This window comes from Eulemur rufifrons, chromosome 6 (assembly GCF_041146395.1).
Source record: "Eulemur rufifrons isolate Redbay chromosome 6, OSU_ERuf_1, whole genome shotgun sequence".
In the NCBI taxonomy this organism is placed as follows: domain Eukaryota; kingdom Metazoa; phylum Chordata; class Mammalia; order Primates; family Lemuridae; genus Eulemur; species Eulemur rufifrons.
The window spans coordinates 104,231,791-104,503,007 of NC_090988.1; the positions used below are offsets into that span (position 1 = coordinate 104,231,791).

A 271,217-nucleotide genomic window follows, 5' to 3' on the forward strand; every position below is an offset into this window, starting at 1 on the left:
CGGGGATCACTAGCCGATGACCAGCTGGTGTCAGGATGGAACTCTTAGGACTGCGTGACAAGGACTCGACGAACCCAGTTAGAATCAGAACGGAAATTGCCCCAGGGAGATGCGCCGGTGGCCAGGAAGCCCAGGAAAGGTCGGAAATGGAGACCAGAGCTGCCGTGAGACCCCCGGACCCCCCAGTGGCAGGGACGGGGGTGGCGGACGCGGCGCACCCACACGCCGCTTTAGGAAGTGTCCTGACGGGTCCTCAAGAGGCCCAAGGCAGGATCGCGGCCGGAAGCAGCAGCTCCTCTCCCGGGCGAGTCCAGAAGAGAAATGAAAACGCCGACGTCCTCACAGCCGAGCGTGAGATGTTCGTCCCAGCGTCGTTTGGAGCCGCCCACGCGCCCACCCACGTGTCCGTCCCTGGAGAGTGGACAGGTAGAACGCCGTGCGGCACTCAGACGTGCAAGGCTGTCCCGGCGCAGCTACAGCACGCACACGGCCGAGCGGGAGAAGCCGGCACAAAGGGCCACGTGTTGTGTGACCGCGTGTGCGCGGTGTCGGGAGCAGGCCAGTCCACGGGGGAAGCAGGCAGGATGTGGGTGACGGCGTCCGGCCTTCCGTCGGCCTTTCCTCTCTTCAGGGTGATGAGAACGTCCTAAACCCATCATGGCGATGGTCGCCCGCCTCTGAACACACTAGAACGTAAATGCTGAGCTGTGGAGCTTAAAGGGGCGGATTGTAATTGTAAATTATGTCTCTACATGGCTGCTTTGACAGAGAGGAGGTGACAGACATCACCGTTAGCAGAAGGTACTCGGGAGAGAACTCCCGGCAGCACTCACGAGCCGGGTGTGAACTGGCGGGTTTCTCTGGCACCAAAGGTGAGTCGTTTTCCTCTCAGTTTCTCCATTTTCCCCCAATGTCTTGAGTCAGCGCTCACGACTTCGGTACGTCAGAGCCACGAAGCACTATTTTCTCAGCAGTCTTTGCAGACACAGGGGCCTCCATTCCCTCTGAACCCAGCCCCTCCCCAACCTCCCAAGTGGTCCGTCTGACTTTCACTGAGGCACATCACCACCCTGACCCTCAGACTCCTCTTCCCACACGGGAGCTCACATTGGCCTCCATGATGGCCCCTCCCCTGCACTCTCCTGTGCCCGGTGCGTCCCACTCTGTGTCCCCCCAGGTCCTCTCGCTGTGCACTGTGCCCCTCTGTGACCCCACCCCATCCACCCCGGCCTGTCCTCTTCTCAGGCTGCACGGTGGCCCGGCTCCTGGGGACTCGCAGGGCTGCAAGAGCAATGCGTGTGGCACAGAGCTGACCCCACGGTGTGGGCAGAGGGCCGCCCTGTGGCAGTGGCCGGGACACTCTGGTCTCTGGGCCTCACTTCCTCGCCCGCTAGGGGCAGCGACCGCAGGGTCGGGGAGCACGCGGGCTGGCGCAGCTGGTGCTCCGTGCATCCGGCTGGGCTTTCTGAGTGGGGCCCGGGTGTGCCGCTGCGGAGCTTCCTGGCCAGCTCTGCCGGGGCCCAGTGGGGACTTCCAATTCCTTCCCACAAGGTCCCTCCTCCCGGGTTCCTCCTGGTCTGCTCCGGCCCAGGCAAAGACTCTCAGGGCTCCCCCACCCGCCCGGGCTCTGGGGCTCCCCCGGGTCCCCGCCACCCTGCCGTGCCCGTCCTGCGTGTCTGGCCGGTCCCGCCCTCCCCTGCCCCAGGACCGGGGCCCCTCTGCTCGCACTCTGCCCATGGCGAACTCTGGAGGTCTGTCTCTGTCTCCAACACCACTGATGACAGCAACACCCAAAGGAGCCGGGACAGGCACCTCCTCACACAGCCGGAGGACTTGGCTCCCCACAGGCCACACCTGGGCCTCAGGAGGGGCAGGTGTGCTGGCCGGGCACCCGCCCAGGGCACCCCCGCACCACCTCACCATTCGCCGCCCCACCTGGGGCCGTCATTGTCCCCTCTGTCCTTTCTCTCCGCCATCATGAACATGCCGGCAGGCAGCGTCCAGGCACTTGGTGGCAGGTGGAGCCCGGCAGACCTGGCTGCAGCCCGACCCCCTCCTGCCCCCTCCAGGCCTGGATCTGAGGTGCGTCCTTGCACCTGGGTTTCCGGGGTTCACCACCTACGTGGGCACAACCGCAGGAGACTCCCCACTCTGGGACCAGGGACCAAGAGCCGTTCAGAGCCACCGAGCCGGGAGGGGACGGGCAGGAAGCAGCAGGGGGGCCCGGGCCGGCTGGCCTGGGGTGGGAGGGACAGGGCAGGGGGCCAGCGGCAGGTGCCCGGTGGACCCTGGGCTTGGGCACGTGGGTGACAAGGGCCCCCAGGACACCCAGGGACCAGGGGACCAGGGGGCCGCTGGCGGGAAAGGGAGGTGGAGTCTGTCTGGGGTCGCTGTGCGGGGCGCAGACCCCGTCCCTCCTTCCTGACTCGCACCACGAGGTTCTGGACCTGGGTCCCCGACCCCTCAGAGCCGGGCCCCGCGGGACGACGTGCGGGTGTCGGCTTCCCTGCGCCAGGCCGCCAGGTCCCAGTTCCCTTTCTGCCATGCGAGGACACTAACTCCATCCTCACCTGCCACCCAGCTTTCTTCAGATGGCCGCAGCTGGTGGACCCCACCAGGGAGGGGGAACAGAAAACAGGGTGTTGCCAGACACCCCCACTGCGGGGGTGGGAAGAGGGACTGGGTGGGAGAACCAGGAGCCCCCAGGCCCACCCAGACCCCTGCCTCTTGGCCCTGCCAGCTGCTCTGGGGGGATTCCTGGGCCCCCACCCGCCCCCGGCTCCAGGGCAGCTCCCCCCAAGGCTCCTGCGATGCCGTGTCTGTGCCCTCAGGGCCAGCAGCCCCTGGCTTCCTCTTGGCCTCCGGCAAGAGCCTCTGACCCTGCGTCTTGGCACAGTAGCTGGCACCCCCAGACCCACAAGGGGACCTCCCTGCCAGAGCTGTGCTGCGGCTCACAGGGGTCGGCCTGGCTCTGGGTCTGTGGAGTCCTGGCTCCCACCCCTGCCAGGACAGGTGCCAGCCTGGCTGGGAGCGCTTGGGGGACCCAGGTGGGAGACCCCGTGCCTGCCCTGCCTCTCGGGTCTCAGGCCACTGATGCGCAACAGCGGCAGTGGGCGGTGTGGATTAGGCCTTGGCCCCCTGCCCTGGAACCACAACCCCTCCATTCTACAGAGGGACATGCCGGCCAAGGTCAGAGAACGGGGTAGGAGGAGGAAGAGGCGGGGAGGCCGGGGACCACGGTGCCTCGAGACCCAAAGGCGGAGTGGAGCGGGGGCAGAGGCCGCAGCGTCAGAGACCCCGCCCCCGTCCACAGCCACGGCTCCCGCCACGGGCTGCTGTGGACTGGAGGTGGGCGCCGCGCCGTGATGCTCACGGACGTGGGAAACTGAGGGGAACGTGGCTTCCCCTCCCTGCCTGGGCCACTGGCCAAGCGGCGTGGAGCTCGTGACAATGTCATGTGCAATTTGAGGGGACGAACAGCATGGCTGGACGACCACTGGGTGACACAGAGCATTTCTATCCCCCGTAGGTTCCTGTGCCAACCTCACCCCGGACCTGGCGCCCTCCACCCACCTTCTGTGGCCCCAGTGTCGCCCCTTCTACAACGTCAGGTAACCGCAGCCGCACAGCAGGCCACCTTCTGAGACGGGACGCTTCCCCTCGGCACGCGTGGTCGTCCACCCTGTGGCTGAACCACAGCGTGTCTATTGAGCCACCATGAAGGGCAATTGGGTTGTGCCCGATTTTTGTCTATTTCACGTAAAGCTGCTGTGAACATTTGCATACAAGTTTTGTGTGGATGAAAGTTTTCACTTCTTGGGAAAATACCCGTGAGTGGTATTGTTGGGTTGTACGGTAAGCGAGTGTTTAACTGTAGGAGAAGCTCACTGGGTCGGGAGCGGTGGCTCACGCTTGTAATCCTAGCACTCTGGGAGGCCGAGGCGGGAGGATCGCTGGAGCTCAGGAGTTCGAGACCAGCCTGAGCAAGAGCGAGACCCCGTCTCTACTAAAAATAGAAATTATATGGACAACTAAAAATATATATAGAAAAAATTAGCGGGGCGTAGTGGTGCATGCCTGTAGTCCCAGCTACTTGGGAGGCTGAGACAGGAGGATCGCTTGAGCCCAGGAGTCTGAGGTTGCTGTGAGCTAGGCTGACGCCACGGCACTCACTCTAGCCCGGGCAACAGAGCGAGACTCTGTCTCAAGGAAAAAAAAAAAAGCTCACTGGTTCCCCAAGTGGCCGGACCGTTTGCAATCCCGTCTGCGATGCACGAGCGTCCCAGGTGCTGTGTGTTCTCGCCAGTACGTGCAGGTGTCGGTCCTCTAAATTTCCATCATCCTAATGGGAGGGTGGTGGCACCTTGTTACTAATGATGCTGAACATTTTTTATGTGCTTATTTGCCATCCAAGTGTCTTCTTGTTTGAAGGGTTTTGTCTAATTTTTTGTTGAGCTATCCTGTTGTTACTGAGTGGTGAGAGTTCTTTATATATTCTAGACACAGGCCTACTGTCAGAAATATGTTTTGCAAATATTTTCCCCCAATTTGTTGCTGTTCATTTTTATTAACAGTGCCTTTTGAAGCACAAAAGTTTTTAATTCTGCCAGCCTGAGCAAGAGCGAGACCCCATCTCTACTAAAAAAATAGAAAGAAATTATATGGACAGCTAAAAATATATATAGAAAAAATTAGCCAGGCGTGGTGGTGCATGCCTGTAGTCCCAGCTACTTGGGAGGCTGAGACAGGAGGATCGCTTGAGCCCAGGAGTTTGAGGTTGCTGTGAGCTAGGCTGACGCCACGGCACTCACTCTAGCCTGGGCAACAGAGTGAGACTCTGTCTCAAAAAAAAAAAGTTTTTAATTCTGAGGAGGTCCAATGTACTGTTTTTGTTTTATTTTATGGTTTGTGCTTTTTGCACCTTATTTAAGGAATCTGTGTTTAACCCAAGGATGCAAAGATGATTCTTCTCTGTTTTCTTCTAGAAATTTAATACTTACAGCTTTCACACTGGGGTATATGAACCAATTCTAGTTAGGATCCGTGCATGTTAGCTAGCTAATCTAGTTAATGTTAGCACCTGGTGTGAGGTAGGGCTCGCGTTCTCTCCCCACGTGGATGCCTGGCTGCTTCAGCACCTGTTGTCTGACAACAGCACCTGTTGTCAAAATGACTGTCTGTTCCATCATGTACCTTCGCCCCCTTCTTGCAAACCAATCGCTGGAAATGTAAGCATTTATTTCTAGACTGTCATCTCACTCTTTTATCTGATGTCTACCTTTAAGCCAACAGCATACTGTCTCGGTTGCTGTGGTTTTATAAGACTTGAAGTCAGGCAGTGTGTCTCCCAATTTTGTCCTTTCTCTTTATAATCCTGTGGGCTTTTCTAGGTCCTTCGTATTTCTTTATAAATTTTAGAATCATCTTGTCAATTTCTAAAAAAAAAAGACTTTTTTTTTTTTCCAAAACCGGCTGTGGTTCCGACTGAAATTGCCTTCACCCTGTAGCCCCGTCTGGGGAGGACTGACCCCCTAACCCAGAGTCCCGAGCCCACGGACAGGGCAGGACTCTCGAGCAACTTGGGCCGTTTTGGGTCTCTCAGTGGTATTTTACAGTTTTCTGTGAACAAGTCTCATGCAAATGTTGTTAAATTTACCCCTAGTATTTCACGCTTTTTGATCCTATTTGTCAATGGTATTGTTTCTACAATTTCAATTTCTAGTTGTTCATCGTTAGTACACAAAAATAGAATTGACTTTGGCTTTGTATCTTGTGGTGTTGGCAACTCACTTGTTAGCTTAGCAGTGTCTTGTCAAGTAGGATTTTCTGCAGACAATAGTATCACGTTCAAATCAAGATCATTTACAATTTTCCCTTCTGGCTGGTGTAACTTTTGTTCCTGGCCCGTCACAGTGGCTACATCCTCCAGCGCAAGGCTGAGCCGAAGTGACAGCCGGACAATCTCGCGTCATTCCGGCCCTAGGAAAAAGCTTCCGGCTCTCACCAGGTGTGATGCTGGGCGCGGTTCCCTTTCCCGGGCTGAGGGCTCGCCTCCCCTCTATTCCTGGTTTACTTAGAGTGATTGTCACGCATGGGTGTTAAATTTTGTCTACTGCTGTTTTTGAATCCCTCCAAATGACTGTGCTGAGCCAACTGTGCGTCCCTGGAACAAGCCCCAGGGCATGGATTCCTTTCATGTATTATGGGAACCCATTTGCTGATACTTTGTGAGGGCCTTTTGTGTGTAGGCTCGTGAGAGACAGTGGGCTTTCTCTCTTCTTGTCATGTCCTTGTCTGGATTTGGTACCAGGGTTACGACGGTGTCACACAGAGTCAGGAAGTTGTCTCCCCTCTGTGTTCTGAAAGTGCCAGTGTCGTGGGGGTGCCTTTTGTCCCCTAAGTTCTTGGTAGAATCCACCGGCAAGGTCTCCTGGCCCCAGCAGGACCCTTTTGTAACGCGGGGAACAGGCCTTCTTGTCCCTGTGTCGCTACTGACCGAGGGGGACGGAGAGCTTGGGTATCCACCCCAGTACAGCCCCCGGGCATTCCCACGCCAGGCCTGGCCGTGACGGGCCACCAGAGGACGGGGCAGGGAACAGGTGTTGAGTTGGAGAATTCAGGCAGCAGACACAGGAGAGGCGCAGCCAGGGAGCTGGCCCCAGGGCCCCAGGGCGAGGCTGGCAGTGGCAATTCACAAACGGGCGGTTTTGGGGGATGAAGACTCAAGCGGACAGCTGTGCCTGGAGGGCCAAGAAGAGGGGCCCAGCCTGAGCCCCGAAGACTGCGGTGGGCGTGGGCTGTGCAGACCCCGAGCGCAGGGGCAGGGCGGACTGCGAGTGGGAAAGGCAGGGACAGTCTTCCCGGCAACCAGGAGTGGCCAGAGGCTGGGGGACAGAGCCGACACTGCCCTGGGCACAGGAAGTTGTACCGGGTGCACCTGGAGGCTGGGGGCTTCCCACAGGTCCCCACCCCCTCCGGCCGTGACTGCCCAGGCCTCCCCGGGTCTCGGGCTCAGCCTCCGCACCGCCAGTCCCCCTCCAGCCAGGCCTCACTGCCTGACGGTTTCTGGGGTGCGAGGTCCCAAACGCTCTTTGAAGTCAGATGGAAGTCAGATGGAGCGGGGTGGGAAGTATCTGCCTCCTGCCGAGAGCCCCCACCGCAGGCCCTGGCTGGCGCTGCTTGTCCTCTGAGGCCCCAGAACTGAGCAAGCCCAGCGCATGCCAGGGCAGGGTGGGGGGGCAGTTGCTTGAGGGCTGACCCCTCCTGGGCTGGAAGAGCACCCCCAATTCCCAGCCTCTCCCCAGGGTGGGGCGGGTCCAGGGGTGAGGCTGGCCCTGGACCGCAGGACCCTGCAGAAAGCCCCCAGGTGGCACTTGAATACCCAGAAACTTGCCGTGGACCGGACACCACACTGGCAAACACAGCTTCCCCGGGGCCCACGTGGGGCAGGACCCGGAGATCTGCAGGGTCTGCCCAGCCCTCCCCATCCTCCCCCACCACCTCCCGCAACACTAGCTTAAGGAAACATGAGTGTTCCCTGAAAAAAACAAGAGGGCCCCTCCGTGTCTGGCTGCCTGTGTGACCAGCCTGATGTCTTTAGACCTTCCAGATGCTTCTCCTGACCTTGGGTGCTGGGCACCCCCAGCCCAACTGCCCAGCCTCAAGGGAGGAGGGTCTGCAGCAAGGGCGGGGGCGGGGGGGAGGTGCGCGGTGGCTGCTGGTGACCCTGCGTGAATTCCTTGACCTTGTTGTGCGGGTCACCCCTGCACACCCAGGAAATGCCTCCCTTTCTCCCGTGGGAACGGCGCGGAGGCGGAGGACCGCGTCCCGGGCACAGCCTTGGGAGCCGCAAGGTCAGGGCTCGGACACGGTCCGCGTGCAGCACCCCCGCACCCCCACCCTGCCTGCAGCTCTCCCTCCAGCGCGGGCACCCCCGCCAGCCTGCGGCACCCCCGCACCCTTACCCTGCGTGCGGCACGCCTGCACCTCCACCCTGCGTGCAGCACCCCAGCACCCCCACCCTGCGCGCGGCTCCCCTGCACGCAGCACCCCCACCCTGCGCGCGGCTCCCCTGCGCGCAGCTCCCCCACCCTGCGAGCGCGGGAAACTCCTTCTGAAACCCGGGTCGCGGCCTGCAGAGGAAACCCGGGCCTGTAGCCACTGCACCCCTCCCCACGGCGGCCGCCTGCAGGGTCCCGGGCTGCGCCTCGAGGGCGGGCTCCGCGGCGGCGGAGCGGGGCGGCCGGGCGGGGCCGGGCGTGGCGGGCCGCGGGCGGGAGGTGCCGGGTCCGCGCCGCCGCTCCGAGCGGCGTCTCCCGCAGCGCCCACGGCGGGCGGGGCGGCGCACGCGGGCCGCGCTGATTGGCCCGCGCCGCTGATTGGCCGCCGCGGGCACCACTTGCCGCCGCCGCTGCGGCCGGCTGCGCTCGCTCGGGCTCGGCTCGGCTCGGCTCGGCTCGGCGGCGCGGCTCGGCGGCGCGGCTCGGCTCGGCTCGGCTCGGCTGCGCGACCGCGGACGGGTGTGCGCGGGGGGCGCGGGGCGCGGGCCTCGGCGGCGGCGGCGGCGGCGGAAGCCTGGTGCCCCCGCCCGCCGGTGCTCTCGACGAGGCGCAGGCGTCGCGCGGCCCGGCCTCGGACGGCCGCCAGGAGCGGGCGCGGGGCGCGGGGCGCGGGGCGCGGGCGCGGGGTCGGCGCTCGGCGACGCGGGCGGACGGCGGGCCGGCCCCTCCCTGCCCGCGCCGGGCGCCACTGGCCCGCGCCGCCGGGAGCGATGACATCGACGGGGAAGGACGGCGGGGCGCAGCACGCGCAGTATGTGGGGCCCTACCGGCTGGAGAAGACGCTGGGCAAGGGACAGACAGGTGCGTGTGCGGGGGCGGCGGGGCCGGGCCGGGAGGGGAGGGGGCGGCGCAGCGCGGGCCCGAGGGAGGCCGGCCCGGGCCCAGCCCCGGCCGCCGCGAACAATGGGCGGCCGTGCGCCCCCGCCCGCCGTGCGCCCCCGTCCGCCGCGCGCCCCGCCGCCGGGTCCCGTAGGCCGCGGGCTGCAGTCGGCGGGCGCGGCCCAAGGACACGCGGCGCGGCCCGGGGCGCACGGGCGGACGGGGGCTCACGGGCCGGGCCTGGGCAGCGCCCCTCGGGCCCGCTGCAGGTGCGCGACCCGGGCTGCATTGTGCGCCCGAGCGAAGGGCCCATTGTACCGCGGAGGAGGGGGCCGAGCGGGCGCCCATCTGCCGTCTGCCGCGGCCGCGCTAATAGGCATGCTGCCCGAGCAGCTGCGCCCGGCCGCGCGCCCCCGGCCGAGACCCCCACCTCTGTGCGGCGGCCGCCGGGGCCTCCCTGGCTGGGCCTCGGCCTCCCTCGCGGTGGGGGTGGGAGCGTGCGGGACCGTCAGAGGGCTGGACAGCGCCTTCCTCTCCTCCCGGGCTCAGCAGACTGTGACGCTGCACCACCCCAGGGGAGGGACAGGCTGACCGATGCTGAGGCCACAGTGTGCACCGGGGCCTGGGCCGGCCGGGGACAAAACCTGGACCCGCCGGGAGGAGGGGTCTTCCCAGCTGGTCCTGGCTGTCTTTCCAAGGGACAGGCTAGGTCCCTGCAAGGCCCAGCCCAGGCCGCAGTGACCACGGCTCCGCTTGCATTTGGCCAACTTTCCCCGGCCTGGCCGGGCTGGCCTGGCCAGCCCCCTCATCTGGCCAGCCAGGCGCGTTCACAGAGTCGTCTTTGTCGCGGCTGGGGCTCAGCCATTTTCTTTCTTCTCCCAGGGCCGGCCTGTCCCAGAGGTCCGATTGGCACTGTCCGCCTCTCCCCGTCTGAGAAGTTGCTTAGACCGGGGGCAGGCAGGGCAGTGGCAGAAAGGAGGAGGGTGTGATGGCGTGAGCTGGCGCGGGGCGGGGGCTCGGGAGGCCCTCGGGAGGCCCCCCAGGGCTGCAGCGAGGCGGAGCTGGGAGGTGGTGTTGGGGAGGGAAAGTGGGGCAGGGCCGGGCTCTGGGGGAGGGCAGGCCGTGATGTAACTGAGGCAGAAGCAGGAAGGCGTCTGGGCTGGGGCCAGGGGAGCTGCCCTGCCTGGGCAGACCGCCCCTCCCACCCGCCCGGGCCCTGGCGGGACCCTGGCCGTGGCACCGGGCCGTGGGCAGTGGGGGTAGTGTGGCCCAGGTTGGAAGAGGAGGTGGCAGACAGCCGATGTTCAGCCGAGCTCAAAATATGCACGTTTCCTGGTAGGAACGACCGCAGCTTGTGGAATCGTTGGTGAGGGAAGGGGCCAGGACAGCAGAATGCAGGAGGCAGTGAAATAATCTAATTATTGTACCAATAAAATGTTATTATAAGGAAACATCAGCGTGTAAGTGATGACAACAATGAATTATGTACAGTGCCGCGCGGTCTCCGTGGGTAGGGGCTGGTCTCCGCACTCTTCATTGAGCTTTGCTGTCGTACAGTTAATTACTGGGGGTTTCCGCTGTAATTAGCATAATGAATACAAAAGGATGCGCCCTGTGTGTGTGTCAAGGAGGAGCTCCGTGCGATGTTTAGAAAACAGCTCGGAGTGGAGTGGAGTGCAGCCGGCCTCCCCCCTGGGGCTCTCGGGAAGCCGACTCCTCCCTGGTTCTGACGGTCGGAGGGCAGGCGTGCTGCCCAGGAAGGCCCAGGACGAGGCCAGCCATTGCTGTTCGTCTCCCTGCCCCTGCGGGTGGGGGGTCCTCCGGAGTTTGGTGGACGTGGGGTCCCACGTGTGCGCCGGCCCCGGCCACTCCGCACCAGCACCAGGTCCTGAGCCAGACAGGGAGAGGCTCCTGCGAGGGATCTCGGGGGGGGACACGCGGCTGGTCTCCCACCCGCCGCGGGGACCTGGTCCTGGCATGGCCGCCCGTCGTGGCCCTTGGCTCCAGCCCGTTCTGGTCTGTGGCTGGCGGCTTGTTCGTTTCGGCCCTGCCTGCTCTTCCCTCTCCCTCCGCCAGGTGCCCTGACATGGGAGCCGCTCACCCCGAGACGGCTGCGGAGAGGGAGGCGGTCAGGTGGCCGCGAGCCTGGTCTGGTGGCCACGAGCCTCGCGGTGTGGCAGGAGCCTCTCGACCTGGCCGACCCAGGTGGGCCTTGGATCTGCTCCAAGATGGTGCCTGTGGCGACTTGGGCCATGTGGGGAGAGGTGGCACGTGGCCTCCCCACGGGGCTGGCATAGCCATGGCGTGTGGTCGTCTGGCTTCTGCTCAGGTGTCGTCTGCACAGCTGTGCTCTGATGGCCCGAGTGCCCCGGCCCAGGTGCCCGCGAGGCCAAGTGTGCGGCGGCTCCGGGAAGCTTCCTCCCAGCTGCGTCGGTGGTTTCTGGCCAAGGCTGTCGGGGGGCCCTTTGTGGCCTCCCCGGGGCAGGTGCTGGTGGGCGGGAATCCACCTGCAGAGGTGCCGTCTGCGCTTTTCCTTGACCCAAGAGGTGCTTACTGAGCCCCCGCCCTGGGCTGGGTGGATGTGAGGCGCAGTCCCTACTGTCAGGGGACGTGGGGAGGCTGGAGGGTGAGGATGTGCGGGGACGTGTCCAGTCCAGGCCCCTGCGGCGCCAGGAGAGACTGTCACGTAGCCGTGTGGCCTTTGTCTCTCCCACCCCCCGGTAAACGGAGCAGGGCACCTTCCTGCCAAACCAGAGCTCGGCCCCGGAGGACCCGGGAGGCCCCTGTGGAAGGTGGGGACTCGGGCCCTCTGAGCTGTGCGGGGACCCAGGCTCCCAGAGAGACGGGCCTGCCCCGGGGAGCCCTGCGTCCAGTGCGGGAGAAGGGAGGTGGCCGGGGCAGGGCTCACCTGGCTGGTGGGTGGGCTGGGGGAGGGCCTTGGGCTCTGTAGGACTGGGGCCACATTCCTGCGTGACCTTCAGGAGGGTTGACCTAGAGTCCTGGTGGCAGGCAGGATGGGGGAGGGGAGGGTGGTGGCAGGTGGGAGTGGGGGAAGGGCAAGGCGCGGCAGGGGCCAGGTGGGGAGAGCGGGGGCCTTGGCAGACCCTGGGGTGGCCCAGGCTTGGGAGGTGAAGGCAGAGGTGGGGGATGGCAGTGGTGGGGTGAGGGAGCAGAGGCTGAGCGGAGGGCCTGCCCGGGGCCCTGGTGGCAGCGAGGTGGCCTGCCCGGAGCTCTGGTGGCAGCAAGGTGGCCTGCTCAGGGCTGGGGCCCAGAGACCGTGGCCGGGCAGATGGGACCCAGTGGCCTCTGCAGTGGTGGAGGTGGCCGGAGCACAGCTGTGGGTGGCCTGTGACGTCAGCCTGGCCATAGGCAGGCCAGGGTCCCCTGCGGGCTTCAGGCCCTGGCCGTGTGACCAGAGACCCACGGGCCCCATGGGGTCACTGGGAAGACCCGTCAGTGTCCCTGGGCGCCTCAGGACGCTACCCCGGCCCTCCCCAATCGTGCGGACCCTCCCAGGGAGCAGCCCCCTTCCGGGCTGGGCACTGGCCTTGGGTGGACTGTCCCTGCAGAGCCCCGGCACAGGGGTTCCCCGACGGTGAGGGAGGCGCCTTGCAGGACAGGAGGGTCCCTAGGTGGGGGTGACGGAGCCCCTCAGAGTGCGTCTGTATGTCCCCCCTGACGCGGGTCTCTGCTGAGGGGCTTGGCTGGGATGGGGGTCGTCCGTGTCGGAACAGGCGCCCGGGGCGGAGGGCACAGCGGCCCCTCACGCCCCTGGCCCGGTGCAGGCTGAGGCAGCGAGGCCGTCCCGTGTCACCTGTGGCTCTGTCTCTGTCCTGCCGTCGCCTACGTGGGGAGTCCTGTCCAGAACCACGGGGAACGCAGCGCTCTGGGCAGCCCCCGGCTGTGCGAGGAGGCGGGGCCCGGTTGTCACTGCGGTGGGAAGCTGGCTCAGGCCCCCCAGGCCTCTGTTCCCGGCAGAGCCTCCCCGGGCTCCGGCTGGGGCCTTCCCTCTGTGGACTGTGCCTCCAGCCTGGGGCTGGGGCTCCGAGGGGCTCTGGGTCCTGCCTCGTCCCTGGCTGCCCAAGGTGGCCAGGGGTTCTGGTTCTCGCGCAGGTGGGTGTGTGTGGACCCCCATGTTCCTCATCTCCCGGCCCCTGACCCCCACCAGCCACCTGGGGACTCCTGGATGTGGGCCCCAGCAAGCGTGCACCCCGATCCCTGGAGATTTCCCTGGTTTTCACGTCTGGTTTGTCTGTGGGGTGACCCCGGGGTGCAGGGGTGTGCCTTGCGGCCGGCGGGCAGGTCAGACACTGGGACAGCCTGAGTTGGCCCTGCCACCCATCGGCCACCGTCTCTGTGGGAGTCTGTGGCTGCCTCAGGAGGAGCAGTAAGCAGGCGCCTTCTCTGCTGTTGGGTGGCCTGGTCTGGTGGCACCTGTGCCCCTGGGCCTCTCTGGACACAGACTGGGCACCTGGGAGGGTCAGGCTGCCTCTGAAGCCAGCACCCCGCCAGGTGGCCACTGTGAGCACCGGCCGCCAGCGCTCCCCTGCGCGGGGCTGAGGTGGCCCCGCAGGCCCCGTGGCACCTGGAGCTCAGCGGTGCGGACTTGTGCCGTGGCCCAGAGGCTGTGGACACCCGGCGGGGCTGTGGCAACGCGGCAGCTGAGGGACTTGGAGCCTCAGGCTCCTCGTCTGCAGAACGGGCCTCCCCTGAGCTCCTGAGAGGCTCCAGCGCCTGGGAACGGTGTCCCGCGGGGGCACAGCAAGCCAGCGCTTATCAGCCGTCAGCATTGCGTGGGAGGGGGCCCTCTGGCCTCCTGTGGGTCTGGGTGGTCTTCCAGTGCCAGGGCCACTGCCACCTGGGGGGACGGCTGACGTCAGGTCGTAGCAGGGGGGTGGGCGTGGCGGCTGAGCTGCCCTCAGGCCTCCCCAAGGCCTCACCCCGGGAAGCTGCACCGCCGCCTCCGGCAGGAGGGAAGCTGGTCTGGGCCGAGGCCTCGGAGACAAAGCAGGGACTGTGCCGGGCCGGCCGCCTCTCGGGGCCCAGCCTGCTCTGTCCGGGCCTCGTCCTGCCGCTTCTGACAGGCCAGTGTCCTGAAGCCCCTCGGCTGGGGGCTGGGCCCCACCAGGCGTGCAAGAAACTCCCCCCACCCCAGGGTGTCCCCAGCTCCCTGGGCTCCTTCCTCTCCCCACCCCGAGGCCCGGGTGGCAATGGTGCCTCCCCAGGCAGACGGAGTGGGTCACGGAGGCCGATGCCTGTCCAGCCAGGCCACTGTGTCCTTGGGCTGAGGTCAGGTCCCATCTGCCCCCGGGGTGCTGGCCTGTGAGGACAGAGCTCTCTTCCGTGGCTCCCGTGGCATCCGCGTGGGCCTGGCAGAGGGAGAGTGGACGGTTCTGGGTCCTAGTGGCTCTGGGCTGTCCAGGTGGGGGCTGGGCAGGGGCCCTGGGCCTGCGGGGGTGGGTGCCCCAGGGCATTCGCTGTTGCCGCCCACTCGCTCTGCCGGCACAGGGCCGAGGGCAGCTTGGACGGCACCCGTGTGGCTGTGACGCAGCTGTGCTTGGCGGGGGCAGGGAGCCTGCCTGGCCGGGGGTGTGGCCTCGGAGCCCCTGGCTGTCCCAGAGTGCCGGGCAGCCCCTTGTTTGGATGAGGGGTCAGGATGGGGGCGTGGGGTGGCAGGGAGCAGCCAACAGATTGAGCCACGTGGCCATGGGAGCCCGGGTCCCCCACACCCCCAGGCTGGCTCCAGGGCTCCACGGCCAGAGCCGGGGTGAGCTGCAGGGAGAGCGGTACCAGGGCTGGGCCGGGGTCACGGGGGCTGGGCCGGGGTCACGGGGGCTGGGCTGGGGTCACGGGGGCTGGGCCGGGGTCACAGGGGCTGGGCCGGGGTCACAGGGGCCCGCAGGCTGTTTCCCTGGGCGGGTGACCTCCCTGCGCTGGGTGTGAAGTTCCCTGGTGCGGCTGGAGGTTGGCGCTCAGCCCAGCCGGGCGGTGCTGGGGGGAGGCAGCCCCCAGACCAGGTTCTTCCTGCGCTTACGTTGGTCTCGGGGCCAGTGAGGGCTGGCTGTCCAGCTTCTTCCAGAGCGGCCCCTTCGGTGGTGACCCCGGCCCCAAGCTGGAGGTGGTGGCCCAGGTGGGCAGGGGCAGTCGGGGGCCCTGGGCTGCAGCAGCCGGGCGAAGCCCCCTCCACAGTGGTGGGCTGCAGATGCTGGGGCAGCATCAGGGGCGCCGTCCCCACTCTCAGACTCCCCTCCTGCCCGTCTGCGGTGGGCGTAGCCTGGGGTTCCTCGGTGGGCACCGTGGGGTGCACGGGGGCTCCACGGAGCCGGAGCCTTGTGGCCCTCTCTGCGCCATCAGGGTCAGGGGCAGAGCTTGGCTTACGTCCCCTGCAGTCTGGGCTCTGCGGGAATGACCTTCCCTCCCTTCCACGGCACGTGGAATCTTCAGTCGGGAAGGAGCTGGGCAGGCTGCCACGTCCCAGGTTGGAGCCGGGGGCGCATCCGTGGCTGTCCGTGGTTGGCGTGTGTGAGAGCCCCTCAGGCAGGGCTGCCGTCAGGGTCTCGGTTCAGAGCCCAGTTGGCAGCCAGCTGGGCACATGGCTCCATGCCTCAGTTTCCCTGTCTGTGCAGTGGCTTGGGGCAGGACAGTAAGGTGCTGCCGGGGGTCTAAGGTACAAGGGGCTGAGCCTGGGGACCGGGCCTGCTGCTGCGGTGTCTGAGGACAGTTGGGCGGCACGTGCGCCGGGTGCCCGAGTGAGGCGCCAGGCCAGGTGGGGGTGCGTGTTTGCTCCTCACTCAGGGGCGACTTCTCGCGCAGTTCTCGTGGGGTGGTGGCAGGAGCCACGGTGTGGACGGCCGGGCCCGCTGCGGCACACCAGGGCCCAAACGGGTGACCGCCCCACCTCGGGTTCTGGGCTGGCGAGGGGGGCTTGTCCCAGCCACGTCCCTTTGCCACCTGCTGACATGGTGACCGGGACACGTCCCTGCCCTGCCCTGTGTGTACCCCCCTCCCTGGCCCTGCCTGCTGCCTGGCAGGCGGGGGAGGGGGGGGACTCGGGGTGCAGGGGCAGCGGGTCGGCCTGGGCCTGGCCAGGTTTTCCTGCTGCCATCTGGCCACAGCGTCCTTGGTCCCCGGGGTTGAGGCTGCCGTGGGACTGTGACCACGGGCTCTGCTTTTACTCCGGCCTGCGGCATCTTCCCACTCGGGAGTAGAGAGCGAGCGCGGTACCCCAAACCCCACGAGCACCCCTGGCACCAGCGCCGGTTCTGCCCCACCCGCCCCCACGGAAAACGCGTCCTGGGCGCCGCTCAGTGGTGACTATTTTGGTGGAACAGACACTCTTGAAAAACCACAGTGCCATGGTCACCTGGGCCGTTAACACTGATTTCTGGAGACCAGCAGGAATTCAGTCAAATGCCGGAGTTTTACCTGTAAAGGATGTTTCCTGGAGCCGGGACCTCTGCGGCGGGGCCTGGGCTCTGCTCGGGGGTGGGCTTCGGCCCACCCGTCGTTGGCCGTGGGCACCAAGCCGGCACGGGGGCACGGCAAACGTGGCCTGGCGCTGCCGGGGGACAGCCGGGGGACAGCCAGCCCGCACATGCCGGAGCATTCTCCGCAGGGCCCGCACGTGTGGGTCAGTCCCAGTGGGAGAAGGTCCCACGTGGGGAGAGGCCCCGTCGCCCTGCCGTGTGGGGGCGGGGCCTGGGCAGGTGAGGCCGCGGCCGGGAAGGCGTGGCAGGGCTCTCGGTGCCAGGCCAGACGGCATCTGGGGTCTGAGGGACACTTCACACAGGGTCAGCCCCTCCCACCCCGGCTCCTGCCGGACGCTGGGCTGCCCGTCCTCCGCTAGGTTCCCAGCTCCGGCCTGGCCTCGGACGGGGGGCCGCTCCCCTCGGCCAGTCTGAGTCTGAGCCCCCACGGAGCCCCCACCTGGGGCCCTTGAGGCCAGGCAGACGGAACAGTGGCCGGGCGGCCCTGCCACCCCCGGCCTCCTGCAGTCTGGCCCCTGTCTCCGTAGAGCTCCTCTGCCAAAGCATGTGCTGTGGCCTCAACATGTGTCCCCGGTCACCCGGGAGCCACTGGTGCGTGGCCACCCCTCGAGGGCTCCTCTTGGCATGGGGCGGCTGCGGGCATGGGCCGTGCTCCCCGCCCTGAGCCGGAGCTCACATGCGTGTGCAAATGCTCTCTTGAAACACGCGTCTCACGGTTGGTAACCTGGGGGTGTGGGTGACTCTTGAAGCCCCGCGTCTGCCTGCCTGTGAGTGCGTCCCTGGCCTGTGTGGACACCTGACACCCAGCACTGGTGGCCCAAGGCCCTGTCTCTGCTGTGTCCTCCTGGGAACCTGTGGGGGCAGCTTGCTGACCCCGAGGAGGGAGGGGCTTTGGGGGAGGGCTTTGCGCCTGTCCCAGGGGCCCCAGGGAGCTGTCCGGCCTCCCGTGAGGGTCCTCACCCCTGGCTGGGAAGGGCCGTGTGAGGGGTGGGGGGTCTTTGGCAAGTCCCAGACCTGCCCGGAGCGGGGCTCTGGCTCTGTGCCAGCCTGTGCTGGGCACCTCCGTGGCCAGTCCCCGCTCTGGCTGGTGGGCTGTAGGAGGGGTTCCCAGGGGCGGCTGCTGCCTGGGCCCACGGAGCCGAGGGGCGAAGCGCTGCCTTGAGGGAGCGGCGCCCATGTGGGGTTCACTCGGGCGACTCCCGGAGCAGCCCTGGCGTCCTGCTGGCGTCTGCTCATCGCAGGAGCCGCTGCGGCGAATCCCCCCGTCTCGGGTCTGCCGCCGCGAGTGGGAGCCACGTGCAGGACAGAGCAGCCTGGGCCCGGCCACCTGCCTGGCGCTGGAGGTGGGGCTGACGGGGCTCCCCACACAGGACCCGGCGCACACCTGGTGGACTCTGTCTCCTGGGAGCCCCTTGCTTTGGGGCTCTGTGGCCCAGGGCAGGGGTCAAAGGGCCTCAGGGTGGCCGTGGCCTGGGTGGAGGAGGGGCTGGCTGTGAGCCCGGCTCTAGGCTGCCGCGTGCGGGTCAGGTCCGCCTGCCTGAGAGGGTCCTCTGGGCCCTCAGCCGTCTGCGCCAGGGCTGGGGCGTTGGAGGAGGGGCGGCCCTCTCCAGGACAGAAGGGCCTGGCCACCTCCGCCCCCCGCCGGGCTTGCTGGGGCAGGGGCGGCTCCCTCCAAAGGATGTGTGGGACTGGGTGGAAACAGTTTGGAAAGGGGCTGGGTCCCGGCAGAGGAGGGGCTGAGCCAGGCAGATGGGCCGGGTGGGCGGCTGGGTCCACTCACAAGAGACAGGGCTCGGCTCAGAGCCAGCATTGGTTGACCCTAAACCCCAAATCCCCGGGGATTTACCATTAATGGTAAGTGGCACAGAGAACATCCTCCGACAGACGCTGGGCTGGCCGAGGGTGGCCGGCACCTGCCGTGCCGACGTGGACGCCACGTTCCCAGGGAGGACACGTTGGGGCCCCTCGCCTGTGGGGTCCGCGGCCGCGGGGCCTGTGACCTCAGGGACCTGTCAGGCAGCCCGTCCCCAATGCACGCTCGGGGATGTGAGCATGGCCTGCAGCCGGACAGGCAGCCTCGTCTGTGGGGCACATAGAGCCCAGCTGGGTCTCCAGACCAGGGGGGGCAGGAAGAAGGCTGCTGTGTGTGGCCAGCCGAGGGGTTGTCATGGGACGTCCCCCTTCAGCCACCCCTGCTGGGCCGGGGCTCTGGGGCGCAGAAGCCCCAAGCTCATACGTTGGGTGGGGCAGGAGGGGCCTGGTGGCCGGGAGGAGGCCCTTTGGGGGTGGTTTACCCCCCGCGGCAGGTGAACAGAGTTCAAGTTTGGTGGCCTCTGGGAGCCCTGTTGTCCCTCCGCCTGGTGCCTATGACAGCCGTGTTGGGGGCCTGGGTGCGTCAACCGGGGGCTCTGTGCTGGCGTGCGCGGGGCAGGTCGTGTGTTGGCGTGTGTGGGGCGGGCCCTGTGCTGGCGTGCGTGGCCTCGAGGCGGGCGCCCTCCTGGTAGACTTGGGTTCGTGGTGGACGAGCCAGGCCTGAGCCCACGGGGCAGGCGGCAGAGGCTGCAGTCGGGCTGGTGGGGCCAGGGGGGTGGGCAGGGCGCCTGGCCTGGGCTGGTGCCCGCGACCCTGCATGCTCCTGGGCTCGGCTGCTCACCACCTGGGGGCCTTGGGGGGGGGGTTCCACCCAGCTCCAGGAAGGCGGACGTTTCCAGGGCTGGGATGGGTGTCTCGGCCCCTCCCCGGTCCCTCTTCCCACCTCCCAAAGTCAGGCCAGGGCCCCAGTCAGAGACGGGCTTGCTTTGGCCCATGAAGTGTGAGAGAATTCACATCTGTCCAGGTAGAAGCTTCCGGAGCCAGCACCCCTCCCCCGTCCCTCCTCCCCAGTCCCCCAGCTCCTGCAGGGATGTGGGCTGGAGACAGGGCCCTCAGCGTCCTGGGGGGCTGGCAGTACCGCTGCCCCGAGGGCCTGGCTTCTGTGTGTCCCTCCTGTCTCTGGGTCCCCCGTGTCCGCCGTCCCCAGCGCCCCGCCTCTTGCTGACCCTGCTGTCCTGTCACGTCCCCTCTGCGGAGAGTGGGAGAAGGTCACCCACCAGCCGTGTGCCCACCCCTTCCTGGACGCCAGCCTAAGGGCCGGCCGAGCTGGACGTCCTGCCCTGGTCCCTGGCGTGGCCGCAGGGCCCCCGGGACGGGCTTTGACGTTTGGGGGAGGGGCGGCAGCAAGTGTGGGGGCAGCAGGGTCCATCGCGGCCCCTCCGCCCCTGCTGCCCGCTAAGCGGATTCTGTTCTCACCCCCGCGGGGATCTCCGCCGGGACGGGCAGCTCTGTCCCTAATCCACGCTGCGCCCGCGGCTGGCGCACGGCCCTGTGGTGGTCGGGAGTGGCCTGGCCAGGCGGGGAGCAGGGATGCTGCCCAGGACCCCAACGCCTCCCCCTCGTGAGGAGTCAGGGCTGCCGCCTGGGGGGCCACATGCCGCAGTGGGGGGGGGGCACTCGTACCCTCCGCCCTGCCGGCCTCGCCTGGCTTCCTGCGCCGGCTCTGGGCGCTCGGCGCTCGGCGCTCGGCGAGGGGGGGCAGCGGGGTCCCGCCCTGCCCTGCGCAGACCCCGGCCAGGGCCCCGGGCGGCTGGGTCCCCATGGAGGAGGCTGGGGTGGGCGCATGACCCGCAGCCCCCGTGGTGCCCTGGCCGTCCTCCTGGCCTCTGCATCTAGGGCTGTCGCTGTCCCCGGCTCCTGAGGTGGCGGGCGTCCTCTTGGTGTCCCCCCGGGGCTATCCCGCCCCTGCTGTGTGGCCCCGACGACTCAGGGCCTCTAGGCCTGCGCGGCCGCCAGAGGCACCTTCTTAGAAGGTAAACTGAGTCAGGTCACTCCAGTGCTGGTCAGTAGCACACTGTTCCCCATGGCCCCAGCGGGACCCCGAGTCCCACACCAAGGTGCCACCTGGTCAGGTGCCCGGCCCCCCAGGCATCCAGCGTCTGCCCCCTGTGGCTTGAGCCCCGCCAGCCCTGGGCCCCCAAGCGCCCTCCTGCCATGCAGCGCCTGTGGCCCGAGTGTCCTCTCACTCGGCTCTGCCCGGCCTCCCCCACGGGGCCTGGCTGGCCAGACACAGGGCGGACCCGGCTGCCCAGGGCCACACAGCTGCGGTGGGGCAGGGGACCCCGCGGCCAGGCAGAGGGGCTCAGCCGTGCCAGCAGCAGGGGCGGGGGTGTCCCCGGAAAGAGGACACAGGGGAGGCCCTTTCTGCCCTGGGACCCCAGAGACCTCGGCAGACACCAGGGGCCTGGCTGGCTGGGATTCCCCGGGCCCCGCACACCGCGGAGGGTGCCAGCTCTCGGCATGGGCCAGACAGGGCCGTGTGAAGCCAGCGAGGCGAGGACAGCTGCGTGCGTGGCACACGGGCCCTGGGACTGTGCTTTTGGGAGGACGTGGGGCCCCTGGGAGAGGACGCCGGGTCTCTGCCTGCAGCTCCTGCAGAGCCCGGGGCCCTGATGGGGAAGGCCGGGCGCCCGGCGGGGGTCTGTGCAGGGTCACGGGCCTGTGTGTGTCTGTGTGTGTGTAGAGGCCTCTGCCTGTGTTGGTGTGTGTGTGCGGGTCTGGGTGTGTGTGTATGTGTGTGTGCAGGTCTGGGGGCACGTGTGTGTGTGTGTGTGTGTGTGTGTGTAGGTCTGCGTGTCTGTGTGCAGGTCTGGGAGGGTGTGTGTGTGTGTGTATGTGTGTGTGTAGGTCTGCGTGTCTGTGTGCAGGTCTGGGGGGGTGCGTGTGTGTGTGTGTGTGTGTGTGTGTGTAGGTCTGCGTGTCTGTGTGCAGGTCTGGGAGGGTGTGTGTGTGTGTGTGTGTAGGTCTGCGTGTCTGTGTGTGCACGTCTGTGGGGGTGTGTGTGTCTGCCTGCATGTGGACGACAGGGGCCCCCTGGGGGTTCCCCACCTGTCACCACAGCGACCCCTCTGCGTCCCTGGGTCTGGGGTGCAGGGCGGGCAGGTGCGGAGTGGAGGGAGCTGCCCAGGCCTGTGCGTGCTCTGCATGGCGGGTGTCTGTGGCCGCCACCCCCTCTCCGTCCCGCCCAGCCCTCGCAGGCCCCGGCTCTGACTCCAGCTGCTCCCGTCGGCCACCTCCGCCCTGTCCGGCCACCTCCGCCCTGTCCAGCACAGCCCCGTGGCCTGGGAGGCGGGACCATGGCTGGCTGGGGCTCTGCCACCAGCCGTGCATCCTCTGGTCACACCGTGGTGTCCACACCAGGCTTTCCAACCCCAGAATCCAGCTCCACACACCCCAGCCCAGCCCAGCCCCCCAGGAGGGGGGAAGCCACAGTCGCCCTGGGGGCCTGAAGCTGGCCACAGTGGGGCCAGGGCTGGGGTCAGGGCAGCAGCGTGGGGAGAATGGGAGGGCTGGTGGGACCACGGGAGTGTGCCCCACTGCCGCCAAGCCCAGGGGTTGCCACGACTGAAGCCTGTGGCGGGCCAGCTGTGTGGTCCCGGGCGCCTCCCCCCTGCAGGGACCTGAGGGCCTGTCCTTGGGCGGGGGTGGGGGGGGGTGACACCTGAGGGTGCTGCTCTGGAGCTGACGGGCAAGATTCTCCAGCAAGATTCTCCGCATTCCCTGACGTGTGGCCGCTCCGGTCAGGGCCAGCTCAGACCCCTCCCCCTCTGCCACACCACCACTGGGAGGTGGCCCTGCCATGGCTGCAGAAGGGAGCCCAGTGCCCCTGCTCCAGTGCCCCCCACACAGCCTCCCTGACCCCCTGGCCTGGCGTCCTCCTTCCCAGTAACTGCTCTCGGGGCCTGGTGGCTCCTGTTCTTGGACCGTCCCGAGACCTTGTCCAGGCCTGCCCAGCCCCTCCTGTGCCGTGCCAGGTGCCGCCTCACCTGGGCACGCTGGCAGGTGGGGACAGGTGTCTCCTGCTGTCCAGTCATCCTTGGGCAGGACGGGCTTCTGTGCACAGGCGCCTGGTCGTCTGTCATGGCCTTGGCTCGTTGACAGACACTTGAGGTGTTGGTGGCTTTTCTGATCGCCTGGTCAGAGCTCTTGACACGCAGGACGGGCCTGCCATCCCGCTCAGGGCGCGTCGCGTGTGTGTCTGCCTTGGCGGCTTGGTGCCCGCGCCGTGCGGTTCCGTGTAGCGGGGTCCGGAGGAGGCGGCTCGTGCCACTTGCCATGGGGGAGGGTCGTGCAGGGTGGAGGACGCTTTGGGCTTCGCGTGCGTGTGCGTGGGCCGGGCCGTTCTCGCTCTGTGAGTTCGTGCCGCTCGGCTGCAAGAGGCGGCCGGGAGCGGAGCCCGGGGAGGCAGGTTGGGCCGCGCGTCGGCGGCTGCAGACGCAGAAGAGGAAGGAACAGCCGTGAGCGGAGGCCTCATGCCAGCCGTGCGGCCGCCGCGCAGCCTGGGCCTCGGCTGCAGCTCAGGGCGCTCACTGCGGTGTGGCCTCGTGGAGCTGAGGCTGGCGGGTCCACGCGTGGGAAGGGCGCGGAGGGCGCACGGCTGGCGATGTTGGTGCCACTTTTGTTCCCGCCGAGCTCTGGTGCTCTGTGGTTTATGTGGGGCAGGAGCAGAGGGGCTGGTCACCTGCTTGGGCTGTCACCCCCTTCCTGGAGGCCCAGCAGGGAGGCGGGTCAGGGGTCAGCCCAGCCGGGGCCGGGGCCAGGGCAGGAGTTGGGGCTCCTTCTGTGCAGGGCAGGAGCTGGGTGGTCTCAGAGGCCGGGCCCTTGTGGGCTGGGGCAGGGGCTCAGCGAGGGCCCAGCAAGGGGGCAGGGCCAGCAGGGAGCTGCCTTTTCTGCTCCGTCACCATGACGACAGATGGCGGTTGGCAGGGAGGGGCGGGGAGGGCCTGGTAGGAGGCGCTCAGGATTTAGAGACCAGCTGGGCATCCTCTGGGGACGCCCGGGGGCAACGGGAGGGTGGGCTTTCCCCTCCCCTCCCCTCCCAGCCTCGCTCCTGGCCGGAGCGGCCAACCGGGAAGGGCTGGTGCCGCCACCCGGACACCAAGAGCCTGAGCCGGGGCACAGCTCTGTCTGGTGCCCACCCTGGCATGGGAGGCCGCCTGGCCGGGACCCAGCCTCCCCTCTGTGTGACCGCTGGCTGCAGGGACACCCCCCCAGGGGCCTGGAGAGAACCCAGCCTGGCCAGCTGTGGGCGGGGGAGGGGCTGCACTGGCTACGCCCTGCGGCCACACCCGGCTCTTCCTGCGAGTCCCAGGCCCACCCTGCAGGCGCAGCCGGGGCACCCTGCACAGTCCCGTGTGTGAGCGGACACAGCCTTGCAGGGAAGCCCAGGCTGAGCCCGCTCAGGACCAGCAGCAGGTGCGTGGGGGCTCGTGGGGCCGGGGAGGGGGGTGCCACAGAGGCAAGACCACGGGACCATGTGGCCACCTTCCTCCCAGCAAGCTGGCACCTCTCCCTGGTGCCCCCAGCTCTGCTGACCTCTGCCCCTGTCCCACGCCCGGGTCCTGGCCTGGCTCCCCGTGGACCCCCCGATGGCCTTGCAGGCCCAGGCCCCCTGCGAGGCCTCCGCCCGCTGTCCCAGCCTCCCGAGCAGAACAGGGGGCCAGGAGGAGGGGCCTGCTGCACCCCTCACCCCGACAGCCCGTCCTGCTGTCGGCAGGGGCATCGGCGGCCCAGGGCCAGAAGCTCCTGGGAGGTGTCCCCAGGCTGCGTGGGAGGAGCCGTGGGGAGACAGGACACGAGGCTTGTCCCTGGGACCCGGGCGGCCACAGCCTGCCCCGCACGCTCCTTTGTGCAGTGAAACGTGCTGGGAATCGTGGGATGCTCAGTGATAACTTTGCTTTCTTGATCCATTCTGTGGTTCTAAAACAAATACTCGTTAGTTTAAAAAGAAGAATTTAGCTTTAAATTTAAAGATATTCAATGTTTCACATACGGAGAAACTAAAGATTTGTGTTGACCAAAAGTGCCCCCCCCCCCCCGCAGTTCCCATCATCCCATTGTGTTAAATTCCAAATGCAAACAGACGTCCCCGCGGTCGGGCGGAGGTGGCGTGGGAGCGAGTGGGCATCCGGGTGCCCGGGCACCGGGGGCTTCGCCTTCTCTGGGGGGGGGCTGAGGTTTCTGGGATCCCAGGAATGAACCTCTGCGTAAAGACCACGTCTGTGCGAGGGTGCGGAGCCTCACGGTGCGCTGGGCCGGCACGGCGTGAGCGGCGCTGGTTTCCTTAGCGCCTAGACCGAGGGACAGCTGTGTCTGGGGAGGGATGTTGCCTTGTCACCAGCGTTGTGCAGAATCGTCATTGTGTGGTGGTGAAAAGCAGACCGAGTTTGCTTTTTTTGCTCTTTGTTTTTTTGAGGTGGGGTCTTGCTCGTTGCCAGGCTGGGGTGCGGTGGCATCATCTCAGCTCCCTGCAGCCTCCACCTCCGGGCTCAGCCATCCTCCCTCCTCGGCCTCCCAGAGTGCTGGGACCGCGGGCGAGTGCCTGGCCGTCTTTCTGTTCCAGACTGAGATGGAATCCACATGACGTAAACTCAGCCCCATGGACGTGCCCGATTCAGGGGCATCTAGCACATTCTGAGAGTCTCGCAGCCTCCACCTGCCTCTGAGCAGCTTGGGGACATTCCTGCCCCATCGGCATTCACCCCCAACCCCGGTGGGGGACACTGGTCCGCTTTCCACCCCGTGGATTTACCTGCTCTGGGCATTTCGTACAAATGGAATCTCACGACACGTGGCCTCTTGTTCCCCCTGCTGCTTCCACTCCGCGTGACGTCCTCGAGGTCCTCCGTGTGGTAGCGTGTGTCGGGACTTCCTTGCTGTCGTGGCTGAGTGATGCCCCGTCGTCCACCGGGAGACACTGGGGTCGTCCCGCCCTCGGCTGTGGGGAGCGACGCTGCCACGGACGCCCGTGTGCCGCACCTGCCGGGCCCGCGCTCGGCTCTGTGCGTGACGCCCGGGCGGGGAGCTGCCGGTCACGCGGTGATTCTGGCTAACATTTGAGGCACTGCCGGGCTGTTTTCTGGTAGACCCAGTTTTAACCAGTTTTATTTTTGTTTTTAAAGTCTCTGCAGAGAGGGCACCGCGTTCCCCGCCCCCGCTGGGCTGCTCCTGCCGCCTGGCCTGCCCCGGCGCACGCTGCCCCTTCCTTCGTGGGACCGTGGGCTGTCACCTGTGCAGCGCCCACGGGTGGCCCTCCTGGCGAGCGGTGCTGGGCCGTGGCCTGCGGCTCCCCTCAGCCACTGTCGCCTTGGAGGGTGCAGGGGAAGCCCCGGGCACCCAGCCTTGGGCGGGCGAGTATTCTGGACAGTTCTGTCCTGTGACTTAGTTTCTGCAGATCTGGGGACGCCCCCGCTAGCTGGGACCTGGACCCGGGCTGAGCTGAGTTCACCGTTGGCTCCCGTGGGAACCCCAGTGCGCGTTGGGCACACGGGGACCTCCCAGTGGCCAGGGCCTGAGACCACCCATCGGCGGGCAAGGCGGGGGACTGGGAGGGCCGGGCCCGTCCCGCGGGGCTGCGGGTCCGTGTCCAGCGCTGTCACCCGCGGTGCTGGGGCTGGTCCCGGTGCTTTGTCTCCGCGCTCACGAGTCGCTAACGGTTTACGACGACGTTTCTCAAATTCTCCGTGGCAAAGGATGAGTTTTTTAAAAAATTTCCCAATTGAGTACTTTGGTAAAATAAAATAAAAATTAACCGAATAAAATGAAGTGGGGGAGAAAACCCGAAGCCCTTTGCGGTACAAGCCCAAATACCTCACTTGGTTTACAGACGGGAGATTTCTTCTCCGAGTTGCCACAAGCATCTGGTGTTGTCTGTGGCTGCAGCTGTCGTGGGCCCCGGCCTGGCCTGCAGGACTCAGGTGACAGCACTGTGTCCTGGCCACCCCAGAGCCACTTCTCGGAGCCACCCGCGGTCTGAATGCTTCTGGGGGGCTCACGTCCGAGCCTTGGTCGGCCACCACTGGGCAGTCCCTGGTGACCCTGCTGCGGAAAGTGAGACAGGCCCTGTGTCCCCAGACCTGTTCCCCAGAGTGGCCGCCGTCTCTTCTCTGCCAGAGGAGCGCTTCATTGTCCCCACCCCTCTGTCCCACCCGTGGCCCTGCCCGACAGTGGCTTCTACCTTTGGTTTCTTAAAGTGAAGCGTTTCTGTCCCTTCCCAGCCGGGCCAGGCTCCTGGGGGGCCTGACGGTCGGCGCTCGGAGGTCAAACATCACAGGTTTCCACAGTCATCAGCGTGGGGACATCGTGCGGTGCCGGGTCACCTCCTCGTCAGTGGGGCCGGGCCGTGCACTGGGGCTCTGCCCTGAGACCCGGTTTTCTGGAGTTGGGACTGTCAGGGGCTTGGCCCTCTGGAGGGTGTTCTCTCTGGTGACATCCGAGAACGGTCTGCGTTTGTGAGACTTTGCGTTTGCGTCCCCTGATGTTCTCAGGAGGTCCAAGTGGCCTTTCTGTTAGTGTCACCGTTTACCTGTTGGTCACAACTCAGCTTTCAAAGCCGGCTCAGACTCGCCATCATTCCGTCAAGTCTCCTTCTCTTCCCGGCAGCCTCTGTCCCAGACCCCTGCGTCCCTTGCCCGGTTGCGACCGCGGCTCCCTGGTCTGCTGCCTGCCTTGGGGACTTCCCAGGAGGTCACGCGGCAGAGAAGACTCCGGCGCTCACGTGCGTCCCAGGCCCTTCGCGGCCTCCAGTGCCGACGCGGGGGTGCCGTGGGGTCAGCCTTTCCCAGCCCTCCTTGCACCAGAGCCTTGGAACCCGCCCACCCTGCAGATGGGACCTTCCCGTGCCGGGTCAGGGGTCGCTGCTCAGTTCCAGCCCCAGCAGCACTGACACCGTGGGACATCCTTGCCTGGTGGGGCTCTGGGAACAGCCGTGTGCCTAGAGCTGTGTGTGCACACGTGTGCACGTGTGTGTGTTGAGGCTGCTGATGGGCACACGTCCCTGGCTGTTACCCTGTCTCGGCACGGAGGGAGGAGGTGCTGACTCAGGCCGTCCCTGCACTGGCTCCCGCGGTGGGTGCTCCTGCAGTGGGTGGGTGCTCCCGTGGTGAGTGGGTGCTCCCGTGGTGAGTGGGTGCTCCTGTGGTGAGTAGGTGCTCCCGTGGTGGGTGGGTGCTCCCGCGGTGGGTGCTCCCGTGGTGAGTGGGTGCTCCCGCGGGTGGGTGGGTGCTCCCGCGGGTGGGTGGGTGCTCCCACGGTGGGTGCTCCCAAGTATTGCAGCCCGTGTCCCTGCACCCCGCCTGCGTCTTCCAGAGGGTTCTGGAATGTTGTGAGGTTTCTCGTCCCCGCCAGGCACCCTCTCTCTGTGGAGGGTGGGCCACGCGAGGGTCGTGCCTGGGGGGCTCTGCCAGCCACTCCACGCAGACCCTGCCTGGACCTCCCTGGGCCCCCCACACCTCTCTCGGCCCCCAGAACTGCACCAGCCCAGCCTCCTCCCTGTCACCTGGGTCAGGGACGTCCTCTTGGGACCCCTCCTCCCTGCAGCCCCCTCCCCCCCCCGCCCGCCCCGGGTTGTCCTCGCCCTCCGGCTCCTGCTCAGCAGACACCTCGGGGGCTCCTCCCCCCTTGGCTCTGGGCCAAGCCTGGCGCCCACCTCCCGAGGTGCCCATGAGTGCCAGTGTCTTGGGGAGGGGCCTGTGTCCCTAGGGTGCTGACGGGTAAATCGTGACCACAGGGCTGGTGGTGGCTTCTGTCAGCACCTTCCCATTGAGTGCAAGACAGGGGGGCCCTGGAAGCACTTGTGCGACTGCCTGCGGGTTTTGGGGGGCCCAGAAGCACACGTCCACCTGCCTACGGGTTTAGGGGGCCCTGGAGGCACACGTGTCATTGCCTGCTGGTTTGGGGGGGCCCAGAAGCACACGTCCGACTGCCTGCGGGTTTCAGGGGGCCCCATGCTGCTTTGGCTCCCGCTGGGCCTCTCCCTGGGCGCCATCGCAGGCCACCCCTTGGAGGGGCGGGAGCAGGTGCAGGTGCCAGGACTGCAGGGTGGGGGGTCCTCGTCGAGTCTTTCCCACGGCAGGAGAGGGTCTTGGGAGACGCCTGGGCTGGTGTCGCCCCAGGAGGGCGGCCAGGCCCGGCCCAGCCTCACTGTCCATCCCTGGGCTGCAGACAGGGCGCAGCCCCCGGGAGGGGCTCGGGGCCAGCACAGCCCAGCCCCCCGAGCGGCAGGCAGCCCCTTGTATTTGGGTGCCGGGCGGAGAGGGTGGGAACAGGCGGAGGCGCCAGCGTCTGCAGCGCCTGTGAAGTATTTCAGGGCTTAATTAATTTAATTTGAGAGGTTCCTTTTCCGAGCGTGAACAGTCGTCTCCCGAGAGACACGAGCCACCCCCCACCCCCCCGCTGCCGCTGCGCCTGGCACTGGTGGGCGGACAGGCGGCGGGACGTGTGTCGGAGCCCGGGCTGGGCCTCCTTCCGCCCTGCCCCGGTGCTCGTCCGTGCCGGCGGGGGCGGGATCGGGCGTCCGCTGAAGAGAAGGCTGCCGGGGCGGGAAGGGCAGAGCCGGGTGCTACGGAGGGGACAGGGTCCCCTCAGGATGGGGGTGCCCCAGCCTGGGAACCAGCCGCCAGCCGGCTCAGGTCTAGTGTGGGGGGTGGCCGCGGCCGCAGGCTGGACAGGCTGGGGGCTGCGGCCCCTCCCCACGTGGACTCAAGGTGGCAGCTGAGTTCCTCGGCGCCCAGGAGGAAGCGTAGGGTTCTCTGTGGCATGCCCCATCCTCCCTGCCACGTTCCCTGGGTACACAGGCTGCCATGGGGTGGCACCAGGGGACAGGCCTCGGGGGCTGCTGTGTGCCGTGTGTACTGCGGCCCAGAGCACAGGCACGGAGGGCACAGATGCTGCCCGGCCCCAGCTGCCCCCCAGGGTGTCCACCGCTGCCGGCTGTGGGTGGCCCAGCCAGGGGGCAGGTCGGGCTCTGGGGCGTCCAGCGTTGCGGATCCATTTTCCGGAGAGCTGGGGATGGAGGGGGCTCCCTCCTGTCCCCAGGGAACGGACGCCCGGCGCACACCTAGGAGCACAGCGCCCCCATGACAAGGACGTCCAGGGAATGGGTCACGGAGGGCGGAGCTGGCCCCCAGAGAGCCCCCGGCCCAGGATGAGGTCTGCTCCGTCCGGGCGCAAGTGACCCTCGGTGCCTGGGGGCAGAGGGGGCCCACGCTGGTCTCTGAGGAGCTTCCAGAGCTCGGCCCACAGGAGCTGGCGGGGTGGGAGCCGGGCGCGTTGGCGCATCTGCCTGCGGTGGGTCTGGCCCCCCGGAGCCCGCAGGGGAGGGCGCCGCGACCCCGCCGGGCCTGGCGCAGCCGCCCGGCTCTTCCGTGGGCCCCAGGCCAAGTTCAGCACCAGGGACAGCGTCTCCGGCTCTGCAGAGCCCCCGACCGCACCCCTGCCACCTCCACCCTGTCCTCCTCCTCGCTGGGCCCCTGCGATGGGTCACCTCCCGCCCTTTTCTCTCGGAGCTCGCCCTGTTTAGGGTGAGGGGACGGGGTCCCCGAGGTGGCCCTTCTGGCAGACGCCCCCCAGGAGGGGAGACCCCGGCAGGGGGCAGGACTGCGAGCCTGGGGTGCACAGCAGCGGCTCCGGGCCGCCTGCTCCCGGGTGGACCTCAGGCCTCTGGAGCTGACCCCTGGCAGGGGCGCAGCTGTGAGAGCAACTGAGTCGAGGGCGCCTGGTGAACGGGGTGGGGCTGAGGGGCTCTGGGGCTGGGTCTCCACCCCACAGTGGGCTCCTGGAAGCCCCAGGCCCAAGGGGCCGCCTCTTCCTCCAGCAGGCCCGTTTCCGGGGATGGGGCCTTGTGGTGACAGGCTGCTCCGACGGTCACTGCCTGCCTGGCGTCAGTGTCTGGTGGCCGCGTGCTCAGGCCCACGCACACCCCTTCGCCTGGCTCCGCGAGGCAGGGCCCGTGACTGTCCGGTGCCTGCCGTGTGGGGTGCGGGGCGTGTGCCCCAGGGCGGTGCTGAGCCGGCCCGCCTGCCCGGGGGGGCGGTGCCCTCGGGGACCCTGGCTCTGGTTCCCGTCTGCTGGGGACAGCAGCGCACTGGCAGCACCACACGTGTGCTGGGCCCTGCCCAGGGAAGGCAGGGGCTGTTCCGCCAGGTTGTCCCTGTGTCCTTTCAGATGGGAGGAGGCAGGACACGCAGATGGGGGGCTCTGGCTGCCTTCTGGGGGAGCCGGTTCTGGATCTGTCAGAGGGCGGCCGGGGTGGGCTGGGGAGGCCCTGGGTGCCGGGAGCTCATGGAGCCTCTGTGAGGCCTGGAGGCAGGCGGCCGGCGAGGGGCGGCGCCTCTGTCCTCTCTGGGTGGGGCTGGGTCCCCGGGCACTGTCCCTCGAAGAGGGCGGTCACTGGCTGCGGGGTCAGCAGACGGAGCAGCAGCCACATGGGAGGCGGCAGAGAGGGCCTGGGGTGCAGGACCCTCAGGATGGGCTGGGCCAGCTGGGGAGGGCTCAGGACCCCCAGCAAGGGCAGGGTGGCCGGGACGGGGGGAGCAGCGTGTGCCCGAGGTGCGTTTGCACGGGTGCAGGCACTGCCCGGGGCGGGGGTGGAGGGGGCGCAGTCCTGTGCCTGGGCGTCGCAATCTGCTGCCAGATGGTGCAGGGAGGGTGGGCTGGGGGTGCCAGGCCAGGGCACTCGGGCGGGCCGGGAGCGAGGGGCCCGGCGGGTGCAGCCCTTGGCCCACTAGAACCCGCGTGTCTGTGTAGGGAGGGGGTCCCAGGCTGCGCCCCCGCCTGCCGCGAGGCTACTGCTGGCACGGGTTGGGGCTGGGTGGGGGCTGCAGAGGGTCCCTCCCCGCTGCTGGCACCGTCGCCCTGGGAACCGCCACCCAGCCACAGGCAGTGGGCCCAGCCCATGTCGTCTCTGGGCAGTGGAGCAGGCCCCCGGGGGACCCCGCCGAGTGGTGGCCACTGTGCTCTGCCCACTCCTCCAGCAGGGCCCTGGAAAGACGCTGGCCTCGGGGTCAGAGGGCAGAGGCCCCCCACGCCCCATCATCCGCCCAGGGCTCCGGAGGGTCAGCGCATGCTGGGGCCGTCCCCTACCAACCCTCAGGGTGCCCTGGCCCAGTAAACAAAGACCCCGTCTCCTCCCCTGGGGGGCGGCTGTGGACCAGGCCGGCCGAGGGGGCTGGGGGCAGCCCGCAGAGCTGCCCCCTCTCTCTCCTGGGCGGCGGTGTGGGGGCAGCGGAGGGTCCCACACTCAGTGGCCAGCCTGGGCCGGGGCCGGCTCTGCCCCCAGGCACCAGGGCCGGGCCGCGCCCTTTGATTCTCCCGGGCTGGCCAAGGCGCAAGTTTGTGCTCCCGAGTGCGATGCCTGTGGCCTGGGCAGCTCCTGCCTCTGCTCCCTCCTGTGGGAGCAGCGCCCGGTCTGAGCTGGCGGCTCCTCACTGCCTCGAGCCCACCCCCGGCACGGCCCCGTGCCGTCCTCCGTGTCACCGGGTGCTTTTCCTGTCTCGGTGTGAGCCTGTGCTGCGGAGAGACAGTGATCAGAGATGGAGTCACAACTGGAAAACGAGCCCGGCGAGCTGGAGGGCCGGGCGACTGAGGGTGGTCGTGGCCCCGTCCTGGGGGCCGCAGCTGGGTCGGGAAGGCCGCGGGCGAGCTCAGGGGCGCGGCAGGAACGCTCAGCACCCAAACATCCAGCCCCAGAGGACCCAGGTCTGGGGAAACCCGGTCAGAGAGGGCTGTGCTGCTGCCTGGGGCGTCAGGGAAGCCTAATCACAGAGGGACACCTCCGCGCTGGGCATCGAGGGGTGTGTAGGAGTCTTCAGGGCAAGGACTTTCTGGGGAGAGGAGCTACAAGTGAAGGGAGGTGGAGACCGGGGGTGGGCAGAGCTAGGACGCAGCAGGGCTCCCCCTGCCCCTTGCCAGAGCTGCGGTGAGGCCCCTTCACCTGAGCCCGGGTGGGGGCGGGAGGCCCCCTGCCCCAGCCCAAGGCCGGATTTCCGTCCACTCACCTCCCCCAGGAGAGCACCGGGCTCTCGGGGACACCTTGCTCCCGGCCTGTCGTCTGCTAGCGTCTGAGATGTGCGTGCCGCTGGGCGGCGTGACCCCAGTTTCTCATCTGTGAGGTGGGGGTGAAACAGGCCCCGCCCAGAGCCGCGCCTGGCGCAGGCGGTGCCCAGCGGCTTTGGCCAGCACCGCTGGCGGTCACAGGGGACGGCACCATCGTTTTACTATTCACCTTCCGGAAAGTTGGCCCAGGGCTGCTCTCAGGCTCCTGCTAGCCTTTTTTTTTTTTTTTTTTTTTTTTTTTGAGACACAGTCTCGCTCTGTCCCCTGGCTGGAGTGCAGGGGTGTCCCCGTAGGTCACAGCAACCTCCAACTCCTGGGCTCAAGCGATCATGCTGCCTCAGCCTCCCGAGTAGCTGGGACCGCAGGCGCCACCACACCCGGCCTCCCTCCAGCTTCGCTACTTGCTTGCTTTCCTGTTCTGGAAGCAGGACCACATCGTCCCACGGGAACGCTTGGCTCCTGTCACCGAAGGGTGTGTGTGTGTGCTCTGGAAGTCTGTGCACACGTGCATGTGCACAGGGCGTGTGTGCTAGACATGCATGCACGTGTGTGTGTGCACTGGATATGTGTGTACATGTGTGTGCTGGATGTGTGTTGGTGTGTTGGACATGTGCGTACGTGTGTGCAGTGGATGTGTGTGTGCTGGATGTGTTTGTGTATACATGTATGTGCTGAACATGTGTGTGTTTATGTGTGCGCTGGGTGTGTGTGCTGGGTGTGTGTAGTGTGTGGACTGTGTATGTGTGCACTGGACGTGTGGACATGTGTATGAGTGTACACTGGATGCATGTGCTGGATGTGTTTGTGTACACATGTATGTGCTCAATGTGCATGTGTTTATGTGTGCACTGGGTGTGTGCACTGGGTGTGCTGGACGTGTGTGCACACTGGACATGTGTATGTGTGTGCACTGGACGTGTGTGTGTGCACGTGTGTGTGTGCACACTGGACATGTGTACCTGAGTGCACTGGACGTGTGTGCACGTGTGTGTGTGCACACTGGACTTGTGTACCTGAGTGCACTGGACGTGTGTGCACGTGTGTGTGTGCACACTGGACATGTGTACCTGAGTGCACTGGACGTGTGTGCACGTGTGTGTGTGCACACTGGACTTGTGTACCTGAGTGCACTGGATGTGTGTGCACACTGGACATGTGTACATGTGTGCACTGGACGTGTGTTTGTGTGCACGTATGTGTGCACGTGCGCCATCCTTGCACAGGTCCCTGTGCTCTGTGTCCAGCGTCGTCCCACTGCGGCCGGCCAGTGAGCGTTTCCGTGGCCGCTGGGCCGTGCGTCGGGCTCGGGGGCTCTGTGTGCGTTCCCTGTGCCGTGACGATCGGCGGTCACTGGCGGGAGAGCGTTTTGAGTGCTCCCATTTTTGCCAATGAAGCACCTGCCGAGCTGGCCCCGCAGTGCCCATCTGCCCTCAGGCGCTGTCTCCCCACCTCCCAGCCTTGCCCTGGTGACGTCCTGGGGGGAGGGGGCCGGCGCTTTGTCCCTGGGGTCTCGGGACCACTCCTGGGGGCCGTCGGGGCCGGTGGGGTCGTGCCTCATAGCTGCTGCCATCTCTGCTGCGCCGTCCCGGGAGTTCGCCACGCGGGTTTTGAGGAGCTCGTGCCCCTTGGGGTGAGGCTTTCATCACTGGTCACGCTGCCTTGGCGTGTGTCCGCCGCCTTTCGGCCTCGCTGGACGGGGGCGCTCCTGCTGTGTCCCGCGTGTGTGGGCTGCATCCTGCCTTCGGCGCCTCCTGACCGGGGGAGCAGGCGGCCTCTTGTCTGGGGAGGGGCCTCCTGGCGTGGCCGGGTGTCCGGGGGCCCCGGGGAGGAGGTGCCGGGTCAGCGCCAGCCCCGGGCTGGGGCCGCAGTGTGTCCCGGAGGAGGTGGTGTCGCTGGGCTGCGGGCACCGCTGCCCGGCGCTGAGTTATGGAGGGAGGACGCCCCCCACCGCCTCCCTGCCCCACCGCGTGCTCCGTGTGAGCGGAATCGGCCCTGCAGGCCCTTGCGCTGCATCAAAGGCCGCTGGAGACAGGCCCCAGGAGCTCGCTGGCCCCGCGGCCCGTCCCTGGGCATCTGCGTGGGGCAGGGACTCCTGCGGCCGGGGAGCCGTGTCTCCCACACAGGGTCCTGGCCCCGCCTGGCCCGGCTCCCCCGATACGGCCAGGCCCTGCCCCCCACCTCGGGGTGGAAGGGGAGGAGCCCACGCCTCGGCCGCTTGGCTGGGCAGCAGGAGGTGCAGCGGGACCGTGGGCGAGGCAGGCCGGGCCACCGAGCGAGAGACACACAGGCCCTGAGTGAGCCAAACAACACAAGAGGCGGAGAAAAGCTAATGGCCAGTGACGGGGTGGGGGGTGCGTTCCTGACGCACGTGACGAAGGATCGGCTCCCAGACAAATCCAAGGGCTCTTGCCAGTTGCTGAGGAAACGCACGCGGTGTGCACGCCAGCGTGAAAACGTGCAACGGGAACACGCAAAGAGCAAACCCAAGCCGTCGACACCGCGGGAAGGTGCTCGGTGTCACCGTTAGGTGGCGGCAACAAAATTCTGCCCAGAGCCACCACTGGAGTTGGATGGGGCTCTGGGGTCCTGCAGAGCGGGCGTGGCCACCCTGTCGTCACAGACGAGCCCCTGGAAGGGCCACGTCCATCGCGGCCGAGCGGAACTCCCAGTCGGGCTCTGCGTGTGTGACACCGGCGGGCAGAGGCTGCGATGACACGGCCCCACACACCTGGGACCCTCGGTGGTGGGGAGGCCCTGGGCAGCCGCCCAGCGCCGAGGCCACAGCTCAGTCCCGTGGGGCTTCAGCGGCAGCCGGGCTGTGGTGGCCTGAGGTCCCCGAAGTCCCCGAGGGAGGGAAGGTGGGTGGGGTGCCTGGCCGTGACGCACAGAAGGCGGGGGCATCTCTGCATCTCTGGGGGGTCTCTGGCGGGACTGTGGGGACAGCCTGCTGGGACGGGGCAGGAGTGAGGCAGGCGCTGGCCGTGGCTCCCTGGCTGGGGGTCCTGAAGGCCTGGGGAGGGGCACGAGGAGGCTGAAGGGCCGGTTCGTGGGAGGAAGACGTCGGGGGGCAGGTGGCCCTGAGCTGCCCCGACAGTGACCAAGGGCCGGGGACAGTGGCCAGGCTGGGGTGGGGCGGGGTGGGGTCCAGACGGGCCGAGGAGGTGGAGCCCCCAGGCAGGGCAGCTCTGCGGGGTGGGCACCCCCGCGGCCGGGGGGGTCTGAGCCGCGGCCTCCCTCCCGCAGGGCTGGTGAAGCTCGGGATCCACTGCGTCACCTGCCAGAAGGTGGCCATCAAGATCGTCAACCGCGAGAAGCTCAGCGAGTCTGTGCTGATGAAGGTGAGACGCCGCCCAGCCAGCGGGGAGGACGGCCTGGGGACCCGCCACCCCATCGCGTGGGCCCCGCGGGGGAGGGTCCCTGCTCCTAGGCTGCCCCACGCGGCCCCTCGCCCCACCCGCCTGCTTCCTTCCTGCCTCCACGCGGCAGCAGCCCCTGGCTGGGGACAGGGGACAAGGGAGAGGCCGGCAGCCGGTTCCCCCAGTTAGAACAGAGGGGAGGCCTTTCCCTGTCAGGGCCAGGCAGACCCTGCCCCCCTCCTCCGCTGGGGGCCTGGCCTCAGCTGGCCTCACAGGATGTGGTCACCACTGGGGACCAGGCAGTCCCCGTGCGGTGGAGGCAGCTGAGGGCCACCCAGCCTGTCGGTGGGGGGGCTTCCCGGGGCATCCCGACGCTTATGCGGGACAGTGCCCAGCTCCCAGACCCTCAGCTTCCTGGCCACACTCAGGCCTGGGTCGGCTGGGACCCGGCGGGGGGGTGGCATGGTGGGGACCCTGTCACCAGAGGCCGTGGCTGAGGCCCTGCACCTTCTCTGTGGCTCATCCCTTCTCCCCCAGGCGCAGGGCGGGAGCAGCGGGGGATGGGGGAGAGCCAGTTAGGTCTGTAAGGACTCCGGCCACGGGGGCCACGGGGGGCACAGGGGGCACGGGGGGCACAGAGGCCGCAGGGGCAGGGGCAGGGGCAGGTCAGACGGCTGAACGGGGACCCAGGGAGAGGCAGGTTCTGACCCCGCCCTGAGGAGCAGCTGGGCTCCGGGCGGCCGCGGAACAGTGTGGGAAGGGAGCCCTGCCCACGGGTGCAGGTGCCGGTGCCCTGCTGGGAGGGGGAGGGCGTGGGCCCAAGCCAGCCTGTGTCCTCGCTGGCACCCGCCATGGGCACGGCTGCTCACCTGCCCTGCGCCCAGCTCAGAAGCGGGACGGCGTCCCCCCACCCGCATGGAGGCAGGAAGGAAGCAGGCGGGCGGAGCAGGGGGGCCGCCCTCTGGGCCCCTCCTGCCCCTCCCCGGGGGGCAGTGCCAGCCGCAGGCCTGTGGGGGCCACACTCTGCCCATGGAGCCCACTGGCACGCAGGGCATGAGCCTGCCCGCCCCTCCTCAGGGATCTGCGCCGGCCCCTTCTCCTGGGCTTCCCGCAGCGAGGAGGGACTGAGCCCAGGCTCCAGGCAGCTGGTGCAGGGGCGGCCCATGGGCCCAGGACAGCCACCGTCCCTCCCCAGTCTCGGGACTGCACCCCTGCTGCTCTGGCACCCAGCCTGCCGTCTGCCCAGCAGTGTGGGGCAGGGGGCCTCCACCAGGGCTGGTGCCGGCTGACCTAGCTCCCCCTGCAGCCCCCCAGCCCTCACACCCCTGCCTGCCCCCCCAGCCGAGCGGCCCCACATGCAGCCCCCGGCGGAGCGGTGAGGGCAGGGAGGTCGCTCCCCGCCCACTGACACGCTCTGGTCCCTCCCAGGTGGAGCGTGAGATCGCCATCCTGAAGCTCATCGAGCATCCGCACGTCCTGAAGCTGCACGACGTTTATGAAAACAAAAAATATTTGTAGGTATTGCTGGGTCTGGAGAGCCGGGGAGGCAGGGCCGCGGCGGGCAGGGGGGCCGCGGCGGGCAGGGGGGCCGCAGCGGGGGCGGGAGGCCGCGGCCCCACTGGCAGGGCTGCGGAGTGTGTCTGCGGTGCCACCGAGAGGTGGCGGTCTCAGCCCGGGCCGCGGGGGGCCAGCTCTGTGGGAGCTCGCAGAGCCGCTGGCTGGAGGCCCGCAAGGGCGCAGGCTTCCTGGGGCTGGGGGCCTGGGGTCAAGGGGCAGGAGCACCTGGCCCTCCCCTCCCACTGCACCCCGCCCCGGCCTGGGCCCTGCGTCCCCTACGGCTGCAGGCCCAGCGGAAATCTGCCCCTGCCCGGGCGGGGGCCCAGCAGTCACTGGCCGGGCAGGGCCCTCGATGTGGAGTCGGAGGAGGGACGGTGCAGGGGCTGCTGCAGCCCCTGGGTCATCTGCCCCGGGGTCTGCCTGAGGACCCAGCCGGGCCGGACCCCCAGCTGCCCCCAGCAAACAGCTCGGCCTCCTGGGCCTCAGCTTCCCCACTTCTGTAGGGCCAGCACGGTGCCGAGGGCCAGCTCCCAGCATGCAACGTGCGAGGAAGACAAAGGATGCAGGGCAGGCCACCGTCCTCGTCACTGTGGGCCTGGGGGCTGTGGCGGCGGGTCAGGGCGGGGGTCAGCACCTGCACCTCCTCTGCTCCTGGGCTCTGTGGCCCAGCAGCACAGCTCACGGTGTCCTGGTGCTGTCCTGTGAGTTTGGGGTGGGGACAGAGGCCGGGACAGGCACCCTCCACACAGCAATGTGGGACTAGTCACTTCTTTGCTACTGTGTGACACGCAGGGACAGCATGGGGTGACTGCAGCGTGGAGGCCCCGAGCTGGGGAGGCTCCTTGGAGGGCAGGGCTGGGGCGCGGGCGGGTGGGCACGGCTGGCAAAGGCCTGGGATGGATCAGGGAGCCGGGGCCTGATGGGCTCCGCCCCGCCGCGGGCACAGCACCCCGCAGGGCACCATTTGGGCTGCGCTGAGCCTTGGGCCCTTCCTGCCTGGAATCCCGCCCAGGGGCCGTCTCTGCTCCCACAGCTGCCCCGAGTGTCAAGGCCCCCACCTGGCCAGACCCCACGCTGGCTGCCCCCAGGGCAGGGAGGCTGCAGTCTGCTTCTCGCGTGCAGCTGGGGAGCACAGAGCACCGTGGGGAGGCACCACCGGGCACCCTGTCACCCCCGCCAGAAACAGACACCTGCTCTCCCTGACCCCAGTCCCTGCCACACTGCACCCCGCCTCGCACCGTGGCCCCCTGCACGGCAGCCCAGGCCCAGCAGCCTCCGCGCCCAGGGCTGGGGCCCAGAAGGTGCGAGGGCCTTGCTTTGCAGACCAGGCCGTGTCCTGAGCCTGCCGGGATGATGCCCGCCCGTGGCCCCAGGGCACCAGCCACGCTCAGCCGGAGAGCCAAGGCTGTCCCCAGCCATTGACCTGCCCTAGTCCAGCCCCGCTGGGGGACAGCCCCGCCTCCTCCAGGGTCTCTGCAAATGCTTGTCTGCCGAGACCCCTGTCAGGGGGCCACCCAGGAGCCCCGGCCACTTGAGGTCCACCCTGCTCTGGGGCCCCCGGGGCAGGATGGAGGCCGGGCGGGCCAGGAGGCTGCAGCGTGAGCCCTGGGCGGGAGGTGGCCGGCAGCACAGCTGGGCACAGTGACGCCTGCCTGTCTCCCGCAGATACCTGGTGCTAGAACACGTTTCCGGCGGGGAGCTCTTTGACTACCTGGTGAAGAAGGGAAGGCTGACCCCCAAAGAGGCTCGCAAGTTCTTCCGGCAGATCATCTCGGCACTGGACTTCTGCCACAGCCACTCCATATGGTGCGAACCCTGCCCCCCGTGCCCCGTCCCCCCGGGTGCCCCGTCCCCCCGGGTGCCCTGTCCTCCCCGGATGCCCCGTCCCCCCCGGATGTCCCGTCCCCCCCGGTGCCCCGTCCCCCCGGGTGCCCCCTCCCCCCTGGGTGCCGTGTCTCCCTGGATACCCTGTCCCCCCCGGGTGCCCTGTCCCCCCCAGGTGCCCTGTCCCCCCCGGGTGCTCTGTCCCCCCCAGATGTCCCGTCCCCCCCAAATGTCCCGTCCCCCCCGGTGCCCCGTCCCCCCGGGTGCCCCCTCCCCCCTGGGTGCCGTGTCTCCCCGGATGCCCTGTCCCCCCGGATGCCCTGTCCCCCCGGGTGCCCCGTCCCCCCGGGTGTCCTGTCCCCCCCGGTTGCCCTGTCCCCCCCGGGTGCCCTGTCCCCCTGGATGTCCTGTCCCCCCGGGTGCTCTGTCCCCCCCAGATATCCCGTCCCCCCCGGTGCCCCGTCCCCCCGGGTGCCCCCTCCCCCCTGGGTGCCGTGTCTCCCCGGATGCCCTGTCCCCCCGGGTGCCCTGTCCCCCCGGGTGCCCTGTCCCCCCTGGATGTCCTGTCCCCCCGGATGTCCTGCCCCCCCCCGGTGCCCCGTCCCCCTGGGTGCCCCTTCCCCCCTGGGTGCCGTGTCTCCCCGGATGCCCTGTCCCCCCGGATGCCCTGTCCCCCCCGGATGCCCTGTGTCCCCCCGATGCCCTGTCCCCCCAGGTGCCGTGTCCCCCCAGATGTCCTGTCCCCCCTGGGTGCCCTGTCCCCCCGGGTGCCATGTCCCCCTGGATGCCCTGTCCCCCCCGGGTGCCATGTCCCCCTGGATGCCCTGTCCCCCCTGGGTGCCGTGTCCCCCCGGTGCCCTGTCCCCCCCGGTGCCCCGTCGGTGCCTGTCCCCTGGGCTGGGCAGTGCATCCTTTGCCAACCTCCAGGGGACTCAGGAAGGTTCTGCCAGGTACCCCCCAAGGGGTGTGGGATGCTCCTTGGCATTTACAGGGGTCTGGCCGGGCCTGTGGGGTCATCCTCCGCCAGAGCAGGTGTGGTGGGAGCAGGAGCTCCTGGGGGAGGCCGGGGGCAACCAGGAAGCTGGCCCGAGGACCAGGTCCAGAGGCCAGGCAGGCACCTTCTGATTGGCTGCCTATGACATCACCAGGCTGGGCTGCCATTGGCCAGCTGTGTGACTTGGAGTTTGGGGCGGGGCATGGCCCTGGGCAGGGGTCTCCCTGGCCTGAAGGGCCCAAGTCAGCCTCTTGGCCTTCCTCCCCAGCCACAGGGATCTGAAGCCCGAAAACCTGCTGCTGGATGAGAAGAACAACATCCGGATCGCAGACTTTGGCATGGCGTCACTGCAGGTGGGCGACAGCCTGCTGGAGACCAGCTGCGGGTGAGTGGCCCCTCCTGGCTGCAGGCTCTCTGGGGCCTGGACAGCTGTAGTGGACCCCTGGGCCTGGGCGCGGACCCCTGGGCCAGGTGCAGCGAGGTGGGGGCAGACAGGCCCCTGGAAGCCTGCCCCGCTCCAGGGCTCCTAACCTGCCTGGGTTAAGGCTGGGACCGGCCTCCACCTCCATGGGGCTCCTGGTGTCCACTCGTGGCCGTGGGGCCTGGCCCTGATGGGCTCCCAGGCTGCCTGGCATGGTCTGTCTCCCCTCAGGACCGTGTGGGGGTCTGGGCCCACCATGCACAGGGGCAGGGATGCAGGAGCAGGTCCAGGCAAGGCAGGTGGCCAGGCCTGGTTGCAAGTCCTGAGCCTCTGTCCCCAGCCTGTCCCCAACCTGCTGCTTTTGCCTTCAGGTCCCCTCACTACGCCTGCCCGGAGGTGATCCGGGTGAGTAGCCCCAGACAGCCCTGGGCCCACAGGCCAGCCCCTCTGGGCGAGACCCCCGGCCCGCTCCAGCCCTGGCTGGGCTGCCCGTCCCTGGGCTGACTCCCCCCAGACCCTCTGCCCAGGCCCGGGACCCCGGGCCCTGCACGCGCCAATGCCCGGACACTGCCGTCTGCAGGGGGAGAAGTACGACGGCCGCAAGGCGGACGTGTGGAGCTGCGGCGTGATCCTGTTCGCCCTGCTGGTGGTGAGCCGGCCCCGCCCCAGGCCCCGCCCCCGGCCCCGCCCCCCAGCCCTGCCCTCGGCCTCGCCCTCACCCCACCCAGCCCCGCCCTCGGCCCCGCCCTCACCCCACCCAGCCAGGACCCGCCCTCGCCCCGCCCGCCTGCTGCCCCGCCCACCCGCCCTTGCCCCGCCCCCGGTCCCGCCCCCAGCCCCGCCCTCACCCCACCCGGCCAGGACCAGCCCCCGCCCACCTGCTGCCCCGCCCCAGCCCCGCCCACCTGCTGCCTCGCCCCAGCCCGCCCTTGCCCTGCCCCCGGCCCCGCCCCCATCCCACCTGGCCAGGACCTGCCCCAGCCCTGCCCTTGCCCCGCCTACCTGCTGCCCCGCCCGGCCCCGCCCTCGCCCCGCCCGCTTGCTGCCCCGCCCCAGCCCCGCCTTCGCTCCACCCGGTGGGGACCCCCCCCCCGCCACCCCACCCCCACCTCTCGCCCGCGCCCTCTGACCCCCGCCACCCGCAGGGGGCGCTGCCCTTCGACGACGACAACCTGCGGCAGCTGCTGGAGAAGGTCAAACGTGGCGTGTTCCACATGCCGCACTTCATCCCGCCCGACTGCCAGAGCCTGCTGCGGGGCATGATCGAGGTGGACGCCGCGCGGCGCCTCACGGTGCGTGGCCGCCCCTGCCCGACGCGCCTCCTCCGGTGCCCCCAGGGCTCCTCAGGTGTGGCTGGGCGTCCCCCTGTGCCTGTGAGCGTGGTGCGGCGAGTGCTGGTGTGCCCAGGTGTGTGGGGCACTGTCCAGGTGTGTAGGGAGCATGCATGTGGGGGGACGTGCGTACAGGTGAGTGGGTCACTGCCCAGGTGTGCGTGACCTTGTGCCAGGTTTGTGTTTGGGCACATGCAGGGGTGGGCGTGGTGCACAGGTGGGGGACAGACCTGAGTCCATACGTGTGCCATGGCAACGGGGGTTCCCCCATCACCGCCATCCTGCCTGTGGCGCTCTGGAGGCGAGGGGGGTCAGGCAGTGTGAGTTGTCCCCTGAGTGACAGCATCAGCTGTACGGGTGGGGGGCGCTAAGGGGAGCCCCCAGCCGCTCCTCCCGGCCGCCTCCAGGGCTGTCCGGTGTCAGGACGGCACGTGCCCGGCAGGACAGCAGTCGCCTCCCGCCCTGTGAGCTGCGCCCAGTCGCCCAGTCGGGGGGGAGAGGGGCCACGTAGCTGGCAGCCCTCCCAGCCTCCTGCTCGCACCTGCACCCAGCCCTGCCCCCGCCGCACAGGTGGGCCCGGCTGCTTCCCTGCTTCCTGCCTTGGGTCCTGCCTGGAGCCGGGGCCACCAGGGGCCACCGCTTCCCACCTTGCCTCTTCCTCCTCACCCAGGCCCCTGCCCTGCCTGGAACCCTCTGCCAACCCCGCTCCTCCCCAGACCTTTATCTCCTCCTGAGGAGCGGGCAGGGTGCTGGCCAGGTCTGGGACGCGGCCCCCCTGCTGCCCTTCCCTCTGCTCTGTCGCGGCACCCCTCCGTCACCTCCTAATGCGGGCTCTGTCCCCTCCGTACTAACTCCCTGTTTCTCTTTCCTTGTAGCTAGAGCACATTCAGAAACACATATGGTATATGTAAGTAGCTTTTCACCCACTAATCGCCTGCTTTGCCTGTCGCTGTGGCCTGGAGGCCCTCCTAGGGACGGCGGGGGGAGGGCGCCGCCAGCGCAGGCCCTGCCCCCGCCTCGGCCGCCCTGGCGGGGGTGCGGGGTGCGGGCAGGACGCAGGAGGCCCCCAGGGCCGGTGCAGGGAGAGCGCAGGACTCGGGCCAGGTGTGCCAGGTGCGGGTAGGCCTCCCACCCTCCTGGCCGCCTGGGGGAGGAGCCTCCGGCCCGCCCCAGGTGAGTGACGCGGCCGGGCCTGTGTCCACAGAGGGGGCAAGAACGAGCCGGAGCCGGAGCAGCCAGCGCCCCGCAAGGTGCAGATCCGCTCGCTGCCCAGCCTGGAGGACATCGACCCGGACGTGCTGGACAGCATGCACTCGCTGGGCTGCTTCCGCGACCGCAACAAGCTGCTGCAGGACCTGCTGTCGGAGGAGTGCGTGCGCGGAGGCCGGGCGGGCGTGGGGGCGCGCGCGGGAGGGCGCACGTGCCAGCGCCTCGCATGTCGCCCCGCAGGGAAAACCAGGAGAAGATGATCTACTTCCTCCTCCTGGACCGGAAAGAAAGGTACCCCAGCCAGGAGGACGAGGACCTGCCCCCGCGGAACGAGATAGGTACGCCCGGGAGCCCCGCCCTGCGCCCCGCGAGCCCCTGCCCCGGCTGAGCCCCGTCTGTGCGCAGACCCTCCGCGGAAGCGCGTGGACTCCCCGATGCTGAACCGACACGGCAAGCGGCGGCCCGAGCGCAAGTCCATGGAGGTGCTCAGCGTGACGGACGGCGGCTCCCCGGTGCCGGCGCGCCGGGCCATCGAGATGGCCCAGCACAGCCAGAGGTGCGTGCGTCCAAGCGCTTCCCTCCCTGGGCCCCGCTGGGGCAGCGGGGCAGCGTCGCCACCTGGGATGGGGCCGGGCCCTGCGTGGGGGCGGGGCAAGGGGCGGGGCTGAACTGGGCACAGCTGGGCCGGGCTGGGTTGGGCTGAACTGGATGCGGCTGGGCTGAACTGGGCACAGCTGAACTGGGCGCGGCTGAGCTGGGCACAATAGGGTGGGGCTGAACGGAGGAGCTGGGCTGAGCTAAGCTAGGCTGAACTGCGTGCACCTGGGTTGGGCAGGGCTGAACTGGGCACAGCTGGTCGGGCTGGGCAGCGCGGAGCTGGGTGGGGCTGGGGCAGGCTGGGCTGAACTGGGCACAGCTGAGTTGGATAGAGCTGGGCCGGGCTGGGCTGAAGTGGGTGCAGCAGGGTGGGGCTGGGCCGGGCTGGGCTGAACTGGGCACAGCTGAGCTGGATAGAGCTGGGTGGGGCTGGGCCGGGCTGGGCTGGGCTGAGCTGAGCTGGATAGAGCTGGATAGAGCTGGGTGGGGCTGGGCTGAGCTGGGCACGGCTGGGCTGGGCTGAGCTGGGCACGGCTGGGCTGGGCTGGGCTGAACTGGGCACAGCTGGGCTGGGCTGGGCTGAACTGGGCAAAGCTGAGCTGGATAGAGCTGGGTGGGGCTGGGCTGAGCTGGATGGAGCTGGGTGGGGCAGGGCTGGGCATGACTGAGCTGAACTGGGCTGACCTGACTTTAGTTTTGCCTGGCTGAGCTGCCTGTGATCACACCTTTTTGAAGCCACCGGCCTAGGAGTCTGTTCCCCACCTGATGGATTGAGGTCTGGGCGGCCAGTGGTGGTGTGTGGGGCCAGGAAGTGGAATCTGGGGCTGATGGGCTGGGCTGCCCGACACGTTCCCTGGATGGACGGAGGCTCCCAGGCTCTGCAGAGCCCGAGGCCAGGCCAGGGCTGGGCTGGGCTGTGCGAGGTCCCCAGCAGATCTCTGGAGCCGGTGCGGCCCCTCCAGGGCAAGCCTCCGCCTTCCCTGTAGTCTGGGGCCAGCCTTGGGGCCTGTGGTCACCACCCATGTGTCCCAGTAGGCTTGGCCACTTTTGGGCAGCCCGCCCCTCGCCCCCGCCCTGCTCCCAGAGAGGGATTTGGGTGCTGCGGCAGGGCAGGGATGCTCCTGAGGAATTGGCCAGGAACTGTGGGGAAACCACAAGGCAGCCGGTCCGCCCTGAGGACAGACTGCTGTGTCTCCAGCCCTGAGCCTGGTGCTGGTGGCCCTGCAGACCACAGCCCCCTGGTAGTCCTGGGTCCTCCCCGGGCTCCCTCTAGGACCCCCTTCCAGTTCTCCAGCCAGTCTGGGCCACTGCCCTGGGCTGCTGGCACACTTTGCCAACCTGGTCTCTCTCTGGCACCTTGCTTGTCCAGGGCACACGTTGCCCCGGCAGGACCCCTCCTGGTGGCCCAGGTGCCCGTTTCCTGCCTGCGTGGCTGCCTCTCTGCGGCCTCCCTGACCCTGCAGTGCAGGCCGAGGGCTGAGTCCCAGACCCCACCCCACTGCCTGGCCTCATCTTCCCGCTGCTTTCCCAGTCTCCAGACCCGGCTGCCTCGGGGCGGGGTGCTCGGGAGGTCCAGGTGTGGACCGTCCTGGAAAGTTTGCCCTGCCACCCCCAACCCAGTTCCACTTCTGGCTTGGACACCTACAGCCAGCAGGGACCCCAGCCGCTTGGCACTGGACCTCCTGGGGCCACTGGCTGGGGTGGAGGGGCAGGGGGGGCCGGGCATCCCCGCAGCCAGGCCAGGCCACCTGCCGGGCAGGCAACCAGGGTGGGGTGTGCTGTGGCCGCAGGGCTCCCTGCCCACCTTCCTCTGTGCTGTCCGCACCGGCCTCAGACCTGCGTGGAGCTCTCGCCGCGTGGCCCGGGCCCGGTGGCTGGCCCGTGTCTGTGTGGCCGAGTCGGTAACTCTGTTTTCTTGCTTTGTTCCTGCTGTAGTAAAGCAGTGTTCAGTAAAAGCCTGGATATCGCTGAGGCCCACCCCCAATTCAGCACAGAAGACAGGTACACACCCTGACCACGCGCCCCGCACCTCCCGGCCCCAGACGCTGCGCTGCCTCAGCCGGCAGACGAGCGGGCCTGGTGGCGGGGCTGGCTCGCAGGTGCCCGGCAGTGGACCTGTCCCACGAGCCAGGGGCAGAGCCTGGGCCGGGCTCTGCAGAGGCCAATGGCGGGTGCTGGTGTGAGGCTGGTGGCGGGCCCATGTGCGGGCCCCAGGGCCACAGCTGCCACAGGGTACCCGCTGTGCCACACCTCATTGCCACGCCGACCCTCATCCCTGTCCTCCTGCCCAAGGTCAGAGAAGCCTCTGCAAGGGCCGGGCCTCCCAGGCCCCAGCCCAGGCGGGCGGCGCTGCTCCTTGGGGCTGCTGCCCGGTCCCCGCGGCGCACCTCCCTGCCCCGGACCTCCCTGCCCCGGCTGCCCTTGGGGTCGCGCGGTCTTTCCTGCCTCGGCAGTGGTAGCTCAGAGTCCCCGGGGCGCCTGGCCGGACGTGGCTCCCCACCCCGTCCTCCAGCTACTTCCTTTGTGTTTTTCTGGTGCCAGGTGACAAGCTCCCGCTGGTTCCGCAGGAGGCCCTGGGCCTCGCTCCTGGTCGCTGGTTCTGGTGGGGCCGACCCGGCTCCCCGATCAGCTTCCGAAATCTTTGGGCCCAGCCCTGGCCCTGGGGGCTGTCCTGGCCGTGGCAGGCGGAGCTGGGCATGGGGTCACCGCCACCTCCAGCCCCTTGGCTGTGTCAGGTTGGGGAGCTGGAGGGGTGTCGCCGTGGAGGCTTCCAGGCCACTGGCTAGCGGGGCAGGCCTGGGTGGTCTTCTGCGCTCCGGCCTCTTCACCTGTCTGCTAGGTGCCGCTGCCCGGGGCCAGGCAGGCGTTTGCACTCCGGGTGCGGTGGAGCTGCCAGCCCTGGCCCTGCCCGGGGGCAGCCGCAGGCCTGCGTCTCTGCGGGGTGCGCCGGGCCAGGCCAGGTCTCCCGCCAGGGGGTGGCAGGGGAGGAGTCCCCCGGCGGCCCTGCCCAGGCCCCCAGGTGCAGCCTAAGGCAGGCGAGGGCTGGCCCTGGCGTCTCTCGTGGGCAGCTATGGGCGTGGAGAGCTGGGCTAGTGCCCAGCTGGTGGCCCACGTGGTGACAGCCCAGCTCGGAGGCCGGCCAGGCTTGGGCAGCAGGGCCCTGGGGCAGAGGTCCCAGTGTAGGGCCTGGAGCAGGTGGGGCTGCAGCCACAGGAAGTCCTGTCTAGTCCCCTCGTCCCTCTGCCTTGCCGAAGGCCCAGTGCCACCCCCTGTGGTGAGCTGGGGAGGGCCCGGGTGTGCCCGCTGGGCTCCGACGGCCGGCCCTGGGCTCGCAGGCTGCAGGGCCCCTCCCTCGGGGCAGGGCCTGGTGAGCTCCAGGCCTCGTGGAGGGGCCCTCGGGGAAGGCGAGCCGCGGCCCCCACCGAGTCTCGGCCCTGCGCTGTGTCCTAGGTCGCGATCCATCAGCGGCGCCTCCTCAGGCCTGTCCACGAGCCCACTCAGCAGCCCCCGGGTGAGTGCCCCGCGGTCCCAGGCCACGGCTGCATGCGTCGTCTGTCCGAGTGTGCGGGGTGGGGGGCAGGCTGCCGGGGCCCCGCCCGGGAAGCTGTCCCACCCGAGTGCACAGGCGCGGGGCTTGGGCTGCTCTTGCTAACTGCACGTTTTTTGTTTTGTTTTCTTTTTGTTTTCTCGTCCGTCACTTGTTTTCCTTTGTGGCAAACCCTCCCCGCCACGCCCGCTGCCTCCCCCGTTGGTCCGTCTGGGTCCTGCTCAAATGTCTCTGGTCCTGCGGGCGCCGTGTGTGCATGCGGGCTGGGCGGGCCCTCGGGGCGGGTTCTCCCCCCACCGCTTGCTGCCTGCGTCTCCCGTAGCCTGTTAGAAAGTTCATCCTGCCCCCCCCAACCCCCACGCCGGCTTCTGTGGCCTGCCCCCCGGCCGCCTCCACGGAGCCCGAAGCTTGTGGGAGCAGCTCGCGGCCTGGACACGTCCTCCCGCCGCAGGCCGCCCCGAGGCCCAACCCCAAGACCCAGACCTTGCCGTGCAAGGCCAAGCTGAGCGACAAGCCTCTGCAGGGCACCAAGTCCAACCCACTCCCAGCCGGCACCCAGGCCCGGCCTCCCGCCACCTGCCCGGGCCCCCAGCTGGCCCTGTGCCCGGCCGCCACCCGGCTCCCGCCCACCGGGGCCGAACCAAACACCAAATCTGTCCCCACCATACAGGTGACCCCTCACCCCTCACCGAGGGGCAGTCCCCTCCCCACCCCCAAGGGGACGCCCGTCCACACGCCAAAGGAGAGCCCAGCCGGCACGCCCAACCCCACGCCGCCGTCCAGCCCCAGCGTCGGAGGGGTGCCCTGGAGGACGCGGCTCAACTCCATCAAGAACAGCTTCCTGGGTTCACCCCGTTTCCACCGCCGGAAACTGCAAGGTGAGCCCTGCCTGGGGGGCACCAGAGCCCGGCAGGGGTGTGGGGAGGGGGCTGTGGGGGAGGGGCGTGCAGGGACTGCAGCGCCTGGGTCCCCGTCTGCCCCGCTGCCCCCCACGGGCCTGTGCCCTTGATGGCATGTTCTACCGGGGCCCCGGGCAGCACCTCTGCATGTTTGCGTGTCCCTGAGCCTGCCCACGTGTCTCGGGCAGGGCCCATATGCTGAGGAGCTGCCCACACGTGTGTCTCAGGCCGCCTGCCCTGAGCGCGGCACCAGGGTCTGGGGCTGCTGGCGTCCAGAGGGGCCCCGCACGACTTGGGCACCAGAGGCTCCCATGGCCCCAGGGCCCGGCGGCCCCTCAGGTGGCCGGGGCAGGGTGGACTCTGAAGCCCTGCCTCGGTGCTGGGGTGCCTCGGTGCGGCGTGGCCGGCGCACCCACCATGCCTTCCCTATCCGTCCCTCGTGCAGTTCCGACGCCGGAGGAGATGTCCAACCTGACCCCCGAGTCATCCCCAGAGTAAGTGGCTCATGCTCAAAGCCTGGCGCCAGGGCCCAGCCCGGCAGGGGAGGGTGTGGGGACCCCCCCGCCCCCCGCACGCAGGCCGAGCTCCCGGGTCCCTCCCTCCGCCTCCTGCCGCGGGCAGGGCCTGTCTTGGGCCGAGTCTCCACAGTCCCCAGCCGGGAGTGCTGCAGGGGCGGGAGGTCGGGGGGCTGCGGGAGGGCACAGCTCATTCAGAAGCCACAGCCTGTGAGGATGAGGGGTGCCCTGGGCAGAGCTAGAGGCCTGGGGTCCCCAGGAGCAGACAGGCTTGTAGGGACAGTGGGGTGTTAAGGCAGCAACAGCCTAGGCCAGTCGTGGGACAGGGGCCTGGCGGTGCGGGGGTGGGTGCAGGGCAGGGCGGGCCGGGCAGAAGCCATCCGAGCCCTCCGCTCACCGACGTGCAAGACCCAGCAGACACCGGACACCGAGATGTCCCCGTGGTGGCCACCTTCCCAGCTGTCTGGCCCTGGAGAGAACCCGGCACCAGGCTCTCCACGACAGCCTTTGTCACGGGGCAGCGTCTCGGTGGCTCACAGCACACGTGTGAACATGCGTGAACACGCAGGGCGAGCCCGTGCAGGCAGCCACCGAGCAGCAGCCAGGACAGGGCCGTGGGGGCCTCGCACACACGACCTCGGAAGCAGCCGTCGGGTGGGACCTTCCTCCTGCCTTTGGCCCTGAACGAGGTCGCTGAGGGAAACCACCGCTCGGCGCTGGACTCGCCTGGAGCAGGTCGGCCGTCGGGCCCAGGACCCCACCCAAGTCGGACCCCCTGGGCCAGCCAGGGCCACCTTCCCGGCGGGGTGCCCAGGCAGGGTGCTTTGTGGCCCCGAGGTACTGGATGCAGGGGACGCTTCTGTATTCTCTGGTCAGGCCTCAAGTTGCCATTTCTGCTGGAGTCAAGCACTTTCATGAACACTCGGAATTACATTTTTCGGGAAAGTTGGGAAAAAGCGCCAGTGGCTCAGCACCTGCTCAGCGGCCTCCACCTCCTGCCCTCCCGCCCCCCGACATGCTCTGGGGCTCGGCCCTGCCTGAGGGTCCAACACCGTTCACCTGCCACAGCCCCTCCGTGCGGAGGACGCGGCCGCCAGGGCCCGGCCCCCACCTGCTGGCAGCCCCTGCGTCCGGCGTGTGCCCCTGCCTTCGGCGTGTGTCCTCAGGAACGGGCCGTGCGTGAGGCGGCGGCTTGTGGGCCAATGTCCCCGCAAGCCCGGACTGCAGGCTGGGGCTCAGGTAGGGCCACGTCACAGTCCTGAAGATTCTTTCTTCTCCGGGACCCTCGGCCTTGTTCTCGTGAGGCCTGCGGCTGACGGGACGCGGCCCCCTGCCCTGCCGGTCCACGACCACCTGCAGCAACGTGCGCACGGGTGCTGCGGCCCCGCCAGGGACTCGGGTCGACGGCACAGGCCCCCCCCCCGCCCCATGCCTGCCCTGGCCTCTCCGACGCTGGACTGTCTCTGCCGGACGCCGCACCACCAGGCCCCAAAGAACAGAGTCCGGTTTCTATGGGTTTTCCTCGTCCTCGTCGAGGGAGGAGCGTGCAGAACGGCCTGGCCGCCCTGCGAGCCGTCAGCAAAGGTTCCTCGAACACCTCCTGGGCCCCAGGCAAGACCGCGGCAGGTGCCGGCCGGAGCGCGGAGGGACGTCACGAAGGCAAAGACAGCCGAGCACCAGCCCTGGCCCCCAGTCTGCGTGGGAGCATTGATTGGTGGAGCCTAGGTCACATGTCCGTGCTGTAGCTGCAAGGGAGGCAGTGGAAGGCCTGCCCAGCTGTATCTGTCAGCTGTTGCCACGTGACACACCGTCCAGAGCTCAGCAGCTTGAGTGACACGCACTCGCCACCTTGCAGCTTCTGCGGCTCTCCTGGGTCCTGCCTTGGGGTCGCACGAGACTGTAGTCAGCGCGCCGCTGGGCTGTGCACCTCGAGGCTGGACTGGACCCACTTCCGAGCTCCCGTGGCTGTGGGTGGCATTCGGGTCCTCGCAGGCTGCTGGGCAGAGGCCTCCACGTCACGCCAGTGGGCAGCTGCCAGCAGGGTGGCCTGTGTCCCTCACAGTCCCAGGTTGTCCTGACGGGAAGAGAGTCGCAGGTCTCGTCCACTTGGGAGGGGCCACACGGGCCTCCAGGACGCCGGCGTCCCCAGACGCAGGGACGGGCGCTGGCTGGAAAGAGGGCTCACGGCGTGAGTGAGGCACAGGTGGGGCCGGGATGGCTCGGAGGCCGCGTGTGCCAGCGCCTGCCTGCCGCTGGGTGCCGGCCGCGCTGGAAGGAACGCCACGGCCAGGCGCGTCCCGCAGCCGGGTGGGCAGCCCTGCCCCGGCCCTGCCGGCAGACGGCCCCTGGGAGCCAAGGGCCACGAGGCCACGGCCAGGCTGGGCAGGCCCTTCCCCCACAGCCCTGGGGGTCTGGGAGCCACCTCTGTTCTAGAGTGAGGAGTGGCCGTGCCAGGCCGGAGCAACAGGGACACGGGCAGCCACGCAGCCACCTGTCCCAGGACAGGAGCGCGGCCCCAGGCAGCTGAGGCTGCTCCTCAGAGGGGGAGGGGCACGCAGCACTTCTCTGTGCGCGTCCGTGCCTGGGTGCGGCCCCCCGGCGTCCCCCGCACCAGGCTGCGGCCCCTCTGCCGGACGCTGCAGGCCTCAGCCCCTTGGGCAGAGAAGCCGGGCAGGGCAGGGGCACCCACCCCGCCCCTTGCAGCTGGGCTTCCAGCTCTGGGGCCTGGTCAGGGCCCTGGGGCCTGGTTAGAGAAGCAACACTAGGGCGTTCGGGTTTGGGTTAGGGCATTTGGGGTGTGTGTTAGGCCTCAGGCGTTTGGGGTGGGGCTGGGGCTGCTACCAGGGTGAGGGGATCTGAGTTAGAGCGTTTGGGTTTGAGTCAGGGCATTAAGTTTAGAGTGTCTGAGTTATGGTTAAGGCTTTTGGGGTAGGGGCGGGGCGTTTGCGGTGTCTGCGTTAGGGCTAAGGTGTTTGGGGTGGGGTTCAGATGGTTGGGTTAGGGTAAGTTTGGGCATTTAGGGCAGGGTTGGGGGATTTGGGGTAGGGCTAAGGTGTTTGTGTCCCGGGTCAGGGGCAGCAGGCGTGTGGGTCGGGCACCACACCTGCTCACAGCAGCCTTGGTCCCCCGCCCAGGCTGGCCAAGAAGTCCTGGTTCGGCAACTTCATCAACCTGGAGAAGGAGGAGCAGATCTTCGTGGTCATCAAGGACAAGCCGCTGAGCTCCATCAAGGCTGACATTGTGCACGCCTTCCTGTCGGTGAGTCCCGCGGCCGCCATGCAGCCCTGGGGGGCAACAGCAAACGCACGGCTGTGACCCCAGGGGCCCGGCTGTGACCCCAGGGGCCCGGGCGGGGCCTGCTGCCCCTGGGTGGCCACCCCGGGCCCCGGGTCTGTCTCCTTGTCCCGTCTTTGCCACCAAGCTGCCTGGCCTCGCCCTGCCTGTGGAGCCTGTGGCCGTCCACGTCCCGGGTGGGCTTCGTCTGGCTTTGCTGGGATATCGGGTTCTGAGGAGCAGAAGGGATGTGAGCCCCTGAGTCCCGTGGGGACCCTGTACAGGCTGCCACGTGCTGGCACCCGGCCGGGGGAGTCACGCTGCCCCAGGACGGGCCCCGCGGGGGACAGGCTGCTGCGCACTGAGCAAGAGCCGCCCACGACCCCCGTGGCAGCTTCTCTAGCACAGGGCTGGCCTCGCCCCACTGGACACTGGTCCTTTGGGGTCCCCTGGGGTACCCCGGCATCCTTGGCCCCCGGCCCACGCCCAGCCCTCCACCCACGTTCCCCCCAGCGCTGCTCCGGGTCGCCAAGGCTGACCTCAGGCTGACCCCTGCCACCCTGGGCCCTGGCAGCCCGTGTACTGGGGACCCCGGCTCTGCTCTCTGCAGCGGCCCCGCGGCTGGTGCTCCGTCCGCACTGTGGATCCGCAGGCAGCCCCGGCTCCTGCGTGTGCCTGGGCGGGAGGGCGCCGTCCCCACACGCGGCAGGCAGGCGGGGACCCCGGCCCCTCGCGTCTCTCCCACCTTGGTGCCTGCCCTGACCTCGGGTGCAGGGTCACCTCGCCCTCGCCCTCCCCCCGTCTCTGTGCTCTGAGGACGCCCCGCGGGCTCCCCTCGGTCCTGCCCTCCTCGCGTGCCGTCGGCGTGGGAGACCCCCAGCCTGGCAGCTCCACTCGTCCTGGGCGGGGGCTTTGGCAGGCGGGACACGCTCGCCGCGCTCACTCCGCCGCCGCCCTCCGCAGATCCCCAGCCTGGGCCACAGTGTCATCTCCCAGACGAGCTTCCGGGCCGAGTACAAGGCGACGGGAGGCCCCGCCGTGTTCCAGAAGCCCGTCAAGTTCCAGGTGGACATCACCTACACCGAGGGTGGGGAGGCCCAGAAGGAGAACGGCATCTACTCTGTCACCTTCACCCTCCTCTCAGGTGAGCGGCGGCCGGGGGGTGGCCTCGGGCCCAGCCCTGCCTGGGGCGTAACCGTCTGTCTCCCCCAGGCCCGAGCCGTCGCTTCAAGAGGGTGGTGGAGACCATCCAGGCCCAGCTGCTGAGCACACACGACCAGCCGGCGGCCCAGCACCTGGCAGGTGAGGGCTCCGCTCGTCCAGTGCGATGGCCGTGCGGACGGGAGGCGTGACGACGCGGGCGCAGTCCCGGCCCTGCGGCAGGACCCCCCGCCCGAGCTGTGGCTGCACCGCTCAGGGAGCAGGGCCCCCGCCCGGCGGGCCTGGCCCGCCTCTGCCCCCAGGGACGTAGGGCCAGCCGCCCCGCACTGAAAGGCACCTCTTGTCCACTGTAGAACCTCCCCCGCCAGCGCCAGGACTAAGCTGGGGTGCTGGGCTTAAGGGCCAGAAGGTGGCCACCAGCTACGAGAGTAGCCTCTGACGCTGGCAGGTAAGGTGTCCGGCCTGCCGCCGGGGCGGGGAGGGCTGGGGCAGGTCCTGAGAAGGGCGGGCCCAGGCCAGGCCCGTGCGCCCCAGGCAGCCAGCCCACCTGCTGGACACGGGCAGCCTGCACAGGCCCTGCCACCTGGGGCACCCCCCCAACGGCACCTCACTGCGGCCACGGGCTGCCCGCTGTGCTGTAGCCCCCCAGCCCCCTGCAGTCTTGACTGCCCGGAGCCCAGCCTCGCACAGGCGGACGGGCCTGAGGCCCAGCTACGGCGGGGAAGGGACTGCCTGGGCCTAGAGCCCCGAGGGCCCCGGAGCCTGAGGGTCTGCGGCACCCAGCGTCAGGCAGGGGGGGGCCCCCTGCGCCCCTGGGCCCACGCATGGCGGGGGGGGGGTGCAAGCTGTTAGCCAGGGTGCGCGTCCCAATGGCGGTGCGGCGCCAGGGTGATGCGGGTCACGCTGACCCTGACCTTGTGGATGGACCTGGCCCTCAGTGGAGCCTTTGCCCAGCCTGTCTTCTCCAGAGCTGGGTGGCCTGTCAGCATCACCACCTGTGCTTCTGTGGGGTCCTGGGTGCCGGAGCCGGCCCCACCCAACCCCCTCCACCATCCTCATCCCACTCTCATCCCATCACCTGGGGACAAACCCCCAAAACACTCATCCCCCCTTGGCGGGAGGAGGCTGAGCTCCCAACAGCCTTGGCCCTGCCCAGGCCCCAGGGGGCTGGCTCGGTGGACAGGGAGCAGGGCAGGTTCCCGGGCAGCGGGCACGTGGGCCTTGTCCTACCCCGGGGGCTGCACTGTCAGCGTGTGGCAGCCTCTGGCTCCTTGAGCTCTTGAGCAGTAAGACCTCCATCTTAGGGAGGGAAACTGAGGCCAGGGAACACAGGAGAGACAAAGACCTGGGCACCACAGTCTCTCTGTGCCCCTGGCCGGGTGGTGGGCTCCAGCCCGGGCCTGGGCCACAGGAGGTAGCTCTGTCCATCAGCACATGGGCGTGCCCGGCCCAGCTCCACCGTGAGGGAGGTGGCCGTGCCCACCTGCGGGACCTGCTGCAGCCCTGCGCCCGACTCCTGGGTGCCTACTCTGGGCCTCATCTGTCTCCCCCTGGACGTGGGGAGCCCAGCCTGGGACCCCAGCCTGTCCCACTGCTGACTCCCATGGACTCCCTGTGCCCTCCCTCCCACGGGGGACGCTGTCTGGCGAGCTCAGCTCCGAGTCCCTGCAGGAAGGGGCCCTCAGGCACTGCCCATCCTCCAAGGGACCCGGTGGCCACATGGTAGAGACCCCAGTTGGTTCAGCAAGGGGACGCTGAGGCCCCAGTGAGCAGGCTAAGAGCAGGCTGGGAGGGCATGTGAGGGCCTTGGGGGAACAGCCCCCACCCCAGGGCCCCCCACCACCCAGCCCTGGGCTCCTGCCAGCACTGGGGTCCCCAGGTCCAGCAGAGAATGGGAGAGGGCCAAGACAGGGTGCCCAGATGAGCCTGGGATGGCCTGGAAGCCACCAGCCTAGTGCCGAGTGGCAGAGTGAGGGTGCAGGCGGCCAGGGCAGGTGGGAGGGTGGCAGACCCAGGCAACTACCACATCCAGGCTCTGGCTCTGGCTGCCGGGGACCCCCTGCTATCCACAGGGCTCTGCCCCCTCCTCTGGGCCTGCCGCAGCCGGGGCAGCCGTCCAGCCTGGTTGAGGGGCCCCCTTTTCACTCTCTCCCCTCTCTCCGTTCTGTGCTCCAGACACCACTAACTGTATGGAAATGATGACGGGGCGGCTTTCCAAATGTGGTAAGACTCCCCGCTCACCCGCACCTCCGCCCGCCACGCCCCCCGCTCGCGGGCTCTGGCCACTGCCCCCGCCCAGGCCGTGCCAAGCCTGGTGTGGACGCCAACGCCCCGCAGCCTGGGCTCCCTGGCCCCAGCGCTCCCCACAGGCCAGCCAGGGTCGCGCCCGCAAGCTCTGGCCTGGGTCAGGGTGGACTCCAGCCCTGTGGCCCCTGCAGGGGTCGGGGCGCCCACGCGCCCCTCCCGGCCATGCCTGGTCCCAAACGAAGGGCCTGCGGCTCTGGGCTCACGTGGGGGTCAGGGTTAGGAAGTGGAGCTGAGGTGCCCGTCGGCCCACCTGGGCAGTGTGCACAGCACCCCAGAAGGGGTAGTCGCCCCGTTTCTGCCCATTCCTCCTGCCTCTGGGACTAGCGACCCGACTCCGGCTGCCTGCCCCCCCAGACCCTCCACACCTGTCCACTCATCTGTCCATCCGTTTGTCCGCTGCTGCTGAACTCCATCCACGTGGCCAGGGGCCGGCTCCAGGCCCGGGGGGCTGCGGCAGGCTCACCCTCCTCTCCCGCGTCTTCCGTGGGGTGCTGGCTCCAGCCTCCCCACCCCAGGGCAGGCTGCACACGGCACCAGCAGCTGCCCCCAGGGTGCTGCTCAGCCTCAGGGCTCCTGGCAAGCCTGGCACTTACGCTGCCACCTCCAGGCCGGGCTCAGCCAGCCTTCATGGCCAGGAAGAGGGGGGGCGGGGGCGGCCCAAGGCCTCAGGGCCAGGCCCAGAGAGGGAGAAGGGGTCTCCCCACCGGCCCGAGCCTCGGTTCTCCAAGGCGCTCTGGGCTCTGGACGGCAGCTGAGGCACAGAGCCCCGAGCGTCCGGCCTCACGGCCCCTGGCACGCAGGGCCCCCGCCAGCCACCTGCCCCGCTTGCCGCCCGCCTGTGCCTGCTCCGCGCCCCTCTGCCCTCATCTCGTTGGGTTTTCCTTTCTCTGTTAAGGCCCCTTCGTTCATTTGTGTGTTTGTTCTTTCTCTCTCCTTCCCTCCCTTCCTCTTTCCTTTCTTTTTCTCTTTTTTTGTCTCTGTTCTGTGTACCCAGGCAGCCCATTGAGTAACTTCTTTGACGTAATTAAACAACTTTTTTCAGACGAGAAGAACGGGCAGGCGGCCCAGGCCCCCAGCTCGCCCGCCAAGCGGAGCGCCCACGGCCCACTCGGTGACTCCGCGGCCGCTGGCCCTGGCCCTGGAGGGGACGCCGAGTACCCGGCGGGCAAGGACATGGCCAAGATGGGGCCGCCCGCCGCCCGCCACGAGCAGCCTTAGACACACTAGCCCCTCCCCCAGCACAGCACTGACAGCGCCGCCCGCGCCCCCTCTGGACCGGGTTCGGAGCCAGGGAGGAGAGGAAGGGCCCGGCGGGCCGCGGCCTGCGGGCTGGGCCTCGCGCTCGCTCTTTCTCTCTCGCGGTCTCTGTCTCTGCCTGTCTCTGACAGCGTCACTTGTTTCCACTCTTGATACCAGGAATTATCCCGAAAAGCTAACATGTCACCTCCACGAGGCCGTCCTCTGTGCCCTGCGCCGGACACTGGCTGAACGAAGGCAGCTGCGCGGACCCGCCCTCCCTGCTCCTGCTGTCGCTGCTGCCGGGCGAGGCCCCGCCCACCGCCGTCCTCGGCCGCCTGGCCGGGAGAGGCCCCGGCTCCGCAGGGAGGCCGCCTCGCCTCCGGCCCGTCCAGACCCTGGGCGGCCTCCAGGGCAGGGCCCCGGGCGAAGCAGCAGGAACAGCCCCGCCTGGCGCCCCCGACCCCGCACTGGACGCCCAGCCCCCCGGCCCCCACCTGCAGCCTCGCCGCCCCCTGCATCCAGTCCTGCACCTCACCTGGGGCCGGGGGCGCCTGGGCGCGACGTCCCATGGAGACTGAGACGCGGCTGGGCCGGGGCAGTGCCGCTCGTCCGCTGTGTGAATTTGCCGAGTCTCCGCACTTCTCTGTTCAGGGAGGGGCGGCCCCGCCCTGTGTCTCCGGCAGGGAGGGGCGCAGGGGCAGCCGCGGACAAGGCGCCAGCAGCTACTGTAAACTTTAAAGAATTCCTGCAAGATATTTTTATAAACTTTTTTTCTCGGTTGTTTTTGGAAAGGGGTGTGGGGGGCTGCTGGGCAGGGCCTTGGTGTGTCGGTTCCCGCTCTCGGCATCTCTCCACGCACAGATCTATATTTACAGAACGGGCGGCAGCTCCGTCCGGCTGCTTGGTGACCGTGTGGCCGCAGCTCCGGTTGTGCCGGCGCGGGCAGGGGGGCGGCTCCGCCCCGGCCCGTCCAGGCCCAGGCTGGGGCTTGTGCCCGTGAGTGAAGGGCTGGGGGCCCGGAGCTGGCCCACACAGGACGGCAGCTGCACCGTGGGGCTTTTTGTATTAAAATGGAAAAAAGTTGAAAAAAAAAAAACAACAACAGGCAGAGTGGGCAGCGTGACGGGGCGTGTTCCTGTACACAGCGGGGTGGGGCCGTGGCCGCCGCCCTCTGCCCGCCCGGCAGGCCCCTCCACTCCCACCCGCGCCCCCTCCCCCGCTGGCCACGAGCGCCCTGGTGCAGCCGGCGGGTGGCGCAGGCGGCGGGGTCGGTGCATGTCTTCGCTGTGGCCCGTCCTTCGCTTTGGGTATCCCCGTGTATAGATTTTAACGCTTCTGTTAACATTAAGCCTCCACCCCAGGCTGGGATTTCTACACGTAAGACAAAATTAAACACCTGTAACAGCAAAAGCCACACAGTCCCAGCGGGCAGGGGCGCGTCCGCGAGACAGAGGAGACCGACAGCAATACCTCGCGCTAGCCTTCCTCTTTTGTACTTCAACACGCGGACTCACGCAGACGTCACGGAAATGGACAAGCCCCACCTAGTGTACCCCTGTCAATAACTGTGAGCAACTTCAGTTCCGGAACAATAAATTCCTTCCGTAAAGACACCGACGCCAGGTCTTCCTCCGGGCAGGCAGGGGCAGGGGTCTGGGCAGCCTGTGACAGGCCTGTCCCCGACGGGGCCCCTGGGCTCGGCCAGGTGCTGCCGCTGCCCAGCTGGGCAGGACAGAGCCCTGTGCGGGGGCCACACAGCCGGGGCCACCATCACTTCCCATGTGTCCGGATCTTATTTAGGGCAGGGGCTGGGCAGCAGCACCGTCCTCACCTCATCAGACTGGCGCGGGTCACCCCCGTGCCTGGGCCTCTGCAGAACGGACCCCTTTCCCACCTGCTGCTTGGTAGGAGTCTGGCTGGGGGGGCACCATGACCCAGCCCTGGAGCCCGGGGCCCAGAGAGGGGAACAGTCCCCACATGCCCAGCACAGAGGGCGGCCAGGCCAGGGGCCCCAGGACGCCCCCCTGGGCTGCATTGCGAAGGGTGGGTCCAGCCCCCAGAGCCTCGGAGCTCCCAGCCCCACGTTCCAAGGGCAGCGCCTGGGTGTCCACCCGGCCTTGAGGACAGGCAGAGGCCCCGGGGCCGCCCCCAACCTCATACACGCTCCCTGCCCCGTGTGTGGACACTGGCGCAGGTGGCCCTGTAGCTGCTGGCAGGGCCTGACCACACCGGCTGCGTCTACACCAGCACCGTCCCCCCGGCACTGACACCCGGGGCTGAGTGGCTTTCCGGGAGGGGCCCCTGTGAGCTGCAGGTGTCTCTGCCCACCTGACGCCAGTGGCTGTCCCCCAGGCCTGCGAGACAACCAGAAATGTCGCCAAACACTGCCGTGTGCCCCGTGGGGGCAGAGTCACCCCTGGGGCAGAACCGCTGCCCTGGAGTTGAGGCGTCCACGAGGGCAGCTGTGGGCACGAGGCTCTGCAGGGCAGCAGCTCCCACCAACTCGGGCGTAAAGCCCCGGACGTGAAAGGTCTGAGGGCAACTGAGGTCGTCCCCTCTGCCCCGCCAGGGCCCTCCAGGGACGGTGCCCAGAGGAAGAGGCCCAGGGGTGAGGCTCTGCTCCAATCACTGCGCTGCCGACTTCACCAATTTTAGCTTAAAAAACGAGGTTCAGGGCCAAACGTGGCTGCCACAATTCAGCAGGCCCGTGCCCACTGCTGGCCAGACGGGAGGCCCTCGACCTGCGGCTCTGCCCCTCCGACACCAGCTCGCACCAACTCGGCAGCTTCAAACACAAACTTCTTACCTTACGGTTCTGGAGTCAAAACTAGGCAGGTCTCACTGGCCTAAAGCTAAGGTGTCGGCGAGGCTGTTCCCCCTGGGGGCTCTGGGGAGAGCCCCCTTCCCTGCCCTTTGCGGCTCCCAGAGGTGCCCTCGGCCCTGGGCTCGCGGCCCTCGTCCACCCCGAGCCAGGACACGGACAGAGCCCTGGTTCTCCCTGGTCCCCATTTAAGGACGTATGATGACACAGGCCTGGATAACCTCCTCGCCTCCAAGCCAGCTGGGTAGTGGCCCGGAGTCCCCCGCAGCTGTGGCTGCTTTGCTGGACGGTGACACAGGGGCAGGCCCCAGGGATTGGACGCGGACGTCCCCAATCATCAGCGCTAGCTTCGCTCTGCCACACCGCTCTCCCCTCCCCGCGCTGCTGCGTGTGTGAGCAGAGACCAGGCCGTGGCTTCAGCCCTGCTCGGAGCCCCCCGGGTGGAGCCCGGCTGGTGGCCCACAGCTCCTGCTCTCCACACGGAGCGCGAGCACAGAACCTAGCCACACGTCCTGCCACCGCGTCACAAGGCCGCCCGCGCCCGTCTCTGGTGGCCTGAGGCACCCGAAGGGCCCTCGCCACTAACCGTCCGCAACTCTGCGTCTGCCCTCGGCCAGCGGGCCCCCTCCTGAGCCCGCGCCGACAGCCACGCTCCTCCCAGCCTCTGCCCCTGCCCGGTCCCAAGGCCACGTCCCCGTGCCCAGTCTGTGTCGGCAGCGCCTCCCCCGGACCACGTCTGCGCTGCGGTCACCACACCCCGGCCGGAGACAAGACGAGCTGTTACCTCACAGTTCCGGAAGTCAGGAATCCAACGTGGGTCTCCCCAGGCCAAACACGGTTTACAGTCCGCAGGGCGGTTCCTTCCGGAAGCTCAGGGAGGATCCGTCTCCTTCCTGTTCAGGCCCCTGGAAGCTGCCTGCGTCGCCTGACCTGCAGCCTCCGATGTTCTCGCCGAGGAGCCCCTCGCCCACATGTGGGGACCTCGCGACACCAGCCACCCCAGTAAGCCCAGCTCGGCTCCTCGTGCCAGGTCTCCTCATTCCCCCGGCTGCAGAGGGCCACCTGTCCCCATGTTCCAGGGAGTAGGGCCGGGACACCTCCGGGTAGCCCTGCTCTGCCTGACAGAAGAGAAACGGCGAAACTGGGCGGGCAGAGGCCCCAGGGACAGGGCTGCGACTCAGCCCTGGGTCCATCCCCCAGCTAAGCCCTCGTCGCCGTCACTGGGGCTTCGCTGCAGGCAGAACCCAGGGCTGCCCCAGCCGCCCTGCACAGGCGGAGACACTGAGGCAGGACGGCTTCCCCAGACACCCGGGTCTGGCCGCAGAGGGCACACGGCGCTGCCCTCTCACCCTCACACCGCGGCCGGCCCACCCGCTCACGCCCAGGACGTCCACGGGCTCCACGACCAGGGCTCTGCCCCGGGGACCCCGCAGCTTCTTCCTGAGCGTGGGGACGGTGTGACCGAACGTGTCCTGGACGCCCCCCCAGGACGTCCAGGGCCCCACGTGGGGACGTGTCGCCCCTCGCGCTTTGCCCGGCCCCGTCCAGCAGTCAGCTGGAAACCCCAGTGTCCTCCTGGCACCGCCAGCCCCACACCAGCCGCCAAGCCCGGCTGCTCCCCGCTGCACCCCGCCCCCGCCCTCCCCCGGCCTCCGCTGGGCAGCCGGGCCACGTCCCCAACACGCAGGCCCAGGCTGTGTCCGACTCCCCACACAGCCCTGGCCAGAGAGGATGGTGGCCCCAGGCTGCGCACTCACCTCCACCTGGCCCTGCTGCCTCCCCCAGAGGTCCCCGTCCCCTCGGTGCCCTCGGCTCCCCTGCCCAGCCCTGTGGCCAAGTCCTAGAAAGGTGTCCCTGTGTGTCCAGGGACGGGTTCCAGGTGCAGCCCAGGGTCAAAGCGACAGCGCGGACCCTGGTCAGGGGCGGCAGGGCCAGGCCACAAAGACCCCAGGGTGCACTGGGCCGTCCTAGGGAGCGGGAGGCAGAGACACGCAGAGCAGGGGCCCCGACCCCAGCTGGCCCAGGGGCTGGGGATGGTGAAGGGGCCACAGGAGGGCCAGGAGGGCACCGAGACCCAGCAGCAGAGGCCACCCCCGGTCACGGGCACAGCGCCAGGCCTCGCCCTCACCAGAGCCCCTCCCTCTTCTCAGCCGACTACAGTCCCGGACAAGCTCCAGGGACTCAGCCAGGCCCCCCATTTCCTCCCCAAAGTGCCCCCAGGCCCTCACCGGCCACGCTGCCTGGCCGAGAGCCCTTCTGAGGGGCCCCGGACGACTCCAGCCACGTCCCAGGGTCCTGCCGCCTGCCTGGGGGAGCAGCCAGGCCCCCCGACCTCAGGCCCTCAGCGTCAGGGGGCGGCTGAGACGCAGAGGACGCACACAAGGCTCTGACCTGAGAGAATTCTTTTTATTACGAGTGAACAGATGAACTAAAATAAGCGGCTTTCTGCTGACAGCTGCGTCTCCTCGAGCCCCATCCCAGACCCGCCTGCTGACTGCGGGAGGTGGCGGCAGGAAGGGGCGACAGGAGCGGGCGCAGCCTCGCGGGCCGGCCCAGGCCTCCCGCGGCTGAGCCACCAACAGCAGACCCTGGCGGGCCGGGAGGAGGGCGAGGCCCGAGGGGTCCCTGCAGGAGCAGCCCCACCGCACAGCAGCGCAGAAGCCGAGTCTGCAAAGCAAGCCCCCCGAGCACACCCACCTCCCCGGGGCTCTTCCGACCGGCACAGCGCCCGGGAGGGCAGGGCCGCCGGGAAGACCAGGGGAAGGAAAACCCCACAGAGGAAAACTCGGAACGTCAGTCTGGAGGGCGCCTGTTGAGTGGACGGGTGGACCCAGGGCTCCTCTCACAGCCGGCACCCGCCCACCCAACAGGGAAGCCGCGCAGCACGGCACGGCCCCCGCGGCCCGCAGCCCTCGCCCAGCGCCGCCGGCCCCTCTCGACCTCGCCGGCGAGCGTGCCCAGGCACGTGTGCGCACACACGCCGACGCACGGAGAGAACACGCAATCGTCTCTGCATATGTGCACCGTGTCGGGGGCTCACCTCTCCTTCACGTGGTTCTGTGCCCCTGGGCCCCCGCCGGCCCCGCCCCCGCACAGCACCTCGGTGAGGTCGTCCAGCACGGCGGTCTCCTTGGGGTCGAGCAGGCCGAACTCCCTGGCGAAGAGGATGAAGTGTGCGTACAGCGTGTTCAAGTGTCCGTGCAGCTCCAGGGCCAGCGTCTCCTTGAAGTGGGACCAGTAGATGTGGCCCAGCACGTGGAACAAGTACTTGCAGATCTTCTTCACCAGGGACTCGAAGGAGCTGGGGAATTCTCTGCCTGTGGGGACAGCAGTGTCACAGGCCTGCAGACGCCGCCCACCCCACACCAGGCTGGGCCTGGAGCCCGCACCTGCCGCCCGCCCCCAGGGCCTCTGCCCCCCAGCCCTGGGCCCGGCCGCCGGGGGCTGCGGCTGCCCGAGGGCCAGGTGCTCGGCACACGCCCTGGCCACCCCCACAGCCAGGGGCCTGTGGCCGGGCCCCGGGACCCCATGTCCCCCCTGACAGCAGGGCTCCCTAGGGCAGGGAGGCGGCGGCGGCCTGGGGTGCACGGGCGCCACCTGCTGGCCGGCTGCCGTCCCGCACGGTGGGCTGCTGTGGGGCCGGGAGGGGCGCAGAGTGTGGGGGGCGGCCCTGGGCCCAGGCTGGTTCCCCCGCCAGAGGGTCCCGCGTGCTCTCCCGCCACCCGGGATGACCGGCCCGCAGCGCGCTGGAGGACGCACCGTACTTGGTGGGGAACACGTCCTCGTCGGTCACCAGCTTCTGCACGGAGCTCATGACGAAGTCGACGTACTGGGGGGCCGTGCACTTGACCTTCTTGCCCCGCTCGTCGTACCAGTGGTACTGCCTGTGGGACGGGCGGTCAGCGCCAGCCCCGGGTGGGCCGACCCCAACCCCCCCAGGTGGGCTGATCCCGCACCCCCCAGGTGGCTCTCGGCGAGCTGTGGGGAGTATTTGCACCCGGGACCTGCCAGCAACGCAGCGCCCGGCCCCCCAGGGACCTCCCCTGCCCGTGCCCCCTTCGCCCTCCTCACCAGGCCCTGGGCAGGGCTGCTGGCCAGCATGGGTCCCCGAGACTGGTTCTGAGCACCACGCCCGGGTTCTGGAGTTCACCCTGCGCCGCAGGGAGACGCCCCGGGGGCCGGCACGGCCAGGTGGCCACCCTTGCAGCAGGACTCGGGCCCCGCCTCCCCTCAGGCCTGGCAGCAGGACAGCGGCCCCTTCCTGCTGGCCGGCCTGGCGGGCCGTGGACACAGGAGGGCGCTGGGATCTTCAGAGGTTCCCCAGCACGCCCGGGGCCTCCCTCCACAGGGACCCCGCATCGCCCACCGGCCGGCACAGGGAGCTCCGGGCTCGCCACTCTGCTTCAGCCCGCAGGCCCCTCAGCCACGCACCCTGGGGCCAGGGAGTCACCGGGGCCAGGGAGACGCACAGTGGCGGGGGCACCCCCAGCCCTGGACGCCGGTGCACAGCGCAGCCCCCACCTCGGCAGCCCACTTCGCCAAGAGAAACAACCAGGCCGGTGCCCCCACCCCCAGGATACAAACCAGGTGCGTGGAGTGTGCCTGCAGGGGCTGAGGGCGCCAGGTGGGGAAAGCACAGGCGCCGTGGGGGCAGGGACGAGGGGAGGGACAGAAGCCGTGGGGGCAGGGACGAGGGGAGGGACAGAAGCCGTGGGGGCAGGGACGAGGAGAGGGACAGAAGCCGTGGGGGCAGGGACGAGGAGAGGGACAGAAGCCGTGGGGGCAGGGACGAGGGGAGGGACAGAAGCCGTGGGGGCAGGGACGAGGGGAGGGACAGAAGCCGTGGGGGCAGGGACGAGGAGAGGGACAGAAGCCGTGGGGGCAGGGACGAGGAGAGGGACAGAAGCCGTGGGGGCAGGGACGAGGGGAGGGACAGAAGCCGTGAGGGCAGGGACGAGGGGAGGGACACCGCCCGGCCTCCGCCAACACCTGCCCAGGGCTGCGGGCCCGGGAGGGGCCTTCCCAGGGTGCTGGGCCGTGTCAGACCCTCGTGGCATCTGCCCCACGGGACCCGCATGTGGCACCGACGCACCTTCCCTCGCCAGCTGCCCTGTGGGTCCCCAGAAGCCCCAGGTGTGTGACGTGTCAGGAGCAACAGCTGGGGTTAAAAACCGAAACACTTTTCCACAATGTAAGTCCCAGAGAGAAAACCAGCTGGCCGGGCGCGGTGGCTCACGCCCGTGACCCCAGCACTCTGGGAGGCCGAGGCGGGAGGATCGCTGAGCCCAGGAGTTCGAGGCTGCAGTGAGCGGTGATGTCACCACTGCGCTGTGCCTGGGGCAACTCTATCCAAGGAAAAAGAAAAGGAACTTGAACGTCCCCTTCATCAGAGAGTTTTAAAAGAACAGCAGCGAAGGCACAGCGTGGGCCGTCCCTCGCGCCGACACACAGAAGACTCCGCATTCCTTCCCGCTTTCGTGTTCCTGTTTGAATCATCAACAGCGTCACTACACGCCTCTGCTCCCGCGCTGTGTGGACCACGGCGAGACGGGCACGGACTGGTCCCACCACGGCCACGGTCAGCACAGGGTAACTCGCGTGGCCCTCGGTCGCGCCAGCTGCTCCTGGCACACGGGGCGTCGTCAAGAACGGACTCCACGTGAAGTCACACGGTTCCCCTCTCCCTCAGCGTCAGGGCCCTGGGATCCGGCCACGCTGCGGGGCGTGTCGGGGTCCACGGCTTTCACTGCTGAGAGCCCGTGTCGAGGGACCGCGGCTCGCGGTGCTGTGTGGCGCAAGTTTCCGCCTCTCCAGGGCAGACACGCAGGAGGGATCCCAGGGTCCCTGAGCAGCCGCAGGCTGAGCCACCTGCCCCTCCCCACTGCCTCGCCACACCCGGCTTCCAACAGGTGCGCTGTACCTGCTCGCGCACCTCACGCGGACTGCAGAGCAGCGGCCCCCAACCTTTTTGGCACCAGGGACCGGTTTCACGGAAGACGGTTTTTCCACGAGGCGGCGGCGGCGGGGGGAGCTCAGGCGGTGATGGGAGCGACTGGGACGGAGCGGGGCGGGGACGGCAGCGGCGGGGCATCCTCACGCACTCACGCAGCGACCTCTCTGGGAACTGCCCGCGTCCTCTGCCCACGCTGAGCGGGGCTGTCTGGTCTCTCAGTGACGGGTCCCGAGAGCTCCTCACGCACTCCGGATGCCCGTCCGTGGGGCCTGTGACTTGCAGATACTTTCCCTCGCAGCCTGTGTTTCCTCGTCCTTCCCAGAGAAGTTCTAGGCGGGGACGAAGTCCACCGTCTGGACTCTCTTCCGTCAGTGGACGGCACCTCTGCTGCGGGGCCCAAGCGCCGGGCCTGACGCCGAGTCCTCTGAGCGTGAGCGTCCCACACCTTCCGCGAGAGGTGCCAGGTGCGGTCACAGCTGTCCTCAGTGTGCACACAGATGACCGGGGTCCTGGCTGCACTTGGGAACAGACCACCCTTTCCCCGCTGAACTGCTTCTGTGGTGTGCGTGTCCACACTCAGAGGGCCACGCTTGGTGGCCTTCCTGGACTCTGCTTCGTGCCACCGACCCACACGTCACGCCTTCGCCAGCACCAACTATCTTAATTATTGTGGTTTTACAGTGACTCTTAAAATTGTGGCATTCCTCCAACTTTACTCTGTTTTTGAAATTGTTGTAGCCATTCTAGTTACTTTGCCCTTTTTAAACTTTAGACTTAGCTGGTCTATATTCTCAAAAACTGCTGGGATTTTGACTGGGATTGCATTACATCGATGCCTCAACCCGGGGGAATTCACGTTTTCAGCATGTTGAGGGTCCCGCTGACGACCACACACGTCTCTCCGTACCTGGATCTCCCACTTCCCACCCCAGCATTCTGCAGTTTCCAGGGCACAGATCTTGTGATTGTTCTAAGTCTATACCTGAGCATCTCGTTGTCTGGGGAATTACTGTAAATGGCATTTTTAAAAGTAATTTCAGTTTCCAATTATACATTGCTAGTATACAGCACTATGATTGATCACTTAAACTTGCTAAATTTACTGATTATTCTTATTTTCGCTAGAATCCTTGAGGTATTCACAATCGTGAGCAAACGGGGACACAGCAGTCCCCCCTTATCCACGGGGGGCACGTCGCGAGTCTTCCGTGGGTGCCCAAAACCAGAGAGCAGCGAGCCCCGCACACTGCGAGTTTCCCTGAACAGACAGACCTATGACACGGCTCACAGGGCACAGGGAGGAGGAGCAGAGAGGGACACCAGGACGGGACGGGACGGGACAGCTGCTGGCCGCTCGCGGGCCTCACCCCCTCGGGCCCCTCGGCTGAAGTCCGAGCACAGGCGCGGCGGTTTCTGGCTCGGCGCGCTGCCGCCAACCGGAACGTGCCTCCTCGCGCCTCCCAGCCACAAACGCAATGCCGCTTCCCCCTAACCAGGCACTTCCGTGCACTGCGCTGTGATTTCTGCCGTCTGAGGTGCGACACCAAAACCTGTACGAATTCCTTTCTCCCTCTTCACAGGCTTGCGATGAGGAGGGTCGTTCTTACTGTACATCTAGGCAACCTCAGCACACAATTCTTTTTCTTTCCTTTTTGAGAACTTTCACCTTTTCATTTGAAGGAAGCGCTTGACGGCTGCTCTTCAGGGTCCCCCGGTTGCCAGCGCCACCCCGTGCGCTCGGGCCGTGGCGAGTCCAGGGGGTGGTGTGACCACAGGCACGGCCGCCCACGGCAAGGCCGACGCCCAGGGGCTGGGAAGGGGCCGGGAGGACGCACGCCCTGGCGGGACGGAGCCGACAGGCCTCACCACACAACTCAGAACGGCGTGCACGCCGAAACACACGGATTGTTTCTGAGACTTTCCATTTAGTTTTTCCAGACCATGGTTGACCTCGGGCAACCGAAACGGAAGATGAGGAGAGACGCCTCCTTCCACTGTGGACGCAGCTTATTCCCCTCTCTTCCCTGTCGCGCTGCCTGTCCTGGGTGAGTTTCGAGACTGTTTTCCAGGGAACTGGTCCGTTTAACCTAAGCTGCAGAATTTCCGTGCTCTGAGGGCTTTCTGCGACGCTTCTCCATCATCCGTCCGCCGCCCGCTGGGTTTAGTGTTCTCCCCTCGACCGACAATCCGCCTCTTCTCTCTGCAGCTGACGACAACAAAGGGTTGTCACTTGTTGATCTTTTCAAGTGATCATATGTTGGTTTCCTCGATCTCCCCTACTGTTTCCAGGAATCGATTTTGATGATCGCTGCTCTTACGTTGTTATTTCCTTCCTTCTGCCTGATTTGGGTTTATTTTGCTCTTTTTCTAGTCCCTTATGATTGAAGCTTGGATGACTGAGCTGAGATGTTCTTCTAAAATGATCATCACATCCTACAAATCCCCCTCGGCACTGCTGTCGCCGCACCCACAGCTTCCGAGGTGCTGCGTTTTCATTCACGAAGTTTAAAACAGTTCCTAATTTCCCTTGAGACTTCCTCTCCGATCCACGGATTCTTCAGAAGTGTGTTAATTTTCCGGTGTTTGAAACGTTCCTGCTACCTGTCACCGACTGCCGGTGCAGCTCCGTGCGATGTCGATTCTCTCAAGTTTAAGGGCTCCGTGAGCAGGTGTTGCCTATTTGGGGATATTCCTTGCGAGCGTGGAAGGCCGGGTGTCCGCCGTGCAGGCCGGGATGCAGCTGGGGGAGGCAGCGGCAGCTGTGTGCCCTGCTGCCGTTCTGACTCCTGGGGTCCGGGCATCGCTGGCGGGCACGGCAAACTCCAGCTGCCGTGGACTCCCCCGTTGCGGCTCTGTGGGTCGCTCTGTGCTGAAAGCTCTGCTGCTCGGCGCACACGCGTGGGGTCGGCATTCCCTCTTGCTGCACCCACCCCACCCAAACACGTGACCCTTTCACTGCTGGTCGCTCTCCTGGCTCCTCTGGTACAACCCCCACCTCGGGCAGTGTTTCCTGGGGCTACCGTCCTCCACCTCACTGTGACCCGCCTGTGCCACTGCACTTAAAGTGACGCCTTACGAGGGACGACTGTGTCCCCCAGACGGCTGCGTTGAAGCCTCGCTCGCTCGCTCCCAAGGCGACGGTGTAAGGAGGCGGGGCCTTGCAGAGGGGATGCGGTCAGGGGCGGAGCCTCACACACGGGATCAGCACCCAGAGAGGCCCTGGCCCCTCCCACCTGCGAGGACCCGGTGAGAAGACGCTGTCTGTGGCCCAGGCCAGATGCTGGGTCTGGCTGCGCAGCCTCCAGAGCTGCGGGAAACAAAAGCCCGTGGCCTGCGAGCCGCCCAGGCCACGGCAGTTCTGCGGCAGCCGGAAGACAGACCGAGCCTCCCACGGGTGCCACGCAACCGGCTCCTGCTGAAGTCACTCTCACCAACTGTCTCCCACGCGGCGTGTCTGTGCGGCTCACGCGTGCGGTCTCTCCGCACCCAGGGCTGCCACCCGTTTCCTGGTCTCCGTTCCTCGTACCTTGGCCTCTTTCCTGCGGGCTACTGAAACATTCAGTGTCCCTGTGTCTCTTACGATTCTGAGTATCTCTTCACACTCCTTTCTCAGCGGCTGCTCAGAGGCCCGTGAGCACACACTGAACTAGCACGCGTGCCGAGAGGCCCGGGGCGCACTGGGCTGCACGCAGACACCCCGCTGTCCTGCGGCCTCCACCGCCCCCGCACGCCCTCGGACAGGGCCCTCGCGGCTGCTGGCACCCGTCACACGTGACTTCAGCCACGCACAAGGACAGCGGACCCCAGTCCGTTTCTGTGGCCCCCCCTTTGTCCTGGGGGCCACATCTCCGGTGAGCAATCGCGGAGTAGGTCTGCTGGCTGCAGGCTCACCTTCATTCCCGAGGGACATGTTTGTGGGACACAGGATTCTGGGGTGACCAATCCTTTCTTTCAGCACTTCACACACACGCAGCTTCCGTCCGGCTCCCAGATGCCCAGCGAGAGCCGTGGCCACTGAGCCGGCGTCTGTGAAGGCCGAGCATCGTCCTCGCTGTGGAGGTGTCTCCTTCGCCTGGTGCTCAGCCGTGCGGTGTCCGGGCCCTGCACACGCGTGTCCTCAGGTCAGTCTGACACAGGGTGTGGGGGGTCCTGCACCACGACTGCTGCGTCTGTCTGGCCCCGCCCCCGCTGCTCTCCCCGGACTCCAGCGTCAGCCTTGCCGGTGGCAACGTGCCAGGCAGACCTGCTGGTCTGGGGACAGCGAGTGGCTCTGAGGTCCTCGGAGAAGCCCCGTCCTCTTAAGCCAGTCTGAGTGAGCTTCTAACCCTTGATCTCAGACGACTCCCAGGGGGCGTCAGCTCTCAGACATCCGCAGCCACCCCGCGAGGCAGGTGCCAGAGAAGACTCGGCAGCCGCGGGGAGGTGGCCCTCGCTCTCCAAGTGACACGTGGCAGAGCCAACGTCCAGACGCAGGTCTGCCGAACGCCAGGCCCCGCTCTCACGAGACCCTTCTGTGGACACACGGCAGCACCGGGCAGAGCGGCTGGGACAGCGCAGCCCCACCCCCGTGCCTGGCCGGCGAGTGTCCCCATGGGCCGGGGACCCGTGTCCCCGTCCGCTCCACAGAGGACGCTCCCGCCCCCGGCCACGCCTGCCCCCGCGCCCACGCACGCCGTCCTCGTCTCCATCCTCCCTGGGCTGTGCCTGGTGACCCCTGACCTTCCTGGGGGAGCTGAGCGTGGAGAGCCGCTGTCGTCCGCACCTGCCCCCACGTCACCCAGAACCAGCTGGGCCACACCAGGGAGCCTCACAGGGCTGAAGCCGAGGGCACAGCTCCACCTGCCTGTGCGGAGGCCCGGTGCGTCCTCCTGAGCCCAGCCCAGCTGTCTGGGGCCACCCCTCCCTGTGCCAGGCCCTGGAAGGCCGTGTCTGCAGGACCCCCGGGCCGGCACCCACAGGGGTGCAGTCACAAGCGCGGAGCTGTCCCTCGCCTGCAGCGTCCTGACAACCCAGGGACGTCAGGAAGGAACCGCCACCCCCTGTGGCCGCACCCACCCCAGCTGAGCCCCAGCAGTCAGCCCCCGCCTGCAGCCCACGGTCACTTCCGTCCCCAGCACAGAGCGGGCGGCAGGCCAGGCACAGACACCGCGTGCTCAGGGAGCAAACGTGCACCTCCAGAAGAAAGCCAGCAGCTCCGGCCTGCCGGGGGCCCCGGAGAAGGCATTCCAGGCTCCACACAGCGAGCGGGTGGAGACGGGAGCTGGTGGCCTGCTGAGCCCAGCCCTCGGCCACCCCTCGGCCACCCAGAGGTCTCACGGGGCCAGCGGAGAAGCACTTTCTGCCGCACGGGCCCCGTACTCCCCGGAAACCCGGAAACCAAACTTGAGCCTTCCCTATGGAAACGCCCTGCCCCTAAGACACAGCCCCTCAGCCCCCCAGCTCCCGGCTCCTCCTGTGCCCCAGGGGGGACCCGTGTGGCCAGGCCATCGCCCCTCGGGGCCAGGACACTGCGGAGCAAAGCCCGTCCCAAGACTTCTCAGGGTCTCCGGGTGAGGAGGGCGTGGAAGGACAGGAGCCGCACAGCACGTCCGAGTCTCCCCAGGGGACCCGGCCGTCGCCAGGTGGCCACTCACGTGTTGCACACAGCCATCGTCTGGCACGTCTCTCCCGTGCAGAACTCGGAGATTGTGCTGTACTGCAGGTTGATGTGGTGGAAGAACGTCGTTGCTGGAAGGGAAGACAGGAAAAGAGAGGACAGCTGTGAAGGCCACCAGGCTGGGCCACCCGTCCCCCCTACTTCCCACCAGAGCACAGGGGCTCGGGTGGGAGCTGCAGTCTGTCCTGGGCCCCGGACGGCCGGCAGCGCTTCTGGGCACCAGCTCTGGGGGTCCCCCAAGACGGGTCCCGTGGGGAGGGGGAGGGCCTGTGCGCTGCGCCCCTGCGTCCCCCCGTGTCCCCGGCCCCACGCACTGTTGCTGGCCAGCCACTCGTTGAGGTCGATCTCCCGGGGCAGCACCACCAGCTCCTTGAACTCGAAGTCGGTGATCCTGGACTTGGTGTGCTCCGGCTCCAGGTACATCTTCTTCTCCTCCACCACCGGCTTCTTGCCGTTGGGCTTCGCCTTCGACTTCCTGCCGAGAGCGAAGGGGAGAGACAGCATGGTCACCACAGGCCTGGCCAGACCCAGACCACCCACAGCAGATGCGGATGCAGAGGGGGCCCAGCCCAGCCCGACAGGCACCAAGGCCGAGGCTCTGCCCCTAGGGAGTCCCCGGCGAGAGCCGCCCTGAATGGCGCCTTCCCTGGATGCCACAGCCTGTCTGTACCGAGGGCCGCCCCCCCCCAGCCGGCCTTCTCCAAGCCAGCGAGGCTGGGGAGGGAGCAACGGGGGCCCTGGCCCAGCCCCCGTCCCTAGGGCTCCCCCTGGGAAAACAGCGCAGGCCTCACCCAGGGCACGCTGCGCACCTGCCCTCCTGGCTGGCCTGAGAAGGACGCGGGCGGGGAGGCCAGGAGGGGGCCTGGCCTGGAGCTCTGTGGTCCCTGTCCCCCCCCAGCCCTGGGGGGCCACGCTGAGGGCATGGGGGTAAAAGGTCTTCGCAGCAGCCAGACCCTGTGCTTGTTTCTTTCCTTTCTTCTATTTTGAAGAGTTGTGTGTGGTTTATTTAAGAGAAAGGAAGGCAAAATGCTCCCTGAACGCCAGGGAAACATTTCCTCCCAGCTTCTCACCGCAGATCATCGCCTTAAAAGGCAACGTGCGCTTGGCCTCCGGGGCAGCGCCGGGAGCAGCCAGAGCCGGGCAGGGACGGGGCAGGGCCCACCCAGCCTGGGGCACCCGGCACGAGGCCTGGGGTGCGGATGCGCCACTCGCTGTGGGCACTTGGGTCCCCGCCACACACGGGGCATGGCACAGAGCTCTGTCCGCAGCCCTAGCCCCTGCTGGGCCGTGCCCTGGGTGTGCCCTGCAGGGCAGGCTCTCCCAGCCCCCACCCTGAGCCCTATGCACACCTCGTCCCGCCCACGCCAGCCACACGCCGGGCTCGGCTCCGGGGGGGCCACGCCAGCTCTGCAGGGTGGCTGGGGTAGGGCCCGGGCTGCCAGGCAGGCTCCCTGCTCCGGTTCCAGAGCTGTCACCTGGTGAGCTCCAGGCAGCAGTCACACGGTCGATCACTAGTGCCCCTGCAGCCAGCTGTCATCGCCGCATTCCCAGTTTCCCGCCAGGGCCGCTCAGGGAGGCTGCGCTGTGCACAGGGTCCTGCCCTTGCCCCAGCCTGTCCCTGCCCAAGCGCGACATGAGCCCCTTGTTCCACCTCTGTTCTCAGCACCAGGCCGGGCAGAGCCTGGAGGCCTCGGGGTCAGGAGGCAGCCAGCAGCCGCCACTCAACACCTGGACCTCGGCCCCTTCCCTTCCGCCTGTCTGCGCCTGCCCTTCTAGAACAACAGGCCCCAGGCCCCGCACACTTGGGGATGCCCCCCTGCCAGCCCAGGCCTCGCGGGACCGTCTCCTTCCACTCCCGGGGGCGGGAGACGGGGCCCAGCCCAGAGGCAGCAGGACACGGGCGCTGCCCACTCCCTCGCTGCCCGCCAGCTCCAGCCCAGCCCAGCCCCCGCCTGAGACCTGCGTCACTCTCAACCTCGCCCGGCGGGAGGACAGAGTCGGAGCCGCCTCCCCAGGAGCACAGGCTGTGAGGGAGCGATGGCAGCGCAGGCCTCGTCCTGGCCTGGGCACCCTGGGGAATCGCCCTGGGGAATCGCCCTGGGGAATCGCCCTGGCCTCCCCTGCCGGCTGGGACCCCACAGGCACTGAAGGCCCAGACCTCGGCCGTGGAGGGGGCCTGGGGGCAGGGCCAGGCCGTGGGCGGCACGGAGGCTGCACCTGAGGGCCAGGGGGTGGGTGCCAGGCCTGGGCCACCCGCAGGGCTGCTGCAACGCCCACAGAAGAGCACAGTGCCCGCCTATGCACAGCCCACGTGCCCTCCCCATCCAGCAGGGGGGCTCTGAGGCTGGGCCCCCCCACCACGCACCAGCCACGCGAGAGGCGCTGGCCCCCCGGAATCACCTTCCCGCTGTCTCCACACGCCCAGCCAGCCTCACCTCTCTTCCTGCCCTGCTCCTGGCACCTGGGCCGCCATGGGAGTCGCACACCCCTCGTGGGCACCAGCGGGGCGCCTGTGCTGACACGCGTGTCTTACGCCAGGCCTGGCAAGCTCCCCTGGCCCTCGAAGATCATCCGAACATCGTACTCCCCATTCTCGCCAGTGGCACCCCGTGACCTAGCACCCCAAGATGCTGCGCCCCGGCCTCCCTGAGAAACGTGCGCGGCGGGGCAGGCAGTGGACCGGCCCGGGAGGGGTCGGGGCAACGTGCTCCCGGGGAACACAGACAGGGGTCCTCCCACAGGGGTACCCCCAGCCCACAGGCAGAGCGAGCTGGGGAAGATGCTCTGAGTCCCCTCTGCTCCTTGTCCACCTGACAGCCGAGGACAACCCAACCCAGCGCCACAGGCCCACATGACAGGCACCCAATTCCACCAGCACCAGCAACAAAACCTTGGCCAGCCCCGCCCCACGGCCCACGGGAAGGGAGATGCTCCGGGCAGGGGGTGCCGGGGGTCCCTCCCTTGCGTGCTGGGCAGGGGGTGCCGGGCAGGGGCTCGTGGTCCCCAGAGCACAGCGCAGGGTCGGCTGTGCCCAGTGGGCGTGGAAAGAGGGGCTGCACGCCCCATTCTGAGGCCGGCCCCCCGAGGTGCTGGCCCTGGGACCACCCCTGTCTCCTTACAGTCTGGCTGGCCCTGGGGGTCCCGTGCTGCGCCTGCCCGCCTTCCGGAAAGGGCACAGGGCGGGGCCGGGAGACACTTGTGGGAGGTAGGAGGAGCAGGTCGAGGAGCTGCCACCAGGGACCCGAGGACGAGGACATGCGGGAGGCTCCCCTCAGAGGGCGCGGGGTCTTGAGAAGAAAAAGTGAACAGACGGTAACTTCCCAAACCACTGCCTGCCGCTTCCCGCTCCCGGGCAACGTTGGGGGGTCGGGCAGGCCCAAGGCTGCTCCGAAACCCACCTCCCCGGGGGTGGGTGGGTGGAAACGAGCGAAGGGCGGTGTGCACAGCCTGGACCTCCAGGAGAGCGGCCGGGAGGTGGCAGCTGTCTGTGCTGGTCGCCTGCCCAGACCCTGCAGTCAAGGCTCCCGGTGGCTCCGTCTCCAAGACCCGCCAGGCAGAGCCCCCGGCGACCACCGGCCCCCAAATGCCCTGAGGCTCCACCCTGTTACCCAGCACCAGGCAACCTGGGGCGAGAGCAGCTCTCAACTCCCGCCCCCGTCACACCGGCTGTGCGGCGCCGTGTCACCGTGTCTCCGGCAGCGGTCGAGGAGGAGCCTAGACGCGCGTCAAGAGCCCCGCCTGGCCGGCGTTCCCACCAGGTCCTGCCTGCTTCCACCACGGGCCTCACAGGCTGAGCGGCAGGAAGACCCCCGTGGCTTCGGCTGCTGGAAGCTGCGGAGGGGCCCGTGGGAGGGTTTGACTGCCCACCCCCCAGGCGGGCCAGCACCCCCAGACAGAGCTTCTCCAGCCACCGTCCCCTGCACAGGGACCCACTTGGAAGGCAGAGACCAGGACAGCGTGAGGAAGCCCTGGACACACCTCGGCGCACCGCTGGCTGCCGGGTCACCCACGTGCTGCCATGCTCAGGCACGCCGCCGGGCACAGCTCTCCCCGGGAGGTAGGCCGCGCCCAGCTGACTCGTGACCTTCCCATGAGACCCTCCTGGTCACCAGGGCGCTGAGCCGCCACCTCTGCCTCCCCACGGGGCTCGGCCCGGAAGTCTCAGCAAGTCCCTCCAGCCTCCTCACCGGCCACGGAGCTGGCTCCAGCACTGGGCCTCATGCGTGCACACGCACACGCCTGCACAGTCCTCTACACGCCGCCCGTGTCGGCCGTCACTCCTCATTTGAGCCGACGGGCACGCCAGCTCGCCACACCTTTCCAGAACCCCCACCTTCCCTCCAGCAGGACCTGCCGAAAGGCCACAGGTTGGCTCTCCGGTCCCCACTGCGCATGATAAGCCCACCCGCGAAACACACAGCAACGGCGCCACCGACAGCCACACGGAGCCAGAGGTGCCGGGGACGGTCGGAGGCACAGAGACGCACACGTCCCAGAACCCCCCGGCCACCTCTCCAGACTCTCCCGCAAACCCTCAGCAGCAGCCCTGCCAGGTGCTGTGACGCGTGAGGACAGTATCAGAGAAGAGCGAGCTTCTCACTTTCCTTTCAAGAGTTGGGACCCCCTGAGACGAGAGGCAACGCAGGTTCCCACACTGAAGGGACTCTGGTCTGACTCCAAAAGGAGAACGTTCTGGGGGGCTGCGGCAGGGCCCCTGACTCCCACCAGCCAGCCCAAGCGCCATCTCCGCCCCACGCAGGAGCCCAGGCTCTAACCACAGCCCCCCCAGGGACTGCCACACGCCACCTGTACACACGTGTGCACTCGCACACGCCCACGAGACAGGCTGGGGGGGCCATCCCAGGTCAGAAACGGATTTCCCGATGGCGCCCCAGCAGCACCGACAACCAGGAGCCCGGGACCCAGGAGCCTTCTCTGGACGAGGCCACTGAAGGACAAGCTCCGTCACCCTGCCAGGGACGCAAGCAGCCGTGGCTAGGACAACAGGCCAGACACCTGTTGGCGGCAAAGGCCCCGTGCCCAGTGGGCTCCCGTGCTGGCAAGATGCAGCGCAGCCGGGCCGGTCAGTGGTGGGGCTGTCGCCACCCTTACTCACTCGGCCACACCCTGCTACGGAGCAGGAGGAGGAAACCCGCCCAGCAAAGCCCAGCCCCAGCCCAGCCCCAGCCCAGCCCCCCACGGCCGTGCACACAGGCAGTCGTGAGGCCAGCCCAGGGCTACCAGCTGCCTCTGCGCCAGGTGGCACCAGCCCCCCACCACCCCCAGCCCGCCCAGCACAGCCTGCTGCGTGGCCACACAGGCCACTGCCTCCCAGACGGACTCCTGGGGACAGTCAACAGACGCCGGCCTACACCCTGGCCCCGCGTCCAGCCGGCAGGTGTCACCTGAGCACTCTGCTGACTGCCCGGAGCTCCGACGTGCAGCAGAGCCCAGCTGTGGGGGGCTGAGCAGGGCTGGGTCTGCGGGCAGACTGCGGTGGTCTCCAAGCATGACGTGGGGGTGGGGCCGGAGCACCAGCTAGCGGCGCTCGCAAGAGCCTGCCAGGCCCCGCTGCCACGGCACCCACCCTTGCGCCCTGGCCAGCGAGGACGCCTGGCCGAGAGGAACAGCTGCTCCCTTCACAGAGGCAAAGGCCACCACGGCTGGTCAGAGCGACTGGCCTTTTCCACGCAGTGGCACGGGCAGGGCAGGGGCGTGGCCAGCGCCTGCAGCCAGGCGGGAGGGAGGAGCAGCCCCGGCGCCAGCCTGCGGGAAGCACCCGTCAGAGAAGTCCTGGGGAGCACCCTCCAAGGGTGCGCTCCGCTGGGCCCCCAGGCGGGGGACTCATAGGAAGGCGGGGGGTCCCGTCAGACAGCCTTGGCGGGACAGGGCTGACCAGCTCCTGGGGGTCTGTAGGGCGCTGGGCCGGTGTGGGCAGAAGCTGCCCCTGCAACAGGGGGCCTGCTGGCCGGGCGTGCGGAGCCCAACAGACACTGCTGGACTCTCTCACGGGGCACGAGGGCCTTTCTGCGCTGTCTCCACACGGGAGACCACCCAGTCCCGAAAAGGAACACGCCCGCAAGGACAACACTACATCCGTCACCCCGTCTCAGCCCAGCCCCCACTGCGGCGAGAGCAGGCAGGCGGCCCAGGGCCCACGCGGCACTGCCCAGCGACGGGCCGCATTTCCCGTGCCTCCAGCCAACGGAGACCCAGCGTCTCTGCGTCCTCCCAGGAGGAGCACGACCAGCAGGAGGAGGAGCACAGCCAGCAGGAGGAGGAGCACGATCAGCAGGAGCAGCACAGGAAGAGCAAAGCTGGGAGCAGGAGGAGCACAGCTGGGGGGAGGAGGAGCACAGCGGGGGGGGGGCACAGCCTGGGGAGAGGAGGAGCACAGCTGGAGGGAGGAAGAGCACAGCCGGGGGGAGGAGGAGCACAGAGTGGCGGAGGAGGAGCACAGAGTGGCGGAGGAGCACAGCCGGGAGAAGGAGCACAGCTGGGAGCAGGAGGAGCACAGAGGGGAGGAGGAGGAGGAGCACAGCTGGGAGGAGCACAGTTGGGAGGAGGAGGAGGAGGAGCACAGCCGGGGGGAGGAGGAGGGGCACAGCTGGGGGGGGGGAGGAGAAGGGGCACAGCCGGGAGCACGAGGTGGAGCACAGCCAGGAGCAGGAGGAGCACAGCCAGGAGCAGGAGGAGCACAGCCAGGAGCAGGAGGAGCACAGCGGGGAGGAGGAGCACAGCGAGGAGGAGCAGCAGCACAGCGTGGCGGAGAAGCACAGCCGGGAGGAGGAGCACAGCCAGGAGCAGGAGGAGCACAGCGGGGAGGAGGAGCACAGCCAGGAGCAGGAGGAGCACAGCCAGGAGCAGGAGGAGCACAGCGGGGAGGAGGAGCACAGCGAGGAGGAGGAGCAGCACAGCGTGGCGGAGAAGCACAGCCGGGAGGAGGAGCACAGCCAGGAGCAGGAGGAGCACAGCGGGGAGGAGGAGCACAGCCAGGAGCAGGAGGAGCACAGCCAGGAGCAGGAGGAGCACAGCGGGGAGGAGGAGCACGGCCAGGAGGGCTCTGCAGCCTCCAGGTGGGCTGTGGAGGGGGCCCAGGCAGGTGCGGTGTGGCCCATCCCCCCCTCCCTAGGAAAGGGGCCGCGGAAGCGCACTCGGGCACAGCCAGGGCCGTGACACAGAGGGCAGGAGGAGGGGACAGAACAGATGGGGCCGGACACACGGAGGTGCAGGCGCGAGAGAGTGTTTTTATTGCTAAAAGCTTTTAGTTTTAGGATCGTTCTAGATTTACAGAGGTTGCAAAGACAGCACAGCAACCCCACAGAGCCCACACCCGCTCTCGCTGCTGCCGACCCTACGACAGGACGGCGCGTGACCCAGCGGGGGCACGTCACGATTAACTCAAGCCCAGACCGACGCGAAGTCCCGTCTCCGTCCCAGGACCCCGTCCCGGACTCCTCGTGACAGGGACGTCCCGTCTCCCAGGCTCCTCGTTTGAGGCAGCTGTGGGGGCCTGGCTGGGGGTGTGCAACGCCCCTTGGTTGGGTTTGGCGCTTTCCTCCCGGCCGGACGGGCTGTGGGTCTGGCGGGAGGACCACAGCCCACCCAGGCCCGTGCTGCCGGCTGGCCAGCGCTGCCCGGTGGTCCGTCAGGTCCCCCCCGAACGCAGGAGGACGCGCTCGCGTCCCTGTCCACACTGCGTCCCCTGGGAGGAGGGCGCCATGTGCAGCCCACATTAAGGGTGGGCAGCTGGGCCCTCCACGAGGTGCTGCCCCCCCCAGGGTCCCCACTCATCGCCTGGAACTCTGCGCGCAAGCTGCCCTCCCCCTCCCCCCTCAGTGCGCGATCCCGCGTGTGCGTCAGAAGGGACTCGCGGGTGTCTCGGTCAGGCTCTGAGTCATAAGGCAACGCGGCCTTGTTTTATGAATCACGCTGCTCCTTGTGTGGCCACGGGGGGCTCCTCCAGTGGTTCCCACGTCCCTCTGACGTGCCCGTCAGTGGCTCCTGGCACCGTGGGACGCCCCAGGCCCTGCCCGGGCCCCACATCAGCCCCGCTCTCAGAAGCCCTGGTTGCTTTTACCGGAGATTATTAAAAACCGAGATCCAGTGCTGGGTGGGCTTGTTGCTAGGGGCTGCCACTGCCCCTGGGCCCTCTCCACGGACAGAGCACGGAGACCCACGTGTGTGCGCACACCTACATGCTAACACCTGGAGCCACACTAAGCTAGCGTGAGTTCATCTCAACATCCGCAGCCCTAGGTGGGAACAGGGAGGGCTCCAACCCCCCGGCCCCCCGGCCCCCCGGCCCCCCGGCCCCCCGGCCACGGGACTCCTCTGTGGAGACAACGGAAGAGGGAGCTCAGGGGCTGCGGACCAGCACAGCGATCGCACCTGCCGCCTCCCTCCCCGGGGCAGGAGGCTCGGTCCACGTAAAAGGAAGCAGGAAAAAGTTTCATGACAGAGTCCAGTGAAAATCAAAGAGAATAAAGAAGACAATGACACCCCCGTTGACAATTAAAGCATTCCAGAAAGATACACACACAAAACAGACGAAGACTGCAACCCACTAAATTAGAACATCACAGAAACCAAGTGACTCAAGATCGGAAAAGAGGCAAAAGTACTCCAGTAAGAATCAGAAACGAGAGGTGAACCACGTCTGAAATGAAGTGAGAACTAGAAAACACAGACTCAGCCAACATAAAGGGAGAGGATGCAAAGGAAGAGTTTTTATAAACAAGAAAGGAAGGACGAGAGCTCCACTTCCCCCCGTGACCGAGTGGCTGCCCCAGACCGACCGTCACCTCCGCAGCCTGTTCCTGGGTGGCACGGAGGCGGCGTCAGACCGCGGGCAGCGCAGGGACGCGCGAGAGTGAGACAAGCAGTCACCCCGCGTCCCAGACTGCGGTTCGGGGAGGAGAGCGGGCGTGGGGGTCTGGGGGCGCTGAGTGGCGGAGACCCACACCTGGGTCTCCAAGGGCTGCATCAGTGCGCAGCGCTGTGCACCAGACAGGACGGAGCTGCGCAGAGAAGAGGCTCTAGAAATGCGAACGGGGATCCGGTGCAGCATCGGCCAGACACTCGGCGGAGGGTGCGCAGGACAGGCTTCCGCAAGGCCTGGCAGGGAACAGCGACGCTCCTACCGTCCCTCAGGCTGTCGACTAGCCAGGGACGCCCGGCCTGGGGACTCACGCGCAGGCCAGAGTCACAGACGGGGTGGGGTGGGGGCCGGGCTGTCACCAGGCCACACAAAAGCTCTCCCACGTCAGCCTCGACATAAACGCAGGACCCTTCTCGGCGACTGACGCAGGCACTCGGGGCTAACCGAGCTCACTCCTGCGGAGCACACGGCTCTGCCCTCGGCACTGTGCTCCTGGCACCACCACCGTCCCGAGTCCCCAGGGGGCTTGCCCGGGTGTCTTTCTCCCGTGCCTTGAGTATCTGTGGCCAACTCGAAGGAGGGCAGGGCTCACGGTGACCCCTGGTAACTGCCCTCAGGGACCCTGCACAGAAACCACACCTGTCACTTCTCTTCCCTGCCAGAGAAGCCAGGCAGCTGGGACAGCAAAGCCCAAGTGCAAACCCAGAGAGCCCCGTGACCAGTGACACCCCCCAGTCCACAGCGGACAGACCCCGGTCCGTGCCGCGGGGCACACAGCGCGGGGCGTCTGGGGACGTTGACAGAACGCTTCCTCAGGACGGAGAGACACAGCATGGCTGCGCGTTGGTCCCTCCCCACACAGCAGCCCCCAGGAACCTCGTCCACGTGGGCAGAAGCCACTGCTGCCCCCAGCCTCACCGCGGCCCCCAGCCTCACCGCGGCCCCCAGCCTCACCGCGGCCCCCAGCCTCACCGCGGCCCCCAGTCCCCGAGCGTCTGCTGGCGAGGGGAGGTGTGTGCGCGAGGGGTCCCCAGGCAGGAGTGGGGTCACTAATTTCCCAACCTGCCAAGCAAAATGCACGTGCCCTAGAGAGCTGTCACGAAACCAGGAAATGAGAACTTCACAAAGACATGCCCGGTTTTAAAAGAAAGTCTAAACGATAACAACTACTGGTGACTGTAACAATTTCTTTACAACTACACGAAATTCCCGGGCAGGGAGGATGTGCTTAACCATCAAAGACCCTGCATCCGAGAGGCGCCCTTCCCAGCGGCAGTGAGAAGCCCACCCTCCGTCTTCTGCACACCTGAGCCTGCCTTCTGCCCCTGCCTGCGTGGGGGCTTCATCTTCCTCCCCGGGCGCCTCCCCGCCTCCACCTGTCGGAGGGAAGGGCGAGAGAGTACCCGGCCTCTGGAGTCTGGCTCCCGGGCAGTGGTCCTGCTCTCGGGGCGGCCCAGCGCCGTCCGCCGGGGGCTCCGCCGGGGGTGCCCGCGAGCTGCAGCAGCGTGGCAGCCTGGCCGGCCAGTCTGACCACCGCACAGACAGCGGGAGATGCGGCCAGAAGGAAGCTCGGGGATGGCAGAAGCAGTGGGGTGCACGCAGCGCGCGGCAGGGGGCAGCCACAAACGCTGGCAGCGGAGCAGACGGAAACAGGACCCTGGGTGCCAGGAGCAGGCTGCCTTCCTCTGCCACCAGAGCCCACGGCCTCCGCACACTCCAGAGAGCAAACTGCCCACGGCTCGGGGAGTGGGAGCAACGGCAAAGCCTCCGTTTCACCGGGCGTGTGAGGACCCGGGCTGTCAGAGTCAGTGGAGCAGCCAGAGCAGCCACTGCGGGCGGCTGGCAAGCCCACCTGCCACGCACAGAACCCTGGAAGCAGAACCTCCAGTGGGGAAGCCCACTCCTGGCCAGGACAAAGCAACAGGGACCGGATTTTACTCCCTGCCTGAAATCACCAGAGACTGGACAGAACTCGGGACGTGCTGGCTCCCATGACGTCACGCTGGAGGCAGAGGGCACAGAGCACGGCGCCCACGACACGGGGTCTGCACAGCAGGGACCACCCGCCGGGTCCACCGGGCTCCTCAGTCCAGGACTCACAGCAGGGGAGGGGGGGGGGTCTCTGTCCCTTTCCAAGGAACTTAACTGAGCCGAGAAACAAAGCTCAAGAATATTTATACACAGAGAAAATACGCTGCGCAAAACAGAGCTCACATATCCACCCTACTTGGATCTCAAAAAAAAAAAAAAAAAAAAAAATCAGAAAATGTTAGATAAAAGAGGTCACACTGTCTTGCACCTAATAAAAGTTACCAAGTGCTCAAGGAAGAAAGGAAAACAACCCGTCATTAATAGTCAAATGAGTTTGCAGACAAAGCCCCACAAACGGCCCAAGGACAGAATCGGCAGCCGCACGGCAACTGTCCCCTCTCTCTGCTCAGGACGCTGAGGGACACGGGACTCAGCGACAAGGACACTTTTCTAAAGCTCCAAACTGAACTCCCAGATGTGGGAACCAAGACCGGCGAGATGCAGGACCCTGCAGACAGGGTCGACAGCAGACCGAGCGCCGCCAAGGCTCAGACGGGGAACTTGAAGACACGTCCTCGCTGGCCGCCCGGAACAAAACACAAACGCACACACTGGTGAGCCGGGGTCGCCCGCCAGGGACAAGCCGCGGGCGGGAGACGTTCTTTGGACACGCACCTGGGGAAGGACTCGCGCCCAGAACACACAGTGGCCTCTCCCAGCTCGACGGTGAGACAAAGAACCCAACAAAAACAGGCAAAAGACCGAAGACCTCAACAAACAAGGAATCTGATTAGCAACACAAGCGCACGCAGAGACGCAGAGACGTTTGAGGTCGTCTCTGAGACGCCGGGTAAAACCGCAGACGCCACCACACGCCGTGACGACGGCTGGGACGGGAGAGACGGGGGCGCCGGGAGCCGACTGAGACGCAGAGACACAGGGCGCCCCATGCGCCACTGGGGGACGCGAGGCGGCAGACGCCCCGTGGGACGCACCCGGCAGTTCCTCAGAGTGAGAGACACGTGCCCGTCACGTGGCCCAGACACTCCACGCTGGCGTGTTTCATGGAAAGGACAGAAAGCACGTGTTCAACGAGACCTGCGCACAAACGTTCACCGCGGCCGATCTGTGACAGTCAGGAAGGGAGACGCCCACACACCCGAGCAGGTAAACGCACACACTGCGGCCCACGCAGCCCCCACTCGGCCACACGTGCGCAGCCACTGATGCACGCGGCCACACGGAGGAATGCTGACATGTGACACCACCAAGCGAAAGGCGGGTGACTCCGTGCACACACTGTTCCAGGGAAGGGAAGGGCCTGTCACAGAGGCGTGTCCGTGGCTGGGCCAGGGTGTCACACACAGGCACAAGAAAACCTTCGGGGGTGACAGGTGTGCTCCTCTCCTTGGCGGGGGCACGTACATACGTGTGTCCACACTCACCAAATCCACCCTCCCGGCTGAGAGGCTCCCGGCCCCACGTCCGCCCACCAGCAGAGCGCGGAGGCTGCACCCGCAGGACAGCCCGCCCGGTGTCTCGCCAGGCCCTGCTCCTGCCCATCCCCCTGCCCACCCTGCACACGGCGTGATCCGACCCCAGCGTCCTCTGCTCAGAGCACCCCGCGGGCCCGTGTCTTGCAGAGGACGTGCCGGAGGCCCCTCCCCGGCCAGGACCGCCCTGTCTGCCGCCCTCCCTGCGGTCCGCCCATCTCCTGGCCGGGGCTGGGGCACCCTGAGCACCCTGAGCACCCTGAGCGCCCTCCCTCCCCGGTCCCGCACCTGCCCCGCACTCGGACTGGAACACCCTTCCTCAGCCACATCCCGGTCGCCGGCTTCCTCCAGGTCTCTGGCCACCCCACACCCGTGTCCGTGTCACGTCCCGAGTGGGCACGCATCAGCACCGCCAGGCAGGCACGCCTGTCCGGCTCTCGTGTTAGAGCGTGAGGTGTCAGGGTCGGGGATCTCGTGTCCACCGTGTTTCTGGCGCCAGAACAGGGGCCGGCAGACGGCCATTACTTGCTGCGCGAATGAGGGAAATTCCAGACGCGCATCGTGGCGAGAGCAGCTCTCACGGAACAGAAGTCGCAGGCGAGTGGTGAGAAGGCGGAACCACAGGCAACCAGAGGGCGCCACGTGCCGCCCCGACCCGTCACCCTCTCCACAGGGCCTGCCGGCCCCACGGCCACGCCCCGTGGCTCCAGGTGACAACCAGTGCTGTGCCAACGCCTCACCACTGCCGTGGGCTCCTCTGAGGCCGAGACGCCACCTGCAGACCTGCAGTGACGTCTGTGTGACATGCTCTGCCCCAGCAGCTCCCCAGGGCCTCCGTCACCCACACTGAGGGACGGTGCCAACACCACGCGCACACACCCAGCCAAAGGGAACCACATCCCTGAAACCCGTCTGGGGAGAGCTGACCTTGGGCAGCAACAGGGCAGAGGGTGCTCAGGGCGCGTGGCACCTGGGCCCGTGGAGCTCTGGCCACAGCACCCGTGGCTGCAACGGGCTACAGGCACCAGGGAAGGTGAGCCACGGGCATACTCTGTGGAAAACGGGATCTGAGCCAACTGAAAAGAGCACACAGGCAGGGCGGGGCCCCGGTCAGGGGAGCGTCCGGGTCTCCAGCCTCACACCCGACCCACCCACGCCCCGCACGCACACACCTGCGTGGCCGCCAGCCTCCCAGTGTCACCTGTCACCTGTCTTCTCTGCCCCCCCCATGCCTGTCCCAGGGGCTGGGGGCTGGATCCCGCGCCCCGGCCTGTGCCAGGCCAGCATCACCCGACGTCTCTCTGCCACCGCAGCCGGCCCTGGCCCAGGCGTCTGTCCACTCCCGAGGCCTCCTCGAGCCAGCCCTGCGCCGGGCGACCCAGCCACGACGGCTAAACTGAACGCTGGTCACCAACTGCACCAGGGCAGGGCGCAGAGGAGGGGCTGCATGGGTGCCAGTCCCCGGCGCCAGCCACGCCCCCTCCTTCCTCCGTGCCCACACGTGGCCTGAGCGATCTCCGTGGGTGGCTCTGCCCGCACATGCAAAGCCCCTGGGCGCAGGTGGGACGGACCCCTGAAACACAACCTCAGGCAGTGGTTGGCGAGAGAACATGGAGGGAGGCCCCTCCTGGCCCACCGCCGTCCCGGCCCAGTGCCGTGGCAGAGTCGCACCCGCAGGCCGGCACGCTGCCCCCCAGGAGCCAGCGCGGGCTCCTCCAGGGCTGTGTCCCCGCAGAGAACGCGCCCGGCACACCCAGGGCTACAGGAACGTGCGCTGAGGCAGGCAGACCAGCCGGGAGTTGAGTTCCGCAAAGAGAACGTGAAAATGCTTTTCAGACGTGGTCACTACGGAGACGCCACGGCCCCTCCCCCCCCCCCCGTCCACAGCCCACCCGATGTACGGCTGACAACGGCCCAGGAGGTCCACAGTGACAGTGACCGTGGCACGGAGGGCCGTTTCCTGGGGTCCCCACGGCCGTATCCACACGGCCCCTCCAGCTGCCCCCGGTGCTACGGACCCTGGGGGACAAGACCCACACGGGCAGCTGGGGACTTGGGACGGGCAGCCGGGCTGCTGCGCTCATCCAAGCACACGGCAAGCACACGGCAACCACAGAGGACCCCGGCCACAGGGCGTCATGCCAGCTGTATGCAGTGGTGCCCACAGCACAGAGACCTGCTCTTCACCAGATGCTCCCCCCCCACCGCCACCGCGACACGCGGAGGAACCACGTGGGACGAGACACCGCCCGGGACCCGGGACCTGCCCTGGGGGTGCAGGCGCCAGGCAAGGACACCAACCTGACACAGACCGGAACGAAACGCCGGGAAAGGGAGCGAGAACTTCTCTGTGCCGGCTCCACACAGGCAGACACTTTCACACCCGTTTTCCACACCAGCCCCGACGCTCCCCAGCCTCCTGGTCGCACAGCACCGCACAGCACGCGGAGCTCCAGCGGCTGGGCCAAGGTCTCAGCACTTAGCGCCCTCATCTACGACGCTGCCACAGAGAACAGCCTGACAGGCAGCGCCTGGGCCGCCAGCTTCCAGCAGACGCCCGTGGGGGCTGCACACCGCAAAGCTGTGTCCGTGAGCACCTGCATGCGTGTTTGTGTGTGTGCACATGTGTGGCTACGTCTATGGGTGGGTCCGGGTGTGCACACATGCATGCACGTATCTGCAGGTGTACACGTGTGTGTGAGGGTATCTGTGTGCACGGGAGCGTATGTGCAGCCAGTGGCCGGCCGCTGTTTTCCTGTCTCTCTCTCCTGGCCCACGCCCAGCCTGCCTCCCATGCCCCCGGGCCCCGACAGCCCCTCGCTCTCCCAGACACCCGTTAGGGCTGCCAGCCTCACCACCGGCACCTTCCCGGCAGCACCGGGGCCTCCCGGGGCCGGCCCTGCTCCCCACGGCCAACCTCCTCCCCACCCGACACAGGGGCCGCTGTCTGCCCGGCCCCGCACTGTGCCCAGATACAGGGCTGGACGTCAGGACACTGGCACCTCTTGGCTGGGGCGCCCCAGGGCCCTGGTGCTGCGGGTTTTCTGGTTCCGTGACGCGGGTGGAAGTGTGTTCACTCGTGAGGCCCACAGACGAGCACACTTAGAACCGTGGTGTCCTCTGCGTGTGCCACGCTTCATACACAGCACTCAAAACGGGCAATGTTTAAACAGGTAGAGAAGAGACAACCGTGTGTGTGACGTGTCCTCCTCGCTGACCGGAGCTCACGGTGCGCTGGCTGCGTTTCTCACGCCAGCTCGGCCTGTTCCCCGAGACAGGAGGGAAGTGGGGCGTCGGGAACGGGAACCCGGCCCCAGCCTGGAGGGGGTCTGGTCGGCCCCTCCCACTTCAGGGCAGGTGCACCAGGGGCCGAGGGTCCCGCCCCCACCCCAGCCACGGCTGCCAACGCGGCCACGCCCAGGGGACACATCCAGACGCCCAGCAGCGGCGGGCAGCCCTGCCCAGGCGAGGCCGCCCCTGGATCGCGAGGGGTCACTATTCCCACTGGCAGGAAGCGTCCGGGAACCACCTCAGAAAAACTGCTTCTGCCATCATGGACGGCCGGGGCCGCGGCACCAAACCCAGCCAGCATCGCGGCGTCCACGCCCAAGTGGGGTCTCCGCTGGCAGGTTTCCGCAGCGAGAGCTGGTGCCGGGGCTGACTCGGCCCCCACCCCGAGCTCCCCGTGCCGCGCACAGACCCTGTGGGCTCTCGCTGTGCAGACTTCACCCCGGCCACCCCAGGGGGCACAGGTGCAGTGGGGGGGGGGGGGGGGAGAAGCCTGTTTCTGCAGCTCGGCTGGGACCGCACACCTGCGCCAGAGCCCAGCTGTCCCCTGCGCAGTTGGTGGCCTCACCAGCATCAGTCCGTTCCCCAGGGAGGCGCCGGTCCCCTTCCCGCCTACGCCCCGTCCGCAGAGGAAGGGAGGGAGGAACTGCCACCAAGTTTACCTCAGCCCACCACTGCCCCCAGCACGCCGGCCAGGACCGCCTCACTCCCCAAGGGGAAAACGTCCGAAACGCAACACCTCTTTTCCTTCCGCACTGACCCAAAGGAACAGTCCTTCCCCAGCTGACCTGGGGGCGCCAGTGTCTAGTGGGGACCTGGGCGGGCACGCGGGAGGGGTGGGAGGCGCACGGGGACGGCCCAGCCCAGCAGCTCCCAGGAGGGCGACAACACCCTCCCACCACGCTGGCAGATGCGCGGGGTGACCACGGAGCACCAGGGCTGGGGCAGGGCTGGGGGCGTGGGGAAGGGGAGCAGGCGCGCTCGGCAGGAGGGAGGCAGGCGCGCCCCGCACCAGGGCCAGGACTTTAGGACAAAGTTATAAGGAAGAGAAACGCACCCACCACCAAATTCATCCTGTTTCAAGCCAAACTCCTAAGGATTACAGTGGCTGGAGCTGCTTTGTCACCCCAGGGCTACAGGGACCACGGGCCCTGCCCCTCCTGACACCAACCCAGCTCCAGCTCTTGCAGCTGCCACAGCCTGGGTGGGGACAAGGCACCCCCCACCCCACCTGTGGAAAAGGCCTCATGTCCAGAGGCTGGTTTGAGGGCCCCTCCCTAACGCCTGCAGGACGGGGCAGAGGGGGCCTGGGGTGGGGCGCAGACCTGGAGGCTACAGCCTCGGTCAGCCAGGACCCAGGTGAGCCCCACCCCCACCCACTCCCCAGGGCTGAGCACAGGCGCTGCTCGGAGAAGGGCGAGGCCGCCCAGCCTCCGTCCCCGTGGGGCTCCTCCAGGTCACGTGCCTGACAAGGAGGGAACAGAAAAACTAGAAATCAATGTTTTTGCCAGGCTTTTTTTCCCCCAAAAGAACTAAAATTTGAATGAAAAACAGCCTTTTACTAAACACATGCTAGAGAGAAATGAAAGCAAACGCAGGCAAAATCTCCGGAGAGGGCGTGACCCCCGGGAGAGGCACAGTGGTGGCAAATTCAACCCCACAGTCCCCCACCCAAGGGTCGGTCACACCCTCCCTGAGGGTCACCTGCCCTCCGAGCCCTGTGTGCTGCCCCGTTCAGGAGCTGACCCTGACCCTGACCCTCAGGACCCCGCCTGCCCCGTGCACCAGCTGACCCTGACCCTGACCCTCAGGACCCCACCTGCCCCCTGCACCAGCTGACCCTGACCCTGACCCTCAGGACCCCGCCTGCCCCCTGCACCAGCTGACCCTGACCCTGACCCTCAGGACCCCGCCTGCCCCCTGCACCAGCTGACCCTGACCCTGACCCTCAGGACCCCATCTGCCCCCTGCACCAGCTGACCCTGACCCTGACCCTCAGGACCCCGTCTGCCCCCTGCACCAGCTGACCCTGACCCTGACCCTCAGGACCCCGTCTGCCCCCTGCACCAGCTGACCCTGACCCTGACCCTCAGGACCCCGCCTGCCCCGCGCACGAGCTGACCCTGACCCTGACCCTCAGGACACCGTCCGCCCCGGGTGCTGGCCCGGCAGGGTGGCCTCTGGTATCTGGGCTCCAACCCTGAGAAGGGCAAGCCGGAACCCGGGGTCTGAAGCTGTGACAGAAACCACGCTGCCCCGTCAGTGCTAGCATCACCCTCATCCTGCTGTAGACTCCAGGCAAGGGACACACCCAGCCCAGGGCTCGGGCCCCGGCCTCTAGTACAGGGGAGCAGGGTGGCAGTGGCCCTCAGGGTGGCAGGCACCCCTGGAGGGCTGACGGGCCGGCTCTCCACGGGCCGCCTGCTCCCCCTGGGTGGAGAGTCACAGGAGTCCTGGCCCTGCCCCTGGCCCCGGCGCCCCCCCTCCAGCTGAGCTGGCTGTGTGCTGCCCCCGGAAGCCATCTGCAGAGCAAACGCTCACCTCAGGGTCAGCCTCGGGGCAAACACAGACCCCTCCTCTCTGTGCCCCTTCAGAAAGGTGCTCGACACAGTGGACGTGTCCCCGAGCGCCAGCATCCTGACAGGAGCTGGGAGGCCGCAGATGTGCCCGGGCTGCCTGGACCCCCCGACAAGACTGCCGCCGGGGGAGAGCTGGGGGGACGAGGCCAGAGCAGTGCAACCGAGGCAGGAGAGGCTCTTCTCGCCCACGGGACTGTCACAGACAACAACGCTGATGCTGGCAGCACGGACAGCGGTGAGCGCCACGCCCTCCCGCCACGGCAGGGCCAGGGACCCGACGGAGGCCAGGCCTCGGAAGCCTGCTTCTGGGTCGCACGCGCACCTGTGCACCGCGTGGCACCGGCTGCCCTGCTGTCACCCTGCACCAGGCATTCGGGGTGTTGTGGCCACACTGGGCCTTCCCTGGTGTCACGTCCTGGACCCCAACCCACGTGGCCAGGGGGCCACACAGACGCACCAGCACAGCCACGTGGCCGGGCTCTGAGTGGCCCCAACCAGTGCACAATACAACAGCCTCAGGGGACACCGAGAGCTCGTCACAGAGGCGCCACTAGCACACACCTGCGGTCCTCTGGTGGAGCCAACCGTCCCCAGCCATGGCCCACAGCAAGCAGGGGACAACGCAAGCAAGCCCCGGGGGCCGCCCCGCCTGGCCCTGGGCTCTGCCACCCGCACTCCTCCGTGGCCCCCCAGGAGCGAGAGGCTACAGGCGTGCTCCTGCGTGGGGAGCGGTCAGGGGTCAGCTGGCTCCTCGGAGCTGCCTGGACCCCCGCCGGGGCCAGGCCTTCACAGCGGACACGGGGGTCCGGAGCAGAGGGGCTGCTCCTCAGGAACTCCCGGCCGCAGCCCATCTGTGACACGGGAACACCTACCCCAGCATGAGCCGAGCAGGGGCTCCGGCCCCAGGGATCCAGCCCAGGACGCCACTGGCTGCCCCTGGGTGTGGGAAGGGGCCGGGCGGCCTCCCGCCTGCTCGAGAGAGGGTCCGGGCCGGGCGGCAGCAGTGCTCTCCGGGAGCCCGAGCACACGGCAGAGGGTTCTTTCCAGAATGAGCAGAATCACGGCGACAGGGAAAAGAGACTCGTCCGCCAAGCACAGCTCTGAGTAGCTACTGAGAAGTGGAAGCTTCCAGCTGTGCAAACAGAAGGTGCCAAGCACTAGCTACTTTCAAGGTCTCTCTAGGTCTGACTGTGATGCTCCCCGTGTTGCCCCCACGGCAGCACCCACACGTGAATCACCGTGGGCGAGTCGCAGAACAGAACTTACGTGAAAGTGAGAGCAACCTCGCTGATGGTGCAAACCCACGTCTCACCGTCAAATGGGGACGCAGCGAAGACCAGCAACCTCGCCAGGCCCACCCTGCCCCTGCCCGCGAGTCGGGAAACGGCGAACGTGACGGGCGGGGGGTGGGCGGCTGCGACTCAGCTCCCAACAACCACACGCCGGCAACCACGGAACCGCCAGCCTCAAGGGGGACCGGGGAGGCCACAGCACGTCATGCTCACACACGGGGTAGAGGCTGGGCTGCTTCCCAAGGCGCAGCCCTGCCCCAGCCCCGGGGAGAAGCCTGCGACATTTACCCAGAGTAGAGGCAGCTCGGGCCCCTGAGGGTGGGAGGCTCTGCTTCCACTGTGACTTTAAATAGTGAAGAAAATCGTTACATAAAAGCAAAACCCACAGCATCAGGTCGACCTCCCTGCTCTGGGCGGCACCCACCGCCCCCAACAGCCGCTGCCCAGGCGTCTCCGCGCCTCGAGCTCACTGTGTCCACAAGGTGCTGGGGCTCTACGCCTGCACCCTGCGGACGCCCCCACCTCCCCGCTGGTGCTCTACCTGCCGCCACCTCCACCCCCAGGTGAAGCCAGTCAACTCCCTTGTTAGTTCCCAACTCCGACCAGGGTGCCCAGGAGCAGGGTGGCGCAGCCGGCCTAGACTCTGCACACCCCCCAGCAGCGCCCCCGGCAGGCTCCCACCCCCTCCACCGCCTGCACTACAGGGTCACGGGAAGCACACGCAGGGCACGGTGCTCCCTGGGGGAGGAGCAGGTGTGCAGAACGCAGGCTGAGCTCCAGGCCCCCAGCAGTCCCCCGGCCAGCACTGCCGCACACCGAGACTGTGCGGGGTGTCCTAACTGGCCTAGTGACCCCACACAGAAAAGGGGGTGGGGTACAGCAAGGAGACTTTCGGTCTCTGCTGTGGGGCGGCAGAGGCCCCTCCCGAGAGCTGCCACCTGGGCAGTCCTGCGACAGCTCCCCGACAGGACGGGGACACTGCCAGCTGCCAGCTCCCGAGAGCTCGCAGACACAGAAGCAAAGAGCAGCGTGGCAGGGTGAAGACGCAGGGACCCACTCTGCAAACCGCATCTGTAACCTACGGAGCAGCCGGCCGAGCATGGGTGACGGGCGGTGACTCTGCAAAGAGCCGCCCCACCCGGCAGAGGCTCCCACGGGGCCCGGCCCACCCTGACCGGGGCGGGCAAGACGGTGCCCGGGGGGCAAGCCGGGCCCTGCAGGCAGCGGCGAGGACAGGGGCTCAGGCCGCAGGGGCGATGAAGTGGGACTGGGCCCTGCTGACGTCCCGGAGCCGTGCAGGGAAGGCTCGGGCCAAGTGGGGAGGAGGAAACGGTGCCACGAAAGGAATAAACCTGCACCCTCACCTCAAACCACCTCCGAGTTGAACACAAGTGACCCTGCACGGCACGGGTCTCACCGCGGGTCCACTGACACATGGACTTTCTTCCGCCGCCTCTGCCCCCCGAGACAGCAAGACCCCCCTCCGCCCCTCCGCCCACACGGGAAGGCAGGACGAAGGCCTTCGTGACGCTCCACCTCCACTTAACTAGTAAATACCGTCCCTTCCTTAGGACTTTCTTAATACCATTTTTCCCTAGTTGACTGTAGGAACACAGAATGTAACACACACAACATGCAAAACATGTGTTCATCCACTGTCTGCTACCGGCAAGGCTTCTGGTCAACAGCAGGCCATTAGTAAACTTCTATGTGAGTCAAAAGTTACACACGGATTTTCCACTGCGAGGGGGGCTGCCCCAACCCCGCACTGCTCAAGGGTCAACTGTGACCGTGTCAATGTAAAACCTGGAACCCTAAAACTCCGGGAAGAAACCAGGGAAAAGCCCCCGCACTGGGCTTGGCGACGGCGTTCTGTACAGGACGCCAAACGCACAGGCAACAAACGCAAAACAGACGAGCAGATCACGTCGGACTGGAAAGTTTCTGCACAGCAGAGGGAGCAACCGAGAGGATGAAGACGCCGCCCGCAGGCCGGGGACACGAGCACCGTTTACCTGACGTCTGAAACACGCCTCCACAGCAAAGCCACCCGAGGGACCCGGCTCAGAAATGGGGAAGGGGCCGGAACAGACAGCTTCCCAAGGACGACACACAAACGGCCACACATGAAAAGCGCACATCATCACGACTACCGGGGAAATGCAAATCAAAACCACCACGAGCCCCACCTCACCCCCACCTCACACCGTACTCAGCACGGCGATTATCAAAACAAAACCACCAAATGAGGACCTGGAGGAAAGGACACCTTTGTGCGCTGTGGCGGGAATATAAAACGGCGTGGCCACCGTGGAAAACAGCACAGAGCCCTCTCAAAAAATTAAAAGTAAAACTCCCGCACAGCCCAGCAAGCTCTCTTCTGAGCACTGATCCGAAAGAACTGAGTGGACATCGAAGAGACGCCGGCCCCCACTTTCACCCAGTGGCAGGTGACTGGAGGGAGAGGGTGGGACGCGCCCTCGGTGGCGGGTACTGACATGCCCAGTCCCTGGAAAGGAGGGACCGTTCGTCGCTTCAGCGTGGCTGGGCCTGGAGGACACTGTGCTAAGCGAAACCAGCCGCAGGGAAGCGCAACCCCCCCGACTCCTCACCCGGGACCCCAGCAGGCGACTCTCAGGAGCAGAGCGCAGCGGTGCCTGCCAGGGCAAGAGGGACCCGGGTGGCGGGGACCTGCCACTCGGGGACGAAGCGTCCGTCACGCAAGAGGCACGAGGCCGGGAGCTCTGCCGTGCAACGCTGCAACTCTGCGGTGCTGCCACGTGAGAAGGTGCCGGGGTCGCTCCCCTGCGACTCGGGAGAGCAGCAGGGAGGAGCCCGGGGCGGCCGCCCTCGTCTCCTGCTGGAAACAGCGGAAGGGGGACCTCTGGAGCCACGAGGCTAAAACAGCAATTCCAGCGAAGCCCCAATACCCAAAAAACAGGAAAACTCACTTCACTTAAAAAGAGATCAAAAGGGGGTGGGTGAATCCAACACAAAGGGGCTGAAGGGTGTGGGCGGCATGCAGGCAAGGGTCCGCACACTCCTCGCACCACCAGGGGGCCGGAGACAGCAAGGGTCCGCACACGCCACATACCGCCAGGGGGGCCGGAGACAGCAAGGGTCCGCACACGCCACACACCGCCAGGGGGGCCGGAGACAGCAAGGGTCCGCACACGCCACACACCGCCAGGGGGGCCGGAGACAGCAAGGGTCCGCACACGCCACACACCGCCAGGGGGCCGGAGACAGCAAGGGTCCGCACACGCCACACACCGCCAGGGGGGCCGGAGACAGCAAGGGTCCGCACACGCCACACACCGCCAGGGGGGCCGGAGACAGCAAGGGTCCGCACACGCCTCGCACCACCAGGGGGCCGGAGACAGCAAGGGTCCGCACACGCCACATACCGCCAGGGGGGCCGGAGACAGCAAGGGTCCGCACACGCCACACACCGCCAGGGGGGCCGGAGACAGCAAGGGTCCGCACACGCCACACACCGCCAGGGGGGCCGGAGACAGCAAGGGTCCGCACACGCCTCGCACCGCCAGGGGGCCGGAGACAGCAAGGGTCCGCACACGCCACACACCGCCAGGGGGGCCGGAGACAGCAAGGGTCCGCACACGCCTCACACCGCCAGGGGGGCCGGAGACAGCAAGGGTCCGCACACGCCGCGCACCGCCAGGGGGGCCGGAGACAGCAAGGGTCCGCACACGCCGCGCACCGCCGGGGGGCCAGAGACACACCCACTTCAGACGTCCCCTGCGCGTTGCCTAGGAGCAATGGCATCTCTGGCACCTGGAATTCGGTCTCTAAAATTACTTCCCACGACAAGAAACCAGGACCCCTTGGAGCAAAGGCGGGTTCCAGGTCCAGGGCAGGGGACCACACTGTCACAGCAGAGCAGCAAGGCTGTCCGAGACCACGAGCGCCACGTCCCAAGGCCCAGCCACCAGGCCGCACAAGCTCCAGGGCCAAAGCCGGGCGAGGAGGTCAGCAGTGGGGACGAGGGATGCGGAGACCAAGACTGTTCCAACCCGTGAATTCTCAGAGGTTTTTACTGCTACGCACCTACTTCTCCAGCCGCCACGGGTCACAGTTAGAAGACAACAGGGCATCAGTCCCTCGTGCTGAGTGTGTCACCCTGAGTTTCCCAGGGTGACCAGAGAGCTGGCAGGAGGAAGCGTCTCGTCACAGACGTCTTCCGGGCAGTGAAGGAGGAAGACAGAACGAGAACGTGCGCCACCCCGGACAGAATCTGAGGCATTCGTGGGCGCGGCCGGCCGTGTCCGAGGGGCACACCTGTCAGTGGTACGGTCCCGCCCGCCGGGCACGGGGAGGGACTCAGGAATGACACGAGCCAGACGGTGGAAACCTGTAGGACAACACACCCTGGTTCCTGCTCAAAACACGGCGGCTCAAGAGACGGCAAGGCCATCACTGCCAGCGCAGCAGGGCTGGGGGGGACGATGTCTACAACAGTAAAGAACAAATTCAAACACCAAAGGGGACAGAAAGCACAAGCGCTGAGGAAACCTTCACCTGAACACACCAGCCGCTACAGGGAGCCCGGGACGTGAGGGCTGACGACACCAGCCGGCGCCCACTCGCGCACGCGCCGCGCACCGGGCACGCAACAGCGGCCTGAGTCCCGCCCACCGGTGACCGACCCCACCCAGGGCGGCGCCCTGTGCTCGGGGCCATCGGCATCTCCTCTCTCCTGGGGCGCGTGGCCAGGTCTGCGTCCAGCCGTCTGCGGACCGGCCGCGCTCAAGCTCCGGCTCTGGCCTCCGTCAGCTCCGCACACAGGCCCCGCACGTCGGCCCCGCGCATCGGCTCCGCGCACAGACCCGCACGGACCCCGCCCGTCGGCCCCGCGCACGGACCCCGCCCGTCGGCTCTGCACGCCGGCTCCGCACGCCGGCCCCGCGCACAGACCCCGCATGTCGGCCTCGCGCACAGGCCCCGCACGTCGCGCACAGGCCCCGCCCGTCGGCTCCGCGCACAGGCCCCGCACACGGGCCCCGCACGGGCTGCGCTTCCCTCTTTACGGGACACCTTTCCAAACGTGGAGCTGCTTAATCCTAACGCAAACCAAATTATCTGTCTTTCCTTCACGACCAGCACTTTCTGATCCTGTTTAAGAAAACTCCCAAGCCCACGGGTCAAGAAAAGCATCTTCTAAACTACCTTCCGGAACAGCAGTGTCCAAGAGAAATGCAGCCCAAGCCACGGGTGTAGTTTTAAATTTTCTAATGGCCACATGAAAAAGAAACAGGTGCAATTATTTTTATTTAACTCAAAAGATCTAAAATATCACGATTTCGACACGCAGCGAACAGAAAATAGCAACATGATGCTGCAGGTCGTCTTTCCAAAGTCCGGTGTGCTGACGGGGCCCAGCGCCAGCGCCCCACAGCCAGACGTGGCTACAGGCTGCCCTGGGCGACACTTCCAGAAGCTTCCACACTGAGATCTACGTCCTACTGGCCAACCACTCCTTGCATGCGGTGAGGTGCGGGTCAGAATCCTTTCTGAGCGTGGCTGTCCAGGTGGCCGGCGCGACGCAGGAGAAACACTGGCCACTCTGCCATCTCCCTGCCCCGCCTCGCACCGTCTCACCGGACTCTGCACCCGATTCCCACCTGCAAGAGTCAAGTCTGGCCTTGCGGTCTCGGCCGCGCAGGATTTACCTTTTGTTAATTCCTCTCCCGTGTTCATCCCGCTCTGGCCTTTTGGGCCGTCCTCCGGCGCAGGCCCTGAGTGACTCTTGGCTACTGCGCCCACAAGCCTGGACAGGTGACATTTCTGCTACCTTTCAGCTAAAAAGTGTTTTCTAATTTCCATTACAAACTCTTCCTTGTCCCGAGGGTGACTCAGAAGTGTGCTTCCCAATTTCTAAATGTAAGGAGTTACCTTACTACTCTGCTGAATTCTCGTTTAATTCCACTTCAGTCAAGAACATGCTCTAGGCCGGGCGCGGTGGCTCACGCCTGTAATCCTAGCACTCTGGGAGGCCGAGGTGGGCGGATCGTTTGAGCTCAGGAGTTCGAGACCAGCCTGAGCAAGAGCGAGACCCCATCTCTACTAAAAATAGAAAGAAATTATATGGACAGCTAAAAATATATATAGAAAAAATTAGCCGGGCATGGTGGCGCATGCCTGTAGTCCCAGCTACTCGGGAGGCTGAGACAGGAAGATCGCTTGAGCCCAGGAGTTTGAGGTTGCTGTGAGCTAGGCAGATGCCACGGCACTCACTCTAGCCGGGGCAACAGAGTGAGACTCTGTCTTAAAAAAAAAAAAAAAAAAAAAAGAACATGCTCTGGATGATTTCATTTCACGGAAATTTACTGAGGTCTGGGTCAGTTTCTGTGAATGTCCATGAGCACACAGTGCGCCGACTGCCGGTGGTGGGTTCACTGTTCTCTGCACTTTGAAGTGCGGCTGCGCTGAGCGGCAGGGACAGAGACGCGCCCCCAAGTGCTGCTCCCCTCGCCGGCATCATCGCAGGACACAGAGATGCGCTCGGCTTCCCAACACCTTCCCGGGCCCTGGGCCGGTGGGGCCGCTCTGCCTGCTCACCGGGGGCTGTCCAGGGACCCCCAAAAGGCAGACAGTGGGGCAAAGACACAGCCAGGACGAGCATCTTCCAGAAGGTGACTGGGAGGCTCCCGCCCCCATCTGTGTCTCGGTCCTGAGGCTCCAGACACAGGGAGGCTGGAGGCGAGTGCCTGAGAGCCCGAGGCCCGAGAAGTCTGCACAGGTAGGAGCACGAGCAGGAGTCGGGCCGAGGACACCCTGAGCACAGCCAGGGGTCTCGGCACAGGAGCCTGAGCCACGCGGAAGCAGGGGTCCGGACATCGGCCCACAGGCCACAGGGTCCACCGAACGGTCTTTTAAGCAGGAGGACAACACGGCCTTCCCCTGGCAGCTTTGTGGGGGATGCAGATCAAAGACAAGAAATGCGGCCCCCCCTCCCAAGTGCCGACGGCTGTGAGAGCCTGGGCCACAGGGCCGGGGCAGCCCGGAGAACCCTGGCCCACCGAGAGGGAACCCACCAGAGCCAGGGCCCTCGCAGGCCGCTGGTCAAGCCCCACGGCAGGGACACGCAGGCCGCTGCACAGCCCCGGGCCCCACAACAGGAGCCCGCCATGGCGGAAAGAGCTCCGTCCGCGCTCTAACCTCTCCCAACATCACATTAGAGGACACTGCTGTTTTCATTAGAAGTGAAATGATCTAGACTTCTGGGGAAGAAATGACAGAAGACTGCAGCGCTGCCCGTGGCGGCCACGCCAGCCCTCGGACGCGCGGGAGGCTCTCCCACCTGCTCTGGTACCTGGCGGACCTCAGGACTCGACACCCCAAATTAGCCCAGCAACAGCAGGATGCTGCGATATCCCACCTCTGACTGTCAGCTAAAGCAAAGCAGAGGCAGAGACCCCAGCCGGTGGGCACAGCCACCTGGCCCAGTCACCAGGCCGGGGCGTTTCAGAGGGGACGAGGACACAGGTCCCCGTTCCAGCATCACAGGTGCAGCCTGCTCTCCACACCCCACCCATCCGCCAGGCCCCCCAGTCTCACTCGCCCCTGGGGGGCCACCACCTGAGGCCTTCACTGCACACCTGCTCCCACGACTGCGGCCACCACGGCAGTCGCAGCAGGAACACGCACTGCCCACCAGGAGGACCCGTCTCTACGACAAGCGGGGCGACAAGCTCAGAGACCAGCACCACAGCCTGGGGTCACCCAGTCCGTGGCAGGTGGGGTCTGGTGCCTGGCCCCAGGACAGCAGAGAGAGCGCCTCCAACTGTCACACGCCAGCCCCGGGCAGCCCGTGCCCACGTGCCCACGTGCCCTCCCTGAGCAGCCGGGGCAGACACACGTGGGAGACACTGGCGGCAGGGCCCTCCCCCCACCCCCGTCCCTCTGCCTGTGAACCGTCCCAGCGCCCCGGGACGGTGACAGCACACACAGCTGAGCTGCGCCACCCACAGGCCGTGGGCACACCGGGGAGGCCCTGGGCAGGAGAAGCCCGTGGTGGGGACGGGCAGCCACAGGCCCCGTGAGGCACACGCCACACTGGGGCCCAGGCCTCCTGCTGGGGGCTCCCGGCTCAGCCCAGCAGTCCAGGCCCAGAGTGAGTCCAGCTCAGAGGCCGGGCAGGGCCCTCGTGCGGGCGGTGTTTGAACCAGGGGTGCCCAGGCCCCCAGGCCCTGCTGCACCGGCAGGGCCTCTCGCAGGGAGCATCTCAGGGGACAGGACGCTTCGCTGTGTCCCGGCGGGCTCAGACCTCAGGAGCCAGCACACGAATGCTGCGCCTCAATCCGAGTGTCCAGTGAGGAGGAGACGGCACATCGGGCAGAGCACCCCAAGAGGGAGCAGCACCGCCCCCCAAAACACTGCTGCTCCCACCAGGAAGTCAGTCACACACCTGGGGCTGAGGGTCCTGCGGCGTCAGCAGACTGCTGCCGCGAGGCCACAGGCAGACGACACTCTTACGTCCACGTGAGTTACAAACGCCCGGGAGCCCTCGACAGGTTTCGGCCCAGCCCGGCACTTCTCCAGCCAAGGGCAGGAGGCCTCCCAGCAGGGCACCACGTGTACTTGACAGCGAGAGCTTCTAAGGCCCCGCTGACAGCGGCAATCTCCAGAACAGCGTCTAGGCCTCCACTCTGGCGGTGCGGGGACAGACGTCGGCCACACAGCAGGCTGCCCGGAGCCCCGGGGGGAGCACGTCCGTCGGCCCCTCTCGCAGCAGGGCTGACCTCAGGAGCCAGGCAGGAGGATGCCCGGGCGCCAGAGCAGGCAGGGCCACCGCACACAGCAGGGACACGTGTGGCGTGGGGATGGAGAGGCGGCCCACCGACACAGACGCACTCGCGAACACGTTTTACCAAGGTGGAGGGCACAGGAATCTGTTTAGCAGGACATGATGCCGTCACGGAAGGGCGGCTGCTGCCCTCGGGACACGAAGGGGCCCACTCCCCTCTCGACACAGCCGTCCTCAGCCACACGCGATGGGCAGCCGCCCGCCTGCACGCCCAGAAGCTGCCTTCCAGGCTGTGCAAGGAATGTCATTGCTGAGAGTGAGAACGCCCCACCCCCACACCAGGAAGCAGAGGCACTTCCGAAGCACAGCGCCGACACCAGCCTGCACCCCATCTGCACGGCGGGGAGCCGACGGCAGGTGCCTGTGGACTGTCTCAGCCCTTACGTCCTTCCTGAGACCACTCTTGTCCCACCATCACCCCTGACAGCAAGAGCAGGACAAGCACAGAAGGACTGGGAAGAGGTGACAGGAGTAGGCAATGCGTGGGAGCCACTGGTCACACAGAGTTAACCGCGGTCACCTTACGTGGGATCGCGCCAAACCCACACTGGCCACTGGGCTTCCGAGGGGGCTTCAGACTCCACCCAGGGCTCCCCAGACTCACCTGGCTGTCTTGCAGGACAGGCGTCCCAGACAGGGACACTGCTCTGGGGCCTCTGTGTCCCCCCGCCCTGCTCCTGAACATTCCCGTGCGTCACGCCTGAATTCCTTCCCGAGGGAGGAACCAAGTGGTACGACACCCAGCAACACAGGTGGGGTCGTGGTTACAAAAGGAAATAGGGGATGATGGGAAGAGCACCCCACAAGCACCCGCGGTGGGGTGGTGAGGAGGAGGGGGAGGGGGAGGGGGGAAGAGTAGGAGGGGGAGGAGGAGGAGGAAGGGGAGGAGGGGGAGGAAGGGGAGGAGGAAGGGGAGGGGGAGGAGGGGGAGGAGGAAGGGGAGGGAGAGGAGGAGGGGAGGAGGGGGAGGAGGAGGAGGGGGGAGGAGGAGGGAGAGGAGAAGGGAGAGGAGGAGGAGGGAGAGGAGGAGGAGGGGGAGGAGGAGGGAGAGGAAGAGGAGGGGGAGGAGGAGGGAAAGGAGGAGGAGGGGGAGGAGAGGGAGGAGGAGGAGGAGGGAGGAGGAGGAGGGAGGAGGAGGAGGGAGGAGGAGGAGGGAGGAGGAGGAGGAGGGAGGAGGAGGAAGGGGAGGGGGAGGAGGAAGGGGGAGGAGGAAGGGGGAGGAGGAGGGGGAGGAGGGGGAGGGGGAGGAGGAGGGCGGCCACTGCCCCCTGGCTCCTGGCTTCTCCCCCAGCTCCCCCACACCCCACGCCCCCTCGGGCCCCCGCCTGGCTCGGGGCGTACAGCTCCTAGGAAGGAGCGGGGTGCACACTCCCAGGTGCCAGCACCTCCCAAAGCTTCTGTCTGGGCTTTCTCCCACCGGCTCTAAAATCCGAATACTCAGGACGAACACGTGTAGATAGAGACCTCAGGCCAGTACTGAGCCCGGAGCAGCCCCAGACAAGGCGGCAGAGAGCAGGCACAGGACTCACAGGGAAAGCTGCCCGGCCGGCACACAGGAAGGTCGCCCGCACCAGCCCTCCTGCAGAGAAACGTGGACTAAACCAAGGCACCGTCCTTTGCCTTCAGCTCGGCAAAGAATTTTTTCAGGAAGGACAACACGCGTAGCCGGCAATGCCGTGCAGGGTAAGCGTGTGCCGGCACCCACACACACCGGCACTGGGCACCAGGCTCTAAGTGCAAGGATTCAAAAGGTACCCACAGCCTGGGCACGCCCCGCACCCACAGCAGAGCGAGTCACAGCGCCCCGAGCGCAGCCCCCGAAAGCTGCTCGCAGCCTGGGGAAAGCCCGCGAGTGGCAGACAGACAGGGCAGCTGCCTCGGGCAGCAGGACCGTTCCTTTGCACTTTCCGTGTTTTGTTTCCTGTCTCCACAATGGACACTTAACACCAAGTCCCACCAGGGCAGAGGCTCTGTCCTCCTCCCCAACGGCCCCCAGCACAAGGCACAAAGGACATGGGAGGCTCTGATCAGGACAGCGCTGCTGGGGGGGGGGGGCCTGCACTGGCAGTCAGGGCACGTCACAGGGGGACGGGGAAGCCCACGGCTCGCGTGGTGGTCACAGGGGGGACGGGGAAGCCCACGGCTCGCGTGGTGGTCACAGGGGGGACGGGAAAGCCCACGGCTCGCATGGTGGTCACAGGGGGGACGGGGAAGCCCACGGCTCGCGTGGTGGTCACAGAATTCAGAGTTCACAGCAGCATCTCTGATGTTTCTGTTAACTTACTTAGTACTGTACCTTTTTTTTTTTTTTAACATCAAAACCTGGCTACTGATGATCCTGACACATTTGTTTTAACCCACAATATTCACAGACTAGTTGCCAAATCACGAGACCGACGCTCCTTCCACATGACAAACCTGCTAAGTGAAGTCAGGAAGTCCTTGCCGTCCCTCTGCTCTGAGACCACACGCACAGCCTCACGCCCTCACGCGTGTCCCGGCGTCTGCGGACCCGGCCGCCTCTGCGGTTGTGGGCGTGAGCGGCGGACGGGCTCCCGGGTTCTGCTTCCTTCACGGTTCACTCCCCACCCTTTTCTATCCAATCTCAAGGAATGTTTCCCTTCTATTTAAATCATCACAGAGGCGATTTAGATGTGCTCCCACTGGCTAAATTTGGGACAATCCATTCATAAAAAATAATAAAGACTGAGCCAGGCACGGTGGTCACACCTGTAATCCCCGCATTTTGGGAGGCCGAGGTGGGAGGATCACTTGAGGCCAGGAGTTTGAGACCAGCCTGGGCAACATGGTGAGACCCCGTCTCCACAAAAAATATAAAATTAGCCAGGTGTGGTGCCGCACACCTGCAGCAACCAGGAGGCTGAGGCAGGAGGATCACGTGAGCCCAGAAGTTCCAGGCTGCAGTGAGCTATGGTCACGCCTGCACTGCAGCCAAAGCGACAGAGAGAGACCCCTTTTCTAAAAAAAGGTTAACAGTAAAAAATAATAATAATAAAGACTATAATTGACTAAAACATACTAAATGAAGCCCCGCGGTCCTGAGTGCCGCGAGACGGAGGCGGCCAGCGGCCTTCCTGCCCAGAGGCCAGGTCTCACCAGACGCATCTTCCCCGAGAGGCCCTGCGGAGCCCCAGCTAAAACAGCCCCCCACACCCCTGCCCTCCAGCCGCCACGTCCTGGGCCTCCTCACTCTCATCCCATCAGCAGCTGTGGTGGCACCTGTCCACGCCACGTCCCAAGCACCCAGAACGGGGCCCCGGTGTGCGGCCCCCAGCTTGAGACCTCCAGTGGGCACCTGACTGGACCCAGATCCTCTGCACTCAGGACACCACTGCTGTGACAAGTAGCCTCCTCTCATCTGGCACCCAAAGAACAGGTCACGGAGCAAGAGGGCAGGCGTGCCAGGAGAAAGGGCACGGGCAGCTCACGCCAGCCCACAACACCCACCCAGCAGAGGGTCTGGCCAAGGCCAAACACAACAGACCCGACGCGGACACCCACACCAGCAGAGCAGGTGTCACCCCACTCCCCAGCAGTTTTATGCTCCTGCGTCACCCCCAGGCTCGGGCACCAGCTCCTTGGGGTCACCCGGCACTGTCAGGAACTCCAAGGACGGCCTTCCAGCCATGCCTGCTTTTGGCGGGAGCTCCCTGCCTGCCCGTCATGCCAGAAAGCTCAATTAACAGTGACCAAAAAAATCACTACCATCTAAGCAGCAGCAACATGCCAAACAGACAAAAAAAATAGGAGCCGTGGCACTAACTGCGCCACATCCCCAGGGGGGCACCCGCAGGCGGCAGCAGGGACGGACTGGGGGGACGTTCCAGCCCAGGCCACCGCACGCCAGCAAAGGGGACCGTGCAGAGCAGGGAACCAGACCTCGGCGCCCCGAGTACAGCCACCGTCCACGGGCAGAGCGGCACCACGGACCACATGTGGCCTGGACGCCCGGCCAACCACCCCCTCCTTCCCCGCAGGCGTCCACACTCCATGTTTGTTTCCATTGTTCCCACTTCCGTGTTCCCAGGCACGGTCCTGGGCCCTGCGCTGACACCGCGGTGCCCCGCCATGAGAGGTCCTGTGCAGAAAGGAAAACAAACACGAAGGCAGAGGATGGGAGGGGCTCTGCCAGGACAGACAGGAACAGCACACCCCTCCCTTCCGGACAGGTCCGGCACTGGCGGGAGGCCCGACACAGACACACCGCGGAGAAACAAGACCTCCTCCCGCGGCTCGTGGCCGCCACTCCGTGGCTCTCACAAAAGTGGCCGTGGGAGCTGCTGCCTCCGTCGGCCTGGACCAGGTTGAGTGGGGTGTGTCCGTCCCCGAGGACGGGGAGCAGCTTTCAGACGGGGTCTCCCTCCCTGCCACAAGCACGTCCAGCACAGACACGAGACTCGGGGCCAGGCTGTTTCCAAGTTCCCATGCCACTGCGTGGACAGGCAGGAAGTGCTGGGATGACGGGGCATCGGCACGGAGGCCCCACAGCGGTGGCCCCAGCAGAGACCACGGCTTCCTCCCGAGGAGGGCAGACAGCAGGCCACCACCCCTTTGTCCCAAGCGCCCCTCTAGATAACAGGATGTGTCGGGCAGTACCCAGTGTGGGCAGCTTTCCCAGGACCCCGGCCTGGCCTTGGTGAGTGAGGGGAGGCTGGTGGCACCCGGTGGTGGCAACACTGGGACAAAGGCTGGAAGCCGGCGACACTGAGGAGGGCGAACACCAGCCCTCACGCTGCTGTCCCAGATGCCCCCAAGAGAAACACGGCCCTGCCGACCGCCAGCCCCGCCCCAGGGGGGCTCCTCCAGGGGGCTCCCAGCAGCCAGTCCCCACCAGCTTCAACTCTGCAGGGGCTCCCGGCAGACGCTCCCGGCACGATAAACGATGTGCTGCTGAGGGTGCGCAGGCGGGTGAGGGCCTGTGCCCACGGCCACCACTCTTTCCAAAGGGAATCTGAACGCGACTCCGCCCCCAGGCACAGACTCCGTAAACCCCAGCCCCAAAGCTCCCCCGGGGGAGCCCTGACGCCAAGAGGCTGTTCCTGAAAGCACAGCTGCAAAGGGGCTGTGGCTGCAGGTGCCAGCGAACAGGACAGCTTCTCTGCTCACACCTCTGTGCCTCCGCACACGCCCTCCCTTGCTCCTGGGCCACTCCTTCCTCCTTGCCACGCGGGAGCCCCTGCACACCCTCCAGCTCCACGCACGCGTACACACACACACACACACACACACGCACGCTCCATGCTCCCCCCGCCCCGTCCACGGCCCCCTCTACCGGCCTGAGAACTCCTGGAAAGCAGCCGCTGCTGCTGCTCGACCCCGCGACCCCGCGACCCCGCGACCCCGCGACCCCGCGACCCCGCGACCCCGCACGGCCCGGCACGCGCAGCCCAGGAGCTCAGTCAGAACCCGGAGCCCCGGCTGGGGAAGGGGCCCACGCACTGTGGCAAAGGGCTGTGTTCAGGCAGCAGAAAGAGGACACACCCCGTGCCCATCGCCGGGGAGAGGAGAAGCGAAATGTGCCCTTCTCCACCCAGCGGAATCTCACTTGAGCACGGACAGAACCGTGGACACACGCAACATGGGTGCACTTTAAAAACAGGACACTCCGTGAACCAGGCACAAAAGACCACGGCCTGGGGTTCCCTACATGCCAGCCAGTAAATCCGCACAGGCAGAAACCAGATTAGCGGTTGCCTCAGGCTGGGGGTGGGGACAGGGAGTGACTGCCACCGGACAGGAGGTTTCTTTGGGGAGTGAGGGCAGTGTTCTAAAATTAAACTGCGGTGACCGTTACACAACCCTATAATCTTACTAAAAATTATTTAATTGTACACTTAAAACAAGTTAACTTTACGGTATGTAAATTACATCTCAATGGGGCTGTTAAAAAAAAAAAGTCTAGAAATTCCATCCAGTTCAGTCTGGGTGTCCCCTAATCAGATTCAATTGTCAACACCACTGACATCCTCCCAGGAGGTAGAAAGACAGACAAAGCCCTGCAGGGACACCTATCTCCTTCCGAGCAGACAACACCCGCGGGCGGCTCTGGGAGCCAAAAAGGCCTGAGACCGTTCAGCAAACACCTGCCAGCTGGCCTGCAGAGGCCGTCTGCAACAGCACCTGTATTCAATGACCAACACTGGTTTCACCTCCTTTTGCCAGAGCCAGAAGCCCTCACCTGCACCTCACCTGCGGCCCGAGAGAAGAGGAGCAGAGCTCCCGGGAAGCTGCGCCCAGGCTCCACCCTGCAGGCCCCAGACAGGGCCAGCGGGCGGGGGCTTGCGCCTATCCGTCACAAGGGGAGGAAGTGTGTTTCCTCTCCTGCGTTTCCAGATGCTCAGAAGCTTCTGGATTGTGCTTTCTGTTGGGTAAAGATCTAGACTCGTATCTTCCGCTCACAGATGCCATCACTGCCAGGTAAGGATAAAACAAAAGTTTCTCGGAAACCACCCAACACTGTGGTAGAGTCTTCCCTCTCCCGGACTCCAGGGAGCTGCCGCGGTCACCCAGCGTCTCCTCTCCAGCCAGCCTGCGACTCGGTGGCAAGAGACGGCACCCTGCCATCAGCTGTCCAGGACGCGGCAGAGCTTGACTGTAAGTAGAAACCCCTTTTCCAGTTATGAACTAGTCTTTGCAAGAAAAGAAAGAAAGTTTATGGCCGGGCGCGGTGGCTCACGCCTGTAATCCTAGCACTCTGGGAGGCCGAGGTGGGCGGATCGTTTGAGCTCAGGAGTTCGAGACCAGCCTGAGCAAGAGCGAGACCCCATCTCTACTAAAAATAGAAAGAAATTATATGGACAGCTAAAAATATATATAGAAAAAATTAGCCGGGCATGGTGGTGCATGCCTGTAGTCCCAGCTACTCGGGAGGCTGAGACAGGAGGATCGCTTGAGCTCAGGAGTTTGAGGTTGCTGTGAGCTAGGCTGACGCCACGGCACTCACTCTAGCCTGGGCAACAGAGTGAGACTCTGTCTCAAAAAAAAAAAAAAAAAAAAAAAAAAAAAAAAAAAAGAAAGAAAGTTTAACCCTACAGCAACTTCACCAGCAAGCTCAAGGCAACACCAGGCAGGGAGCCACGCCTGCAAACCACCTCCAGGGCATCCCAGCCCCGCTCCTGGTGCGCTGGCCACGTTCCGGGGTCCCCAGCAGGCTGCCCCCAAGGGCCCCTCCTCAGGAGCAGCTGCGAGCGCTGAAGATAAGGACGCTGGACGCTGGGCAGACCCCAGCCACGGTTCCTCACCTGCACGGCCACAGACCACGCTTCTGTCTGACCGAGACAGGAGAAAAGGCAGCGAGCACTTTCTGCTCTTGGTTTGCTGCCCAGTTGAGTCCTTACTTTGTCCCCCGAGATGAACTAATTCAAAGAAACACTTTCTAAAAAAAAAAAAAAAAAAAAACTTTTAAAACATGAGAACTGTATTCCAGACTACCTGGTTGTCTTTGAATGGTTTGAATTAATAAAAATATCAGGTAATAGTAAAAAATAATACATTTCCCTCAATCCTTCCAGACTGAAACCTAGTTAAAGGATTAACAGCCGACGAAAGCCCGGCGCTGAGCACGCGGACGCCGAGCACGCGGACGCCGTTCAGGCAGGAGCGAGCCCCTCACCCGCACGGACCCCTCGCCAGCGCGCGGCTCTCCTCCGGACGACGGGGGACCTGGGCGTCGCCCTGGCTGATTCTGCAGCCTTCACATCTCCCCGTTCTCACGCCAGGGGCACGGCAAACATGCAAAACGGGCAGAAGGAAGGAGGGACGGAGGAACCCCTGGCATACCCGCTTGAACACAAGCTCTCGAGGGGGGGCAGCACCCGACAACGAAATATGCCGCCCAAAACAGGAGGCCCATGTTTAAGGAACTGTTAAAGAATCCACGATTCACAATGTCCAATATGCAACCCACTCAATTTAAAAACATATATGCATTCAAGTCAAGGTAAATAGGACAGAAAAATACAAAAATAAAGGGAAATAAAAACATGTACACAAAGATAACCATGCTCCACCATAATCCCTCCTTTAAAATCTCCATCGCCCTTTTGGAACTGTGTTTTTACGGCCAGGCAGCGGTGAATGTTCCTTCCACTCCCAGGGCCCTCAGGCAGCAGCTCCAAGGGTCTCGCCAGCTTTCCTCTGGCACCTGGGCGGACCCCCAGCCTGCGGCCCATGAGGTGGGTGCTCCACTGTCCTTCCCTGGGGGACTGCTTGGTCACCAAAGTCCTCACAAGGGTCACAAGAACCAGTTCCTCAGAAACCTAACTGTGGTTAATGTCGGAATATTCACAACGACGATAGCAAAGTCCGTAGCCTCGGCCAGTTTCCAGGCACAGAGCACCTGCCACTTACGGACATTTGCGTGCCACCAGCACAGAGGCAAAACGCAGTCTGCTGCCTCCTCGGCAACCCCACTGACCGGGCTGGTCCTCCTGACAGGAAGCCCTGTGACTTCTACTCACGGCATCAAGACTCTGCTTCTCCAAGGCGACTCACTCGGAGGCCGGGTTGGTTCCAAAGCAGTCCCTCCCATAAACCCAATGAATACACACAACAAGCAAGTGTGTACGATCAGCATAAAGCAAACACAGCTGTGTGCCCTAAACTCTCAGCGCCTGTGGGTGTCAGAGGCTCTATGAAACACCTCTCCATACCGGTGGTCACCAGCACTGACCACGTGCCGAGCACCATGCTAAGACTTGACTTCAGTTTACCCTTCCACAGCCCTGCACTGCCAGTGGTACAATTTCCATCTTACAGGGGATTTTTAAAAAGAGGCCAAGTGGCCACCCAAAGGCACCCAGCTAAGAAGCCCAGGGCTGGGGTGGCAGTGCTGGCTCTTCCAGAAGCCAGGTGAGCCCTCCCACGCGTGGCTGGTCCCCTGCACCCCACACGCTGTCCTGGCTCCAGGACGATCGCTGCCACACTCAGCACTACTTTGGTCTTTTCATTTGTCCCCCATGCTGCGGGTCTTCCCTGGCCTCCCCGTCACCAGACTCCGTGCAATCCGAAGGTAAGGATGGTTCTGATCCACCTTGGTCATCCTCGCAGCACAGCCACGGCCCTGCCCCGCAACCCCCAAGGGCCTGAGAGACAGGAATAAAATGTCCACCAAGCCTTCCACCTCCCTTGCGGGACCTCAGTGCCCAGACAAGCCCTTCCACCCCCCCAAAACCACAGCGGCAGCTCCCCACGCTCGCCGCAGGCCCCCGGGACGAGTGCCTGACTCGGAGGAGCGCTCCGGGCAAACCCACAGAGATACGCGCAAACGCGTAAGGACCGCGCCGTGGGCCGAAAGTGCCTGCCCTCTTGTTTCTCAAAAGGAAAGAAGTAAAAAAAAAAAAAAAAATTAAATCACTTTAGCCAGTATAACTTTTTGCAGGCCACGTGACGACGTTTTACCTGTTTTACCTTGTTTCTCTAATTTCCAGCAGGCTAAACACAAAAGCAAACGCGAGGGAAGCCGGGCCGCCGCTCCCTGCGCGCGAGCAGCTTCCTTCCTACTCCACCCTCGGCCGGCCGCGCGGCAGACTCCGGGCAGCGAGCCCTGCGCCTCGCGGGACCTGCCCCGCCGCACCCGACGGCGGCCCGGCTCGCGCCCTCGCCGCCTTCCGGCCGGTGTCTCACAGAAGTTGGGGTGCGTTACTTTCGGCTTTTCTCAAAGAGGCTGCTTCCTGCCGGCGCCCCGGTTCTCGCTCCAGAAACAAGTTCCCCGCAGCAACCGGGGCGCGCAGCACAGCCCCCACCGCCCGCACCCGACGCCCGGGAGGCGCGGGGTCGCGGGCCCTGACCCCGGACGGGCACGGAGCCGGACCGTGCCCGGGACGCGCGGCCCCGGCCCGGCCCGCCGCCGGCCCGAGCGGGTCCCGGGCCGCCGCCCGCGCCCGACACCCTCGCCCCGCGGCGGCCCCGCGCCCGGCCCGCCGACTCACCCCATGAGCCAGTCCATGGCTGCGCGGGGCCGCCGCGCCCGCCGCCCGCCTCGCTCGGCCTCAGCCCGGCGGCCGGAAGTAAACACTCGCTCGCTCGCTCGCTCCCACACGCGCGCCGTCCGCGCCGCCGGAAGTGACGCGCCGCGCGCAGCCTGCTGGGACGCGTAGTCCCGGCGGCCCCTGCGGCCCCGCCCGCCTCGCGCTCTGCCCTGCGGGTGCTGCTTTTGGGACTGTCCCCGCGCTCCCTGGACTCTCTCCCCCGCACCCTGGACTCTCTCCCCCGCACCCTGGACTCTCTCCCCCGCACCCCGGACTGTCCCCCCAACACTCCGGACTCTCTGCGCTCCCACCCCAACCCCGGTGCCCCGGACTGTCCCCCCTGCACCCAGGCCTCTCCCCACGGGCCCTGGACTGTCCCCTTTCTCCACAGGCCGTTCTCCTCACTCTGGCTGTCCCCCATCCCGGACTCTCCTCTTGAGCACCCGGGCCTCCCCGTGTGCCCCGGACCTTCTGTCCTTTTCTGTCCCAGGGCCTGGCCGGCAGCAGGTGCTCAGTGACAGCTTGTCAAAGGGCTGGATTCCCTGTTCTCCCTGGGAAGATGCTCGGAGGACCGGGAACCAGAGCTGAGGAAGCCTCAGCCACAGGGACGTCCTGCAGTGGAGGACACAGTCACTGGGCATCAGACGGGTGACAGCTTCAGGCCAGCTGACCTCACGCACTCCGGGGTCAGCCGGGTCTGCTGTCCCATCCTCAGCCAGGGGGAAGCAGCCCTTCCCCACTCAGAGGAGCCTCTCCAACGCTCCTGTCACCCCCAGGTCCCCTCCTGCCACCTGGCCTCTCCAGCTCAGGAAGGCTCAGGTAGGACGCTCAGTTGCCATCAACAGAAAAGTTTGAGGTGAAAACGAATGAATTAACAGACCCTGGGTAGCTCAGAGCATTGCCAGGAAAAATGCAGGACTCTCTCTCGAGACCTTGCATCTGGGAACGCCCCCGATCACAGTGGCCTCCTCTGAGCCCCTGAGCCCCTCTCTCCTGCCTTCCCCCCGCAGTGGAGACCAGCAGCCTCAGGAGGCTGTGTCATAGTTATGGTCAACGAGGTAAAAACAAGTCGCTGGGGGGGCTTCCCTGCCACGAAGGGAGCTGCTCCCGTGGGGGGTGAGTCCAGGAGGCCCAGGAGCCGTCTTGGGACCCCTTCGTGGGAGGCACTGACTGAAAACAAGGACCAAGACAAAAGAGCTTGGGACAGGGAGATTTTCAAACAGCTGCTACTCAGCCCTGGGCTGCTTTCTCCAGAGTTCTTGATGTGTGAGTTGCGGGGACCCCCGTTGGAATTTCTGCTGGTGACAACTGAGCCTCCTCCCACCCGAAGTGTGAGCTGCAGAGTTGGGGTAGTGAAGGGACAGTGCTGCCACCACAGGCACTGGAAGCCCCTTACCTCCTGGGGAAAGGCTGTTGACAGGGGAAGCCCAGGGCATTTGCCTGCACCCGGCTGGCAGCTTCTAGGATGGGAGGCAGACCGGCCTCCTGAGGAGGGTTCCCAGGAAGTTCAGGTACCCGGGAGGTGGAGAACAGAACTGCCCACAGTCCCCCTGCCCTGCGGTTTACACCAACACCGTCCCCCTCCCCCACACGACTCCGCCCTTAACACCTGAAACTACGCTCCCCAGGGGCCCAGCCCACTCTCCTGAGCAACTGCCAGGAGGACGCTGGGAGATTCCTGCTCCTCCTTAATCACCTGCATGGTCACGAGGCTCGTGGGGTCACCATGCAAACTTGACCAGCAGGAACCACCTGAGATAAAACAGCGAGGACAGAGGAAGGACAGGAGAGGAGAGCTCATTTAATATGTGACAGGCAGAAAACGCAGATACAAGCGAGGGTCTTCACTTGCACAGCTGCGTGTGGCCGTGGTTGATGACTTTCCTTCTCCCAGCCCCTTGGTCACTGCTTCTAGTCACCCACCAGCTGACACGGTGACCCAACCCATTGTGCGTCAGGAGGATGAGCCCTTGGTGACCCTGCCTTCTTTGGGCCACCTTAATCTTCCCTTATCTGTTCCCCGGACGCGGGCGTCCCAGGAGGCAGTGCAGGTAGCCCTCCAGGCCCCCCCCCCCGCCGTGTTCCCGGCACTGCTGGCGGGAGCCCCGTTGTGCCCGCAGTCCCTCCAGTGACCAGCCCATCGACTTGGAGAAGTTGTTCCACGTCTCCACGCCTCAGTTTCCTTTTTCGTGTAACGGGAATAGTAACATCACCAAACCTGTCCTGGGAATCTCTCGTGCAGTCCCCGGTGTGGGCCGGGGGCAGGGGAGCAGCGAAGTGTGACCAGGCGTGCTGGGGGCACAGTCACCTGCTGAGCTACCTCGCCTGTGCCCACGGCTCCCCGCTCTTCTGTAAAGATGGTGCAATGCTGGGCACACCCTGTGTTAGGGCTGCATTTTGCCCAGACCAGAAGGGGCAGTTCAGATCACACGTCATGTGACGTCCCATGGTCTTATGTATGGTCCGAGCTGGAACCCAGTGGCAAGCTAAAACTTGCATCTCGAAGAACCACAGTTTATTTCTTCAGAGGAGGTGGCTGTGCTCCAGCACCCTGGGGCCCTCCCAGAAGAGCTTTCCACAGATCCTCATGGCTCCACGGCCAGCACCGCTGCCTCTGCGGGGTCGTAGGGACGAGCCGCAGAACTGCTTGCACCGCAGCCTTGGCCACGCCTTCCTCTCAGTCTAGGGCACGGTCAAAGCGCGTCTACTCGGGTCTCTTGCTAACTAGTTAAGAACAGCACTGACAGTGAGCGCTGGTCAGAAAGGATGAGTCACCTGCCCGAGTCTATATCCACGTCCTTCTTCTCCTGCCGTCTCTTCTCCCATCCTCCTCCTTCCTCCTTCTCCTCTTCCTTGGTAGTGGAATGCAGAGCAAAATGACCAGATGAAAAACTCTCACCCAGCTTCCCCTGCGGCAGGGTGGCCAACGAGATGTATGTGGACGTTGTTGGGTGGCTTCCGGGAAATCTCACTTGTCCGTCCTCCCCATCCCAACCCTCATCCAGTCTCTTGCTTCCTGACCAGGATGGGAAAGTGATGGCTGGAGCCCTTGCAGCAATCTGGGAGTGTGAGGCAGGTAGCGATGGCACAGCAGAAAGGCAGAAAGAACTCGGGTTCCTGCTGAAACTCTGGAACCTCCATGGCAGTGCTGAACCTCTTACCTCTGTACTTATTTTAATTGAAAAAACTCTGGATTAAATTACTGTTCTTTCCAGTGTCTCCACCTGAAGCACTTGTAGCACTTGTCTCATTGATACATTCGTCAGAATGTGTGTCTGCCTTTTTCCTGGTGCTCAAGGTGGAACAACTCATCCTTTGCTTTGAAGGGAACACGTTGGTAGTCCCAGGCCACTGGATCCCCACAATCTCACCTAGGTGGCAAGCTCCTAATTGTCCACGGGATATATCCCTTTGGCAAGCACGGGTATTATTTAGCATCTGGAGTATCTAGGTCCTGGCTCCAGGGCCCATCAACATGACATCGTCCCTATGATTGAACGGTATGATACCCCGAGACACGCCAAGACAAATCCGTGTGGACTGCCTTGTGGCAGAGCACTAGAGCCACACCCCCTGGGCAAGGTGGTGGCGGGACACTGCTGCTCTCGTGTTCTCTGCTTACTGGGACCGGGGAGGGGAGTTACGTGATCAGTAGCTGAATCACGGCTGTTGATTTGCCCCGGTAAGGACGCCACATCTGGGAGACCAGCTGCAGTTGGAGTCACGATGTCTTTCAGTTTGCGGGAACCCACTGTCAGTCACCAGCCCTCCTCTGGCTCCTGCACAGACGAGACACGGGCGAGAAACTGGAACCACAGAGGGGCCTCCTTCCCGGCATCTGTCGGGCCCGGGGCGTGCTGCCCATCTCCGGGCATCCCTGGGGTGGAGCTTCGCCTTGGTTCACGGTTTTAGCAGGGACGAGGAACCAGGGAGCTTCCCCCTAGCCCTCTCTTCTTCCCGTTCGTGCATCGGTTTGGCAGTAAGTACCAAGTGTCAGCTGTATACGAGGCGCTGGCAGGTACTTGGAAACTGGCAGTGGACAAAACAGACAAAAACTGCCTTTGCAGGGTCCGGCAGCAGTGGACGGTCCACAAGAAACTAATGGGACATGGAGCACGTGGGAGAGCGGTGAGTGCTCGGGACAGAAATGGAGCCAGCGAGAGAAACAGGGGTGCCGGGCTGCGGGCTGAATCTCACCCCGAACAGGTGTGTTGGAGCCCTGACCCCCAGCACCTCCGGACGTGACCATATTGGGGACACAGTCTCACAGATGTCCTTCGTTAAGGTGAGGTCATGGAGGAGGGTGGGCCCTGGCCAAGTATGACTGGTGACCTATTAAAGGGGGAGATTTGGACACGTGTGGAGGGAGGACGGCCACCAGCAGGAGACAAGGAGGCCCGGAAAGGTCCTTCCCTCAGAGCCCTCAGGAGGAACCAGCCCTGGGGACGCTGAAGACTTTGGACTTCTGGCCTCCAGGATGGGGAGACGATGCATTTCTGCTGCTTGAAACCGCTCGGTCGCTGGCACCTTGTGACAACGCCTTCCTCTGCCCAGCTTGAGGGGTCTCTCGGGCTGCTGTGCTGGCAGGAAATGAGGGCCTTGGTTTCCCCAATTGTGCTTCACTCTAGACTGGGGACCCCCTGAAGGCAGGACCTGTGCAGAGACCCCCCCACCCCAGGCAGTTGCCCTCCGTCGTGGGATGGGGGGCCAAGGCTTCTGGGCCGAGCACGGCCGGACGGCCAGGTTTCGGGGGGAGCCGGCTCCTGGACACAGCCCCACCTGCAAGTCCTTCCTGTTTACTGACCCCGTCTGTCCTTCCCTCGGGCCCACCACTGCCCTCCCCCGACAGCCAGCAGGGACACGGCCGGTCGTTGCTCAGCACCCCCTCTTGTCCTGGGCTGCCCCCCGAGGCCTTGGCACAGGGTGGGCCTCGTGACACATGCCCGCCTACACTGCGAGGCTGGAGAACAATGGCTCCCTCTCACCTCGTGAGCTGGTCCTTGTGCCTGGGACGGTCCCAAGTGAGGCCGAGGGGAACAGCTGCCAGCGCCTGTCAGGGCAGCCCCTCCGCCCTGCAGGTCTGGTCTCGGGAAGGCACTGAGGGAAGCCAGTCTCCGGGGAGCTGTAGGGGGTGGGCGCCCCCTCCTCAGCCTCCCCTCCCAAGGCGGCAGCTCCTCCAGGCCTTCGCCAGCACCCCGCGCCCTCCTGCAGACAGCACAGTGCCGCCGTCCCGCACCTGCGCCTTCACTCGTCCCTGACCGTGATTGTGTGACGAGGAGACCCAGGCTGCCACCGTGCCAGGGGCTCATCCAGTGAGCAGGCCCGGCACCTGCTCCCAGGCCGGGCATCGTCCCCCCTCGGCCTGCCTCCCAGAGGGGACTGACTGTCTTCTCAAGACGGTCGAGCTGGGCACCCTGGGACCACTCAGGGACCACGTGCTCCAGGGAACAGGACAGCGGCCCGGACCCAGCACAGCTGCCGCTCGGGGGAAGGTGGCTTGTGAACAGAGCCATAAGTGGGTCTCAAGGAGGGTGGGCTGGGGGTGCCCAGCTGCCTCTCTTGCCTCACCCTGGCCCCAACCCTGGTCTCAGGAACCCCCATTCCAGACAGAGTCCAGACAGGAACGTGGGCGGGGGCCCCACAGGCCTGCAGATGATGCCCGGCCAAGCCCAAGCGTTACCTGAATCCTTCGGACCCGGGTCCCCAAGGGGCCTTCCCACCCCTGCCCCCCAGAGGCACCGCAGTCCTGCCCCAGGTTCCTGGGGGTCCCGCCCAATGAGGACGGGAGGGGAGGGGGGAGAGTGGTAGCAAAGGGCCCACGTCTTCTGTTCCTGGGGGAGGGGGTGTCCAGGGCAGGGCGGTGCCCGTCGGGCAGGGTCCTTGGAACGGCTGTCGCCTGGCACAGTGGCCAGAGCAGGCCGGGGGGATGGGGGCATCCCTGGATCCTGCCACTCAGGAAGGAGGTGGCGAGAAAGGGGTTCCCCTGGCGTGCCCAGGACCCAAGTTCCCAACTCCCAGCAGGAAGTGCGGAGCACCCTCCCTGCCCAGTGCCACACGCCCACATCCCCCGGAATTCTCAGGACAGCCTTGCCAGTGCCAGTCATCTGCAAACACACCCAAGGCCCAAGGCTGGGTCGGGGGTCACCTGCCTGCAGAGGGGCGCAGCACCGCAGAGCCCCCGCCCTGCCTGGGCAGAGGGAGCTCAGGGCAGGTGGCTTCCAGGTTGCTGCTGACTTCCCTGACAGGACCCCACAGGGTCACCTGCAGGCCACACCTCAAAGCAGAGACAGCACTGACTCACTGGCCACTCCTGGCACCCCTGCTAGGGGGAAGCCACCACCCCTCCCCGTCTGTGGTGCCAGTCCCCAACAAACCACCCTTTCTACGGCATGGCCCTAGGACACAGTCCACGCTCCTGTGGAGCTGGCCAGGCCCCGCCCCGGACCTGTGCTCCTCCCCACGCACCTGGGTGGGGACCTGGCCAGCAAACGGCGAGCGTGGCCTCCTGAGTCCTGGGCGGGCGCTGTGTGTGCCGCTCCTCCTCTCTGAAGGGAGCTCCTCCCTGAGAACCGCCCGGCCCTCCAGGCCTCTCTCCGCGCCTCCTCTGTGGCATCTCTTGCACACACCGTCACCGGAGCCGGTGGGCTCGTGGTGACCCCGTGCGCTGGGGACTGCAGCACACATCAGGGGGCAGATCCACAAAAGCAGGAGCGGGAGGGTAAGTCGCTGACATCCTCCCGCCCCCACTCCCACGTTACAGACGAGAAACTGAGGCCAGGGCAGGGGGCTTGCCCGGGGGGCCCAGTGAGAACGGGAGACCCAGGGCCGGGCTGGACGCAAGAGGCGGCACCAGGCAGCTCCCACCCCCTTTCTCGGGGAGGGGCCCTGAGGATGCTCTGCCCTCTGGAGCCCCCCATCCCCCTGGGGGCCAGGTCAAGGTGTGGGAGAGGCTGTCCTGGGGACCCCCTGCACCGTGGGAGGGAGGGGACGGTGCAGGTGGGCAGAGGGCAGCCTGGGGGAGGTGGACAGGCAGGGCCCAGCCTGCGTGGACGCTGCGGCTCCCTGTTCCGGCTGCAGCCCGGCATTGCTGGGCTGGCTGGGCCTCCCCCTCGGAGACCTCAGCAGGGCCCCTCCAGCTGGGTGGTGGAAGGTGGTGGGGACCCTGAGGCCTCACTCCCTGTCACCTTGCCCTCCACAGGCTCTCGTGGGGACCCTCCAACCAGCCTCGGCCTTGCCCGGTGGCCTCCCAGCTGAATGTCATGGCTTCGGACTCCAGCCAGCCAGTGGAACAGCATCGCAGAGCAGCCTGAGGTCAGGGGTCAGGCCACTGTATTCCCAAGGCTCTCTCCCCGCTGGCTGGGCAGGGCAGGCTGAGGGTCCCTAGGCCACGGCCCCTGGTAGGTGCCAGTGGATGGCACAGGCCCCCGAGGGTGCCAGAGACTCGGCCCTTCTCCTGACTCAGTCGCTGGCCAGCGTGGGCTCATTCCTTGTCCCTCTGTCCAATGGGTGGGGACCACTGGCTCACCCCACCAATATGTGCCACAGACTCCCTGGAGAAATGCCAGGATATAGGTTCCTGGGCCCTGTGCCCCCTGGAGCCTGGCTTCGCAGGCCGGGGGAGCCCTGCTGGAGGGTTGTGGGGTGGGGCTCCCCCAGCCCGGGCCCTGGCGGCTTTTCCTGATCAGACTCCCGTCCGCCCTGCCGAGGCAGAGCCTGGGTGCCAGGGCTGCTGGCCCAGCAGAGCGGTGGAGTGGTCTGGGGCTTGCCAAGGGGGCTGGAGCACGCAGCCCTCCCTCCACCGACACCGCACCTGTCAGAGGTCCAAGGCCTCCAGAATTTCGAGGAAATTTCCGTTGTTGAAGCCAGCCAGTGTCTGGGGTCTTCTTATGGCAGCCCAGAAAACTGCCACAGAACTGCGGGTCGGGGCTCTCGGTGGCCGGCTCTGCTGGGCCGTGGGGGCAGAGCCAGGGGAGTGCCTGGGCACGGGAGGAGAGAGGCGAGGGCGGCCGGAGTGTGAGACGGGCACCCGGCAGCCTGCAGGGCCCAGCGGAGCCGCGGCGGGCAGGCGGCTGGGCACACGCGCGCTCCCGTGGCGCGGCGCAGGTGCGGGCCCTGCGCGGGCTTGAGGACAGGGGAGCGCCCGCGCAAAGGCGCCTGCGGGCCGCGGGGCCGTCCTCCTCCCGGCGGGCGGCAGAGGGCGCCGGCGGGGTGCTCGGCCTGGGCGCGGGGGCCGCGGGGTGCGGGTGCGGGTGCGGGTGCGGGTGCGAGTGCGAGGCGAGCCGGGTCCGAGCCCAGGCGTGAGACGCGCGCACACTCCGCCTGCGGCAGGTGTTTGCCCACCTGGGCCCAGCACCCAGGGCCGCGCGGAACAGGTGCTCCCCGCGCCCTCCCGCCGCTCCCGCTGCGCCCAGGATCCCGGCGAGGGGGCTGCGGCGCTTTGAGGATGAGAAGCGGGCGGGCGTCGGGGCGGTGCCGCCTGCGGGGTATGAGGTCATCGCGGTCGCGCGGCCCTGGGTGACGGGGCTGTGGCAGGTTGGGCAGGCTCTGGGCTCCCGGGAGGGGGACCCCCTGGGGCTAGAATGTGAGGAGGCGCTTGGGGGGGTCCATAGGCCGCTCCTCCCGCATCTGCCACCAGGTGCTCCCTGCGGGCACCCCACACCTGGGCTGACACCACCGCCAGGTGCTGGCCAGGGGAGTGGGGGCAGCCACCTGCCTGGAGAGGTGGGACCCCCAAACGTCCCGACCCGACACCCCTCTCCGCCCTGAGTCCTGCCCCTCCCCGAGTTTCCTGTTAGGGGTGACTCGCAGGGACTCAACCCCTGAGTCCAGGCAGCCCACTTGTTCTTATCAGCTCTGAGACCTGCCTCCCGCCCCCAGGGCTGCCCACCGGGGAAATTAGGAGCAGAGAGGGGCCTGGGTGGGAAACTTTCCGAGAGGGAGGGTCCCAGCAGGAACTGGGCCAAAGTCACTGGGGTTCTCTGTTCCACTTCTGGGCCCCCATCCCGTGGGTGCCTGGCTGGGCCCGGGTGGGAGAGGGCGCTGATCTGCACCAGGAGCATCCGGGCTCGGGGCGGCCTCCCGTTGGCTGCAGCACGTCCTTGGCCAGGTGGGCAGAGTCTCTGACCAGGGCGGGTCCGGCCGATGATGTGGCGGAGGCCCATGGAGCAGGGCCTCCTTCCTGCCAGGCGCGGGCAGGCCCAGTGTCCACTGTCCCCGGCCCCGTGGGGTGTATCCGAGGGGTTGGAGGGATCTCCCCAGCCAGGGGCTTGACTGGGAGGGAGAATGGGGTGGAGAGGCACCGAATCTTCCTTCTGCTGGTCCTGGGGGCAACAGGAGGAGAGGCCCTGCCCTGCGGGTGACCCACAGCCGAGGAAGGGGAACTGTGGGCAGAGCAGGTCCCCATTCCTCCAGCCCTCGCAGCTGAGAGGCCCGCTCTGAGCCACTGCCTGGCACAGCCCGGCAGAGTTCCCGACTTCCCGCTGCCCACCTGAGTGTTTCAGGCGGGCGCAAATGCCCTATGGGGCTGGGGCGGGGTGGGAGGCTGGAATGGGCCGTTTTCCTCCTCTGGCGACAGATGCCCAGACTCAGCCGCCTCCCAGCCGGGCTCCAGGACTCCCCGCCCCCCCCCACGCGCCTCTGCACCCTGCCCCCGCTCTATTTCAAGCTGTCCCTGGCTATTTATAGTGGTGTCCGTGGATGGCGTCAGTGTGCCCACACACCCCCCCTCAGGCAGTCACCTGCCCTGCTAGGTCGGTCAGATGCTCCAGGTGTGGGGACACCCTGCAGGGGGCGCGTGTGAAGGAGTGGAGGGGACTCGCACTGGTGCCGGGAGGATGAAGGGGAAAGGGGCACCTCCCCTGTTCCCAGCACTTCCTCGTGCTGCGCTGCCTGAGCACCGACTTCGCTGCTCCAGTCTCCTGGCTGGGGTTTGCAAAGACAGGGACAGATGCCCCTAGGGCCTCACCCCTCGGCCTCCTCCGGCCTTCAGGAGCCTGGCTCGGCCTTCCCACTGCACCAAGCGGCCCTCGTCCCACCTGCCCTCACTGCAGTCTCACTCACCTCCAGCTCACACACACCTTCCCTGCCTGAGACCTCCCCTCCCCCTCCTGCCCCTCCCGCAAGCTCCCCAGGAGGGGGACACTGGAAGGTTCTGAAGCAACACAAGCCCTCGCTCGGTCTGCAAAGGCCCGAGTGGGCTCACCCAGGCGCCTGCCTAGCGTCTGGCAAAGGCCTGCCCTGCCTGGCACCACTCTGCGTGGTGGCACATGTATGTACCCCCAGCCCCGCCAGGACACCACTCTGGGCTCTGGTCCCCGTCCTCAGGGGACCGTACCCTCCATAGAGCCATCACCACACCCCAGGGCCTGGCCTCTCCTTCCATAAATGGCCCTACATCTGGAGACCCCCCACCCCAGGGGCCAGGAGGGGGCCCTGGGACTGTGGTCTGGACCCTCATCCCTGCCAGGGGAGAAGAGGTCGCTCTGCAGGGCTGGCAGCCCCAAGCTCACGCTGAGCAGGAGGGATGACTCTGTTTCCCCCACGGTTCTCACTGGCTGCACAAGGCCCCCAGCCCCCACACACTCACCTGTCCACCCAGGGCCCTGCACCTGTCCTGGAGGAGTGGGACGCCCACGCCCGTTGTTCAGAGCCCTCAGAGGCTCCGTGGCTCCTCCTCAATGGCAAAGTGCCCCCCAACTTTTCGGCAGGAAAGCCAACACCCCCCGCAGCCATGCAGAGCTGCACCTGGGCCCCATCAGACCTCGCCCTGGCTCCCACCACGACCTGTGCTGTGCCCCCCATACCTGCCCCGGCCCTACAAACACAACCTGGCCTCCAGAAGCACAAACGCTCCCTCCTCCTGGAGGCCTTCCTGGGAACTGGCCCTGTTCTCCCCGTCCTCCCGCTGAGTCCCTGCAGCTTGGAGCCTCGCGGGCACCCTGATCTACCCGCCCACGGAACAGTCTGAGCTGGAGGAGGCCTGAGGGGCCACTGGGACCAGCCCCTCCAGGACTCTCCCAGGGGCTGCCCAGCGGGGCAGAGGAGGGGTGCCCGGGACGTGAGGAACCAAGTCCAGCCCCAGCTCTGCCCCCGAGGAACACCGGACACACCCACTTCTCTCCCTGGGCCCGGAGGGCTGAGCCGAGGCTCCAGCGTGGCGCCCAAATCCAGGACTGCTGGTTGGTGGTGTAGTCGCGGACGTTCCCTGGGCGCCTGTCTGCAGTGCAGCGGGAGCATGGAGGTCGGCACAGGGCACTGATGTGACGCAGACTGACGGAAGCACACGGACGCAACGTGACCTCATTACCCACCCCCGCCCGCCCACTCACGCTCCCCCTTCCACCTGCCACCCACCCCCACCCGCCCCTCATTACCCAGCCACCCCCACCCGCCCGCCATCCACGGCCCATCAAGTGCCTAAAGCTCTTGGCCTGGGGGGAGGGACACACAGAGGCACAAGCAGGGCGTCAACCTAGCTTTAGGGGACCCTGTGGGGCGGGTATCTGGCAGTGTGGCAGCCGGGCCAGCCCCCCAGTGCTCCCCTCCTGCTTCACTGCCCACCGGTGCAGCTCCTGCTCAAGTCGACCTCGGGGGGCCCGGCTGAGGGGAGAAGGGGCTCTCCCCCATTCAGAGTCCCACCTTGCCTCCCGCCTGAGACCCCGTGTGCCCAGCTGGGGGTCCCAGGAAAGGCCCTGGTGCCCCTCCTGCAGCTGCAGGTGCTCACGCGCATTAGCGGGGGCGGGGCAGTTGCTGCGGCTTGAGACAGCCATCAGCTTTTTCCAGGCCTGGGTTTTATTGACTCCCAGGGGCTGCCAGAGCTATAAATAGCCGTTCTTAAGCTAAAAATAGCCACACTTCTAGCCTTCAGCCTCCGTGAGGACTCTTAAGGATGCAGGATTCAAGGCCCCTGCTTCCTCTGGGGGCTGGCCAGGCCCCCTTCCCCTCTTCCTCCCGTGTCCTGAAGCACAGCACCTACGCACGCACGCACACACACACACACACACACACGCACACGCACAGGGCTGGCTGGAGTCACGGTCTGGAGGGGGCCCTCCGCAGCTCAGCTCGAGGAAGCCGCAGGAGCCGGAGCACTGTGGGGCGTGGGTCCGAGGACATGGCTCTGTGGGGAGCCACCTGGAGACCCTGGGAAAGTGCCCAGAGCTGCCCTGTCACACAGCGAGCCCTCCGTGCGTGCGTGGGAGCTGTTGTCGTAACAACCGAGCAAACGTTGAATCGACCCAGAAAAGCCACGTTTAAAAACCCGCCCTATGGGAATGGCGTAAGGATGCTCGCCGCTGCGTGGCTGTGACCCCGGCGCTGTGCCCACACTGCGGCTCTGGCGCCCCGCACAGCCGGGTCTGCAGGCCGGGCCAGGGCTGGGGGAGTCCGTCTCGGCGCCTCCCGCAGATACCTGGTGTGTTTCCCACCGTTGTGCCACGTGCACACCTTCAGTGAGTAACATCAGAAAAGCTGTTGCGTGGTCCGTACACACACGCTCGTGTGCACACATGTACACACAGAGGCCTGCAGAGAGGCACGCAGCTGTTCACAGCAGGACTGTCCGGGGAAGGGGCGGTGGCGGGCAAAACTGAGTGTTTTATGCAGTTTCAAGTTACTCACACTCGCTAGCATGCAACCATAGAAAAGGCAGCTTCGCATCCTAAACCTGCGCCCCCCAACGCCTGGTCCAGCCGGGACAGTTCCCAGCCCGGCCCACTGCAGGGCCCTGACACCCCGCCCTGCCTACCCCCTGGCCCGGTCAGTCTGGGCCAAGGTTCCAGGCCCAGCACACCCGTCTTCCGGCCTCAAGGGGGCCTCCATGCCGGCCCCACCACCGCCCCCACCCCACAACAGTCTGAAGAAACAGGCAGCCAGAAGCCAGGGGAAAATGTCCATCTCAGGATTTATTACAACACATTGTTTCCAAAGACAAAAGGAGGGGACAGGCCTAGGACCTGGAAGTGTGGCCCCTGGGGGAGGGGTTCTGAGGCGGAGGGGGAGCAGGCTGGGTGCTGGCAGCCCGGTCGGTCCACAGAGACAGGAGGCTCGGCTGGGGGGCTGCCGCCTCTGCTCTGCTGGACCTTCCAGCAAATGACAGGAAGGGGCTGGGCCCCTTGTGGGGCGACCCTGAAGCCGGGCAGTGGCCAGGCAGGGGTGCGAGGGGCCGGAGGGCTGGCGGACTCAGCAGCCCAGCCCCCCATACCTGGAAGGGTGGGGGCAGCGGCCTGGGAAAGGCCCCTGCCCGGCTGCCCCAGCACACAGATGGGGGACCTTCTCCCCCATCTCGGCTGCCCCCTTTGGGGTGACCGGGGCCTCACCAGCGAGAGCAGAGACTGAGCTCGACCGGCCCCACGTGCCCCAGGACAGGAGCCACAGTGATGCTGGCAGCCCTGGGGCAGGGGGGCCGCGGGACCGTGGGACCTGCATCCAGGGTTTGGGGACCCAACCAGTGGCCCCAAAACTGTCTCCCGGACAGCGCAGGGGCGGGGCGAGGAGGGGGGCCAGTGCATCCTCCACACCCAGGGTCACCTCAGAAACCCAACGCAACAGACAGGAGGCAAATTTACATAATTAATAATAATTAACCAATAATAAATACTTAAAACCTCTAATCCATAGATTGCAAATACAACAATGATAGCTTATTTTCTCGGGAATGGGGTGGGTGGGACAGAGGGAACAGGAACAGGACTTTTGCTTAAAAGAGGGATGACAGGGACAGAGGCCTGGGGTCAAATGAACAAATAGAAGAAACAGCCAGGGGCAGCCCCTCCTGCCCAGCCCCCCCGCCCCGGCATCTCCGCAAGGTGACGGGGCCCACTCCTAGTCTCTGGGACATCTGAAGGGCAAGGGACATCTGCCCTCAAAGCCGTGGGTCCCAGTGACCCAGGCGGGTGTGGGGCAGGGGCAGCTGGGCTCTTCTCCTGCCCTCACCCCCAGGCTAACCCACCTGGGCCTACCTGGGCCCACCTGGGGGTGGGGGCTGGCATGTCACCTTGAAGATGCTGGGAGGACCCTGGGAAAGGGGTGTTGGGGGTTTCCTCTCCTACAAGGCTCCCATGGTGGGGGAGACAAAGGGTCTTTATCTGCCTTGAGTTGGCTCTCCCAAAGTTCAGGACCTCGGGACCCTGGGAGGACCACAGGAAGGACCTCCCCGAGCTAGGCAGCATCTGCTCACGGGGGCCCCTCAGTGTGCAGATGCCTGAATTCCAAGTCCTGAGGGGGCCGGGCTGGGTGGGCGCAAGAGCCCAGGACAAGCCCTAAACCCACCCCTCCGACACCTGGGCCGGCAGCTCCCCTCTGACCAGTGGAGCCAGCACTGGCCAGCAGGGCCCTCCCGCCTGGCACCCCAGAGGCCACGCCCCTTCCTGCGGGGGAGGGGGCCTCCCGCCCGACACCCCCAGAGGCCACGCCCCTCTCGGGGGTGGGGGGCTCCTGCCCGGCAGGGGGCTCTGGGACAATGCAAAGGAGAGGGCAGGACGCACCCTCCTTGGAATGGCCTTTCCGAGGAAGTGGACCCTGCCCCCGCCCTGGGGACCCACCTCGGCTCACATTCAGGAGCCCCCTTTCCAAGCCTCCACTCTGTCCTACTCCCAGCCCCTCGGAAACCTGCCCCGTTGGGCCAAACGCCCATCCACACCTGCCAGGGAGCAGGAGCAGCTCTGGGCGGCGGGTGGAGGACGCCCTCCGTGCCACCAAGGGCTGGTCCTGGAGCTGGTGCAGGGCTGGCAGTACCCGCTGGGGGCACACCAGCTCCCGGGCCGCCCCCAAACCTATGGCTTTGGTTCAGAGGCGCAGAGGAGAGGGAGGGGCCGAGAGGACAGGGGGTGGGAGGGAGGGAAGGGAGGTTCTGCGGCTCAGTTTGTGGCAAAGAAGTTTTTTTTTTCCTTTTTTCCCCTTTTTCTTATGTAAAAAGTGCACAAAAGCCCCGAAAGCTCGGCAGCCTCTTTGCAAAGGTCAGCAGTGTTTCCTGCGGGTGCGGGTGCGGGGAGTCGGCCAGGGGACCCCAGACCTGGCACCCCAGCTTGCGACTGAAGGTGGCCTCATATTGCTTAGAAACATGTTTCAGTTTAAATATCAGACAGTAAAAATAGAGCTCGGAGGACCACCCGGCACTGGTGCCAAATCATTGCCAGAATGAACAGCTTAAATAAATAAAAAAATCGAAATATTTACTTCTTGATAAAAATCGCAGTAAAACCATTTACCTTTCTTTGCATTATATATAATATATATTTATAACGGCCCGGCTGCGGGCGGCCGAGCCGGGGCGCCAGGGGCGGCGGGCGGCTGGGGCGCGGGACCGCGCGGGTCAGGACACCTCGATGACCTCCACGCTGCCCGAGAAGCTCGCCTGCTTGCCCAGGGCGGCCAGCTCCTCGCCGCGCGCGCGCCCCTCCGCCATGCCCTCCTCGAACTGCATCTGGCAGCTGCGGCGCTTGAACTGCGTCTCGGGGCCCGGCTCGTCGGGCCAGCCCGTCCGCGCGTCCCGGGGCTCGGCCCGCGCCGCCTCCCGCCGCCGCAGGTCCCCGCCGCTGCCGCCGCCGGGTCCCGGCGCGCCCGCCCGGCCGAAGGGCACGAACCGCGCTCCGCCCGCCCCCTGCGCGCCCTCGGGGCTGAAGCACCAGGGCCCGTCGGGCGACGGCGTGCCCGGGGAGTCGAGCGGCGCCCAGGCCGCGGGGCCGGCCGGCTGGCCGGGGCCAGGCAGCCCGGGCGCCGACAGCGCCGAGAGGCCGTGCCGCGGAGTCTGCCGGGCCGCGTCCCCGAAGTTCAGGCCGAGGCCGTGCGCGGGGGAGCGCGCGGGGGAGCCGGCGGGGGGCCGGGGCCGCCGACGGGGCCGGGGCCGCGCCTCGGGGGCCGCGTCCGGGCTGTCCGGGCCGGGCGAGGGCAGGCCCAGCGCGCCCCCGGACGGGCTGTCCAGCTTGCAGAGCTTCGGGGCCTCGCCGGGGTCGGGCGCGCCGGGGCCGTCGGGCCGCCGGCTCGGGGCGTAGGCCGACTTGATGTCCAGGGAGAAGGAGCGCTTGAGGCGGTTGGTGTCCTGGAGGCGGTCCGAGGAGAGGTGCAGGCCGCGCAGCCCCTGCTGCAGCGCGCTGGTGGCCGGCGCCGCCGCGGCGGGCGCGGGGGGCTCCCCGCCGGCGCCGGGGCCGCTGTCCCTGGCTGCGGAGGCCGCCGCGCTCCCGGTGGCCGCTCTCTCTGAGGTAGGTGGTGGCAGCTGCGGCAGCGGAGCCTCAGGCGTCCCCGAGGGGGGGCCTGCGTCGCCCTGCAGGGCGGCCAGCAGCTTCAGGCTGCGCTCGTACTCCAGCAGCTGGCCCAGGAAGTTGAAGTTGGGCGAGATGGACGGGCGCCGGTCCTTCACGAACCTGCGCGAGAGGGCGCCAGTGGGGGGCTGCTTCCCGCCAGGCCCAGCCGCCGCCCGACCCTGCCCTGCTCGCCCGGCCCACCCTGGCACACAGGCCGGCGCGTGGGGGGCTGGGCTTAGGCCAGGCCTGTACAGGTTGGGGCCGCTCTGGTGCCGCCAGGACGGTGGAGAACGGAAGGGGGGATGTTGAGCCCCGGCCGGGCAGGGAGGTACCTGTACGCATCGTCTGAGGACATGCCCATGGTCTTCATGATGTAGGCGATGGCGATGGTGGCAGAGCGCGAGATGCCGGCCAGACAGTGGACGATGACTTGGCAGCTGGACAGCTTGGCTTTATCTGGGGGCAGGGGAGCCACAGGGACCAGGTGAGGGCCGGACTGGGCCCCTCCCCACCCTCCCGGCTGCCCACGTCCCGCTGCTTCCCAGGACCCCCTCCCCTGCCCGAGACGGTGCCGCGGCCCCTGCCCCTGGGCTGGGGTGGAAGCAGCCCCTCCGCCTGCCCCCTCACCAATGAACTCCACGGACTTGTCCAGCCAGGGCAGCAGCTTTTCACAGTAGTTGTCGTTGATGGGGATGCGCATGAAGCGGCTCTCGCAGATGAAGTCGGGCTTGGGGCAGGAGTTGCTGGCGTTGAGGACGTAGCTTATTCCATTCTGGGTCATCAGGTCCTGGGGAGGGAGGCCCGTTGGAAGGGGTGGCAAGAAAGGAGAAGGGCCGGGCGCCCGGGAGCCGCGGGGGGCTCCCCCTGCAGCTGGGAAGGACGTTAGAACTGGGGTCTCCGGGTTTGTCCGAGGAGCCGGGCCCAGGAGCCCTGCGGGGACAGGGACGGGGACGGCTGGCCTCCTCTGCCAGCCCCGCCCGCTGCCTGCAGTGGGCGCCCAGGAATGCATGGCGGCCTGGGCGGAGGCTTTACCCTTTTCCGTCACCGTTTTTAAAACACGGATTCTTTCAGAGCTGGCCAAGGGCCAGTGACGTCAGTGGTTTGGCATGTGGGGCCACCGCTTCTGACCCAGCCCTGCTGGGCCCCTCCCTGAAGCCCTGCTGGGCCCTGGGGGTGGAGACCTCAGTCCCCCCACCTCACCCATGCTCACCCCACACCGGGCCTCCCCCACCAGTCCTCGGCCCCCTTCCTGCTCCAGCTGGGCACGCACCTTGTCCAGGACGTCCTTCTGGGAGCCCAGGTAGAGGTGAGGGAGGATGCGGGTCAGGCCCACGCTGGGCGCCGGCAGGCAGGGCTGGGAGAGGCTCACGGACAGCAGGGTGCCAGGCCGGCCCTCACAGAGGCCAGGGAAGCAGGAGGAGAAGGTGGCAAAGCCCCCTGCGGAGAGGCAAGGAGGGGAGTGTCAGGTGGGCAGGAGAGTGCTGGGCTGCCCCATCCACCGCTCAGGCCCAGCCGCACCCAGCCCGGGCCCAGGCAGAGCCAGGAGCGGGCAGAGCCTCTGGCCTGAGCACCTGGTCCCAGGCCAGAGGGCCGCTGTCCCCACGGCAGGGGTAGTGCCGCCACTCTGAGCCTGCACCGATGCCCGGGCTCCTCCTCACGCAGACCAGGGGCTGACCCGGCTGAGGCCAGGCCGGGCGGCCAGCACAGCATGTGCAGGCCGGGCCGGGCGAGCCTTCCTCACCCCTCCCTGCCCACTGCTGGCTGGGCCCGGGCTTGGGTGCCAGCACTGGGAGGCAAGAGCTTCTGGGGGCCTCCCCTGCCCCAGGCATGACATCACCCACGGGAACTGGCACGGCCGCAGGGCATCTGTGGTTGGTCACAGCTCTGCCCTGCCCAGCAGGGGAGGACAAGGAGCCCAGGAGCCCTGGTGGCGGGAGCTCGCCACACACTGGCGGGCACGGGCCTGCCGCCTGCCACGCGATGTGGGCAGGAGCCCCTCCGCCGGGCCCCGGCCACGCCTGACTCAGCAACTGTGGGCAGGGCTCGCCACGCCTCTGGACTCAGTTTCCTGGTTCTGCCTGCCACACGGCACTGTTGTGAGGCTCAGAGAAGACGATGACCATGAGGACACAGAGTGGACCTGACCACACCCAGCCCGACGGGGCTGACCCCTGACTCAGACTGGACACTGGGGACACCGCCTTGGTAGGGTGGGAACTGCTCAGCGACCCCCAGGGCTGAGCATGGCTCGGGGGACACAACCCCACAGCGGGCGGGGGGGCTCCTGTTTCTGGCCCCAGTGGGCCCAACCAGCACCAGAGACAACTGGACACAGGCCACCCTCTCCCGCCGGAGGCAGCGAGGACGCGCAGTGGGTCCCGGGCCCGGGGTCCCGGCACTTTCCCGCCCTGGTCTGCAGAAGAGGCTGGTGATTCCCGGAGACAGAAGTCTGGGCTCCACCTTCATCCCTGGCCGGGCTCAGTGGCCAGTTCTACAGACGCCCGACCAGAATGCCCGTGCATTAGCGCCCAGGGCTTGAGCAAGGCATGACCTTGGGGGCCACGGAGATGGGGCACCTCCAGGCTGGGCAGGTCCAGGTACCAGCCCTGGAGGAGAAGCAGTCCCTTCCTCGTGAAGCTGTTGGCCACACGGGGAGAAGCAGGTGACAGCTGTCACCATCATGCCACAGCGCACAGGTTCACAGGCTCCCGGAGCAGGCTGGGCAGGGGCCACGCGTGTTCGCTGCAGGCCCGCACCGCCTCTCCGTGGGCTCTGGCCTGGGCCTCCTGTCCTCCCACCCGCTCCAGGGCTCTTTGCTCTGCTCTCTGCTCTCGGCAGGGCCTGGCCAGAGTGGTCGGGGGTGACGGCCATCAGAGCCCTCCCCAGCCCCGCCCACCTCCCAAGGGAGGGAAGGCAGGAACGTCCCTGGACAGGTGAGAGCCCCGACACCTTCACAGCCGTCCCTCAGGGACGCTTCCCGGGACCCCCACAGAGCCAGGTAGCCTGGGTGCTCCTGCCGATTCTGCTGTGGGTTCCAGGGATCCCAGGGCCACCCGGGCCCTGGGGGTGGGTGACGGGCTGAATGAGTGACACTTTGCAGGTCCCAGCAGTCCGTGGGGCCTGGGGAGGGCACTGCAGCTCACGCTTCTGCGAAACCCAGAGCGCACAAAGGCACATGCCCCATCTCCCGTTCACCATTTTCCTTCCTGTTCTCACGGATTCGGGGCAGAGCCAGCCGGGAGCAGAGGCTGTGCCCACCTGGGGGTGGGGGGCTTGTGGGCAAGGCAGGGAGCCCGTCCTGCACTGGGTCCTGATTTGGTGCCACTGTGAGCTTCCCGTACACCTGGGGGCCACGACTCCTCCCTGGCTTGGCCTTTGGAGGAATGGGGACATCTTCGCAGGCTGGACACAGGGCAGGTGGCAGCCCAGAGGGCTCAGAGAGCCAAGCGGGGCACAGCCAGGTCCCACGTGAGCCCTCCTGGCGAATCCCAGGCCAGGCCCGCCCCACCAGGTGCCAGAGAAGGCGCGGCCTCCCACGCTGTCCTGGCCCTGGCCACCATGCAGACGGGGCCGTCCAGGCTCTGGGCTTTCCCCAGCACAGCCTGGGGCGGGGGGGAGGGGGGTGCCACTCGGGGCCCTCTTAGACTCCCAGAGGGCCTCATGGCCCCGTTCCTGACTAGGACAGCAAGCTGGGCCCGTGGAGGGTTCCAGCTATGCCCAGGGCACCTGCAAAAAGCCCAGAACTTTCCAGCCCTCCCTCCAAATGGAACCTAGAGGCTGGAGGTTGCATCCAAGGGTGCACCGTTCTGAGGCCTCTGGTTCCAAGAGTGCACACACGCCCCAAATCCCACCGGCAGGCTCAGGGTCACTGCAGACACTGGAGGCAGGACACACGCACTCACAGGCAGCCGCTGGCCACCAGACACCCTCTGACTGCGCCAGTCCAGAAACGGGGGACCCTCAGCTCGTGCCCAGACACATGTGGAGAGAGGGTAGCCGTGTCCCATATGCGATGCTGAGCTGCCACCCCCCAGCCTGCTAGGCACCCTCCAGGGCTGGGCGCGGCTGGCCAAGGCAGCTGGCACACCCTGTGGCCCCCACAGGACGCCAGTGCTGGGGCCGCCCGGCTGCCCACTCGCTGCCCCGCCCCCCGTGTCTGCAGGTGGCAGGGGCTCAGGGTGCTCTGTCGCTGTGGGGGGAGGGCGTGTCAGCCCTCCACACTCTCCCCTGCCCACTCCAGCCCCTGGTGCCCAGAGGCCCAGTGGCAGGGACATCAACAAAGACTCCTGTCCTGGGCCAGGGAGGGTCCGGCTCTAGGCCCTGGGCCCTCCAGGAGGTGGATTCCACCGAAGCTCACTCAGCCACTGCTGCGGGCGGAATGAACCGGAGTGTGTGTGTGGGGGGCCCCGCCTCCGGTCTGGGCGCTGCTGGCCGGGCTGCCCTGGGGGCACAGGTGGCCCTGGGGAGGGGCCTGCTGGACCCCAGGCAGCAGCCTTGAACACTAGGCTGTTGCTAGGCAACCTGTGCTCAGCTGGGCTTTCGGGGGTGTTGGGGCGTGGGGACCCCTCTGGGGCAGACTGAGGCTTCCGGAGGGTGGGGCTCTGCCTCCCCTCGGACAGGGAGCTCCGGGCATCTCTGCCTGGACGCCGGGCCTTTGGGGGCTTCCTCCTGTGCTGGGGTGGGCCCGTATTGGAGGGGTCCTGAGTGTGGGGTCCCTGAGGAACCCAGAGGTCCCCAGGCCGGGGTGGGGGTCCGGGGGCTGCGCACCCACCTGTGAGGATGGCCACGCTGTGGAAGCAACCGTCCAGCTTGCTCAGCAGGATGGACAGGAAGCTGTCTGCGGCCAGCACGCTGGCGTCCCGGGTGCTCTGGTCGTAGACCACCACGTCCTGCGGCTCCGCAGCCTCCACCTGGGGCCGAGAGGGCAGAGGTCAGGGTCTGCTGGCCCCTGTCGGACGCCCTGCCCCCGCCCTGCCCCCGCCTGCTGCCGCTGGCCCAAGGGGAGGCCAGACAACGGGGAAGGGAAGGGGCAGCTGTCACCTGGCAGGGGCCTCCCCACACCTCACACTCTCCTCCCGCGGCGGGGAGGGGGGACAGGTGTAGCCGCCCACAGCCACACAGGTGAGGGGACGGACACCGTGGGCACCCCTGGGGGACAGGACTATAGGGAGCAGACAAGGTGAGTGTGACAGGGTCCCTGGGGCCCCAGCCCTCCACACTGTCCCCCTGCCTGCCCAGGGAGTGCACACGGGACACGGGCCGGGGCACAGGACGTGGCCTGGGCTGGCTCCCCACGCAGAGCTTGGAGGCTGCCTGCCGAGCCCGCACAGCCCTCCCCTCCCCAGCCCCCCGGAACCCAGGGCAGCAGGAGCCCCCCCCCCAGGAGGCAGCAGCTGGAGGTGGGGCTGTTGGTTGCTCCTGCCCTCCCCCTCCCCCTCCCCCAGCCCAGCCCCCCCGCCCCGCCCCGCCCCCCCCCCCCCCCCCCCCCCGTGGGGCCAGATGTTGGCAGCTTTTGCTCTGACAGCACTGGGGCCCCGCCCCCCAGCACACTCGGCCCTTAAGCCAGCTGAGCTGCCAGCCCTGCACTGGGTGATGTCACCGGCAGCCAATGGGACCGCACTCCAGCCAGGAGTCCTCGCTGGGGGTGATTAATCACCAGATTCCCCTCCTTGGAGGCCGCAGGGAGCCGATTCTGGCCTTGGGGTGGGCTCCCGACAGGCGCCCAGCCCCCCTGTCCTCTCCCGCCCTGGCTCTGAGCTGGCAGGTGTGTGACAGGCCCCTCCTGCCCCCTCCAGGCACGTTACCCGCCACCCCGCAGCCGGACTCGGTCCCTCCCGGAAGGCCCTCCCTGGGGCCCCAGAGAGAATGCTGGGTCTCAGCACACTCCGGGGCGTGGGGACGTGGCCGGCCCCTCCTGTCCCCACAGCAGTCCGGTGCCTCTCCCTGCACAGCCCTGCCCGCACTCACACCTCACTCCTCCCTCAGTGTGCCTCTTTGCGAGCCTGGGCCACTGCGGACACCGCCCAGGACTCCGTCCTGTCCCACGTGTGTTGGGGAGGAGCGGGCAGGCCCGGACCTCCGTGCAGGGGCTGCGCGGGGCCGCGGGAAGGGCACGTGTGCAGAAAGAGGCAAGCTGGGGGCGCCCCCTGCCCCCGACGCCCGAGCTGTGACCCGAGAAACCCAGTTTGGTTTCAAGAGCAGCTGCTGACCCTGGAGGTGACGGCCCGGCAGGAGGGCCGGCCCGGGTACCTGGCTGCGCACGGCCGGCTGGACGAGCTCCGCGATGGTCACCTTGCCCTGCTGCAGCCGCCGCTTCACCAGCTTGGAGCAGCAGATGTTGACGGAGCTGAGCACGTGCCAGCTGTTGTACTCCACGAAGGAGCGGCTGTCGATGACCAGCGGCCCCCCGGGCCCTCCCCGCAGCAGGCTGGCCAGCTTCTTGGCGTCCATCACCTTCCTCGGGAGCCGGTCCCCAGCCATGGTGGGGCCCTGGGCAGCGGGGTGACCCCTGACACGAGGAGGCGCTGCTCCGACGGCCGGGGGCGTGGCCTTGCGCTCAGTGTCACCTAGCACATGGCGCCAGCCCTGCGGGAGAGGAGGACGTCAGCAGGGCTGCAGGCCCAGAGCGCACCCGGCTGGCGCCCCAGGAAGGGCCGGGGCTGGGACCTGAGGCCACCAGAGCCTTTGGTACCGACATGCGCCGAGGGGTCTTCGCCCTCGGAGGAAGCAAAGTCTCATCGAGTTGGAAGAGCCCACGGCAGAGACCCTGTTCTGCCAAGACTGCCTCGCCACAGGCCGGCCCCCGGCGGACCCCGCGACGTAGGGGAGGCCAGCAGGGCACCCAGAGGGCACATTCTCAGGGCGGGCCTGGGCTCTGGGCACATCACAGCCACGCATTCCAGAACACTCCATCTCAGCCCCGGGGTGCATGCCTCTTCCCACTCTGGCCTCGTATCTTCCCAACCACCAGGAGCCCAGGAGCCCAGGGGTCCAGAACTTGCCCCTCCCCTCCTGGCTCAACCCCGGGGAGCCCAGTCCACAGAGATGAAGTCCGGGGCCGCTCTGTAAACCGATAATCCGGACCACGGCAGATGTGGGCGCTTTCCAGAGGCGGGTGGACAGGCAGGCTGGGGGCTTGGGCGTGGGGGCGCCTTTGTTCCTGCCATTGTCCTAGCTCTGCAGGCTGAGGTTCAGTGCCCTGCCAGCCCACTGCCCAAGGCGCTGGGGGCAAAGGCCCAACCCCTGCGTGGCTACATCTCACCCTCAGAGCAGGGTGGGGCTGGGCGCTTCAGGCTCAGCGCAGGCCTGGGGCACGGGGGTCCCTCGGGGCTGGGAGTCCCCGGACGGGTTGAGTGGGGCCAGGCCTAGGAAGAAGGTCCCTGTGGCATAGCCTGCAAAGGCCTGGGGCACGGGGGTGCCTGGAGGTGCGGCTGGGGGCTCAGAAGTCCCCTCCTGTGGCTCAGTGACCAGCCTCTGCCACCCCACCCATCTGGCCCTGTCTCCTCTGCCACCTGCCAGGACTGGCCTTCCCCTAGGCCCACCCGAGACGCAGACCCACGAGGCACACAGCATCACAGTGACAAGTTTGTTTTAAATGTGGGGAAACTGAGGCTCAGGGCAGGGATGGGACCAGCACAAGGTCACACACAAGACTGGACAGGGCTCCCGGGTGTCCCCCACAAGGCCCACCTCCCCGCCGAGCTCAGTGCTGGGAAGGCCCCCAGGGCCACAGTGGGCAAAGGCCCCTACATGGGCCCCCAACCCCCAGCCCCAGAGACAGAGGGCGCTGGGAGCAGGTGGCCTGAGAACACGTGCACACCACAAGCAGCGATGCTGGGGAAAAGTGCCACCACCACTCCTCGAGCCCCCGCCCCCCTGGGTCGGCCCCCAGGCTGGTGGAGCAGGGCCAAGGTCGGGTCCACAGAGCAGCGGGCACAGGCAGGTGAGGCCTGTACCCCCAGCCCCCACCCCAGAAACTGAGGGGCAGGGCTGAGACCCCACCCCACTTGGGAGTCCTGGCCGTGCTCTCCTTTCCGCAGACAGTGCTGGCTTGGCCCTGCCTGCCCTTCCTTGTGGGCACACCGCATCTGTGCCCATTGTCCCCAGCACCCTGCTATAGACGCCCCTCCCTCCGCTCCTGGGGGTGGCGGGAAACCCCGGCCCCTGGGTGGGCAGCTTTAGGGTGAGGCAGCACAGCTGCCACCAAGGAGCCGCAACAGCACCTGGGACCCCATCACAGACCCCCCTCCAGGCCTGGGCGCCCATCTCCGCCACGGGGGGCGAGGCCCGGGGGCAGGGCTAGGGAGCTGCCCCTGGGGCCACACCAAGCAAGTTCAACAGCAAAGGCACCTGTCTGCTAAAGGGTCCCCGATTCAAGTCCTGTACCGGCTGCCTTGGGCGGTTTTCCCTGAGTCCTAACTGGAATCTCGTGCAAGGCGGCAGAGGGGAGGTCGGCCAGGTCCCGCTGGACAGAGGACCAACAGCCCGACGCCAAGGCCCAGGACCCCCAGGCCCAGGGGTCTGCCAGCAGAAGCCTCAATGTGCCCCCTCAGTTAAGTGGGGGTGGGTCACCTCTCACCGAAAACAGCGGAAGCAAACAGGGCTGCCAGCCATGGGGGGTGCTGGGGAGACCCCCACCCAAGGCAGCCGGCCGGTGTTCACACTGCCCAGAGAGAAGCCTGGGCGGGCTGGGGGTGGGCGAGGCGGGGGCGCAGGGTGGGCAGATGGGCCTGCACCTGGCCCCGCCCCTGCCTCCCAGGCAACCCTCTGGGCTCCAGGAACCACCATGGCGTTGTCATTTGCAGCCAAAGGGGACTCGTTAGCAAGTTAGCACCTCCGACGTAGCCATGGCAACAGCAGAGGTGCCAGGCAACCGCTGCTCCTGCGGCAGCGAGCGCGGGCTCCGCAGCCGAGTGGGCAGGTCGCCCTCCTTGCGCTCTCCCTCCCTGCCGCCCGCAGCAGGTGCCCGGGAGCGGGGCCAGCAGTGACCCCCAGCCGCCCCGTGGATCCCAGAGCCAGGCGGGGGATTCCTCCAGCACCCCCACCTGGTCCTGACCCTCCGCCCACCCCGTGCAGCTCAGGGGCTCCCCTCCCCCTCTGAACGAGCACCCCCTCCTGCAGGAAGCCTCTGTCTGCTGCTGGCCTCGGGGGTCCATCCTCAACCACTGGGTCTCCTGGACCTAAATCTCCTGGGGGGCAGACCCCTCACCTCTGGCCTCCCCCCATGCTATGGATTGGGCTGCCACTGGCGGGCTGCGGGGTGGGCCGCGGGACACTCGGGACAGCCTTGAGCACACCAGCTGGGCTGGCACGGGCCAGGCGGACACAGCAGAAGCAAACACGCGGATGCCGCGGGGCCCAAGCCCTCCGGCCCAGCCTTGGTCCACACCCGTTCCTGGGAGCCGGGGTGGAGAACCCTCCTCCCGGCTGTTCCGGGGGCCTGGGGCTCGGGCGAGCAAGGCCCAGGGGAGCCCACGCGCCCTCATCAAAGGGCCTCCAGCAGTTTCCGAGTCCAAAGTCAGAAGGAGGCTCGGCTCAGGCCCCGCCCTCCTGGGATCCGGCCGGCAGCGCCTTTCTGGGCGCCAGGTACACCGCGGGCCCGCGCGCATGCACACCGCTGCCCGTGCGAGCCGGCACACGCCCCTCTGCACACTGACTCCTTACCCACAATCCACCTCTCCTGTGTGCAACTACGCGTGAACGCCTGTGCACAAGCGTGTGGCACCGGACGCCGGGCGCATGCAGGAGCGCGCGCACACGCACGCACACGCACGTCCTCACCCTCTGTTGGCCAAATCCCTCTAGAATCCAGGACCCCTGCACCCCAGCTGCCGGCTCCAGGGTCTCCTCACACACGTGGGCTTCCACTCACGGCCTCCACGCAGCACAATCACGACCCCGAGCACATATGTGACCTGGGCCCGCCCCCAGCCCCCAATGACAGCACCCTCGCCAAGTCACCTTCTGTTCGTCAACGAGGGCTGGGACACGCTGCCTCATCCAGGTGGGCCCCCGCCCTCGCACCCCCAGGTGGGCCTGGGAAAGAGGCCAGCAGTGCAGGAGCCCGAGGTGCTGAGAAGTCGGGCCACTGCCACCTGGGACACGCTCTAGGGAGGCCGGGAGAGGGACGGTGGCCGGCAACCTCCAGAAGCAAGAGCCCACATGCTGACAGGGGTCAGCTCACTCCACCTGCACCTGCTCTCCCTGGGTGGACTCCCACCTCAGCCCCCCGAGGTCAGCGGGGCAGGACCCTGGCTGACCTTCAGTCTGCTCGGCTGGGCCCACGGCAAGGCCACGCAGAGCCAGCCCGGGCCCGGGGAGGCTGTGGGTGGGAAGAGAGGGGAGGGGGTGGAGGCCCACTCAGCTCCCAGGGATGGGGTCTGGGCTGAGCCCTGGACACTGACACCATCCACGTTTCCTGCGTTCCCACCTGGCCCGTGCCAGCCCCACTGATCTGCAGGCTTCTGCTGGTCACTGTGCCCCACGCTACGTGCCAGGGCCACCGGGGCTTCCACAGGGATCGCCTGAGCACTCTGGGCAGCGAGGCCTCAGCCCGTGTAGTCTCTGTGGCCAGGGTTTAGCCATCTCTCTCCCTGCTTTCTCTACGAGGGGCACACCTGGGCCTCCCCAGCCCCTCCAGGCTCGCACCCAGTTGAAACCTCTGGGCCCCGATGCCAGCCTCCAGGGACACAGCCTGACTCCAAGCATCTTTCTGCATCTCTGTTCATGAAATTTTGTTCCCAGAGGCAGCCCCTGGGCCCAGAAGCCTCTCCTAGGGCTGAGGGCAGGAGGGACTAGAACCTGCCCAGTGACTTTCCCCCAGCCCTAGGCTGACTGCAGCAGGAGATATTTCAGTGAGACTTCAGGATGAACTCCCAGCTCCCAGTCACATGATCTGCCCATCCATGTCGGGTGCCTGCTAGGAGCGAATATACATGGGACTGTCCTCCAGGTAAAGGGCCAGGGCCCTGGATGCTACACGCATCCCCTGGGCTGCGCTGGGAGCAACAGTGTCGGAGGGTGGTCTGTGCCAGGAAGGAGGCAGGAGAGCGGGGGACGTGGACCCCCAGAGGCAGGGGCACGGAGCAGGAAGAACGCGCCTCCCTGGCCTTCGGCGCCCCACCCCCACCCAAGCCGCACAACACTGCAACGCTGCAGACAGCACTCCACACCCCGCCACCCCTCCTCCATCCAGAGCCCCCCAGCCCCTCACTGCCCCCCTCGGCCGACTGCCCCCGCAGAACCAGGACACCCTGCAGCGGGGAGTCGGAAGGCAAGTCCTTCCAGAAGCTATGACCTGGGGGGCTGGGCCTATTGTTGCCCCCCTCCAGGCTAGACTATTGGGTACCCCCCACCTGGCGCGCTCGCCATCCCAGGTGGGCAGACGGGCCTGGGGAGGAGGGGTGCAGGCAGCCTGGCTGTGCCAGCCCCTCCCCCAGCATCGCGGCCGCCTCCGCGGCAGGCAGAGGGATGGCCTTTATTCCGCGGGGCCAGCTGAGCACCCCGGGGCGGGGGTGCCAGGCAGCCTGGCCACACGGAGGATGGACCTGCACCCTCCGCGCCGGGCACGGGACGAGACCTTCCCTGGGTCTCCCGCGGGCCAAAGGCCGTCCCTCCTGTCTCCCCGACCGGCTCGGTGCCAGGGATGACCTTCTCCCGCTCCGGCCCCATCGAGGGTGCTGCAGGGGGTGTCTGGGGCTCGGGCGGGTCCAGGCTGGATCTCAATGGCCCTTCTGGGTCCTTGATTTTTGTCCTCCGCCTCCATACGAAGCAATTGCGGGGAGAAGGCTGCACGGCGGCCACCGGGTGTGGGCTGCACCGGGTCCGCCGGGCGCTGCGGGAGGAAAGGGCTTCCCGGCCTGGCGTCCCAGGAGCCGGCCAGGGGCCGCTCACCTCCCGAGCCGCCGCCTCCTCCCAGGCGCCCGACGGGCGCAGCCGCCCCCCGGGCCGCGCGGGTGAAGCCCTCCCGCCGGCGACCGCCGCGCCCCCGCCCGGCCCGCGCCTCCGCTCACCGCGCTCACGCTCGCGTCCGGGGCGCTCCGGGGACCCGCGCCGCGCTCAGGGCGCCCGCTCCGCCGCGCAGCCCATCGGCCCAGCGGGGGCCCGCGCAGCCGGGGCAGGGGCCGGGGGAGCGCGCGGGCCGCGTCGCCGTCGCCGCCGTCGCCGCCGCCGCCGCGGGGAGCGCTCGCTCGAGCCGGGGCGCGCGCACTGCGGGCGGGCACGCGCGCTCGCGGCGCGCATCCCAGCCCCGCGGCTCGGCGGGCGCGGCCGGGCGGCTCCGGCGCGGATGGGCTCGGGCTCGGCGTCCAGGCGTCCGGCGGGGCGGGGGCCGCGGAGCCGGCTCGGCCACCGCGCTCGGCCGCGAGTGACAGGCCCGGGGCGGAGGGCGGGGCCCCCGGCGGGGATGAGGTCATGCCGGGCGAAAAAAGCCCCTGACGTCACCTGCAGCCAATCAGCGCGCGCGGCTCGGGGGCAGGTGACGTCAGCCGGAGCCTGAGCTGCGGGTGGAGATTAGAGGCGGCGGCTGCGGGGGGTGGGGGGCGGGTCTCGCCGCCGCCCCGCGCCCTCGCCCCGCGCCCTCGCCCCGGTCCGGCTCTTAAAGGAGCCACGCGGCGCCCCGTCCCGTGCCCAGGACCCGGCGGGCCGGCAGCCGTGCTCCGGGACGCCACCTCCAGGAAGTCTACCCGGCCGCAGGGCTCTGCGTCACCCGAGACCCCCCTGCCTCGCCGCACCCAGAGCCCCGACGGTCCTGCCGACCGGGCCTGGGGTCTGCCGCTCGCCCGCCGCCCTCCGGGGCTGGCGCCGGTTCCCTCCCTCGGCGCCTTTGTTCGCGCGGGGCCGCCCGCGGAGAGCCTGCCCGGCCGGCCGGTGCGAGCCCGGCGGCGAGGCGCCCGACCTGCAGCATCCGCGCCCGCCCGCTGCGAGACCCCGGCCGTGGGAGCCCGATCCCCACTTGGGAGGAAATGGAAGCTCAGAGGCGACACGGTTTGCCTCAGGTCACACGTCTCATGAACTCTGGGGGGTCCCCAGAACCCACGGGCGTCTCCGGCGCAGCGCTGGCCCCAGCCCCCATGCCAGGACGGAGGCACGAGACGGGGGGACTTGGACCCCCAGAGGCCCTCAACGCTTCCAGTGAAGAGCCCCCCGCGCCCACCCTGACGCCCCCCGTCCAGGCGGTCCAGTGTCCGCCCCCGACGACCGCTGTGGGAACACGCCCGCCTGGCGGCGGACGCCGGGAGTCCAGGGCAGGAGGAAAACATAGGTAATTACACCCTGGCCACGTGTCGCCGGAAGCGCACAGGGCCGGACGCGCTGGAGCAGGGGCAGTCAGACCACCCCGGGGTGACCGCGGGCAGGGGCCGGTTGAGGAGGGACTCCGGGCGGGAGGGACACAGCGACTCCGGCAGGAGGCCCGGGCCTTCCCCTTGGGGGGCCGAGGTGGGGGGTGGGGCTCAGAGGACAGGCGCAGTCACTGTCTACTGAGTCACCCAATATTTACCGGGCGCCTTTCGTGGGCCAGGCCTTGGTGCTGGACACTGAGGACACAGCCCTGAGGAAGGGGACAAAGACCCTTGTTCAGGGCAGGCAAGGAGCCCTGGGAGACTTTGAAGGTAATTATTCTGGGGGTGTCCAGACCGTCCCCCCTCCTCACTGCCCGATGGAGTGGGGTGGTCCCCCTTCCAGCCTGGAGTCCGCAGCCAGCCTTGGCCTGCGGGGTCTCCTTCAGGAGTGCAGCCCCTTCCTGGGGAGAGGGACCTGGGAGGCTGCCCTCCGCAGAGGCCGGTCACCGGGGGGTCACAGCGAGGCAGGCACACCCTCCGCGAGGGTCTGCGCTCCGGCTGGGGCAGCAGGGGCTGCCGTCTCCCCTGCCTGGTCTCCCTTCCGCCTCCCAGCTTCGCACACAGTTGGCGATTACTAAGTGCCCGTAGCTCTCTGCTCCGTTGCTAGCCTGAGTCGGGGCAGCGTGTGTCTACGGGGGGTGAGTGGTGGAGTTCCTGACTCAGGGCCAGCACCAGCGATAAACAGACACCCGGGTGGGGGGTGGGGCTCTCCCAGAGGGGGCCCTGGGAGCCCAGGGGTCGCTGGGGGCGGGGGCTGGGCTCAGGTCTTTCCTTTTCCCTGCCCCAGGCTGGCCCTGCCCCAGAGGGCTCCGGGGAAGGGGCCCCGGCTCGAGGCGGACCCTGAGGCTGGAGGGGTGGCTCGCAGGGATAAGGCCAGGTTGGTCTCAGGCCTTCTTCGGTTTGGGGTCACTGATGTCTGCAAAGTGGGGAGGCTGTGCCCTGGGGAGGGGGCCAGGCAGCGAGTAGGGACCCCCAAGGAAGCAGCAACAGACTTGGGACCTGCAGGAGTGGGGTTGTCACTGTTAGATAGAGGACTGTCACCTGGGGGCTGTCACCTGGAGGAGATGCCTGATCTGGAGTGGGGTTGTCACTGTTAGATAGAGGACTGTCACCTGGGGGTTGTCACCTGGAGAAATGCCTGACCTGGAGTGGGGTTGTCCTTGATAGAGGACTGTCACCTGGGTGGTGTCACCTGGAGAAATGCCTGACCTGGAGCGGGGTTGTCCCTGTCAGATAGAGGACTGTCACCTGGGGGGGTGACACTTGGATGAGTGTCACCTCTGTGCATGAGAAATGACCACTGGGATTACAGCAGAATCACCCTCCCAAGGGCACGCCCCTCCCCAGGGACAGCCCAGGCCTTCCAGGAAAACCTGTGTGCCACCCCTCGAGGTCACATCGAGGTCACCACCTGCCCACTGCTCGGGCATAGTTAGGAGCTGCCCAGGTAGACCCAGAGTTCTTAGGGGACAGTGTGCACTCCCAGGCCACCTGCAGATGCAGACCACAGCCTGGCTGGGCAGAAGAGGAGCCCCGTGCAACACCCTCTGTCTCCTTGTCTCCCGGGGCTCACCTGGGCCTGGCAGGGACAGCAAGGTCAGGCATCCCCTCCAGGTGTCACCGTCCCAGGTGACAGTTCTCTAACAGGGGCAACCCCACTCCAGGTCAGGCATTTCTCCAGGTGTCACCACCCAGGTGACAGTCCTCTATCTAACAGGGACAACCCCACTCCAGGTCAGGCTAGGCTCCACCCCCCTCACTCAGTAGGGGGTCGGCCAGGCGCCTGGCCTGGGGCTTATGACCCCGGACCGGGTCAGCTCAGCGCCACCCCGCACAGATGTGCATCGGAGTGGGGGACGCGACACGGGAGGGGCTGCCCGCTGGGCCCTGGCACCCACCCCGCGGCGGCGGAGGATCCTGCGCGCGGTCAGGGAGGCGCCCAGGCCGTGGCGGACCCAGCAGCCGGGCAGAGCCGCGCACCTGCGGGCAGGTGGCTCGAGCCGGGCGGTCCGCGCGCGCCCTCTGCCGCCCGCAGGCCGCGGCGCAGGGTCGGCCGCCGTCGCCTCCCGCTGCTGGGAGGACGTCCAGGGCTGTGCTAGGGGACCCTTTCTGTGCTGGAAGAAAAGTGAGGTTCACTTCTCTTGCTGATTTGCATACAATTGTTTCAGCTAATGATATGTAGGAAACATCTTGCCACTGTGTTTCCCTTTAAGTCAAGGCATAGTTAACTCCATAAAATGCCAATCTCGGGTGTTCAAGTAGATTTGTCTTCTGTTTATTTTTTATAAAAGTTATTTTTTATTGTGGTAAAATACACATAACATACAATTTACCATCTAAATCATTTTTTTTTTTTTTTGAGACAGAGTCTCGCTCTGTTGCCCGGGCTAGAGTGAGTGCCGTGGTGTCAGCCTAGCTCACAGCAACCTCCAACTCCTGGGCTCAAGCGATCCTCCTGCCTCAGCCTCCCGAGTAGCTGGGACTACAGGCATGCGCCACCATGTCTGGCTCTTATATGCTTTTAACACACATTTCAGATTATTTTCTTTCCTAGTTTATTATTATGACGTCTTATAACTTACAAATGTACGTAGTGAACAGTATAACAAATTCTTGGCTGCCAGACCCAGCAATGCCAACATTTTCCCCTTTTTGCTGCAGATGAGAAAAGCAGCAGGTGAAGCCCCCGTCCCTCGTTTGCCTCTCCCAGAGGCAGCTGCTCTCAGGTGTGTGGCTGCCTTCCCGGTGCCGTCTTTGCTGCATAGCGAGGTCTCCACGTGCAGCAGGTAGCTTTACTTTTTGTGCTTTCAAATACATGTGATTATCATAATGTAACTATTCTTTTTCAGTTTGCTTTTTTTCACTATCCAGCCCATTTGTCCTCTAAAATGAATGTTTTAAAAAATGAGACAGGATCTTGCTATGTTGCCCAGGCTGGTCTCAAACTCCTGGCCTCAAGCAGTCCTCCCGCCTCAGCCTCCCGAGTAGCTGGGATCACAGGCGTGCAGCACGGTGCTGGCCTCTCTGTCCTTTTGATGCAGACGAGCTGGTGCTTCCATTTTACCTGCTTTGCAGGTCTCTGTTGTGTGAATACACTGTTTATTTGGCCACTGACGGCGATTCAGGTGGCGGTTCCTGCTGCATGAAGCAGTGCTGTGATGGGAACTCTAGCTGCCGTCTCCCAGCTCCCTGACCGGCCGCCTCCACGCTGCGCAGGAGAGGGTTCGAAATGCAGGATCTCACACACCACCCCGAGCCTGCTGAGTCAGAATCACGAGATTTGTGTGTACACCCAATTTTTTATTTTCCTTTTTGCAAAATTCTGTTTAATTTTTAAAAGTACTATACAACGAAATTGAAGTTTTGTTGACATTTAAACAATTATGGCAAAATACACAAAAGAGTTACCACTGTGACCATTTTTAAGTCTACACTTCTGTGGCATTAAGCACATTCACAGTGTCTTGCAGACACCACCACCAAACGTCTCCAGAACTTTCTCATCTTCCCAAACTGAAATGCCGCCTCCATTAAACACTAACTCCCATCCCCTCCCCAGCCCCCCGCACCCGCCATTCCCCTTTCTGTCCCTATGGACTGGACGACTCAGGGACCTCCAGTAACCACTTACGTGAACCAGACAGGATGTGTCCTTTGTGTCTGGCTGATTCCACTGAGCATAACGTCCTTGAGGCTCATGCACGTTGTCGTGTGTTAGAATTTCCTTTCTTTCTAAGGCCGAATCATACTCCATTGTGTGGACAGACCACGTTTGTCTGTCCATGCATCCAGCGACGGACACTTGGGCTGCTTCCATTTTTTGGCTGTTGGGAATGATGCTACAAGGAACACTCGTGGGTACGTATCTGTCTGAGTCCCTGCGTCCCAGTCTTTCGCAAACGTATCCAGGATTGGAACTGCTGGGTTGTGTGGAAACTCCATGCCTGCCTGTTGTGGAACCACCAAACTGCTCTCCTCCGTGGCTGCACCGTTGAGCATTCCTGCCAACCATCTATGAGGGCTCCAATTTCTTGACGTCCTTGCCAAAATTGATTTTTGGGGGTGTCCAGTTCTATGGATCTTAGCACACGTGTAGATCCACGTACCGTCATTGTAACCAGGACACAGGACAGTTCCATCACCGCAGAAACCTCTGTAGTCAGTTTCCTTCCACCCCCAGCCCCAGCAACTGGTCTGTTTTCCGTCTTGACGGTTTAGCCTTTTTGAGAACATCCTAAGAGACCGGGTGTGGTGGCTCACGCGTGTAATCCCAGCACTATGGGAGGCTGAGGCAGGAGGATCGCTTGATTCCAGGAGTTGGAGGTTGCTGTGAGCTAGGCTGATGCCACGGCACTCTAGCCCGGGCAACAGAGTGAGACTCTGTCTCAAAAAAAAAAACAAAAAAAAAAAAAAGAAAGAAAAAAAAAATCAGGTCTAAAAACAGGCAATTCACTGAGGAGCAAATGGAAATGTCCAATACAAAATTTGAAAAGTAGAATGCATTTAGTGGTAGTCAGATAAATTCAAATCACAGTAACAGTGATATATTTCGTACCCACCAGACTGGCAAAAGTTAACAGGAATCTTAGCAGCTATTGCTGGTGAAATTGGGAGAGAAGGGTATTCTTAAACATTGTTCTTTGGAATGTAATATTTTGCAGTATTTTTGAAAACAACATTAGGTAATAGCAATACAATTGGCCTTGAGATTACTGAAAATAAAAGCAAATGTGAACATATATATGTGTACACATATGTGTATGAAAGATTGTTTGCAGTGGCAAAAAAATCCTAACAGATCGGAAACCAATGCTGAAAGGTAACACCTGCTACCAGACCAGACTGCAGTGGACTTGGAGAATTCCCTGAAGGCTTTGGTCAGTGTGACATGTGACACGGAGAAATGAGCACAGTGGGGTCCTATTTTGGTGACACACACACAGATGATATTTTACACATATGCTGAGCATGCGCCCGAGGGTGGCTGGGACGGTGGGTGGGTGGCTGGGACGGTGGGTGGGTGGCTGGGACGGTGGGTGGGTGGCTGGGACGGTGGGTGGGTGGGTGGCTGGGACGGTGGGTGGGTGGCTGGGACGGTGGGTGGGTGGCTGGGACGGTGGGTGGGTGGCTGGGACGGTGGGTGGGTGGGCTGGGACGGTGGGTGGGTGGGCTGGGACGGTGGGTGGGTGGGCTGGGACGGTGGGTGGGTGGGCTGGGACGGTGGGTGGGTGGCTGGGACGGTGGGTGGGTGGGCTGGGACGGTGGGTGGGTGGCTGGGACGGTGGGTGGGTGGCTGGGACGGTGGGTGGGTGGCTGGGACGGTGGGTGGGTGGGTGGGGTGGGGAGGGCAGCAGGGAGGAGAGGGAAATGACAATATGAAAATGAGTCTGGAGTGTATTGTACGATCCCACCTATGGAAGAAGTTTACGTGTGCGTGTGTGTGTGTGTGTGTGTGTGTATGTTTGCTGTGTGTAAAGAGGCACCGAGCTACACCCATGGCCACTTCCTCGGAGAGGTGTCTGTGATACCTGTTTTAGTGAAAGAAACTGAGTTGCAAAGAAATGTGGGTAGTAAAATTCTAACTGGTAAAAATGCCACTGCCCCCGCCGTGTCTGTGTGTACGTGCTTTTATACACTGCATGAGGGGCTGGGTAGGGCACAGCCCGGACCCCTCTGCGTGGGGCTGAGGGAGCAGGGCTGTCCCAGGAGGCTGGCTTCTGATGATGCGATGTATGTCTACACTGTGAAAGAACCACACAGTCACGACAATGAAGGTCCCCCCATTCCACAGTTCTCCTTCTGTGTGTGTGCTGAGAACATTTAGGATCTACCTTAGCAAATTTCAGGCATACAATAAAGACCGTATTTCTTACCTGTGGTCATTTTGCTGCACGTTGGATCTGCAGAACTTACGCATCTCACACAACTGAAACTTTGTCCCTTTGACCCTCGTTGCCTCACCTCCCCTCCGCCGGCCCCACAACCACCATCCCGCTCCCGCCGCTGTGGGCGCAGCCCGCACGGCCCTCATCTCTGTGGGGTGCGCCGCCCGTCTTCCTGTGTCTGGCTCCTTCCATTCCACGCCAGGTTTTCCAGATCCCTCCATGTGGTTGCAAATGACAGGATTTCCTTCCTTTTTGAGGCTGAGTAATATTCCAGCGTGCATGCAGGGCTGTGTGTGCGCGCGTACCACAGTTTCTTTTTAGAAAAAAGTCAGACACACACATGCATGGAGCAGGGTGGTGGTTACCAGCAGCTGGGGCAGGAAGGAAATAGGGAGAAGTGGGTCAGGGACCTGTGGTCACGTAGGGCAGTAAGTCTAGAGCCCACAGCCACAGCCGCAGCCCCGGAACGGCCGCAGCAGCCCACGGTTCTGGTGGGTTGAGGGGGGAGCGGATGGGAGGGAAGAGCAGGTGGGAGGAGCAGGTGGGAGGGAGGAGTGGGTAGGAGGAGCGGGTGGGAGGAGCAGGTGTGGAGCCTCCTGTGCCAGGCAGGGCCTTTTATACCCCGGCCCAGGGTTAGGCCGATTAAGTGTTGGCCTCATGATTCCTGTTTGTGCCTTTTCTGCAGGGCCACAGAGAGTGAGTGTGATGATGTAAATGTGTCTGTGTGAGTGTGTCACTGTGTGTGTGTGTGAGTGTGCTCTTCCTGTCCACAGCCTCCCTTGGCTCTCACATCTTTCTCATGTTCTAAATTTGGCCTCTTTCCCAATTTGTTAGCTTGTTATTAATAGAAATTAATTTGTTTTTTAATCTGTTGACATAGTGGATCCCATCGGCTCGTTTTCCGAGCTGAGCCTGCCTTGCATTCCGGGGACAGATTTCACCAGGTCATGGTGTGCACGCGTTCCCACGCTGGCGGTCACACGCGCGCACGGTGGCGGTCACACGCTTCGGCACGTGGCAACTCCGCGGAGCTAGCAGAGTCCAAACCACTCAGAAAAAGAGGAAAGAAGCAAGCGGGCTTCCGAGACCTGACCCGGGGAAGGCTGTGAAGTGCAGACCGGGAGCCTGTGACGGGACGACCCTCGGGCCCGCGCTGAGAGGGTCCCTAGAAGGAAGTGGGGGGGGGGGGCGTGCGCAGGAGCAGAACGACACCGTTCGTGGCTTCTACGCGGCGACGGATTCGGTGCTTGCCCCAAACCAAAGTGGGAGGCCTGAAACCGTCGGAAGGGACGGGGTACGAGCGTGGCTGGGAGGCGACAGAGGTTCCGCACACACCCACAGCGCCATGCGCGAACACAAGCGCCGACCCGCTGCGCTCGGCCCGGGAAGGCGCGGAGAGAGCGCGGAGACGGGAGCCCGGCAGGAGGAGGGTTTGCGGGTCTCCCTGCGGGACTCCTGCGTAGAGAGCTCTCCGGACCGGGGTCTTCCGGAGTCACTCGGGGCTGAGCCCGGGCAGACTCGGAGACGCCCCCAGCCCGGCATCCCTGCCCGCGAGCGGAGGTGCCCAAAGTCCCAGGCCAGCGCCCCGTCCTCAGCCCGCAAACCCTTGCCTCCCCGCACCTGCACCCACAGAGCAGGCCCTGGGGTCCTCTTGGGACACGGCCCCTCCTGCCGGAGGAGGAAAGAAGAAAAAAGGGATAAAAAGAAAAATGAATTTACTGGCGGTCCTTCACGCCTTTCTGTCAACGGCCCAATCTCGGGTTGACGGAAGCAGCGGCGAGAGCAGCGCCACGTCCACCCCCGTCCCGGGGAGTTTGCGCCCCCGGAGGTGAGAAGCAACATCCAACCGTTCAGAAAACCACCGAGTTGCGCTGAACTCTGTTGCGTTGGAAATGCTCACAGGCACACCTTGGAGATATGTCGGTCTGGTTCCAGATCACCCCAATAAAGCAAATATTCCAATAAAGTGAGTCACGAGTTTTTTGGTTTTCTGGTGCATATAAAAGTTATGTTGAGGCCGGGCACAGCGGCTCAGGCCTGTAATCCTAGCGCTCTGGGAGGCCGAGGCAGGAGGATGGCGTGAGCCCATGAGTTGGAGGCTGCAGTGAGCTATGACTGATGCCACTGCACTCTACCCAGGGCAACAGAGTGAGACTGTCTCAAAAAAAGAAAAAAGTTATTTTGACACTATACTGTAGTCTATTAAGTGTGCAATAGCATATGTCTAAAGAACAATGTATATACCTTAAGTAAAAAATTATTGGCCGGGCGCGGTGGCTCACGCCTGTAATCCTAGCACTCTGGGAGGCCGAGGCGGGTGGATCACTCAAGGTCAGGAGTTCAAGACCAGCCTGAGCAAGAGCAAGACCCCGTCTCTACTAAAAATAGAAAGAAATTATCTGGCCAACTAAAAATATATATAGAAAAAAATTAGCCAGGCATGGTGGCGCATGCCTGTAGTCCCAGCTACTCAGGAGGCTGAGGCAGGAGGATCGCTTAAGCCGAGGAGTTTGAGGTTCCTGTGAGCTAGGCTGATGCCACGGCACTCTAGCCTGGGCAACAAAGCGAGACTCTGTCTCAAAAAAAAAAAAAAAAAAAAAAAATTATTGCTAAAAAAGGTTAACAATCATCTGAGCCTTCAGCGAGCCCTAATCTTTTCACTGATGGAAGATCCCGTGCCAGTGTTGATAGCAGCCGACTGCTCGACGGCGTGGTGGCTGCTGAAGACTGGAGTGGCCGTGGCAATTTCCTTTTCCTTCCTCCTTCCCTCCCTTCCTTCTTTTGTGAGAGTCTCACTCTCTCGCCCAGGCTGGAGTGCAGTGGTGTCATCACAGCTCACTGTAACCTCCAACTCCTGGGCTCAAGGGATCCTCCCACCTCGGCCTCCCAGAGTGCTAGGCTTACAGGCCTGAGCCACCGCGCCCGGCCTGTGGCCATTTCTTAGAATAAGACAACAGTGCGGGAGTCCCCAGACCCGCCTGGGAACAACAGTGAAGCCGGCCACAGCGACGGACTCTTCCCTCCATGAGAGATTTCTCTGTAGCACCCACAGCAGAACTGCCTTCAAAGGTGACGTCGCTCCTCTCAGACCCTGCCGCTGCTCATGGACTGTTCTAAGTCCTTTGTTGTCATCTCCACGGCGCTCAGGGCACCTTCCCCAGGAGGCGACTCCATCTCAGGAAAACGCTTTCTTTGCCCACCATAAGCAGCAGCTCCGCATCTGCTCAGCTTTTATGGTGAGATGGCGGCAATGCGGCCCCTCTCGGGCGCCACCTCTCGGTCTGCAGTGACCCCCGCCACTCAAGTCATCCGCGAGGGCTGGCATCGACTTCTTCCAAACTCCTGTTAATTTTGGCATTTTTCACCTCCCATAAATCATGAATGTTCTTACTGGCACCTGGAGGGGCAAATCCTTTCCGGAAGGTTTTCAACTTACTTTGCCCAGATCCATCAGAGGAATCGCGGTCTGTGCAGCTCTCGCCTTATGAAATGCGTTTCTTAAACGGTGAGACCTGAATGTCGAAACGGCTCCCCGGCCCACGGGCTGCAGGACAGACGCTGCTCAGCAGGAAACTCGAGTCCCCCTGGCGCTGGGGCCACCGTGCTCTGTCGGCGAGCAGGGACACTGTGAGAGGACTCTTGATCCGAGCAGTAGGCCTCGACAATGAGCGGGCTGGAAACATCCAGTAACCGCGCTGTGAACAGCCGAGCTCTCGCCCACCCACCCCTCCCGCCTCTTGGCCCCTGAGGGTGGAGCCCCGTGGCTGTCCCCCCACTGGTTGTCCCCCCGCAGCTGTCCCCCTGCAGCTGGCCCCCCGTGGCTGTTCCCCACGGCTGTCCCCCCGTGGCTGTCCCCCCGTGGCTGTCCCCCACGGCTGTCCCCCTGTGGCTGTCCCCCACGGCTGTCCCCCACGGCTGTACCCCACGGCTGTCCCCCTGTGGCTGTCCCCCACGGCTGTCCCCCACGGCTGTACCCCACGGCTGTCCCCCTGTGGCTGTCCCCCACGGCTGTCCCCCTGTGGCTGTCCCCCACGGCTGTCCCCCACGGCTATCCCCCACGGCTGTCCCCCCGTGACTATCCCCCGCGGCTGTCCCCCCGTGGCTGTCCCCCACGGCTGTCCCCCTGTGGCTGTCCCCCACGGCTGTCCCCCACGGCTGTACCCCACGGCTGTCCCCCTGTGGCTGTCCCCCACGGCTGTCCCCTGCGACTGTCCCACAGAAGAGCAGCCCTGAGCCCTGAGCCGCAGCCGCTGTGGCCCCCTCTGACCGGAAGGAAACGAGGAAGATGACGCCTCCCTTCTTTGTGGATGTCCTGTGATTTTCAGCCCTATGTCCCCTGAGTGACTCACAGCCGGGCCGGACCCGCCAAGGAGGAAGGCCGGGCCTCAGAGCGCCCCCCCATGGCCAGCGTCACGTGTCTCCTCCCGCTTCAGAGAGGCGAACTCGCCGTCCACACCCACCACGTGCGCCTGTGGCCCGCGGTCCCATCTCACACCCCCAGGAAGCTCTGCCCCCCCCACGCGTCCTGCCCCCCCCCAGTGTCCCGCCTCCCTCCGCAACTCCTCTGCCATCTCCACGACGGCCCTGCCAGGCCCCTGGCTGACCCCAGGGCAGCCTCAGCCCCTGCCAGGCTACCCCCGGGACCAGCGTGGTCTGACTGCACCCCCGTGTCCCCAGCACCCCCTCTGTCTGACAGAAGTGATGGAAACCAAAAGACAATGGAACAGCATCCCCAAAATGCTGACAGAAATAACTGCCAATCTTCCCATGACAGAAACACACACGCAGAAAGAAATAACTGCCAACCTATAATTCTATACCCAGTGAAACTATTCTTAAAAAATAGAGGGGTAGCGCGGTGGCTCACACCTGTAATCCTAGCACTCTGGAAGGCCGAGGCGGGAGGATTGTTTGAGCTCAGGAGTTTGAGACCAGCCTGAGCAAGAGCAAGACCCCGTCTCTACTAAAAAAAGAGAAAGAAATTAGCTGAACAACTAAAAATATATAGAAAAAATTAGCCAGGCATGGTGGTACATGCCTGTAGTCCCAGCTACCTGGGAGGCTGAGGCAGGAGGATCGCTTGAGCCCAGGAGTTTGAGGTTGCCGTGAGCTAGGCTGAAGCCACAGGACTCTAGCCTGGGCAACAGAGTGAGACTCTGTCAAAAAAAAAAAAAAAAAAGAGGGACTACAAACAAATTTTCACAAACAAAAACTAGCAGAATCTGTCACCAGGAAATTCATACCAAATGAGATACTGGAAGGTATTCTACAGGCAGGAAAAAACAGAGAGCCCAGATAGGACCAGGCTGGGCAACATAGCAAGACCCTGTCTCTTAAAAAGGTAAAGAACAATGAGCTGGGTGTGGTGGTGCCTGTGGGCCCAGCCACTTGGGAGGCTGAGGCAGGAGGATGCCAGGATCACAGTGAGCTGTGATCTCCACACACTCCAGCAAGGGCCACAGGGCAAGACCCTGTCTCTTTAAAAAAAAATTTCTTTTTTGAACTTAATGTTAAAAAATAGCACAAATCCCTTGTGGGATTTTTACTTGTGGGAAGTAGCTGAAAGAGAATTTTAATCATCTTAACGCATATTTACAAACAAGAGAAAATCAATAATCTAAGCATCCATCTCAAGAACTGGCATAAGAAGTTAAACTCCCCCAAATTAGAAGGAAATATGAAATAAAGAGCAGAAATTAGTGAAATAGGAAAAAAAAATACAATAGCGAGGGTCAATAAGCTAAAAGCTAGTTTCTTTGGAAAGATTAATAAAAAAAGAAAAGCTACAAATAACCAATATCAGGAATGAAAAAGGAGACATCACTACAGATCCAGTGGCTTTTTTAAAAAAAAACAAACCAGGATATTATGAAACACTTTATGCCAAACACATTGAAACTATAGTGGAAATGGACAAATCTAGACAAATACAACCTACGAAAACCATCACAGGAATAGATAGTTCTAGAACTAGTAAAGAAACAGAATCTCTGATATAAAAATTTCCTACAAAGAAAACAAAGAATTTGGTGAATTCTACCCAACATTTAAGAAATAATGAATACCAGTATTACCTTTTCCAGAAAGTAGGGAAACAATTCTCAACTCATTTTACGAGGTCCCCACAACCTTGATACCCAAACATGAAAACCGAACACGCCTGTGCTCTCCGACTCAGCAATTCCAGCCAACCAGAAACGCCTCCTTATGTTCAGCAGAGACACACATGAGAACGTCCACGCAATGCAACATTTTTTGTAATGGCCAAAAGCTACAAGTACCTCGATGACCATCAAGATATAACGGGCAGATAAATCATGGTGTGTTCGAGAGTGAACTGACTGCTGCTACCCGCAATGAGATGGACGAGTATCACTCACATAACGTGGAGAAAAAGAAGTCCGATACAAAAGAGAACAGGCGGTATGATTCCATTTACATAAAGTTCAAAACAGGCAAAATCAGTCTGTGGAATTGGAAGTTACAAGAGTGCTTCTTTTAAAGCTCCATGCCCAGCCCCCACGCCCTTCCTCCCACCTGGACTGCCCTTCCCCGCGCACCTGCGAACTCAAATGTCTCCTGCGTAAAGTCGACTCCTGACCTCCCCGAGGTAACCGATCAAGACCCCTCACGTCCCACCATGGCGCAGCTGTCCCCTACAGTGCCTGTGTGGGGTGAGGGGCGGTTGGCATTTCAAACATCGTCTAGCCCCGAGAGGCCACCTCAGTGTGAGACCTCCATGTGGCAGGAAGAGGAGACTGCCACGCCTGTGAGGCCACCGCAGGAGCACGGGCTCCTCAACCACACACCAGGCCGTGACCAGCTCTTCCCACCTGACGGAAACTGATGACTTGAGGCCGAACAAGACCTTCTCACTCGTGGTGAGGGGCTCTCACAGGGGACGCAGAGATTCCCCCTGAACCTGCTCTGTCATGAACTCCCCCTGCTTAGGTGAACCAGCGGGTGCTACATTCCAAATCGCAGGACAAACCCTCAGTCACCAGAACTCAGCTGGTCCTTGCCAGCAAAAGTTTAAAAAAACACTATCAACTATGTGACCACTCACAAAGGAACCCACAGCAGCCACCAATCAGGTTTAAATCTCAAGCCATGTGCAGCTGCTCACACCTGCAACCCCAGTGACTCAGGAGGCTCAGGCAGGAGGTTCCCTTGAGGCCAGGAGTTCGAGACCAGCCTGGGCAATACAGTGAGCCCTCATCTCCACAAAACAAGCTTAATTCTCAAATAATTGCTACTTCCTCATAAATGTCTTTCCATTTCATGCATGTGTTTGAGAAAATCCACTGTGCTCTATACTTACACTGTGTGCGCTGTTCTGTGTGTATCTTATACTTCAGTTAAAAAGGTATTTTTTAAGAAATATATTTATGAAAGTCTAACAAGTACAGAGACTCCCCACCCGATGACACCCCGAGGTGGAATCTCTCCCATGGGTGTGACTGGTGGGTCTGACTGGCAGGCTTCGGCACCACAGTGCTTTTTCCGGACAGCATCTCATGAACACTCACTGGGGTCTCTCACCTCAGCCCCTCACTCTATCCCTTCACTGAGAGCCCCCATGTCAGGATGCCCGGACAGACTTTGAAGAAAAGGCAAACAACCCAAGAACTCTCTTTCAGGAAACAGGCACCCTGGAGGGGCTGGAGGCACAGGCAGGGGCCGGGTGGGGCATGAGCACCTGGCAGACCTGGGCAGGGCCGGGCCAGGAAGACAAGCACACACGCGGCAGCCAGGACTCACCAGAGAGCAAGAGTCATGGCTACAGCGGGATGGGGGGTACTTCTGTATGATCCAAATCTCACAATGGATGGACTCAGTAAGTTTAAAAATAAGATAAAGACATAACTGGGTAAACCAGATAAGTTCAAAAGTAAAGATAAAGACATAATTTTCAGGGACTCCCATGTGGCCCCCGACTGCAGCCGGCGTCCGGTCCAGGAGGACGGTCCGGTCACAGGTAGTCATCCCTACGCTCAGGTCGTGTGGAGTCGCAGAGCTGATGCCTCTCACCTGGTCCTCACATCCCCATAGGGAGCCACAAAAGGGAGCCCAGACAGCGTCAGAGCCAAACACTTGTTTTAAATGGCTCTCTTCACCCTTATGAGAACTGCAAGAAACAAATCCAAGAGGTTACGGCATAGAAAAGAATGAAATGAATCTAGAACATCTGAGCAGCTTTCCTAAAAATGTAACTCTTGCAGTCCAGAAATCAGGCCAGCAGCATCCTTGTAGCATCCTGCAATGAATTCTAAACCTCACATCCAGATTCTAAATCAAAAGCATTTTGGTTTTGCAGCCTACGCTGTGCATAAACAATACTGAGAGCCCATGTGCCCTAAAGAGCTACCTGCATCACCTCACTGAAACCTTGCCACCTGGAGGGAGGTACATTTGGTAGCCCTGGTTACAGATGAAACAATCAAGTTCTGAAGGCCAAAGAATCTGCCACTGGTCACCAAGCTCGGGGCCCCGCTGGTTCCAGGCCCCGAGCTTTCCCCGGAGGTCGGCCACCCCTTTTCTTGGAGACACGATTTCACTGTCTCCCGGGCTGGAGTACAGTGGTGTCTTCACAGCCCACTGCAGCCTCCTGGCTCACGCGATCCTCCTGCCTCAGCCTCCCCAGTAGCTGGGACTACAGGCATGCGCCATCACACTTGCTCATTTTTCTATCTTTTGTCGAGAAAGGCTGTTGCTCTTGCCCAGGCTGGTCTCGAACTCTAGGCTCAAGCGATCCCCCCTGCCTCGGGTTCCCAGAGCGCTGGGATTACAGGCCACCACACCCGGCCTAGAAACTGTTCTTAATTTAGTCACGATTCCAACAAGCCTGGACAGTTGGTGCCCATTAAACACAAAGCAACAGTGACAGGCACGCGGTCCGGCCCCTGCAGCAGAGGCGGGCCTCCTCGAGGTCTTCCTCCTCCTCCGAGCAGCCCGCCCGGCTCGCAGACCCTCATGCTGGCCCGAGACCCTCGGGGATGCTCGGCTGGAACTGATTTTAGAAAAGTTCACCAAGTACAAAGAACAATAACGTAGACCATACATTTTTACCAAAAGTGTTTAAACTTCTGACACCGAAATAAATCCGTTCCCAGGAGACGTCACCTTCGGGACACCACCCAACGTGGCCGCACAGCAGCCTCCCGGGCCGGTGGCGCCCCCAGGCCCGAGCCTCCCCCAGGTGTCCCTCTTTCAGGGGTACCTGAGGTCGCGGCCTCCGCGAGGCCCACCCACCGCAAGGGAGACCCAGCTCTAGCCCCGCCCCCGATCTCTGCACCGCCCCGGACAGCGAGACCCCGCCCCGCCCGGGCAAGCCCCACCTCCGGCCCCGCCCCCGCGGGTCCGCTCTAGCCCCGCCCGCAAGGCCCCGCCCTGAAGGCCCCGCCCCACCTCCGGCCCCGCCCCCGCGGGTCCGCTCTAGCCCCGCCCCGGGACCCGCCCCGCCCGCAAGGCCCCGCCCCCTAAGGCCCCGCCCCACCGCCGGCCCCGCCCCAGGCCCCGCCCCCGCGCGCCCCGTTCCGCCAGGGCCCCCGTTGGCCGCAGACACCGCCCCGTTCGGCCCGGTCCGCCCGCCCCAGTCCGAAACCGGCCTCGTCGCGCTGGGTCTGCAGGCCGGCGACAGTCCCTCGGGCGCCTCGAGGTCAGTCCCTCAAGCGATGCGTCAGCCGCGGCCAGCCCTTGCCGTCGCCGGCTGTGGTCGGCTCCTGTGCACGCGCGCCGGCGCCCCCGCGACCCCGGCTGCTGGGCCCAGACGCGCCCCGAGGTGGGGCTGGGCGGAGGCCGAGGCGGGGGCGGCGGGCCGTGGGCGGTGGGGCCGGGCGGGGGCGGGGCGCCCGCGGACGTGGCGCACCCGATGGCGTCATCGCGCCTTCCCGGGGCATGCCGGGAGTCCTGGAGCGGGGGACGGGTCCGCGCCTGCGTGGTTCGTCCCCGCGCGGCCGCGGTTCCCCCTGGGGGTTGGAGCTGGGGGCTGAGCGTGCCCCGCCGAGCTCTCTTCCCGCGTGGCGTAGCCCTTGGCCTTGCTCCCCAAAGAGCCGACCCGCAGGAAGGACAGCCCGGGCAGGGCACTCGCCCGCGTCCCACCCGGCGCGCTCGGGGGCGGGGCCCCGTCCTGCGAGGCCTCGGGGGACGTGCGCACGGCCCTGGTGGTCTTGGCCCTCGGGCGGCCCCGGCACGGAGGGGAGCGGAACCGGGCCTGGGCGTCAGGACTGTCGCGGGGCTGGCTGCGATGGAGAAGGCGGCCCAGGCACTTGGAGCACTGGTCCGCCCAGCCAGGGCGCCCGCGGTTCGGCGGAAGCTGGTGGACTCTCGCAGCTCCTGGGGGGCAGTTTGACCTTAGAACCAGGCAGGCCCCTTTCAGGGGTGGTGGAAAACCTGAAACCCTGTAAACTGTCTGAATGTCCGCCTGTAGAGGCTGGCTGCGGAATACTGGTGTTTGCACACAACATGGCCATTAAAGGTTACATTGTATACAGATTCTTCAGTGAGGATTCTTACAGCAGTTGCAATCCCCACCACAACAAAATTGCCACCAATTTGTTATTTTACACTTCTGGAGGTCAGAAGTCCTAAATGAGTTTTAGGGGGTTAAAATCAAGCTGTCGGCAGTGCTGGTTCCTCCTGGAAGTTCTCAGGGGGAATCTGCTGCTTTGCTTTTTCCAGCTTCTAGAGGCTGCCTTCCACCTTGGAACCCCTGTGTCTGCCTCGCTCCTTACAGGGACACTGAGTGCACGGGGCCCACCCGGGTACTCCAGGATGACCTCCCCATCTCAGAATCCTTAACTGAGTCGCTTTTGCAAAGCCCATTTTGCCATGTAAGTGACAACTCAAAATAAGTGACAGGGGCAAAGATCTTAATCAATGGAGGATGGGCCCAGAAAAAAAGGAAAAACAGTGCAATTTGAGAACTCAGTTGTTAAAGGGGACGGGGCATACAGAAAGAAAACAGGAAGGGGGAGTGGGCAGTGAGACAAATGGTCCCATTCTTGTGAGGCCCAGGAAATCTGTATTTTACATAAGATCAGGCAAATGTTACAAGAGAAAAGGAATGAAGGAAGCCTGGTTATTTAGATGTCCCTTGGTAGGTGGCAGAATGATCCCATCTCCTCTCTGTTCTGCATCTGGGAAGATAAACCTGTAACCGGCTGTGGTTTGGTTTGTGTTTTTCCTGGGCCAGTACTCAACTTTGGCATAATAAACCTCCATTGGTAGAGATTTTTGCCTCAGTCATTTATTTGGGTGGATGAATTGAACAGACTTTAGTTTCAGGAGCTAAACTTAGGCTGTATGTAGACCCAAAGTTACAATTTGCAACTCCTTGTTTATGGGAGGCCAGCAAAGAATTTCCTTGTAAGTGATCTGTGGGGACAGCCCTTGTAGATGCCTGAGGCCTTTACCCGCCGTGGGGATCTGGCTGATGTGAAGTTAGTAGCAGCTGTTCATGTGGGAGAAGGTGTTGTGGACTCACCCCCGGGCTTGGCCTTCATTTGCATGAAGAGTTAGGGGATGATCCTGAGATTTTCATTTTCCCTGTAATTTCAGAGGTTTGGAGATTAGGACCAGGACTCCTTTTGGGGCCGTTCTTCTGTCTACCATTCCTGATGTGCCTTTTTTTTTTTTTAAATGTGTGTTGTGTACAGATAACGTGTATCAACAGGTACACAAATGTCAGAGTGCTTATCTCTGGAAGATGAGGATTCTAGAGCTTTTCATTTTCTTATCTCTGTCTTCTGATTTTTCTACAAGAAGCACATCCTGCTGGTGGGGTAAAAACCGTGTTAAAGTTGGCTGGGCACGATGGTTCATGCCTGTAGTCCCAGAGCTTTGGGAGGCCTAGGCAGGAGGATTGCTCGAGTCGAGCAGTTTGAGGTTACAGCGAGCTGTGATCGTGCCACTGCACTCATCGTGGGCGACAGAACAAGACCCTGTCTCTAAAAGAAAGGAAGAAAGGAAAGTTGGCAGGGGCTCTAGTGCACTCGGAGGCCCCCTCCGTAGCCCTCCCGTACTCTCTCCCTGTGTTCTCACCCTTCCCCGGGCTGCAGTGGCCCTCCTTGTCCTGCGTCAGGGTGGAAGGCGTGCGTGCTGTCTGCACTCCACTCGTCCTGAGCACCTTGGCAGGCGTTGGACACACCCTTGGCCTGCAGGTGCCTGGGGTTGTCTGTACCTGTGTGGCCTGCCCCTGCCCAGCCACTAGCTCTCCTGGAACCCTGGACCCTGAGTTGGTGATCCCCACCCCTTTGTCCTCCTGACACCCAGCAAGCTAGGGCAACAAGCAAGGGCTGCCCCAGCCAAATTTTCTTCCCCATACTGAGTAAACTCTTCACTGTACAACCCAAAAGAACCGGCCCCGTCAGGCCACTGGCCAGCTGCTGGCTCCAGCCATGAAGATTAAGCCAGCTCTGCAGTGAGCCCTGTGTGCAGTGCCTTGGAAACCCTCTCCACTCCACTTCCTGTGCCACCAGCTCCCGCCCGCCAGGCCTCGCCTCCTCCCTGCCACCCAGCACACTGCTCCCCCTTACCTGCAGTGATTGCCCCCACCTGGCACTCTCCCCGTTTTAATTCTGTACATCCCCCCTTGACTGTGAATTCCTGAGAGCTGACACCTTTGCCCTGTCTTGCTGCAACTGTGCCTGGCACACAGTAGGTGTCCAGTAAGCGTTGGTGAATGGTAAATGCCTGCGCAGCGGGAACACACCGAGCTCCGGGTGCTCTAAAGCGCCTGCAGGTCAGCGGGGGGCGCCTGGCATAGATGCATGGCCGGCCGTGTGTGCAGGAGGGCCGGGCGCCTGGGTGCCCCGCGGCGGAGACGCGCGGACTCTCCAGCCCACCTCAGTCCCTGCAAGCAGCGCGCTCTACTCCGAGTCTCCGCAGGAACCGCCTACCCTGGGAGATCTTTTCCTGTCTGTAGGAGTCTTGTCACCTGGCAGGTTGTGGTGTGTCAAAGTATTTAACCGTTTTCCTACTGATAGCTCTTTGGATTGTTTCCAAGTTTGGATGTTTACAAAATGCTGTGAATAGACCATTCCTGAGCACGTCTTCTAGGCTCACTCCTCAATGTTTCTGTTGCCTGATACACAGAAACGGAGCGGCCTGAGCATGTTTTACACAACTCCAAATTGTGCAAAAAGCCTCATCACAGTCTCCCCCGCTTCCCCTCAGCCACAGCAAATCATTGTCACCCTTTCCGTCCTTTCCAGTCTGGCAGCAAAACGGGGTGTCTCAGGTGTGCTTTGCTTCTGTGTTCTGGGGAATTGCTGGAGTCCGGCAGCTCGTGGGAGGAGGCAGATTGGGGGTCCCTGGTAAGGGTGGGGGTCCCCGCGAGGGTGGAGGTCCCTGTGAGGGTAGGGTCCCAGCGAAGTGGGGGAGTCCCCGTAAGCGTGGGGGTCCCGGCGAGGGTGGGGGTCCCGTGAGGGTAGGGTCCCAGCGAAGGGGGGGAGTCCCCGTAAGCGTGGGGGTCCCGGCGACGCGAGGTCCCGGTGAGGGTGGTCAGGGCTCATCTCCGCTGGCAGAAGTGCCTGGGGCGGGGGGCACAGGCGCTTGTTCTGGGACATGAAACTGAAAGGCCGGCTGGGGCCAGAAGGTGGGACATGGGACGGGACGTGGTCTTGTCGCCCGCCAGCGGAAAGCGGCCAGGGCTCCGCTCGTGTCTGCGCAAAGGCCCGGCCCGGCCCGGGGGGGGGGGGGGGGGGCGGGCAGCGCGGGTGCGGGCCGGAGGGTCGGGTGGGCGAGGGCAGGGCGGGGCCCCCAGGGCGGACACACCCTTTGGCCTGGAGCCCCGCCCCCTCCCGGAGCCCCGCCCCTCCCGGAGCCCCGCCCCCACCCGGAGCCCCGCCCCGCCCCCTCCCGGAGCCCCGCCCCTCCCGGAGCCCCGCCCCCGCCCGGCCTGGCGGAAGCAGCGCGGCGGCGGCCTCGGCGGCTCTGAGCGCAGGTGAGCGTCCCGGGCAGGCTGGGCCGGCAGCGCCCCCTGCGTGCTTTATCCGGGGGTCCCCCCGGGCCGTCTGATACGCGGCGGAGCGTCCAGAACCAGCGGGTCCGTGGGACCTGCCGAGCGTGGCCGGTGCCTCCCACGCGGCCCGCCGGGGCGCAGGGCCGGCAGAGAGGCCTGTGCCCACTGCGGTTCGGATCCGGGACGGACCGACTCGGGCCGCGGCGGGGAGCAGCCCAGCCGGGGGCGCTGGTTCCCCTGTGGGCCTGAAACGTGCTCTTGACCCGCTTGTGGGGCCGCGTAGCGTCTAGAGAAGGCTGCACACGCGGCATCCTTGGGGGATGTCGCGGGCTTCAGTGGCAGCAGTGAACCACGCAAGTTAAGCGGCATCTTCCTGGTCCCAGCGCCCAGCCGGCGTTGGGGCTCAGCCGCCACCTCCACTCCGCATCCGTGTCCTTGACCCCAGACTGTGGCGGGAGAGCCCCTCGTGCTGTCCCAGGAGGAAGACTCTTGGGGCGCAGAAGGCAGCGCTGCTCCCAGGCTGGACTGCGGAGCGGGTGCTGGGGCTGGGGCTCCTCCCATGGGGAAGTCAGAGTTACCATCCGCGGCCCCGCGGCCCCTCCTTCCCCCACCCCACAGCGTGTCAGGAGATGACTGTGCCCGTGAATTCCAGTCTGTTTGGGTGACCACACCCTGGCCTCCCTAGGCCCCCACCCAGGCGGGGCTGGTTTTGTTCCTGTGCTCTGCGCGGTGGGCTTGGTGACCCTGGTGAGTTACTGGCGCCCTTGCCTCCGTTTCCTCTGCAGGCCTGTGTGAGCATGTCTCCCCTCCTGGCTGGCACCGGGGCCTCCTCCCTCCACTTTGGCCACCGTCCCTGTCACCCTGACCAGCCCTGGGAAGGGAGTGGGGAGGGCCCCTGCAGCAAGGCCAGGCCGTGCCAGGCACGGGCAGACCAGGAGTGAGAAGAGCAGTGTTCTCAGGAAGCGGGGATTCGGGGATTCGGGGAACCGGGAGGGGATTCTCGGGGAACCGGGAACTCACCGAGGCCGCATCATCCTGTCTGGCACCTTTGCAAAGGGCGGCTGGAGCTGCGTCATTCCCAGCAGTGCGTCTCCTGGGCTTTTCCTGTGGCTTTTGAATGAAGCCCAGCTGCCCCTCCCGAGTGTCAGCACCGTGGGTCACTTTGTCCAAAAACAGGGAGCCCTCCCTGGCTGCCCCTGCGTACCTCTCCAGGTGTCCCTACCCCCCGGGGTGGGTCCTGCCCAGCCCTTGTCCCCAGCCACTGCGTGGCAGCTGCCCAGGGAACGTGTCTGCCCGCCAGTGGCGTGTGCTGGGGCTGGCGTGGGTGGGTGTCCCACGGTTCTCTGACGGCTTCACTTTCCCTTGACCCGGGGCAGGGCACCTGTGCTGTGCTCTCGGCCCGGTCCTCAGGGACATCGTTGCAGGGCCACCTCCTTCATTCAGGCTCCGAGCTTGTCCCTGGTGAGGTTTTAGGGCCTGTAACCCAGCCTGCCTGACAGCCTGGCTTCCCTGTGGGCTGGCCCAGGGTGGCGCGGAGGATGTCCCCGGCCCCAGAATGGGGTCATGGAAGCTTATGTCCCCAGTGGCCACCCAAGGACACCCTACCTTCTCTGTCTTGCCCAGGGCTCGTGAGGCCAGGATCCTGGGGGTCCCTGGCCGAGTGGGAGCCTGACCCTCCTTGTCCTCAGGGCGAGGACAGGCCCAGTGGACAGGCAGGGTTTCCACAGCCCCTGTGCTCCCCTGGGGTCTCCGGGCCACAGACCACCCCAGTCCCACCCTGCCCTTGTCCAGGGAAGTAAGAGGCAGGGGCTTCCTGGGCCAGACTTGCCATCCCCACCTTCTCCTGGGCAGCAGGTGCCCCCTGAAGGCATGTGGGCAGGAGGTGAGGCTGGCATCTGCACCCCACATCCAGTCCCCAGGCTTCCTGCCTGTGGTGGCCGTTGCCAGGGGAGCTGGTTACGCAGCCTCTGCCCCCACGTCCGCTCGGGGAGGCTGAGCCGGAGAGCGTGACGACCGGGAGCAAGGCAGGCCCCTGCCACGGGGGAGGCTATGGCTCTTCCTGAAGCACCGGCCCCACCGTGTGGGCTTTTTTCCCCCTTTGCAGACTCTCTGGCCTGTCAGACCGCGGGAGAATCTGGCTGAGACATTCTCTCCGACGCAGGCGACACCTCAGCCCCACCATGAGTCTGGACATCCAGTGTGAGCAGCTGAGTGACGCCAGGTGGACAGAGCTGCTGCCGCTGATCCAGCAGTACCAGGTGGTCAGGTGAGGCCCGGCGTGCGGGCGGGGGCGCTTTATTTATGGACACAGACGTGATTCCATGTCGTTTTCACGTGGCAGGAAATGTTGATCCTGTGCTTTTTCCAACCATTTAGACTGTAAAGCCCATTGCAGACACAGGCGGGGGCCGGCTGGTGGGGCCTCTGGCCCCGTGGGCTCGGCTCCTCCCTCCCTCTGGGAACCCGGGGGCAGGACTGGGCCGAGGCCCCTCGGTCAGTGGCCGTGGAGGTGCTGCCGGTCCCTGCCGAGTCGGACTGGCCTCTGTCCTCAAAGTTCTCACAAACCCAGCAGCCCGGAAGGTTTGACAGCAAGAGGCAGGTGCCTGCGTGGGCCTCACCGTGAGCGTGTTACGTGAAGTAGTTTCAGGTCTGCGGAAGAGACAGGAAGGCAGCACAGGGCTCCCGTGCGCCCTCCCCAGCCTCCCCCGATGACAGCATCTCGCGGCAGCTGGGCACAGCTGGCACTCGGCCAAACAGAGATGCCAGCGCTGGCCCCGCACGTCCAGCTGCAGGCACCGGTCCGCTTTTTCACCGTGCCCTCTCCCTGTGCCTGCTCAGTCCGGGATTCCACGTGGTGTTTGCTCCTCCCATCTGTGACAGCCCCGTCCCTCCGTCCCGGTGCTCTGACAGCCGTGGGCGGGGCCAGGCTCCTGCGGACCCCCTCCATGTGGGCTCATCTGGGCTGTTCTCGTGGCTGAAGTCACAAGTTTTTGGCAGGAATTCGTGGGCCCATCGTGGCACCTTGCGACCACCTGGTGAAGGTGGTGGCTGCGGTGTCTCCCCTGTGGAGCCGCCCTTCTTCCCTTGTCACTGACGGCGTCTGGGAGGCGCTTTGAGGTTCTGCTGATGCCGGCTCTGCTCAGACTCACCTGCGGGTTTCCGCGGCGTTGGTGGCTCGCACTGGAACGGCCATCGTGTGCGGTACTTGTCGTCCCCTCCCCGTTTACCAGCGAACAGCCTTTTGTGAACAAGAGCCGGCTTTCCTCCCACCTGCAATGATTCATTTACTCGGGATGGCGTGAAGATACCCATGCTGCTGAGCTGTGATCGAGCATCGTGGCTTGTTTTTGCTCCCACATCACAGCTCCGACTGCTGGGAGCCCCTCCCATCGGCTGCTGTGTCCTGTCCCATGCACGTCCCCCAAGCCGTCCCCTCTCTGGACAGACCAGGCGCCCTCGTGCCCTGGGCCCCGAGGCAGGACGTGGAGAAGACAGCGTGCCGCAGACACACGTCTGCAGTGTTTGAGTGTCTTAAACAGAAGTTCTGTACAATTTCTCCTGTTTTTTGTTTCGTTTTTGAAACGTGCCGGTGTGACCCATCTTGCTCATTTCTTGGCCCACTGATGGGCCACGCCCTGCGTGTGGGGTGGTCCTTGAGCCTGAGGCTGGTGTGGCCGAGTGGTGACTCCAGGGTCCTGCCTGCAGGCTGGATGACTGCGGCCTCACGGAGGTGCGGTGCCAGGACATCAGCTCCGCCCTGCGGGCCAACCCCGCCCTGACGGAGCTCAGCCTGCGCACCAACGAGCTGGGCGACGCTGGCGTGCGCCTGGTGCTGCAGGGCCTGCAGAGCCCCAGCTGCAAGATCCAGAAGCTGAGGTGAGCTGGGGCCCTGCCCGGGCTTGCAGGGGCCGCGGTGGGCCGGCAACGGCTGCGGGCGCGTCAGCTTCAGCCGGAGGCACGTGGGTGGTGTCCACACACTGCGGGGACAGGGCCCCTGTCACCCCTGGGCATCACCGCGCCACCCTGCGGACAAGGGGCTTTGCAGAACAGCCCTGGGCCCGCGGACCCAGAGCCCCCCCAGGGAAGGACAGGCACAGACCTGCCCCCTGCGAGGTGCTGCCTGGCCGCGGGGAGGCCCTGACGGCGGGTGTGCGCCAGCCTGCAGAACTGCTGCCTCACGGAGGCCGGCTGCGGGGTCCTGCCCGGCGTGCTGCGCTCCGTGCCCACCCTGCGAGAGCTGCACCTCAGCGACAACCCCTTGGGGGACACGGGCCTACGGCTGCTCTGCGAGGGACTCCTGGACCCCCGGTGCCACCTTGAAAGGCTGCAGTGAGTGTGCTCTGCTGGGGGTGGCTCCCCGCTGCCCCTCCCCGGCACGTGGGAACCGAGGAGGGGCCGGGTCGCAGGGCCCCGAGGTGCTCCTCCCCTGTGGCGCTGCGGCTGGGGACCCCGTTGGGTCCCACCTCCCCATCCAGTTGCCTCTGCAAGGCGCTGGCAGCCGTCCTGGGACCCATGGCGGGAACCGGTGCCAGCTGAGTCAGGTGGCCTGGCCACGAGTGACCACGGCCGAGCGTGATTTCCCGGGTCTGGTAGAGCCCTGGGTGCGAAGGGGCCTCTGGGCTGGTGAAGGGTTTCCGGTGTCCACGTGGGCTGGAGCCCTGGACACTGCCCGCCCTGCCCTGAGCCCTGGGGATGGGTCTCTGGGCCTCAGTACTCCCGCGACGCTAAGGGGTCGCACCCCTCCCTGTCCCCGTCCCGGGGGCTGACACCCGCCCGCCCGCCCCAGGCTGGAGTACTGCAACCTCACGGCCGCCAGCTGCGAGCCCCTGGCCTCGGTGCTCCGGGCCAAGCCGGACTTCAAGGAGCTCATGCTGAGCAACAACGAGATCGGCGAGGCCGGCGTCCGCGTGCTGTGCCAGGGCCTGAAGGACTCCCCCTGCCAGCTTGAGACGCTCAAGTAGGTGCGGGGCCGGGTGGGGGGTGCGGGGAGCAGCTTGGGGCGGGGAGGGGGGGGGGCTCCCTGCTCCCACGGCACATCTTGCGTCCCAGGCTGGAGAGCTGCGGTGTCACGACGGCCAACTGCAGGGACCTGTGCGGCATCGTGGCTTCCAAGGCCTCGCTGCGGGAGCTGGACCTGGGCAGCAACCAGCTGGGCGACGCGGGGCTGGCGGAGCTGTGCCCGGGGCTGCTGCGGCCCAGCTCCCGGCTCAGGACGCTGTGGTGAGCCGGCCTCCCTCGGGGGCGACGGCTCTCCCGGGTGCCCCCCCCCCGCCCCGTCCCCCGCTGCGCCCGGTGCTGGTGAGGAGCATCTGTAGAGCGTGTCGCTGCCCCGCAGGCTCTGGGAGTGTGGCATCACCGCAGAGGGCTGCCGGGAGCTGTGCCGCGTCCTCAGGGCCAAGGAGAGCCTCAAGGAGCTCAGCCTGGCCGGCAACGAGCTGGGGGACGCGGGCGCCCGCCTGCTGTGCGAGAGCCTGCTGGAGCCCGGCTGCCAGCTGGAGTCGCTGTGGTGAGGCCCCAGGGGGGCGGGCGAGGCGCTGGGGCTGCCGGCTCAGCCCCGACCCTCGGGTCCTGCCCGGGAGGGGTGCGGCCTGGCGGGGGCCCGGGGCCTGGGGGGAAGGGCCGGCTGCAGCCGTGGCCCAAACCGCGCCGTCCACAGGGTGAAGACCTGCAGCCTCACCGCCGCCTGCTGCCCCCTCTTCAGCTCGGTGCTGGCGCAGAACAAGTCCCTGCTGGAGCTGCAGATGAGCAGCAACAAGCTGGGCGACGCGGGTGTGCGGGAGCTCGGCCAGGGCCTGTGCCAGCCGGGCGCCGTGCTGCGGGTGCTCTGGTGCGTGTGCGTGTGTGTGCGCGTCCCGTGGAACAGTAAGCGGGCTCTGGGGTTCCACGCTTGAAGCCTGGTCTCTTTCCGGGTCTCCCCGACTCTTGCTAAAGCACTTTCTCTAGAAGTTCCCAAGAAACATGCCACGGAGGTGACTTGGGAGCCTTGGCTGGGTGTGGAGCCCTGTGCCGCGCGTGGGCCCGTCGCTGGCCAGTGCTGCTGTGTCATTTTCTGTCTTCTGGGGGAACTCTGCTCTTCTGATCCCTGATCCACCGTGATCCTCCTGGCAGCTTCTAAAGAGCTCTCTGTCCGTCGTATTCGGGTTCGCCGTGCCCGGGGCCGGACAGGGACTGAGACACAAGCTGCCAGGCCGCACTGGGGGAGCAGCCGGTGCAGGAGCATTTCGGGGTCCTCTGGCACGCCGGGCATGGGCCTGTCACCATCCCAGGCCCAGGTCACACAGCCCATCCTCCGTCCTGACCTCCACCCTGCTCCCCCCAGGCTGGGGGACTGCGAGGTGACCGACGGTGGCTGTGGCAGCCTGGCCTCGACCCTGCTGGCCAACCGCAGCCTGCGCGAGCTGGACCTCAGCAACAACTGCCTGGGAGACCCGGGCGTCCTGCAGCTGATAGACAGCCTCCGGCAGCCGGGCTGCGCCCTGGAGCAGCTGGTGTGAGTGGGCGCCCGGCCCGGGGCTCAGGCAGGCGGGGCGGGGGTGGGGACGGGGCGGGGACACCCAGCCCACTCCTTGCCCACCCTGCGCAGCCTGTACGACATCTACTGGTCTGAGGAGATAGACAACCAGGTGAGGGTCCTGGAGGAGGACAAGCCGTCCCTGCGGATCATCTCCTGAGCCCACTGCCGGCCACCAGGCTCCTCCACCTGCTCTCCCTGGACAGTGGCCGCAGCCACCCACAGGGTGGACCGGCTCCCCGGGGGGCGCACTCTGTGGGTATCCTAGCTTTCCCTGGAAAGAAACGCTTAAATCAACTTATTTTAGAAAAGTTTAGACACTTTATCGTCATTAAAGCACTTTTTTGGCAAGAGGGTGCCCGTCCTTCCTTGTGGGGTCCCCTGAGGAGACCACAGTGTCCAGGGCTAGCAGGGGTCTCGGCCCCTCTCTGCCATTATTAGTGGCGCCCACCTCCCGCCACTCTGGGGTCACGGGGTGTGCGGGGCCTGCGGGAGCTGCCCTGGCCTGGCCGCCTGCAGCCTGGGCCCCAGCACCGTCCCCCCGCCAGCCCCAGCCCCGTCAGCTCTGCGGCTCTCTGGATGGGGGGGCCGGGTGCACCTCAAGCCCCTGCGCAGCCCAGGGGGGACCTGCATTGCCGGGGGCTGGGGGGGGGCTGCCCCGCGAGGCCGTGGGAGGCTCGTCGGCTCTGAGGGCCGAGTGCCCAGGCACAGACTTCAGGTTTGCTGCTGTGACGCCTGTCAAGGTGCCCCACGGTCTTCAGTTTCTGTGACAAATCTGATCCCCTGTTCAGAGGAACCAGGGCTCCCTGGAGAACAGGGTGACCCAGGCCTGCGGCAAAACATGCACAAGGTGGGCCCGGAGCGTGTCATAGCCTCAGAGACCAGAGCTGGGACGAGTGAGGACGGGTGGGGCGGCCCCTCCAGCGAGGTGCCATGTCCACCCACCAGATGCAGCGCCGAGGGCCCAGGGTGGCCAGGGTGGCGTCAGGGAGGCTGTCCCTGCAGCGGGGAGACGGGGCCGCCACTCTCACCAAGGGGTCAAAGCCGCCACCCGTGAGGGGAGCAGAAGGAGCTTCCTGGGGGTGCTGGGGGGACGTCGAGCGGCTCCAGCTCCAGGGAAGCGTGAGGGCAGCGGCGTGACCCTGGCCCGTGCGGGACACAGTGGCCCCAGCAGGACAGTGTCAGGGACACACGCAGGACTCGGGGAAACCGCTGCAGGAGCCGCCCTGGGCAGAGGCATTGGGGTACAGTCCTCAAGCGCCCCACGTTCCAGCCCCGCGACTTACGGAGGGTGGAATCTTCCCACCACGCTTTCGCCTCTTCGTGTGCGCTTGCAAATTTTCATGGTCGGGTTTTAACGTTCCAGCCTGAGCAGGTGGCTGCCCCTCCCAGGGACCCTGTGGCCACTGCCCAGCGGGTCACCAGCCCCATCCCACGGCCGGGACAGATGCAGCGGTGGGGAGGTGGCCCCGGCGACCCGCACACGCACCCACCGCACTCCAGGGGGTCTCGGGCAGAGGCAGAGCCGACCTGCCGGCCCCCCGTGCTTCGCGGGTCTCCCAGGGGGCGCGGAAGGCAGGGAGGAGGAGGAGGCTGCAGACCTTCGTCGCCACTTTATTTGTTCTGTTTGCTCGTGGGGATGACCCTGAACTCAGGGAGCCACGGACACGGGTCCCAGCACCCAGTTACAGGCCTCCGGCCCTTCGAGTGTCCGACTCAGTTTACCCTGAGGGGCCAGTCCAGCGGCCTCCAACGCCATCCACAGGCCGCCAGGTCACTCTGCCAAACGAAGACTCGCGGGAACGGCTCAGTGCTGCCGTCTGATCGACGCCTCTCGGCCGCTCGGTGGACGACCGTCCCTCGCACACAGGCCGCCAGGAGGGGCCCCCGCCCCCACCGCGCTGCCTCGGAGCAGCTGGGGCGAGGGGCGCGGAGAGGGCCGGCGGAGCCAGGGCTGGGCCGTGCCAGGGCTGGGTGACGGGGCACTCGGGGCCAGAGGCCACTGGGCTGCGCAGGGACCCTCACTCCAGAGGAACCAGCTGCCCTGGGCCAAGCCCCAGCAACCAAGGACACACACGTGTATCACACGCAGTCACCCGTGTGTACACGCTTACGTGCACACACGCAGATGAAGCCAGGGCAGGCTGCCTTCACCCCTCCTCAGTCCCTCTGAGTGGAGCGCACAGGAGGAAGAACAGGACCTCAAGGCGGGCCTGGGTCCGGGGAGGCTCCCGGGGTGGCTGAGCTGCAGGTCAGTTTGGAGCTGGAGGCCCCGTCCCCTCTGCCGCCCCCGTCCCCTCTGCCGCCCCCGTCCCCTCTGCCGCCCCCGTCCCCTCTGCCACCCCCGGCCCTGGCGGGTCTTCGTCCGGCCCCAGTGGGTGCTGGTCCCCGTTGCCGACGGCTCTGCCCGGGCCGCCCCTGCTCTGCTGCTTCTGCCGCCGGGTCTCCTTGTACCTCAAGGTGATGTCCCTGGGGGTGGCGCAGGGAGGCCCGGTCACACCTGCTCCCGCACCAGCCCCCGGCTGGGCCCCGTGGACATCCGGGCACCTTTGTCCCTTCAGAGGTCACGAGGCCCGAGCCCCTGGGGGCCTGTGGGTCAGGAGGGCCCGGGCTGGCTGCCACAGGGAAGCTGGCACAGCCGCGCCCAGAGGGTCGGGCAGGGACAATTAAACAAACCGCGGCAGAGCTTGTGCCCGGAGACGAGGACAGCCGCTGGCCGGGGCGGGGCCCCCGCCAAGAGCACCAGCCCTGCCCCCACTGACCTCAGGAAGAAGCGCCAGACGGTCCAGGTGAGCACCAGCACGGAGCCGAGGGTCCAGCACTGGGAGATGTAGAAGGGCAGGGACAGGGTGAGCGTGTGGGGGTCGTACTTCACCACGATGAGCAGCTCCGTGACCGTGATGGCCGCCACCAGCCAGGCCTGCGGGCCCAGCTTCCTGTGGGGCTTCCTGCAGAGGGGGCAGCGGCTGGCCCAGCTCCCCCAGCCCCACGGGGCCCCCCAGGCAGCCCCGGCTCTGCCTCCCGCCCTCCGCACCCCTCCCCTGCACCCCGGCCCGGCCCGCGGCCCTCACGGGTCGTCCATGAAGTCGTAGATCTCGCGCATGGCCACGCCGCCCACGTTCACGAAGAAGACCAGCCGCAGGAGGACCAGGTAGTGCTCGGGGGGCATCCACAGCACGAACTTCAGGTAGAACGTGTTCAGTTCCGCCAACAGAAACTGGGGGCGGGAGGGTGCGGAGAGGGTGAGCCCTCGCTCCGGCCGCCGGCCAGCCGTGCGACCCCAGGGCAGCCCGGCCTCACCACCAGGATGATGCCGCACACGGCCAGCCAGCGACGCAGGCTGGAGGCGGGCTTCCACTCGAAGCGGACCCAGCTGTACGGCGTGAACTGGAAGGCGATCCTCTTCATCTTGCCCCTGCGGACCGGAGGGCCGTCGGCCTGAGACGAGGCCTCCCCACCTCGCACACCAGGACTGCTCTGCGGGGCAGCGCCAGCCCCGGGACGGGCGCGGAGCAGCGGGGTCTACCCGCCCCAGGCCAAGCCCCACCTGCCACGGCCCTCCCCGGTGTAGGACCCTCCTCCAGCCCAGCCAGCGCGGCCCTGGCCCCTCGAGAGGGCTCTGCGCTGGCTCCGGGGGCCCTAGGGCACCAACAGACAGGAGGTGAGGCCTCCCCAGCATGGCCCTGGGACTTTTCTTAGACTTTTGTTTCCTTTTTCAAATCCGAAAGTAAAAACAACAGAGCACCTGCAACTACTCCGTAACGAGACCACAGGCAGGGGCAGTGTGGGGTGGCCGGTGCCACAGAGTGGACATTCCAGGAGGGCCACCCCGCCCCCCCCCGCAGCACGCTGGACAGACCTGGCCCTCGGGGCCACCGAGGCAGGGCAGCAGACGCCACCTCAGGCGCCACACCCACCCAGCCCCTGCTGAGGCTCCCGAGACGTACTTGTAGGTTGGAATGTTCCAGAGGCCCTGCCACTTGTAGGTCTTCAGGGACAGCCACTCGAGGGTCTTCATGCCGCAGTAGATGCCCAGCCCGTTGCAGACGAGCACGTCCATGATCCACTGGGGGCAGCAACCAGGTGGGAGGCAGACACCCGTGGGACCCCCGCCCAGCACCGGAAGGCGACGCCCGGCCCCACAGAGCTGGGAGGCGTGAGGACCCGCGAGGCCCACAGCCCTTCCCGTCACGTCCCTCCTGGCCCAGGATGCACCAGCCCCAGCCCGGGAGGCCGCACGGGGCACCTACGTGATCCCACCAGCACTCGCTGAAGTTGGGCAGCTGGTGCTCGAGGCTGTACTCCAGGAACTCGAACATCACGCTCACTATCATGCACATCCACCAGTCCCGGATCATCAGCGTCTGCGGGGCGGACGCCGGCGTCGGGCTCGGCACTGAGCGTGCAGGGGTCTCCCCGCACACAAGCCTCGCCCACGGGGAATGCCAGCCCCACCTGCCCACCGGCAGGGCCCCCGGCCCCGTGAGGTCCCGGGTGAGCACGTGAGGTGGGCAGCTGTCCCCCCAACAGCCTTGGTTTTTAACACTTTCAGCAAATGAGGCAGTGTCCTCACGCTCAGGGGCGGAGCTCTGAGCTCTGGAGGGAAGGCCTGGTCCCTCCGCCAGGCCAGCCAAGGCCGAGCCGGGGCTGCCGCGTGGGCGTGTGGGGTCGCGCGGGTGCTGCTCTTGGCCCCGCGGGTGGCGCCAGCCCCTCCTTCAGCAGTGGGACGGGAGTGGAGCCCGAGCCCAGGCTGGGGCGGGACTTCCCGCCTCTCGCTCCCCCCTTCCCTACCCGGCCCCACAATGCTGGGGACAGGGCAGGGATCCGTGGGCAGGGCGCCCACTCCAGCCCTGCTGGAGACCCCCGGCTCCCAGGCGTTTTCACGGACCCTGTAGGACAGCACGGTGCCTCACGGCCAGGGCTCACCCACCCACCGCACTCAAGGGGCACGGAAGGTCAACCTGGGCCAGAAACAGCCCAGAGCACAGGGCAGGCCTGAAGGGCGTGGGATCAGAAGAGGAGGTCACCGTACCTTCAGGTACCAGCCGAGAAAGTGTGCGGGAACAAAGCCGTCCATCTTGTCCTGTGGGCGACAGGGCCTGACCTCAGGTACAGCCGCCCCCGCCCCGGCTTGAGCTGCCCCCATGGCTGGCAGGTCAGCTGGGACCACAGAGCCTCTGAGCAGCACCCGCCAGACCTGGGGGACGCTCCCTGGGCCCCTGCAGACGACACGCCGGACATCCGAGAGAGCAGGCGCCCACCCCAGGGAGCCCCCTCTAAACCGACAGGGCCCAGGGCAGGTCTCCGGCCAGGAGAGACCCCTCGTGAGGGCGGCAACCTCACGCAGTCACGAAGCCTGGGCAGCCCCCGTGCCTGGGCACCCAACACCGGCCTGACCCTCGGGGGGCCCACCTCGGGGGTCCCAGCCCTCACCCAGACGTTGTGGAAGGGGTCGGTCTCGTTGTCTGCGTCATAGATGAGGCAGTTTCCCCCGTAGTCCCTCTCTGGCAGCGGGACCCCCAGGCTGGGGTCGATGTATTTCAGGAACTGCCGGCCGTCCTGCACGGTCTGCAAGGCCAGCACCCTCGTTAGTGGGGCCGGGACGGGTGCGGCTTGGCACGCGGGTTACGTCTGTGGCGCATCTCAGTCGGCCTGTCGACAGTCTTGCCAGCTGTCCCACCCCAGGCAGGGCTGCAGACCTGGGGTCCCGAGACCCGGCAAGGGGGCGGGGGCGGGAGGTGACCCCCAGACCGCCGCCCCACGTCTCTGCAGCTGTGCTCACCCTGGGCAGGTGGCGGGACCTGGAGCACCGGTCGGACGGGCCACGGAGGCGGCCGTGCTCCCGACTTCGCCCGCCACCCCCAACGGGTCCGCAGGGCCAGACACCCTCACGGAGGAGTCACCTTCGTGGGACGCCCCTTCTGTCTTCAAATGACGCACAACAGCCTTTCCCAGACTCACAGAGGCCACTGTTAGCCAGATGCTCCTCTTGGTCCCTCAAGGGAGGGGGTTCGCCCTCGAGCAGGCCTGACTCTCCCTTGAAGCCCCTCTGGCCACCAGCCAAAGGACAAAGAGGAGGAGGCTCGGTGGCCTGGAGACCAGATGACAGAGCCGAGGTCCAGGAGGCGCAGCGGGAGTGAGAACACGCCGGAGTCTCGGGGCGGGCCCCGGCCACACAGTGACAGGAGACCAAGACAGCCCCCTTGAGCTCGGCCTGGGGCTGGAGCAGACGGGACCCAGTCTCAGGGGACAGAGGCAGACAGTGCTGGACACGACACCCCTCCCAGCGGGTCTGACAGACTCTGCGGTGGCGACTGTGTCTCCGTCACCAAGCGGCTCTGGGGCAGCAAGGCGGGGGCAGGACCCCGATCCGCGCCCAGGCGCCGCCCCACAGCGCCAGGCAGCCGGTGTCGGGGGCAGTAAAGGAGTCGCCACACAGGGGAGAAGTCTGACAGACACCCCGGCCAGCTGGTCGGGTCGGCACCGCCAGTGACAAGCCGTAGTGACGGCGTGTGCCATGAGAAAGACCTCACACAAATCCAAATTAATGCCGACACCCCCAAATCACAAAAAAGACATTCCAGGAAGATTACAGAATAATTCTCTTACGAATATGGATGCAGAAATCCTAGACAAAACACTAGGAAACCAAATCCAGCAGTACAGAGAAAAGGCTCTACACCATGACCAAGAAGGATTCATCCCAGGAACGCAAGGATGCTTCGAAATAAGAAAATCAATCAACATAACACGTCATGTTAATCCAGGAAAAAAACCCCTATCATCATCTCATTTCACACAGAAAAGGCATTTTCATGATAAAAATGCTCAACAAACTAGAAATGCAACAGAACCCCCCGCCTGACAGGGGCACCCATGAAAATCCCACGCTGGCGCACTCGGGGGGCAGAGACCGGAGTGGGACGGGCACGTCCGTCCTGGCCGGCTGCAGCCGACACTGCGCCGGAGCCTCCGGACAGGACAGTCAGACAAGAAGGGCAGAGAAGGCATTCCGCCTGGAGGGGAAGCAGCAGAACTGTCTCTTTCTGCAGACGGCACGATCTTGGATATAGAAAATCCTACACCATCCACCAAAAAAGCCCCTCTCCAAACCACAAACTATGAGCGCTGATGAACTAGCTCAGCAAGGTTGCAGAACACAAGATCGTCACACAAAAGCTAGTCGCATTTCTATGCACTGGCAATGAGCAACGCAAAATGCAATTACAAAAACAATTCCATTTACAGTAACATCAAAATGAACAAAACACCTGGAAATAAATGGAATGAAATGCAAAATTTAAACTCTGAAAACTGTAAAACATTGTTGAAAGAAATTAAAGACCTAGGCCGGGCGCGGTGGCTCACGCCTGTAATCCCAGCACTCTGGGAGGCCGAGGCGGGAGGATCGTTTGAGGTCAGGAGTTCGAGACCAGCCTGAGCAAGAGCAAGATGCCGTCTCTACTAAAAATAGAAAGAAATTAGCTGGACAAATAAACATATATAGAAAAAATTAGCCAGGCATGGTGGCGCATGCCTGTAGTCCCAGCTACTCAGGAGGCCGAGGCAGGAGGATCGCTTGAGCCCAGGAGTTTTCAAGGCTGCAGTGAGCTGTGATCGCCCCAGTGCCCTCCAGTCCAGATGAGAGTGAGGCCTTACCTCAAAAAAAAAAAAAAAAGGAAAAGGAAAAACCACAGGAGAAAATCACGCATCACTCATCCAACAAGGACCTTGTATTAGGACATCAAAAACTGTCACAATGTGAGACTACAAAAACTAACCACCCGAGTTTTAAAAAGGGCAAACACCTGGACACGTCACTAAAGAGAACACCTGCGTGGCAACCGAGCGCGGAGAGAGCTGGTCGGCACCGCTGGACTCAGAGAGACGCAGACCCAACCCCGAGACCCCACCGCACGCGGCCTGACGATCCCAGGTGCGGACGGGAGCGCGGAGCCTGCGCTGACACTGCTGGTGGGGACCCAGGCGGCATGACCTGTGGCAGCTCCTCAAAAAGTCACAGCCACCGAGCCGGAGCCGCTGCGGCTGGGCGCCCGGCCTGGAGGGTGGAGCCGGGAGCACACGGAAGCCACACGGGACTGCCCGGAGCGGCTCTGCTCACGACCCCTGAACCCAACAACCAAGTGCTTCCCCACACGTGGCGCACAGACCGCTGTGGTCCCCGTGTGAAGGGACAACGCCAGCAGGACTGCGAGAGCCTGCAGAGCACAGAGGGCACCAGGACGCCGCCCGCCACACGGCGTCTCCAAGGCGCCAAACTGGAGAGACGGGGGCAGGTCACTCCCGGGGGGGCGCAGGTCACTCACGGGGGGCAGGTCACTCCCGGGGGGGGGCAGGTCACTCACTGGGGGGGCAGGTCACTCACTGGGGGGGGCAGGTCACTCACTGGGGGGGGCAGGTCACTCACTGGGGGGGCAGGTCACTCCCGGGGGGGTCAGGTCACTCACGGGGGGGCAGGTCACTCACTGGGGGGGGGCAGGTCACTCACTGGGGGGGGGCAGGTCACTCACTGGGGGGGGCAGGTCACTCACTGGGGGGGCAGGTCACTCCCGGGGGGGGGTCAGGTCACTCACCCGGGGGGTCAGGTCACTCACGGGGGGGGCAGGTCACTCACGGGGGGGCAGGTCACTTGGGGGGGCAGGTCACTCACCCGGGGGGGCAGGTCACTCACTGGGGGGGCAGGTCACTCACGGGGGGGGCAGGTCACTCCGGGGGGGGGTCAGGTCACTCATGGGGGGGGGCAGGTCACTCACGGGGGGGCAGGTCACTCACGGGGGGGCAGGTCACTCACGGGGGGGGGCAGGTCACTCCGGGGGGGGGTCAGGTCACTCATGGGGGGGGCCAGGTCACTCACGGGGGGGGCAGGTCACTCACGGGGGGGCAGGTCACTCACGGGGGGGGGGCAGGTCACTCACGGGGGGGTCAGGTCACTCCGGGGGGGGGCAGGTCACTCACGGGGGGGTCAGGTCACTCCGGGGGGGGGGTCAGGTCACTCATGGGGGGGGGCAGGTCACTCACGGGGGGGCAGGTCACTCACGGGGGGGGGCAGGTCACTCCCGGGGGGGTCAGGTCACTCCAGGGGGGGGGTCAGGTCACTCACGGGGGGGGGCAGGTCACTCACGGGGGGGGCAGGTCACTCACGGGGGGGCAGGTCACTCACGGGGGGGCAGGTCACTCAGGGGGGGTCAGGTCACTCACGGGGGGTCAGGTCACTCACGGGGGGGCAGGTCACTCACGGGGGGGCAGGTCACTCAGGGGGGGTCAGGTCACTCACGGGGGGCAGGTCACTCACGGGGGGGCAGGTCACTCGGGGGGGGCAGGTCACTCACGGGGGGGCAGGTCACTCAGGGGGGGCAGGTCACTCACAGGGGGGCAGGTCACTCACTGGGGGGCAGGTCACTCACTGGGGGGGCAGGTCACTCATGGGGGGGCAGGTCACTCAGGGGGGCAGGTTTAGGGCAGTTTCCACAATCTACACAAGCGCCACAATTCACAGACCTGCACACCAACCCCCCAAAGTCAACTCTGCCACGATGCTAACCTGGCCGCTCACTGACCGAGTTTTGAGGTCATGAGTGAGAAAGTCCTTTGCACACCGAAGGCAGCCACCAAAACGTGTGCTTGTCACTCCAGCAGAACGAGGATCAGTGACAGACACCGGCGGCAGCGTCCCCACCCAAGACGCACTGAAACGAGCGTCCACCCTCCACCCCGCTCCCCTCTCCAAATGTGCGCCAGGAGGGAGGGTGGTCCACAGAGCCACGCGCGGCCACCCACAAACCCAAACCCAAACCCGTGAGCACGCGTGGCCCGACGTGCTGCCCTCCCTGCAGCGTCCGTCCCTGCGCAGTGTGGACACGAAGCCGCGGGCAGAGACCCCCCCACCCCACCCCGGTGTGAGCATCGCTGGGCCCCTCCTGCCACCGTGCCGCCCACCGAGACCCTGCTGAGAGTAACAGTCAGGCTCCCACCGACGGACGCTTCCGGAGGTCCCCCTGCAGCCTCAGCCACTTTTGCTGGGGTCAGGCCCTGCTTCCCGTCAGCGCTCGGGAGGGCTGAGTGTGCAACCGCCCCCTGTCACCTGTCACCTGTCACCCTGGCTGGGGCCTCCTTGCTTCCTAAGTTCCCACAGTTTATCCAACCAAGAAAAACCGCTTACCTGGAAGAGGATAAAGATGAGAAACAGTTCGTAGACCACACTAACGCAGAGCCAAAACCTCCAGTACGCTACAGAGACAAAGAACACAGAAGCGTTAGTGCCCCAGGTCCTGGGTCCTCCCAGGCCCCCCAGCCTTGCTGGTTCCCGGCACAGGAGCCCCCAGGACCTCCCGCACGACTCCGTGACAGTGTCTGTTCTGGGCTCCTCACAGGTCCCTGGCCCAGCCTTTTTTTTTTTTTTTTTGAGACAGAGTCTCACTCTGCTGCCCAGGCTAGAGTGCCGTAGCATCAGCCTAGCTCACAGCAACCTCCAACTCCTGGGCTCAAGCAATCCTCCTGCCTCAGCCTCCCGAGTAGCTGGGACTACAGGCATGCACCACCATGCCCGGCTAATTTTTTCTATATATTTTTAGCTGTCCAGATCATTTCTTTCTATTTTTAGTAGAGACGGGGTCTCGCTCTTGCTCAGGCTGGTCTCGAACTCCTGACCTCGAGCGATCTACCCGCCTCGGCCTCCCAGAGTGCTAGGATTACAGGCGTGAGCCACCGCGCCCGGCCTGGCTAAGCCTTTAAAGCAACGTCGAACCCAGAATTAAGCACAGTTTCTCTCTGAAATGTTTTTTTCCCCCACTTTCTTCCACTCTAGTCCTTAAACCGTACACTTCTCTGGCCTTACTGCAGTGGCACAGAGGAGCGGTGGCAGGAAACACTCTGGTCTCGTGTTCCCTGGTGGCACTTTCAGCCTCCCGTTGTTGATAAGTCTGCGGTAGATTTTTGGTGGATCCGTTTTATCATGTTAAAAGAATCTTCCTTCATGCCTGTAATCCCAGCACTCTGGGGGCCGAGGCGGGAGGATCGCTCGAGGTCAGGAGTTGGAGACCAGCCTGAGCGAGAGCGAGACCCCGTCCCTACTAAAAATGGGAAAATCGGCCAGGCTGTGGTGGCGCACGCCTGCAGTGCACTGGGGAGGCCAGGACAGGAGGATGGCCTGAGCCCAGGAGTCTGGGCTGCAGTGAGCTGTGATGACCACTGCACCCTATCTGAGGTGATAGAGTGAGATTCTGTCACTAAAAAGAAAAAAAATCTTTTAATTCCAGTATGCTGAGTTTTCCTCGTGGATAAGTATGAACTTTCACTTTTCTACATTTCAGAGGATTGATTTTTCCATTAACAACATGAGGCGTTACGTTAGCGGACTCCTAACGTTGAGCCCTCCCTATACTCCTGAGCCCCGCCCTGTACCCCTGACCCCCGCCCTGTACGCCTGACCCCCGCCCTGTACGCCTGACCCCCGCCCTGTACCCCTGACCCCCGCCCTGTACCCCTGACCCCCGCCCTGTACGCCTGACCCCCGCCCTGTACGCCTGACCCCGGCCCTGTACCCCTGACCCCCGCCCTGTACCCCTGACCCCCGCCCTGTACCCCTGACCCCCGCCCTGTACGCCTGACCCCGGCCCTGTACCCCTGACCCCCGCCCTGTACCCCTGACCCCCGCCCTGTACCCCTGACCCCCGCCCTGTACGCCTGACCCCCGCCCTGTACCCCTGACCCCCGCCCTGTACGCCTGACCCCCGCCCTGTACCCCTGACCCCCGCCCTGTACCCCTGACCCCCGCCCTGTACGCCTGACCCCGGCCCTGTACCCCTGACCCCCGCCCTGTACGCCTGACCCCCCGCCCTGTACCCCTGACCCCCGCCCTGTACCCCTGACCCCGGCCCTGTACCGCTGACCCCCGCCACGGCTCTGAGCAGCTCCCAGCAAGGCACCCACAGGTTTCGGGGCCAAACCCAGCACCGTGGGAGGCCCTCTGGGCAGGGCTAACCCTAATCCACCTGGGGGAAGACGGCCGTGATGTTATACAAAAAGCCACCTCGCACAGGCAGGAAATACAAACGTGGTAAGTTCTTAGGAAATTTGCTAAAGTAGTTCAGGGACATGAGATAGAAAATGGAGATTACAAACTTATTTTTCGTGCCTTGAAGGACAAGAAGATTCTGTCTGGGAAATCCTCACTGGCTCAAGAGCTACAACAGCAGCCAAGAGTCTGTGGGGAAATAAACCCGGGGCAGCCTCCACCCCAAGGGCCATTGAGCAAGACTCCTGGGCAGGTCCCGCCTCTGGCCGCTCGGAGCACCGGGTGCTCCCCGAAACCACAGACACCTGACAGGGCCACTCGGGTCCCCGTCGCCGATTCTGTCCTTCCTGTGCCCCAAATCGGAGAGTTGGGTCACCCGGGACTCACCGCTCACCCTGGGCCCTGCCCACCCCCAACACCAGCAGGCCGTCCGCCCACAGCCCGCAGCAGCTGCAGCCCCCCCAGGGCTGGTCTCCCCGATCCCGCAGCCCCAGCCCAGGCACAGGGCCGAGGGCAGGGCAGACGGGCGGCCTCACGAGGTGCTGTCCTGCCGCAAAGAGCTCGCCAGCTTCTGGAGGGGCCACAGATGGAAGCAAAGACCACGCAGGGACGGGGCCTTCTGCAGCGGGCCAGGACCTGTTTGAGCGTGGTCTCGCTCGGAGCTGTGGCCAAACACGTTCCCACACGGGGCAGCCCCCCAGAGAGGAGCTGGAGCTCGTTTTGCCTCTCAGCACACACTTGATCTACCGGCTCCGGCTGCGGCGGCCTGACCGGCGTTCCTGGGCCCAGCGCAGGCGGGGAGCGAGGCAGAACCCGCAGGGGCCGTCCTTCTGGAGCCAGAAACCCCTTCTGGCTCTGGCCACAGAGCTCTGCGCTGCGTAGGACCCTCACTTGTCCACTGCACCCGTATTTCGATTGGGCGGTTTGAGAGTCTCCTGCCAACCACAAAGTTAACGTGGGGAGGAAGGAGGCTCCAGGCTTCCTACGTCAATAATGTAAAGATCTGGCCGGGCGCGGGGGCTCAGGCCTGTGATCCCAGCACTCTGGGAGGCCAAGGCAGGACAACTGCTTACGGTCAGCAGTTCGAGACCAGCCTGAGCAAGAGCAAGACCCCGTCTCTACCAAAAATAGAAAAACTAGCTGGGCATTGTGGTGCGTGTCTGTAGTCCCAGCTACTCGGGAGACTGAGGCAGAAGGATCTCTTGAGCCCAGGGTACTCCAGCCCAAGTGACAGAGTGAGACTCTGTCTCCAATCAATCAATCAATTAATCAAAGATTGGCAAAGAAACATGCAGTTTATGCAACGCAAACTAAATCGAAAGAAGAAAGGTGGCGCTAAGCTCAAAATAAAAGCTTAAGACACAATAAGACCCCACCCCCACCCCAACGCCTGGCCCTGTCTGGGAGGGACTCGGCCTCCAGCCAGGACGACACTGGCTGAGCTTCCGGCAGCTTCTTCCCGTACCAGCAGCATCGGTCTTCCATGTGCGATGTGGAGTGTGAACCACGCCCTCGCTCTTCCCGGCTGGGGAGTGGTCCAGACCCCTCCAGACCAGGTGTGCTCAGTCGAGCCCCAGCCCCAGGGTCCCTCTGGCACCTCAGGCCCTTCCTCAAGACCCCGGAACAGCAGGGCCACAAGACCAGCTGGCCGGGGGCCTCGGCGCTAACTGCCCTTCTAGAAGGCCACCTCGGAATGTCTGTCACGGGCCTGAAATGTTTGCGCCCTTTAACCCGATACTGCTGCTCCTGGGACGGTTATGAGATGAATAATCAGATATTTACACAGCACATGTGCAAAAATACACCACAGCCTAGTTTGTTACAGAACAACCGAAAACTTCCTAAATACACGGTATTACAGCGTAAGCAAATGGATTAACTAAAATTATGGTACATTCTAATGACAGCTAAACAAGCAGCCACTAAAAACCCAGTTATCAAACAAAACATTAGTGAATAAGGAAATGCTTGTTAAACTTAAGGTGAAAAACGCATGATGTAAAGCCACACACGTCATTCTTCTCATTCTTTTAAGGCTATGTTTATGTACACATACACAACACATCAAAATTTAATAGTGGTTATTTTTTGTGGGCGGTTTTTATTTTTAATTAAAACGTTTTTTGTATTTTCCAGATTTTCTACAATACATACCCCTACTGAAACAGAAAAGAAATGTTTCCAGTCACTACGCCTGGGCCTTCGGGGGACCAACCGACCGTCCCTGCAGAGGCCTGGCGGGAAGTGGCCTGTGCCCCGGGGAGGACCTGCGCCTGTTCCCCCGGGATTGTCAGCCACCAGCTCACTGGGGGGCACCGAGGCAGAGAGAGGGGAGGGGGCGCCTCCCAGCCCCCCGCTGAGCCCTGCCTGCGGGAAGGGAAGGGCAGGGGGAGCAAGGGGCGCAAGGGCCCGAAGGAGGGGAGCAGACACCTGGGCCCACCCTCCGTCCCTGCCGTGGGACGTGGCCGGGACGTGGCCGGGACGTGGCCGGGACGTGGCCGGGCGGCCGGGGCAGGGCCGGGCCGAGGGAGGACACTCACAGCCCGCGCAGACAGCAACTGCTCAGAACAGAACTGCCACACACGGAAGAAGAAATGGCAAGTTACCTGGATGAGGTCTGGAAAATGGCCCGTCTTTAGCTTGTGTGACTCCAAAACATAAGAAAACCAAAATACTGGCCACAATACCTCTGCAAATAAAGAACAAACAGCCCCTCAGTGTGTGTAAGCTTCTCCCAGGAGGGAGGCAGCGGGGACCCCGGGACACCCTCTGTGGGACAGCCCCGGCCTCAGGCAGAGCTGGGCGCGGCCGACTCCACCCCCGGGGCCAGCAGTCTCACCTGGGCCCAGTCGCCGGGTGGCGGCACCACATTCGTCACCTACAGTGTTGAACCACCAGGGTATGTGCTTTACGTGAAGAAAAACCACACAACCACCAGGGTTCACTAACTATTCTTACAGCGCTTTTGTCCTTTTGGGGTCCCATCGTCCAGTACTGACAGGACTCCTGTAACCCGTAAGAAGGTGGAGGTGTGAGCACCACAACCCAGACTGAACGATGGATGACACGGTGCACGGGGACGGCACAGCCCAGAGAGCACGGGCGGCGCAGGGGTGCAGGGCAGGGGCGCAGGGCAGGGGCGCAGGGCAGGGGCCGCACGGGAGGGCCCCAGGGCAGGGGCGCAGGGCAGGGCCCCAGGGCAGGGCCGCAGGGCAGGGGCCGCACGGGAGGGCCCCAGGGCAGGGGCGCAGGGCAGGGCCCCAGGGCAGGGGCCGCACGGCAGGGCCGCAGGGCAGGGGCCCCAGCACGGCTGCTCACACAGGCTGGGCTCCGAGTCCACAGTCTGCCCAGGACGGCCCGGCTGGCCGTGCGGGCACCTGCTCACAGCACCTGTGCGCCCGGCTGCGGGCCTGCTCCGCCCCTGCAAACGCACGGAGGTCCCATCCTGCGCGTCGAGGGCACAGCAGCCACCGCGGGCAGCGCCCCTCCCCGCTGCAGGGGACCTGCGCTGGCAGCCACACCCCACACACTCGCACACTGAGCTGCACCCCGCGTGTGGCTGCGGAGAAGCCGCCACGTACAAACGCACCTTCATTCCGCTCCAAGAACGGACGGGGCACAGAGCTCTCCGCAGCGCTCTTCAAATCTACCCGGTGACAAATTTCAGCCTAAAAAGTTCTCCTCTCTGCCCAGCAAGACTGCCCGGGTCTGGAAGCCGCCCGCAGACACCGGGGAGGCAGAGACCCACCACGGACAGCGCGAGACGCACAGGACCGGGGAGCACACGGGCTGCGGCCTGGCCCTCACGCAGCTGGGACAAGGGTCCCGTCACTCGGGGCCGTGTGCTGCTCTGAGCCCAGAGCCTTGAGGGTCTCACCCTTGGCAGGGTGTTCTCGGACCCCCCAGTGGGACACGTGCGCTTCCGGGGCAGCCTCCACACCAGGCCCCAGGGACGGGCGCAGAGACACCCTCGCTGCCTGGCACAGTGCCCCGGCCCGAGGTCTCAGGGCGCTCGGGGGCGGGAGAGGTGAAACCACCTTGCGGGGCCACAGGAGCCGGATGCAGCCCCACTCAGCTGCGCCTCCACGGCGCGGGGCGGGGCTGTGCGGGCTGGGGGGAGACAGCAGACGCTCCCCTGCCCCCAGGACGGAAGGAAACGAAGAGAGAAGTGGGTGCTGACCAAGGAGGACGCTGCTGGCATCGCCCGGGGCCGGTCAGTGCGCCCTGGCTACGTGGCGCCCGCCTGGCGCTAGGCTCCCGGGGCAGCCTGGTGGCTCTGCACGTGACGAGGCCCAGGAGCCAGCTCTGCCCAGGTCACACGGGAACGTGAGCTGCTACGCATCACGTGCCTTTCTCCTGACTTCATAAGGCTACGTTGTTTCTAAGACTTGCTTCAGTACTTGGGACGGTATGCCGTTTGGGTAAAGGAATTACCTTAAAGGAAAACAAATACATTACGTTTCTAAAATAAACTCAATTTTGGATCGGTTTTAGATTGACAGAATCACTGTGAACAGCAGAGCTCCCACGTCCCCGCACCTGGTTCCCATCACGGACACCGTGCGTCAGTACGGGGCGCCTGTCACAACTGACAAGCCGGTACTGACACGTCACCACTGACTAAGGTCTACACGTTGCTCAGGTTTCCTTAGCTCTTCCCAGGGTCCTTTCCTGTCCCACAATCCCGTCCAGGATTCCCCGAGACAGGGAGGCGCCCGTCCCCCGACTCGCCTCTCGGCTGTGACAGTTTCCCAGACTCTCCTGTTTCCAAGGACAGGACAGTCTTGAGAACTGGTCAGGACTTTCGCAGAATGTCCCTTAATTAAGGTGGTCTGTGCTTCCTCGTGATGAGGACGGGGTGCAGCTTTCTGGGAGGAAGACCACGGCGGTAAGGACCACTTGCGCCAGCGCCATCAAGGTGCACGCCAGCACCACGACCACCCGGCGGGGGCGCTGGTCAGGCCCCTCCCACGCCGCGTGCTGGGGAAGGGCCCCCCACGGGCAGCCCAGGGTGGGGGGAGGCTGCGCTCCACGCCCTGCAGGGTGGAGTAGCTGCGTCGTCGCTTGGAAATCTTCTGCAGGGAGATTCGTTTTCCTTCCCTATTTATCCATCACGTACATCGTATCTTTCACACTCTGGGCTATATTCCAATACCACCGTGTCGATTTCATTGCTGAAACTGTTCCAGCTTTGGCCACCGAAAGCTGTCACTTGGCTCCTGCGTCGCTTTGACATAATCCTGTCATTGTGGGGTTTCGTTGTGTCTTTCTGAGCAGCTCTTTGCTTTCTGGCACGACAGGTGCACCAGGCTCACCTGGGCACTCACTCCGTGCCCAGCCCTGGAATCGGCCAGTTCTGCAGGGAGCCCTGGGCCCTGTGGCTGGAGAATGTCAGAGCCCGGGAGCTGGAGGGCTCGCTGCCCCTGGGGTGTGGTAGGCTCTGGGTCCTCTCAGCCCACAGCACAGTGAGGTATCTGTGTATACACTAGGCGACACGTATGCACATTATAAACATTTATATTATTAGCTATTTGTGTCTTTACTGAGCTAAACATGAGTTCTGACTGACATCTCTGACTACGGTCTATTCCCACGCGGATCCTTCTGGCCTCCTCCCCCTACCTGTGAATTCCTGAGAGTGGACACCTGGCTGCCACCGTCCCCACCCGACACAACTGCCGCCTGGCACCTCCTGGACACAACCGTGTCAGTCAGAGCACCGTGCTCCACGCAGCTCTGTCTGCCACCGCTCGGTCCCCGCGTGACGCAGGACCTGCTCCCCTGGCCCTGCGGGAAGGCCCTGCGTGCCCCAGGCATGGTGACCTGCGTCCTGCCACAGTGTGCCTTCCATCCTGGGATCCCTGACCTCCTGAGTTCGCTGCTGAAATCCGCACGCACCGGGGCTCACTGTGCGGCCGTCTGGTTCTGCGTCTGGACCGTGCACCGTGTCGGGCGCCCCCGCGCGGGCTCACTGTGCCGCTGCCTGGTTCTGCGTCTGGACCATGCACCGTGTCGGGCGCCCCCGCGCGGGCTCACTGTGCCTGCCTGGTTCTGCGTCTGGACCGTGCACCGTGTCGGGCGCCCCCCGCGCGGGCTCACTGTGCCTGCCTGGTTCTGCGTCTGGACCATGCACCGTGTCGGGCGCCCCCGCGCGGGCTCACTGTGCCGCTGTCTGGTTCTGCGTCTGGACCATGCACCTTGTCGGGCGCCCCCGCACGGACTCACTGTGCCGCTGCCTGGTTCTGCGTCTGGACCGTGCACCGTGTCGGGCGCCCCCGCACGGACTCACTGTGCCGCTGCCTGGTTCTGCGTCTGGACCGTGCACCGTGTCGGGCGCCCCCGCACGGACTCACTGTGCCGCTGTCTGGTTCTGCGTCTGGACCATGCACCGTGTCGGGCGCCCCCGCACGGACTCACTGTGCCGCTGCCTGGTTCTGCGTCTGGACCGTGCACCGTGTCGGGCGCCCCCGCGCGGGCTCACTGTGCCGCTGTCTGGTTCTGCGTCTGGACCGTGCACCTTGTCGGGCGCCCCCCGCACGGACTCACTGTGCCGCTGTCTGGTTCTGCGTCTGGACCATGCACCGTGTCGGGCGCCCCCGCGCGGGCTCACTGTGCCTGCCTGGTTCTGCGTCTGGACCATGCACCGTGTCAGGCGCCCCCCGCACGGACTCACTGTGCCGCTGTCTGGTTCTGCGTCTGGACCATGCACCGTGTCGGGCGCCCCCGCGCGGGCTCACTGTGCCTGCCTGGTTCTGCGTCTGGACCGTGCACCGTGTCGGGCGCCCCCGCGCAGGCTCACTGTGCCTGCCTGGTTCTGCGTCTGGACCGTGCACCGTGTCGGGCGCCCCCCCGCGCGGGCTCACTGTGCCTGCCTGGTTCTGCGTCTGGACCGTGCACCGTGTCGGGCGCCCCCGCGCAGGCTCACTGTGCCTGCCTGGTTCTGCGTCTGGACCGTGCACCGTGTCGGGCGCCCCCGCGCAGGCTCACTGTGCCTGCCTGGTTCTGCGTCTGGACCGTGCACCGTGTCGGGCGCCCCCGCGCGGACTCACTGTGCCGCTGTCTGGTTCTGCGTCTGGACCGTGCACCGTGTCGGGCGCCCCAGCGCGGACTCACTGTGCCGCTGCCTGGTTCTGCGTCTGGACCGTGCACCGTGTCGGGCGCCCCCGCGCAGACTCACTGTGCCGCTGCCTGGTTCTGCGTCTGGACCGTGCACCGTGTCGGGCGCCCCCGCGCGGGCTCACTGTGCCTGCCTGGTTCTGCGTCTGGACCGTGCACCGTGTCGGGCGCCCCCGCGCGGGCTCACTGTGCCGCTGTCTGGTTCTGCGTCTGGACCGTGCACCGTGTCGGGCGCCCCCGCGCGGGCTCACTGTGCCTGCCTGGTTCTGCGTCTGGACCGTGCACCGTGTCGGGCGCCCCCGCGCGGGCTCACTGTGCCTGCCTGGTTCTGCGTCTGGACCGTGCACCGTGTCGGGCGCCCCCGCGCGGGCTCACTGTGCCTGCCTGGTTCTGCGTCTGGACCGTGCACCGTGTCGGGCGCCCCCGCGCAGACGTGCCCCGGGCAGCCCCACTGCCACAGCAGCGCCGCGTTCCGCTGCCCGTCTCGCCTCTCCCCTGGAGACCACGCCTCTTTCTACCATCCCATAATTTCACCTTCCCAGAAAGCTTCCCAGGGTTACCCGGCTGGAATCGGACGGTGCGCGGCCTTTCCGGCCGGCTTCCTCCACTCGGTGGTCACGCAGCCTGAGCTCCATCTGTCTTGGTGGCTGGAGAGCTCGTTTCTTTTTATCACTGAACGATATTCCGTCCGTGCCACAGTTCACTTGTCCACTCCCCGGGTGAAGGACATCCTGGCTATTTCCAATTTCTGGTGACTAGGAACGTTCGTGCAGGTTTTGCGTGAACACAAGCTTTCAGTTCGATTGGATCAACACTTAGGAGCACGACTGCGGGATCTAAGGTAAGAGTCTAGTTCTGAGGCGGCCAAACTGCCTTCCCAAGTGGCCGCGCCATTCTGCATTCCCGCGGCAACGATGAGTGCCGGGCGTTCTGCCGCCTTGCCAGCATTTGGTGCTGTCAGGTTTTAAATTTTAGCCATGGCAGTGGGTGTGCTGTGGTCTCTCAGCTTTTGATCTGCGACCCCCTGAAGACGGGCGGAGCTGAGCACCCTTCCCCGCGCTGACTGTCATCTGTGTACTTTCTCAGGGGAGCATCCGAGAGACCTTTCACCCGGTTTTTAATCGTGCTGTTTCTTTTCTTATTATTGAGCTTTAAGAGTCGTTGCATATTTTGCACACAAGTCCTCTATCAGATACGTGTTTTGCAAATGTTTTCACCCCAACTGTGGCTCCTCTTCTCATTCTCTTAACGGTGCATTTTACAAAGCAAAAGCTTGCGATTTTAGTGAAGTTCAGCCTGTCAGGTTTCTTCTCTCACGGATCGTGCTATTAGTGTCCATCTAAAACGTCATCACCAAACCTGAGGCACTAGGTTTTCTCCTGTATTTTCTGCAAGAAGTTTCACAGTTGTGCCTTTTACATTCAGGCCTATCTGTAAGCTATTTTGGGTGACTGTTTGTGAACAGTGTAACACCCAGACTCGCTTTTGCACGTGGGCGTCCGCTGCCCTTTCTCCAGGGTGCGGCCTGCGCTCCTGTCGGCCAGCGACTGTGCCGTGTGCCGTCCGGCTCGCTCTCTGGCGCCCTGGTCTCTGCGCCTGCTGCTGCCAACCCCGCACCGGCTCGACGACCGTCGCTTCACGGCAAGTCCTGGAATCGGGCAGGGTCAGCTCCGCAGCTTTGCTCTTCGTCGGCACAGAGGACATATTCACATGCGCTACGTTTCATATGTGTTACATACGTAAAGTATATTTATATTTTAAATGTGTATCTACGTATTTATATGTATCATATCCATTTTATATGACTAAAACGTGTGACGTTTTATTTACTAAATTTGTAAATGCAATAAAAAATTCATTGAAGACCCTGCAAATGTGTTGGCAAGAAAGACCGGCATCTCCCCGCGGTCACCCACAGAGGGCGGAGCTACGGCCTGCGGCACATCCGCCTGGCAGCTGCTCCCCGGCAAGGAGAGCCAGAAACTCCCGACAGACACGACGTGGATGCCACACACCGTTCTTCCGGGCGGGAGGAGCCAGACGCCAAGGAGCATGCGCCGAGCAGCGCCATTACGTGAAACACACGGGCAGAGCACAGCCGTGCTGGCAGGCCAGAGCCCCGAGTGTCGGGTGTGGCCGTCTGGCGGCGCAGAGGAACTTGGGCAACGGAAATTTCCTACCTCCGCTCAGCGGAGGGCACACAGGTGTATGTGTTACATACCTGTCAAAAGTCACTGAGCTGTATGCTTTGATTAGCTATATATAATATCAAATTACATGTCAATAAGGTTGACTTGGCCGCGCGGTGGCTCACGCCTGTGATCCCAGCACTCGGGGAAGCCGAGGCGGGAGGATCACTTGAGCTCAGGAGTTCCAGACCAGCCTGAGCAAGAGCGAGACCCCGTCTCTACTAAAAATAGAAAAAATTAGCTGGGCGTGGTGGCCCACACCTGTAGTCCCAGCTGAGGGAGGCTGAGGCAGGAGGATCGCTTCAGCCCAGGAGTTTGAGGTTGCTGTGAGCTATGATGACACCACGGCACTCTAGCTGGGGCAACAGAGTGAGACTCTGTCTCAAAAAAAATTAAAAACATAAGGTTGACTTAAGAAACAAAACAAAACCAACCCCCTAAAGTGACAGAAACTGTTAGATGCATAAAAAAGAACAAAGATATACCAGCTGAAATTGGAAGCTTACAGAAAACAAACTAGTTTTCTACATTTTTAATAACATAAATATTAATTTTTTTAAAATAAAGGTAACCTTTAGAAGGTCTTTTCTATATAAAAACCCCCGCTCAAGGGCATGAAATAACTCCCACGTATTAGAATAAACTGGGCCAGCGGCCTCCCTGCGAGGCCTGGGCAGGCCAGAGTGTCGGCCCTGCGCCGCCGGGCTCCCAGGCTGAGGCAGTGCGGTCCCGAGAATGTGAGCCAGGACAACGTACCGTGTCCCCACAACACAGACCCTCAGAGGAGGAAGTGCCCAGGAGCCCCTGGTCCCTCCTCTCCATGCGCACACGAGGGCTCCCTGCTGAGGGGCGGGAGGACCCAGCCTCTCCTCCCAGGGCAGCTCAGGACAGGCCGTGCTAGAGGAAGGGGGCGTCCCCACTCGGTCCCGTAAGCTCCAGGGTCTGCATTCCCAGCCCCGCTGGGTCTAGGCTGCCCTTGCGGGGGGGCGCTGCTTCTCCAGGGGTCTTGGGAGACAGGTTCCTCCCTGCGGCGGCTCTTGCCCAGTGACACTGGGACTGCTCACCTCTGGCCTGATTTTACTTGCCACATGGGGACACCTCCAGAGGTGTGACCACGGCCCGCTCCTTGGTACTCCCTGGCCCCTGTGCCCCGGGGAGGCCGCAGACCCTGCACACCCAGGTGCCGAGGGGTGAATCTTGGAGAAGCCTGAGTCCTCCCTGGAAGCCCCCTGCAGGCAAACACGGGCCCTGCTAGAGCCCCACCATCCGCACACCCACAGGCGCAGCGTCCCACACGGCCCCTGCAGCGGGACAGTGTGAGGGCAGGCCCAGGTGGCCCGGCAGGGCCCGCGACGCAGCACCGGCTCCCTCACCTGCTCTGGGCTGCAGCCGCCAGGCGCACGGGCTGCTCCACGTGCGGCCCAGACTGGGCTGCCGAGAGAGGAAGGAGGAGCCGCCGGGCCGCACAGGTGAGGGCAGCAGTGGCCGGGCCGGGAGCGAGTGGCACCTACGGTCACAGCGGAGGGGAAGACCTGGAAAAGCCAACTGGGAGGTGGGAGCAAAACCCAGTGTGGAGCTGCGAAAAGGGCGGGAGACGCAGGAAGGGAGTGGCCACCTGCGCCTTCCAGGGGGGACAGAGGGTGACCCCTCAGGGCGGGTGGGCCGCAGAGCCCTGGGTCCCGGCACCCGCGATGGCGATTTCTAGCCAGAAACGCCCGGCTGCACCCCAGGGGACGAGCTCCGTCACGAGGTGTCTCTAAACCACCTAAGCCATCCCATACGGCCGGGCGAACAGCGCTGATGGCGAGCCGCCTGGCCCCGCTATGGTGGCCCTAACACCACACCTTCCCCCGACCCCGTCTAATTATCACACAGACATCAGGACCCTCGTTTTACAAAAAGCCAAGTGCTGGCCCAGAGCTGCTGTGGCAGGGAGGTTCCATAAGGCCCAGGCCCCACCAGCCAGAGCCACCTCACAGCCCCGCCACCGACAGGCCTCCGGGCTCCCTCCACCTCGGGCCCCGCCTGGTGCTGGTCTCCACACTCCCCCTGGCTCCCCCTGGCTCCCCCTGGCCGTGCCACCAGGGCAGCCGGCCTTGCTGGGCAGGATGCGGCCCTGAGCCGACACCCAGGAGCCAGGACTGGGAGAGAACGGAGAGGCCAGTCTGTCAAGCACAACTCAGCTCAATGAGCAAGCTCTACAGCCAGCCTGTCTTCCACACTGGCCCCAGAACCCACGGAATCCGGGCACAGGACAAACCTAGTGACGCGTCTGCCTGCACAGTGACTCGTTCCCGACCTGCAGAAGTGCGACCACAGGCTGTCCGTGGACCATCGCCTGACATCTTGCAGCGGTTTAAATGTCTAAAAAGCTTTAGCATCGACACCAGTGCGGGGCAGGCGCGGTGGTTCACGTCTGTAATCCCAGGACTTTGGGAGGCTGAGGCTAGGCGTTTGAGACCAGCCTGAGCCACACAGCAAGACCCGTCTCTACAGAAATCTAAAATAAAAAATTAGCCGCACGTGCTGGCAAGTACCAGTAGTCCCAGCTACTCAGGAGGCTGAGGCGGGAGGATCGTCTGAGCCCAGGGGTTTGAGGCTGCTGTGAGCCGTGATGACGCCACTGCACTCTAGCCCGGGCAACAGAGAGAGACCTTGCCTCTAAAAAACAAAAAGCGAAACACAGAACACACCGGCGTAGAAGAACCATGCCAGCTAACTGGGGGAACCCTCACTGGCCCCCGCAAAACCCCGACACTGTAAGATACCCCAAAACAACGGCTCCACCCCGGGAGGCTGCGAGGCACACCCCCGTCTCTCTGCACGTGAAATGCAGAGAAAACGCAGCACGAGCTCCAGGGCACACGGGAGCTGACACGGACCCCAGGGACCCGGTGACGGCAGGACAGGGGCTGACCAGTCCACAGGCAGGAAATGCCACGCAGCGCTGAAGGGCGGCCCTGGGACTCTGGTGCGTCAGGCCCACTGGAGAGGAGGCCGGGAGCCCCCGCCAGCCCTCCCGCGACGCCAGGGAAGGGCTCCTGAGCCCCCGGCCGGCCTGAGGACAGCAGGGACACCGGGCCAGGCACACCGGGCGCCCGCGCACCCCGTTCAGAGAGCAGGAGGAGGCGGGGCTGTTACCTCTTGGTGTTGTAGGCCGTGTCTTGAGGTGTTTCTTCCAGGAGAGTCACGTAACCCAGCGCACAGGTAAGGATGAACAGCACCGTCAAGGTGTGGGCTCGCCTGCAATCGAAAACACGCCATCAGGCCAGAGCACGGACAGCGCTGTTAGATACTCACGTGACGTGAAACCAAATCGCCCCGCACAGAGCAGAGAGCTACAGCTTCACTCTCCAGCTCCCAGGAAGCAAGTGGCTGGCGGCCCCCAGCTGGCTGCTCCCCGATGACCCCGTGTCTGCCCCAGGGAGCTGCAGGCCTGTTGTCAGGAGCAACCAGACAGCAAGTCAACGCGGCACTTTTTTACTGAGCAAGATGTGCAGAGGTGACCAGCCTTTGGGTTCACGAAGCCACCATAGCTGCGAGACTCACAGGGACGACGGCCCAAGAAACGAAGAGCTGAGAGGACACCAGGACCTGAGCGGAGACAGGCACGACCCTGACGGCGCTGCTCACTCACAGGGGCCCGGCGGGGAGGACGGGGCAGGGCGCTCCCCCTCAGCAGCCTCAGCCCAGCCCACCACAGCGGGACGCCCCACGTGGACGGCCCCCGACCAGCCAGGCACCAGACCCACAGCCCGCAGACCTCGACCCCGGCCTGCGTCGGACCCACCGGGGACCCCTCTGCATTTCAACCGCCTGCAAACAGCCGGAGACCCAGCTCTCACATCCAAAGGAGCAGCGTGAACTTGCAGAAATGAGGTGACCCTCTGCTCTGGCCTCGTCTCTGGGTGGGGGGACTCCCGCCCTGCAGGGACACCTGGGGGACCGGGGAGCAACACGCACACAGCACGCAGCCCGGGACTCGCCTCCCAGAAACACGGACTGTTACAAACAACAGCTGCATCCTAAAGAAGAGAAAAAGCAAACCACACGCTGGGAGAAAATATCCACAATGCACATATCTGACAAAGACTTTGTACCCAGAATGCACGAAGAGCTCTTACAACTCAACGAAGATACACAATCCAGTGAAAAAAGGCAAAAAACTGAACGGACACTTCACAGAGAAAACACACAAACGGCCAAGAAGCACATAAACAGACACGGAGCCTCACTGGTCCCCAAGAAAGCAAATCAGAGCCACAGCTGGACCCCAGCACACGTCCGCCGAGTGGCCGAAATCAAAGCACTCGCGACACCCCGTGCCGAGGGGACAGGGACACGAGCCTCGTCTGCCGCAGGCGGGCGCGGAACGACCCGGCCACTCTGAAAACCAGCTCGGCAATTTCTTAAAAAGTTAAACACCCATCTACCATCCAACCCGGCCATCTACTCCAAAACGTTTACTCAAGGTGAATGAAAACACAGGTCCAGTCAACGACTCCTACGCAGACATTTAGCTATAATAGCCAGAAACTGGAAACAAATCGAAAATCCCAGTGGACGAGAAGCCATGGTCCACCCGCACCACGGGACACGGGACACGAGACACGGGACACGGGACACGGGACACCACGCGGCAATGACAGGAACGAGCCGCCGACAGAGGCCACGGGGTGGACAGATCTCGACATCACGCCAGCCGGGGGCCGAGGCGGGGGCAGCGCTTTTGCCCAGGAGTTCGACGACCCGACACCAAGCGGACCAGGCCGGGGAGCGGGACAGGCTCCCGGAACGTAAGATCTGCGCTGTGAAGTTGCCATGCTGGTCTTGCACACAGCACGACGTCCACACACACATGGCAGTGACACGGTGCCACTCAGGACAGCACAAAAAAGACTCCAAAGGCATCCGTCCCTGTCCCTCCCAGGAGGCCAGAGCTGTGCGCAGTGGCCCCTTCCTCCACCGCCCTGACCCTGGGCAGATGCTGGGGAAGGCTTGTGTCCTGCGGTCAGGCCCCGGACAAGAGCTGTGGTAAATCCCAGGACTCCAGACACTCAACAAGGACGAGGGCCCGAGGACAGCTGGCTCCCTGCCTCCACGGTGGAGGACGCCCCGCTGTCAGTCCCTCTAGAGAGGGCCACACTAGGCCGGGTGGGTAGGAAGCCAGGCGTGCCAAGTTCAGTTGGAGGGAAAGACCACACATCGCTGAGGAAGGGCCAAGACCAGAGGGCCTGTCCAAGGCCTGCCCGAGGCTGCGGCACCGGCCCTCCTGGCCTGCCGCCAGCGTGACCCACACGACTGCAGCTAGCCAGTCACGCTTCCTAGACGTGGGCACACCCACAGAGACCGAGAATGCATCCTCAGAAACCTGGGGCGTCTAAGATCACCCCATGCTCTCCAGGCTCCGAGGTTACAGAACTGCTCTAAGACACGCTGACGACAGCAACGTCCACAGAGCCACTAGGAAGACTCACCAGGGGCGCCGTGTTCTCAGATCTAAGCGTACAGTGAAAACTCTCAAAACGTCAGACCACCTCTTCCCTGGCGGAGGTGGTTAGCAAGCGCGGTGACCTGAGGGTGCGTCACCGTCTGCCACCAACAGGCGGCCGTGTTCCAGGTACCCCTCCAGGGTGACGGGTCCCAAGTCTCCCAAGTTTTAGCCCTTAGCTGACGCATCTCTGCACAGTGTTTCTCAGCGTCTGCCGGCCCAAACTTCCCCCTGTGGTGTCCCCACAGTTGGCAGAAGAGACAACGTCCTTACTACCTCCCACCAAGAGCAGGAGGGCGCAGCGGCTGCTCCAAGGCTCCAGCAAACTCCGGACCCTGGCTGCTCGCCCTGGGGCCAAAACCCAATCACAAAGAAACAAAATCCACACACCAGAGCCGTGACTGGCCCCAAAGAAACCCGTCCAGCTTTGGAAACGAAAACCCTAAAAACAAGATTTTACATCATACAAAATTTCCTTTCGGCAATTTTGGAACCCAAAGTCATTTCCGCAAATATATACTTTTTAGGTTAATCTTCACCTATGTTACCTTTTTGCAAATTCATTATTAAAATTCTCTAAAACACAAAGTAAGAGTTTTTAAAATCCTAACACAGCAAGTCAGTGAGGGACACACAGGAGTCAGCAGCAAGGCGCCGCGGGTCAGCACAGGTCCTGCATCCGACTACCTGCCTGCCACGGGGACCGTGACGCTCCGTCCCCAGCACAGCCGGAGCCTGTCCCCTGTTCCTCTGCACAGGGTTTGGGGGGAGCCAGAGCCACCCACCCAGGGGTACCTGAAACCAGCCGGCCCAGTCGCAGCCCCTCAGCCTCCTCACGGCCAGGCCTCTGTGTCCCAAGCACCTCTTGTGAGCAGGAACCTGAGGGCCACTGGTCTGAGCCTCTGAAGAAATCTGTCTTTCGCTGAGCGGCCTCCCCGGCGCTGGGTGAGCTGTGAGTGCTCCTGCCGGCTCTGCCGCACTCAGCATCCCTGCAGCCGGCACGTACGGGCCCTTCTGAAGTTCAGGGACCACCAGCATCTACGCGTCTCGTGTAGTTTTCTGCTGTATCCTCCAGAACGGTAACTGTCACCCAGTAGGGGTCCCCAAAATGTGCTGGTGACTGAACAAGGAACCACCCACTCCAGCCACCTTGCTCCAGGACCTCAGAGACGCCGGCGGACACCAGTTGTGTGCAGGGACGACGGTGCCCTCCCTCCCGTCAGAAGGGTGCGTGGCAGGAGACCTGGCCGAGAGCAGCCCCCGAGGGCGGGAAGTCTTGTGCGCCAGCTCCGGGCTGTGCCTCCACTGACGCAGGGCACCCCACCCCTCTCCTCAGGGACTGCACAGCCATCAGAGTGCCTTATCTCCCCACAGGAGGGCTCGGCTCCCCCTCCTCCGGCAGCAGCTGCCTGCACCCCCAGGGAAGACCCCGGCACAGGGTCCGGATGTTGGGCGGCCTCCTCTCCTGAGCTTCCACTGCCCCCTGCAAGCCAGCGATACAGACCAGGATACGACAGGGCCCTGTGAGGTCTCTACCCGTGTGGGGGGCCTTCCTCCGACACACCCACCACTCCCGTCAGGCTCTCCTCTCCCCCACCCAACCTGCTCTCTGATGTCCCAGGGCCTGGTTCTTCTGGACCTGGCTGTGCACCCTGTGTCCTCACTCTCTCCTGGGGCAGAGGCCCCACACACTCCACCGTCCCCCAGGGCCTACGGGGCAGGACTGAACGGCCGTTGTTCACCTGGACGGGAAGCGAGCACCCTGCAGGAAAGAAAAGCCAAACCCTTCTCCTGAGCCACGCTTTCCGGAGCCTGGGCTTTATTATTCTCACAAACGAGGAAAGACAAAGGGCTAGCCCAAGGTCAGCCGTCCAGAGGAGGGGCCAGGCTCGGAACCCCAGGGTTCCCCAGCCCTGACTCCAACTCGGGGCGCCATGCCCCTGGCTGCCCCTGGGGCCTCTGCCCTCCGCCCCCACTGAAGGCAGAGTTGGGGGCCAGCACCGAGCTGCGCAGGAAACGCTGCCTACGGGCACCTGAAGTGAGAAACGGAGCTTTCATTCGACAAACGCTGACCGAACTCCGGAAACAGTGAACTCAAGCTGGCCAGCGTGACTGCTACGCGGGGCCAGGGGGACAATAAGCAAGGCGGTTTCGTGTCCACCAACACTGTGAAGCGACCAAAGGGAACACGACGGAGGGCACAGGCGAACTACGCACAGGGACCCCAAGGAAAGCCTGGTCACCGCGCTTCCGAGGTGACGGAAGCCAAAACCTTCGGCCCAGAAGACCGCGCAGGGGGCGCCGCTCGGAGGCGGGGCGGGCAGGGGGGACGCAGGGAGGGTCCGCCCCGGGGCCTCTCCAGCCAGCCCGCGCCTCCCTCCACCCCCGCAGCGGGAGCTCGGCCCGGCCGCCCCGGGGCCTCGGAGGCGGGTTCGCCACGCCCCTCGCAGCCCGGCCGGGAGCCGGGGCGGGACCCGCGGGAGACCCAGGCCGGGCGGGGCCGGGCTCCCCGGGCCGTGGGCGCCGCAGACCCTCACCAGAAGAAGGTGTTGGTGCCGTCGTCGTAGACCTCGGACTCGGTGCTACGGCGGCCGGCGCCGGGCCCCGCCGCTCGACCGTCGGGCGGCTCCTCCAGCGAGGCCTTGCCCGTGGGCACCGGGGACCCCGGCCGCGGCCCCTCGGCGGCCCTGCGCTCGCTCCGCCGCATGGCGCTATGGCCCGAGCCGCTCCGCCCGGAGCCTTGACCCCACGCACACCAGGTCACCGGCGCAAGGACGCGCCGCACACGGCGCGGGGAGCGCCGGGAAGGGGTCGTGCGCTCGCCCGGCGGGGTCTCAGAAGAGGACGGGGGCTGGCGAGGAAGGGGTGGGCGGTGCATTGTGGGCCTTGTAGTCCGCGCGGGGCATTAGCGGGTCTTGTAGTCCCGGCGCCGCGGGTTGAAGCAGTGCTTGCCGGGAAGGATGCCGCCCGGTTGCTAGGTAACTGGGGCCCGCCCCGCGGCCGCTGGGCTGGTCCTTCGGGGCTCGGGTGGAACTGGGCGGCCCGAATGGTGCGCACACGCCGGGCTCGGTCGACAGGGGGCCGGCGGAGACCGGCCGCGCAGAGCCGCCAGCCCGAGCCGCCCCGCGCGCGCGCGGGACCGCGCAGCCGCCACGGCCGCGTAGCTGCGGGAGCCGACGGCAGCGGCCTGTTCGGACGGGCTGCGGCGCGGGACCGACGCGGGGGTCCGCGGAGAGGAAATGAGTGGCGGGCGCGGCCCCGGGCAGCGACTCCGCAGGGGGCGGGTCCTCTCGGGGCGGCAGCGACTCCGCAGGGGGCGGGTCCTCTCCGGGGCGGAAGCGACTCCGCAGGGGGCGGGTCCTCTCCGGGGCGGAAGTGCGCGGAGGGCCCTGGCGGCCGCGGGTGTGCAAAGCTGCCCTGCGTGCCTCTCGCCCGTCTGCGCCCCGATCCTCGGACGGGCGAGGGACACACAGGCCCCCGGGGCCGCCGTTGGCTTCCCCGGGCCGGGCCGTCCCCTGCGGCGGTCCCCGAGCGCGCGCGCCCTGGGTGGGACGCGGCCGCAGAGCAGCCAGGCTGGGCCCGGGGCCGCTTTCCCCTGAAGGCAGCGGGGAGCCGCCGAGGGTCTCTTAGGTAGGAGCGAGGTCAGCGTCGCCCGCCGCACGGTGCAGCACCGGGCGGGCGGTCCCCGGGCACTGGCCTGCACAGGTTGACACGGAGGGACTTGCTTTGCCCGGGGAAGCGATGCCCAGAGCAGGCCGGCTGCTGCCCACCGCTGTCTCCCGGGGAGCCATCCTGCAGGGGCCCTCCGGCCTCTCCCCGCGTCTGGCGTCGCCCGGTGCTGTTGAGGTCCTTTCCTGGGCACAGATGTTTCTCCCAAACTGCACGGAGAGCAGCGGAGCGAGGCCACAGGAGGGGCGGAGGGACGTCCCGGCCCGCTGGGCTCCCCGGGCCCCTCGAAGGTCGCTCGCTCGGGCAGGGAAGCCCCGGGCGGGCAAGGGGAGTGATCTGGGAGGGCGTCGGGGGCCGTCTGCCCTTCGCTGCGGCCCCGGGCACGCAGACCACGCGGTAGTCAGTCACTACCGACCTCTGGCCACGGCCGGCAAGAATTCCCAACGCTTTACAAACGCAACTGTCGTGATCTTCACACCCCTTAGGTTCTATTTCTGTCTCTCACTTAGAGACGGAGAAACTGAGGCACGGAAAGGCTGGTGACCACCCCCGCCCGCGCCCAGCTCCTTTCGCACGGACCCCAGAACCTCTCCCCTGAATCCCTGCACCTGGAGGGAGCCCCCCACCTGCAGCTTTGCACCCCGGGCCTGATGTCCCGGTGTCACCTCCACTCCACCCTTAGGTCGCACGCTCAGCTCCAGAAGTGCCCACCTCGCTCCCTCGGGACCGCTGGCGTGGACCAGTGGAGTCCATCGCAGGATGCGGGCTCAGGACGCGGGCGGTTTGTGGCTCAGGGATAGCGCGGCAGGTGAGAGGAGGCCCCGGAGCACCTCGGAGGACGTGGTCCATTGCCAACCCCAGAGGCAGCAGGACTGGAGGTCCCCCGCCAGGGACAGGGTGCTGGGGACAGAAGCCTTCCTCAGCTGACAGATGCCAGAGGGAGGCAGGGACTTTAAAGGAAATGGCCCGCTCCAGCCAGCTCCAGCCGTACCCAGGGACAGAGCAGAACAGAGCTCTCGTGGGCGTGGCCGGTGAGAGCCCAAGCTTTCCGTAGGCCTGGGGGAGTCACTTTCATGGTGGTAAATAGTGAAATACTGGCAGAATGCTTTCTTAAAATGCCCTGCAAGGAAGAGAGAGAAAGCCTGGGAATTCCTAAAGAAACAATAACTGCTCTTTCCGCTGGTGCGGATCACAGAAAACTCACCTTGCCACGCACACCTGCACCTGGGAGGGAGCTTGGCGGCAGGATTGCTCCCTAAGACAGGAAACAGGAACTCTTAGCAATTTAAGGCTCAAAGGTGCTGGAGGACAACAGGGAGACAGAACTGTCCCTGTAATGAGGACTTGAGGGGCCAGGTCCCCACCCCATTCCACCCTGCCGTGGCAGGCAAGGACAGCTTCAGGCAGACCCCAGGGGCAGAAGCCCAGCCTGGGAGAGGGGTCTCCCCCGCAGGGGCCTGAGGATGGGGACGTCGCCTACCTGGACAGGCACCTGCGGCCAGAGTGGCCCAGCAGGGCACCTGGGCCCAGCCCAGAGAAGACAGGAGGCAAGTTCCACAGGCACCATCCAGGCGGTGCTGCCTCTGAGAGGTGTCCCCGAGGTGTCCCCAGGCCAGGCATCTCTGCGGCCACACCCAGGGGGCAGGGGGCGGGGGTGGGAGGACAGGCTCCTGAGGGGCAGAGGACGGGGCAGCAAAGGGTGCGAGGGAATTCACCTGGGGCACTCTTCACCCTGCAGGAACGGGGCACCTGGGGGGCCTGCAGGGGAGGAGGTCTGGTGGGCAGAGTCTCCTGGAGTCTGAGGAGGAAGGAAAGGGAGCAGGGTCCAGGGTCCACAGGAGGCCCACGAGGACTTTGATCAAAGTTCTCCGCCAAGACAGGGCAGGGCCGGCAGCTGTCACCGCACTGTGTCCTCTTCAACACCAGAAGGCAAGGGTAAGGCTGGGCCTGGGGAGGTACAGTTTACAACAGCAGACTGCAATGTGATAATAAAGTACATTTGGTAATAACTTTTATAAGACTGACACGTTTGTGGTAGAAAATTTGAAAACAAACTAACATAGGAAGAAAATCATAATAACCCCGCTCTGAGTTCACATTGTTAAATGTAAATATCAAATATCAACCTACTCTTCCAGTATTTTAATGCATTTTAGGTTAGTTGAAATTAAAAATTTTGTGTATGTTTGTAATCTGTTTCCATTTAATGTGATCACTTAAACATTTTCCTATGTTCTCATAAACTCTTTAAAAGCATAAATTCCAGCAGCGCTTAATCAGCATATGAATATAGCATGTTTGCCATTTTCCCATTGTTGAACATCTAGGTGGTTTATAATTTTTGCTGCAAAGGACACATTTATACATATTTTCATTATTTTGAATTTTTTCCCTTAGTTTACAAAAGTTAAATGAATGGACCAAAGTATAAACAATTTCAGGGCGTCTAACACTAGTTGCTGCATTGCTTTCTGAGAGGGCGGTGCCCGTTTCCTCTCCGGATAGACCTGGATGAGACCTGCCTTCCCCCGTGCCCTCGCCGAGTGTCCCTCCGCCGAGTGTCCCTCCCCGTGGGTGCAAAGTCCTGGCGGCCACCTCTGTGTGCTCTGCAGCTGGTCTGCGTGCCGCTGAGGCTCCCTGGCATGACACACACCTGCAGAAGGCGGAACGAAAAAGAACAGTGTTCCAGCGGCAATAAAGTTGGGAATGACAAAGTCACTGAGAAGAGCACGGCCACGTAGACAGGCCAGGTGACACCGGAGCAGGGCGAACTCTGCGACCTGCTAGCAGATTGTCCTGACGCAATGAACGTGCAAACGCAAAGTGTCCTGCAGGTTGAGCTGGGGGCTGGAGGGAGACATCTGCCCGGAGAGTCCAGGCATGGTTGGTAACGTGGCCCTTGAGCTGAGGTTGCTCCTGCGCTCAGCAAGCCTGGCTGATTCTGTGTCTGAACTCTGACTCGGCGGAGACTGCTGGGCCCCCCAGTGCCCTGCTTTCTTCCCAGGAAAAGAGATCTCATCCCCCAGGCTTCCTTGCAGTAAGGTGTGGTCATGTGACTAACCACATGAAGGGAAGGGTGCCCTCCTTCACCCCTTCCTCTTCCTGCTGGCTAGAATGTGGCTGTGATGCCCAGAGCTCAAGCAGCCATCTTGGGCCATGTGGCAGGACCTTGTGTTTAAGGTGTCGGAGCAGCAGGTCAAAGGGATCCTGGGTCCTTGGTGACCACGAATCAGCAGTACTAGTACAGGACTGGCTAACTCCTGGCTTCAGCAGTACTAGTACAGGACTAGCTGACGCTTGGCTTCCGCAGTACTAGTACAGGACTGGCTAACGCCTGGCTTCACTTGTGGGGGAGGGAAATACGGAAGCTAGTTTAAGCCACCTCCACTTAGGGTTTTCTGTCGCACAAATCTTCACGCATTCCATCTGGACTGGCCGCATCAGAGTTGCGTCTTTGCCAGCTCAGTGTTTAATCCTGGTCCCTGCTGCCATCACAGCCGGGGGCTCCAGGGAGAAATGTGGGTGGGGCCACGTTGTCCCTTGGGGAAACCGGAGCAAACAGACCTTAAGCCTGACCTGCAAGAGAGTGCTGCTGGGCTGGGTGATGCGGGTCCGTGACACCGTGGGTGCTCCCTGCCCCGCCCCCCCGTGATGCCAGGGTGCTCCCTGCACCCTCCCCATGACACCATGAGTGCTCCCTGCCCTCCCCCCTACCCCACCCCGGTGACTCCATGAGTGCTCCCTGCACCTCCCCCCCTGTGATGCTGGGGGTGCTCCCTGCCCGCCTCCCCAGTGATGCCAGGGTGCTCCCTGCCCCTCCCCCCTGTGATGCTGGGGGTGCTCTCTGCCCCCCCCGCCGTGATGCCAGGGTGCTCCCTGCCCCCGTGATGCCGGGGTGCTCCCTGCCCCCCCCCGTGATGCTGGGGTGCTCCCTGCCACCTGGCTGCGCTGCCTGAGGAGCTCTGGCCCTGCCTCCTCAGCTTCTTTGCAGCTTTCAAAGGTGACCTCCTTGCCACACGCTGTGGGTAGGTCGGCCACGCCCCACTGGTCTGGTACCCTCCCTGTCGGGGTAGTCTGCTCTCTCCCAGCCTGGGCGTCCTCGGGGTGCTCCCACGGAGGGTCACTCTCGGGCCGCCCTGGCCGCCCCAGTGCTGGCCTCTGCCCAGACTGCCCAGACCTGCTGGGCACTGGGGATGGAGGGGCCTAACCCCCAGTCCTCTTGCAGCTCAGTCAGCCAGGGGTCCCCCAGAGCCCAAGGGCCCACCAGCTGGGGTCCACACCGCAGGGCTCAGGGTGGGAGAAGTGGGGGCCTGTCTCCCGCTCAATCCTCTTTGCACCATGTCCTCTCCAAGGGGATAAGCCCTGGACAGCCTGGAGGTGGAGGGTTGGGTGCTGGAGGGAGCGTGGGGGACGTGCCCTGGGGTCAGAGAGTCACGGCTGGGGGCACTAACGAGTGCCCAAGTGCCGTCTGTTGAGGCCTCCCTGCCCAGCTGCTTCCCCGGGGGGCGGGGGGGGGATGTCATGGAACCCCCTCTTACAGCAAAGCCCCCTCCCCAGGGGAGGGCGATGGCCTGTGGGGGAAGGGCAGGGGTACCACCGAGAGACTCCCCCACCCTCACCTGTCCCCAGGCCCCCCCACCCCCGGAAGGTGTCCGAGGCCCGGGGGTGGGGGCTTTCCTGGCCGGGGCTGGCTCCTCCCCGGCGGCACCCGGCAGGGCCAGGGCGGCGGGAGGGACCAAGTAGGAGGAGGGGCGAGTCCCACGCGGAAGTCAGGTAGATGTGTCGTCTCCCAGCCACCTGCCAGGACTCTGGGACGCAGCATGCAGGTGAGCTGGCCGCAGGGTCCGCACCTGTGGACCCCTCCCCGCCACGCCCACCCGCCATCCCCTGGCCCCAGCCGCCTAACCTGGGAGCGTCTGTGGGGGCTCCCTGCAGCTGGCCGGGGCCGGGAGCGTAGCCAGAGCTGGGGACACACGGCTGCCCCCCTGGCCTCTGGGGCCGGTGGGGAGGGCAGCTTTCCTCCCACCCAGCCTGGGGGTCTTGGGACCGCAGGGCTGGGCTCTCAGTGAGCTTGTGGGACCTGGGCCTCTACCGCAGTACCCAATCCAAGGAGAGGGCACGCCCACCCTGGGCCCTGAGCTGCTGACAAGGACCCCCAGACCTTCCGACCTTGCCCCACAGCTGGCACCTGAGCGGGAGGGGGCTGTGGGCTCCAGGGTGGGCAGGCCTGGGGTTGGGGAGGAACAGGTGGCCAGCTAGGTGGTGGCCCTCCTGCGGGTCCCGCCACTGCTGGATTCTGGTTCCAGGGGCAGAGCAGAGGGCTGCGGGGCTCAGGGAAGGGGGCCAGGGAACACCCAGGAAGATGCCCTTTCCCCTCTGCCAGCAAAGAGGTCGATTAGGGCTGGCCCAGTGCCATGTGCGGCGTGAGACCAGCCTCCCTCCCGGCCTCCCAGGTGTGGGCTGAGCAGGTGGCCTCTCACTCCGCCTCTGTCCAGGGCTCTTGGCCCTTCCAGAAGCAGCTCTGGCACCCTGGCTGCTCAGGCCAGCATGTGGACACCCCAGGGTCCCTTCTTCCAGCCCCTTCCTTCCCCATGCCAGCCCCAAGCTGGGGGTGGAGGAGACTCAGTGCTGGCCGGGGTGGGTGGGGATCCGGTTTGTCTGAGGTGAGAGCATCAGTCTTTCAAAAGGGGAGGATTCGGGAGGACTTGGTGGTCCCAGCCCCTGGCTGGGTCTGGGCATGCCCCTCCTTGGCTCCAACCCCTTCCATGGCTCCCCTCTTCCCCCTGCTGACATCTAAGCTCCCCAGCTGCCTGGGCAGACTTCCCCGGTCTGGCTTCTGCCAACCTGCAGCCTCCTCTCCAGGCAGCTCCCTGCTGGGCCTTTATGCTTCTGCAAAGCTAGGGTGCCAAGGACTGAGTCCCTGGGAGGACTAAGATTCAGTCCTCATAGGTGCTAAGTACTGAGTCACCAGGAGTGGTAGCTACTAAATCCTTGGAGGTGCAGAGTACTAAGTCCCCGGGAGTTGCTGAGTACAGAGTTCCTGGGAGGTGCTTAGTGCTTAGTCCCTGAGGAGCACTGAGGATTGAGTTCCTGGAGGTACTGAGTGCTGAGTCCCTGGGAGGTGCTGAATGCTGAGTCCTGGGCACTGACTGCACCCTGCCCCTCAGGGCCTGTCCACACATGCTTTCTCTCCCTGGAATGCTGCTCCACTTTTTTGGCTTCTACCAACCTCTTTCCCTGCAAGGCCACCTCCCTGCCAAGTAGGTGGCCGCCCCTGTGTGCACCCTCACCGTGCGCTGCCTGCAAGGACAGGCCACATCACCAGTGTCTGGAGACGGACGGATGGACGGACACAGGAAAGGACGAACTGACAGATGACACACGACGGCCAGCCGGGGGAGGGGCCGGCTATGGCTTTGGGAGCTCAGAGAGCAGAGCCAGGTGGGAGGGTCCACTCGGGGAGGGTGGTCCCGGGTGTCCAGGCTGGGTGGAGGTGAGGGGCCCTGGCTCAGCAAGGTGGGCCTCTCAGGGCTTGTGCACTGTGGTGGGGGCAGGAGAGCCCCTCGTGGTGCCCAGCCCTAGCCCTGACCTAGAGGGCCCAGAGTGCTGCTGAGGGGTGTGACCGGCCCTCAGGATGAGGTGATGCCACACGTGTGTGACTGTGGACCCTCCGGCCAGGCCTGCTCCGGGGCTGGGTGGGATCACATCTGCACGGCTGTCTCTCTGCCCACCCAGGACCCGAGGCTGACAGGGAAGGGGCCGGACAGGCAGGACCCCAGCTCTGAGCCTTCCTGCTCCCAGCCCTGGGGACAGGGTCTCCCGGGAGCCGCAGCATCCCCAGAAGTCTCTTCACCTGGAGCCAGTGGGCTCACCCCCAGGGACTCTGGGCCATGCCCACCTCGGGGTGTGTGGCCTGTAGAGCTGGGGCGGGAAGGACAGGAGGGAGGACAGTGTCCAGGTGTGTGGTTTCATCCACCCTCTTCCTGCAAGGGCACATCTTTGGGGTGACTGTGAGGCAGGGGTGAGGGTCACCCAATTCTACAGATGAGGAAACCAAGGCACAGAGAGCCAGGGCCTGCCAGCCGTCTACCCAGAACCTGCACCGTGTGGGCCCACACACTGCTTCGCGGACCTGGGCTGGGGACATGGGGGCCCTGGACACCTTGCTTTGGGCGAGCCGAGTGAGCAGTCTGCCTGGCTGAAGGGGGACTCTAGGTGAGCCCCGACCTGTGAGGGTCCCGTAGGTTGTGCTGAGAAGCCGGGTCCTGTGGGTGTCAGGCCAGGGGACCGTGTAAACACTGGCCTGGCGGACAGATGGGCAGACGGGTAGCCTGACCCTGGGCCAGGATCTGTGTCCACGGGGCTGGGCTGCCCGGCCCAGGGTGTGAGGGCGGCAGGGTCTCCGCGCCGGGTCTGCCTGGCTGTGGGGGGCTGGGCTGGGGCCCTCTGACCTCCCTGCTCCGGTGGCTCTGGCCCAGCCCAGGGGGCAGCAGAGGGCAGCCAGGGACGGTGCAGCCCCCGGAGTGTGCGCAGCTGTGCCTGGGGTCCCTGTGCAGCCGTCCGTGTCTGGGGTGGAGGTGGCCTGGCGGACACCTTGGGTGGTGTCGCCGTCCAGGGGTCCAGCTCACAGCCCTGCCCCCACGCAGGGTGGTTCTGAGAGGCTGGGGTAAGGGTCCCAAAGCCGCACTTTTGTGGGGAGGGGGCTTTCTGTGCCCCATTTCTGGGGCCGAGGGCGGCCACCACCTCCCACTTTGAGAGTTCCCCACGGACAGTCCCCCTCCCAGGCTCCTCTGTCTGAGTCACCCCAAAGTCCTGGCAGGCATGGGGCCCCCACTCCACCTGCCCTTCAGCTTCGGTCCTCGCTGCTGGGAGGGGGTCTCTAAGTGTCAGCCTCTGCCAGAGGAGCTGGGGGATGGGCAGGGCCCCTCCTGGGCTTGAGGAACCTTCTGCTGCCCGGTTCCTCCGCGGGGCACTTCCTGGGCCCTTTCCCAGGCGAGCCACAGAGCTGGGTGCCCGTGACACCAGCGTCCGGCCTGGTGGAGCCTCCACCCCCTTCCCTGAGACGGAGGCACCTTTTCCCGCCAAGACGGGGCAGGAGTTTCAGGTGCTGCCGGCCACACTTCAGTGCGGCGTCTGCGGCTTCGGTGGCAGGACGGGCAGCACTCAGGAGTCGGGCAGAGGGGAGTGTTGGCAGAGGAAGGGCTGACGGGCAGGTGGCATGGCCACCCTCAGAGGGGCCGGAGGGCCGAGGGAGCCCGTGAAGCCACTGGGGTGAGGCCCTCGGTGCCCAGGAGGCGGGGCCGGAGAAGATTCTGTGTCAGCCCCATCTCCACGTGCCTGAAGTGTGCCGCTCTGTGGTCGGGCTTGATGCGTTTCCTGCTTCTACGGAGGCAGAGGGACAGGGGAGGCAGAGGGACAGGGGAGGCAGAGGGACAGGGGAGGCAGAGGGACAGGGGAGGCAGAGGGACAGGGGAGGCAGAGGGACGGGGCAGGCCGGGCCCTGTCCTGGAGCCAGCAGCTCCGGGGGTGCGTGCGTGGACTGGAGCAGGGCTGCAGACTTAGCAAAACGATCTGCATTTCAGGTAAACAATTCTTCTGGTGTAGGTATGCCCCACGCAATTGCTGCCACACACGCTAATGAGTAGCTGTTGCTGATAGGAAATTCGGATGGGCAGGGCGGCCTGTTTCGCCTGGCAGCCCTTGAGGCCTGACTGGCTGGAGCAGTCCAGTGAGGCTTCCTGGAGGAGGCAGGTCTCGGGTTTGGCAGGGATTGCAGGTGGGGGCTGGCTGCCTGCCAAGTCTGGGAGAGCAGCTCGACTTGGCTGCGGGGTGCAGGGGAGGGGCTGGGCAGGGTGCTCGGGTGGCCACAGCCCCCAGCGTGCCCACCCCTCTCTCTCGGTACACTCCTGCTGCAGGCCCTGTCCCTCTGGGGTCCCTGTGCCTCCCCAGGCACTGCCAGCCGGGACGGCCCTGTCCCTCATGTCCTGGTGCTCTAACCTCTGTGAGTGTGGCCAGGCTCCTGCAGACGTCCCTCCGTTTGGACTTGTCCCATGTTTCCTCTTGGGGAGGGAGGAGGACACGTCCTGTCTCATGTCCCTTGGGGTCCCTGACATCAAGATGACATTGTAGGCAACCTTCACCCTCCTCAGTGGGCCAGGGGGTCTGCAGGGCGTGCAAAGGGACTGTTCTTCCCTGCCCACGCTGTCTTCATGAGTCACTCGGTCCAGCCCACGCTCAAGAAGGGAGGAGTGGCCAGGCGCCGAGGCTCACGCCTGCAATCCCAGCACTCCCAGCATCCGGGAGGCTGAGGCGGGAGGATCCCTTGAGCCCAGGAGTTTGAGGTTGCTGTGAGCTGGGTTGACGCCACGGCACTCTAGCCCGGGCAACAGAGTGAGACTGTCTCAAAAAAAAAAAAAAAAAAATGGAGGCGCATAGAAGGGTCTTTGACTCCTCCAGGCCACCCAGTCACGGTCAGGGGGAGACTCCGAGGCCTGGAAGCCCCTCCCCCGACTCACCCTCTGTCTGTCCCCGAGGGCCACACAGTTGCTCCTAGACACACGCGGCCGAGGCACCTTCGTGTGGCCTGTCCGGGGCCCTCCCGGTGTGGAGGGGCTCAGCGTCTCCCTGCATCCACCCCGGGGGGCCATGGGGCGGCGGTGCTCGCCCCTTGCGTCCCTCTCCAAGGGCGGACGGCTGGGCGTGGGGTCCAGTCCAGGGGTGTTTGACTTTAAACGCGGTGCACAGAGTCTCTCTTCACGCACTGCTCAGGCCGCAGGCAGTCTGCAAGTGCCCGTGTGGTCCCCTGATGGTCCCGGGCTCCTGCTCGCAAAGCCGCGAAGCCGTCTCCTGTGCGTCTGCAGGGGCCCTGCACGCAAGCTCCGCACAGCCCTCCGCCGGCCCGCCTGCTGCCCCCGCAGTGACCTGTTCCTTGTTCTTGGCTGCCCCTCCCCCAGTGCTGTGGGGAGGGGCAGTGTGTCCTGACCCCTCAGGGCCTGAGCACCCCAGAGGGTGGCCCAGCCGCTCACCCACCCTGCTCCCGCCACCCCTCGCTCTGCCCCCAACCCCCAGGGCGAGGAGAGACTCCAGATCCTGGCGGGAACAGAGGAGGACAGCTTCCCGCTGACAGAGATCCACGCTTGCGAGGTGGGTGTCGGGGGACCCCTCCCGGGCCTGGTCCCGCCTGCCCTGCCTGCGCCCCAGGCCCCCGGCCATGCGCCTCCCTCCTGCAGACCGAGTCCTCTGGGCAGTGGGACTATGTCCTCGTGGCCGACCGGCGCACGGAGAGAGTCCCCAAGAAGATGCTCCGGCAGCAGCAGTTCCTGGAGGAGCTCAGGAGAAAGGGCTTCCGTTTCAAGGTGGGCTGGTGCCCCCGAGGGAGCCAGGGGCCCCGGGGAGGGGCCTGCGGAGGGGGCTGTGGCCTCGTCCCCAAGGTGCTGGGGACAGGCCAGTGGCTGTGGCTGCAGAGGAAGGGCTCGCAGGTGGAACAGAGGGTCCCATGTGGCCCCACCCCAGGTGAAAAAAGACCAGAAACGGGTGTTCTTTGGGATCCGCGCCGACGACAGCATCTTTGACCTGTACCGCACCCTCCTCCTGGAGCCCGAGGGCCCTGGGTCCACAGTGAAGACGCCGACCCCCGTCCCAGCCACCACCAGGTGGGAGGCCCTGCCCAGAGCCACGGCCAGAGGACCCTCGCCCGCCCACAGCCTGGTCCAGGCAGAGCAAGGGGCCACGTCCCCGGCTCCCGGTGTCCCCTGATGCAGGACAGCTGGCCCCGTGCGGTCTCAGGGTGGAGGCCACAGGGGCTCAGACCCACTGGCTGTGCCTCAGTTTCCACGTCCGTGATGAGGGTGATGACAGTTCTGACCTCTGGAGGGTTCTGAAGTTCCAGAGTCGAGTCAGACTTGAAGGGTGGGCGGGATTTGGAGAGGCCCAGAGGCCCCGCAGCCCTCCTGGACTCCAAGGCCATCCTGCCCCGCAGACCCTCCTCTCCAGGGAGAGTGCGCCTTGCTGGACATCTGTCCCTGGCTCTCCCAGGCACAGACCTGGACGCTGGGCAGGGACAGCCACCAACTCCATCGGAGCCCACCCTTGGGCCCCTCCCAGGCCTCGCCGGCCGCTGTGAAGGCAGAACCGCGGTGTGGGAGGAGCGAGCGGGAGTCTGAGCAGGGGCAGCAGGCCTGGGGCAGGTTCCCCGGAGCGGCCCATGGTCAGACCCCTGGCACTGCGGAGTAGGGGGCTCCTCCCCGTGCCCGAGCTGCAGTCTGGGCACAGGCAGGACAGCTCGCCGGAGTCAAGGGGCTTTGTGCACATGAAGCTCAGGTGTGCTCTGGACATGTAGGGCGGGGGGGGGGAGGGGTGCGACCAGGAGGGAGGTGCAGGTGGAGGGCAGCCGGCGGAGCCCCATCCTGGAGGCGGTGTCAGGCCAGGCTGGGTGGGCGGTGGGCTTCCAGGTGGGTCCTGCATGTTGGACTCTGGTCAGGGCTGGTGGTCTGGGGGACCCTCCGGGACAGGGAGGGGCGTGAGCCTGGCCGGACCAGAGGGCGGGGCAGGACCTGGAGGGCACAGAGCTCACTCGGGGCTCTCCCGACCTGGCTCTTGGGTTTCAGAATCCGAATCCTGAACTTCATGCTGAACAACACAACGGCAGCTGGCGGTAAGGGCTGGGTGGGCCGGTGGCCAGAGGGACAACACGGGTCTTGCGGGCAGATCTCCCTTGGCCCTCACTCCCCTCTGACTCAACATGCCCTGTGACCCCCAGAGACATTCAAGAATTTGGTGAAGGATGAAGTCTTTGAGACCAAGTTCCCCCTGCACAAGGTGAGGGACAGGCCGGCTGGGAGGAGGCTGTGGCAGGACCCCGGGACAGGAGCTCTCAACGTCCCTCACCTGTGCCAGGGGGAGGCGGAGCTGGAGAAGACGTGGGCCCAGTGGAGGAAAATGGCCCACAAGCAGCCCATCGACCAGATCAGGTAGTGCTGCCGACAGGCCACCTGCACCCACGGACGCGCCTGCGCCCCGACCTGTCCCACGGACGCGCCTGTGCCCCGACCTGTCCCACGGACGCGCCTGCACCCCACACCTGTCCCACGGACGTGCCTGCGCCCCACACCTGTCCCACGGACGCGCCTGCGCCCCGACCTGTCCCACGGACGCGCCTGCGCCCCGACCTGTCCCACGGACGCGCCTGTGCCCCGACCTGTCCCACGGACGCGCCTGCACCCCACACCTGTCCCACGGACGTGCCTGCGCCCCGACCTGTCCCACGGACGCGCCTGCGCCCCGACCTGTCCCACGGACGCGCCTGTGCCCCGACCTGTCCCACGGACGCGCCTGCACCCCACACCTGTCCCACGGACGCGCCTGCACCCCACACCTGTCCCACGGACGTGCCTGCGCCCCACACCTGTCCCACGGACGCGCCTGCGCCCCGACCTGTCCCACGGACGCGCCTGCGCCCCGACCTGTCCCACGGACGCGCCTGTGCCCCGACCTGTCCCACGGACGCGCCTGCACCCCACACCTGTCCCACGGACGCGCCTGCACCCCACACCTGTCCCACGGACGTGCCTGCGCCCCAACCTGTCCCACGGACGCGCCTGCGCCCCGACCTGTCCCACGGACGTGCCTGCGCCCCACACCTGTCCCACGGACGCGCCTGCGCCCCGACCTGTCCCATGGACGCGCCTGCGCCCCGACCTGTCCCACGGACGCGCCTGCGCCCCGACCTGTCCCACGGACGCGCCTGCACCCCACACCTGTCCCACGGACGCGCCTGCACCCCACACCTGTCCCACGGACGCGCCTGCACCCCACACCTGTCCCACGGACGCGCCTGCACCCCACACCTGTCCCACGGACGTGCCTGCACCCCACACCTGTCCCACGGACGCGCCTGCGCCCCACACCTGTCCCACGGACGCGCCTGCACCCCACACCTGTCCCACGGACGCGCCTGCACCCCACACCTGTCCCACGGACGCGCCTGCACCCCACACCTGTCCCACGGACGCGCCTGCACCCCACACCTGTCCCACGGACGTGCCTGCACCCCACACCTGTCCCACGGACGCGCCTGCACCCCACACCTGTCCCACGGACGCGCCTGCACCCCACACCTGTCCCACAGACGTGCCTGCGCCCCAACCTGTCCCACGGACGCGCCTGCACCCCACACCTGTCCCACGGACGTGCCTGCGCCCCAACCTGTCCCACGGACGCGCCTGCGCCCCGACCTGTCCCACGGACGTGCCTGCACCCCACACCTGTCCCACGGACGCGCCTGCGCCCCGACCTGTCCCACGGACGCGCCTGCACCCCACACCTGTCCCACGGACGCGCCTGCGCCCCGACCTGTCCCACGGACGCGCCTGCACCCCACACCTGTCCCACGGACGCGCCTGCGCCCCGACCTGTCCCATGGACGCGCCTGCACCCCACACCTGTCCCACGGACGCGCCTGCGCCCCGACCTGTCCCACGGACGCGCCTGCGCCCCGACCTGTCCCACGGATGCGCCTGCGCCCCGACCTGTCCCACGGACGCGCCTGCACCCCACACCTGCCCCACGGACGCGCCTGTGCCCCAACCTGTCCCACGGATGCGCCTGCGCCCCACACCTGTCCCACGGACGCGCCTGCGCCCCGACCTGTCCCACGGACGCGCCTGCACCCCACACCTGCCCCACGGACGCGCCTGTGCCCCAACCTGTCCCACAGACGCGCCCCCATTTGGACACTGATGCCACCAAAACAGATAGCCCCACGTGTGGCCGCGCCCCACCTGGGCACTGGCCCTTGTGGCAGCCACCCCGGGGCAGGTGGCCCTAACTCGGCAGCTGTACCCACAGGGACTACTTTGGCGAGAAGGTGGCGCTCTACTTCGCCTGGCTCGGCTGGTACACCTACATGCTGGTGCCCGCGGCCCTGGTGGGCCTCGGCATCTTTCTGATCGGGTTCCCTCTGTTCGAGTCCAGCCAGATCAGGTGGGCGGGGCCACAGGCAGCTTGTGGGCGGGGCCGGGCGACCTGTGGGCGGGGCCGGGCGACCTGCGGGCGGGGCCGGGTGGGCCAGGAGGGGTCCGCGCTCCGGGAGAGTCACCCCCAGCCCATCCCCGCGCCCCAGCAGGGAGATCTGTGCGGCCCACACCATCCTTCTCTGTCCTCTCGGCGACCACGGCCGCAGGTTCCAGCGGCTCTCGGACACCTGCACCTTTGCCAAGGTTCGCTGCCCCTGGGGTCCACCCCAGGCCTGGAGGGTGGGCAGGTGTGTCCAGCTGGAGATGGGCTGAGGCCCGGGACCCGCAGAGCTCACCCTCCACGGGGGTTGGCGGGGAGGCCCACCTCAGTGCATCCCCCCTTCTCCCCAGAGCATCCCCTCCTTCTCCCCAGCATGCCCCCCTTCTCCCCAGAGCGCCCCCTTCTCCCCAGCGCCCCCTTCTCCCCAGAGCGCCCCCTTCTCCCCAGCGCCCCCATCTCCCCAGAGCACCCCCTTCTCCCCAGCGCCCCCTTCTCCCCAGCGTGCCCCCTTCTCCCCAGCGTGTCCCCTTCTCCCCAGCGTGTCCCCTTCTCCCCAGCGCCCCCTTCTCCCCAGCGTGTCCCCTTCTCCCCAGCGCCCCCTTCTCCCCAGCGCCCCCTTCTCCCCAGCGTGTCCCCTTCTCCCCAGCGCCCCCTTCTCCCCAGCGCCCCCTTCTCCCCAGCGCCCCCTTCTCCCCAGCGCCCCCTTCTCCCCAGAGCGCCCCCTTCTCCCCAGTGCCCCCTTCTCCCCAGCGTGTCCCCCTTCTCCCCAGCGTGTCCCCTTCTCCCCAGCGTGTCCCCTTCTCCCCAGCGTGTCCCCTTCTCCCCAGCGTGTCCCCTTCTCCCCAGCGCCCCCTTCTCCCCAGCGTGACCCCTTCTCCCCAGCGCCCCCTTCTCCCCAGCGCCCCCTTCTCCCCAGCGCCCCCTTCTCCCCAGCGTGTCCCCTTCTCCCCAGCGTGTCCCCTTCTCCCCAGCGCCCCCTTCTCCCCAGCGCCCCCTTCTCCCCAGCGTGACCCCCTTCTCCCCAGCGTGTCCCCTTCTCCCCAGCGCCCCCTTCTCCCCAGCGTGACCCCCTTCTCCCCAGCGTGTCCCCTTCTCCCCAGCGCCCCCTTCTCCCCAGCGTGTCCCCTTCTCCCCAGCGTGTCCCCTTCTCCCCAGCGCCCCCTTCTCCCCAGCGCCCCCTTCTCCCCAGCGTGACCCCCTTCTCCCCAGCGTGTCCCCTTCTCCCCAGCGCCCCCTTCTCCCCAGCGCCCCCTTCTCCCCAGCGCCCCCTTCTCCCCAGCGCCCCCTTCTCCCCAGCGCCCCCTTCTCCCCAGCGCCCCCTTCTCCCCAGCGCCCCCTTCTCCCCAGCGTGACCCCCTTCTCCCCAGCGTGTCCCCTTCTCCCCAGCGCCCCCTTCTCCCCAGCGCCCCCTTCTCCCCAGCGCCCCCTTCTCCCCAGCGCCCCCTTCTCCCCAGCGCCCCCTTCTCCCCAGCGCCCCCTTCTCCCCAGCGCCCCCTTCTCCCCAGCGCCCCCTTCTCCCCAGCGCCCCCTTCTCCCCAGCGCCCCCTTCTCCCCAGCGCCCCCTTCTCCCCAGCGCCCCCTTCTCCCCAGCGCCCCCTTCTCCCCAGCGCCCCCTTCTCCCCAGCGCCCCCTTCTCCCCAGCGTGACCCCCTTCTCCCCAGCGTGTCCCCCTTCTCCCCAGCGTGACCCCCTTCTCCCCAGCGTGACCCCCTTCTCCCCAGCGCCCCCTTCTCCCCAGCGTGCCCCCTTCTCCCCAGCGCCCCCTTCTCCCCAGCGTGTCCCCTTCTCCCCAGCGCCCCCTTCTCCCCAGCGTGACCCCCTTCTCCCCAGCGCCCCCTTCTCCCCAGCGCCCCCTTCTCCCCAGCGTGTCCCCTTCTCCCCAGCGCCCCCTTCTCCCCAGCGTGCCCCCTTCTCCCCAGCGCCCCCTTCTCCCCAGCGTGCCCCCTTCTCCCCAGCGCCCCCTTCTCCCCAGCGTGTCCCCTTCTCCCCAGCGCCCCCTTCTCCCCAGCGTGACCCCCTTCTCCCCAGCGCCCCCTTCTCCCCAGCGCCCCCTTCTCCCCAGCGTGTCCCCTTCTCCCCAGCGTGTCCCCTTCTCCCCAGCGCCCCCTTCTCCCCAGCGTGACCCCCTTCTCCCCAGCGTGTCCCCTTCTCCCCAGCGCCCCCTTCTCCCCAGCGCCCCCTTCTCCCCAGCGCCCCCTTCTCCCCAGCGCCCCCTTCTCCCCAGCGCCCCCTTCTCCCCAGCGTGTCCCCTTCTCCCCAGCGCCCCCTTCTCCCCAGCGCCCCCTTCTCCCCAGCGTGCCCCCTTCTCCCCAGCGCCCCCTTCTCCCCAGCGTGACCCCCTTCTCCCCAGCGTGTCCCCTTCTCCCCAGCGCCCCCTTCTCCCCAGCGTGACCCCCTTCTCCCCAGCGCCCCCTTCTCCCCAGCGCCCCCTTCTCCCCAGCGCCCCCTTCTCCCCAGCGCCCCCTTCTCCCCAGCGTGACCCCCTTCTCCCCAGCGTGTCCCCTTCTCCCCAGCGTGTCCCCTTCTCCCCAGCGTGACCCCCTTCTCCCCAGCGTGTCCCCTTCTCCCCAGCGCCCCCTTCTCCCCAGCGTGACCCCCTTCTCCCCAGCGTGTCCCCTTCTCCCCAGCGTGTCCCCTTCTCCCCAGCGTGACCCCCTTCTCCCCAGCGTGTCCCCTTCTCCCCAGCGCCCCCTTCTCCCCAGCGTGACCCCCTTCTCCCCAGCGTGTCCCCTTCTCCCCAGCGCCCCCTTCTCCCCAGCGTGTCCCCTTCTCCCCAGCGCCCCCTTCTCCCCAGCGTGTCCCCTTCTCCCCAGCGTGTCCCCTTCTCCCCAGCGTGTCCCCTTCTCCCCAGCGTGTCCCCTTCTCCCCAGCGCCCCCTTCTCCCCAGCGTGACCCCCTTCTCCCCAGCGTGTCCCCTTCTCCCCAGCGCCCCCTTCTCCCCAGCGTGACCCCCTTCTCCCCAGCGTGCCCCCTTCTCCCCAGCGCCCCCTTCTCCCCAGCACCCCCTTCTCCCCAGCGTGCCCCCCTTCTCCCCAGCGCCCCCTTCTCCCCAGCGCCCCCTTCTCCCCAGCGCCCCCTTCTCCCCAGCGCCCCCTTCTCCCCAGCGTGTCCCCTTCTCCCCAGCACCCCCTTCTCCCCAGCACCCCCTTCTCCCCAGCGCCCCCTTCTCCCCAGCGTGTCCCCTTCTCCCCAGCACCCCCTTCTCCCCAGCACCCCCTTCTCCCCAGCGCCCCCTTCTCCCCAGCGTGTCCCCTTCTCCCCAGCACCCCCTTCTCCCCAGCACCCCCTTCTCCCCAGTGCCCCCTTCTCCCCAGCGTGTCCCCTTCTCCCCAGCGTGTCCCCTTCTCCCCAGCGCCCCCTTCTCCCCACCGTGCCCCCCTTCTCCCCAGCGCCCCCTTCTCCCCACCGTGCCCCCCTTCTCCCCAGCGCCCCCTTCTCCCCACCGTGCCCCCCTTCTCCCCAGCGCCCCCTTCTCCCCAGCACCCCCTTCTCCCCAGCGTGTCCCCTTCTCCCCAGCGCCCCCTTCTCCCCAGCGCCCCCTTCTCCCCAGAGCGCCCCCTTCTCCCCAGCGCCCCCTTCTCCCCAGCATGTCCCCTTCTCCCCAGCGCCCCCTTCTCCCCAGCACCCCCTTCTCCCCAGCGCCCCCTTCTCCCCAGCATGTCCCCTTCTCCCCAGCGCCCCCTTCTCCCCAGCGCCCCCTTCTCCCCAGCGTGACCCCCTTCTCCCCAGCTCACACACCTCTTTGACAACGACTGGACGGTGCTGTTTGCCATCTTCATGACTCTGTGGGGTGAGTTGCCACCTGGCGCCTCTATGGGGCAAGGTGGGGCCTGAGGCCAGGCCCACCCGACACCCTGCCCAGGGCCACCGCAGGCCCACCCCACACCCTGCCCAGGGCCACCCCAGGGCCACCCCACACCCTGCCCAGGCCCACCCCAGGGCCACACCTGTCGCCCCTGCCCATCACGCAGCCACTGTGTTCTTGGAGTTCTGGAAGCGCAAGCGAGCCCGCGTGGTGCTGCACTGGGACCTGTACGGGTGGGACGAGGACCAGGTGAGGCAGGGCTGGGGCCCACTGTGCCAGGCCTGTGTGCTCCCACCCCACGCACCCACGTCCGTGGCCCACGTGTGAGGTGTGTCCCCGTGTCTGAGGCGCGTCTGTGTCTGAGGTGTGTGTCCCCATGCCCGAGGCTGTGTCCCTGCCTCTGAGGCTTGCGGGGCCCTCCCCAGGAGGAAATGGCGCTCCAGTTCATCAACTGCCCCGACTACAAGCTCCGGCTGCACCAGCACTCCTACCTGCGCAGCGGCATCATCCTCGCCCTGTCTCTCTTCATGGTATTGCTGGGGACGCCGCGTGGGGGCTGGGACCCAGCTGGGGCAGCCCCTCCGCAGCCCCCACCCACGCGAGCCCCCTGCAGATCTGCTTCCTGATCGGCATGGCCCACGCCCTGGTGGTCTACCGCGTGCTGGCCGCTGCCCTCTTCAGCAGCTCGGCCTTGCCTTTCCTGGAGGAGCAGGTGACCACGGCCGTGGTGGTGACGGGGGCCGTGGTGCACTATGTGACCATCGTCATCATGACCAAGGTAGGGGTGGGCAGGGCGGGGCAGGCCGGGGGTCCTCTGAGGCCTGGTGAGCTCCACTCAGTGCCCTCCTCCTGCAGGTCAACAAATGGGTGGCCCTGAAGCTTTGTGACTTCGGTGAGAGGAGGGGACACGGCAGGCGGATCCGGGGCTGGGAGTCTTGGAGCCACGATCAGAGACCTGGGGAGGGGTCCTTCCTGCTGTCCCCGGGCCTCACCCTCGAGCAGGCTGGCAGCTCGGATCGGGAGAGAGGCAAGGGCCGCGGGGTGGCAAGGGACACAGGGCTGGCAAGGGACAGGCCACATCTCATTCCAGAGAAGCCCAGGACCTTCTTGGAGCGGGAGAGGAAGTTCACGGTCCGGTTCTTCACCCTGCAGTTCTTCGCACACTTCTCCTCCCTGATATACATCGCCTTCATCTTGGGCAGGTAGGGCCGCCGCCCCGACCCCCCGCTGACTCAACCCGTGTGGGCCCCCCCACCCCCGCCTTTAAATAATTCCCGCTCAGAACACGGAGAAACCCAGTATGGAAACACGGGAGCGAAGCCTGGCGGGGCCCCAGCTCCTCACGAATTCGTGTGCTCACATGCGCCCATTAACAAAAGTTGTTTCGTCCTGGGGTAACAGTGCCTGCCCTTACAGTGAAGACGCACAGTGGGTGTTTTCCGCGTGGGTCTGCACGACAGCAATCCTCTGGGGTGCACTTGAGTTTGTTTACCCCCTTCAGCCGGCGGACGTTTGGGTCCTTTCCGCCGCTGAGCTGCAGGGAGCATCCTTCATCTCACTCACCTCACCTTCCTAACTAGGGAACGGAGTCTTTTTGGCTCGATCGATATAGGCCTTTTTGTTTTCTCCGAAGAAAATCATGGCTCCATTTTGTGTGCGTGTTTGCTTAAATTCCGTAAGATACATACATATTGCCAATTAATCTCAAACTCTCAAACAGCACTAAAAACAAGAAAAGCCTCCCAGTGTGTTTGGACCTGGGGGTCCTCCACCTGGTCTGTCCCTGGAGACCCTCCTGGCACCGTCCTGCCTCCCGTGGGCTGCGCTTGGCCCTGTCCCCCGGGAAGCCCCTCGCCCTCTCCGCGTAGGACCCTTGTCTCTGAGTCCGCGTCTTCCTCTTCCTCAGTCGCCTCCTGTCTCGCCAGGATGTGTTTTCAGCAGCTCCCTGGGAAGCGGCCTGGGAACCGGGGTCGTGCGCGCGGCACTTGGTCCTGTCCCTTAGTTCCCTCTCGCAGAGGACTCGCTCTCGGGAAGGGACGCTCCCAGTCGACCGTTTTCCCTCAGACGCTGCGCGCCGGGGCTGCGGTTCCGACTGTTCTCCTCGTCCTCAGTCCTCCGAGCTCTCGTGGTGTGCTTTGGTGGCTTTTCCGTCCCACGTGCCTCCGTGGTCCCCAACTCCCTCCTCCACTTTGCCAGCTTTTTCTGCTGCTGCTGGCTTTTCCGCCGTGGTACAGACGCGCTGCAGAGCCTCTTTCGGGGACTCTCCTCCCTCCTCCGCGTCTGGCTCTGGCTCCCCCCTCCAGTTCCACGGCCCCCTCCCGGGGCTGCCGGCTCCTCCCCCCCCCACTCTGTGCAGGCCGGCCGCCCCCCCAGCCTGGACACCACGGCCACCGCCTCTCCCGACTCCAGGCGCTCGGAACGCCGGGATACACCGGGGACACCTACGCCCCCACCCCTGCCCAGGCCTCTCCCTGGAGTCTGGCCCCCTTGACACCTCCCGCTCGGCTTCGCTTTGCAGCCTTGTGGCCGGGACAGCGCTGGTGGGTTGGTCTCCGTCGGGAATGTGGGAATCCCGCTCCCGGCTCCCCTCCCGGGGATGGTGGGTGCTTGTCTGTTTGCTGAGTTCTCAGCAACTGGCGGCGGAGCAGCCCCGAGGTGCAGAGCCGGCATTTGTGAAAGAAAAGAAGCACCTGGGCACTCACTGGGCCCGGGGCCTCAGGTTCCTCCGTCCCAGGTGTTCGGGGTCTCCCGCCTTGGCCCCTCTGCTCCCTCCTCCACACTATTTTGTTTGGAAATTAGACCTTTGGGATCGACCATCTAATTTTCTGGTCTTTTCCTCCCATTTTCCATGCCGTTGTGTTTTCGTTCCAGCTTCAGGGACCCTCTCTCGCCCTTCCTGATGCCCCTAATTTCAGGGCTGCTCTGGATTTGCATGTCCGTCACGGCCACCCCTGCGCCGGCCGCATCCCACGCTGTCCTGTCTGAGGACACCGCCTCTCTCCTCTCTTCTGCTCCGGCTTTGCTCTGTTTCTGCAGAGTGGCTTTTACGCCCTTTCTTTGAGTGGTCTCCGATTTTGGTGTCCTTGGTTCTTGGCCACCCGTCCGTACTTGAGAAGAGCTCGTGTCTGCGGTTGGGACCTCTTGCTCTGGAAGTCTCGCCCAGTGGGGCAGGGGACGGTGTGGGGCCTCAGTGTCCACTGGCCCTGAGTCTTGGTTGTGCGACACCCCCAGTGAGCTCCTGGTCCCCTGAGGGGAGGGTTTGGGGCCAGGCAGGGGGCCTGCGGGCTGCGTTCCCCCAACCGGTGCCCCCAAGCCACCAGAGGCTCCCAAGTCCTGGGGCTTCCTGCATGTCCGCCCTGCAGACCTCTCCAATTCCTTCCCGCAAGGCGATCCCTGCTGGTGGGGGTCAGCAGCCCACCGTGGCCGCAAGTCGGCCGTGCACATTAAACCAATGCAGACACTGCCATGGCAACCTCACTGACGAAGCCACCCACACCGTGTGAGAGTGCACACCGCGTGTTAAGCTGATGCGCGAAGTCTTTTCGCTTCTCAAAGGCCCCTTTAAAAAACTATTAGTGAGGTCTAGCATCTTTCCATTTATTTGTTGGCCTTTGTATTTCCTTTACTATAAACTGACTGTTCATGTCATCTGAATATTTTTTTGTCAGGTTATTGTAGCACCAAAGTCAAGTGGATTCTCTTTTATTTGACTCTGTCGGTTTCTTAAAATTATGTAATATTTCACTTTGCTTCGTATTCGGACCATTGCTTTATTGTCCGGCTCTTTGTTTTTCCAGGAGTTTCTAATTGCCTTTTTTTCCCTTGCGTGCCTGTATCATATCCTCACGTCCCCCAGCTTCTCTGTCGCACCCTGTGCGTGGCGTGGAGCCCTGTTCTCCCAGGGACCCTCCTGGGGAGCCTCCGTCTCCTCCCCAGCTGCCTGCTGCCGTCTGGGCCTCTGGCTCCGCTGTCTTCTTGGCCTCGCTGCTGCTGCTTTCTTGGGCTGGACCCGGCGTTTCCAGGACTCTCAAGCCCCCTTCTTTCGTGAAGAGGGATCTCATTTACCAAAGGAAGCATATTTGGGAGGTAAACTTTCCAAATTCTTGTCATCTCAAAATGCCATTATTCTGCCCTTACGTATGATTGGCATGGCTGGGCGTAGCAACCCAGGTTCCCAGTAGTTCTTCCTGGTAGAACTTGAACGGTGTTCGGCTGGGGCTGGGTAGAGTGTGTGGAGTCTGGATTTCGTTCCTTCCTAGGCCGCCACCTTTTCCCCTGGAAGCTCTGGGACCTTCACTGTGAACTGCGGAAGGGCCCGGGTGGTTTCTGCCGGGTTACTGCAGCTCCACTGCGAGCCCTTCCAGTTGAAAGGCCGGAGTCCTGTCTGGGCCCATTGAATGTTCTTTTTTAACAAAACCTTCTCTCGGGTCTTGCTTCTTACTGTTTTCTCTCTGCCCTCTCCTGCGGGAGGTCCTGGTCCTCCTGGTGTACGTCCGCGTTCCTCACCTTTCTCCACGCTCCGTCTGTCTCTTCGCCCGGCGTCTGGGTGGTTTCCTCCACTGTCTCTTTTTGTCCCTTCTGTTGATTTTTTTTTTAAGTTTAACAATTGAAGTCTTAATTCTTGAGAGTTGTTTGTTGTTCCCTGCTTTTTACTTGCGGCAGCCCTTTCTCGTGTTTACAGAGGAAGGCAAGCAGGCTTTTTCCTCCCGCAAGTTACCGTCTGCGCCCTGTGTCTTGTTTCCTAAGGGGTCCGTGGTCCTGTTTGTGTGTCGTCGCTCCTCTCGCTTACCCAGCAGGGCCCTGGGACTGGACATTTGCTGCTGTCCACTCACGCTGGAGAACTGAGGACTGAACTGATTTCTCCTGGCAGGTGGTTTGGGTCTGTATGAGAGTAGCTCACGTCCACTCACAGTCCGTCCTGAGTTCCAACGACCGACGGTCATCAACTCACTTCATCTACACAACGGCCCTACAGGGCAGGGGTTCCCTTATCACCACTTTACAGATGAGGTGACTGAGGACCAGAGAGGCTAAGAAACAATCTCCAGGCCACACAGGCAGCAGGTGGTGGAATAGAGATTAATAAAAGCCAGACCCTCTGGCTCCAGAGCCTGGCTAGGTCCCCAGTCGTTCGGTGTGGTGCCTTTTTGCGTGAGTGGGGGGTCTCTCGGAGAAGGTGTGTCCAGTTGCCCATGTTACGCCAGACACAAAGTGTCTTTTTTGTCATACGTTCCTTTCTCGGTTCTGTTTTTCATGCTGTGCTCAGAAAGCTGTGATTTCCCTTACTTAGATGCTTTTGGTTTCAAAATAGTAAAACATTCAAATCTTCAGTTCTTAAGGAATTTGTTTTGCTGCAGGGGCAAAGGAGGGAAGCCAGTTGTCCCCAAGCCGCTTACTGACTAGTCCCTCACCGCCACCCGCCTTGACTTGACATGTGTTCTCTGCCGGATGCCAAACTCCATTATGCGTTTATATACTTTGGTCTTTCACGGATCCTGAGGACTCTCGGGCTGGCGTCTCTGTGTCATGCGCCTTGCTGCGGGGAGGGCTCGCTGCTGCTCACTAGTCTTCTTTTTCAGTTTTTTAAAAATCCGTCATCCACATATGTTTATTCTAGGTGAACTTTGGAATCATTCTGTCAATCTCAAAATTCTGTGGGATTTACTTGAAGACTGCAGGACAATTAGACGTTATTTTCGAGAGACCTGGCAGGGGTGCTGCGTTAGTTTTCTGCGTGATAAATGACCACAGCTTAGTGGCTTCAACAACACAGACTTATTGTCTCAGAACTCTGTAGGCCGGAAGCGCGAGGGGTTAACACCAATGTGTTAGCAGGGCTGAGCCCCTTCCAGAGGCTCCAGGGGAGAATCTTTTTCTTGCCTTTCTCGGGTTTTAGAAGTCACCTGCGTTCCTTGGTTCATGGCCCCGTCCTCCACCTTCAGAGCCAGCAACGTCTGTCTGCTTCTCCCTCTGCCCCATTCAGGGACTTTGTGACGACACTGGGCACACCTAGATAATCCAGAATAATCTCCCCACACTAACGTCACCTGGTTAGCGGCCTCAAGGCCATCTGCCAGGTCAGAGGAAGTCCCTCTGCTGGGCAACAGAACGTGTTCACGGGCTCCGGGATTTAGGACGTGGACGTCTTCGGGGCCGTGGTTCTGCCCCCACGCACAGTCGCGAGTTTCCTGTTGAAGAGCAGAGCTCTCTACTCGCGCCTCTTCTGTTCCGTAGGAGTCCGTGGTTTTCCTCACAGAGGGCCCACAGATTTCTTGTGAATTTCACTCTAGTTATTTTATAACTTTTGCTGGCGTCTGCGCCGTGTTTTCCCCGCTGCGTCTCTCCGGTGGCTTTGTTGCAGAGAAGACGCCAATTTTGGATCCGCTTGAGTGTCCCCTGGTATCCGCCAAGTCTTCTAGTGGATTTATTTTGGTTTTCCTCGTACATAATCGTATTTCCTAAAATGTTAACTTTTTCCTTTGTATAGTTATACTGTTTACACTTTATACCTCTCTTGCCTATTTGCAAGTTAATTCCAGAACTGTGCTAAATAATAGTTGTCATGAACTATAATACGAACGCTTCCAGGATTTCACCATGGAACATGAGTCTGACCTTTGGGCTAAGACAGTTCATATTTTTTATCATATTATGGAAAGCACATAATTTACGACACAGAATACCCCCCTGTGCAGTTTCCAGGGGGAGCAACTGAGGCCACCCCAACAGACCTTGGCTAGAATGGGTCCGAGCCTGTGAGCCTGCCTGGGGGGCGGCTGGTCTCCCCTCCTCCTCCCCCTCCTCCCCTCCCCTCTTTGGTCCTGCCCCCCCCACGCCCCGCCTCCCCCTCCCCTCTTTGGTCCTGCCCCACCCCCCCACACACCCCCACCCCGCCAGCGGCGCCGCCCCCGCCTCCCCCAGGCCTCACTTCCCTCCCCAGGATCAACGGCCACCCCGGGAAGTCCACGCGCCTGGCCGGCCTGTGGAAGCTGGAGGAGGTCAGTGCTGCGCTGCCCTCCCCTCCACGCGCCCCCACGGTGGCCCTTCAGGCCCTGACCCCTCAGACACAGCCCCTCAGCGCCCCGCCCCGCCCCGCAGTGCCACCGCAGCGGCTGCATGACGGACCTGTTCCTGCAGATGGCCATCATCATGGGGCTCAAGCAGACGCTCAGCAACTGCGTGGAGTACCTGCGCCCGTGAGCGCCCGCCCCGCCTTCCCCCCCCCCGGCTTCCCCCCCCCCGGCTTCCCCCCCCCCGCCTTCCCCCCCCCGCCTTCCCCCCCCCCGCCTTCCCCCCCCCGCCTTCCCCCCCCCGCCTTCTCCCCCCCCCGCCTTCCCCCCCCCGCCTTCCCCCCCCCGCCTTCCCCCCCCCCGCCTTCCCCCCCCTCCCCGCCCCGCGCGAGCCCCGCGCCCTCCCCGCCCACGCGGTGGTCCTCGCCCCCAGGTGGCTGGCCCACCGCTGCCGCTCCAGGTCCCCCTTGGCGCCCCAGGACCCCGAGCTCCGCGACTGGCAGCGCAACTACCGCCTGAACCCGGTCAATCCCTTCAGCCTGTTCGACGAGTTCATGGAGATGAGTGCGTGGAGCGCGCGGGGCGCGGGGCACGGGGGGGCGCGCGGGTACGCGGGGGCGCGCGGGGCGCGCAGGGCGAGGGGCGTGGGGGCGCGCGGGGGCGCGCGGGGTGCGTGGGGTGAGGGGCGTGGGGGCGCGCGGGTACGCGGGGGCGCTCGGGGCTTGGGACACGGGGGGAGCGGGGCGCGCGGGGCGAGGGGCGCATGGGTACGCGGGGGCGCGCGGGGCGCGGTGCACGGGGGCGCGCGGGTGCGCGGGGCGCGCGGGTACGTGGGTGTGGGGCGCGCGGGGCAAAGGGCAGGGGCGGGCCGTGACGCCCCTGCCCCGCAGTGATCCAGTACGGCTTCACCACCATCTTCGTGGCCGCCTTCCCGCTGGCGCCACTGCTGGCGCTGTTCAGCAACCTCGTGGAGATCCGCCTAGACGCCATCAAGATGGTGCGCCTGCAGCGGCGGCTGGTGCCCCGCAAGGCCAAGGACATCGGTCAGGCCCCCACGGGGTGGGGGGCCCAGAGGAGGGTGGGCGCTGGGGCCAGGCAGCTTTTGACCCATGCTGGATGTGGGGAGAGGGAGAGAGAGGTGTTAGGGAGGCCCCCAGGCTTGGGCCCAGGTTAAGGGGTCCTGCTTCCCTGGAGTGGGGACCCAGGAGGTGGAGTAGGCTTGGGTGGCTGAAAAGTTCAGGCAGAAGCGGGGGACACCTGGATCCCTCCCTGTCCAGGTCACGGTGGGGGGTGCAGGAGGGCTGAGGCATGTTCTGTCTGTGATGGGCATGTCCTCATGCATACCTTGAGCCCCTGGCCCTGGTGGGGTGCCATGGAAAAGACAAGACAAGGCCCTTTGGCCAGCCGGGCTCCCAGCGTTGGGGGTGGGGCTAGAGGAGTCAGACCAGCTCACCCGCTGCTCCTGCCTAGGGACCTGGCTGCAGGTTCTGGAGACCATCGGTGTGCTAGCGGTCATCACCAATGGGATGGTCATCGCTTTCACGTCTGAGTTCATCCCGAGAGTGGTCTACAAGTACCGATATGGCCCATGCCGACAGGGGGCTCACCCTGCCGTTGAGTAAGGCCTCAAGCTGTCTGAGCCCTGGGAGAAACTGGCCCCACCACAGCCAAGCCCCAGGGCAGCCCCAACCCTTTATCCTGGGAGTGGCTGGATCACCTGGGGCTGCAGTGAGGCTGCTGCGGGGTGGGGGGGAGGGGAGGCGCCGCCCTGCTCTAACCTGCAGACCCTGGGCTGGAGCTCAGGGATGACTCATCTGGGCCCTCACTGGGGATGCGGGTCCCAGCTCCAGCTGGTTTCTGAGCAGGCACTACCAGAACCCTCTGCTCCCAAACCAGGTCCTTGCTTCTGGTGTGGGAGGGCCGAGCAGAGTCCTACCCAACTCCTCTGGCCCTCGGGGGCCACCGCAGCTGCAGACCAGGTCTCCAGAGGGTCAGCCCCCAACACTCCCCTTAGCCCTGGCCAGGAAGGCAGCTGCTGGTGTCCCAGGGGCCCCCAGGTGTGGCAGTGTGCTTGGCCAGCAGCTGTCTCCCACGTAGGGAAATGGAGGAGGTGGTCTGTGGGGTGCCCCACCCTGACTGACCCCACCGAGGCAGGTTAGCTCCAGGAGAGCACCCAGGGCCTGAAGGGGCCGCACCTTGCAGCCCCTCCTACCCCACACTCCTCTCCCCTCTTTCCAGCTGCCTCACAGGCTACGTCAACCACAGCCTGTCCATCTTCTACACCAAGGACTTCCAGGACCCTGCTGGGATAGCGGGCTTGGAAAACGTGACCGAGTGCAGGTGTGGAACGCTCCCATCCCCCACAAATGCCCTCTGAACTCCTGACCCCTGACCTCCGGCACTTCCCTACCCCAGGTACAGGGACTACCGAAATGCCCATGACTACAACTTCTCGGAGCAGTTCTGGTTCCTCCTGGCCATCCGCCTGGCCTTCGTCATCCTCTTTGAGGTGAGCCAGAGCTAGGGGGGAGGGGACCGGTGGCCAGGGGTGGGGAAGTTCTCTCTCTGCCCTCCTCCCTGGCCCCAATCCCTGAAATCCCTGCTTGTCCTGACCTTGCTGCCAGCACGTGGCCTTGTGCAGCAAGATCATTGCCGCCTGGTTCGTGCCCGACGTCCCTCAGTCGGTGAAGAACAAGGTTCTGGAGGAGAAGTACCGGAGACTCAGGGAGAAGATGTGGAAAAGCTGGACGGGGGCTGGCCCGGCCTCCTCCCCCCGCACCAGCATCAGGAGCACAGAAGTGTAGGGGACCGGGGCGTGAGCCACTGGGAGCTGAGACTAGAGCCGCTGCAGCCTCCCATCCCTGCCCAACGCTGAGTGCGTGCGTTGAGGGGTGTCGCAGGAAGGCCCGTGTGTATGGGGGCCACTGGAGTTCCATATGTGTTTGGGGCGTCTGCATAGCGGGCCTGTGGGGCCTATTCCATCTGAGGGCTCTTGGGGGCCCAGCACCCACAGAACTGACCTGGGGCTTCCCATGCCATCACAATGCAGAAAAGTGGGCCCCAGTTTCCTGGGCCTCCCTCTGACTTCTGAGCCCCAGGCGCTGCCCCGCCCCCATACTGGCCGAGGGAAGGCTGCGCCCACCTCTCTGGCTGTCTCTGCAAAGGCCTGGCTCCCCACAGCCAGAATTTTCTGTAATAAAATCGAACCTGTTTGTGTTGTGTTTGCCCTCAGGGTTAGGTGAGAAACTGAGACCAGAGGGTGCAAGGTCTGGAATGCGGTGGTAGCCTCAGGCCACCTGTTCTCCGCATGCTCCCTGCGCCTGAGGGGCGCACTGCTGAGGTCGTGCCCTGCCTGCACCTGGGGTTTTGGGGTGGCCAGAAAAGACGGCAGCGTTAGTTGGGGCGAGTGGTGGCCAAGACAGGCTTCCTGGAGGAGGGGGAAACGCTAGGGGATGGGGGGCAGGACCGCAAAGGTGCGTCCGGGGGCGGCGGCCTCTCTGGGCTGGTTGGGCCGGTTTGGCCGCTGCCCCCAGGCCCAGGCGGCCGTCGCTCCCGGGGCTGGGCGCAGGGCAGTCTCAGCGCCAGCCTCGGGCGCAAGCGGGACACTTGGGTCAGCCCTCACCCTGGCTGCGGGGCGGGGCCGCACCTGCAGTCGCCCGGGCTGTCGCCGCTGCGCACCTGGCTCAGGTGAGCTGCCCCGCCCCCGCGGCCGCGCGAGCCCCAGGTCCCGGCAGCAGGTGAGTGGAAGTCGCAACTCAGACCCGCGGCGGTGAGTGGAGGTCGCGGTCCCCGCGAGCCGCTCCAGGCCTGGAGCTGGGGCCCCCAGGGCGCGGTCGCGCAGGAAGCGGCTCCGAGCCGGGCAGGCTCCCCGCGTCGCCTGGAAGCCCGAGCTCGCCCGTGTCCCTGCCCCTTCGCGGCCTCGGGGGAAGGGGCCGGGGGGCCGCCCCTTCCGCTCTGCCCGACGTGGCGCGTGGCTTTCTGGTGCACCCTCAGCGCAGGAGAGCGGGGGGCGAGGAGCGCCGAGGCGCGCAGGGACCCCACCTCCGCCCCAGAAGCCCGGACCCCGGGCCTGCGGCTTCCCGAGGCGCCGGCGGCGGCGGAGCTTCCGCCCTCTGCCGCCCTCGCCGCGCGCGACCGGTCATCCGCGTCCCCGCCTCGGTGCGCGCCCACACCCGCCGTCCGCGCGCTCCCCAGCCTCCGTGCGCGTCCCCGAGCCGCCGGCTCGCCGCACCCGGAGGGTGGGGGCTGCAAGGCCGTCCACCCCGCAGTGAGCGGAGCGCGGGATGTGGAGCTTAGTGCGGGAGAGCTGGTCGTCGTGGGCCGGGGGAGCGAGACGGGGCCCCTGGGCGCGCGGGCTGCAGCCTTTTACGCACGTCCTTCCTTCGGGAGAGACGTGCGGGGTCTCCGCGGGCGCCAGGAGGGAGGGCGGCGCGTCGGAGACGAGCGGGAGACGCTTAGAGATTGCGGGGTGCTGAGCAGCGAACCCGACGGAGGCGGGGGGCGAAGGGAGCGCCGGTGGGCGGCCAGGCGGTCCCGAGGCTCGCCCCGCGCGCAGCCAGTGCGGGGCCTGAGGGCAGGAGGAGCTGGCGCTTTGTACGAACGACAGAGTGGTGGGCGGTGCAGGGTGACCGAGGGGCCAGGCTTGGACTTAGATTCCGGTCGCCCTGGGGAGTGGACTTGGCAGGGACAGGGGTGGGACGGGGCGGGGGGCGTTAGCACAGCGAGGGACGGAGGGGGGCGTCAAGTCACGTCAAGCCAGCCCCGAGAGAAGGTGACACAGCCCAGCGCGCGGAGCGGAGGGTGGGCGGCGCTCCAGGGGGTGGGGAGGCGGCTGGGGGCGGGGCCTCCGGCTGCGGGGCCGCCTCTGCGCTTCCTTCCGAGCTGTGCCTCAGCTTCCTGACCCGCAGTGTGGGGACACAGCGCTAACCCCTGGGGAGGCGCGCTGGCGCTCAGGAGGGCCCACTGGGGCACCTCCCAAGTGTGCCCAGGGAGCTGAGGCCCGTGGGGGAGGGGTGCTGTCCCCTCCAGCTCTTTCCCACCCTGAGGGCCAGGTGCACCTTGACCAAGGTTGGGTGCCAGGCCGCAGGAGGGTCTGTCTGAGCAGGGCTCGGCAGTCAGATCAGGCTGTGGGAAGCTGCTGCTTTGAGGGTGCTCTTGTGCTGGGCAGCGAGGAGGGAGGGCCCCCCTCCAGGATGAGGCCCGGCTCCTGGGGGGTGAGCACAGAGCCAGGGACTGAGGGAGACCCCTGTCCGGTTGTAGGGCAATTCCAGCCCCTCCTCACTGGGCCCCGAGTCCCAGGTCAGTCTGGGGGTGGGGGGTCAGTGGTGACAACAGGAGATGCCAGCTGCCCCTCACCTGGCTCCGAGCCTCTGCCATGGCCTCCCGTGCTGGCTTCCTTATCTGGAGCAGGCACTGCCCTCCCCCCGCAGCCCACCCCACCTGAAGCTGGGGTCCATGAGATGCTGCAGCTGCCTGCAGCCACCAGCCCGTCTGGGAGACACGCTTGGGAGATGGACAGAGGCCAGAAGAGCCCTGCTTGAGGCCCCGTTATGGGCTGGGAATTTCTGAACCTGCCCCCTGCGCCCCTCCCCCCCCACAGGTCAGGCGTGCTCTCTTGGGCCTGGAGGGACATGGATGACCCCTCCCCTCCTGAATGTTGAGTGTGGCGTCACGGGTGTGTCCAGGAGGCAGGTCCTCCCCGTGTGTGCAGGACCCCCCACATCGCCCCGGCCCCCGCCCCCCTGAGCATCCCCCCCCCCACACTGCACAGAGGAAAGTGCGGTGCCTGGTGTGCTGGGTGGGCCGCAGAGGAAGGAGCTGCCTGACTCAGAGCTACAGGAAGAGCCGGGGCAGGAGGGGCGAGAACCACCAACTGCCCGCCCGCCGGGGAAGGGGTGGGTGCCTGGGTGGGGTTTAGGTTTAGGAGAGGATGTGACTGCAAGGCCAGGAAGCTCCGGGGGAAAGTTCTGATTAAAATACACACAAACAAAAGCCAGGTTCTCACTGTGGATCCCTGGCAGCTGTGGTGCCGTGGACGCTTCCTGGGGCCCCGCCGAGGGGACAGTTTGCTCCCAAATGCACATCTGTGACCGCCGTCTCTCCCCGGGAGGACAGAGCTGGAACCAGGTGACCGTCCCCTCTCTGCTGCTCTGACTGAGCCTGTGTCGGGGCCCGTCCTTAGAGCCGGGTCTGGTGAGGGAGGCCTGTAGCACTCGGGGCACACGCGCGCATGTGTGTTCACGTGTGTGTGTGAGAGGGTGAGGGCAGCAGGAGGCTGCCAGTGTGGCACTGGTGGCCAAGGGCAGGTGTGAGGTACAGCGTGTGGGCTGCAGGGTGCTTGTGGCCCTGCGCTTTTCCAGAGGAAGTCCAAGTGTCCTGTGTGCCCAGGAGGCACAGGGTGCTAACGGGAGGTGGTAGGAAGTGCGCTGTGTGGGAGCTGCTAGTGTCACACGGGTGGACCCCAGTGCAGGTGTGCATGGGCCAGAGGGCTGCGTGTAGGGGTATGTGGGGCAGGGCGTGCAGGGAGAGGGCGCGGGGAGGCTGTGCAGGGAGAGGGTGCAGGAGACGGGGTGCGGGGGAGGGTACCTGGTGCTTGCTGTACTCATATCCTGGCACTGTGGCCTCCACTCTCAGAGAGAAGAGTCTGAGGCTGCCTTTGCAGGGGTGCGAGGTCTCAGCTGGGGGAGGTTGAGAGGCCGCTGCAGGGGACGCCTGGGACCTGCTGGGCATGCTGTGAGAGCTGGCTGCACTGGGGAGTGTCTCCTACAGTCCCTACTTGAGCAGTTCTCCTGCTTCAAGGACTTTCCTAGGACTGTCCGCCACCCCAGAGGGCTTCTGCAAGGACCCCTCGCCCATGCCCCAGGGAACACCCCTCATGCTCTATCAGCTCCGTGGAAATTGTAACCCAGCCACCCCTGGGGCTCTGGCTGTGCCTCACCCTGTGCAGAAGGAACAGGGTTCTCCTTGCCAAAGCCTCTGGGGCCTTAGGGGTGGAGACATCCCAGGGAGCTGGGTCACAAAGCCTGGGGCCCAATCCTTGTGCCCCACTCCCAGGGTGTCCATGCAGCAGGGCTGGTCGGAGGTACTCACGCGATGCCTGTGAATGCCTGTGGGAGAAATGGGGGGTGAGCCCGGCGTACCCAGGGAGGAGGGGACCCCCAGGGCCCGGGGCACCTCCTCCTTGCAGCCACATCACTGCAGAGCTCTATGAGTCACGAGGGACATGGCTGGGAATGGTCCCAGGCCCTGCATGGGAGAAGCGTCACCTCTGGGTGGGGCAGGGGCTTCCCATGGAGAGCTGGACGGAACAATGTGGACCAAGTTTCTGGGTTTGGAAAAGACAAGTCGGGTCATGGAGAGGGCATGGGAGTGGGACCTGGAGGAAGGGGTGGCTGTGACCCTTCAGACTGGCCTTTGTCTCAGCCTGGCCCCGTGGGCCCCTGCTGCCTCCAGGCCTCAGGGCACAGCTGAGCTCAGGGTGTCTGTAGGTGTCCCGCATCTGTGTGCGTGTGTGCACTCGTGGCCGCACCCAGAACAAAAGCCCACAGCTGGGAGCAAGTGTGGGCCAGAGCCAGCAGCTGGGCACCTGCCCTGCTGTGGGGGGCGCACTGCTCACCCCCTGGCCCCCCAGGGCCTGGCTGTCATGGGTACTGCAGCACCCACCTGCGTGTGGCAGCCCTGCTGCAGGAGACAGCCAGGAAAGAAGCCAACAGCTATCTTGTGGGATGGGTCCCCCTGGTGAATGTCCACTGTGCCCCCTGGCCATCATGGTGGCCCTGGGGTGGGTGGAGGTTGTCCTGTGTCCCTGGGCCACATGAGGTGGTCCCTATTCTGGCCCTGTGTAAGGGGCTCAAAGCAACCCCAGGCTGGCATCCGGGAGTCCCGCTGGCAGCCATGAGGCTGGTAGGGTGGTACCTGATGCAGGGCCAGTGCAGTCTGGAGCCGACGGTTACTAGTTAACTCATCCTGTTCCTGTTTAACTTGTTCCCTGGGGATGGCGGCAGCCTCTGACCCATCCAGGTGCCCTGTCCAACCGACCACAAGGACAGAGAGGAGTCCTGCCAGCCCTTGGTGAGCCAGTCTGCTCCGCCAAGGAGCCCTGTGGAGGTGGGGGTGGCACCAGAGCTCAGCCTGCCGTGAGGACGCCCCAGCCAGAGCCATGGCAGGTAGGCAGGTCAGAGAGGGACAGGTGCGAGTCCCACTCCCGCCTCCTGCCCCTCAGGCTGCCCCACACCACGCTGCCTGCTCTTACCCAGGCTCTCTGCTTGGCTGTGTGCCGGAGGTACAAAGGCCTCTGCTCATCCCCCCCTGTGCCCCTGGTCCTGAACCCAGGGCTGGTGGTGTGGCCCCGAGCCCTCTCCTGCCCAAGGCCTCCAGACCAGGCTCATGGGGGTCAGTAAGGCCCAGGAATGCCAGCAGTGGGCATTGGTGGGCCACTGGGGTTGGACGGAGGCTGGTAGGAGACCACAATCTACCAAGAAGAGGGTGGTCTCCTCCACTAGGCCTCACCACCCTGATGCAAAGGTGAGGACGTTCAGGCCTTGGGGAGTTGGGGAGGGCTTGCCTGTGGCCAGGAGCAGAAGGCCACTGAGCCCAAGGTTCCAGCTCTGCCAGCACCTGAGCCCCCCAAACCCACATGTGCCCACACCCCCTGCAGCTCCCCCAGCAGAGGCGGGTGGGCTGAAGGTACAGGGCCTGGCCCTCCTCTAAGGTGGGCAGCAGGTGCACGTGGGAAATGGGGGGCTGGACGCATGTCCTGGGTGAACCAGCAGCCAGACGGGCCCTGTGTGGCGGGGCTGGGTCAGCTCGACTGTGACCCTGGACACTGCCCCCCACGCAGGTGTCCCCTCGGAGCACAGGGCAGTCACAGGCAGGGCAAGCAGCACACACAAGGTCTAACCACTGCTGGGGGAAGTCGTGCCAAGTGCTGGGCCCTTGCCCATGGTACTCATGGTAGCCACGGTGTGACCACCAGGCCACACACGTGACTTGCCGCCTGGCTTCTTCCTGCACCACAGACTGTCTGGGACGGGCAGAGTCTGGTGTCCTGGCACGCTGACCTGCTGTGTCCTCTTTCTTCAGGTGTCTGTGATAGGGCCCCTGACTTCCTGTCCCCCTCTGAAGACCAGGTCCTGGGGCCTGCCCTGGGCAGTGCTGTTGCCCTGAACTGCACGGCTCGGGTGGTCTCTGGGCCTCGCTGCCCACTGCCTTCAGTCCAGTGGCTGAAAGACGGCCTTCCCCTGGGCAATGGAAGCCACTACAGCCTCCACGAGTACTCCTGGTAAGAGACGGGGTGTCCAGGGTTAGAGGGACCATCCGGACAGACCATGGCCAGCAGCCTGATGTACGCCTGGTCTAGAACCACCTGGGCATGGGCTGGGTAATGACTGCTGCTGTGGACACAGGTGGGGAGGGTCGGTGACCCCAGGGACAGACCTTGGGGTTTGGGTGGCCCCTGAGACTCCCCAGGGCTGTGGGTGTCAGTGGAGTCCTAGAGCCTGAACGAACGTTGACCATCGGCCAAGCCCAGATCAGAAGACCCACGGGCCCCAGGCCCGGGCCTGGAGTGACTGTCCTGAAATAGACCCACATCCCCTCCAGGTTCTGGTCACTTCTCTTAGCTTATGGCCCAAGAACCACCCAGGAGGCCCAAATCAGTGGCCTCTCTGGGTGAGTCCCCACGGGCGGGGCTCTGGGGCGTCCACGGATGCTCTAGGGCCCCTGGTGAGAGGGTGGGGCTTGGTATCCCCAGGGTCAAGCCTAACTCCTCAGAGATGCTCGTATCCAGTGTTCTTGGGGTCAACTTGACTGGTGCTGAGGACTACGGGGCCTTCACCTGTTCCATCCAGAACGCCAGCTCCTCCTCCTTCACCCTGCGCAGAGCTGGTGATGGGGGTGCCCGGGGCAGAGAGTGGGAGGGGACCTGGGGGGACAGGGATCTCAGGCTGGAGGGTGCTGGGGGCAGTGCTCAGGCGACCCGCCCACAGGCCCAGCAGGCCACCTGGCAGCGGTGCTGGCCTCCCTCCTGGTCCTGCTGGCGCTGCTGCTGGCCGCGCTGCTCTACGTCAAGTGCCGCCTGAACGTGCTGCTCTGGTACCAAGACACGCACGGGGAGGTGGAGATGAACGGTGCGCTGGGCCCGCGGGCGGGAGGGCCGGCCGGGCTCGGTTCCGCGTGGGGGCGGGGCAGAGCGGGGAGACGTCACCCCTGGAGGGCGCCGTGGGCGCACGAGGGCGCAGGGCGGGGGCGGTGGAACGGGAGGGGTCAGAGTCAGCGGCAGGGGCGCACGTGTTCGGGGCGTTAGGGGAGCCGAGACGCTGGGGGCCCGGGGGCGGCCGTGCTGACTGGCCGCCATCCGCAGACGGAAAGCTCTACGACGCCTACGTCTCCTATAGCGACTGCCCTGAGGACCGCAAGTTCGTGAACTTCATCTTGAAGCCGCAGCTGGAGCGGCGTCGGGGCTACAAGCTCTTCCTGGACGACCGCGACCTGCTGCCCCGCGCAGGTACGGCCGGGCCCGGCTACCTGAAGGCCTCGCCCCTCCGGCCCCGCCCCGCTACCTGAAGGCCTCGCCCCTCCGGCGCCTTCTCGGCTACCTGCAGGCCCCGCCCCTCCGGCCCCGTCCTCGCTACCTGCAGGGCCCGCCCCTCCGGCCCCGCCCCTCCGGCCCCGCCCCTCCGGCCCCGCCCCTCCGGCCCCGCCCCTCCGGCCCCGCCCCTCCGGCCCCGCCCCTCCGGCCCCGCCCCTCCGGCCCCGCTCCGGCTACCTACAGGCCCCGCCCCATCAAGCCCCGCCCTCCTGCCCCGCCCAGCCTCCTGCAGGGCCCGCCCCGCCCCCCAGGGCCCGGGCCCGCCCGTAGCTTCCGGCGCCCGCCAGCCCGGGCCGGTCTGACGTCCGGTTTCCGCAGAGCCCTCCGCCGACCTCCTCGTGAACCTGAGTCGCTGCCGCCGCCTCATCGTGGTGCTTTCGGACGCCTTCCTGGGCCGGGCCTGGTGCAGCCACAGCTTCCGGTGGGTCTCGCGCGGGGCGGGGGGGCCCCAGCCGCGGCCCCGCTGACGCTCCCGCCCCGCAGGGAGGGACTATGCCGCCTGCTGGAGCTCACGCGCAGACCCATCTTCATCACCTTCGAGGGCCAGAGGCGCGACCCTGCGCATCCCGCGCTCCGCCTGCTGCGCCAGCACCGCCACCTGGTGACCTTGCTGCTCTGGAGGCCCGGCTCCGTGGTGCGGGGCTCGGTCGGGCCAGGGCGGGGGCTGGGAGCCCGAGGGCGCGGGGGCGGAGGGCGCCCTGTGGCGGGGGGCTTTGTGAGCGGGCTCTGAGTGGGGCTCTGTGGCGTGTCCCAGAGGAGAGAGCGGGGGCGCGGGGGCGGGAACCGTGGGTCCGCGGCAGGTAGTGCTCCTGGGGCCAGGGCGGCCAGGGGCTTCCACGTGCGCCCCCTCCCGCGTGTTCACGTGCAAATGGCCCCAACCTGGCCCCCAGACGCCTTCCTCCGACTTCTGGAAGGAGCTGCAGCTGGCCCTGCCGCGGAAGGTGCAGTACAGGCGGGCACAGGGAGACCCCCAGACCCAGCTGCAGGACGACAAGGATCCCATGCTGATTGTTCGAGGCCGTGTCCCGGAGGGCCGGGCCTTGGACCCGGAGCTGGATCCCGACCCTGAGGGAGACCTGGGTAAGCCCACCCAGCCCACTCCTGACCCGAGCAGCTCAGCCTGGGCTGGGTGGGCAGGCGCAGGGCAGAGGGCCCAGGAAGGGACATGTGCCCAGCAGGGAGCGCCCTGCAGCCCGGGGACGGGCTTGATGCCCCCCGGAAGCCCTCACTGCCTCTCCCCTGGAGCTGCTTAGGCCCTAGGCCTGCCTGGGGACTTTCTGAACCTCACATGGCCCCATGGCAGGGGTGAGCAGGGACTGACCCCAGGGCAGTGGCCCAGGGAAGGCAGACTGTGGACAGCCCAGCCTCAGGGGTCGCCATATCCCCTCCCCAGGTGTCCGAGGTCCTGTCTTTGGGGAGCCACCAGCGCCACCGCATGCAAGTGGGGTGTCGCTGGGAGAGGGCCAGGGCAGTGAAGTGGACGTCTCGGACCTCGGCTCCCGAAACTACAGCGCCCGCACGGACTTCTACTGCCTGGTGTCTGAGGATGACGTGTAGCCCCCGCCCCACCCCCGCGTGCAGGATCACCAGGGACATCTGGGGGCAGAGGCAGGTGGGTCGTTTCTGCAATAAGCAGGACCAGGACCCCATCCTGTAGCCTGGACCCTCACGGAAGGGGTCTGACCCGAGCCTCCTCCTAATGCCAGAAAATAAAGTTGTTTTGGATTGTGCCTGGGCCTCGCTATCCTCTCCTGGGGCGGAAGGGGCTGCCCTGTCCTGGCAGAGCCCCCTCAGCCTCCCCTCGGCCGCCCTCTGGGCTCTCACGCCCCTTCTCACCCACCGTGCCAGCCCGTCACTCATCTGCCCTCCCGCCCTCCTCTCTGAGCAGCTCAGGTCCTGCCATCTCCCTGCCTGGCCCCTGCTTGGGGGTGTGACGTCCCCGTCTCCCTCTGATCTGGAGGGGTGTCCAGTTCTGACCTCAAGTTCTGAGCTTTGCAGAAGCTTTTTGTTGGAAAGAAATCAACAGCAGCTTCACAACCAAATGGGCTGGCTCTGGGTAAGATAGGTGGGTGTGTCCCGGAGCCGACTGGACCCCAGGCCTCAGTGGCCAGTGTGGGAGTCCCCGGTCAGGGCCTCTTCGGGCGCAGGGGGCAGACCCGAGTTCCCTGGTGCATTGGCCGCAGGAGCGCACTGTACGGGGCGGCCCCGCCTCTGCCCTCTGCTCACCGGGCCCCCAGCTCCGCTGCAGTCGTGCCTGGGGCGCACTGAGGCTGTCCCCGTACCCTCTGCCCTGCAGAGCCAGCGTCCCTCTGCTGGACGCTCCATCCCTGTCCTGGGTCCTCAGACCTTGGGAGGCTTGTGTGTGAGCTCGGGCTGTGAGTGTCCTTGGGGCAGGTGGGTGTACTTGGGGACACTGCAAGTCCCAGGACCGGCCACCCAGGTAGGGCAGCTGTGGAGGCGTGTGGGCAGTGCATGTGTTCATTGCCATCTTTATTTCAGTGCCGGCTGCCCTGTGGTGCTGCCAGGCCACAGCTGGCGCCACCTCTGCCAGTGTGCCCAAGTCACCGCCCCGCGCACCCAAGCTGCCTCAAGCCCTGCCCCACCCCCTGCCCTGCGGAAGCCGAGTCCCCAGCTGTGCGCCCCCACCCCTCCCGGTGGCCTAGGCCCCTCGGGTCGCGCAGGGCCCCAGTAAGAGGCCCCTCCCTCCGGCGTCAGCCTTCTCCTCCAGGCCAGGCTGGCGCAGCCGGAGCTGAGCCTGTCCCTCGGAGGCTGGGCCACGTCACCTTCTCCTCCTCCAGGAGGTCTTGCCTACGGGCCCAGGAAGTCCTCTTTCCGATAGCCCTTCTGTGGTGAGGGGCCGGGAGTCAGGGTGCACGCCCGCCCACGCTGGCCTGCCCTCCCCGCACCCTGCTGTTCCCCCAGTGTGCTTGGCCTGGCACGGACCCCTCGTTCCCGGTCCCTGGTCTCCATCTTCCCACTACCCTCTTCCCGCGCCTCCTGCTCCACGTGGGTTTCCACGGCCCTCCCCGACGTGGGCCCTCCCCGTGGCCTGCACCCGGGGCCCACACCCCACGGCCCTGCTTGCCCCGGGCTCTAGGAACCTACCGCCCGGAAGTCGCGGTGGAGCTTATTGTACTGCCACAAGTTGGCCAAGAGGCTGGAGGCCGCCCGGGACGACTTCTCACTGTCGGGGCTGGGGGTGGGGGAGTCAGGAGGTGACACACACGGCCAGAAGGCTGGGTGGGCCAGAGAGCCCCGCCGGGCTGCTGCAGGGTCGCAGAGTCGTGGGGTCTCGGGGTCTCGGGGTCACAGGGTCGGGTGGCCTCACCTGTCCCGCTTCTTCTTGATGAAGATGAGCTTGCGGAGCCCGTCGAAGTAGAGCAGGTCTCGGGCGGCAATGGGACTGGCCACCACCAGGTTGTTGAGCACAGCTATGATGTTGACCAGCACGTCAGCTGGGGGCGACTTCTCACCCACGCTGCCAGGGAGCTTCTCGATCAGGTGGCTCACGACCTTCGTGGCTGCCGGGAGGTTAGGAGGTCAGTCCTCACCCCCACTCCCAGCTACCCCGCATCTGGGCCCCCCGCCTGCCCGGGGAGCTGGCATGCCTGTGCACCCCGCCCAGCTGGGGACACGGCGAGCAGGAGAAGGCCACGTGCAGGTGTACGCCCGGCTAGGCGGGCCGAGCGCGGCCTGGGCAGCCCGACTCACACATCTCGTCCTTGTTCCTGGCATTCCGAGACAGGTTTCGGATGAGGCCGGTCAGCGAGCGCAGCTGGTGGTGGTCTGCGGTCCGGACTCGGTCCAGCAGCGGGTTCAGGATGCGCTCCTGCTCCAGGGCCAGGCGGCTCAGCACGCCAGCCCACTGTGGGGGGGCAGGGAGTGAGCGGGAGGCCCCCCGACCCCCAGGTCCAGCCGGGGGTCCTGGGGCAGAACAGCTTCTCTGCCTCCTGCTGCCACCAGGGGTCTCTGCCTCTGCTGTTCCCCAAGCTGGGGCCCATCAGCCGTGACCCAGATTGGGAGCGTCCCCTGGCACCCCGTGGGGAACCCCGCTCCACACGTGGCCCAAGGCACATCCGCCAGACGCTGACCTCGGACGCCCCCTCCCTCCCACTGCCCCTCCCTCCCAGGTTGTGACTCCTGGGGGCAGGGCCTGCCTCATGGCCTCGTCCCTAGCCCAGGCCCACCCTGCGGTCTCCCGCGGTGATGTTCTGCAGCGCCCCGGCGGCCGCCTCCGTGGTGTGGCGGTTGAGCTCACAGCGCTGCAGCAGCCGGTTGTACAGCCCCACGATCTGGGGGCTCCACAGCCACTCCAGGCCCTTGGGGTCCTTGGACACCTCGGCGAAGGTGAGGGCGTCGGCCGTCAGTGGCAGCTGCTCGGGAGGGCACCGTGGGTCAGCGGGTCGGTGGCCGGCCACCCCCGCCCACCGCCCGCCCGGGCTGGGGCCCACCTCGCGCAGCCGCCGGCTCTGTGGCGTGAAGCAGCCCACCACCTCGCCGGGCGGTGCCCCTGCCACGTCCCTGCGGCCTCGGCCCTCCAGCCGCTGCAGGGCGGAAGGCGGCATCTCGTCGTACAGGCGGTAGGACAAGTTCCGCAGCACACACACCGCGTTCTCCACGCTCTGCGGAGGGAGGGCGGGTGTCACAGGGGCCCCCTGGCGCACCCGGGCCCCGGGACGGGCCACCCTCACCTTGTCCTCGCACTTGCCCACGTCCAGGGCGTGGTTGATGTAGGTGACCAGGGCATCCACCAGCCCGTGACACTCACGCATCTTCTGGCGGGTGGCCTGCGAGGCTGAGCTGAGGTTCCTGGGGACCGAGGCAGATCAGAGCCCCCCATCCCAGGCCCCACCCAGGGCTGGGGTCCCTGCGTGCCCGTCCATGCCTCCTGCTCCTGGCCCCATGCCCACCCATCCCCCAACCCACTCCTTGCGGTAGGGGGGCTACGAATGTCAGATCAGGTCCCAGATTTAATGGAACCGGAGCCTGCAGCCCCCCGAGTCTGCTGAAGCCCAATCACAGCCACACCTGGCCTGTCCCCCATCCTGCCCCAGTCCCTGCATCCTCCGGACTGTGCCTTGCTCCTGGCCCCTCTCGCTGGCTGCACCTTGTCACCCAGGCGTCAGATTAAGACGCATCGTCTCAGCCCCCAGCACAGCCTGTCCCGCGGATGCCCGCCCGGCGCACCTGAGGAAGCCGGTGGCGTTGTAGAAGATCTCAGCCTCGGAGGCGTTCTGCTGGATGAGCGGGGGGCCCCCGGCCCCAGACAGGGGGCTCAGCACCAGGTCCGTGAGCTGCTCCAGCGTGTCGCGGGCCAGGCGGTCCTTCAGGTGGTCGCTGGATGACAGGTTCCACAGAATCCCTGGGCAGGTGGGGCCGGGGCCGCCGTCAGGGTCACCCCCAGCTGCTCTCGCTGCTCTGGGGATGGTCCCCTCCCCCTAGGGACCCCACCGGGGAGATGTGAGAGCGGCTTGTGGGCTACAGGGATGAGACCAGCCAGAGAGACACGTGGGGACAAGAGGGCCTGGGGGCAAAAGAGGCTCCAGAGACACAGCCACAGAACAGCGTCGCTGGGGACCCACAGCAGACGGAGTCCCGAGGGGAGCGGGACAGGGACACAGCCAGGGCAGAAAGGGACAGAAAGGCCAAGGGGAGGGAGGGGACATTGTGGGGTGGAGGGGCCAGGCGGGGGCAGCAGAGCAGGGGGGACAGGCGGAGGGGGACAGGCAGAGAGGACAGGCGGAGGGGGCCAGCAGAGCAGGGGGGACAGGTGGAGGGAGGACAGCAGAGCAGGGGGACAGGAGGAGGGGGGACAGCAGAGGAGGGGGGACAGGTAGAGGGGGACAGGCGGAGGGGGGCCAGCAGAGGAGGGGGGACAGGTGGAGAGGACAGGAGGAGGGGGGCCAGCAGAGCAGGGGGGACAGGTGGAGGGGGGACAGGAGCAGGGGGACAGGCGGAGGGGGGACAGGAGCAGGGGGACAGGCGGAGGGGGCAGCAGAGAGGGGGGACAGGCGGAGGGGACAGGTGGCACCTGTGACGTTCTTGCGCAGCTCGTCGTCCTGCTCCCGCAGTGTCCGCAGCAGCTCGAATATCCCGTTCTCCTCCACCAGGGCCAGCTTGTTGTCCGCGTTGTCGTAGATGAGGTTGCGCATGGCGCCCGTGGCGTGGCGCTGCACCTCCTGGTTGGCGTGGTTGAAGAGCTTCACCAGCCTGGGTATGGCCTGGAGGCTGCGGGCCTGCGGGCACAGGTACACGGGTGTGTGCACACGTGTGAAGATGTGTGTGGATGGACGCAGACTGTGCAGGTGTGTGGAGACGTGTGCAGATGTTACAGACGTCGCGCTAGTGGATGTGGGCGTGTGCAGGTGTATGCAGATGAGGCAGGTGTATGCAGATGTATGCAAATTGCACCCTCCTACCGGTCTGCTGCCGGGGAGGCTCTGCACAGGGTGGGGTCCTCCCCGTCACTGGGGATCACAAGGGGTGGTTGGGGACCGGGGTCAGTGACGGGGTGGGGCTGGCGGGGTGGCTGCCGAGGGAGGGGTGGGTGGCCGGGGCCCAGTCACCTGCTTCTTGGCGGCCGCGTCGCTGTAGCACTTGTGCTGGAGGTAGGCTGCTCCCAGCACCTGCAGGTTGGGGTCTGAAGCCATGAGGTACTTGACCGCTGAGGGCAGGTCAATGTCATCAAAACTGCAGAGCCAGGGGTCGGGGGTCAGGGTAACCTCGGGTTCGGGCCACAGCGTGGCAGCAGCCCCTCCCTGTGCCAGGCCCAGCTGCTCACCCGCTGCTGAGCCTCTGCAGGGACCGGTGGCTGCAGTAGCTGTCCAGCCCGCGCATGTCCGGCAGGTGGCCCGAGTCGGCCAGGCTGAGGCTGAGGCTGCGCACGGACGGTGCTCGGGCCACAGGCTCCAGGACGGCCCCCGGTGGCACCGCCCCGGCCCCCCCACGGCTCCGGTGGCTGCTCTGGAATCGCTGCAAGGTCCGCATGGCGGGGGCACGGATGGTCCGGCACGGAGGGCCCTCGGGGGCCTCTGGCCAATCCAGCCCGGCCGCCCGCCCGGAGCCGGAGCTGGCCTGGCGCTCGTAGGCGAAGGCCCTGTAGGAGGAGGCGGCCGCAGGCTCCGGCTGCTCGGACACCACGCTGTAGCGGTCGTCCAGGCCCCCGGCCCCCAGCCTCAGGGAGCGCAGCGACAGGGTGTCGTAGTCGGCCCGGCTCCCGCCCCCACCGCGCTCGTGGAAGGACACGGGCCTGGTGGGCATGTGTGGGGCGGGCTGGGCGCCCCTGTAGCCCACAGCCCCAAAGGCGCTGCCCCCGTTGTGGGCGGAGCTCAGCCTCTGACTGCAGCTCAGGTCGACCGCCGAGCGAGAGGACCAGGAGGCCGGGCCGTAGGCTGGCTTGGCGATGGGCCGGAAGGTCTGTGGGGGCGGGGCGGGCCGTGAGGGGGTGTCCAGGGCTCACCTGCACCCACCACCGCCCTGGCCCTGCAGCCCCCAGCCTCACCCGCAGAGCTCCCGCCCTCTGGCCTGCAGAGCTGAGGCTGTGCCCACTCCAGCCGGGCCCATCACTCACCGAGGTCTTGTCCCCGCTCAGGCCCTGAGAGCGCGAGCTGAAGCCAGACTGCAGGGTGTGGTACTGAGCCCTGGACGTGCCTGTGGGCAGGGACAGTGATGGCCCTTCTGGGCCAGACAGCAAAGCGCTGGCCCCGCCTGCCCGCGCCAGATGTCTCCACTCCTGGCCCCGGGGGCGGCCTTGGCTCTCAAGCAGGGAGGCCAGGTGGGCTTCTGGGCAGCGGCCTTCCCCGTCTCTGCCTTGGCCTTGCCTGCTCCCGGGGTTACGGAAAACACCTGGGACTCTGGCTGCCTGGGGGACATGCCAGGGGCTCCTCTGTCAGCTCTCCAATCCCTGCCAGGGCACAGCGCCCAGCCCCCTCCTCCAGGAAGGCAGCCAGGCCTGCCCTGGCCTACACTGACCTCTTGGAGCTCCTCTCATGCCCAGACCCCTCTGAGCCACGGCCACAGGGGAGTGACAGTGTGCTGGCCAAGGACACACTGTTTCCCTGGACCTGCCCTGATGGCAGCGCCCAAGGCAGGGGCCACACCCACCCTGTACAGCAGCCGGACTGCCCGGTGCGGGACAGACAGGTGGGTGGGCGGAGGGGTGGGAGAGTGGGCGGTGAGCGAGGGTCACCTGGGTGACGGCCAGTGGGCAGCTGGATGAATAGGTGGGCGGGGTGCAGAGCGGACAGAGGGGTGCATGGGAGAGCTGGACACAGGCCGGCAACCTGCCTGGGGGCTCTGGGGGTGCAGGGACGCAGGGCCCGGGCCCTCCCCCGACTCTACCCGGGAGCCAGATGGTCTGAGCCCCCAGCCAGCTCCAGACCCACCCTGGTTAATGAGGCTTCTGACGCTAGTGAGGCCCAGCCTGGGGGGACACACCCCCGCCCAGGGCCCTTACCCCCACCCCCCAAATTATAATCCACCTCCCCCTAATTGGCAGGGCGGCCAGGGTGGTAATTAACCCTCCTCCACCCTGTGACCCCTGGGCACCTGGTCGCCTCGCCAGGAAGGCTGAGGCCCAGGGAGGAGGACCCAGCAATCCGGGCCACCCCGGCCCTCTGCCCCCGACCCCCCGGCAAGTGGCTGCAGCCAGTCCTAGGCAGGTCCCCCAAACGTCACATGGACCACGGTGAACTGGGTCTGGGCCCCTGACATTTTGGGAGGTTCATCTTACTGTCTAACCTTAATCCCTGTTGCTGCAGCCTGGCAAGGGAGGAAATGACATTTGTAGAATGACTGCCCTGAACGCACCGTGTGTGTGTGAGCCTCTGACACACACAGGCACAAACACCCCCAGCCCCAGTGGGGCCAGGGCTCCTGCACCGGTGGGTCTGGCTGGCTCTCAGGGGCACCCCCCATCCGCTGTTCTCACAGGGAGTATCTGGGTCACGCCAGCCAGGCCCTCCCCTGCAATTCCGCAGGGAGCCCCTGGCCCAGACAGGCCTTGGCGCTCCTCCAGGACTTCCTAGGCACCCCCGCCCCGTTTCTGGTCTGCCCATTCCTGTGGGGCGTAGGGGGCACGTGGGGAGGAGGTTGGTGTCTGAGGGTCCGTGTTGTGTCACTGAGACCGTGCATGAGCCTGTGCTCCGTGGGGCTGGGTGTGTGCGTGCCCTGGGTTTGCAAACAGATGGGCCTGTCCTGCCGGCCATGTGCCCAGGTCCCCACCCAGTCCTCCCCACAGGGAGGGCCTGGGGCTGTGGGGACAGGAGGGTCCCAGCTGGGCTCCGTCCTGGGAGGACCCGGGGGTCCCTACTGGGGTGGGGCAGCCCCACCCGAGGGTTCCCCGCCTGCTGGGGCGGGGCAGTGACTCAGTGCGCGGCCTAGGTGAGTCAGGAGCTGAACCCGGAGCCGCCCGCCTGCCGCGGCCTCTGCCCCTCACACCACCGGCCTGGGGCGGCCCCCTCTGCCCGCCACGGCCGTCCCTGCCGCCCGCCCAGCGCCTGGCGGCCTTGGCCTACCTCTAGCTGCCTCGGCCTCCAGCTCGGTGGCCCCATTGTGCCGCGGCTGCTGGCCCAGCTGCAGAAGGCGGGCGCGGACCTGCTCCTGGACGCGGGCGGCCCGCAGTCGCTCCGCCTCCGGGCCCTCGGCTCCGCGGCGGTCCAGCTGCAGGTCCGAGGGCAGGGCCAGGGAGCACACGCCGGCCTCGGGCTGCAGGGCGGACAGCAGGAAGTTACCGTCCTGCATGGCAGCAGGGGTGCCGGCCCGGCCTCAGCGCCGCCTCCGCCTCCGACCTAAACTATCTTCAGTCTTGTTCCTTGAGGCCCTGTCGCCGGAGTTCCCTCCCCGCGTCCCCGCTGGCTGGCCGCACCCAGAGCCAGCCTGGAGACAGACGCTGGCCTGGCCCTGAGCTCGGCTGGGGGCGGGGATACCTGGGCCAGGTGGGAGGGAGGGGCTGCCGCCTGCTTAAGGTGGAGTTTGGGCGGAAGAACAGGCCCTGCATGGCCCCAGGTCCCGGCCTGGCCTCCCGCCTGCTTTTCTCCGTCCCAGGACAGGGCCACGGGGCCTGGGTCCTCGCTGTCAGCCTGCAAAGGGCAGACCTGGCCCGTGGGCGTGGGGGTGGGTCAGACGGGCCTGCTGGGGTGCCCGTGGCTGACCAGCCCCCCGCGTGGGTCACTGGGGTGCCTTTGGGGAAGCCTGTGGCCTGCTACCTCCCAGCCTGAGGGGACAGTGTCCCACTCGCTAGGGGTCTGGGGCTCCAGGTAGCTCCAAGGACCAGGCAACCTCCAAGGCAGCCCAACCCTGAGGCCCTGGCGAGCCCAGCTGGACCCTCCTGGCTCCTGGGACCCCAGCAGTCTGACTCTAGCCCCCAGGCCTGGGGTGGGAGGCCGTTCCCAGCACATGAGTCAGGGCGGCAGGCGGGGTGGCCCCAGGGGGTTGACTCAGAGGGGCCTGGACTCATGTCAGTGCCTGCTAGGCTGGGGGCAGGGACTGGGAGGGGGGCCCAGGAGTCTGGGGGGACAGGGAGTGGGACGGGGGCCCAGGAGTCTGGGGGGACAGTGGGTGGGACGGGGGCCCAGGAGTCTGGGGGTGTCAGGGGGTGGGACAGGGGCCCAGGAGTCTGGGGGGGTCAGGGGGTGGGACGGGGGCCCGGGAGTCTGGGGGGTCAGGGGGTGGGACGGGGGCCCGGGAGTCTGAGGGGGGTCAGGGGGTGGGACGGGGGCCCAGGAGTCTGGGGGGACAGGGGGTGGGACCGGGGCCCGGGAGTCTGGGGGGACAGGGGGTGGGACGGGGGCCCGGGAGTCTGGGGGGGGTCAGGGGGTGGGACGGGGGCCCGGGAGTCGGGGGGACAGGGGGTGGGACGGGGGCCCGGGAGTCCGGGGGGACAGGGGGTGGGACGGGGGCCCGGGAGTCTGGGGGGACAGGGGGTGGGACGGGGGCCCGGGAGTCTGGGGGGTCAGGGGGTGGGACGGGGGCCCGGGAGTCTGGGGGGGTCAGGGGGTGGGACGGGGGCCCAGGAGTCTGGGGGGGGTCAGGGGGTGGGAGGGGGGCCCAGGAGTCCGGGGGGACAGGGGGTGGGACGGGGGCCCAGGAGTCCGGGGGGACAGGGGGTGGGACGGGGGCCCGGGAGTCTGGGGGGGTCAGGGGGTGGGACGGGGGCCCGGGAGTCTGGGGGGTCAGGGGGTGGGACGGGGGCCCGGGAGTCTGGGGGGTCAGGGGGTGGGACGGGGGCCCGGGAGTCTGAGGGGGGTCAGGGGGTGGGACGGGGGCCCAGGAGTCTGGGGGGTCAGGGGGTGGGACGGGGGCCCGGGAGTCTGGGGGGTCAGGGGGTGGGACGGGGGCCCGGGAGTCTGAGGGGGGTCAGGGGGTGGGACGGGGGCCCAGGAGTCTGGGGGGACAGGGGGTGGGACGGGGGCCCGGGAGTCTGGGGGGACAGGGGGTGGGACGGGGGCCCGGGAGTCTGGGGGGGGTCAGGGGGTGGGACGGGGGCCCGGGAGTCTGGGGGGACAGGGGGTGGGACGGGGGCCCGGGAGTCCGGGGGGACAGGGGGTGGGACGGGGGCCCGGGAGTCTGGGGGGACAGGGGATGGGACGGGGGCCCAGGAGTCTGGGGGGTCAGGGGGTGGGACGGGGGCCCAGGAGTCTGGGGGGGTCAGGGGGTGGGACGGGGGCCCAGGAGTCTGGGGGGGGTCGGGGGTGGGAGGGGGGCCCAGGAGTCTGGGGGGACAGGGGGTGGGATGGGGGCCCAGGAGTCCGGGGGGACAGGGGGTGGGACGGGGGCCCAGGAGTCTGGGAGGTCAGGGGTGGGACGGGGGCCCAGGAGTCTGAGGGGGGTCAGGGGGTGGGACGGGGGCCCAGGAGTCTGGGGGGACAGGGGATGGGACGGGGGCCCAGGAGTCTGGGGGGTCAGGGGGTGGGACGGGGGCCCAGGAGTCTGGGGGGACAGGGGGTGGGACGGGGGCCCAGGAGTCTGGGAAGGGGGAGGGCAGGGGAGGCCAAGCAGGCTTGTCCCCAGGAGATGGCCCTCCAGCAGCCCAGGACCTGGATGGCGTGCTCAGGTCCTCTGCTCAGTCCTGGCATCCGGGACAAGCCCCGGGTAGACTGGGGGGCTGGGGATAAGCCTGGGAGGGCCCGGGTGGGGGACGGAGGGTTTCAACATGCCACCAGGGCTTCCCCCTGCCTCCGCCTGGACCCTGGCCCTGGGCTTGGGGCTGTCCCCCAGGCACCTGCCTCTGCTCTGGTCCCCCAAAGACAGTGCCTTGGTGGGGGGGTGGCTGGGGCAGAGGCGGGGGTAGGAAGGGGTCCCGGCCAGGAGGCAGCATTGGGGTGAGGTCAGGACTAGGAGCAGGAGCTGGAGGGTGGGGATCAGGGGTCTGTGGGGCGTTAGAGGAGAGGGGCAGGGTCCCCTGAACAGTGAGGGCTGGGGGGGTCCCGGGGCAGCTGGGGGTGGCAGGCGGGGCGGGAGGCCTACCCTGCCCGGGGTCCAGAGCCCACCAGGCCCTTGGCTGACTGCAGAGGCCGCTGCTGCCGGTGGCGTCGTCCTGGGCTCCATCCCGGGCCCGGCCGTGCCGGGCAGCCTCTGGACAGGGCTTCGGGGACCCCGCCGGGCGGAGTGGGAACGCCCAGCTCATCAGACCGGTTGCTTCCCTGGGAGATGCGTTTCGTGTGGAAAAATCCCGGGAGACAAGTTTGTGCGGCACACAGCAGGCCTGGAGGCGGACACCTGGGACGGGCCGGGCCCGCCCTCCGCCCCCCTCCCCCCCCCCCCCCCGTCCCCTGCCGGGTCCCCCAGGCCCACCTGGGCAGCGTGACAGGGCAGCTCGCCCAAGAGGCTTGTGAGAGGGCCTCGCGTGGACGGCCCGGGCCACGTGGGGACAGAGGGGCTTTGGTTTGCGGGAGCCCTGAGGGTCTCCTGGCAGCCCGTGGTGTCCTGTGTCTCTGCGGCCCAGTGCCTGCCCGGGAAGCCGAACCTGGGCTCTTTCCTCTGCCGCTGTGGCCTGAGGCTGGTGAAGACTGTGGAGCCGCCTCCCCGCCAGCCCCAGACTGGGAGGGGCCCTGCCCAACTCCTGCGACCAACCGGCAATCGGCTCTGTGGTCCCCGAGTGTCCCCCTCCCTGGAGCAGCACTGGGGAGGAAGCACAAGGAGGATGCGTGAAAGTGGGCTTCCTGGAGGAGGTGGCAGCAGGGAGGCATCACCCAGGGAGCTTAAGAAGCAAAGAGGAGGGGGCTCCGTGTGAGCGGCAGGGCCTGGACCCCCTGCGGTGGCCAGCAGGCTGGGGGCCCGGGAGCTGGGGTCTCCAAGGGTGGGCAGGGCCAGGTGGGTCCCCCGGTGGCAGGTCCCTCCCAGAGCGCAGCTGGGGTGGGCGGGGCGGGGCCGGTGCAGGGGCTGCGCCACCCCACCTGGGTGCGCCCAGCGGGAGGTCGGACCCCAGGTGGAGGGGGGCCGTGGTGGGTCTCACACAGCAGGAGGGGGAGGTTGGGGAGAAAGGCGCGAGGATGTGAAAAGCAGAGTAATCTTCCAGAACAAAACCCAGGAGTGTGCTGAAGCCGGTCCTCCGCCAGGCAGCCGGCAGGGCCGGGGTGGGAGGGTCCGTGTGACCTCCAGGTGTGGGCGAGGCTCCAGACCCTTCCGACATCTGGGTCCGGCTCCAGCCAAGTCCAGCCCGGGCCCCCCGTGAGCACCGCCCTGGCCCCTGCCCCAACCCTGGGCTGCGGGTGGGGCGGCTCCAGCCCCTGGGCCCCCACCCCTGCCTCGTGCCCTCGCTGGAAGTAGCAGAGGGCGGGGCGGGGCGGGGCTTCTGTCTGTGCACACCGCGGTCCTCACGGCGTCTGTCCTGTCCCGCCGCTTGTCCTTTCACAGACGCCCGGAGCTCTTCCTGGGGCTGCCCCGGCTGTCTGGGGATGGGTCTCTGGGAGCCCCCTGGGGTCTGGCAGGGCACAGACGTGACCACGCTCAGCCGCCCACAAGCAACGCTGCCCGTCAGGGTGGCCACAGGGACATTGTGGCTGCTCTCCAGAGGTCCCCAAAAGGCGCTGAAGGACCCCGGAGGGAGCAGAGTGGCTGGAGCCGATGGACAGATCCTGGTGGGGGAGAGGGGCTGGGAGTAGGGGGTGCTTTCCCAGGGGGCGCCAGCCTCCGTGGGAGAGTGGACAGAGGGGCCGGGAGGCAGCGAGACGGGGGGCAGTGGCTGGTGGCCCCACGGTGGCCTGGCAGTGGCAGGGGCTGGAGAGCAGCAGCTGCTCCCCCACACCGGTGGGCGCCCGTCCCTGCAGCAGGGACAATGGAGTGCCCGGCACACTGTGTTCCTACTGTCCTCCGTCCTCGCCGGGACCCTGCTTTACAGATGGGGAAACTGAGGCTCTGCAAGGCTCATAGGTTTCCAGAAGTGACCGTGAGTGGCAGCAGGAGTGGGCTGGGGGCAAGCTGGCGGGGCGGGGCGTCTTGGCAGGGTCCCCGGTGGTCCCTCACTGGGAACAGGCCAGAGAGGAGGGTTATGCTGTTTGCCCTCTCTCTGTGGTTTAGGGTTTGTTTCGTTTCATCAAAGGACACAGATTCATCCCCTGTGCCTGTGAGTCCTCTGCTGTCCTCACGGCCCTCGGGGGCTGCTTGTCTCTCTCCACCTTGGTTGGCTCCCGAAGGCCTGGCGCTCTGAGCTCGGTGGCTCCGGCTGAGTCCGGGCTGTGCCGCTCTGGGCGCCGCTTTGCTTTCTCGCCTTGGGCCTCGGCAGACGTTTCCCCGACTTCCAGCTGCTGGATCCCGCCGGGCCCTCCCGGGCAGGTGGGCGACTCACTCCCACCGTCCGATGCCCACGGGGTCTTTCTCCAGAAGCCCAGGAGCTTTTTGGCATCAACATTTCCAGCTTTCGACTCCGTGTAGTTCGGAAACTTCTCTTCTGCTGTGTTGCCGGCAGGTCTGCGTCCTTCTGCCTCTCGGGGTCACCTCTGCGCCCGCCCTGTCTGACCCCCGTGCCCTCTCCAGCTTGCCTCCTGCGCTCCCCACTGGGCTTTGCACTCCGCCCATTCTTATTTTTTGAAGTTGCTGAAGTGGCTTTAATGTTGTAAAGACTCTTTTTTTCTCTTCCCTTTCTTTCTCAGGTGCTGCCAGAGGATTTGTGTTTCCTTGTTTCCACCACTGGCTTTTTAAAAGCTCCCTCAAACGGCACACCGGCCCCGCGCTCCCCACGCTGCGCTAGGATTCGCGTTCCGGGCGGCAGCGCTTCCGTCTGTCCCCACTGCTGTTCCCTCGGTGCCCGACGCAGGGCGGACGCCGGAGAAACAGGTGCACAGAGACGAGGACGCACGCGTGAGCCGGTGCGGATCCCGCGGGCCTGTGTGCGGAGCTGCTCCTGCTTCCCGGGGCCCAGGCCTCCTCTGACGCGCAACTTCTGCCTGTCCTCTCCGTCTCGTCTCTCCGTGGTTCCTGGAGTCGGTAGGTGCCCCCGGACCCAAGGCTGGTTCTTCTCCGGTCGTGAAGCACCTGTGCATGGAAGCAGCCCCCCCTGGACCGGACACTCGGGCGCACCGAGCGGCAGCACCGCGGGGCTGGTGTAGGTCCGTCGGGTCCCACCCTGGGGCGCCTGTGCCCTGCGGCCCAGCAGGACTTGCGAGGCCCGAGTGACGCCGGTGACTGAATGTCTGCCCACGCCTGCAGCCCCAGAACCGATGCCCCTTCCCTAACCCTGCCAGCGTTGCCGTCTCTAGAATCTTCTTGGAGCCAAACTGGAGTGTCCACCTGGTGCCTCCTTCAGCTCCACCCTTCCGGCTGCCCGGCGTCCACGGCGAGGAGGACCCGCGGATGCAGCCTGGGTGAGCCTCGAGGACCGCGTGGGCTGCTTTCCACCCGCGTGAGCGGCAGAATGTGACCCCCGCGCTGGTCCCAGAACCTGTGGCCGTGGCCTCGCCGGGCAAAGGGGCTTTGCAGATGTGACGTGGTGAAGGGGACGTCATCGGGGCTCTCTGGGCCCACAGCACCCATCAGGGTCCTTGCGAGAGTGGGGCAGGAGCGGCAGCGTCACAGGCGATGGGACGACGGAGGCAGAGGAGGAAGATGCCGACTGCTAAGCTTGGCAGGGATCTCCCACGCGGCCCCTGGAGTCTCGGGAAGGAAAACCGCCCTGCCGACACCTGAATTCCAGGACACTTGTTACAGCAGCCGTAGGAACCCGCACAGGCCCAGAGCGCGGGCCTCCCTCCCAGGCTGAGAACAAGCCGAGACCCCAAGGGCGGCGCGGTCCTGGCCACCCCCAGCCCAGCACAGGACCCCAGCGGGTGAGGTGGGACCGACACCCAGGTTCTGTTGTAAGAGCAAAGGGGACTGACTGGGGACGGCCACCTGCTCTCTGCTCGGGGTGGGGAGGGCCGGCGTGTCGCGGAGACCGGACTCCACAGGCTCAGGTGGAAGAAACCCCCCCCGCCTCGGGGCCCAGTGGTCTGGGAGCGGAGGGTGGGGCAAGCGAGAGGGAGTGTCCAGGGTAGGGGGCAGCACCCGGGGGTCCAGGACTCCCTGCCCCCCCCCCCAGAGAACAAGGCACAGAGGACAAGTCAGAACTAAAAAAAATATTTCATTTCATTCTGAATAAAAAACGGAACAGACAGAACTCCCGGAAATCCTGAAAACAATGTCATCGCTACAGCAAAATTTCACAGAAATCATGGCAGAGTGTGGGGACCACGGCCAGGCCCCCACCTGCTGTGAAGGCTGCCTCTCGGGAGGAGCATGGAGCAGGGCCCCCCCGGAAGGCCAGAGAGGGGTGGGCACAGGTGGTGGCTGCGCCGTACGGTGAGCCCTGCCGGGGCCCTGGGGACGGGGCTCAGGGCCGCCCTGGAATCCGGCGGTCGGGGGGGGGGGGTCGCCGTCTTCAGGATCCAGCCTCTCGGGCGCCCCCCCTGGTGCGTGTGCCCCACATGCCTCTCCGGGAGTGGAAGTGGTGGTAGAAGTTCCTCAGGCGGAGCCGCTCCACCTCCAGCCCCGCCTGCAGGACCCTGGGGGAGGGCAGGGCACGTCAGGACCCTGGTCCGGGGCTCGGGGTGTCAGGGTCGGGGCTCAGGGCCACCAGAGGGCCTACAGGACGGGGCACAATCAGTTCAAGGCTGTCCGCGTGTCTGCAGGACCCCGGGGGTGGGGAGTGGTCTCTGGGCCCACGGGATCCTGGGGGATGGGGGGCAGAGACCTCAGCACGAGGCTCCCGAGGGCCGTAACCCCCTCCCCGTCCAGAGGTGGGGGCGGTGGTCACCTGTCCAGCAGCTCCCAGTCCTCGCCCCCCCACCGGTCTCGGAACTCCTCCGTGTTCATGCCTCCGACCCGGTCGAAGTCTGACTTGTAAATCCCGAAGAGGCCGAAGCCGTTCACCTCCCAGTAGCCTGGGGCAAGGAGGGGGTGCCTCTCAGAGCCAGGGCCTGCAAGGCTTCCTCCCCAAAGGGCCACCACCACAGGGCTCTCGGTGTCACCTCTTGGCGCTGGGTCATAGCCAGGAGCCCCTCAGGACTGGGGTACTGGGGAGGCGCTGGGGACTGGGGGAGGCAGGGGTCCTGGGCACTCCAGGTGACTCTACCTTCGTGGCTGGAGGGACCCCTGGCATTACTGCGGGGCGGGGACACTGGGGCATTACCGTGCGGGTCCCCCGGGGAGCTCCCGCAGCCCAGGCGCATGACCACGGGCGCGAAGGCCAGCCGGCCCTCCACGCAGTGCTTGCGGATGCCGTCCAGGATGTTGGCGGGGAAGTGGATATGCAGGTCGCAGAGGAAAACGATGCTGCTGGCGTCCTGCGGGCCGGGAGGTCTGAGCCCCGCCTCTCCTCCCTCGGCACCCTCCTGCGCCCGACACCCCCTCGCCCACAGACCTCCACCGAGTCCACTCCAGCTTGCAGCCCGGCGGAGCGCTCGAAGTTTCCGGTTCGCCTCAGGTACTGGTACCTGCGGGGGAGTCACAGGCACTGATCCCTGGGGTGGGGGTCGGGAAGACCCAGCGCCCGGGGGAGGGAAGACGCTCTGGGTGCTCCCAGGCGGTGGGGCGCCGTTACCGGGGCAGCCGCGCCGCGCGCAGGGCCCGCTCCACGTCCATGTCCTCGCTCTCGAAATCCACCAGGACCACGCTGAAGTGCGCGTCCCCGGTGCGCGCGTGCAGCGCGGCCATGTCCGCCAGGAACTGCGCCACCCAGCGCGCCTGGTTCTTCACTGGAGGAAGGGGGCGCACGTTGAGCCGACCCCCAACTCGCCCTTGCGGCCCCGGCTCGGGAGAGCCTCATCCCAGCCGCCCCACGCCCTGTCCCCGGCATCAGGTCCCCATTCCCACGAGGCCTCCTGGGGCGCCCCCCTAGGTGGGCCTCCCACCGCCCTGCCCACCTGGCACGATGAAGTGCACCATCACGTCCTGGCGCCAGGCCAGGCGCAGTGGCCGGCAGAGCTCCGGGCGGCCGTCGGGGCGCACGGAGGCGGCGGGCACGGGCTCGGGACTTTCTCCGTCGGCGTCCCCGGCGCGCGCCCCAGGCAGTCGCAAGAAGACGTACTCGGACAGGCGCAGGCGGCCGCCCCCGCGCTCCTGCAGCTCCAGCTCCAGCAGGAAGCGGCTCCCCCGCGCGGAGTCCCGGCGCTTCTCCACGTTCACGATGCGCAGAAGCGCAAAGCGCCTGCGGGGCGGGGCGGTCAGGCCCAGACTAGAGCCCTGGGCTTCGAGCCCGCACCCCAACCCCGGTTCTCCCTGCGGGTCTCGCCACCAGCCCCGGGAACTGAGCAGACCGCGGGGGTGGGCGGGACAGCTCCAAGCCTCCCTCCCCGCCACGCCCCGCACCACACCTCCAGCCGACTTTGCACCGCCCCCTCCCCAGGCCGCACCCCCAAGCCCCGCGGCCTCTGGCCCCGCTCACGTCCGAAGTAACGGTTAGGCCCCGCCGGCCTGTCGGGTTACTCCCCTGCCCAGAAACCTTCAGGACTTCTCCACTGCCCCGGGACAAGGTTCCAGGGCCCCAAAGGGCATCCTAGGACCTTAAGCAGCTCCTCACTTGTGGCCTTACGGCTCGCCCTGGGGGGGGAGGGGGTTGGGGGGTGGGGGGGGGCAGACTCCCGCTTCCCACTGTCCTGCGGTGGCCCCAGCCAGGGTGCTGAGGAGCCTCCTTTTGCCCCAGGCGCCAGCTCAGGGCTGTCCTGATCCTAACGGACCCGCTGCCAGCCCCGCCCTTCTCTTCTCCCTGCCCACGCGGCGCCCCCCTCTCCCCATCCTGAAAACACAGGACCCTGGCCGGGCGCGGTGGCTCACGCCTGTAATCCCAGCACTCTGGGAGGCCGAGGCGGGAGGATCGCTCGAGGTCAGGAGTTCGAGACTAGCCTGAGCAAGAGTGAGACCCCTGTCTCTACTAAAAAAAAAAATAGAAAGAAATTAACTGGACTAAAAATATATAGAAAAAATTAGCCAGACATGGTGGCGCATGCCTGTAGTCCCAGCTACTCGGGAGGCTGAGGCAGGAGGATTGCTTGAGCCCAGGAGTTTGAGGTTGGTGTGAGTTAGGCAGACGCCACTGCACTCACTGTAGCCTGGACAACAAAGCGAGACTCTGTCTCAAAAAAAAAAAAACAAAAAAAAACTAAAACACACACACACACAGGACCCTGCCCTAGGCCAAGGTCTGGCCATTCTGCCTTATGGGAGACCAGGACCCTTCACCTGGGGGCCCCGGGGTGACCACTGAGGAGTCCAAATTGCTCCCCCAACTCCTGCCCATCCCCACCATGCTCACACCAAGTGTTGGGGACTTTCTGCCCCAGATACTGTCTCTCTACACTCTTGCTCCTTGGGGCCACACAGACCTTTGCACCCAGATGGGCAAAAGTAGGGCACAGCCATGACCACCCTGGCTGGACAGATGCCCTCATGCCCAGGGGATGATGAGCTGCTCACTCTGGGGACGCTTAGAGCCAAAGGCAGGTGTGTCCCGAGCTGCCCAGAATCCAGCACCCCCAGCCCTGGGGCCCAAGCCTGTCAGTCACCGTCCTGGGCTTCCCCCAGGCAGTGGCACAAAGGGGTCAAACTCCGACCCTGCCCAAAACCTGTCGTGCACAAGAAAAATGAGTCCTGAGCATGGCTCTGTCTTGGTCCTCTGCCCCCCGCCACCCCGGCCTCCTGCCCTTGAAGCAGCCTTTGCCCCAGGTCACCACTGTCCCCATACAGATTCTACCGCGTTTTCAAGGCTGTGCACAGAGGAAACCCCCTCTTCTTAGGGAATGCCACAGGGCCTCCTGAGACCAAATTAGCCCCCTTGCTCCCCTGCCTGCATGCGGTGGAGACAGGACTGGATCCTGGGGCCTGGGGGCACCGGAGGGGCCAAGAACTCTGCACCTCCCCTGCAGTCAGGCCCAGAGGTCCTGGGCTTCGCCCTCGGCGGTTTCTGGCCCCTGAACGGGGCCATCTGCCCAGCAACTGGCAGGGACTGATGCTGACTTCTGTGGCTCCATCCTTGGGCCCAGGTCCTGGGTGGCAGACGTGGGGCTTGCAGGGACGGGGACAGGGGAGCCAGCCCTGGGAGGCCCCCACGGGTAGACAAGGCTCTGGGCAGTAGGAAGGCTGGGCAGGGCCTGGGGCTTCCCTGGGGGACGCGTCAGCCCCACCCGCACACTGTGGAGCCCGGGGAAGGGCTGAGGCCGGCGTCTCCTCCCCAGCTGCGCCCGTACCCGCCATGGCGCGCGTGGAGCCGCTCCATGTACTGGGCCACCACATCCACCGCCTCGGCCTCCGGCAGCTGCAGGTTCCCGGACACGTTGCACCGCAGGTCGTTCCAGTCTGAGCGCAGCAGCTCGAAGTCCACGGCGCCCACGCTGAACGTGCGCTGCCAGTCGATGGCCTCTTCCCGCCAGCGGCCGAGGGGCCGGCCAGCGGCCTCCTCGCTGTCCTCTGACGCAGCCTCGTCACCGGGGGCCCCATCCTCTTCCCCTTCCTCTTCCTCCTCGCCCTCCCCGGGCAGCTGTGGCCTGGACACCTGGGACAAGCTCAGGAAGGAGGTCACAGACTGTGTTTCAGACGAGGAGTTCGAGTCCACTGTGGGCCCCGCGGGTCCCAGCGTGCCCGCCTGGCCCTCCCGGCCCTCCTGGGAGGCCTGCAGCCGGGCGGGGGGCCGCAGCCGTGTGGCCTGGGGGCCGCCGGTCCTGCGGCCGTGGGGCCGGGGTGGGCGCGGGGGCGCCCGCAGCTGCACTCTGGGCAGAGGCCTGGGGCGCAGGAAGGTGCCAGGGAAGTGTGACCAGTGCCGGCTGCGGGGCGCGGGGGCCTGGGGCGATGCCCGCTGTCCTGGCCGCACCCTGGTCACATACACCTTCGGGGCCGGCTGCTGGGCCGCAGGGCGGGGGGGCGGAGCGCGGCCCAGGAAGAGAGGCAAGGTGCGGGTGGCCCGCGCAGCCCAGCTCAGGGCCCGGGACTGCCGCCGGTTCCGCTCGTCCTGGGGGCTGGGAGGTGCTGGCTGGGCAGCCGTGGCTCTGGCCTCGGTGGGGGCCACAGGGGCGGGGGACAGGCGGCCGCTCTGCGGTGGGGACGGCTCCCTGGGCTCCAGGCTGTCGAGCAGCTCCCCGTCGTCCAGGAGGTCTGCAGAGAGCGCAGGTTGAGGCCCCCACGCCCAGCCAGGCGAGGGCTGGGGGCGCTGGGGCAGCTCACCGTCGGGGTTGAGGAAGAGGAAGGCTCGGCGCTGGACCTCCTCCTCGTCATCTTCCTCCCCCTCCTCCTCCTCGTCCATCTTCATGTATTTATAGAACCCAAACCTGGGCAGGGGAGGGGCGTCAGAGACCCGCCAGCCACAGCCCCGCCCCCACCTGCTCCTGGAGCACCCGCCCACCTACCTTTCCAGGTACAGCGGAGACTCGCGGTAGAAGCACTTGTTGTCCGTCTCCATGTGAGTGAGGCGGGTGTGGTCATTGGGGTAAACGAAGGAGAGGTACACCTGGGGGCGGGGCAGAGGGCGTGGGGGCGGGGCAGAGGGCGTGGGGGCGGGGCAGAGGGCGTGGGGGCGGGGCAGAGGGCGTGGGGGGGCAGTCTCCCCGAGGGCCGGAGGAGGTTCAGGGGAGGCTTGGACAGGCGTCCCGGGTCCCGGGTCTTACAAATTGCAGTCCCTGGTATCTGGCGATGGGGAAGTCCTTGACCACGTAGGTGGGGGCGTAGGCGCAGGGCTCCAGCACGTCCTCCAGGCTCGAGGGCTCCATCCGCGGAGCTGCAGGAGGGGCGGTCACAGAGTGGCTGGAGCACAGGCCCCCCGCCCCCCACGGACCCCCTGGTCACAGAGTGGCTGGAGCACAGGCCCCCCCGCCCCCCACGGACCCCCTGGTCACAGAGTGGCTGGAGCACAGGCCCCCCGCCCCCCACGGACCCCCTGGTCACAGAGTGGCTGGAGCACAGGCCCCCCCGCCCCCCACGGGCCCCCCGGCCCCCCACGGACCCCCTGGTCACAGAGTGGCTGGAGCACAGGCCCCCCGCCCCCCACGGGCCTCCTGGTCACAGAGTGTCTGGAGCACAGGCCCCCCGCCCCCCACGGGCCCCCCTGCCCCCCACGGGCCCCCTGGTCACAGAGTGGCTGGAGCACAGGCCCCCCCGCCCCCCACGGACCCCCTGGTCACAGAGTGGCTGGAGCACAGGCCCCCCGCCCCCCACGGGCCCCCCTGCCCCCCACGGGCCCCCTGGTCACAGAGTGGCTGGAGCACAGGCCCCCCCCGCCCCCCACGGGCCCCCTGGTCACAGAGTGGCTGGAGCACAGGCCCCCCGCCCCCCACGGACCCCCTGGTCACAGAGTGGCTGGAGCACAGGCCCCCCCCGCCCCCCACGGACCCCCTGGTCACAGAGTGGCTGGAGCACAGGCCCCCCGCCCCCCATGGGCCCTCCTGCCCCCCATGGACCCCCTGGTCACAGAGTGTCTGGAGCACAGGCCCCCCGCCCCCCACGGGCCCCCCCGTCCCCCACGGACCCCCTGGTCACAGAGTGGCTGGAGCACAGGCCCCCCCGCCCCCCACGGGCCCCCTCTCACTGAGGAAGAAGGTGTCCCTGGGGTCTGGCCGCAGCATGTCTGCGCTGGGCTCCTCCTGCGGCTGATGCCTGCCCACGTGGCTGGCCGGAGACTGGGGGACGTGGGCCACGTGGTCCATCTTCAGGGCCGACTCGTCTGTGGGCAGAGCAATGGGCAGAGCAATGCTGGGCTCCCAGGGGTGCTCAGAACCCTCTCAACCCTGCCCCCCCAGACTACCCCAGAGGCGCCCCCCGCACCTGTGTACAGGGAGATGTGGGCAGAGCCGATGACCTCGAACTTCAGGCCAGGCAGGAAGGCTCGCCACTGGGGGGCAGAGAGGGCGGGGGTTGGAGGCAGGACCTGAGGGAAGGGAGGGGTCTTCCTGGCTGGGGCTGGGGACTCATGGGCACATTCCCTTAAAGGATGCAGGAAGCTCGGAGGGTCTGTGGGAGAGGGGTCCTGGGGTCCCGAGAAGGGCGGTGGGGAGGCGGGGGGAGGCGGTCCAGAAGGCCGAGGCCCCGGGGCAGGTCCGGACCCCAGGCTCCCTGGCCTCCCGCACTTCCCAAGATCGTCCTGGCCCATGGCCACGGCTTCCAACCCCAGGGGCACTGCTGGCCCTCCGGACCCAGCACCCCTCCGCAGGCCTCCCCGTGCCCCTCCCACCCTTCCACCCTGGGGCTCCCGGGGCTGCCGTGGGCCCTTCTGCCCCAGCTCATCCTGGGCCCTCAGGGTCCCGTCACACCTGTGTCTCCAGCCCGGGCCCTCTGCCCAGGTGAGCAGGGGTGATACCCCCCACACCAGACACACGCAGCATCCCACGTGTGGGGCCAAGAGCCCCTGCCCAGCACCCCGACTCCGCCAGATGCCAGGCCCTGGGTCCTCTGTGTCCTTCCCTCCCTCCATCTGCTTGGCTCAGGACCAAAGGCCACTGTCCCTCTCCACAGTGGCCATCGGGCTTTCCCTGAAACGCAGCTCCAACTGCCTCCTCAGGACAAAGCCCCAGCTGTCCAGAGCAGCCACCAGGCCCGTCTGCATCCCACAGACACTTGTCCGTTCCCTTGTGCCTGTCCTGCTCTGCACCCCCCACCCCAAACTCTCCCCACCGCACCCCCGCTGGGCATCTCTCTTCCCAGACTCCACTCGGGGTCCGTCCTCAGTGAAGCCCCGAGACCCCAGCGGGCAGAGCACAGCCCCCGGCCTCAGGCCCACGTGCCTGGGCATCTGCTCTGTCGGCTCCCGGGGAGGGGGCAGCTGGAGGGGGGTCCCGGGAAGCTCCCGCAGAGGGGGCAGCTGGAGGGGGGTCCCGGGAAGCTCCCGGGGAGGGGGCAGCTGGAGGGGGTCCCGGGAAGCTCCCGGGGAGGGGGCAGCTGGAGGGGGGTCCCGGGAAGCTCCCGCGGAGGGGGCAGCTGGAGGGGGGTCCCGGGAAGCTCCCGCAGAGGGGGCAGCTGGAGGGGGGTCCCGGGAAGCTCCCGGGGAGGGGGCAGCTGGAGGGGGGTCCCGGGAAGCTCCCGCAGAGGGGGCAGCTGGAGGGGGGTCCCGGGAAGCTCCCGGGGAGGGGGCAGCTGGAGGGGGGTCCCGGGAAGCTCCCGCAGAGGGGGCAGCTGGAGGGGGGTCCCGGGAAGCTCCCGCAGAGGGGGCAGCTGGAGGGGGGTCCCGGGAAGCTCCCGGGGAGGGGGCAGCTGGAGGGGGTCCTGGGAAGCTCCCGGGGAGGGGGCAGCTGGAGGGGGGTCCCGGGAAGCTCCCGCAGAGGGGGCAGCTGGAGGGGGGTCCCGGGAAGCTCCCGCGGAGGGGGCAGCTGGAGGGGGTCCCGGGAAGCTCCCGGGGAGGGGCAGCTGGAGGGGGTCCCGGGAAGCTCCCGCGGAGGGGGCAGCACTCACGCCCACTTCCACGTGGTCCGAGCCCCGGTCATCCTGCTTGTGCAGCACCTCGAAGTAATACCTCCGGGAGGCCATGAGCCTGGGGACACGAGGAGCTGGGGTCGTGTCCCCACCAGGCCCGGGAGCCCCAAACAGGTGGAGAGCCCAGAGAAGGGGGTGGGCGGCTCCCTCACCCTGCAGGGCTGGTCCCTTGCAGGGCAGGGGTCTGGCGGGGTGGCATCTGCGCAGCGTGTGCGTGTGCACGGGATGAGGACCTCACGCAGCCGCCCTCTCCCACCCCCGTGCACGAACACACGTGTGCATGCACCGGTGAGCGCAGCACACACGCGGGGCCACTCACCGCCTGGGCTTGGACACCTGGGAGCTGAACTTGGTGAATTCCCCAGGTGCCGTCCACTCAGAGCCAGTCTGGGGGTGACACAGCAAGGTGGTGCACCCTCTGCTTGGGGGCACCAGACCCACCGGGTCCCCATTCCCAAGAGGCCGGAGGGGACAGGTGACCGAGCTGCAGGAGGCCAGGCGGAGACCGAGGGGGCGGGGGCGGGGCGGGGGTACCTTGCCCACAAAGGCCACAAGCTGGGCGGCCACTGGGCTCTCGTCCGGGCTGAGCCAGAACTCAGAGTTGTCGTCTGAAGCCACCGAGAACTGGACATCGCCTAGTCCGTGAGACAGGGCTCAGGGGGGTGGGGCTCTTCAGGACACCCCTCCCCCAGGGCACCCCACCTCCGCACCATCTCTTGCTGGGTGGATGAAGCCAAAAATCCGGAGCCCATAGTTCTTCCACTTGGGGGACACGGCCAACTTCTTCACAGTGGTGCGGAGCTGGGGGGCAGCAACAGCATCAGACCCACTGCCGGCTCCTGGCCGCCCCGTACCCCCTTCCCGGCTCCTGCCCGCCCCGCACCCCCCTTCCCGGCTCCTGCCCGCCCCGCACCCCCCTTCCCGGCTCCTGCCCGCCCCGCACCCCCCTTCCCGGCTCCTGCCCGCCCCGCACCCCCTTCCCGGCTCCTGCCCGCCCCGCACCCCCTTCCCGGCTCCTGCCCGCCCCGCACCCCCTTCCCGGCTCCTGCCCGCCCCGCACCCCCCTTCCCGGCTCCTGCCCGCCCCGTACCCCCTTCCCGGTTCCTGCCCACCCTGCACCCCCCTTCCCGGTTCCTGCCCGCCCCGCACCCCCCTTCCCGGCTCCTGCCCGCCCCGCACCCCCCTTCCCGGTTCCTGCCCGCCCCACACCCCCTTCCCGGCACTCACGTGGGGGAACAGCGGGAAGTGCAGATTCCTTCTCAGGTGGCCCACGGCGCCCCCACACCAGTCCTCGAACACGTGCAGGTTCACCTGCCCCTTGTACTGGGGGGAGGGGAGGACCTTACCTCCTGCACAGCCCACTCCACCCCACCTCCCAGGTCACCGCAGGCCCAGCAGAGCTCACCTCCTCCCGCCACGGGGGTGTCTGTCGGGTGAGGTTCAGGGAGGGGGGCCTCCCAGCGCCCCCCAGAAGCAGCATGTTTGGGTCCCGGCCTTCGGGCTGAGGGAGCGAAAGGGCAGCAGGGTCAGGGGTCGAGGGGCAGGGAGGAGCCACCGTACCACACACACACCAGGATGTAACTGTACAAAGACCCCTTTCAACACCCAGCACGTCACCCCCAATACACCTGCCCAAGCAGACACTGGCCATCCCACACGCCAACACCCAGCACGTCACCCCCATGCACCTGCCCAAGCAGACACTGGCCACCCCACACGCCAGCACCCAGCACGTCACCCCCCATGCACCTGCCCAAGCAGACACTGGCCACCCCACACGCCAACACCCAGCACGTCACCCCCCATACACCTGCCCAAGCAGACACTGGCCACCCCACACGCCAACACCCAGCACGTCACCCCCCAATACACCTGCCCAAGCAGACACTGGCCACCCCACATGCCAACACCCAGCACGTCACCTCCGATACACCTGCCCAAGCAGACACTGGCCACCCCACACGCCAACACCCAGCACGTCACCCCCCATACACTTGCCCAAGCAGACACTGGCCACCCCACACGCCAACACCCAGCACGTCACCCCCCAATACACCTGCCCAAGCAGACACTGGCCACCCCACACGCCAACACCCAGCACGTCACCCCCCAATACACCTGCCCAAGCAGACACTGGCCACCCCACACGCCAACACCCAGCACGTCACCCCCCAATACACCTGCCCAAGCAGACACTGGCCACCCCACATGCCAACACCCAGCACGTCACCCCCCATGCACCCGCCCAAGCAGACACTGGCCACCCCACACGCCAACACCCAGCACGTCACCCCCCATGCACCCGCCCAAGCAGACACTGGCCACCCCACACGCCAACACCCAGCACGTCACCTCCGATACACCTGCCCAAGCAGACACTGGCCATCCCACACGCCAACACCCAGCACGTCACCCCCATGCACCTGCCCAAGCAGACACTGGCCACTCCACACGCCAACACCCAGCACGTCACCCCCATGCACCTGCCCAAGCAGACACTGGCCACCCCACACGCCAACACCCAGCACGTCACCCCCCAATACACCCGCCCAAGCAGACACTGGCCACCCCACACGCCAACACCCAGCACGTCACCCCCCATGCACCCGCCCAAGCAGACACTGGCCACCCCACATGCCAACACCCAGCACGTCACCTCCGATACACCTGCCCAAGCAGACACTGGCCACCCCACACGCCAACACCCAGCACGTCACCCCCCAATACACCTGCCCAAGCAGACACTGGCCACCCCACACGCCAACACCCAGCACGTCACCCCCAATACACCTGCCCAAGCAGACACTGGCCACTCCACACGCCAACACCCAGCACGTCACCCCCCATACACCTGCCCAAGCAGACACGGGCCACCCCACACGCCAACACCCAGCACGTCACCCCCCATACACCTGCCCAAGCAGACACTGGCCACTCCACACGCCAACACCCAGCACGTCACCCCCAATACACCTGCCCAAGCAGACACTGGCCACCCCACACGCCAACACCCAGCACGTCACCCCCAATACACCTGCCCAAGCAGACACGGGCCACCCCACACGCCAGCACGTCCATGCACTCAGACCCGGGGCTCCAGGCCAGCACGGCCGTCCACGCTTGGTGCCGGGGCCCACGGACAGGCCGCGCCGCGTGCCCCTTACACACACCCACGGACAGGCTCCCAAGGCCACAAGTGGCCGCGGGCTCTCGCGTGCTTGTGTACACGCATGCTCTTCCTGCACCGGCTCACCACCTGCTCCTCCTCGAGACTCTCGCTGGAGTCCTCGGCCCTCTGTGTGGACGGCGCGGCCCGGACACCCTGGCCGTCGGTCACACTGGTCAGCTTCTCGCCATCTGCGGGTGGCACGTGAGGCATGTCTGGGCGCAGGCTCTCTCCAAGGCTGCGGCACCTGCTGCTGGGTCAGTGGGCGGCAGAAACCCGCATCCCGCGTGGCCGGAGCAGGGCAGGAAGGCTGTGGCGTCCACTCATCACGCCCACCCTTCTAATCCCCCCTCTGGTGGGGCAGCCGGGGCGGAGCCCTCCCAGGTCCTTCCCAACCCCCAGCGGGGTGAGGGAGCAGAGTCGTGTGCACACATGGTGTGTACAGGCGTGCACGTGAACACCCTTCCAGCCTCCCCGTCGAGTGGCTCTGCCTCCAGGAAGCCCTCAGGACTGCTCCTGCCCTCGGCACTCTCCCAGGTGCTGGAGTGGGGCCTGGAAAGCCAGCACTGTCACCCGCAGGCTGAACCAGCTCTGGCCCAGGGCACCGGTGCCGCCTGCTGTCTCTGAAGCCAGGGACAAAGGAACCCTGGCACCACCTTGGGCAGAGAGGAGCCAGCACCCAGTCCTGTCAGCCAGAGGACCTGGGCCAAGGGGCCCTGGAAAGAGACTGTCCCCTGGGGGAGCCTTCTCCAGTCTGCCTGTGGACATCTCCACAGCCTGCCCCTCGGGCCTCCTCCACTTCCTGGACGTCCTCCATATGCTGTGGACCCAAACATCCCGCATGCCCTGGGGACCAGCCTGTGCGGGGGAGGCTTCGCTTCACCCCTTCTGCCCCTGCTGGTGCCCACCCAGGGACGCCCTGTCCCGGAGCAGCCTCTGCTTCAGGGCCAAGCCCGTCCCTCGACACCCGTGCCCGTCCCTCAGTCCAGCCCTCAGGAGTGCAAATCCTGCACCGGCGGGCTCAGACGTGGCGGGCTGGGCCCCCTGCCCCCATCTCTGCCTGCGGAGACCCTGCAGGGCCCGCCAGGGCTCCTTCCAGGTTCTTGCCCCAGTCCCTCTCCTGCCCAGCTGGGAGATGAGCCCCTATAGCACCCTGCCCAAATCCCTACAGCCCCCCAAACTAAGTCCAGACACCTCGGAGTGCTGGGAGCCTTCTGCGGTCGGGGTCCCGGCCTGGGCTGCTGCCACTGTCCTGCAGGGCTTGAGCCCCACGCAGTGTGTCCGGATGGGCCTCCCAGCCCCTGGCTCCGCCTTCCCTCAGGGACCTCTGCACAGCCTGCTGGACACCACCCAGGGCTGCAGACACAGCGATCAGGACAGCCTCGGCCTGCCCAGTGCGCAGCTTCTCACAAGCCCTGGCCTGTGGGGCCCAGGTGGCGGCTGCTCCCAGGAGCAGCCAGCTCTGGCCCAGGGCACCAGTGCCGCCTGCTGTCTTTGAAGGCAGGGACAAAGGAACCCTGGCACCACCTTGGGCAGAGGGGAGCCGGCACCCGGTCCCGTCTGCCAGAGGACCTGGGCCAAGGTGGCCCTGGAAAGAGACTGTCCCCTGGGAGACAGTCTCCTCCCAGGAGAAGCCACAGTCCTGTTCTTGAAGCTCCGCCCACCGGCAGCAGAGGGCTCCTCCAAAGTGGGGTTCCTCTTCCTCAGGCCCTTCCAGCTGGTCAGGAAACCAGACTGGGGGGGGGGCGGGGGCTGGGGCTTCAGAAAGCCACAGAGGTGCCCAAGGAGGGGCTGGTTCTGTTACTTGTCACGGGGTCAGCTCTGGGTCCTGCCCTATCTGCTGACAGCTGTTGGGGGGGCTTCTTTTAGGGATTGAGCAGTGCTGGGGTCTCTTGAGGGTGTGGCAGCTGTGAGGCGCATAGGTTGGGGTAACCCAGAGACCCTCCGGGGGTCCAGACAAGCCCCGGACCCGTGGCCTGGGGGCTGGTAAGACTCTGCAGAGCGAGGTGTGCAGGCGCAGGAGGGGACGGGGGGCTTGGGCAGGTGGGGGGCAGGTAGGGCTGAGCAGGGGGCTTTGGGCCCCTCAGGTGGAGCAGCCCAGGGTCCTGAGTCACATCACTGTTCCTAGTCTGCAGGAGGAGACAGCCCCACCCCAGGCCCCAACCTCAGGACACCCGGCTTCCTACACAGGGTCAGAGGCAGCACAGCTGGGACCTTTCCTGCCCGAGGGGGGGCTTCTGCTCCTGCCTTGAGCTGTTCACCTCCCTTCCTTGCACCCAGGTTCAGGGGCCCTCTGCCCCCCTCCTTGCTTTGCACTCCAGGTTCAGGGGCCCTCTGCCCCCCTCCTTCCTTGCACCCCAGGTTCAGGGGCCCTCTGTCCCCTCCTTCCTTGCACCCAGGTTCAGGGGCCCTCTGCCCCCCTCCTTGCTTTGCACCCAGGTTCAGGGGCCCTCTGCCCCCCTCCTTCCTTGCACCCCAGGTTCAGCGGCACTCTGCCCCCCTCCTTGCTTTGCACCCCAGGTTCAGGGGCCCTCTGCCCCCCTCCCTTCCTTGCACCCCAGGTTCAGGGGCCCTCTGCTCCCCTCCTTCCTTGCACCCAGGTTCAGGGGCCCTCTGCCCCCCTCCTCCCACCATCACCCGTGCCTTCCTCTGTCTGGGGTGCCCTTTCCCCAAAGTTGTGTGTCAAAGGTCACCATCTGCAAGGGGCCCTCCCCCAGCTCACCAGAGTTGATCTGCTTTGTGGGTTCACTGCCCCCTGGGGACGTGGCGCGAGGCCCCGGCAGAGTTTACTCTGGGCAGTTCGGGCTCCCCAGGCTGGGCACGCGTGCCAGGCCTCGCCCCGCAGCACACAGGCGGCTCGGACCCAGACCGCTGGTTTAGGGGGGCGTCCCCTCCAGAGAGGGTTCTGACTGCACTCCGCCAGCCCGGCCCCGGTCTGAGGCTGGACTCCTGGGCGACCGCCCTCCCCGCCCCCTGGCAGCAGATGGGGAAACTGAGGCCCGGCTAAGCAGGCAAGTGGTGGCGGTGGGGCCTTCTCGGGCCTCTAGGAAACCCCAGCAGAGGCGGGGGGCGAAGTCTCCCCAACGGCCCACCCACCGTTAGCTCCAGCCCCGCCGGATCCAGGCCAGGTCCGAGACCTCACAGGTCGGGGACGCTCCCCAAGAGGGTCGCGCACGTCACTGCTGACGTCACCGGGCGTCCGGCAGAGCCGCGCCCCCTCCCCCAATATCGCAGAGCTGGGGGCCGCGGGCGGGGCTCCGGCGGGTCTGGCCCTGGCTGCCCCCCGCCCCCAGGCGCGCGTCCCCCCTACCTCGCCCGTAGCCCGGCCGCTGGCGCGGCGCGCGGCCCTGGCGCGCCAGGCTCAGGTGCACGTACGTGAGCCACGCGGCGCAGGTGAGCAGCAGCAGCAGCAGCAGCAGCTTCATCTGTTTGCGGACCTTCTTCACCGGGAACCACGGCATCGCGGCCGCCCGCCCCCGCCGCGCTCAGCGGCGCCGCATCCCCGGCCCCGCCGCGCTCAGCGCCCGCGGCCCCGCATGGCCCTTTGTCCGCCGCCCTGGGCGCGGGCCCGGGTGGGCGGCGGGAGCGGCGGGAGCGGCTGCTCGCGGGGCCCCCGCCCGCCCGGCCCGGCCGCTCGCGGCTCCGCGCTTCTCGGGGCCGCGGCGGGACCGAGCGGCACCCGCGCCGCGGAGCCGCCGCCGCGAAACGGACCGGCGGCCGCGCCAATCGGGCCGGGCCAGCCGCGGGGAGCCAATCCGCGGCGCGGGGCGGGGCGGCGTGCCAGGGTGTGCCGGCTCCCGCGCCGGCTCCCGCTCCGCGGACGCGCGCGTCACCTGGGCCGCGCGGCTGGCGCGCGGGGGCGCCGAGGACGGCGACGCGGGGACAGGGGCGGCGCGGCCGGGCCTGGGGACGCTCGGGGCGCGGGGCGGGCGGGCAGCTGCTCCAGGAGTCTCGGGGGCCCCTTGGAAGCGGCGGGACCAGGGAAGGGGTCGGACAAAATGGAGGAAAGCGGAGGGAGGCGACGAGCCGGGGACACCTGGGGCTGGCCGAGGGGGATGATGCGGGCAGGGGGTTGCTCCGGCGAGGCCAGGCTTCACCCTGAGGCTGCGAGGAGTCACCTTGGCCTGGAGGGCCAGGTCCGCGGGGGGCGAGGTCAGAGTTCGGGCCTCGGGAGGGCGCCCTGAGGTTGCGGAGAGAGGAGCGGGGCGCTCGGGCTGCGGGGCTGCGGGTCGACGTGTGCGTCCACCTGGCCGCCGCGCCGGGTTCCCGACCTGGCCTGGGCCGCACCGCCCCTCCCTGCCCGCGCTGCCCCCGCCAGACCCCCCGCAGCAGCTGCCAGCGCGCCTCTTCCCCCTCCTGCTCAGTCGCCCCCTGCTGTGTAACGGAGCCCCAGCCTCGGGGCGGCAACGACAGCTGTCGGTCCTGTGCGTCAGGAACGCGGGACGAGGCCACGGCTCTCTCTGCTCCACGACGTCGGGCCGAAGGTGGGAAGACATGGATGGCCTGGAGTGACTGGTGGCTGGGCTGGAGTCACCTGGGGACTCGCACCCTGGCCTGGGTGCACCCTGGTTGGGAATGGCTGGGCTCAGCGGGGACGGTTAACCAGGGCACCTGCCCGGCCGCTCCGGTGGGTTGGCCTCCAGGTCCACCACACAGGGCAGAGCACCTAGCCGCCCCACTCCGGGTCTGCCACACACTGTCACGGGCACCCAGGTTCGCCATACCGCCTCTCTGTCGCCTCTTTTATTTCAACCTCAGGCATAGAATCCAGTTGGTCACACCCCACTGTTTATATCTGACCTGCGAACAATACCCAAATCTTTTCAAACCTTCCTGCACCCCATCAACTCCTGTTCTCATCCCCTCCCTCCTCCCGTCCACTTTCCACGTTTGTTATGCGCGTTTTCATTAAAACGTATACCAAGCTGTGTGTATTTTAAACACTACAGTAATAGTACTGGTTTGTATGGCTCATTCTGTGTCTTGTATTTCCGCTGAACCCCATATTCTCACACATACCTTTGTGGCCGCGTGTGCTCTAACGCCTCCCGCCACTTCCCACTGCCTGGCGTCCCCGTGTGCCCATCATCCGGCCGGTAGACACTGCCTGTGTCCCGGGGACCCTGAGACCTGTGGGCCCAGTAATGAACCAGACGAGAAGGTTCCTTCTTGCTGGGGTTATGCTTTACTCGGCAGAGACAAACAAGAGAACATGTAATAATGTTGCCTGGTGGTAAGTGCCATGAAGAAAATAAAATGGAGTGATGGGTTAGAGTGGTTTTGGGGAGGCTTGCCTCAGCTAGAGTGGCAGCTCTTGGGGGGCTGACGTCTGTTTGACACATGAACAGCAGCTTTGGAAAGCCGGCGTTGGACAGCATCAGGAGAGGTGCATCTGGGACGCTGCTGCCTTTGTGGGTCCGCGGCTGGGCGATGTCCTCTGTCGATCTGGAAGCCAGCAGGTGGAGGGAAGGGAAGAAGGCAGACAGAGCAACCGAGGGACCAGCTGGGATCTGCCAGGCACTTCTGTCCCCTCTGCCACCACCTCTAGCCTTTCACACCTACCCACCCCAGTGGCCCTTTAGAGAGTAACGTCTAACCCCAAACACGGAGGGAAAGAGGTTCCGGAGCTGGGTCCCCAGCTTAACCGAGTTGACGTTCAAACAACCCAGCAGCGCCCCCTCTTGACAACTCAGCAGGCACACTTGTCAAAACCATATTTAGTTTACACATAGAAGCAAAAGCAAAATCGTGCTTCTGGCCAGTCGCCACGGCTCACGCCTATAATCCTAACATTCTGGGAGGCCGAGACGGGTGGATCATTTGAGCTCAGGAGTTCAAAACCAGCCTGAGCAAGAGCAAGACCCCGTCTCTACTAAAAAATAGAAAGAAATTAGCTGGACAACTAAAAATATACAGGAAAAATTAGCTGGGCATGGTGGTGCATGCCTGTAGTCCCAGCTACTTGGGAGGCTGAGGCAGGAGGATTGCTTGAGCCCAGGAGTTTGAGGTTGCTGTGAGCTAGGCTGACGCCACGGCACTCTAGCCAGGGTGACAGAGTGGGACTCTGCCTCAAAAAAAAAAAAAAAAAAAAGGGCAACAACCTATTTCTATTAATTTGATTCTTAAAATTATTTTTAAAAAATCATGCTTCTGCTTAAAATGATGCAACAACTATCCCAACCAAAACTAGGCTGTCTCTCCAGAAGAAACTGAACGAGCTTCACATCGTTTTATCCGCATTTGGGTGATCCTCATTCTTCTAGCCGAGTGTCTATCTCTGCGCATCTAACACCTAGACACTCCCAAAGACAGAGTTATATGACACAAACACTGAAATGTAGGTGAGCCATTAACACATTTTGTGTTAGGGGGATGGGAGAGGGAAAGAGGAAGAAAGCACATCCGTTAGTACAAGTGCAAACATCACTCGCGTGAGGACGAGAAGTTCTCAGCATCACCACAGTCCTGTGGTCATAGCTGGTGCGTCTTTATAACTCTCCTCTGCTGTCACTCATTTGTGTTGCCTCTGTCCTCGGCAAGCACCTCAGCAGGTCTTGGCTCTTTGCCGGGTGGGGTGACCCAGCCCATTCCTGCAAGGCCCGTGCTGTTAGCAGCTTTGCCTGTCGGGGTGGTTCTGGTCCCCTATAGGCATTTTCTGTCGAACTCGGAGCAAGGAACATCCTGGGAGATCTCCTGCCTCCCAGACCTCCCCTCCTTACCCCCATGCTGTGTAAAACCCCAAGCTCCCCTGGGTAGGACCATGCACCCCAGCCAGCACTGTGCCCCTTGTTGGTCCCCTGGTGTGGGCAGGCAGGGGGCCAGGTGGCAGGCTCAGCTTCCAGTAGAGCGCGTGCCCTGGTGGAGACGTTCTAGGGTTCGTCCAGGGTCCAGGGGTTCCTTGGACGTGGGACGTTCGGTTTTAAACCTGGGAAAGTCCCAAGCAAAGCAGGATGAGTTGGTTGCCTGGAATCTAAGACCTCTAGGCCAGCAGAGTGCAAAGCTGCAGGGAAGGGAAGCAAACACTTCACCTGTGGCTCACGAGTGAGAACGGCCACGGAGGAAGCGCTGCCGTCTCCGCTCTTTCGCTCCTTCGCTCCTGCACCGTGAGCCCAGGCCCGGGGGAAGCCGAGGTCTGACGCTGATTCTGAGAGTCTGGCTTCGTGCCGGACGTTGCCCCATCCGTGCTGCTGCTGCTCAGCGAGCGCCAGCACGGAGTCTCCAGAAGGCTGTGCCACCGTTCCATCAGGCGTGCCGTGAGCCCAGCGAGTCCCACGAGCGTGGGCCCGTCGCCGCTCCCCCGACAGAAGTGATGCTTGTGGGGTGCGGTGAGGATGGACAAGGCATTCCGTGGTTTTGGCAGATGCGCTGCAGGCAGGGAAGGTGCATCTTCAGCCAGAGCACGCCTGTCCTTGTGGGAACATGGCGCCCGTCCCCGTGGGAACATGGCGCCCGTCCCCGTGGGAACATGGCGCCCGTCCCCGTGGGAACATGGCGCCCGTCCCCGTGGGAACATGGCGCCCGTCCCCGTGGGAACATGGCGCTGCCCCGTCCATGATGGTTGGTCTGTGTCGGTCTGTGCTGTGGGCAGCTGGGCTGCATCTGGATGGCCCTGCAGAGTGGAAGTCCAGGTTGCAGGCCATGCATAATCTCCGTCCCCACCGCTGAGGACAAGGGGTGCTTCCTCAAGGGCACTGGGGTCCCCTCATCCAAGGGGCTCGGGGTGTGGGTGGGGTTGAGGGGTCACAACCCTTGATTGTGGTGACCCAAGTCAGACTTCTTGTTATGAACTGAGCATGTCCCCCCAGATCCACGCTGAAGCCCAGCCTCCAGTGCGGTGGTATCTGGAGGTGGGTTCCTGGGAGGTGACCAGGGTGGGACGAGGTCCCGAGGGAGGGGCCCCCGCGGGGTCAGAGCCCTTCTGAGGGAGCTCAGACAGCTCCCCTCTCCCCCCGCCCCACTCGTGGCACGCACTGAGGAAGGACCATGGGGGACACAGGGAGATGGAGGCGCCCCACGAGACAGGAGAGCCCCACCCTGCGGCAGCCTGGTCTCAGGCCTGCAGCCCCCAGCACCGTGAGAAAGTAAGTTTCTGTCCCCTGGTGTTTTGTTCTGGCGGCCCGAGCCGACTAACACACTTCCCTGCACCACTCCTAGAGTGTTTCCGACCGTACGAAGCAGGTGGGATGTAGCAGGCTGCCCATAACCTGGGGATGCCATGGCTGATGCGCAGGTGCAGCTGTTCCCATCACGCTTTGCGGCGACCACGCCCCCCCCACCCTGTCCTGCTGTGCTGGGACCCCAGAGGCCCCATTGCCAGGGTGGCTCCCAGAGGGTGTTGGGCCCGTCACTGTGTGTTTCTCAGAGCCCGGGCGAAGGCGAGGGGACCTCTGGGTCCCCCAAGGGACACAGGGAGGAGGGGCACATGTGCAAAATACAGCCAGTTTAGCATCTTAAAAAATGAATGGACTTTATTTTTTAGAACAGTTTTAGATTTACCAGAATATTGAGCAGAGAGTGCAGAGTTTTCCTGTGCCCCCCGACCCCGTGAGCAGTCTCCCTGTTATTGACATCTTGCATTAGAATGGCATATTTGTTATAACTAATGAACCGATATTGATACATTGTTATAGTATTAACTAAATAAAGTCCACACTTGTTTCAGATTGCCTCAGTTCTCCCCTGCTGTCCTGGTTCTGTCCCAGGACCCCAACCAGGACGTCACCTGACAGTCAGTTGGGCCGTGTCCCCAGCCTCCTCTGGGTATGACAGTTTCTCAGAGTCTCCTTGTGTTTGAAGACCTGGACAGTTTTGGGGGTGCTGGTCGGGTGTTCCTAGGACGCCCTCTATTGAGGTATCTCTGCTCTCTCTATCATGATCAGCCTGGGGTTATGGGTTTTGGGGAGAAGATTGCAGAGGGGAAGCACCACCCGGTCAGGGGTGCCGCGAGCAGCCAGCGTGAGCTGAGTTGACGCTGGCCCTGCAGGCCTGGCTGGAGGGCGCCTGTCAGGGTCTCCCCTGCAACTCCCCACCCCCACCCCTTCCCACACTCTGCTCTTCCGAAGGACGTCCAAGGAGGGGTCAAGCGCCTCCGCCCTGAGGGTGAGGCATCTGCATAATTTATTTGGAATTATTCTGGGAGGGAGATCTGTCCTCCTGCCCCCATTATTATAGTATCTGATCATTTATTTATATCACTATGCATCCAGGGGTATTGACAGTATACTCTGAGTTATAATGCAATGCTATTTCATTTATTTTCGTGCTCAAAGTGTCCCAGCTTTGGCCACTGGGAGCTCTTTCAGTGGCTCCTGTGTCCTTTGACAGGCTGACCTCATTGCGTGTGTGTGTGTGTGTGTGTGTGTGTGTGCGTGTGTCTGTGTGTGCGCGCACACACGCCAGTCGTGTCCTTTTTCTTTCCCCCGAGCCCTTCCTTACTGTCTGGCACTGTGGATGCCGTGGGTTCATCGTGTGTGTTTCCTGTCGCAGCCCCAGAATCGGCCACTTCCCCAAGGAGTCTGGCTCCTTTGAGTAGAGAAAGGGACCAGAGACCCAGGTCTGGTGCCAGGTGTGTTCATTCCTACTGGAGTATTGTCTCCTTTAAGCTCTCAGCAGACAAAGTAGATAAATGTGTGTGTGTGCGCTAACCACGTGTATACACACATCTGTAGGTATTTCTGCCGGTAACCACTCATATCTATACTAAGTTAAACACGAGTTCTTGCTGATATCGCTAATCCTGACCCATCGCCACGTGTGTCATTCTAACCTCCTCCCCTTCAAGCTCTGCAAACTCCCCCTCCGGCCATGTGAAACGTGGCTACCACCATCTGCTGTTTACTGAATCGTTCAATCCCGTTCAATCCCGGTGTCTGTGTATAGTGATATCAGAATTGTTAACCTGCAGCCCTGCGGGGAAACCACTTCATCCCCCAGAGCACAGTGTCACATGCAGCTCCTTTGCCCTGAGTCGTTCAGACTTGGCTCATTTCCAAAGTCACTAGGGCGGCAGGATTCCCGCACGCACCCCCTTCAGGGAGGCGGTTTCACACATTTGTGATACAGTTACATTCTTCTGTCACATTTTGTATTCTTTCCCAGGATTCCACACCCTCCTAAATTATTATTATCATTATTTATTTTATTTTATTTTTTTGAGACAGAGTCTCACTGTGTTGCCCGGGCTAGAGTGCCGTGGCGTCAGCCTAGCTCACAGCAACCTCAAACTCCTGGGCTCAAGCAATCCTCCTGTCTCAGCCTCCCTAGTAGCTGGGACTACAAGCATGTGCCACCATGCCTGGCTAATTTTTTCTATATATTTTTAGTTGTCCAGCTAATTTCTTTCTTTCTTTTTTTTTGTAGAGACGGGGTCTCGGTCTTGCTCAGGCTGGTCTCGAACTCCTGACCTCGAGTGATCCTCCCGCCTCGGCCTCCCAGAGTGCTAGGATTACAGGCATGAGCCACCGCACCGGGCCTAATTTCTGTAATAGATACAGGCCTACTCAGTTTATCTATTGCTCCTTGCATGAGTTTTGTTAGTTTGTATCTTTCAAAGAATCAGTCCATTCCATCTAAGTCATCAAATTTGTGGGCATAGAATTTTTCATGAAATTCTTTTAGTATTTTTTTTAATGTTCATGGGATCAGCAATGATGAGCTCGCTTTTATTTCTCATTGTAATTTCTGTGTTCTCTTTATTTCTGGTTAGCCTGGCTACAGGTTTATCAATTGTATTGAATTGTTTTCAAAGAACAAGATTGTGGCTTTATTTTTTCTCATTGATTTCCTGTTTTCATTTGATTTCTTCTGTAATTTTTATTATTTCTTCTCTTGTGCTCGCTTTGGGCTTACATTGCTCTACTTTCTCTAGTTTGCTAAGGTGGAAGTTCAGATTGTGATTTTAGGTCTGTCTGCTTTTTCACTGCCTGCCTGCAATGCTATGGATTTCGCTCTGAGCACTGTTCTCGCCGCGTTCACGGGGTCACGTCCGCGCCCCGCGGGGTCTCCCCGGGCGTAATGGGACCCGCGGACACGGCGGGAATAGCTCCGGGGGGCGGGGGGGGCGGGGCCGCCCCTCTCTTTGCGCCTCCCCTGCGGCCGCACTTTGCCGCGACGGCCACCAGGTAGCGTCGCAGGCCCGCGAGTGGCCGGAGGGTCCGCACGCAGACCCGCTCGGCTCCTCTCGCCTGGGCGTGGGGTGGGTGCGGGTGGGGTGGGGGTGGGGGTGGGGGTGGGGGTGGGTCGGGGCCCGGCCCGGGATCAGGGTCTGCGCCCGGCGGGCGGCCTAGGGGGTCCTGAGCCGCCCAGCCTGTCGGGAGGCCACGCGGTTCCTGACGCCGGCCGCGCCCGCAGCCAGAGGGTCCCGGGAGCCCCGCACGCCCTGGGAGCCGGGGCCGGGCTGCAGCCGAAGCGGTGGGCGGCTCGGGGTCCCGGCGCCCCGGCGACCTCAGCGGAGCCTGGCGTGGCAGAGGCGGCGACCGCGAGGGGCGCGGGTGACAGCCCCTCTGCGCTCTGACCCCGCCGAGGAAGAAGAGGGACCAGACGTACTGCGGAAAATCAGAAATATTTTATCTTGACATATTTTGAGCCGGCTGCGGTCGGCTGGGTGGCACACCGAGACGCGGGCGCGGGAGCGAGCGGGCAGCCGAGTGGCCCTGTGCACGGCGGGGGGCGGCGGGGCCACGGAAAGTGAGAGTGAGCAGACGGCACGTGCGAACCTGGGACGCCGAGAGAGAGAACACGCTGTCGCCAAACAACCACAGCTGTCACGGGAACTGCGGAAACGACACAGGGCACGTTACGCCCCCCCCCCCCCCCCCCCCCCGCCCCGAGGAACCACAGCGCATCCGGCCCAACCGCCGCAGGTGGAAAAACTCCCCCCCCCCCGCCCCCACTGGGCAAGTCAACAGGGGGAAGCAGCAACATCAGGAAGGCGGAGAACGGACGGGAGGAAAACGGGTGACACAGGGCCCAGGGCCACTGTCCGTGGGGACGAGCGCCTGCTCCTACCTTTG

The 271,217-nt window shown here is 65.6% G+C and overlaps 9 protein-coding genes and 2 pseudogenes across 15 annotated transcripts; 5 read left to right on the forward strand and 6 right to left on the reverse strand.

The window, feature by feature from the left end:
- The first annotated feature begins 8,770 nt into the window (after window positions 1–8,770).
- Window positions 8,771–53,458, forward strand: BRSK2 (BR serine/threonine kinase 2). 2 transcript variants are annotated; one of them, XM_069471910.1, is made up of 19 exons: window positions 8,771–8,861; window positions 35,534–35,628; window positions 37,075–37,160; window positions 38,869–39,009; window positions 40,290–40,406; window positions 40,814–40,847; window positions 41,023–41,091; window positions 41,588–41,734; window positions 42,649–42,680; window positions 42,978–43,142; window positions 43,223–43,320; window positions 43,388–43,538; window positions 47,030–47,090; window positions 47,797–48,004; window positions 48,471–48,519; window positions 51,675–51,798; window positions 52,777–52,957; window positions 53,026–53,115; window positions 53,328–53,458. In XM_069471910.1, exons 1-19 carry the CDS (start codon window positions 8,771–8,773, stop codon window positions 53,411–53,413), a joined length of 2,025 nt encoding a protein of 674 aa, XP_069328011.1. In that variant the 3' UTR covers window positions 53,414–53,458. The 2 variants fall into 2 exon arrangements, with proteins under 2 accessions (XP_069328011.1, XP_069328012.1); XM_069471911.1 differs by lacking the exon at window positions 8,771–8,861 and having other exon boundaries at window positions 35,528–35,628.
- An 8,853-nt stretch (window positions 53,459–62,311) lies between these two features.
- Window positions 62,312–109,374, reverse strand: MOB2 (MOB kinase activator 2). The gene is made up of 5 exons (XM_069470435.1): window positions 109,292–109,374; window positions 71,265–71,425; window positions 70,928–71,021; window positions 63,101–63,225; window positions 62,312–62,658 (listed from the first exon to the last, which is right to left on the reverse strand). The coding sequence occupies exons 1-5, from the start codon at window positions 109,306–109,308 to the stop codon at window positions 62,378–62,380; spliced, it is 678 nt and encodes a 225-aa protein (XP_069326536.1). The 5' UTR covers window positions 109,309–109,374; the 3' UTR covers window positions 62,312–62,377.
- Window positions 109,375–122,299: 12,925 nt separating this feature from the next.
- Window positions 122,300–124,156, reverse strand: LOC138385050 (uncharacterized; annotated as a pseudogene).
- A 484-nt stretch (window positions 124,157–124,640) lies between these two features.
- DUSP8 (dual specificity phosphatase 8) lies at window positions 124,641–137,685 on the reverse strand. The gene is made up of 7 exons (XM_069470436.1): window positions 137,580–137,685; window positions 131,818–132,153; window positions 130,340–130,478; window positions 126,839–127,005; window positions 126,196–126,355; window positions 125,901–126,024; window positions 124,641–125,688 (listed from the first exon to the last, which is right to left on the reverse strand). Exons 2-7 carry the CDS (start codon window positions 132,046–132,048, stop codon window positions 124,641–124,643), a joined length of 1,869 nt encoding a protein of 622 aa, XP_069326537.1. The 5' UTR covers window positions 132,049–132,153; window positions 137,580–137,685.
- A 16,643-nt stretch (window positions 137,686–154,328) lies between these two features.
- RNH1 (ribonuclease/angiogenin inhibitor 1) lies at window positions 154,329–165,606 on the forward strand. Of its 4 annotated transcripts, none has more exons than XM_069471892.1 (10): window positions 154,329–154,451; window positions 160,861–161,022; window positions 162,462–162,632; window positions 162,915–163,085; window positions 163,543–163,713; window positions 163,806–163,976; window positions 164,092–164,262; window positions 164,413–164,583; window positions 165,076–165,246; window positions 165,340–165,606. In XM_069471892.1, exons 2-10 carry the CDS (start codon window positions 160,937–160,939, stop codon window positions 165,425–165,427), a joined length of 1,371 nt encoding a protein of 456 aa, XP_069327993.1. In that variant the 5' UTR covers window positions 154,329–154,451; window positions 160,861–160,936; the 3' UTR covers window positions 165,428–165,606. The 4 variants fall into 4 exon arrangements, with proteins under 4 accessions (XP_069327993.1, XP_069327991.1, XP_069327994.1 ...); XM_069471890.1 differs by having other exon boundaries at window positions 154,395–154,451; window positions 160,918–161,022; XM_069471893.1 differs by lacking the exon at window positions 154,329–154,451 and adding an exon at window positions 158,705–158,738.
- Window positions 165,607–166,868: 1,262 nt separating this feature from the next.
- Window positions 166,869–195,026, reverse strand: PTDSS2 (phosphatidylserine synthase 2). 2 transcript variants are annotated; one of them, XM_069470438.1, is made up of 12 exons: window positions 194,635–195,026; window positions 189,748–189,849; window positions 179,908–179,990; window positions 175,448–175,515; window positions 170,701–170,835; window positions 170,300–170,350; window positions 169,518–169,631; window positions 169,215–169,333; window positions 168,568–168,682; window positions 168,339–168,484; window positions 168,030–168,215; window positions 166,869–167,736 (listed from the first exon to the last, which is right to left on the reverse strand). In XM_069470438.1, the coding sequence occupies exons 1-12, from the start codon at window positions 194,973–194,975 to the stop codon at window positions 167,520–167,522; spliced, it is 1,677 nt and encodes a 558-aa protein (XP_069326539.1). In that variant the 5' UTR covers window positions 194,976–195,026; the 3' UTR covers window positions 166,869–167,519. The 2 variants fall into 2 exon arrangements, with proteins under 2 accessions (XP_069326539.1, XP_069326538.1); XM_069470437.1 differs by having other exon boundaries at window positions 170,701–170,879; window positions 175,441–175,515.
- Window positions 195,027–205,411: 10,385 nt separating this feature from the next.
- Window positions 205,412–207,671, forward strand: LOC138385051 (anoctamin-9-like; annotated as a pseudogene).
- Window positions 207,672–207,683: 12 nt separating this feature from the next.
- Window positions 207,684–223,509, forward strand: LOC138384745 (anoctamin-9-like). The gene is made up of 17 exons (XM_069470439.1): window positions 207,684–207,735; window positions 209,612–209,746; window positions 209,886–209,982; window positions 213,509–213,569; window positions 213,751–213,833; window positions 214,010–214,114; window positions 214,198–214,362; window positions 214,440–214,476; window positions 214,675–214,786; window positions 220,525–220,582; window positions 220,683–220,780; window positions 221,028–221,158; window positions 221,485–221,637; window positions 222,065–222,212; window positions 222,833–222,934; window positions 223,010–223,103; window positions 223,219–223,509. Exons 1-17 carry the CDS (start codon window positions 207,704–207,706, stop codon window positions 223,396–223,398), a joined length of 1,791 nt encoding a protein of 596 aa, XP_069326540.1. The 5' UTR covers window positions 207,684–207,703; the 3' UTR covers window positions 223,399–223,509.
- A 748-nt stretch (window positions 223,510–224,257) lies between these two features.
- On the forward strand, window positions 224,258–232,912 carry SIGIRR (single Ig and TIR domain containing). Of its 2 annotated transcripts, none has more exons than XM_069470440.1 (10): window positions 224,258–224,363; window positions 228,598–228,759; window positions 229,676–229,874; window positions 230,346–230,479; window positions 230,581–230,721; window positions 230,955–231,098; window positions 231,501–231,603; window positions 231,666–231,816; window positions 232,073–232,262; window positions 232,576–232,912. In XM_069470440.1, the coding sequence occupies exons 2-10, from the start codon at window positions 228,753–228,755 to the stop codon at window positions 232,737–232,739; spliced, it is 1,233 nt and encodes a 410-aa protein (XP_069326541.1). In that variant the 5' UTR covers window positions 224,258–224,363; window positions 228,598–228,752; the 3' UTR covers window positions 232,740–232,912. The 2 variants fall into 2 exon arrangements, with proteins under 2 accessions (XP_069326541.1, XP_069326542.1); XM_069470441.1 differs by having other exon boundaries at window positions 224,258–224,331.
- A 1,078-nt stretch (window positions 232,913–233,990) lies between these two features.
- PKP3 (plakophilin 3) lies at window positions 233,991–240,923 on the reverse strand. Its single transcript, XM_069470442.1, has 13 exons — window positions 240,698–240,923; window positions 238,753–238,832; window positions 237,964–238,598; window positions 237,749–237,872; window positions 237,214–237,418; window positions 236,370–236,544; window positions 235,874–235,991; window positions 235,634–235,804; window positions 235,370–235,555; window positions 234,894–235,047; window positions 234,511–234,703; window positions 234,288–234,375; window positions 233,991–234,026 (listed from the first exon to the last, which is right to left on the reverse strand). The coding sequence occupies exons 1-13, from the start codon at window positions 240,921–240,923 to the stop codon at window positions 233,991–233,993; spliced, it is 2,391 nt and encodes a 796-aa protein (XP_069326543.1).
- Window positions 240,924–248,034: 7,111 nt separating this feature from the next.
- On the reverse strand, window positions 248,035–262,667 carry B4GALNT4 (beta-1,4-N-acetyl-galactosaminyltransferase 4). Its single transcript, XM_069471905.1, has 20 exons — window positions 262,517–262,667; window positions 259,294–259,397; window positions 257,446–257,541; window positions 257,268–257,363; window positions 256,751–256,841; window positions 256,575–256,675; window positions 256,360–256,427; window positions 256,020–256,098; window positions 254,400–254,466; window positions 254,164–254,298; window positions 253,247–253,356; window positions 252,989–253,089; window positions 252,807–252,910; window positions 251,837–252,737; window positions 249,518–249,801; window positions 249,196–249,349; window positions 249,016–249,088; window positions 248,785–248,938; window positions 248,410–248,536; window positions 248,035–248,158 (listed from the first exon to the last, which is right to left on the reverse strand). The coding sequence occupies exons 1-20, from the start codon at window positions 262,665–262,667 to the stop codon at window positions 248,035–248,037; spliced, it is 3,120 nt and encodes a 1,039-aa protein (XP_069328006.1).
- Window positions 262,668–271,217: the final 8,550 nt, after the last annotated feature.

Excerpts from the sequence above, each read along its gene's own strand:
- BRSK2 (XM_069471910.1), top strand. The coding sequence starts at position 8,771 with ATGACATCGACGGGGAAGGACGGCGGGGCGCAGCACGCGCAGTATGTG. Across the intron at positions 51,799-52,776 it reads TTGTGCACGCCTTCCTGTCG|ATCCCCAGCCTGGGCCACAG; the intron begins GTGAGTCCCGCG and ends CGCCCTCCGCAG. Across the intron at positions 53,116-53,327 it reads GGCGGCCCAGCACCTGGCAG|AACCTCCCCCGCCAGCGCCA; the intron begins GTGAGGGCTCCG and ends TGTCCACTGTAG.
- MOB2 (XM_069470435.1), bottom strand. Across the intron at positions 63,226-70,927 it reads ACGATGGCTGTGTGCAACAC|GCAGTACCACTGGTACGACG; the intron begins GTGAGTGGCCAC and ends CCCGTCCCACAG. Across the intron at positions 62,659-63,100 it reads CGTGTTCCCCACCAAGTACG|GCAGAGAATTCCCCAGCTCC; the intron begins GTGCGTCCTCCA and ends CTGTCCCCACAG.
- DUSP8 (XM_069470436.1), bottom strand. The coding sequence starts at position 132,048 with ATGGCTGGGGACCGGCTCCCGAGGAAGGTGATGGACGCCAAGAAGCTG. Across the intron at positions 126,356-126,838 it reads AGAAGGACGTCCTGGACAAG|GACCTGATGACCCAGAATGG; the intron begins GTGCGTGCCCAG and ends CTCCCTCCCCAG. Across the intron at positions 125,689-125,900 it reads TCCTCAGACGATGCGTACAG|GTTCGTGAAGGACCGGCGCC; the intron begins GTACCTCCCTGC and ends CCTCTCGCGCAG.
- RNH1 (XM_069471892.1), top strand. The coding sequence starts at position 160,937 with ATGAGTCTGGACATCCAGTGTGAGCAGCTGAGTGACGCCAGGTGGACA. Across the intron at positions 164,263-164,412 it reads TGCCAGCTGGAGTCGCTGTG|GGTGAAGACCTGCAGCCTCA; the intron begins GTGAGGCCCCAG and ends CGCCGTCCACAG. Across the intron at positions 165,247-165,339 it reads TGCGCCCTGGAGCAGCTGGT|CCTGTACGACATCTACTGGT; the intron begins GTGAGTGGGCGC and ends CACCCTGCGCAG.
- PTDSS2 (XM_069470437.1), bottom strand. The coding sequence starts at position 194,975 with ATGCACCGCCCACCCCTTCCTCGCCAGCCCCCGTCCTCTTCTGAGACC. Across the intron at positions 168,683-169,214 it reads TGGAACATTCCAACCTACAA|GGGCAAGATGAAGAGGATCG; the intron begins GTACGTCTCGGG and ends TCCGGTCCGCAG. Across the intron at positions 167,737-168,029 it reads GTCTGGCGCTTCTTCCTGAG|GGACATCACCTTGAGGTACA; the intron begins GTCAGTGGGGGC and ends CGCCACCCCCAG.
- LOC138384745 (XM_069470439.1), top strand. The coding sequence starts at position 207,704 with ATGGCCCACAAGCAGCCCATCGACCAGATCAG. Across the intron at positions 220,583-220,682 it reads GCCTGTGGAAGCTGGAGGAG|TGCCACCGCAGCGGCTGCAT; the intron begins GTCAGTGCTGCG and ends CCCGCCCCGCAG. Across the intron at positions 223,104-223,218 it reads CCTTCGTCATCCTCTTTGAG|CACGTGGCCTTGTGCAGCAA; the intron begins GTGAGCCAGAGC and ends CCTTGCTGCCAG.
- SIGIRR (XM_069470440.1), top strand. Across the intron at positions 229,875-230,345 it reads AGCCTCCACGAGTACTCCTG|GGTCAAGCCTAACTCCTCAG; the intron begins GTAAGAGACGGG and ends TGGTATCCCCAG. Across the intron at positions 231,817-232,072 it reads TCTGGAGGCCCGGCTCCGTG|ACGCCTTCCTCCGACTTCTG; the intron begins GTGCGGGGCTCG and ends CCTGGCCCCCAG.
- PKP3 (XM_069470442.1), bottom strand. The coding sequence starts at position 240,923 with ATGCAGGACGGTAACTTCCTGCTGTCCGCCCTGCAGCCCGAGGCCGGC. Across the intron at positions 238,833-240,697 it reads GGAGGCCGAGGCAGCTAGAG|GCACGTCCAGGGCTCAGTAC; the intron begins GTAGGCCAAGGC and ends CCCTGCCCACAG. Across the intron at positions 235,048-235,369 it reads TCACCGCGGGAGACCGCAGG|TGGGCTGGCGTGCTGAGCCG; the intron begins GTGGGCCTGGGC and ends GCCCCCCCACAG.
- B4GALNT4 (XM_069471905.1), bottom strand. The coding sequence starts at position 262,667 with ATGCCGTGGTTCCCGGTGAAGAAGGTCCGCAAACAGATGAAGCTGCTG. Across the intron at positions 256,842-257,267 it reads ACTTCCCGCTGTTCCCCCAC|CTCCGCACCACTGTGAAGAA; the intron begins GTGAGTGCCGGG and ends GCTGCCCCCCAG. Across the intron at positions 248,537-248,784 it reads CTCCCCGGGGGACCCGCACG|GCTACTGGGAGGTGAACGGC; the intron begins GTAATGCCCCAG and ends TCCTTGCCCCAG.